Source organism: Manis pentadactyla, chromosome 8 (genome assembly GCF_030020395.1).
Source record: "Manis pentadactyla isolate mManPen7 chromosome 8, mManPen7.hap1, whole genome shotgun sequence".
Taxonomy (NCBI): Eukaryota; Metazoa; Chordata; class Mammalia; order Pholidota; family Manidae; genus Manis; species Manis pentadactyla.
In genome coordinates, this window is record NC_080026.1 from 52,262,191 (window position 1) to 52,510,121 (window position 247,931).

The 247,931-nt window shown below is 37.1% G+C and overlaps 4 protein-coding genes and 2 non-coding genes across 33 annotated transcripts; 1 reads left to right on the forward strand and 5 right to left on the reverse strand.

Moving 5' to 3' along the window:
- Window positions 1-6,152: 6,152 nt before the first annotated feature.
- TOMM20 (translocase of outer mitochondrial membrane 20) lies at window positions 6,153-29,532 on the reverse strand. Of its 5 annotated transcripts, none has more exons than XM_036919261.2 (6): window positions 29,285-29,532; window positions 22,746-22,792; window positions 20,945-21,026; window positions 19,713-19,855; window positions 8,597-8,654; window positions 6,153-6,347 (listed from the first exon to the last, which is right to left on the reverse strand). In XM_036919261.2, the coding sequence occupies exons 1-6, from the start codon at window positions 29,403-29,405 to the stop codon at window positions 6,250-6,252; spliced, it is 549 nt and encodes a 182-aa protein (XP_036775156.1). In that variant the 5' UTR covers window positions 29,406-29,532; the 3' UTR covers window positions 6,153-6,249. The 5 variants fall into 5 exon arrangements, with proteins under 5 accessions (XP_036775156.1, XP_036775157.1, XP_057361715.1 ...); XM_057505732.1 differs by lacking the exon at window positions 6,153-6,347 and adding an exon at window positions 6,410-6,797; XM_036919263.2 differs by lacking the exon at window positions 6,153-6,347 and adding an exon at window positions 6,414-6,517.
- Window positions 28,789-28,920, reverse strand: LOC118929348 (small nucleolar RNA SNORA14). The gene has a single exon (XR_005031558.1). It is a non-coding gene; the product is annotated as a small nucleolar RNA SNORA14 (small nucleolar RNA).
- Window positions 29,533-31,852: 2,320 nt separating the features above from the next.
- RBM34 (RNA binding motif protein 34) lies at window positions 31,853-54,503 on the reverse strand. Of its 15 annotated transcripts, none has more exons than XM_036919269.2 (11): window positions 54,371-54,502; window positions 54,083-54,257; window positions 53,726-53,862; window positions 47,706-47,937; window positions 46,580-46,639; window positions 43,689-43,732; window positions 37,127-37,158; window positions 36,912-36,975; window positions 35,506-35,545; window positions 35,166-35,300; window positions 31,853-33,787 (listed from the first exon to the last, which is right to left on the reverse strand). In XM_036919269.2, exons 1-11 carry the CDS (start codon window positions 54,427-54,429, stop codon window positions 33,515-33,517), a joined length of 1,251 nt encoding a protein of 416 aa, XP_036775164.1. In that variant the 5' UTR covers window positions 54,430-54,502; the 3' UTR covers window positions 31,853-33,514. The 15 variants fall into 15 exon arrangements, 12 of the variants coding, with proteins under 12 accessions (XP_036775164.1, XP_036775162.2, XP_036775163.1 ...); XM_036919267.2 differs by having other exon boundaries at window positions 35,166-35,336; XM_036919268.2 differs by having other exon boundaries at window positions 35,166-35,281; window positions 37,127-37,210.
- Window positions 54,504-57,689: 3,186 nt separating this feature from the next.
- ARID4B (AT-rich interaction domain 4B) lies at window positions 57,690-226,917 on the reverse strand. Of its 6 annotated transcripts, none has more exons than XM_036919279.2 (24): window positions 226,652-226,917; window positions 225,626-225,679; window positions 165,969-166,079; window positions 163,286-163,351; window positions 151,186-151,276; window positions 148,786-148,865; window positions 143,509-143,600; window positions 136,059-136,197; window positions 129,166-129,245; window positions 127,485-127,561; window positions 126,295-126,449; window positions 121,393-121,465; window positions 119,758-119,852; window positions 118,769-118,866; window positions 117,817-118,051; window positions 117,341-117,516; window positions 112,888-113,142; window positions 98,683-98,767; window positions 96,061-96,253; window positions 69,316-70,530; window positions 66,348-66,461; window positions 63,899-64,114; window positions 62,815-62,961; window positions 57,690-59,446 (listed from the first exon to the last, which is right to left on the reverse strand). In XM_036919279.2, exons 2-24 carry the CDS (start codon window positions 225,629-225,631, stop codon window positions 59,319-59,321), a joined length of 3,927 nt encoding a protein of 1,308 aa, XP_036775174.2. In that variant the 5' UTR covers window positions 225,632-225,679; window positions 226,652-226,917; the 3' UTR covers window positions 57,690-59,318. The 6 variants fall into 6 exon arrangements, with proteins under 6 accessions (XP_036775174.2, XP_057361716.1, XP_036775175.2 ...); XM_057505733.1 differs by having other exon boundaries at window positions 112,996-113,142; window positions 226,486-226,917; XM_036919280.2 differs by having other exon boundaries at window positions 226,486-226,917.
- On the reverse strand, window positions 85,173-85,279 carry LOC118929347 (U6 spliceosomal RNA). Its single transcript, XR_005031557.1, has one exon. It is a non-coding gene; the product is annotated as a U6 spliceosomal RNA (small nuclear RNA).
- A 344-nt stretch (window positions 226,918-227,261) lies between the features above and the next one.
- On the forward strand, window positions 227,262-239,705 carry GGPS1 (geranylgeranyl diphosphate synthase 1). 5 transcript variants are annotated; one of them, XM_036919287.2, is made up of 5 exons: window positions 227,262-227,480; window positions 227,818-227,897; window positions 233,661-233,753; window positions 236,919-236,989; window positions 237,225-239,705. In XM_036919287.2, exons 3-5 carry the CDS (start codon window positions 233,684-233,686, stop codon window positions 237,981-237,983), a joined length of 900 nt encoding a protein of 299 aa, XP_036775182.1. In that variant the 5' UTR covers window positions 227,262-227,480; window positions 227,818-227,897; window positions 233,661-233,683; the 3' UTR covers window positions 237,984-239,705. The 5 variants fall into 5 exon arrangements, with proteins under 5 accessions (XP_036775182.1, XP_036775186.1, XP_036775181.1 ...); XM_036919291.2 differs by lacking the exon at window positions 227,818-227,897 and adding an exon at window positions 234,864-235,039; XM_036919286.2 differs by lacking the exon at window positions 227,818-227,897.
- Window positions 239,706-247,931: the final 8,226 nt, after the last annotated feature.

Genomic DNA, 247,931 nt, shown 5'->3' on the forward strand with positions numbered 1-247,931 from the left:
TTTTGGTCCTGAATGGGCATGATCTTGCACTAGAATCTGTACCCGTCTCTATATCTCTTTCTCAGTCTTGTCCTATCCTAGGAGCCCTGTAATGAGTGCACAGTGCTAGACCAAAACCTCCCAAAGAAATCCAAAGTTTACATTGATCAGTGAGTTTTACCCATGTGCACCCACCAGAAGCCAATGTAGGAAGTATGCCCCACAGGAATGGTTACAAGTTAAACTGAAACACATCCTAACCCACAGGGCTTACATATGCTGTTTGAAGAATTTTCGTCAGTGTTTACAAATTAGCTGCTCATGTCTAAAGGCCTGTGAATTGATTGTAAGTAATTTAATTGGAGATGAGTAAGGATAATAAGACAAAGGGAGACATTTTACTCTCTTGGCTGAACAGAGCTAAAATCAGATAGGAAAGAACTCTGCAAATTCACTAATTGGAGTCATGTTTGTTTCTGTCACCCAGTAGAAACATCTGCTTGTTTCACAGAAGTCCCCTGAGTTCAGTGTAATTGTTACAGCCTCTCTACTGAAGGAAAGTCCTGTATGTAATCCCACACTTGACAGTTTCATAAATGACCACTTGTTAAGTAAGGCAAAGCACAAACTAGCTTTAGCTGCTAAATTATTCTTATTCTCTTTCACCATAAAACTGCAAACAGTACTGCCATTATGCATTATTCTTCCATGCTAGTGTTTTTAGAAAACTATTCTCAGGAAAAAAAAACCTTAAATCTGTGTTTATATACATTGTCAGCATAATAAAGCACCTTTTGTGTAAAGCAAAATTAGTCCATTTGCAAGAGACTCACACAAACTACTGGGGGAAAGAAACAAGTTTCATTAAATGAGATACACTCTACTTTGTAATCCAGTTTTTAAAATAAGGCTTCTAAATATGGGTGAATGTAGTAACCACAATGTTTTTCATGTGAAACCTTTGTAAGAGTGTGTATCAGTGATACCTTAACAAAAAAAAAAAAAAAAAAGGAAAAAAAAGGCTTCTAAAAGTAGTAATATCATGAAATAAAATAAGGCTTTAACTCTATAACGTGAGTAGTGGCCTACTGGGGTTTCTGTTTTGGAAGTCCAAAGGGGAGAAAATGGAGGGAAAAAGCAGCTGAAAAAAAGTTTTTTATAGTGGGGATGTCAGTTTTATATACTGACAGCCTTGGCATATTCTTACTAGGTCATATCCTATTACCCAACAAAAGACTGAAATAATTAAGACCAGTTCTGAACAATGGTTCTTATCTTGAAGATGGAGGTGGCTTTTGCCCACTTATATATATTCTGTGAGGTAAAATGAACACATACCAGTAGATCACGTAACTCCCAAAATACTAAAGTCCCAACTATAAGAATAACACAAAAGAGAGACTGACAATATTATACAGAAAAGGTTACAATTGTTCTCTTTCCACAGTCAAATTATTCTCTTATTGGCTTGTCCAGGAAAATTAAATGCTGACAATTAAAAAGGTACAAATAGGGCAGATCTGGGAATGAACATATCCTGACCAGGAATATGGCCAAAGGTGCCCTTCTTTCCCAATTTTGGGGAAGCAACAGTCCACTGCAGCTACCTTGTAAACTTGAAGCCTAGGGGTGGAGGAGAAGGGGTCACCCGACCAACATTTTCTTTTTCCAAAGCAAAACGACATTTATCAGTAGGGCTCCGTGCAGGGCCGAGCACGGGCTCCCGGGCCAGCTCCTCCTCCACATATGCACCGCAGGGTTGGGGGCGTCAGCGAATCAGCCGGGAGAGCAGGGGGCCACGTGGGCCAGCGCCACTCCTGCCCGCAACAGATGTGCTTCCTCCGGTTGTCAACACCGAAAAAATTATTTTGAGTGTGAAACGCTCAGGATCTATGAGAAACTATGTGGTCTGGGAAGAGAAACCTCTGAAAATCTTTTTGATGCAAAAGACATTGAGAATCGGGTCTTAGGGAGAACTCTTCTTTCTCACTGCGGAATGCGTTTTCCGCGGAGTCACCATCTGATCTGATTCATTCCTTCTTCAAGGAGAAGAGTCCAGGGAGGTGAACTACTCTAAAAGAGATGCAGAAGGAAACTCCAGTTCTCCCAACGCTTTGTTTTGGCTGATGCTCCCTTGGCAGTGGGCTTTTAGCCTTTAGTTTTAAGGCTAATCTCCTCCCTCCCTCCAGGAGCATATAATGTTACCACAGAGCAAGTCCAAGCCCCTGGATGCTCTGATAGTTTCCCATTCAACTGTGAAGAAAAGGGCGCACCTTATGTTGGCTCTAGACAGAGACAGAAGATGGTCCAAGAAAGACAAAAAGTGAAACAGTAAGAAATGTTGGAGATGGAGAGAGACACAGAAGACAGCTTAAACTGAGCTGTGGAATCTTAGGAAAGTTTTAACAGAGTTTGTTGAACTCTTTAATCCTGATGAGTTAGTGTTATGTGAACAACTCTTTCCCTTCTGCCTTGGCTACCAGGAAGCTCAAAGCTAAATTTGGGATTCAGTCAGAGGAGCTTTCCTTGGCTTCAGCTTTCTCCTCCCTGCATTATTCAAATCCTTTCTAGGAGTAGGCAGGAAGACAGCATTTGTGATTTTCTGGCTATTCCTCATCTTTTCCCCCTTTTGTGAACTGGACACTAAATTCCCTCTAGGCAACTATCTTTCCCTACTCCTAGAGCATGTGGTTTGGGGAGAGGGTCCTCACTCCATCTCAGGGGTGAGGCATGTAACCCAGACCTGAGCTGATCACTCCCCTACCTCCCTTGCTGCAGTGTTGGTTTTCAGGTGAGCTTATGAGCCAATGAGATGCAAAGAACATTTTGCTAGAATCATGGGGTAGAAATTATTCCCATGAGACCTTAAGTTGGAAAGACGCAAGCCTAAAAGCCCCTAAAGCTGTACTGTGACCATCTGCCTGAAAATGGAGCCCAACCTAGAGAGAGACATGCAGGATGGGGGAAGGAACGCAGGTCCAGGGGCAACACAGGAAGCCTGGCCCAGCTGTACCTGCAGCCTGCCTGCTCTGCCTGCGCAGCAACTCAGCTCCCTTTGTCTCATTTCAATCTGTATTCATTAGGAGCCACAGCAGAAAGTGCCCCAACTGATACAGTAGGTAGAGACAAAAAGCTATACTTTTCTTTTACTGTAAAATAACATGCAGTGATGGCACAAATTTTGAAAAAGACAGAAAAGTTTAAGAAAAAATATTATCACTCAAATCCCATGATGTAGAGATAATGGTAAAATATAATTACTGTTCCTAATATTTACTTCAAAGACAGGGGAAAAACCACCATTCAGGAGTACCTTCAAACATGTCAGTCACACAAAACCCCAGACCATCTCAGATTACCCTGTTCAAGTCACATGGAGGGTTACTAGTTCTCTTCTGGTGAACTTTGGACAGTAGTTTCAGCAGGCTTTTGACTTAGATTTAAGTATTTTTTTTTCCCCTTCCAAGTCCAAAAGCCATAAATCTGCACTACTAGAAACTAAGAGGAATGGTGTGAGGAGACATTCCCTCTTCCAGGCTTGGCCCAGTACCAGAGGCCTTTTTGCTAGAACAAGTGACCTGCCTGCGTGAGGTGCCCTTCTCAGAGGCAAAGCTGGCATTCCAGGGCAACCCTTCTTTAAGAAGCCACTGCAAGAGCCTTGTGGAGGCAGCCCCATGCCACCGAGCTGCCACAGTGCTTCTTTGCACAGGCCTATGGGGTGAGCTTCATCCAGGAGCTGCAGGGTCCCCAGACAGTCCTGTTCTCCAGCTGGGTCCAGGGCAGTGTAACAATCCCCCCTGCAGTTCGTTTCCCACAAAAGCTCATACATATTTTCTGTTACTTTTTTATTACTAAAGTTTTCAAACAGAGTAGAAAGAAGGGTATAACAAACAGCTTTTAAAGCAAACCAAAGCATAGATGTATTGTTTCAACTTCACAACTGCTTTGCCTACTTGGCTTCATGTATTTCTTTTCTTGCTGAAGTGTGTTAAAGTCAATAATAGACATTGTGATATTTCACCCCTAAGAGTTAAATTTTATATATATGTATATATTCATATATAAATAAAATGGCTATTGTAATACATAAGCACAATTGTGTATTAAAACAGCTAATGCAATTAATATAATTTTCACCATATAATACCCAGTTCATGTTTTAATTTCCCCATATATTACAAAAATGCCTTTTAAAGCTGTTTTGCTCAAATAAGCAAGGACACAATATACTTGGTGTTCTCACTTTTCTTGTCACCCAAGACGGTCCCTTCCCCCTCTTAATCCCTTTTTAAGATACTGACTAGTTGAAATGAACCAGTCTGGTACAATACCCCACTTTCTGGGTGTGACTGTGATTTTTCTTTGAGTTTCCTATTCAAATTAGATACCTAAGAAGGACCATGTAAAACATTTATCCATTTATTAAATACCAGACATTCACCAATTGCATCTTTCATTCATTCATTTGCCAATATTTATTGAGCACCAGTTAGGACACGGTTCAAAGCCCCAGGGATACAGCAATGAACAAAACAGGGGGTGGGGTGATCCAGCTCCCACAGAGCTTACATTTTTTGTGGAGATGGGCATTAAATAAATAAGACCAAAATATGTAGTCTGTCATTTGGGCTCTAAAGAAAAACTAAGTCAGTAAGAAGAGAGTGATGGTGAGAAATGACAGGGTTCTAGATACATAACATAGGAAGACCCAGCAAGGTCCTTGACAGCTGGATGGGAGGCATGACAGGGAAAGAGGAGTCAAGGGTGACACCAGTACTTTGGCCTGAAAATCTGAAAGGCTGAACTAACCATCAGCTAGGATGGAGAAAAGCCCAGAGTTAGATCTGAAGGGGGAGATCCAAAATTTAATTTGGACAGGTCAGGTTTGGGAGGTCTTTGAGACATGCATGTAGAGATGTCAAGTAGAAAGCTGCCTACACAAGTCTGGAGTTCAGGGGCGAAGTACCAGCTAGGTATGCTTTTCTGGCATCATCAGAATAGACAGGCAGTATTTTAAGCTTTGAGACTGGATAGGATCACTAAGGAGTGAGCATAGCTAGAAAAGACTTGCACAGACAGGGCTCTGGAAACAGGAAGAGCAGCCAGCTTGACAGAAGACTCTAGAGTGGAGTGTCCTGAAGCCAGGACAATAGGTTTCCAGAAGGGAACAATCATGTCAAATACTGCTCATCAGCCTCAGAAGATAAAGATTGAACACAGAGTCCAGAATTCAGCACTGGGATGGTCATTAGCTGCAGTGGCAAAAGCAGCCTGTGGATGAGCCAAGACCAAAGCCTGAAAGAATGGGAGAAGTGGACCCAGCAAGCACAGATGGCTCTTTACAAGTGCTCTGCTACAATATAAAAGTGAGAAGAGAAAAGGGATGCTAGCTGCAGGGGAGCAGTCTGCATGCTGATGAGAGTGGCTGGAGCAAGGTCCAGGACTGGTGGGAAGGGGACAGGAGGAGGGGTGGCTGGTAGAGGGCAGTTCAGGAAATGGGGGGAAGGCAATGGCTGTGGGAACAGATTCAGCGAACAGAAGTGTGGCTGGAGTTTAATTCTCCTTCTGAGAAGGTGCCATCCTCTTTGGAAATGAGGCAACTAAGCCTCAAAGCTAAGCTCCCTAGTAAGTGGTCGGTGTGGGGCTCCAGCCCCAGGCCTCTGATTCTGAAAATGGTGTTCATGAAACACTATTGCTGCCCCTCTGCATTTGCACGGTGATTGTACAGAATCGGGAAGTGTGATTCTCACTTATCTGACACCAAATGGAACCGTGTATTTTTTCCCTACATATATGTATAACAACAACATTATACAGATCAGTAATCGTAGTGTAACTCCGTTTGGGTTCCCGGACTAGATTCCAGTGTGTGTTAAGTATGTGGGAGGGGGTTCTTCCCAGACATACTTAACACCAAGCAATTCTTAAACACCAGCAGGGTGTCTGAGAACTCAACCCAATTCTGATGCTATCTGTCTGGTGACAGCACCAGATTTCCAGGTTAAGGGCTCCCATCCTACAAGACTGCCCTCCACGCCCACTCCAGACGCCTGTCTCAAGTCCCAGGCAGTTAGTTTCCTGGGCTTCTGACCTACTGGCTACAGACTGGGGGTTCCCATGACCTCCCCCTTAGGTTTGATTAATTCGCTAGGGCGGCTCATAGGACTCAGGAAAACACAGGTTTACCAGTTTAATAAAGAATTCCGTAAAGGTTACAAGCAACAGCCAGATAAAGATAGACATAGGGCAAGGTCCCAAATAAAGGAGCTTCTACCCTCGTGGAGCTTGGGGCCTGGCTCGGTGGCACATGGAGGCGATCTGGTTCCCCCAAGGATAGAAGCTCTCTCCCACCAAGAAGCAGGATCCAACTGGAGCACAAGAGGCAAAGCAAGCAGAGGGTCAGCTCTTCTCAAGGGTTTTGGGAGGGCTTCATTGCATAGTCATGATTATTATTTAGCCATTGGCTGATTCAGCCTCCAGCCCCAGCCCCTCGTGGGGTTCCATAAGTCTTTCTTTAAGACTGCAGTGTTTTCAGTAACTGTGGATGAAGTTACACCAGGGAAATATATATTTGGTCATATGAATGACCAAACATGTATTTCTTATAACTTATTATAACACAGTAAGTTAAGCAGTTAAAAGAAACCCGCTGCATTTTATTCTTTGCCTTTAATATAAAAGATTCATGTGTTGCTTTCAAGCGCTCTGTAGATTGGCCTAGAATGACGCCACTTCTTTGACAAGTCAGCAGTCCTTCCAGCTGTATGTACATTCTCTCATTCGACATGTTCCCGTATAGAATTTTGATTTATGGAGACCTGAAACAAGACTTGACAGAATGTCATCCTGGCACATTTTTCAGAATGAACTTTTTACCTCTAAAGAAATAAAGGTTTAAGAATTTTAATTTGGTATTAGCGATCGCTACGCTTTCCGGAATCGCCGTTCGGGCCGGGGTGCCAGGCGGTTTGCTCCAGGCGCCGGCTGGCAGAGAGCGGCCCGCGCGGACCAGCCTCGAGCTACCGCCAGATGGCGCCAGGGCACTTCTCCGCCTCTGCCTCCACCCGTCCCGACCCTCCTGGGGCTGCGCTACGCTCAGAACGTGTCCCCTCGCAGGCTACCCCTCCGCCCCTGCTTTAAGGGGAGTGCGCAGAGCACCAGGCCAGCCGTCCCCTCCGTCTCCCCACTGACTTCACCTTGCCGGCGTCCTCCTCTACCTTACAGATGACTGCCCTGAGCAGCCAGGCCCAGATATGTGCACTTTGCCAATGGCAGCTTGAAACTTCATGGGAGAAGTTACCTTACTTGTAGTTGCTTCTCAAAAAAAGCCTGGTCCAGTGTCCAGTAACTCAGTTGCCACAAGCCTTATATGCAATGGAAACTGAATTCCCATGTGGTCCAGCTGGTAGCTTTAAATTATTCTCAGATGAGGTATATATATATATGAAACAAAAGGGAAATTACAGGTGATAACACCTGTTACTTTGCTTCTGTTACACGGTTGACACACAAGAGCACAAAACCTGACCAAGTTGACTGATGCTTGAAACAAGTCTGTGGTTGACAAACCCACTTTCGAAAAATTCATGTACATCTCTGGAGTAGCAAGTCAGATGCAATAGCTCCATATATGAAGGGTTTTATCATTAACCTCGATGCAGACCCTTCTGAAAATTGGTTAGGCGAGATGCTTTTTCATGACTTGATGAGAGCTTATTCCTTTAACTGTATGTCAAATGCTTTTCAGTATGAAGTGAACTAAAATATTTCACATCATATATTAAACAGGGGAGTAAATGATTAATTATAATGGGAGCCTTCCAGGTGTGCTGTTGCTCTAGCGCTGATGCAAGGGTGGCTTAAGTGTTTCCTGGAATCACCTTTACACTTATCTGAAGTCACTCTGAGGAGTAAGTTGTTTATCTTTGCTTTGGGAGAGGGTAATTTAGAGTAAAATGTATTTGAGGAGCTATAACCCTTACTAGAAGTGTTTCATGTCGGTTAGCACCCAGGAAACTTTTTTTTTTGAGATGGGGCAATCTGACATCTTACTTGTAACAATTTTTGTGGAACTACAATTTTTTATGGGACCTGTTTCTTAATTCATTTATTTAGCTTCAACCATCATAGGCACTGGGGATAGAGCAATGAACAAAGATAGTAAAAAAAAGGATGGCTGTCCTAGACCTTACCTCCTACCAGAGGAAACCACCAAATAAGTCCTGTTAAGAGGATATTCATCAGCCTCTCTTCCTCAAAGTTTGTAATGTAGCATTGACCTATGGTAAAATGGCTTGGGTACAAACCAGGAGGATGAACTTGAACCCATTTTAATCACTTATTTGGTGACTCCTAACAAGTCCCTTAACAGTTCTATGCCTCAGTGTCCTGTTATCGTCTGACCTTCCTCATCATTTTTAGAGTTCATTGATAAAACACATCAAACTGTAAAATTATTATACAATGCAGTTTTATATATCTCCTTATATTACAACACAGCATTTAAAGAGTGTAAGATAAGCTAAAATAAGGGAACACTTGATTACTGATGATTTTTAAAATCAGTGTCAAAGACTTGCGTGATCAGGCTAGAACTCTAACAGAAGGCATCACTTACCAGCTACTATTATTCCTCTGAAGGAAAACCTTAGGAATCCAGAATATTTTGTCTCTCTCTAAAAGGGAATAGAGGAATGATGTCAGCCTTGAAAAGGAATCCAGGAGCTTTAAACGTCCTCCTAGCAGATAACCTCCTTTTGGAGAGTAGCTTTAGGCAGATCTTTTTTGCCCAAGTGTTCAATAAAAACCAACACTGCAAGCCCAGGAGCACTGACCTGACCAAGCTCAAGGCCACTGTGGATGAGGTGACACAAGAGGTCAGAGCTTCCAAGGTGTTTGTCCCTCTCTCCAATACAGGGACACTCTAGAACCTCCCTCTGGAGATATGAATGTGAGATGTAGACAGGACACCAGCGTATCCTGAAGTAGTATGTGCTGTCTAGTCAGCCAGAGGCCTCCAGTGCCCCTAAGACAAGGAGTCAGTGGAGCTGACACCCCCCAACAAGCCCCACTGTTGACTGGGTTCCATTCTCCACATCTCCCAACAGTTAACCATATTATCTAGAGGCTTCACATGGAATTTTTCCTTTTCCATAGGAAACAGGTGGAATAATACTGCCTATCTTTCTTAAGTTCAGCAGGATCTGTATGCCCTTTTGCAGAATGAACAATTATGCAAATTATCCACCGAAAGTCCGTCTTTTATTTAGAAAGCATGTTGGTTGGCCATTTTGTATTTTATTGGAGTATCAGAGAATATAAACTCACAGGCCCAAATAAAATAAAAGGACTATGGGCCAACAATTCCTCCACAAGGAAATTAAGCATCAGAAACCTCCCTTTCCACCTCCCTCCATTCCATTGAAGTTTGGTGCGAGCCTCAGATAAGTACCATGTCTACTCTCAAGGAATCTTTGGATCCAAGAGCAATTACAAAGAAATCTCAAGTTTAGCAGGGCTGAAAGCATTAACAGAAATATCTCCATGTTGCATGGTTTTTTGTTTGATAAAAAATAAACGGGTAGTACTTGAGCATTTTATTTAAAAAAATAATAATAATAAGGGAGAAATGTGGGATTCACATATTAATCAAGTATAAAAATCAAATAATCATATCTGTCTTGATTGTTTATAGTTCATGATGCATGATCAAAAGCAAAAGTTTCTGTGATATGACTGCCCTTGCACTGTTCACCATGTAAGAACTTACTCACTATGTAAGAACTTGTTCACCATGTAAGAACTTGTTCGTTATGCTTCAGAAGATTGGAGACTGTTGAGAATTAGGCTTGGGGTTAATTAATGATTGTGCATTGAGTCCCCTATACAGAATTTTATTGTTGTTAACAACCATTTGATCAATAAATATGAGAGATGCCCTCTCAAAAAAAAAATAAAATAAAATAAAGAGGTAGTAAAAACCTTTTGGCTGACTTCTCATTCTGTCCTGAAACTTCCCTTTTTTATTAAAAGAATCAGTGTAGGCCTAGCACAGAAAGGAAAAATATTCCTGGTATTATCAGGTACTAGAATATTTTAGTTCAGGTCAAATTAACAATACTGTGTCTCCTGAATCTTAGTTCAATAAACGTTTACTATCGCCTATTGACATGCCAGAATAAATATTCAGGATCCAAAGGAAAAGATCTAGCATTTGTGTCAAAAAAACTAATGGTCTAGCAAAGAAGAAAGCAAATAAGCAAATGAGTATGATCTATTATTTCATTTTTTCCCCATTTTACTGATTAGGACACAAGGTTTAGAAAGCATTTTTAAGTATTCAAGTACCAAGTAATTAAATTATTCAAGGTTAGGCAGCCATATGTGACAGAGCCAGAACTCAAACCATGATTATCTATTTTTGAGACTATAGTCACTCCAATATTATTGCAATTAGTAATGTGATTTAAATTGAGCTTGCTGAAAGCTTAATACCTAGAAAGTTAGAGAACATTTGTTAAGTCTTGTCTTTTGTCACTAAGCATTTAGTGAGAGCATGGTCATTTTAGTTAGGATCTTTTTCTGAAATACAAAATGAATTTAAAAAGGACACTCATCTGTGAAGGTTAAATTCCAACTTTTCAAAAATCTGTAAAAGGTACAACCCTGTACTGCTATATAAAGTTCATTCTGCTCAAGGGAAAGGCAAAAACAGTTCTGTCCTTTCAAAGGGCCTGGGAAAAGCAGAGTATAGACTGCTCCACAGAACAGCAGCCTAAAACACCAACTACACAAAATTCACGCATTTGACAAGCTTTCAAGAAAACCATGAATAGGTCAGAATGACTCTTTTTTTAACCTTATAAACGCTTCTTCAATGTAGGTTTACTGTTTTAAAAAATTTTTGACATCTGTTAAACTAAGAGGCTGTCAAGAAATAGGAAAACAAGATACATGTTCCTTTTTCAACTTTTAATATTCTTAATAATCCAGTGACTTTATAGCTTTTCAAATAGATCTTAGCACTCCTCACAATCACATACCTGTTCCTTCTAGTTACCCTGCATGTATGTCAAAGTATCTTTTATATTAATTTCATTGCAAAAATCCCTAGTCTACTTCTGCCCATTTGGATTTCCATTCATCCACTATTTACTAAGCATTTAGCTATTTATGCTTTATGCTGGCGATCCAATGATCAGTAAAATGACCTTAGGCATTGTCTACTAGGTTAGAAGGACAGATTACCAAGAAATTACAGATCTTGTTTAGAACATCCCAGCATTCTCTAGACTCTCCTTAACAAGGGACAGTTAAGCCTGGATCTGGGAAGGCTTCATAATTCTCTCTCAACCAGAATGTAAAATCAGTGAAGGCATGGACTACTTCCTCCAACAGGCATTACTTGATTAGCTTCGTGCCTGGCCCATGGCAGAGGGTGTGTGCTGGAGAGGAAGGCACTTACAGGGGAAGCTGCTGGAGAGGAGGGACATTTGAGGAATGAGTTAATTCCTTGGAGAGTTAATCGGGTCAGATTGTTAAGGGCCTTGGATGCCACACAAGGGTAGGACATGATGTTTTTGAACAATTACTTCAGAAAGAGTGGATCAGAGGGGATGAGGCCATACAGTAACTACAAATAATTACTTAAGAGTGGCAATGAGGCCAGAGAGAAGTGGAGTAGATTAGAGATACAGTAAGGAGCGGCAAATTTGGGTCCCCATAGAATGTGGTGAGTAGTTAACAGCCAGCTAGAGGATGGCTTAGGAGGTTTAGGGAAATGGATTCAATTCTGCAAATGTCATTTGAGGTGCCAGTGAACACTCACATGATGCTAAGCGAGCAGCAAGCCACACCCAACTGGGTTCAGAAAGGGGTCAGGTTCAGGTGTCACTGCAGCCAGAGATGAGCTGACCCAGTTAGAATGGATTAACTAGGGAGAATTCCCCAGGTAAGAGTCTAGGAGAGGAACAAGTTCCAGCTGAGTTCCCACTCCCTGTCCTGTGCCCCAGCTCCCACAGCCCCCAGTGAGCTCGAGCCCAAGTTCATCCTGCCCCTCAAATGGATCTGCTCTCCAACCCAGCCTTTCCAACACCATCCTTGATGATCTGGTTGGTGCAGTCCAGAACAGGCACTTCAGAAGTTATGGCATATCCTCTGGAAGCATTAACTTTACTTAAGTAACTTGGCTGGGGTGGGAAGGATGGGCTATGTTTTATGTTAAGACATTGTAAAACTATAAAGTAGAACACTCCAAAAAACTCCTCTCATTTTAAAAAAATATTTAAGATTTCAATCATGTTTAATGGTTTCAATTCCTCCTCATACTCTACAGAGCCTATTAGTCTCACAAGAAATAAACATCCATGCAAGTCACCCTTCTTAGTTCAAATCCTGAATCTCACAGTCAACTAATCTTTGCAAAGGAGCCAAGAATATGCCATGAGGAAAGAACAGTCTTGTCAATAAATGGTGCTGGGAAAACTGGATATCCACACATAAAAATGAAGCTGGACTTTTCCCTTACATCATATACAAGACTCAATTCAAAATGGATTAAAGACTGTAAGATCTGAAATCATAGAACTCCTAGAAGAAAACCTAGGACAAATGCTCAAGACTGGTCTTGGTGATAATTTTTGTATTTTGACGCCCAAAATACAGGCAACAAAAGCAAAACTGAGCAGATGGAACTACATCCAAGTTCCCTCTGTAAAGGAACAAAATTAAAAGGCAACCAAAGGAATGGGAGAAAGTGTTATCTGCAAACCATGTATCTGATAAAGGGGTTAGTATCCAAAAAATGTAAGGAACGCAATACCAAAGAAGTAATACCCCAACTTAAAAACAGGCAAAGGACCTGAATAGACATTCTTCCAAAAGACATACCAATGGCCAACAGGAATATGAAAAAGTGCTCAACACCACATAAATCATCTGGAAATGGGAACAATGGAGTATCACCTCATACTTGATAGAATCAAATGGCCATTACTGAAAAGCCCAAAGTGTTGGGGAGGATGCAGAGAACAGGGAACCCCTGTGCACTATTGGTGGGAAAGTAAATTGGTCCAGCCACTATAGAAAGCAGTACGGAGATGGCCCAGAGAATTAAAATGGGAACTACTGTAGGACCCGGCAATCCCACTTCTGGGAATATATCCCGAGGATATGAAACAATTTACCTCGTAGGGATGTATCTGTACTCATCCACAAGAGCCAAGATAATGGGAACAACTTGTGTCTTGTCAGTGGATGGATGAATACAATGTGACACACACACACACACACACACACACACACACAAAATGAATATTTAGCCTTAAAAAGAGAAATTCTGCCATTTCTGACAACATGGATGAACATGGGGGACATTATGTTAAATGAAATTAGCCAGACACAGAAAGAGAAACACTGCATTATCTCACTTACATGTGGAATCTAAAAAACTCGGAAACAGAAAAGAATGGTGGCTACTGGGGCTGGGGAAAAGAGGAAATGGTAAGATTTTGGTCAAATCGTACAAACTTTCAGTTATGACTAAGTTCTGGAGATCTACTGTAGAGCATGGTGACTACAGTTAATAGTATATATTGTATACTTGAAATTTGTAGAGGAGATCTTAAGTATTCTTACCACATACACAAAAAAGGTTAACAGGTGATGGGTATGTTAATTAGCTAGGTAATCATTTCAGTGTCTATATACATTACATTGTACATCTTAAATATATACAATTTTCATTTGTGAATCATACAGTAAGGCTGGGAGAAAAAAACATTGAATCTTACATTTACTATGCAACACTGGACAGGTTTCTCAAGCTGCAAAAGGGGAACGACTGACTACCTTCTAAGATTATAAGGAGTTTGAGTTAATACATTGTAGAACTCAGTTAAGTGTTACCGTCATCATTCATCTGGGCCTAGAGCTGTCAGTGCCCAGAGCTCTAGCCTCTCCTGTTTGTGAAAATTAAACTGACGCTGTGAGCAGAGATGGAGGGCACTATCCTGGTTCGGGGCTCCCCGTTCTAATCATAAAGGCTAGATCTACTCTTCCTAAGGAGTGAGCAAATGCCACTATTTCTTAAGCTAATCCAAGTTGGGTTTCTATACTTGCTACTGGAGCTCTAACTGCAAGAGAAGCTTTCAAAAACCACTGCAGGTGGGGCTCTATGGGACAGTGATATAATCAGCCTATGAAAGAATCAGCCTCTACTAGGACCACAACTACCCTCTTCAGTGAGCAGGGTGAACAATTCCATGTATGATGTGATCACTGCCCAGAGGTCACTGAACAAATTTAACCTCTCCGGACAAGTCTTGCATGTTACTCTGGGTAAACTAGACAGGTTCTAGTAACAGAATTTCAAAGATGCCATTATGCCAAGGAACAAAATCAAAGGCCAGCTCATTTCAGCCCACTTCCATATGCAACAAAGGTAAGGTCGAGCTACATGCAAAGTTCCACCGGGATCCAGTTGTTCTCCAAGTGTGCGGATCACCACTGGCACATGACCCAAGACATTGTGAACACCGGGTACCAACTTTTTCAGATGAAGTTCCAGCTTAACCACAGCCTCTCCTACCCATTTTCTTTCCCCCACCCCGACCCCTAGCTTGTCAGTATTATGTCAGTTATTTGACTTCCTTTATCAGTATTAGTGGAAATTAAGTAAGAATTGAGTACCTCTACAATGCCTCCTGGACTGCTTCCAGAGCACAGCTGTAGCCTTTAAAAGGTGAAGAAAAAAATGATGTATCTATATTTTAGGAACCCTGTAACTAAAAAAAGGGGGGGGAAAATTTATACCCCAAAAGACAAATGTGGAGTAAAAATTTAAATTCACAATTAAAATACTTAGGAATTTAATTTCTGCTAAATTAATCTGTCTAGTTGATGGGCTATTTTCTGAAAAAATCTCCTGAAATACATGTAAAAATGGGCTGGCCTATATTAAACATAAAGTCTAATAACTGACAATCTTATGCTTCAGATCAGTATCAATACAGTATGCATGCTCTCAAGTAATCACATTCTACTTCCAGTTAGCTGGCTCTTTAATCACACATCTCATTTTTTACAGTGCTAAAGTATACCTCTGTGACCTTAACAGAGTCGGTATTCTCTGAAAAGGGCTTCCTGTTCATGCTTCCCACATTACCACTGTGTGTCACTTGTCTGTGTCACATTCATAAGAAGACCCCAGACCAGCACCACCATCTAGGAACCTGCTAGAAATGCTGACTGATATGCACACTGGCCCAGAATCAGATGACTCTAATATTGCTAAAATAATCTAATGTTGAAAGACCACGTACTATACAGAACCTTCACATTGACATTAAAGCAGGGGTTCTTAACTTGGGATCTGTGAACCCCCAGAAGTCAAAGGCAGATACATACGTATTTTCCTGGGGAAAAGCTGCTGCACAGCTGTCAACATTCTCAAAGGGATGCTAACCTAGCGACAGGATACCACACCTTTGAGTCATCAAATTTAACAAAGCTCCTTCCTGCAAATATACACCACAGAAAAATTTTCTCCAAGCCCTTTAAATACTTACTTAAACAGGTGAGGCACAAGCAATAACAAAATTGCATTTTTTATGTTACAAAGAAGAATTTATATGATTACCTGCACAATATACCCACTTCCCTAAATCCTCTTCTGTAATAAAATTTCATACACACACACTCTGACCCACAGGTTGCTTCAATAATTAGAAAAGCAGGCAGGATGATAAAAATGTCACTTACTCCTCAGTAAGAGACCTCAAATATTACTGCCTGCCTGCTCGGTACACCATACTAGGTTTTATACAATTTACATAAATGTGAATTATGAATGTGAGTTCTAGTCATCTGTTAATAAATAGTATTAATATTGCCAGGTAAGCTTATGTTTTAAATGCTCTTTCACCTTAAGTACAAATCATGGACCCAAACAATGGACTTCATGCTAACATGCATTAGTACATACTTCCATCTTCCAAAATTTTATGCAAGTGTGCAACATCAGTACATGGGAACATTCAAGCTGTTATCACTCTACTTAAACCTTGGGAGTGAGCACCATTTAGCCAGTATCACCACAACCACCTAATTTTATCACTGAGTTAAAACTTTAGTTACAAAACAGCGTTTGGCAAAACACCAAAAGCAAAACTGATTTTTTGCTAGCTTTCAAATGTGGTGCCTAACTTTAAAGCACCAAAGCTGTCATTTAAGATGTACTTGGTATAACTAGCTCTATAGTCACTGTCTTTTCAGCAAGCATAAGACCAAAGCTGATATATCAAAGCAAGTGATACCCAGCTTAGACTACACTACGGTTCAAAGAGCACATCACCTTCATGCTCTCCCAAAATCTAAGTTGACAACTCACTCATCCAGCCAGTCCTTAGTTCTTCTGGCCCCATTCCTCTCTTGCTGAGGTGTCTGCCCTTTGATCTTTTCCCAACCAAATACCCTCTGACTCTAACCAATGTTCATTCTTTTCTGCCCTCGGGCTGCCCTGCTCTTTGAGTGCGCCCTTGGACAGGTGTCAGAAGACTGTTCCCTAGCTGCGTGGTCAATCACTGACAAGTCACCACTACACTGCTTTGGATCTGGATCCTAGTAGTAAAATGATCTAACCAACATATTTGTACTGGTCACCCCTTCCCACCCTACAAAAAAGCCCTGCTGGGTGTCATCCAAAAAAACACTGTTAAAGGTTCAGGACCACAAACCAGAGAGGTACCTGAGATAAGAGTCCTTAAACGTGAGCCACCTAGTCTGATGCTCTAGTTTTGAACAGAATACTGGAGGTAAGTTCAGAAATGTAACACGACTTGTCCAAGGCTATACAGCTACCCAAAAGCAAAAACTAGGTCTTATTCCAAACTCTACTATACCACAATCACCACAAACACCCAAAATAAGGTTAAGAGAAGTTTGTAAGGAGAACAAAATAAGTCTAGCACATAGGAAAAGTCTTTGGGATCTCTCCACTGATTTTTAAACAGAAAAAAGGCAAACTGTACAATAAGAATAATACTGCTCAAGTCAACAGATGACATAAAGTATCAAGGATCTTTATTCACAGGTCTGATATTGAATACTCCATCACTTTAAGAATAAGGGGTTCCACTGCCTGCATTTTTGCAAGTCTTCAGCCAGGTTACCCCATATTCTCATTATAACAAGATAAATAAATCAGATTGAAGGAGGGTTAAGGAGGTACACTGAGGACAAAAAACAAAGGAGAACAAGCATATCATCCCAATATTACCTTAAAGGTTAAGTTTCAGATTAACTTACAATAGTGACAAAATCGTATGATTTCAGTGAAAATTAATACAAATTATACCTTAAAAAAATACTCAATTCAGAAACACTTAAGTCAGGCAAGCATGCAAAATAGAGTATTAGAAAAAAAAATGCAAGTCCTGGTTGCCCAAACAAACATATCCTTCAGAAGGTAGATCTGAGAATGCTGAAGAGAATGAAATGAATTAGAAGCTCAAAGGGACACTTCTCTGAATTAGCAGACCAATTCCCTCATTTTAAAAATCAAGAAAGTGGGCAGACTTTAACTGGTGAAACTCAAACAGCTAGATTAGGGGTGTACATAGATCTATTTCCTGGTGCTATTTGCAACTACATACATCTAAAATACAAGGAGATAAATATCCAGAACATATTAAGCCCACTGATTTAGACAAAACATTTCAAGACTGATACACAGGGAGGGGGTGAAGCTGTTAACACAGCACAGAAGCATACCTCGCATAAATTTAATAAATTTAAATGGAAAGAAATGGTCTCTCAAAGGTTTTAATGCTCAGTTTTCATAAACACAATCCAGTTTCCATCTAATTTTTGGATGTAGAGCAAAATGCACTAGTTCAAAAAATATGTGCTCTTCTGATTTCTCCTACATTTTTTGGCCTGTTTCAAACTGAGCACTTGGTATTTTCAATGTTAAGTAATGTGATGTTATATGTACATTTTAATTGCACATATTAGGAATAAACAAAATGCATGATAATTTGATAATTCATAGTGTATTTATAAAATGAAAAGCTCTCTATCAAAATACACTTTTCACTGGGAAAAATAAATAAAACAGATGCATAAATCTACACAAAGTAAAAATTAACTTTGGTAGATTTCAGTGTAGGACAGTTCACAACAAGCATATTTGCCCTTAGTCCCCCAGAGCTGCTTATCTTCCAAGATTCTAAAAATATTTTTGAGATTATTACACTGATATGTTTCTCATTCCACATCATCTTCAGCCAAGCTCTGAGCACTTACAATTCTCTGAAAGAGAAAAAATTTAACTCGTAAAAGTATCTTAAGCATTTAAATCTAGACTCTAAATTCAATATAAGATGTTCTTTATTTCCAAGATCAAATCTTGCTACAGTATACCCAATCTGAGATTCCAATACTTAACATTTCATACATTGTTATCATCTAAGGGAATAATGATCATTTTGTTAATCTCATTTTAAAATTCAAGTTAATATAGCATAATATTAGACTGTGCTGAATGTTAGTCAATTATGTAACTGACAGCAAGAATTTAAGATCTCTTCACTCCCACATAAACTAAGAATACTGATATTCTAATACTCCCTACATTTCCCTTTTTGGCTTGGAAATGCTCATAGTCATTACATAAGAAGGAATACAGTATTCTAAAATTAACATTTTAAAAATATGTCCAAATAACATGAGACAGGTTAACTAGTAAAGGGCAGCCAATTTTTACAGGGAGGAAGGTAGGCTTCATCCTGAACTTACCCATACTTCAAAAGACATCACCCTCAAGGCAATTTTCCAAAAGCATCATGCTATGCTACCTTTCAAAGAGCAGATAATATTAAACAGAGGATTCTGACATAGATAGAATGGGAATTACATTAGTCTAAAAAAAAAAAAAGACCAAGTTTTTCAAACTGGCAGGTTTTTTTCCAACTCTCTCTTAAACCTTTATTTTCTTTCCAGTCCCTTTCCAATACAGTTAAGTAAAGATTGGTTTGAAGAATTAGCCACTCATTTTACGAATTTTTCATTAACACCAACTGTGGAAATTAACACATAGAAGATATGTAATTCCAAAAAGTAGATTCATCTAGGCTCCTTGAAAAAAGAATTTTTTTAAAAAGCCTTTTAATTAACTCTTAAGTATAATCTTTTATACAAATGGTATTATATTAGCCAATAAGGATTTGGGGATGTAGTCAAATAAGCTCCAAACTCAAAGCCAACTCGACAGCAGCAGAGGCACTGATATTTCGGGAAGGGAGGTCGGAAGGAATCCCCAGTCCTTTCTGTGAATTTCTGGGCTATGCCGCCTTGGCTCCTCTGTCCTCTGCCAGGCCACTTAACTGAATTCAAGGGCTCCCAAGAGTACGCACAAAGCTAGCTTTAGGGAAGTAGCTGAGAGTAGCCTGAATTTCAGAATTTGAATACTAAGGCCTGAGATTTAACACTAAGAGCCACACCTCCTGATCTACCTCAAGAGCACAATCACTAGATCTTAAGCCCATTCATTTGGATATTTTCTATTAGGAATGAAGTTTCAAGCACTGATAGCTCTAGTACAATTTTCAGTACTATTTACACAGATGAGTTTTCATGACTTCATCACATTCACTAAATTCAATTTTAAATGCCAATGTCCCTAAACATTAAACTCTCAAATTCTGCTTTTATTTCTTAACATTTCAAATCCTTACCTGACTAATTGTTGGAAGCTTAGTCAGAAGCATCTGGAACACTGGTGGTGGAAGAGTTTGCTGTAACACCTGCAGTAACTGCTGTGGCTGTCCACATACAGCAATTGCATTTGTCAGGTGGTCAACACCCTTCTCATATTCACCTGAAAGAGTTACAGAAAAATAACACATAACCTGAAAAAGCCTTTGCCTCTGTCAAAAACTCAACTCCAAAGTGTTCACTATGTCCAAGTGATACTGACCAAAACCATTGTTCAAGTAAAACCTTGGAAATAATCTACAGCACATTCATGTAACTATTATGAAGTCATTAACTAGAATGAGTCTCTATGTCCTGATATGGAAGTGACTCCATTACACTACAGAAGGAGGAAAATTAAGGTGTAGAAATGTTCGAGTATATCAGTATTTATATACTTAAGAATATTTCTGAGAGATTACATAAGGAATTGCTAACAATGGAACAGAACTGCTTCTACAAGAAGAGAAAACCAGAAAAGCGAGGACTGACGCCGAAAGGAGGCCCAATTTCACTTTAACTGTTGAACTGTAATTCAACACTAAGAAGATTTACAAATATACTTAAGATTCTATCTTGATGAATTATAGTTCTCAAATTTGTCAATATGATCATTTTAATTTCATAATGGTAATTTTAAAAAAAGAATTCTTCATCCTTAATCAAATACCTGAAACACAAAGCCTAAACTCTGGATTAGATTTAGATCATTGACTGGTTCTGATATCAGGCCCATGAACTACTATTGTGTGACCTCGATCAAATAAATTAACCTCCTCTGGTACTTATATTAGCCATTCCTGCCTAAGTAAGTACTGGGAAAGACAGAGATTAGATGAAGGAGTTGAGGGGTCATATTCTTTGTTACTATTTACATATGTAAATTTATATTCCACTATGATTATTTTTTTAAGTACTTAAAAGTAACCTCATTTGTGAAGATTACCTATTATTTTCTCTGTATCATATATCAAGTTAATCTAAAACTCACTCAAAATATACTGTGGACAATGATAACCCACAAAAAATATTTCTGGAGCCAGTCTTAAAATAACCCTCACATCATTAAATGCCTAAAAATTTATCTTGAAATATTTACAACACATTATTTAAAAAAACCAGCCATATTACACAGAAAGAGCCCCATGTCACCATAAATTTGTATTAGTGTGAAGAATTCTACCTAGTTTCCTAGTCTCTTAATAACTATTACCTTGGGCTAGTAACTCTTCACCAAGCTGTATTTCTTCAAGGAAGAATTTCTGAACAGCTTCAGCATCTTTAAGGTCTGGTAACTGTTTGGAAATAGAATATTTAATTGATACCAAAACTATGTCAGGGGACATAACCACTACAGAAAATCACTCCATTGAAAATAAAACAAAAAATTGAATAGCTCATTCTAAAAATTATAAAAAGAAATGTACTCTTCAAAAGCACTCACAGGGATTAGTTTAATGTCTACATTCCAACGAATGCAAGAAAAAAAATTATTGATCAAACTGGTATTTCAACAGTTGGAAAGCAGTGAATAAAACCTAAAGTAAAAACTGAAGAATACAAATCTCTACTATAAAACATGAACTTTACTACTTACACTATTTTTAATTGACATATGTATATTTTTTACATAATCAATTTGTTCTTCTGATCTAACATTTTTTTATAGATTTTACATGCATCTAAAAGGTTATTTTTAAATGGCAATAGAATCTCCCCTTTAGGAGTATATAACTATATAATCATGATGTATTTGTTGAGCATTTGAGCTACTTCTAATTTTTTTGCTAATACAAACAAGCAGCTTTAAGTAAATTTGCATTTGTTTTGTAGTTTGTTACCCGTTACCTAACTGAATGATTATGGTAATTATAATGCCACCAGCTGTATGCTTTATCTTTTTAAAAAATGTAAACCTACTATTAAAAAGTCCCTTTTTATTTGAAAACCTAGACTGCTATTAATGGAAGTTTTTGGTTTTTAAGTTATATTATACATGATCTTATTACTAACATAGGTGAAAAAATTTAAATTTCTGAAAGTTGATGTATCTTCCATTGACTATTCAAGTACAGGCAAGAATTTGATATCTGAACCTGAAAACACACACTAATGCGTATGTCTGTAGTTTACCAATTTTCCTATATTCTCAGAAAGAAAAAGTTACTGAAAACATAATGAATGTATTACATATTTCAGAAAGGCAGCTCAGAACAAGGAAGGGGTGCCTCCCATTTTCATTTCACTATTATGATGTCCAGTCAATTAGTTCTTGATTACTCAATTGTTTCAAAACAACAAAACATAGCATTTATTGATTGAATTTTTTCTTGCCTCAACTTGCTTTAAAAAGAACCACTATTGAACCATTAGTCCAAGTCCTGGGATTCCAGACAACAGAATTAATTTCTATTAAAAAAATAAAGCTATATGTACAATGATTAACATTTACTTAACTTACACATATCACAGAACATTTTTTTATCAAGCAGATAAAACTGTTTGTAGTCATTAAAAATAATTATGAACACAGAATCCATGAAAAGAAAATAACAAAGGACATATCTACATTTCCAAACTACAAAAAGGTAAGAATTTTTCAGATGGTAGAATTCTGGGTCAGTGGGTATGAATAACCTTATAGAACTTGAAGTGAATAACACGTTGTTCTTTTAAAAGAAGTTGGGAAACAATGAATGTTTTATTTTATGAGTTTGAAGCAGCTGACAGAAAGCTTGGCCCTTCTGGTGTACGTGGCTTCTGGAGACTACCATCATACTGCCCCTTCAATATTGCTCATACAGTGAGTTGTCTGCTGTTACAACCAACAAAGGGGAAATAATGAAAAACTGATCATCTGCAGCTGAACTGAGTTACCTGCTCTTAAAAGCAACAAATTGATTTTAAAATAGAAAATCAATGATATCAACTAGCTTTCTCAAAATACATGTTGGAAGATTTGAAAACAATTATTTCTATAAAGTATATGATACAATCTAAACAGAGATTATTACCTTGGAAAGCCCAGCTCTCTCCTTGGCAAGCTTTTGTTTCTTCCTTCCTGCAAGAAATGGATTTTCATTTTATAGTTAGTAAAAAAGGGAGTCAAAAGAAGTCTAATGACTGCTGCGGAAGTAATTCATTCCACTGCAAAACATTCCTAACTTGGGCTCTCTTCCTTGGTCTCCTTTAGATTTGTGAGGGTCATAGGAATATTTCAGGTTAATGAGTGTGGGGAAGTTGGGGTTCCTATGGCCAGGATCCTCACTTAACTTAACCCACCTGATGATGTAACTGGCCTGTTGCTAGGCTACTGCTTCCACATCTTTAGGCAATAAGCTATTATTGCACTATATAGAGAGCTCGGCCCAGTGCTCTGGCTAGTGCTCGACCTACTGCCAGGTGAACAAGCCGGGTAATAAACCCTTTCACCCCAAAGAACGTTTTGCTGTCAATTTCTTTGGTCACATTGAATCCATAGCGAACTTGCCCGGGGCTGAAACCAACTGGCAAGACAATGAGACATTGTGACATTTCTGGGCAAGAGCTTTTTCTTTCCCTCTGGGGCACCAGGATCAGCAGTTTACAAAATGAAGACAGCAATCTCCCCTTCAAACTTACACAGGACATGAAACATAAGCAAGAATTAAGCCACTGCTGTTAGGGAGTTTTATTACTGAAATATAATAAATTCTGTCTTTACTAAATGTTGAAAATTATTTGGCATTCTTAAATGGAGGAGGAAAATCAGCATTTGAGAAATTTTCCTTTAAGAAAAAACATAGTATTTATGCATTTTGCAAAAAATAGAGGGGGGGTTGTGGTGCAGGATATCAGTACTCAGAAATGCACTGCTAAATTCTTAATTCAATATTGCTGCCTACTTAAGAGGAAAAAATCTGCCTAAAACCTCTAAGTTGTTGCTTTGTTTTATGGTCTTGTTTTTGATAGGAAATAGCAATACTACAAATCTCAGGAGAAACAGTGTTGCTTAAAATCTTAAGTGTCAATTAGCTAACTCTCAAAACCAAATCTGTAACAGGACACTAACACGATAACTGCTATTTAATTGTATACCCCACATGAAAGGGTGCAAGCAAGGAGAAGCACATGCTGTTTATATCCCTGCTTTTTCGCTTCCTAGCAGTGTGACCTTGGGGGCAAGTTATAGTGACCTGTTTCTCACTGTATGTAAAACTGGCCTAAGAACAGTTCCTGATTCATAGAATTGTTGTGAGAGTTAAAGGAGTTAATGTTATGTAAAGTATTAACAGTACCTGGTTTATAACTTGCCATACAAGCATTTGGTCATAAAGATAGTTCAACACCAAATCCTCAGCTAAGGAGCTGGGCTATGCTAAATGCCTGAAAACTACCAATGATGTGGAAAATAACCATATGGCATAGCTAAGATATGGCTCTAATACCTGACCTGGGTGATGTTCAGCAAATAACTCTAACTCACCAAAGATAAAGCATGTTTTACTTTTCTACTATGAGAAACAAAAGCCACAAAACAAGCAATGGCCTCAGAAAACCATAAAGAATTCTACTAATCCAAGACTCAATGCATGATAGAGGCAGTGACCGCTTGCATAACTGCAGACAGATGGTTAGTTTACTATGCTCAAGGAACCTTCTTACCTACCCTTACAAACTGGGTTTAATCACAACAGTATCTCTTCCTAACTCTAGTCCCCATAATACACGAAATGCTTCAACTCCTGAAGTTTAAATACAATTCTAGCAGTTTCAACAGAAAAATACAGGCTAAAGCAGATCCTTACATATTAATTGGAAAACATTGTTTTTCTAACAAACTGCTACTTTCCCTAGGTGTTCATCACTAGGCAACTAATAGTAGGGAAACAGAACACAAAACATATTCTACCCTCAATTTGCTTAAGGGTTTTGTTCAGCCTGCTTTAGGCAGAAAATAAGGAATGATACCAGACTATAATAATTAATTATTAAATATGGTACAAGGTAGTGCTGGAAGGAGAGTCTAAGACAGGAGAAATGGAAGACTTCACAGAGAAACAGGACATGAAGACAAAGAACACTTGGGTATTACAGGTAAGCACTTAGTAAACTTTAGATGCTACCTGCCAGACACAGTTCTAAATGTTCTTAAATAGCTTATTTAATCCTCAGTAACACTCAGGTTATCACCCCCATTTCACCAAAAAGAAAATTTATCAAGGTCACAATTAGTAAGTGGAGGCAGCTGAATTTGAGCATGTGTACTCAAACATTACTCTGCCTATACATACTGTAGAGAAGTGAGGACATCCCCATCAAAATAAAGAGCAGTGTGTGATTGTTGTTTAATATGTTTGATGCAATTACCAAATTTTAAGGTCCCTTAGTTGCTTTAAATTTCTAGCTTTAGTTTTTTTGTAAGACAACGTGCTACATTAACTTATTTTCACGTGGTATCTCTGGGACAAAGGGGCAAGATGGTAACAGGATAAAATACCAAGGAGTCACACTCAATCATCAGAATCAGTACTCAACTCAGTATCTGCTAGAAATTACTTCCAGGTGCTTACTGTATAAACCTAACAAGCTAAAACAGACTTTTGCCTACTTTTAAAAAATACACATAAAATAAGAGCTTACAGAAAGTCCAAAATCTCATTCTTAAGAGCATTCCCTTAAGTAATGAGATTCCTTATATATTTAAAAACGATGTATTATTTTATACAGTGTTGTATAATGAAACACACCTGTAGTCTGCACTGCAATTTGGAGGTTAATTTTCATTTATTATTTAGATTTATAAAAATTACTTTGAGTTCTGATAATCTGCTCTTGCTAATAGAAGAGAGAAATATGAATAAATTAAAATCCCAAATCTAACCATAAATCTATTTTAAACAACTTATCCCTCTTTCCTTAAAAAAATAAAAAGGAATGTTGACAAGCCAAAATGATTTGAGAAATTCTGGCCTTTTATTGCAAATGTAAATATTCTATTAAATATTAAACTAGAAAAAAATCCAAATTAACTCAACTGAAATCAATTTAATTCAAATAGAAAACACCCTCACATTAAAAAAATCAGTCCATCATAAAATTACCTTTAAACAGACTGCAGAATTAGTTTTACTTGCTAAAGAAAATAAGAATTACATTTATTAACAATTGTGGATAAAATGAGAGTTCCTGTGACCAGGATTCTCACCTGGCCCTGGTTGACTAGCTCACGGCACACCTGTGGGCAATACATGGCTGTTGACTCTATAAAAAGAGTTCCACCCCAGGCTCTGGGCGCAACACGGTGGCACGGCTGCGAGGCTGCGGGAGAGCAGAGCAGAGGCTGGAGTGGTGGCAGTGCCGAGAACAGACACTCAGAGGACGGCTGTGTGGGACAGCTGGGCAAGCAGAGAGGCCCAGAGGCAGAGACCAGCTTGCTGCATGCAGACTTGCTCTGAGTGAATGGGATTTTAGTGACTGATAGGCCACCTGGAAATAAAGTTGGGTATAACGCTTTCACCCCAAGAACGTTTTGCTGTCAATTTCTTTGGTCACATTGAATCCATAGGAACTTGCCCAGGGCTGAATTCTATTGACAAGACAACTGGCATAGTCGGCAGGATTCACTGTTGACCAAGGGAAGACAGGCTACCTTTATGGGAGGGGTGCTTCAGTAGGCTTCCCCTGTGAATGGGGAGACAGTGGATTGTCCTCCAATGGGTATGTGGACTGAGGTGGCTTGCCTCTTGGAGGACTGGGCCCCACCCCATGACTGGAGGCAAGTGGAGGTGACACCTGAGGCAGTAGGGGTGACCCTTGGTTTAGTAAGTAGATCCTTTGAGAAACAGAGTGCCCATGAGGCAGTGGGGACCGTGGGTTGGCTGCTTCTCAGTCTTTCTTAAAAAGGTCTGCAGAAGAGACCCAAGAAACAGCAGTATGAGAACACAAGCTGCAGACTTTTGTGGATTCCGAGAAGGGAAATGGCATTGATGCAAGAGGTGACACGAGAACGTGAGCTGCAAACCTCTGTGGATTCCCTGAAGGAAATGGTATTGAAGCGAGAGGAGGAGGCACGAGAATGCAAACTGCAAACTTCTGTGGATTCCCTGAAGAAGGAAATGGCATTGATGCAAGAGGAGGCAGCACGAGAATGCCGGCAGCAAGGTGCTATTGGAGAGGTAAACAGTTCTTTACAGAATGAAATGGCAGCGCTGCCAGGTGTTCTGAAGGAGGAAGAGGCCATCAAGGAAAAAGAGGAACTCCTGAGGGAAGCACAGGCAGAGGTGGCACAGGCACGAGAACATCAGCTGCAAAGCAAAGGTGAAGGTAAGAGAGCTTCTGAAAACTAAGCTAGCATTGTTGTGAGGCACTTGGGGGAGTGGAGATTAAGGTGCCATCAGCCCCAGAAATGGAGGAGCTGGGGAAGGATGAAGGGGTGGTGCTGGAGGCACTGACCCCTCCTGTATTGAAAGCACGCCCAGTGGTTGTAAAGAAAATAAAAACCCAGCAGCTGAAAGTTCCCCAAGGAGAGGAGCAACCCTTTCCTCAGGTTGTGGAGCATTCTATTGTCTGCTCCTATACTCAGGCTGAGCTGGTGGCTGTGGGACTTGGGGGTGGATAGAATTGTTCTGTCGGGATCAGAGATGGGAAAGCTGTCTTCCCTGACAGTGCAGCCCGCCTTGAGGCCACAATTACAAAATGCGAGGTGACTCACAAGAATTTAAGGGGCCCCATGCTTACAAAGACCCAGATGTGGGTTGGGTTGATTTAATACGGACAGGAGTAGAGGCAAGGAAATTAGACGGAAGCCAAATAGGATCTTATTGGAGCTATGGCAACAACTGAAACCAGTGTAGAAGTTCAAACCATTAAGACTAAAGAGGCAGAGCCAGGTGTCCGGCCTGTGTGTCTGCAAGACTTGCTGGAGAGGCTGGAGAACAATGTTAGAGCTTCCTTGCACAGGGACCATTGCAGAGGACTAAGGGCACATAGACTGAGAGGAGAGAATCCTGGAGAGGTGGAATGTGGATAAAATGAGAGTTCCTGTGGCCAGGATTCTCACCTGGCCCTGGCTGACTAGATCACTGCACACCTGTGGACAATACATGGCTGTTGACTCTATAAAGAGCTCTGCCTAGTGCTCTGGGCATGACACGGCGGCACCGCTGCGAGGCTGCAGGAGAGCAGAACAGAGGCCGGAGTGGTGGCAGCGCCGAGAACAGAGGCCCAGAGGACGGCTTTGTGGGATGGCTGTGCAGGCAGAGACCCAGAGGATGGCTGTGTGGACAGAGGGACCCAGAGACAGAGACCAGCTTGCCACATGCAGACTCTGAGTGAATGGGATTTTAGTGACTGACCTGCCACCTGGAAATAAAGTTGGGCATAACCGTTTCACCCCAAGAACGTTTTGCTGTCAATTTCTTTGGTCTCATTGAATCCATAGCGAACTTGCCGGGGGCTGAAACCCATTGGCAAGATAGATATAAATCCCAATAGTTACACTTACAGCCAGCATTTATGGAGTGGCTCTCCCTAGATCAGGAATGGCGGTAGGTACTTCAAATATCTTAATCTTCACAAAACCAAACAAAGGCAGGTGGCATTACCTGATTTCACAAGCGAAGAAAATTTAAGATTCAGAAACCCAAAAAAGTATCCAGCTAATCTGTGAGCAACATGGAAACTCAGTGCCTGAATCCAAAAGAGCATTCTTTCCATTAGTCTAGCCACAAGTAAACTCTCTACTCCATTCTCATCTAAAATAACAATACTAGAATTTCATATCATACTGCAAATGATGTAAGACCAGCGCTGTGCTACACACGGCTACTGAACATCTGAAGTGACTTATAGCTTAATTAAATATTAAGTATGAAATAACAGGATAGTAACTTCTTTGTACATTCTGGGCTTTAATATCAATTTGTTTCAGAAAGTATTTCGACTGAGCAACCTAAACACGTTACAAAAATACTGCAACAAATTTGCTCTTCCACTGTTGCAAAGGAGTATGCCTCTTAAATTCAAAGACCATATGTTTTTGGTGATACGGTAATTTCCCTCGTGTAAGTCCTTTGAAGATGTCGCAGGTATGAAATAAGACTGGGCGACAGGAGAAGCGCAGCCCTTTGGACTCCCCTGCAATTTTATAGCATTCATTCATATCTTGGAAGCATTCAGAGAAGCTACCAAGAGGGTTTAAGAATGCAATAACGATACCGCGCTGGGTTTGCAGATTTAGTCTCAAGCACAAATTCGTAAAATACAAAAATTTACGACTCCTGAGTTTTATTAGAGATATCAAAGGTGAACGGCAAAGAAACCCAGCCCCCCTTCTCCCCCAATCACAATACAAACGAGAGTGCATTTACACGGCGACAGTGCGAGGGGAAAACACAATGGGAAGAATCGTTCCTTCAAAATGGAGGGAGTCACGCAGGGGCAGCACCAGGAGTGCGCGGCCGGCGCCATCACTCGTTCCGGTTTGCCCAACACCACGAGGCCGCCCAGCGCGCGGCGGGTGTGCAGCGGGAAGGGACACACACAGCAGGCCTGGGGCGAGGGACCTACTCACGTTCTCGCAACCTGTTCTTGAAGTTGGGGTCACTCCGCCTCTTGCGGTCAAAGTAAATGCAGTACCCGATGAAAAGAGCCCCGCAGACCCCAGCGGCAATGGCGCTGTTCCGGCCCACCATCTTCTCTCAACTGATGAGTGGGGTTGGCGGTGGCGGGGCTCACAAAGAAGCCGTTAGGGCGAAGTGTCCGTGCGGACGTCGCTGCGCACAACCGACACCCGCTGGAAGGGATGTCGAACGCCGTGCATGCGTCACTTCCGGCCCCCGTCGCCCGAGGCCCTCGGGGATGTCCGCGGCAATGCCTGCGCTGAGGCACCCGCGCCGCTTCTGCGCCTGCTCTGTATCGAGCCCAGGAGATTTGTGCGCGTGGGCGGCGGGAGTTTTGCGAAAGACTGCGCACTTACTGAAACGCAGCTGGAAGGGATGTTTTGATGCCGTGAGTGTGGCTCCAGGAGCGCAGAGACATGATAGACTTTATAGCTGGCCTGCTTGCTTGTGTCAAAGACGAAGGGTCGCTGCTGACCAATACTTCGTCTTAGCCCTGTATAATACAGGCAACCTATGACTCTCGTTGAATTTTACTGAATTTGCTTTTCAAGTTCGGTCAAAATCCGTTATGCAAAAAGCACCATAGTCTAGTGATTATGTTTCAAAAGACTATTACGATACAGTCTCATGAGCAGTGGAAGAAAATTAAATGGAACAATTTGTTAAAATATGAAACAGATTGAAGAAAAAATAGAAAATGTGGGTTGCCTTATAGCCACTGTAAGCATTATATATAAAAATTAAAAGAAAACCCCAGAAAGCAGACGTTAAATTTATATTCAACTATACATTGGCTAGGTGCATGGAAAGAGAATTACAGAGTTGTGTAATAGAGAATGTGGCTGGCCTGTCTCAAGTCATGGAGGCATCCTCTTAACCCCTTGGAGTGATAGCATCCTCAAGGATGAGCCCTGAAGTTTGTGTTAAGGAGATGGCTCATAGTGGGGGTTGGCCAGGCCAGAAAGACCAAGTGTGGTATTAGAGAGGTGGAACTTTGGACTAGGTGATAGAACCCTACCCTGCAGAGAGGAAAGAAGGGGGTATAAAGATTTGAGTTCAACTTTAGACACCAAAGCAGATGGGCTTCCCAGGTTGGCACTGTGCTATGTGCTAGGATGATGTGACTCCATATGGTGGGGACAACAGAAGCTTCAAATTTGGGTCTCTCTCACACCTCTGCCTGGCGTCTTTCCCTTTGGCTGGTTATGGTTGGTATCCCTTTGCCAAGATAAAACTGTAATCATTAAGCAAAGCACATTCCTGAGTTCTCTTGAGTCCCTACAGTAAATTACTCAACCTAAGGGGGTAGTGGGAACCCCCAAGTAGTAGCCAGCTGGTCAGAAGAGTGGCCAGATACCCCAAATTCATGACTGGTATCTGAAGTGAAGGCAGGGGACTATGTCCTTAACCTATGAAGTTTGGTCAAACTCTGGGTAGCTGATGTCAGAAGTTATTGCATGGTTTTTATGGAAACTTAGCTGGAGGCCCCAACTAGTCCATGAGTCTGGGAAATCCCTTCTGCTTAAGTGATGATGAACCTGAGACCCTATGCAAGACTGGAAATTAGACCGAAGATATGTGTGCACTGGGATAGGGCAAAGGGAAGTGTGTACATGTACATGTACAAAGTGTACATAAACCTAAACAAAGCAAATGATTTTCACAAGAGTATCACAAAAAGCCTTTCCTTATACCTTGCATACACATTCCTATTCTTTCCATCCCAAAAAGTTGTCAGCGAACCTCAACTGATGGAGGAGTGTCCCGAGCGTCAGGTTTGCTGGAACAGAAAAAACTTGTCCAAGGCCACACAAATGGCATAAGATGTAGAACTCGATTCTCTTGACAGTTTAGACTATGTGGCCATTAGACTAGGACTCCTGAATAAACGAAGAACATGTTACTTTTCTGTCCCTATATTGTACATAGTAAATGTGATGTAAACTTTGAGGTCACTACTGTGAGGCACAATATACCAGGCAATGTGTTTATACCAAACACAGAGCAGCATCTGCACCTTTGAATCCCCCAACTACTCTACATTTTTAAGTAACAGTTTAAAATCACCTATAAGCTTAAAATCCTGAAACAGAAAACAGCCTAAGAATCCCCTGGGCAAGTGTTCATAAGTAAACCATTAGTGGCTGTGGAATAACCTTAGTGAATTATAACGAATGTTTTTGATAAAACGAAAATTTAAACTATGAGACAGCAGCATGTATAATAAGGACCAGTACTGTCAAGTGACCTTTTCATGTTAGTTAAACATATCCATGTTGTACTGGTCACAGTGTAAAATTAAAGCTATTGCAGATCATAGTCAAAAAAGTATGAGACCACTGATCTAGTTCAAGCCCCTTCTTTCACCAATCAAGGTATTTAAATACGTTGAGAGGCTTGTCCAAGGTCGTACATGCACAATTATAGAGCAGGGTTAAGAATGAGATGTCCTTACTCCAAAGTCTGGGGCTGTATACACAAAAACCTTAAGACCAAAAGCAGCACACTATGTCAGACTCTAAAATTATATAAATTTATATATACATTGTACATTACACAGTATAATACACATTAAAAATACACTATAAAAATAAACAACTTTATACTTTAGTTTATATATCTACAGTGATAGTCTAAAGGCAATGCATCTTTATACAACTGGAAATATGTGCATAAATGTCAAGAATTACCAAGTAATTAGTATTTACTAAACCCTACTTATGAAAAACAAGATTCTACTAAGCATAATATATCAGTCCAATAAAGGAAAACGGAGCTCTGGTTTTACAGAACTACACTTCAAAGACCTGTTAGGTTTTCCTTGTGCTAAACCTGCTACACCCAAAAAGAATTTTCAAAATAATCAGCAATAACTCACTGCCTGCGAGCTAATCCCTCCGCCCCCTCTCCCCGTGCTCGGACTCCATCAACCTAAGTGTTATGATGCATGTATCACAGCTTGTCTGCTTCAGATCAGTCCACCTGATTTACTCCCAGCCCTCCCTCCCAGAAACAGAGGCAGCTTGGTAAGACTTGTGACGGGGACAAAAGCTGTATCACAAAGTCAAGCCCTAAGGAATGCAATGGTATTCTCTCCCCTAATTAAACTCTTGTGTTTCGTGATTAATTACCATATTTATTGGAAATTGTTTCCTTTAAATATGACTTTCTTGAAAGTCTGTTTCACTCTACTTGGTAACATTAATGTAAGAAGCACAAAAGTTCTCTTGGGAGTATTTTTCAAATTAAAAATGAAATAAAAGTAGAAATCTGCTTTATAGCCAATTTGTCAAAGACTGTAATAACCAGTCTCATCATTGGTTAAAAATAGTAAGTCAGAGCAAAATTTCTATAATATTCTTGTTGATTATTTGGTAGATGAAATAAAATAAAAACCCAGAACTCCTTTATCATTAAGTACAAAAGAAAGGGAGAACGATCAGCGGCTGTCACCTAACAGCCCTCAAAACCTCTCTTTTTAGGGATTGTGATTTGACCTTAAATCAGTGTTCTCACTTTATGAAGATATTTTATCTAGGTACAATCAGTATTAAGGCTTATTGGTTTTTCTTAAACTGATAAAAATATTTTTAATTGAAATATAGTTGATATACAGTATTATACTGGTTCCAAGTATACAACAGTGGTTCAAGACTTATATACATTACTAAGTGCTCACCGGGTAAGTGTAGTTACCATTTGTCCACAAAAATATTACAGTATTATTGACCATATTCCCTATGCTGTACTTTTATTCCCTGTGACTATTTTATAATTGGAAGTTCATACCTCTTAATCCCCTTCACCTATTTCACACCTCTCCACCCAATAGCAACTGCAATTCTGTTTTCTTTAAATTTATTCAATTTTTCATTTAGTCTCATCCCAAGTGATTCTTAAAATAACTGTCTTGTTAATTTCATATTTCTAATTTACACTACTACATAACCACTAAAATTCTAAATGTTCAACCCTATGTCTAAAATCATCTGTTATCAGTAACATAATCAACAGTGATTAATCTGACAAAATTAATGTTTCAAAGGAACTGTTACAATGTGAATAAACTGAAAAGGTTTTCCCATTTCACATATACCATCCATATAAAATTCTGAAGCTCAATACATAGGTTCACTACATTTTTATTACTATTACTCAAATGGGGAAAAAGAATTTAAGCTTTAGACTGCTATTTTTTTCTGTTTCTTAGTTTTCTTCTGTCCTTTCTTTTTCTTCTTAATAAGAACAGCTTTTTCTCCAATAAATAAACTTTTAGAATGTCCTCCATTTTTTGAAGCAAAACTAGGTCCTGGCTTAGGTTTATTGACATTCTTCAAACTGGGATTTGAATTTTGTTTTAATTTTTCTTTATTAACAGAACGCATGACTCTGAGTTTTCTTCCCATTAGTTCAGAATTATTTAATTTTAGAGCAAGATGAACAGCATCTGTGTTCTGCAATAAAAAATCAATATATTATTAATTTCTACCAGAAACTCATCTGCAAACAAACTAGTGAAATTTGACTTTAATGGACTGGAACAATTTTCAAGCTTGCACATAGAAACCCTCCCATTTCCACATCCAAAAAGTCCAATCCCAACTGCTCCAGCAGCTGTGCTTATTAGTCTTTCAATCATACTCCCCACGAGTTTTTCCCCAGGAAACACTCATGCTGCCCTGTTAAATAACTGAGTCACAATCCAGTAGACTCCCTTTTTCTCGTTGTAAAATGAAATTTCAACTAACTAGATTAGTCATATGCAATCTTTAAAACCAATGAACCTCCCTCTCACAAGGCTCTCTCTGCAAAAACCCCACTGTATTAGTTAACTTGAGAGCAAGAAACTTATAGTTCCTGAGACGTTGGACTAGATGCTTTGTATTATCCTGTAGGGTTCTGTTTAGATCCAAAGTTCATTATTCTTTTATTCCAATATGGACCACTAAATGTTAACCCCAAATATCCATGAGACATTTGGTAAAAACTTAACAAACTTATCAATTAATGGAAGACAGAGCAGAGAAACAGTAACTGCAAACCAGTAGTGGTGGAGACACAGGGCTGTGACAGCCTTGCATATAAAGTATCTGGGAACACTTATAGAGAATCTTAAAGATGGTCATACATCTAAACCTAGTTAGTAACAGCCCACTGAGGATCTGTCCTTAAGAAGTGATAAGAAAATGCAGGCACAATTTAAAGGCAAACACATAACCACTACAATCCCATTACTACAGGGAAAAAGAGAAACACTGCAAATGTTCAACATTTGGGAATCATTAGAGAAAAGACAGTATAAATTATGTTGTATCACTCAATGGAACTGATTTATACAACAGAAAACACAAAGCAGGCTGACAAAATTTTATGTTCATAGAACTAAATTCAACATTAAAAAATCTGGAAGGAAATGTATTAATGGGTTGTTGAGGGAAGAAAAACTTAAGTGCCATCAGATAGTTTGTATATTCTTATACTTACATTCTAACAATGTTAGGCATGAAACACTGGTTAATGTTTAGTAAACTAATAAATATAACCAATTTTTTACAAAGTCTAAAATTTTCTTCTAAGTGAACTGTCAATTATTTTCTCCCTTTTACAGAAGGTGGCAGAGATTTAATACGTTTAATATCCAATATGTGAAACATTTAGTAAAATCAGTATGGAGAAAGAGGGTACTAGAATATCTTTTGGTTAGGTGCCATTATGGGAACCATACTCCATTATGGCTGGTTATGAATTTAGTTAAGACGGTATTATGAAACAGTAATGACAATCCCCCCTAGCCCATTTCAAAGGATGTGATAATGCATTCGTCTCCCATACCTCAAAGAGCACATAGCCAAACCCTCTGCCGACTCCTGTAACTTGGTCTCTCACAATCCTTACTGCCACAATAGTCCCACAATCCAGAAAGTGTTCCTCAACCGCAGATTCTTCAGCTTCTAGAAAGAAATTCAACTGAAGTGGAAGTAGATTTAGAAACACCTTAAAAAGCTGGAGACGTTTAGTAATATAGCAAAGTAAGCACAGCTCCATGAAAATTAGTCAAGTTACATTCCATACTTCTTAAAGTTAGTCTTAAAGCAAAACATTAAGTTACTACTCAGTTGTTATTGCCATTATTTTAATGATGAACAGGTACTTTTTGTTTAAACAAACTTACTGTATGGGAGATTCCCCACAAATACAGATCTCTTGTCCCTCTGAAACACAAAGAGGGTGGATACAATTCATTCACAGGAGCAGTAAATGGAAGTCATTCTAAAATCCACCCTTTCCCTCACCCTGATCTGATGACACCCCAGTCATTTGGTCTTTCCTGCTGGAATGTGGGCGCCAAAGGAGGCCATGCTTATTCCACTCACAGCTAACACGAAGGCAGACAGTGCTCAAGAAAGGCATGCTATATGTGGGGTGGACCAACTTTTTCTGTAAAGGGCCAGACAGCAAAAATTCTAGGTTTTGCAGGCCATGTAGTCTCTGTTTTAACTACTCACCTCTGCCATTACTGCACAATAACACATAACCTAATGGGTGTGGTTTTGTGCTAATAGAACTTTATTATACAATAGGCAGCAGGTAGATGTGGCCCTCAGGCCAGTTTACTGACCCTATGCTAGGTCCACAATCAAAGCTAGGGATGTGACCCAGGCCTTTGTCATCTCTCAACTAGGTCATTCCGACAGTGACAGCAATGCATTTTTTCTGTGAGCTCTTAACACATTCTTCATTCATTTCAAGAGACCTATGTAAAATGCAAGTCTGGTCACATCACTCTCATATTTAAACTTGTGCAATGGCTCCTGGACAAAAGCCAGACTCCTCAACACAGCAGACCAGAGTCTTCATGATTCAGCCTCTACTTATTTCTCCAACAGCAACTTACTGCTGCCCTCCTCACACTCCACCACTTAGAACTGTACCAACCTCTTGTCACTCCCTAAGCAAATTAAGTTTTGGTCCCCACCATTTATAATGTTTAAAAATCTTTTTGCCTAGGCAATACCGTCTCATCTTCCAAGTCTGATAAAACACCTGTCCCCCTGGAAGCTCTCCTGTCCCTCCTGACCAGCATGTTCCCAAAGGAAGTGCCCCATTCCTCAGCTGACAAGGCATACTGTGCATTTATGACAGTATTTATCACAAAATAGTGCCACAATCAGCCCATCTGTACATCTTTGCCTTTATATCATGTAACACTAGAGAACTGAGACCATATCTTAACACTGTATTTGTGATACAGAGCAGGGACTCAAAACTGTTTAACACATAATCTAACTTTCTAGACCTCAGTATAAAATATGGCATTGGCCCAGATGGCCTTTCACATACCTTCCAGGCTAACTCTGATTATCTGATCTCATGGCAGGGGTGGAAGAACACGTTCTTGAGCTAATGTTGGCTAATGTCCCTATGCCACTTCACCAACACTGTGACCACACAGGATAAGGCTATTCCCTTCTGCGCGTCCCTCATGCTGATTCCACTTCTCTTTTGGCAAAAGCTCAGAAAACATTTCTTCCTGTAAGACCATAGTTAAGTTCTTCACACAACCCAAGGACTACTTACAGATGAAGTCTCAGATGCAAGATCAACTCTAACACGAAATCCATCTGCAATTTGGGCCCCATTTCTGTATTATAAATACAAAGGGAAAATGGTTGTTTAAAGTGAGCACTGAGTCACTATAATCTTTACCCTGAAGTGAAACCAAAGAATAAAACATGTACTTAGACATACTTAAATGCAGTAATTTTGTTCAAACCTCAAAGAGACAAAGTTACCTTTGCAATGCTTTTGCAGCAGCACTCTGGTCCTTAAACACAACATAAGCATTAATATTTTTCTGATCAGGATGAATTTTACGTCTACACCAGAAACAAAAACAAAAGAAGATGTAACATTTCTTAATCTCAAAGTCTCTAAAACAAATAGGACTTGTTTTCTACGCTCAACAAATATGACAAGAATCCTGGGGAAAGCTTCATCTCTTTTAATAGAGTTATTTAATAATAACTCAAAAAATAGCACACAACATACACAGATGTTGGCCAAAACCTGTGACCTCTGCCATCTTACTGGTGATCACTGTGAGGGAGCAGGGGGGCCACCCAGGCAATGGGCCTCAGCCCAGAAACTATAATGTTAGCTACAGCTCTGTATTGAACTCACGCCCAAGTAGACATGAAACACAACTTCAGTTTTACTTTTTACTATAAAATAAAATCTGCACAAACATGTAGCTTAGTGAAGTATTAACAGGCCAACACCCTTGCAGCCATCACCCACCCCAGAAGCCTCTCTCTGTGGCCCTTCCCAGTTGCAGCCTCTCCTCTTCTCCCAAGGTAACCCCCATCTCCTTTTATAGGAACCATTTCCCTATGTATCTAAGTGGTTTTATTATCCCAGTGTCTATTCCTAGACATTATACTTTGGTTTTGAACATTTTTCAACTTCAAAAGTCTTTTAAGTTTTGTTTAAACTACAGGATTCCCTCTTTATCTTACTGTTTGATAGGCAGAATTTCCTAAAGCCTGGATTTGGTCGACTGCAAGCTCATATACAATTCAGTTCCACATGTACCTCTACCCTCTGTATTTCCTGCAAACTGGCAGCTGGAGCCAGAGATTTGATCAGACTCAGATTTGACCCCTTTGTCAGGACCACAGGTAGTGTTGTGTTCTTTCAAGGGGAAGCATGTTTTCACTTTTTTAATGATGCAGTTGTTGCTGCTCAAGGCCTATGCCCACTAACTCATTAGGTTTACAATATGGCGATATAATTTATATGTGACCAGTCAACAGAAGGAGCTAATAATGACCACAGATCCTTCCTGGAAGACACTGCCCTATTGTTTTGAAGTAACAAAAATATTAATGAACAAATGAGTATCATCAAGAAAGGTACTAGAAAATACTATCAGGCATTACTCATGGCATCCTGTAATAATACACTACACAATCTGAAAGTTTTATATTGATTTATAATTTATTAAATGTCTATGATTTTTTAAATGCCTAAGATCTACCAGGCACTGTGTTAGACATTTTATGCATCTGATTTAATCTCACATCTCTAACATAGGTGTTAGTTTTTCTAATTTTATGGATAAGGAAGCTGAGACTCGGAGAGGCATGTGGCCATGATCATAAGACATGAGTGGCCAGACTAGGACTTAAAACAAGTCTAGCAGACTCCAGATCCCCTACTCTTCCCATACAACACACAGCTGCTGACAACATCCTAATCCAGCATGTCCTAGTGTAACCCTAGAGTTAGGGGTACTGTGTTACCCCCAACCCCAACTCATATGTTGAAATCCATTTAATGCCCAGTGTAATGGTAACAAGAGGTGGGGCCTTAAGGAGGTGCTAAGGTCATGAGGGTGGAGTCCTCAGAACAGGATTAGTGCTCTTATTAAATATACCCCCCTAGTCCCCAGCCCTATCTTTATCCTACTGTTTGGCCTACAGTGTATGAGGACACAGTGAGAAGGCCCTGGATAGGACTCAGGATGCCATCCCTCACAAGAACATGCTGGTGCCCCCATCTCAGACTTCCCAGCCTCCAAAACTGTGAGAAATCAATTGCCGTTGTTTATAAGCCACCCAGTCTGTGGTATTTTGTTACAGCAACCCAAATGGACTAAGACAATCCCAAGATAAGATTCTCTTAAAGTCACTTTCCAGTTATGTTAACAACCTGTACTGTTACTCTAGAAATGATCCTGTTGACCCGGGGAATACACAAGCATGTAGCTCTGCCCCTTCCTACTTGGCAAGAATATGGCTTATATCAAGCTTGGTGGATGATCTTAAACTAATGACATCTAGACATCTAAATATTAATGACACCCAGAGTTCTCCTTCCACCTAGAAGCTAGAAGGCCAGGAATAGCATCATTCTTGCCCAAAACAAGAAGAACCCAGGTAACCTACAGCATTATCACTTTTGTTGAAGCCATCAGAGCTAAAGTCGCAAGGAAACCAAGTGGTCTGGAAGCTAAGTAAAGGCAAGCTGTCCGAGGGGACTGTAGGCAGTACTGCACACTGGCTGGTGATTTTAGCTATGATTTTACTAAATTGCTAATGCCAAATGTGGGCTGGGCCTGAAATGGGTCCCTGGGAGCTGCCAACACAAGAGTGTGTACCCACCAGCAGGCCTCTGCCAGTGCCCCCTTGGAAAGACCAAGTATGGGGATGTGGCCTGGAGAAATGAAGGCCTAAGCTAGTGTGGAGAAGGCAAAAAGCCTGCCTGGATTTTCTGTGTGAAGGGGAAGGCTAAGCTGTTGGGGCAGGGACACAAACCCTGCCATCCCCAGGGCACAGGGAAGATCCCCTGTAGCCTGTGGAAGGGAGGCCCCTACACACAGGCAGCACAAGACCCACAGGAAGGAGGGAGGAAACCTGCATCTGAGGCTGGACCAGGTCCATGGAGAAGCCCACTGCCCCCACCAGACCACCAAACAACAGCTGTCTCCAAACTGGATCTTCATAGAAAACTTTTGCTCTTCAGAAGACACCCTTAGAAAGGTTAGCCACAGACTAGGGCAAAACATATATATATCACATAAAGGTCTTACATCCAGAATATATAAAGAACTCTATACAACTCAGTGTAAGATAAACAAGTTACTAGGAAATGGGCAACATTTCTGAACTGACACTTCGCCAAAGATACGAATAGCCAATAAGCACATGAAAAGATGCTTAATATCTTCAATCATTGGCAAAATACAAATTAAAACCAGCTGACAAACCTTTAGAATGGCTAAAATTAAATGACCAATAATACCAAGTATTGACCAATGAGCAACTGGGTTCTCACATTGCTGGTGGGACTGTAAAGCAGCTCAGCCACTTAGGAAATAATTTGGCAGCTTCTTAGATGGTGAACATATACCTACCCAAGACCCAGCGATCCTCACTCCAGGTACTTTCTCAAGAGAAATGATTAGTACGTGAATGTTTTTAGAATCTTTATTCTTGACGCCAAAAACTGAAGATAACCTGAATCTTCATCAACTAGTTAATGGAAAAACAAGCTTTTGTACTGCCATGTAATGGACTAGTCCTGGGCAGTAAAGAACAAGCCACTGAGCATCCAACAATATGAATGGATCTCAGAATCATCATGCTGAACAAAAGAAGTCAGACAAGAGTACATTTTGTATGATGAGTCCATTTATGTAAAATTCTAGAAAATTCAAACTAACAGCACAGACAAGGAGCAGGTCACTGGCTGCCTGGGGACAGGCAGGTAAAAAGAAGCCAGGGATACACGTACTCAGGAGAAAGACAGTAGCAATGGCTTCACCCTTGCAGACATGTAATAAAATCATAAAATTGCACATTTCCAATATACGGTTTACTGAAGCTAAGTAATACATTAATAAAGCAGAGAAAAAGGTTAAACATTCTTTGACTATATGAAAAAGCAAAAAAGTTTACTTAGGAAAAGCCCCCCATAAGCAAAGCAACAAAGCAAATGACCAACATTTGGGAAAAATATTTGTGACTCAAATCACAGAAGGTAATTTCCTTAATATCCCACAGATCTAAGATAAACAATTCAACAGGAAAAAAAGGGGGGGGAGGGGGCAAATGACAGTAATAATTCAGACAAAAGGAAGCACAAATGACTCTTGAATATATGGAAAGACGCTCACTTATAAGAAATGCAAACTCCAAATGCCACTTTCACCTATCAGGTAAGCCTAGGATCAAAAAATTCAAAAACATATTGGTAGTAAATGGACTGGTACTAAATAAGTTACCATTTCTATGGGAAAGCAGTCAAAACTACAAATGCAAATACCCTTTTGAACAAGCAATTCCAGTGCTAAAAGTTTAAACTACAGATAACTTCACTTATGTAGTAGAGAAGTATAAGGTCATTCATTCCAGCATTATTTGTAAAGGTCAAAAGATTGGAAAAAAACTAAAAGTCCATCAATGGAAGCATATTAAAACAAGTTATGGGACACCTTTCAGATTACTAAGATGCTTTGAAAAAGGAGGAACCAATTTTTACACTAATATAAACAGATCTCCAGGTTACATTAAGTAGAGAAAAGGAAAATGTGTATAGTATGTTGACTACCTCTGCTTCAAAAAGTTAACCTTGTAGGGGTAACGGATGATATGTAGATATGTAAACACATAAAATGTCTCTAGAAGGTCATACAAGAAAGAAAAAGCAGCAGCTGCTTGGGGCAGGTTAGTGGCAGGGAAAAGATATAGGAAAGGATTTTTTCACTCTGCACTTTTTACAGTTTTATTTTTTACCATTTGCTTCATTATTTATTCAAATAATTCAATTCAAAAATATTTTCAACTGGGGGCATGGGTCGGGGAGACCAAAGGCCATCATAGTGAGCAAACTCCTCTTTTTTTCTGGTATCCCAACTCCTTAGTATTGCTACCACATATTCCTATCAGAACATCGTTTCTGCAGAAATTTAGGCCCCTGAGTTTCAGCCTCATACAGAAAGAAAAGTCTGTATGGCCCAGAGAAGGGTTGTACCTTACTAGAGCTTCCCATTTCCCACACAATCTGAACAATGCCTTGTATAAAGGAGAACTTTGCCTCCACAAACTAGTTACCTCGATGTTGGTTACCTCAACAAGCATTACTGGATTCAGTAATATTAACACATATTTATCAAGTGTCAACTATACAATTGGTGTTGGGATGGTTATGGGAAAAAACTGGCAAAGATCTGGTCTGTCAAATAATTCTAAATCAGGAATAAATGGAGAAATGAACTCACTCAAAGCGACTGCGGCAATTCAAAAAATCCTGATACAGTAACATTCCCAGAAATAGTTTTTAAACTTAATTCAATCAGTACTGGCTGAGGCAACTCATAACCTCTTGTCTGTTTTATTGAGGTAATTAACATATAATACTATACTAGTTTCAAGTTTATAATAGAATGATATTTGTATATATTGTGAAATAATCACCACAGTGTGTATAGTTAACATCCATCACCACGACACAAGTTAGATTTTTTCCATCTGATGAGAACTTTTAAGATCTACTCTCTTAGCAACTTTCAAATATACAATACAGTATTAGTAACTAGAGTCACCATATTATGAATTACATCTCCAGAACTTAATTATTTTATAACTTAAAAGTTTTCTTTTGAACCCCTTCACCCATTTCCCCTATGCTCTTCCTCTGGCAACCACCAACCTGTTCTCTTTGAGTTCAGGTCCCTTTTCTTAAGATTCCACATATAAGTAAGATCACATGGTATTTATCTTTCTTTATCTAACTTATTTCACATGGCATAATGCCCTCAAAGTCTATCCATGTTGTCCCGAATGGCAAGATTTCCTTCTTTCACGACTGAATAACATACTACTATGTATATACACACCACATTTTCTTTATCCATTCATCTATCAAAAAACACTTAGGTTGTTTCCAAGTCTTGGCTATTGTAAATAATGAAGCAATTTAATGTATATTAAAGTATATCACTATATTTTATCTACTATATCTATATAGATGTGACCTACTTATTTAATATATATCTATATCTAATATACACACCTCTGCTTGTAAAAGCCATCATTTCATGTACCAGTAAGAAAGAAAAAACAAGTTACAGGAAACCCTGGATAAAACTGACAGAAAATGAGAAATAAAGGTTGTAAAACTTCAACTTACACAATGTTATATGTAAATTATATTTCAATAAAATAACTAATGAGAAAGGGAGAGTAAGGACTCTTGCACATCTCATTCTTGGCACTGGGTGGATAAGGAGGGTAGAGGAAAAATCCTCTGAGAACTTGAGCCACAAGCCACACTACCAGTGTGGTCCCCAAGCCCTCACAGAGAACTTAAATGGTCTAGGGCTGGTAGAACCCCCAGTACTGAGAGAAGCAAACATGAATTCTCTCTGGAAACATCTGACCAGCCAATGCAGCTATGGGGCATCCCTGATTTTCAGATGCATTTCAGTATCTTAAGATGTCAACAATTTTCAACAATGTGTGCCTTAGAATCAATGAAATATGATATTTATGATTTTACTAGAATATTTGGGCAGAAAATTGTCTTATTCTCTTCCAAACATTGCCTAATCATCCTTGATATTTCCTATGGTGCATTTTCTAGTAAGTTCTTTTGCAATATTCTCTGAGTACACAATTCACATTAAGGCTTAAAGACAAACATCTGACAAATTTATGTGCTATTACAGACATAAGGAAATAGTGAAGCATGAGGTATTATCCAAATATAAAAATCTATGAAAAAAAATGATCTAAATTTTTAACCAAAATGGAAGAGTTTAAGACCACTCCCTTTCTCTAATTATAAACTTACTTTATTGCTGCCAACTTTTTGGACAAAGTTCCCTCTGCTGGAATCTTTTAAGAGAAAAAAAATATTAAAGAAAATTCATTAGTTGAAGTATTACTTCCAATTAATTATATTCTAGTTAACTGAATTCTAAACATCTAACTCTAATGACATGATGTGACCAAAAACAAAAACATTCTAGGAAAATATTGAATCAGAAATAACCATCCTAAGGTTATGTGAATGGGACCTGGAGGCTTAGGAAAAACATTTCCAATGATAGTACAATATTTAGATTTAAAAGGCATCAATGGAAATAAATATCTGTGCCTTCAAAATGTGTCACTCAAAGGGGTCTCCAGTAATGAGAGACCATTAATGTTAAAGATGCACATGAAAAATGTAAAGAAAACTGTTTCACAAAATGAGCTTGGAAAAAAGCAACATTTCTAAATTAATATATCCTACATGATTTTAAATACGTTTAAATTGATAAATAATGTAAGACATGCCAGTTGGCAAAAAAAAAAAAATCTGTGATATCTTTAATGGACAAGTAAGGGAATCTCCTTTATATTCAGGTATACTTTATTTTCAGTCATATATATACATACTATTATGAGTGAAGGCTGTAGATAGCAAAGACTTTACGGAGGAGGTGGAAATTTAGGTCAATGACTGTGACTGCCTATGTGCCAATACAGCCAGGTACTGAGAAGATTAAGGCAAAGATAATAGACCCTTCAGCTCCCAGTCTAGGAGCATATATGAATGTCAATCTCATTTAGGATAATCATAAATCTCTCCTGGAAAACTTCCTTTCTTAGTTATCTGATAGTCTATAAAGTAAAACTAGGAAGTGTGAACTATTTGTTTTCAGTTTGTCTTGCTTAAACTGCTAATAGTCAAACTCTCAAATTATAGACAGAAAAACAGTACAAGACATAAGAAATGTACAAGTGAATAATTAATGAATAATGGTCTTCAAAACTCATTTATTGGGTGCCTCCTAGGAGCTCTCAAGGACTTATGTCCTTTTACTGAAGATAGAAATGAGTAAGTATAACATAAGGTAGTAAAGTACAAAAAGAATTTGGAGAAAATATTACCACTTAATCATATAATGTATCAGAAAAAGCCTAAGTGACATTTTAACTGCCTAATGGAAAACAGAGTTTCTTGATAGGCAAAATGAAACTTTAAGGATTCCCAACAAAGCAAATGAACTGAACGAAAGGGCAAAGGTGAGAAAGCCCAAGCCTATGACCACCAAGGAAGGACACTCCCAGGCTGCAGGACAGTCACGTGGGAGGAACACAGGGCCTCAGGGCCACCCTATGCAGACTGTCAGGCTTAGAACTTATATCTCACCAACAGTGAGAAAATCGGGAAGCTTTTAGCCAAGTCCGTACATATTTAATGCACAGGATGGATGAGCAAGACCAACAGGTACACCTGTAATCACAGCTTGCAGCCTGGGAAGTCAGACGAACAACAACTGCAGAATACACAAGGACCACAGTGAGGTATGGGGTGTTCAGAGCGCACAGCAGGGTCACCAACCATACCAGTAATCCAGTGACAGGCCAGAGTCTGGGCAGCTCCCCAAAGGCAAGACCAGGCACTATGTGCACGCGCGCATGTGTGTGCGTGTGTGTGTTGCTCATGGCAGGGGAGAAAAATCAGGCGGGAGTTCATTAGAGGTGGACTGAAGATACGAACACAATAGGCCTCTGTAACTATTCATTCAGAAGGAAACGAGAACTTAGGTAGATGAGAAAAAGAAAGGAATGGCTCTTCTTTGGAAGGAAGCACAGCTGAGAATCAGGCTGGGATGACAAACAACAAGAGGCAAGGGCGAAGAGAGACAAAGGCAACAAGGCCTGCAGCCTGGGGGCGGGACAGATGGTGGCAGGCACAGAGAGGCTGAAAGTGGGGTGCTGGCAAGACACCCAAGTGACTGTGTCAGGCAAGAATCCAATATGGGGAAATGGGACTCAGAAGGGCAAAGTACATGCAATGTAAGTGAGAAACAAACACCATGACAGAAATTATGGAGACTGTGCCCAAATCTCAGGAAATGTCTACTTTTAGAGAAGTTAGCATTTCTGCCCTCTGGGGACTGCTGGCAATGTCTGGAGGTATTTTTGTTTGTTAGAGCTGGGGTGGGGAGGATGCTACCAGCATCAAGCTGGCAGAGGCCAGGGATGCCGCTGAACACCCTTTAATGCACAGGGCAGCTTCCACCAACAAAGAATTATCTTACACAAAATGTCCATGCTATCAAGGCTGAGAAACCTCACTTTGGAGAATCACATGAGAAAAAGCAATTAGAAACAAGGAATAAACATTTCCTATATCCTAATACACATTCATTACATTAAAAGAAAGAGGATAGGAATGACCCTTGATTCATGTGCCAAGGAACACGGTTTTAAGTGTGCTACAGAATGCTCAATTGATGAAATCAGATAACCACTTACTCCTATAAAGTTTTAATATTAAATTGATTAAAAAAGAAAACCCTGTCTAGAGGGAAGCTTAGATACTGTGTATATCACACAAACCTCACATACTGAATGCCTGATTCCAGAAACGCTATTCATTAAGTGTTAATGTTTCTGGCTACCTGACACAGCAAACAAAAGTCACCCACCCACCCTCCGAAATACACTATTAGCTTTAGTAACAAGGATAACATTTCTCTAGGTGAACTCATTAAATTATTTAACAAACTACAAGAGTCAGCAGTAAATATTTAGAGAAAGTCTTCTTTTGGCCTAGATCTGAATTTACTGATTCAAACGACTTAAGTGAAATGCTCCTCAATCTCACTGTTATTAACACGTTAGTAAGTCTGATTTAAATGTGATACATTTTAAGATTATGCAATTTTGAGTAGGCAGAAAACATACCAGAGAACGAAATCGTACAGATTCTATCTGTCCATACTCTTTAAAAAACGACTTCAGCTTCTAAAATAAAAATATATATATATACACTTCAGTCTACTTTCAGAACATCAAGTAAGTGCTACAAAATGGAATTAAATAAAACTGATAATCTTTACGAACATTTCAGGAAAAGTGGGTGACTATTCAATTGGAAGACAAAAAATTTTACTGGAACATATAAAAAGAAAACACAATTAAGTTCATGAGAAATGCCCCAATTGTATGGAATTAGCACCATCAGACTTAAGAAAAATCTAGAGGATAAATTTTATGCATTATTCTTATGAATGGCTCAGGATGTGAAGAACTTATTTTACAGTTAGGATATTTACTTCTATAATCAATTCTACTTCAAAAAATTGAGGGTGCAAAGCACTACACACACTCCCTTCCCTTTAGCCCTTTATAAGCTAACAAGATCAATAACCAAAACTATGCTACAAAGCAAAATGTGTTGTTTTACAAAATAATCACAGATCAAACACTAGGTGACAAAAGGACAAGGAGGAGAGGGAAAAACAAGTTTTTAGTACTGTTCTTATGAAAGTGGAGTTTAAATTGTCTTTCAAAGCATGAGGTGAATTCTAACCCAAGGGATTGACAACAATGTGGCTATCACATGAAAACACAGACAGTAAAGGGCATATTTTGAGTTTAGGGAACTTTACATAATGGAAGAAAACTTAGGATACAGTCATTCATTTACACAACACATATTTTCTGAGCTCCTATGGCTAGGCACTGTCTCAGGTTTATGTTACTGTGGCATTAATAGGACATAAGGCTGGGAAAAACAAAAACAAAGCAGATGGGAGGCCACTGCAACTGTTCAAATAAGATTTAAGAAAGCCTGAATTAGGGCAGTGACTATGGAAATGGTAAGGCAGGGCAGACCCTGGCATCAATATACAGAATGATTAATGGGTCATTTAAAATGAAGCTACACATTATGTGTTATATTATGACTTATTAATGTACTATTTAATTATGTTTATGACTTATTATGTGTTTATTAAATAAAGGAAACATGAACAAAAGTTATGATTAAATTCTCCAAATCTTGACAATATACAGATCACACACTCACCTTCTTATTACATGTGACAGGCAAATTCCCAACAAATACAGTTCTCTCATTCTTTAATTGCTCTTCTTCTTGGTTGATTTGAATTTTCTTTCTTTGAGGTACAACTGTGTGATCTACATCATCAAGGACATGTTTATCTGCTTCTTTAATACCAGCATGAAAATTTTTCCTTTTCTGCCCTTGTTTCTGGTGAATTTCTTCTTCTAAATCGGCACTTGCTAGAGCATTTTCCCTTTTTAAGGCAGATAAGGAAGGAAGGAAGGAAAGAAAGAAAGAGGAAGGGGAAAGGAAAGAAATAAGAGTCATAGAAGTCAGGTCCAGTATTTGACAAAGTACAGAGATTAGAAGTATTTCCCCCCTACATCTACCTTTCCCAAATATAAACTTACCATTCCCAAATATACTTAAATTTAAGAAGTAGCATTATCAAAAAGTGACTTGTATCTTTAGAAAACTTAAGACTTAGAAAAAGTTAAGCTCAATTTCCAAAGATACATTAAAACTGCCAGGGAAGAGAACCAAGATGGCGGCATGAGTAGAGCAGCGGAAATCTCCTCCCAAAACCATATATATTTTCGAAAATGTAACAAATACAACTGTTCCTAAAAGAGAGACCAGAAGACACAGGACAACAGCCAGACTACATCCACACTGGTGAGAACCCAGCGCCTTACGAAGGGGTAAGATACAAGCCGTGGCCCGGCAGGACCCAAGCGCCCCTCACCCCAGCTCCCAGCAGGAGGAGAGGAGTCAGAGCGGGGAGGGAGAGGGAGCCCAGGACTGCTGAACACCCAGCCCTAGTCATCCACACCGGAGCGTAGACACACAGTGCGTGTGTGGGGTGCTGGAAACTAGGGAAACAGGACAGTAAGACCTGTGAGCGGGTCCCCGCAGCTGACACCCCTGGGACAAAGAAAAGCGAGTGCTTTTTGAAAGTCTTAAAGGGACAGGGACCCCACAGCTGGACGGAAGCATCCTGGGACACTTAGCCCAGCAGCTGGGAATCCCAGGGAACTCCGGGCGCCCTAACCCCCTGGGCGGCAGCGCAGCTCGGAGGCCCCTCACTGTGATAAACAGCCTCCCACACATTCGCGGTTCCACCATATTGGAGTAGCAGCCTGAGGCTGGCCACGCCCACAGCAACTGTGGAACTAAACTCCACAGCGGCCGGGCAAGAATCAGAGGCCCTGTCTGAGCGCAGCTGCCCAGCACAAGACGCTAGAGGTCGCTGTTCTCCCAGGAGAGGAAGGCCACAAACCAGCAAGAAGAGACTTTCTCTTAGCCAACGCATGTACCAGCTCCCCACAAATACCTCTATCACCATGAAAAGGCAGAAGAATTTGATACAGACCAAGATCACAGAGGCAAACCCTGAGAAGGCGATAGACCTAACCAATCTCCCTGAAAAAAGAATTAAAAATAAAGCTCATAACCATGTGATGGAGCTGCAGAGAAATATGCAAGAGCGAAGGGATGATGTCCAGAAGGACATTACAGAAATGAAACAATCTCTGGAAGGATTTATAAGCAGAATGGATAAGATGCAAGAGGCCATTGATGGAACAGAAACCAGAGAACAGGAACACATAGAAGCTGACGCAGAGAGAGATAAAAGGATCTCCAGGAATGAAACAATATTAAAAGAATTGTGTGACCAACTCAAAAGGAACAACATCCGTATTATGGGGTACCAGAAGAAGAGAGAGAAAAAGGGATAGAAAGTGTATTTGAAGAAATAATTGCTGAAAACTTCCCCAAACTGGGGAAGGAAATAATCGATCAGATCACGTTAAGTGCACAGAACCCCCAACAGAAGGAACACAAGGAGGACAACACCAAGACACATAATAATTAAAATGGCAAAGATCAAGGACAAGAACAGAGTTTTAAAGGCAGCTAGAGGGAGGAAAAAGGTCACCTACAAAGGAAAACCCATCAGGCTATCATCAGACTTCTCAACAGAAACCTTACAGGCCAGAAGAGAATGGCATGATATATTTAATGCAATGAAAGAGAAGGGCCTTGAACGAAGAATACTGTATCCAGCACAATTATCATTTAAATATGAAGGAGGGATTAAACAATTCCCAGACAAGCAAAAGTTGAGGGAATTTGCCTCCCACAAACCACCTCTACAGGGTATTTTAGAGGGACTGCTCTAGATGGGAGCACTCCTAAGACTAAATAGATGTCACCAGAGAAAATAAAATCACAGCAAAGAAAGCAGACCAACCAAATACTAACTAAAGGCAAAAAATAAAATCAACTACCCACAAAAGCAGTTAAAGGAAACACAAAAGAGCACAGAATAAAACTACCAACATATAAAGAACGGAGGAGGAGGAATAAGAAGGGAGAAAAATAAAGAATCATCAGACAGTGTTTAAAATAGCTCAATAAGCGAGTTAAGTTAGACAGTAAGGTACTAAAGAAGATAACCTCGAACCTTTGGTAACCACGAATCTAAAGCCTGCAATGGCAATAAGTACGTATCTTTCAATAATCACCCTAAATGTAAATGGACTGAATGCACCAATTAAAAGACACAGAGTAATAGAATGGATAAAAAAGCAAGACCCATCTATATGCTGCTTACAAGAGACTCACCTCAAACCCAAAGACATGCACAGACTAAAAGCCAAGGGATGGAAAAAGATATTTCATGCAAACAACAAGGAGAAAAAAGCAGGTGTTGCAGTAGTATCAGACAAAATAGACCTCAAAACAAAGAAAATAACAAAAGATAAAGAAGGACATTACATACATAATGATAAAGGTCTCAGTCCAACAAGAGGATATAACCATTATAAATACATATGCACCCAACACAGGAGCACCAACATATGTGAAGCAAATACTAACAGAACTAAAGGAGGAAAGAGAATGCAATGCATTCATTTTAGGAGACTTCAACACGCCACCCACTCCAAAGAATAGATCCACTGGACAGAAAATAAGTAAGGACACAGAGGCACTGAAAAACACTAGAACAGATGGACCTAATAGACATCTATAGAACTCTACATCCAAAAGCCACTATTTACAATAGCCAAGAAATGGAAGCAATCTAAGTGTCCATCAGTAGATGAATGGATAAAGAAGATGTGCTACATATACACAATGGAATATTATTCAACCATAAGAAGAAAACAAATCCTACCATTTGCAACAACATGGATGGAGCTAGAGGGTATAAATAAGCCAGGCGGAGAAAGACAAACACCAAATGATTTCACTCATATGTGGAGTACAGGAACAAAGAAAGACTGAAGGAACAAAACAGCAGCAGAATCACAGAACCTAAGAATGGACTAACAGTTACCAAAGGGAAAGGGATGGGGAGAATGGGAGGGAAGGGAGGGATAAGGGTAGGAAAAAAAAAGGGGGGTATTACAATTAGCATGTATAATTTTGGGGTGGGCATGGGGAGGGCTGTGCAACACAAAGACAAGTAGTGATTCTACAGCATCTTACTACGCTGATTGACAGTACTGTAATGGGGTTTGTGGGGGGGACCTGGTGAAGGGGGGACCCTAGTAAACATAATGTTCTTCATGTAATTGTAGATTAATGACAACAAAATAAAAAAAAACTGCCAGGGAATAGCATAGCAACACAAGTTCATTTAAAGCTCTTGGAGAGTTACTTTACACCCCATTCATACCCAATTTCATTCCCTGATCTAGAACTCCAGGGCTACTGTAGCAATACCAGGGATTCTATAAAGGTTAACTGAGCTGCAAAATACTGGCCCATAGGGAAAACCAGATTTCCCACTTATAATAGTTCTGTAAGATTTTAAGGATTGCTTGGCAAAATAAAATAGAAAGCTTTGGTGCACATGTGAGGTCTGAACATCAGTCCCAAAATACAGCTGGACAGGGATCTTAAGGGAGAGAATGGGTAGCAGGAGTGATAAAAATCATTCATTTATTCAGAAAACATTTACTAGGCTTCACTTAGTTCTACCCTCTGGGGATAGAAAGATAAAGAGACTATTAAAGTATAAAAGGACTTTCAATAGTCCAGTCTCTGAAGAGACAGGCAAGTTCACAACAAAGTGGTACATTTATAATACATGGTGTCGAAACAGACAAAAAAACAAGAGAAATGAGATAGGCTTCTCTGAGTTAGAAAGGCAATGTCTGGCACACGACAACCTTCAGTAAATGTTGGCCACTGTGACTCCTTCACTAGACCATAAACTCTACTGAGGAGAGGGTCCATGCCTTGATTTTGTTCACTACTGTATGTGACCTAGCAGATGTGAAAGGAAACAAAACAGTGTAAGATGGAAAACAGGTCAAGAATGTTATCAACCTGTTATGCCAAAGTACTTAGATTTTATCCCACGGAAGATGGAAGATGGAGAGCCTCTGAAGACTTTAAGATGCCTAAGATAATTTGGGCAGCAGAGTGGAAGATAATAGCAACGGGACAAGGCTGGATGGATAAGGGGAGCCAGTAAGGAGACAGTCAGAATTGCACATCTCTGGAAAGAGACAACAGACCGACCAAAACAAGGAAGGGAGTGGAAAGACAGCATCATCAGGACTTGGCAACTGATTAGATCTGCTAGGAAAAGAAAGTATGGGATGACCTCCAAGTCACTGGCTAAGACAACTAGAAGGCTAGTAGTATCACTCATGCAGAGGAATGGGTCTGATAAGGCTAATTAGCTCAGTCTGAAGCATTCTGAATTTTAGGTATAAATGAAATACAGGGACAGATGCCAGCAGGCAAACAGATAGGTCAAGAGCTCAGGAGGGGGGAGACCAGAATGGTGGAGCCATGGGCCCAGCAGAATGGAGGGTGAAAACGGTCATGAGAAGATGACTGAGAACAAATACTGAGGGAAATCAACATTTACGAAGCAGTAAGAAGAAAAGGTATCCACACTAACACTGAGTAGGAAAAGACAAAAGGAGTCAGAAGGGATTGCTATCAAAGAATCCAATTGCTTTGAGAAGAAAAGCAGCCATTTAAGTGTACTGGAGAGGACTAGAGAGACAAAGGCTGTCTGCCTATTAAACATGGCAAGTTGGCAGAGGTTCACTGAGCACTGTTTTAGAAGGATGGTCAGAGCAAGTGAAAACACAACAAAGAAACAAGCAGACTGCAAGCACATGGAAGAGAAAGAGACCAAGAAAAGGAAGACAGTGCAAAGTATAGACTCCTTTTTTCTTAAAGCTTGACTATGAAGGGAGGTACTGGAGAATGGTAGCAAACAGGGACAAGAGACTATAGAATGTGTTTGGTTTTGTCGGATTTCTTTTTTTTAAGATGAGAATCTTGAGCACATTAGTATGGTGCACAGACCAAAGTTAACAGGAAACAGGAGAAAATGGATATACCTCATGGCACAATCCCTAAGGAGGAAGAGGAAGGTGGTATACACAGCATAGGTGATTGTACAAGAGGAGGAAGGCACCTTTCTGAGAGAAAGGGGAAGAAATTAAGGATGTGCACAGATGATGGAAGAAATTAAGGATGTGCATAGATGTTTTCAGAGGAGGACAAAAAATAGTTCATAATCATTAGCAGTTAACAGCTGTGACTGGGTAACAAGATCACCTGCTAAGAAAAGAGAACTAGAGGGCTTGAAAAGAGTATGTAGCATGATAAACAGGAAAGTTAACTAGGTGGTGGCACTGTGATATGGGTCTAGATATACAAATACTGTAAAAAATATATATGTATATATATGTATTTTTTAAGTTAATAGGGACAATTTGATCTCTGAGTTTAAGAACACCAAATTCATCTTCTTCATTTACAGATAAAACGTGTTAGCTTTGCTTCTAAATAATGAGGGGGATATAAATGGGGTAAAGGTGAGACAAGATTGGCCAAATATTAATAACTGTTAATACTGGGCACATGGGGGAGATTTTCCGTAACAAAAAAAATTTTTTTTTAATTAGAACTATGCAACGAGAAAAATATTACGATGAATATTGCAGGTATTAAGAATCTCAATTATTTTACATCAAATTTAACATTAAGATAAGTTTACCAACCTGTTTGCCAACTTTTTGTCTGCATCAGAAAGCTTTTTGTTCACTTTCATTTTTTTTGCAGGTTCTTGCAAAAGTGGTATTTGAATTTGGGATGTATTTTCTTCCTCCTCACCCCTTTTTTTTTTCTTCGTGATTTCCTATTAAAAGTTTGAAGTTATGTTTGAGACCTCATCCCTTTTAATAATTTAGTAGTCTTTCTCAATTGGCATCTTTTCTCTCACTGGGATGTCCAATAATGAAAGGTTACTTAAAATTAATCCTATCTGCCCCCCCTTTAGAAACCATGCTCCGAAAGGTAAATTAGCTTGTTTTAAAGCTGTTCTAATGAGCCATTCGAAACAGACCACAATAACTTACTTTAGGCACAGGCACATAGACGGGTTGAAGCTGAGGCTCAAAGGAGCTGAAGAGGGACGCCAGCCGAGCTGCGCTGCCTCCGGAGGGGTGATCGCCGTGGAACAAGCTTTCCGCGACTTGTCCGACAAGATAGTCTCCTGTCAGAGCCCCACGAGCGCCGCGGTCTGGATTCTCCCTAGATACCGACGCGAGGCTTAGCTCAGAGACACCACGGCACGCCCCGCCGCTTCGCCCGCCCGAACTCCCGAACGCACACCTTGCCAGGTGGACGTACCACGCGCCACTCACCCCTTCCCAGCATTCTTCTTTTTCTTCCCTTTGTTCTTTCCTGCGACGGCCATTTTCATCCCAAGGTCCCCCAAGCAGCAACAGCGCGAGAGCCGCCCTTCCGGGTCCTATCTACTTCCGCTCCCGGAACCACGCTCTTAATGCTCCGGGTGCCGCCGCAGCCGCGCAGGGGGCGAGGCACCGGGCGAGCGGGCTCAGGCTTCCGCGCCGGTTTGTACCTGTTCCTGCTTGGGAGAAGCCTAATCTTAGGGGTGAAGCGTCTTCCGAGAACCTGGGGCCTGCAAGTTTCTTAAGAATCAGCGAGACTGGGAACGGGGGTGTCTGTCCAGTAAGAGAGAAAACGTGTTCGAAAGTCCCTGAATTGTTGAAGAGGAAGTAGGAGGTTAACCTGAAATGGGGTTTTACAGAGATGAGTGTAACTCCATATGAAGAGTCGATGAATCGGAGTGACGGGTACACGCAACTTGTTTGCACTACTCGTACAACCCTTCTGAAATTTGACATTATTTCAAAAATAGTTAAAAACTAATAGTTGGAGACCACAGCTCTACCTGCTCTGCCCCGCTGTTCCACCAGGAAAGCAGCTCCTTGGCACTCACAACTTGTTTCTTAAGCCTACCTTCCCAGACTTAACTCCTCCAAACCCTCACATTCTAGCCTGTTTTTTGTCACCACGTTATTATTCCCTCTTACCCGTTATTCGTTCTCCCACCACTGCCCTCCTTTTACACCCTCACTTTCACATGCAAAGTTGTACCCATCTTTCAAAGCCCAGGTCAGATACTGTCTTTTAAGAAAATTTTCGAGATACGATCATTTTCCAAGCCTCCAGCATATTATTATTTACAGTCTCTCTAAATGAAAATGGGTGTGTTAATCATCCTGTAGTGTTCGTTTTCCATACCTATTAACTCCTTGGTAAATTGACTTCAAGGTAATAAAAGGTGAATATTAAAATTTAACCATTTTATTCAGTTTTGGTGGTAAAATAGCATTTGACTGTGAATCTTCGGGAACAGACCTGCTTTTTGAAAGCTGCTTAACAGAAGTCACTGGGAATACTTGACCTTTTATAGCCCAAATCAGGTAAGTTGATGAAAAAAAACACAATATTCACCTGGCCCTCGTTTTGATTTCTGAGTTGCTTATTTTGGTTTCCCTTGTGACCTTGTTATTTCAGAGATGAGAAAAATCCAACTGGCCATATTCAAGCATCTCATCCATCCTACAGTCCAGTGTAGAAATTCATTTTTCCTTCAGAATGCCTCCAATCTCACTCCTTCCCCACTCTAACATTATTCCAAGAATCACTTCCTATCTGGAGAACTACATTCTCATTGTATCTGGCCAGTGCTGTCGTGACTCTCCTCTCTAGTTGATCCTTCCATTTCCAGCTGAAACTACCTTGAATGTTTGCCTCCTCTGTCTTCACATCAGGTTCCTTTATGCTCATACACTGCCTACATGTATATATCCTTGGTCAAGATTCCTTTACGCTCTTACACTGCCTACATGTATATACCCTTACGCACCCGTTTTCCCTGACCATGCAACTTAGCACATAATTGTCATATATATTACTTTCACAACTACTAAATCATTAAACCATTCCTTATACATACAAAACCCATCATATGATATTAGCCCAAAGTCCTTAAATAGTTTAAAATTAGAAGGTGGAGAAATGGACTCACAAAGACAGAACATACTTCCAGAAGAAAATCGTTAAAAGAAGCTGTGGCTGGAGAGTTAAAAAATTATCCCACTGCCATTCAGAGCTTGTTCTTTACCATTTAGAGAACATTTAACCCCTTTGAAGAGTTTAAAATATCAAGACTCTTTTCACAGAAAAATACAAAAAACATTTTGTAAAAAACAGTACAGGTTTCATGGAATCTGCTCCACCTTCCCAATCTCCCCAGGTTAAGAAAATTGACAAGACCTCACCCTCAGGGTATTTCAGTGAGAAAAAAAGGTTTTGGAGAATACTGTAAAAATCATACCATCTTAATTTTATCATAGATTGTAAAATTGGTAGATAAAATGTAGTTCAGATGGCCAGGGGAAAACTTAAGCCAAATTCTAGTAAAACTATGAAATTCTCAATTTGCCACAGAAGCTGGGAAGAAAGGAAAATAGGCAGACAAGAGGCAGAGAGGCCCAAGGGTTATAACCTCAACTCCAACATAGATTGCAAACATTCTCCCTTAGAGCACTGTTTCGTAACACACAAAGGAGGTGACAGTAGTAGTTCCTTGAAAGACATGGTTTCATGATCAGGTAAGATTGAAAACAGTAGGGTAAAGGAAGCTGGCTAGGTGTTTCTTCACAGGCCTTCTCAACTTTTTACTACATTAACACTGCATCTCTAAGGGTTGTGCTATTTACAGCATTTTCAAAATACATTTGACAGTAAGTTCTCAGACCATTTCCAGAGACCAGTATTCTAGGACTTTATTTTGGGAAGCACTGTTCTACAGATTTTAAAACGCATCCTTTAAACTAGTTCCTGTTTAAATAAAGGTCATAAATATAGGGACATTGTAAAGGTGCTTTAAAAAAATACACATTTGAGCTTTTTTAGGCCTTAATAAAGTTTATTTTCTTTTTGTTTTAAAGAATGGATTTTACTTGGTAGGATATTCATTAAATGAGGAAAAAGAAAAAACACTCATCATTTTCAAAGGCTTCGAATAAAGCATGGTTCTCAACCCAGATGCATGTTAAAATCACTGGAGACCTTTAAAAAAAGATCAACATTCAGTTATCATCCCAGAGGAAATAAAATATGATTCTTTGAGGGTGGGGCCCGAGCACCAACTATTGTTTTAACAATACCTAGACGATTCCAGTATGTAATGGGGAAGACTGCACTAAAAGTACGAGACCCACAAAAGTCAATTAAAATTAAAAGATAGTTGGGGGAGAAGGGAAGGGGAAGGAATGCAGGAAGGCAGGAAAGAAGGAAGGGAAGGGGAAGAGGGGGAGGAAAGAAAGAAGAAAAGAAGAAGGAAAGAAGGAAAGCAAGCTGCTGGTCTCAAGCGAACAAGAAAAAAGAACTCTGTCCTTTAGACAAACCTCCAAGTAAGGGATAAACATTCATATTCAGACTAGAGTCAAGCAAAATAGTGTATGCAGAGATATAAGAATGCCTAATAAACCTGTATCTGGCTAATGGATTTTAATTTTTATAGGTAGAATATTCCCATTTTTCTATGTCAACTAATCCCATCTGGTAATACGTGCTGGAGATAAGATGTCCCAGTCAGTCATCACATACAGAAATGAACTAAAATTACTTAACCTTTTAGAAACAAAATCAAGGATTCACAAACTATGGCATTTTATTTCAGAGCCTTTGCTTACATTTGTACAATATATTACATAATTCTTCATTGTTTGCAGATCCTGATATATATTTTATAGCTTTTATTCTATAAGCTTTTTTCAAAGTTTTGCTGTCAAATCTTTACAGTCCTGTACAAATCTGAATTACTTGAAACCATTTTCAACAGAATTACTGTAAGCACACACTACAAGACTGAATATGCTTTTCTTAGAAAAATTGAATGTAAAGGATTCTGACATGTTAGCATCTACAACAAAACGCTTCGAAATTCTCACGTTGTATTGCCAGAAAACAAACAAAACATGCCAGTCCCATCCAACAAAAGTACACAGAACTACAATTAAAACAGTAAAACAGTCTGTACAGTAAAGTACTGTGTATTAACAGTGCCAGGTATTAAATAGTTTGAATGAACACATCCGCAATATACAAATGTCTTACAAAGGTGTAGAATTAAATACAAGTGCCAAACAGAACAGAGATTGGAATCATACAACATAAAGTCAATACACGTGAAAACAATTTTGCGTTCATTTTGGATTTTATACAAGGCATTTAATTTTATAGGCCTATCACTCCAATTAACTATTTATATTTAAAATAACCATCATTTTGAGATACTTCATTATCAACAACCTTGAACCATATTAATACATTTACTTGTTCCTGAAGTCCTCTTATTGTAGCTCATAATAAAATAAGCAATACAAATGAGTTATCTGTATTTAAGGAAAAAGAAACCTTTACAAGAAAACACAAAAATATAACTGTTATAATTCATTATGAATAAATATACACTTTGAACTGGCTAAGTACAATCTTTATACATTGTTTAAGATTTAATACAGTTTATTAGCCATTTTCTTTTTTCACACAATTATATCAAAATTAAAAAAAAAATACTGATTTATAGAAAAATGGCAAAGTACAGTAGTTCCATTCCAATTTGAAGGGGCATGAAAAGCCACTGCAAGACCTTTTAGCCTAATCCAAACCTGTAAACATATTCAGTCTTTTTTAAATAAAATCTTTAATATTTGGTTACCAGGATTGATGTCTAATGTCCTGTTAACTGCAGGTTTTGAATTTATTACATGTGCTTGACTTATACAATTAAAGCCACCCTAAGATGACTTGCTTTAAAAAACAATTTTCACTTGTACAAATGAAAATAGGTTCATATTTTTTCATAAATAAATGGAAAAATATCAAATGTTCCAGCTTTAACAAAATACAAGGGAATACATATATAGTAAGTTAATCTCAACATGTTCTGGCCCACCAATATCTATGCTTACTGTATTGTCTCTACAGGCAGTGAAAAGCCTCCATTTGCCACAGTGGAAGGCCTTCAAATTACCAGACACACAATTCCCAGACAAGTTGGAAACAATTATTGCTTGAGGAAAAGCAGTTCATTGTACTTTTTCTTCATAAAAAAAAAGTGCACTTAAGTGCCAAGTCACTTGTCAAGAAACAATTTTTAAATATAAAATAGTGCTTGTCTGATTTTTTTTTGTGTGTGTGCCACTGTGCAGTATAAAAAAGACGTGGCTCCCAACAGCCATTAAGTGCAAAGTGCTTTAGCAAGTCCTGCTGTCACCTGCACTCAACTGACATTCCATTTTGCGATGCACTGGACATTGCCGGTTCAGCTAACGTTAGCATAACAGCAGCTGTTATGGAACTGGAGGAAGGTGAAGAAGAAGATGAGGATGTAGCAGCACCTTAGGAAAAGGAAAACCAAACCAACAGCTTAGTAAAACATATAAGCATATATATAACAATAAAAAGAAATGAAACACTAATCCTCTATACTAAAATTCTACTGTAGTCTCTAAAATAATTTTGCTTACAAGAGCAGTCAATTCTCACAATAGCATAGTGTAAACAAAAGAAAACCTTGAGTGTAGCTCAAGTAGCCAAACAGTGCCAAACTACAGAAGTGATGAAAAAGCACAGATCAGGGCATGCTTGCATGGATTAAAGAGGAAAAAAGAACTCTGTGCCCAGTCTATTAAGACATGGAAATAAAATAGAGAGAAGACTTTCTGTACTAATTAAATAAACAAATGTCAAAAAGAACCTGAATCCAATAGGAAAAATATGTAATCTACCAAAAACTCCATCCCTCCCACCCCTTTCCTGTATCTTTCCATGTTTGGAGTTTCTTATGAGTTTAAATGGTACTGAGATTGGAAGGCTAATTGCTTCTTAAGAGTTGGAACAAAAGGGTCCACAGCTCAACTATTTTCCTCCACTTGGTTTACAAAGCAAATTACATATTAATTATCTTCCTCAGGAAAATTCTCTCATGGTTAAAAATTAGTGTTCAAAAAACACTTTTTAAGGAATACATGCACATGGTAAAAGAAATTCATTCAATATAGCAACATAAGGTGGAAAAACAAATCTTTCTTTCATCTAGGACCTTCCTAATCCTCCAAATTCCCCTTCCCCATTGTTACCAGCTGCTTCAGTCCTTAAAACTCTGGAATAAGGGCTACCCCTTATTCTCCAGGGACAAGCTGGCCCACCTGTTTTTGTTAAGAACAACTTTCTGCAACACAGCCATGTGCATTTCTATACACCTTGCTCATGGCAGATTTCACACCTACAAAGGCATTTACTACCTGAATTTCTTCAATGGGTTCCCTAATTGACACTGTTTCTACCACTGACGCTCCTTTTTTTTTTTGTATCATTAATCTACAATTACATGAGCAACATTAGGGTTACTAGACTCCCCCCATTATCAAGTTCCCACCACATACCCCATTATAGTCACTGTCCATCAGCGTAGTAAGATGCTATAGAATCACTACTTGTCTTCTCTGCGTTGTACAGCGCCCCCTGTGCCCCCTCCTACATTATGTCTGCTAATTGTAATGCTCCTTTTCCCCTCTTGTCCCTCCCTTCCCACCCATCCTGCCCAGTCCCTTTCCCTTTGGTAACTGTTAGTCCTTTCTTGGGTTCTGTGATTCTGCTGCTGCTTTTGTTCCTTCAGTTTTTTCTTTGTTCTTATATTCCACATATGAGTGAAATTATTTCATACTTGTCTTTTTCTGCCTGGCTTATTTCACTGAGCATAATACCCTCTAGCACCATCCATGTTGAAATGGTAGGATTTGTTTTCTTCTTATGGCTGAATAATATTCCATTGTGTATATGTACCACATCTTCTTTATCCATTCACCTACTGATGGACACTTAGGTTGCTTCCATTTCTTGGCTATTCTAAATAGTGCTGCAATAAACATAGGGGTGTATATGTCTTTTTCAAACTGGGCTGCTGCATTCTTAGGGTAAATTCCTAGGAGTGGAATTCCTGGGTCAAATGGTATTTCTATTTTGAGTTTTTTGAGGAACCTCCATACGGCTTTCCACAATGGTTGAACTAATTTACATTCCCACCACTGACGTTCTTATAGTCTACTTTCTAAGGCAGACAGTCATCTCTGAAAAACTGTAAGTAGATCATGTCATTTTCCTGTTTAAAACTTTTGTTAGAAAGAAAGACACAGGCCCCACATGGTGTCACTTTTGCTAGGCCAGGTCACCAAACCAGGGCCTAATACACCAACCCAATTACAGTTTCAATCTCCTCTGGAAACGAAGTCTGTCCGGAATTTTCTGCTCAGCATCATTGATAAGATCACTTGTCAATGAGCCTGTCCATCTGCCCTAGAAGAAGATGGACTGACCTGCATTATAAGACCCCCTGCTCTTCCCCTAAAGAAAGTGACCTGTCCTGAAAGTGACAACCTCTTCTTTTCTTTTGCTACCAACTTTGTACCACCCCGCTGTCTATACAAACCTTCTATTCTGTACAATTCCTCAGAGCATCTCTCTTCTTCCTAGGGGATGTTGCCCACTCATTAATCACTCAATAAAGCCAATTAGAGCTTCAAATTTACTTGGACGAATTTTGTTTTTTAACACTTTCAAATAGCTGTCCATCTCACTTAGAATAAAATTTAAACTCAGTTTGGCCTACAAGGCCCCATATGATTTGGCTTCTGCTTACCTAAGCTGTTATTTTACCACTTTTTCACCATAATAGTTTTATTTCTGCTCCTGAAAGGCACCAAGTGTATTCTCACATTAGAGCAGCTGTTCCCCCCCTAGGGAGACTTTGTCCAAGAGGGTACCTGGCAGTGTCTGAAGACATTTTTGGTTGTCACAACTGTGGGTGGTACTGCCATCCAGTGGGTAGAGGCCAGAGATGCTGTTAAATACCCTTCAGTGCAGAGGACAATGCTCCACAGCAAAGAATTATGACTCTGAATAGTTCCAAGTTTGAGAAACTCTTATCTTAGGGAATATTTGCTGTTCTCTCTGCCTAGAACCCTCATATGGACTAAATTTTATTCCCCCCAAATTCTATGTTGAAGTCCTAACTCCCAACGTGATAGTACTCGGAGATGGGGCCTCCAGGGAGGTAATTAAGGTTAAATGAGGTCATAAGGATGGGGCCCTAATCCAGGAGGATTGGTGTCCTTGTAAGAGGAAGGGACACCAGAGATTCTACCTCACTACACAAAGAGGAAAGGCCTTACAAGGACACTGGAGAAGGTGGTGATCTATAAGCCAAGAGGAGAGGCCTCAGGAGAGACCAGACCTGCTAATACCTGCACCTTAGACTTCAGCCTCCAGAACAGTGAGAAAATAAACTGTTGTTTAAGCCCCTTAGTCTGTAGTACTTTGTTATGGTAGCCCAAGCAAACTAAGGACAACTCTTTTCCCTCACATTTTAACCTTTCTCACTTCCTCTGGTCATTCAGGTCTCGGTGAAAATGTTCTGACCATTTATAATCTCAGACAGCCCATCCAATCACTGCCTTAACATTATTCTCTCCATAGTGCTTTTCACTATCTGAAATCTTTTTAGTGTTTTTTGGGGAACACACTATAAGCTCCATAAAGTGAACATTATGATTGGAGATTTTTTCTCTAGATAAATCTTCCCATCTTATTAATGAGGAAAATAAGGCAGAGGAATGAAAGAACTTGCCTGAAGATACACAGCCATAAACTCACATGAGTCTAACTGCAGAGTCATAAATTACATGTTAAGTAAGTTAAAAACACTTACTTTCTCTCTCTTTCTTCTTTAAACGCTTTCTCCTCCGATCAATGGAAGCTACTTCAGATTTTAATGACAAATAATGTTTTCTGATTTCTTGAAGTTTTTCTTGAAGAATTGTGATGCGTTCAGCACTTGTCATATTTTCCAGGTCCGCTGTGAGTTTAAAGCTCTCATTAATATGTATTTTTAACAGGATTTTAACATATGAAAGAGAGATCAGATGGCATGGTTATAGAATAAGGTCAAGACAAATAAACTAAACATAAGGCTTGAAAGTTATTTTTTTTCCTAAGGTTTTTCTTCCCTTAGCCTAAAACAATGCCTGACCCATACATAATATGTGCATATTTGTTGAATGAATTAGTGTGCAGAATTAAAGGCCCTCTGACCTAAACACATATGCTAAGAATTCACCATTCATATACTGTATCCCATTATATCATTAAAAATCATACTTAGAAATATGATAGGAAAGACATCAAAATGTTAAAATTGTATATATTTTTGGATCTCAGGGCTGTGGATACATTTTTCTGTTTTGTCCTCTTTTTGTTATTTCTAAGGTTTTTTATGAGCATGCATAAATTTTTAAGCTCGAGGAAAAATTTAAAAAGATCCAAAGCAATTTTGAATCTCCTAAGAATATTTCCTGGTGTTAGAAACTCTGGGGTAATTTCTTTTTTCAAAAAATTTTTATTATGGAGATTTCCCACATATACAAAAGTACAGAGAACAGTATAATGCACCCTTTATACCCATAACCTAGCTTCCATAATTAGTGCTTCATGGCACATCTATGCCGTCATCCACTCATCCACTTCGAACCCCAACGCCAGATTATTTTAAAGCAATTTTCCAACATCATATCAGAAATTATCTAATCAATGTTGATATCTGCATGAATTGCCTTAATGTTTTCCTTTTAGCAATCTGTTTATTTAAATCAAGATCCAAATAAGGTCTCTACATTGCAATTGGTTATTAAAGGTCATAAATTTGGCTCTAGCCTCTTTTTCCAAGTTACTAGCATCAAGAGTTACTAGATTGAAGCTTCTACCACTTAACTGTCGATTTAATACATGTAACTTACACATCTGAAAACTCCATTTGTAAACTTTGGGTAATCGATTACTGGGTTCCTTGAGATCAGGATCCTTATCACCATTCTTTCCACATTTTCCTGGAGACTGCACCCTTGCAGGAGATTTGGTACTATGAGACTTCATTCCAGTGGAAACTGATTTGACTGGCTGCATCTTAGTTACACTTTCACCAGCAGAAAGTTCTTCACTATCACTGCTGTTTGCTGAAAGAAAAATAAAAAGAAGAGCATTAATAAATAGAAAAGTAAAAAGGAATTTGTCACAGATTTTAGTGGACAATTTAAAATGAACCATTTGAATTTACTACTATAGCAAACAACTTGCTTTATAGACCCTGCCTAGAAACCTGGAAAATCATCACATACAAAATGCAGCAGCATCTTAGTTATGAGTTATGGAAAACAAAACCAAAACCAAAAAATTCTTACCTGGATTGCCAGTAACATTTTTTTTTAAAACATTTGAACTAATCTTCCACTATGCCTGGTAGACTGTTAAATATATAGTAATTATTTGAATGGCTTTTTATTGTATTATGTTTATATGTATATATAATAAAATATACCATCTTTTTAAATGAATCATTATAGAAACTTAATTTTAGCATTTTAGACTGTGTACAGATTTGCATACATACACTTTCCCTACTCCTTTGGCCACAAATAAACAATACTACTAATCATAAAATTCAATAAAGAATTATTTGGGAATGAACTCTAAACTTTGATATATACATTGAATTTCTTAAGTAGTTCCCATATTATAGCTTATGGACTAAAATAAACCATCAGTTTTACTCTGGTAAGTTTATTCAATAATTTATAAAGATTTCAGAAGTCTATGTAATAATTATGTTACATCTGCCTTTGCCAATTTAAAGCCTCAGTACTCTAATAGCAATGTTTAACCCTGACAGTTTATCATGTGGAATAGGTGATGGGATTTAAAGTTCCATGAATTAGCTCTTCCTGGATACAAAGTACTATTTTAGATTCCATGAGAGTTAATTCACTTTATTAAATTATTCTCAGAGAATGGTTTCTTCATTCTGATTTGCCAAGGCTTAAGCCCAGTAATTAAAATAGGAGAACAATCAACCACTACAACTCTAAATTACATGAATACATCAACTGACTTATTGAAGATGAGCCCTCTTAGGATAGCATTTAAATGGTAAAGTCTTGAAGACAAAAATATCATGTAATAAAAAACACTTTAACATCCTGGCAGTTACTCAACAATTGATGATCAATATGGCATGTATTTATTGAGTTTTCATTTAACAGCAGCTACCAAAAAGGAAAAAAAAAAGTACAGCAAGGCTCTCAAAAAGCCTGAAAAGCATCCCAGATAAGAAAAGGCACATCGCAGCTTTTCCCACTGTGGAGCTTTGGGAATAAACTCACTCCACCATTCCTCACACACACGTGAAGTGAATCACCTCCCAGTCCCCCCAGCTGCAGCTCTCGAGTCCCTGGCAACTCCTAACTAAGCCACCCAAGGCTTGGCCCCACTCTGATACAGTGGTCTGCCTGAGCCTGGCTTTCATGGCCATGCTGAGCACAGCCACCCGGGGCCCCAAGGGATGCCATATTCACCGCCTGGAAGTCATATGGGCTCAGCAGAACCTCGGGGAGCTGGCCACATAACCCTTTTCTGCACTGAAGTGCAGGCAAGCCGGCCGATAGCAAAGGTCAGGCAGTGGAGGTGGCAGGAGTCTCCTGAAAGAGCAGCAGGAGGTCAGTGTGGGGAACCTGAAAAAAAAATTCTTTACATATTTTCTGCTTCTCACTTTGTCTACAAAAGAGAGATAAAATGTGCAGCTCTCAGGAGAAACACAGTATATATATTCCTGTAGGTCGATGTACAGAGTTTTTGCTAAAGTTATCTTTGTTTGAAGCATACTTAACCAAAGTATTCTCTATAGCTGCTCCCCAAGGGCACATAGTTTGGGGTACCAAGATAAAGGTAGTAGACTGGAGTTGCTGGAATTAATAGCTCTAAAGCTATCTTGATTGTCCTCTTTTAGTCAGACTTTGTTTTGCCTTAAAAAATTACAATTTCACTGTAATAAAAATAATAGACAATTGAAGCATTTCATAGTATATGATACATATTGAATTTTAATAAATTCACATGGAAAAAACTGTGGAACACAAAATTGACATAAAGATGTTATTACTGACATTATATTGGCTATTGTTTTAGAAGGATTACCTGATCATTCATCAGCAATCAGTACCACTGCTGAATACCGAATTGCTTAATCCTAGAATTTACCTAGGATCAGAAAGTGTTCTGTGTGACTCTTTTGAAGGTAGAGACAAAAATCAAAATACATAACTATGCCATATGCTTAACATCCCTTCATTAATGGGGAAAAAAATATATCCGCCATTATTTTTATATTTAAAAAATTAGAAGTTTCACACTTACTGCCCTTTCCTTTCTTCTTGTTGTTTACCACTGTTGCTTTATGGCTTCGTTTCTGCTTTTTTGATGAACTTCCTCCTCCCTGAGCTTCTTTCACTCTTTTCTGACCTGTACAGGCTATGATGGGAAAGAAATTATTAGGTAACATAAAATAAAATCAAGTTTTCCCTAAATATAAATTAATTCCACATTTTAGAAGCACAGAACAATCGTGGAACAACACATGTTCTTTATGAGGTTTATAAATTATTAAAGAAATCACTGCAAATTCTAAAACAAATTATCATTAATGAGCTGAATTATTACACATAATAAAAAAGTTTTAAAAAAGCGTAACATGCATACCCTTTTTAGAAAAATCAGGTATAAACTGAAAAAGTTCTCAATACTGGGAGTTTATATGAGTCTAGTAAATCAAAAACAGGTATATGCTGAAAATAAAAATCGTTAATTTATTAAAATTCAATAAAAGCAAAATATTAAAATTACAGGTTAAAATAGTAATGATATATCTTATAATGACTTTAATATAATTTTTCAATGTTATAATGATATTGTTGGGATATATTTTAGGAGTGATTCATACTTAGTTATTTTACCAGTTTATTTATTTGAACAATAACAGCTCCCAGGGCACTGGTTAACACATATACCATTTACAAATCCAGTATAGTATAAACTACTAAGAACTATACTATACATAGTATAGAGATACTAAGAAAACACTTCATCTTCTTCGCAGGAAGTTATTTCAAAACATTATAGACATCTCCCTTTTCTTCAAGGACTGGCCCAAATCCTACACCTTCCCTAAACCTTCCTTGATACCCATGGCTTCACAGCTTAATCACTATCTAAACTGTAGTTTCTATACATTTTTCCATACTACTAATTTGGTCCTAATCTACTGTTTCTTTATCTTTCCAATTATATGTGTTGTCTCCAAGACTATACAGTTAAACTCTTTTTCTGGAAATTTACGAAGTCCCAACTCTATTCAGTTCCAGTGTCAGACACTATAATACAGACATGATATAAATTTATATTATGATGAAATTATGCCATATTTGCTACAAAAAAATGTTTCTTAGTCCTGCTACCAAAGATACAATCAATCCTGAGCATATGAGACATGGCTTCCTTGGTCAAAAATTAAACAGGCTGTAACTGTTTTGCTGGCAACATCCTAGATGGTTTTCTTTTAAATAGATTACATCTTATTGATAACATATCCTAATGTTACCTTAATATAACAATTTAAGTGAAAAATAAGGAATGTGACTTAGATATATTGACTACACTGAAGCACAGAATCTTAAAAATAATCACCAGGTTTCTCTCCAGCAGAGTTTAATTCTGAAGTTTTCAGCTACAAGAAATAAAAAAGCTTAATGTAGGCTAAACTGGAGGGAAATCCTAAATTTTAATACAATCTAATCTAAAATATTTTTACTTTTAATATAATGTGCATTTTCCAATATCAGTACATAAATTTTCAAAGACGAGGCCACATGAAATAGGTGCTTAAGAATTTATTTCTAGAGAGATGAATTCTAAAAAATACTATATGCCTTGATTTGATGAGACAAATGGTATGTTACCCTAAAGTTGGCCATAGCTCTCAAGTTGCATACTTTTTTTTAACCTAGTTAAGATTAAGATTTACAAGGGCAATGCTGACAATCTCTCAGAAGGGAAGCTATCTTACATCTTTTTTAAGAAAAAAAATTTAATCTTTCGTTAAGATATGAGGAATACGGTGAGGATACAACCTCTTAAGATTATAATTGAAACTTTATCATATTATTGAAAGCCTCTCTAATCACTTGTGATAAAGCTTTAATTTAGAAGATTGCTCTATGCCTATACTTCATTTCCATGAGATAGTATGGCACATAAATATAATGACAGTATATTTTTGTTTGCATCAATGTGAAAAAATAAAGCACATCCTGATTTAGTTACAATTACTATACTAGTATGTATTTTTAAAAAGTTAAGATTTGTGTGACAATGTTATATCAATTATATCCAATAAAGCTGGGGGAAAAAATGAAAAAAGTTTTTTTGTAAGAAAACTTGGACTCCACTAATGTTATCTTCAAGCTTAGCTAAACCCTAAAGCTAGCATAATAAAAACCGGTATTTTACATGGAATACATACCCTAGTGCTCTATCATTACAATGGAAAAGTGTGTTTCAAAGCTGAGTATAGGCCTAGAGTATACTGATTTAGTAACACCTGAATGAAGTGGTTTTTAAAAAAACTGATGACAGAAGTATAGCTACAGCAAAATCAAAAGGCACTAATACTTTTGGAAAGTACTAATTTGAATTTCCACTTTTAACAACTTCACGGAAAATCAAAAAAGTATTACTGTAGGTTATTAACATACACATTGGTCCTTCAATTTGGAAGCTATGCATCTAAAAAAGCATCAAATTCCTTTACAAACTCACACAAGTTAGTCAGGCTTGAAAATCAGTTTGACACGGTTGTCTGAGGAAAGCAGTGCCTGGACAGTTGGTTGCTCCAAACCCCTACATACAGTATTTGGTTAAGGGTGGAGGGGTCTGTCAATAAATCAAAATGTTTGTGAGAAACTGCACATTACAACTTCAAAAACAATGTTACAGAAATGTATTTAAGCTGCTCATGCCATACAGTCAACTGGTGTAAAAAGAATTTTCAAACAGGTCTGAATTTGGGTCTGGGTGCTATTTCTAGCATGTGTTCTGGTCCACGATGAAGTACCATGGATGACTCAAGCAGAGGACATTAAATCCTTCTCTAGCATTTAAATGCATTCACTATACATTACTCAAAGTACCTTTCAAATTTCCATTTTTACCATGTTCATAGAAGTATTTTACTTAAACACCTCATGTTATAACGAGATACTGTGAAACCACTGAAACTGTTAAGAGGGGAAATCCTAAAGTAGGGCAACATGTACTTTTTGCTCCTCACCTTTTTCCGGGGGCTCTGGTTCTGGCTGATTACTACTGCTGGAGCTCACACTTGCATCAAAGCCTGCTGGGGAGCTGTTCCCTTCAGACTGGAGATCTTGGAGTTCTCCTGCAACACTGTCTACCTCAATTGTGCTATCAGTTTCACTCCTGATACTTCGAACTTCTTCTTGATTTGGAGCCAGTGGTTCTGATACTGTTACAGAAGACTGCTGCAGACTGGCTTCTGTTACAGTGACTGTGGAAGGTGATTCAGGTGTAGTAGGAGGGGTATTTAGCACTGAATTACTGCCACTACTAGGGAATTCTGCTTTTTTCTCACTGGCCTCCACCGGTTTTTCCTCCGCAGGCTTAGTATCAGCACCAGCTGGCAACAGTGTCTCAAGCTCAGCACTAGGTGAGCAGCTCTCCTCCTCAGCCACCATCTGCAGAGACCCCTCAGCTGGCCCCTCCTCTGGTGCAGGATGGGGCGGGGAAGCTGCAGCCTCAGTGTCAGAATCTGAAAATAGCTCCTTCAGTGTTTTCTTGGGCCACTGTCCCTGAATACTTGACCAGACATCTTTTCGATCTTTAGCTCTGCTGTTCTGAAGTCTTTCATCAGAGTTATTTAAAAGTTTTATCCTTTTTTCTGCCACTTCTGAAAATCCCGAATAAAAACCAGTTGTCCGTAGACATTTTCTTTTTTCCTCCAAACCGTTGTATTTCTTAGTTGGTGTCATCTTTGCTTTTGATTTTTCTTCTTCATCTTCATCTGAAGAGCTGTTGCTACTGTTTTCTATACACAGTGACTCTTTATTCTTGGCTTTCTCGTCCTTTTTGCCAGGTGATCCAGTTTTTAAACATTCCTCTGTGCTGCAATACCTTCTTTTACCACGTTTCACCTGCGGCTTTGAAGGTTTGTCTGTGGCATCCTTTTTAACATCTTTTCTCTTTTTTGTGATTTCATCTTCTTCTTCATAATCAGTATCTTCAGAAAATCCCTCTATATCTTTTCTTAATCTTTCTGGAGATTTTGAACCTTGTTTGGGTATTACCAAATCTGCATGGACTTTGTTCTCTTCCAGCAAAGATGAAGTGTTCTGTTCCTCTTTTGAAATAAGATCATTTCTGATGTGGGTCAAGTGATCCATTTTGGATTCTTCATTGCCATTTTTATCTATGTCATGAGCACCTGTCTCATCCTCCTGCTCACTGTCTTCAGCAGAACTTTCAGAGGCTAAAAAGAATGAAGAAAAAGCAGTGAGTATGACACGAACACCAACAATGCCTTCTCTGCATCAGGCACTTTACATATTAGCTCCTATGTCCACACACATCCAGTTGTTAGGTTTACCTCCATCTTACAGATGACGTAACTGAGCTTTAGACTTAAAACACCCAATGATGGAAATGTCCTATATCGTTGGCTATGGTTTGAACTACTGTATACTTTTGCCACGGCACATCAAATTCTAAGCATAAAAGTTGTAAAATTTATTCTATTAATTATACTTCAATAGAGATGATTATAAAAAAGAAAGGAACTTCTTCAAATTTATGAGTAGAATATAGTGGAGTATGGATGTAGTTGTCTCAGGTGTTCTAACTCCAAAGCCTATATTCTTATACAACTATAGCCTTTATTTTCAATGTAGTAACGATTATTGAGAGATTTGTGAACAATAGGTTTCCACAATGTTTTTTCTTTTATTGAAGTACAGCTGATATACAACATTGGTTTCAGGTGTACAACACAGTGCTTTAACAGTTACATAAATCATGAAATGCTCACTATGATTAAGTGTAGTTACCTGTCACCATACAGTACATAAATATTATAATATTACTAACTATATTTCTTACACTGTACATTTCATCTCCATGAAATTATTTTATAGCTTGAGGTCTGTTCCTCTTTACCCCCTATTTTACCCATTCCCCACTCCCACCCTATGGCAACCACCAATTTGTTTTCTGTATGTAAAAGTCTGCTTCTTTTGTTTTGTTTTTTTAGATTCACATATAAGTGAAATGATATGGTTTTTGTGTCTTTCTCTATCTGACTTATTTCACTTAGCATAGTACCCTCTAGGTCCATCCATGTTGTCACAAATACCAAGATTTCATTCTTTTTTGTGGCTGACTAATAGTCCATTGTATATGTGTACCACATCTTTATCCATTCATCTATCAATGGACACTTAGTTTGATATCTTGACTACTGTAAATAATGCATTAAACATGAGGTGCAGAAGTCCAAATTAGTGCTCCACACTCACAGGTAGACTCAATTTTTCTTTATATGTACATACATGTATACATATGCATTTACAGCAACATTCATTTTTTAAATGGAAATATCTGAAATGTCTTAAATTTGATCTATGGCCAAATTTAAAATAAAAATCACCAAGAAAAAGAGAAAACATGAAGAGAATTTCTGAAATATCAAAAACATGCCATTATGATGCTTACTGTTGATTTGTCTCCATTAGGAAAAATACTGGAAATAACCTAAATATATTTTTATCATGAGCTAATTAAATAAGTTACAACACATCTATTCAGTAGTATAGATGTGTTGACATGGAGAGACTTGTAAGTTATACTTCAGTAGGCCAAAAAAAAAAGGGGTTTGCAATGTGTTAATGATCAAATTTATAAAAATATTTTATATGTGTATGTGTATATGTATATTTCAGTTGTTTAGGAATATATATACAATATATGAATATTATATATTGGTATGTTAATAGTAAAGTAATAATTACACACACACACACACATATATATACACACAAACACTGTATATGGTAGATTAACACAATTTCTGAAATAACATACACCCACAAAAATGGGGCAAAACATGAGAGAACAGCAACAGAATAAGCAGACAGATGAATGAAACAGACTCAAGAAAACCAAACCTTCCCTCAAGCCATCAGTGAGGGGAGCTAACAACCAACCCAAGTTAATCAGTCTCTCAAGCTGCATGAAATACTGTGAAATGCAAAAGTGGAGGAGGGAGCCTAACATAAGGAGCACTAGGTGAACATTACTTGAAATGCAGCTAGATTCCCAGTTTCTAACCCTCACTGCAAATTGCTAGTTGACTGCCCTTCTGGAAGTTTATTCTCTGAAAATTATAAGACAGGATTTCTGGCCTAGATGATGTCAAGAAATGTTGAAGGCATAGTACAGGTGTGATGCTAGAATGGGGGGAATCAGTAAACATTACTAAAAATGCTAAAAAAAAACACTCCTCCTAGCCCCCTCCCCCAAGTGGATCCCAGATCACCAGAAGCCATTCTCTTGTTTTTCCAGTCAAGAGACTGGAAGACTCTTCTCTGGAATGCAACTAGATTAAGAAGACGACCTCAAGATCTGATGTTGAACTTTCACAAGTAATTTCTTACCCAGATTATCCTACACTGAAGCTCAAAGTTGACAAGTCCCAATCATACACTCAAGATTCCAAATCATGAGAAGACGGCCAAAGAAAAAATACTTCACAGGGAACAGATCAAAACAATAAAACAAAAAGCAAACCGAATGTAACTAACCATGCAAATGAACAAAATTTTTTTTACAATATCCTTTGAAAGAAAGATCAAAATCAGAAAGGTAACAAGAACAGAATTGCATGAAAGCACACAGAAAGTAAAAGAGTTCTTGAAAATTAAAACATTACAGCTGTCAATAAGCATTACAGCAGTAAAGTAAGTAATTCATAAAAGGATTAGAACATGAAGTTAAGGAAATTTCTAAGAAATTAGAGGAAAAAGAGGAATGAATAATAAGCCATCCCCCCCGAAAGATAAGCATCTTAGAATATATATATGTGGAAGGCACAATACCGATATAATATCAGGTCAAAAAAAAGAGAGAACAGTAAAATGCAGAGAAGAAAATAATCAACAAAATAATCCAAGAAAAGTACCTTAAGAGAAAGACAAGAGTTTCTAGAGTGAAAGAGCCTAGCAAGTACATAACACAGTGTATGAAAACACATCCATATAAGGCATTATATAGCTGTGAACTATTAGGATATTAGAAAAAAAGGTTCAAGTTTCAAGTGAGATGGAAATGTAGTAAAACAAGTCAGATACAAAGAATCAGGAACTGGAAGAACACTGGACTTAAAAGAATCAACACTGAAAGAAAAAGACATTGAACAATTTCAGTAAAATAATGAATGAAAATTTCCAACCCAGCTAAGACATGATAAAGGTATTTTTAAATGTGCACAGTTTCCAAAAATTTACCCTTCCTTATTCACTTGTTCTTATTAACAAGTTACTAGAACATGTGCTCCACCACAATGACAGCACACCAAGGGGAAAAAAAGACATGAAATAGCAAAATCAAAGGAATCCAAGGACTACTTTGAAGAGAGATTTCTAGAATGGGCTCTCCCAAGGAAGAGAGCTGTGCAACAGATGTAGAAGGAAATTACTCCATAGCAGCTCAGTGTTATTTCCAAAGAAAGTAATACCAAGGGCATCATAACCAAGATGCCTACTGTGCCTCTACAGTCCTTGTACTCAACTAAGATTCTTAATCTGTATTTAACTTGCTTTAACCATGTGTTGATGAAATTACAGCTCTTTCCTCCATGTCTTGTGTGGCATTACCCAGGATCAGTAGATGACACCATTTTACACAGCAGAAACATTTTGCACTGACCACACCTGATATCTAGAAGTTTACTTGTTAAGACTAGAATCAGAAATACACAGTAGCTTCCTTCCACACGTAGGTACATTCCTGTTGGTCATCCCCTATGACTATGTCAGATATTCACATTGTGGTGAGCCCTGATGTTTCCCAGAATTTCTTATGACCTTGCCACACTGAATTCCTTCAGAGAGGCTTTTGAAAACTCTCAGAGGAACTGAATACGAATCAGAATATCATCTAGAAACTATTCAGGTAACATCCTCAGGGAGCTTCCATCTAAGTAAAAATATTGCCTTTTCTTACACAGTTAGGCTTATGCTTGCTACTCAGTTTTTCAAAACTATTATCTTCTCTAGAAATATAGTATGTATACAGACACAAACACATCTATACACACACACACATACAGCTGACCTTTGCACAAAATGGGTTTGAACTCTGTACACCCTCTTACATGTAGATTTTCTTCAATAAACATACTGGGAAATTATTTGGAGATTTGCAACAGTTTTTGAAATATTTATTTTTATTATTTTAATTGAAATGTAGTTGATATACATTATTGTATTGGTATCAAGTATACAACATAGTGATTTGGACAGTTAGATACATTATTAAATCCTCACCCAAACTAGTTACTATCTGTCAATATAGAAAGATATTATAGAACTACTGACTATTTTCTATGCTGTACTTGCATCCTCGTGACTAATTTATATCCTTATAGAGATTTTGGGCCTCTTTATCCTCTTTGCCTATTTCACCTATCCATCCCAACCCCAGCCCCATGGCAACCACCAGCTACTTCTCAGTGTCTATGAGTCTACTGCTGTATTTTTCATATTGTTCAGTATTGTTTTTAGATTCCACATGCAAGTGAAATCATACAGTATTTGCCTTTCTCTGCCTGGCTTATGTCACTTACATAAAACCCTCGAGGCTGATGCAAATAGGATTTTTTCTTTTTTAGGGCCAAACAATATTCCATTGTATCTGCAAACCACATCTTCTTTATCCATTCATCTAGGGATGACACTTTGGTTGCTTCCATATCTTGGCTATTGTAAATAACATGGCAATAAACATAGGGGTACATATATCTTTTCTAATCAGGGATTTTGTTTTCTGTAGGTAAACTCCCAGAAGTGGAGTCACTGGTTGAATGGTATTTCTATTTTTATTTTTTTGAGGAACCTCCATACTGCTTTCAACAGTGGCTGCACCCACTGACATTCCCACCAACAGTGTAGGAGGGTTCCCTTTTCTCCACATCCTCGCCAACACTTGTTATTTCTTGTCTTTTGGATAGTGACCATTCTGACTGCTGTGAGGTGATACCTCATTGTGGTTTTGATTTGCACTTCCCTGATGAATAGTGATGTGGCAAGTCTTTTCATGTGTCTGTTGGCCACCTGGACTTCTTTGGAAAAATGTCTATCCAGGTCTTCTATCCATATTTTAATGGGGTTATTTGTTTTTTGGGTGTTAAGGCATGAGTTCTTTATATATAATTTTGGATGTTACTCCCTTATCAGATATAGCATTTACAAGTATGTTCTCCCATACTGTAAATTAACTTTTTGTTTTGTTGATGGTGTCCTTTGCTGTACATAAGCTTTTTGGTTTGATGTAGTCCCACTTGTTCACTTTTTATATTCTTTCCTTTGGCCATGGAGATGTACTCAGGGAAAAAATGGCTCATGCTTATGTTGAAGACATTTTGCCTGTAGCTGAGCAGTTTTCCAAACACCATTTACTTAAGAGACTGTTTTTTCCCCATTGTATATTCATAGCTCCTTTGTGATATATTAATTGACCATATATGCATATAAATAGACCATTTATTTCTTGGCTCTTTATTTTGTTCCATTGATCTACAGGTCTGTTCTTGTGCCAATATCATACTGTTTTGATAAATATAGCTTGTAGTGAGCTTGAAGTCAGGGAGCATGAAACCCCCAGCTTTGTTGTTCTTTCTCAACTTTGCTTTGGATATTTGGGGTCTTATGTGGTTCCATATGAATTTTAGGATTATTTGCTCTAGTTCATTGAAAAATGCTGCTGATATTTTGAAAGGGATTGCACTGAATCTACAAACTTCTTTGGACAGCATGGTGATTTTGACAATATTCATTCTTCTATCCATAAGCGTGGGAAAGCTCTCCATTTATTTGTGTCTTCAATTTCTTTCATCAGCATGTATAGGTTTTAGAGTAGAGGTCTTTTATCTCCTTGGTTTGGTTTATTCCTAGGCATTTTATTGCTTTGCAACAACGGTAAATGGAATTTTTTCTGGATTTTTCTTTCTGCCAGTTTGTTGTTAGTATATAGGAAGGCAAAAGACTTCTGTATGTTGATTTTGCATACTGCAACTTTGCTGAATCCAGTTATTCTAATAGATTTTTTGGTGGGGTCTTTAGAGTTTTCCATGTACAGTATTATGTCATCTGCAAATAGGGACAGTTTTACTTCTTCCTTACCAATTTGTATGTCTTTTACCTCTTTTTCTTATCTGACTACCATCGCTAGGACCTGTAGTACTATGCTGAATAAAAGTCGTTAACAGAGGGGCGGAAGATGGTGGCGTGAGTAGAGCAGCGGAAATCTCCTCCCAAAACCACATATATCTATGAAAATATAACAAAGACAACCCTTCCTAGAATAGAGACCAGAGGACACAGGACAATATCCAGACCACATCCGCACCTGAGAGAACCAAGCGCCTCGCGAAGGGGGTAAGATACAAGCCCCGGCCCCGCGGAAAACGAGCGCCCCTCCCCCCAGCTCCCGGCGGGAGAAGAGTAGGCAGAGCGGGAGGGAGACGGAGCCCAGGACTACCGAACACCCAGCTCCCGCCATCCGGGCCAGAGCGCAGACACAGTACATGCACAGGGGACCCTGGATGCTAGGAAAACAGGGCAGCAAGAACAGTGAGCAGGCACTGGAGGCTGGGCGACAGAGGACATAAGAAAAGCGCGTGACCATTTTTTTTTTGCTTTTTTGCTGTTTTGTTTTGGCGAGCACTTTTTGGAAGTCTTAAAGGGATAGGGACCCCAATACTAGGGAAACAGGGCAGAAAGACCGGTGAGCAGAGGCCTGAGGCTGGCAACGGAGAACAAAGAAAAACAAACGAACACCTTTTTTTTTTTTAATTAAAAAAAATTTTTTTTTCTTTTTTTTTTTTTTTTTGGGTGTTGTTTTGTTTTGGCGGGTGCTTTTTGGAAGTCTTAAAGGGGCAGGGCGGGTCACTTAATCCAGAGGTAGGGAATCCGGGATCTCTGGGCACCCTAACCCCTAGGCTGCAGGGAGCAGGGAGGCCCCTTACGGAGATAAATAGCCTCCCAGCAGCTCCTGCTCCAACGCGACTCCACCATTTTGGAGTAGCTGCCCGAGCTAGGCCACGCCCACAGCAACAGCGGAGATTAACTCCATAGCAGCCGGGCAGGAAGCAGAAACACTGTCTGCGCGCAGCTGCGCAGCACAAGCCACTAGAGGTCGCTGTTCTCCCAGGAGAGGAGGGCCACAAACCAAAAAGAAAGGAAGTCCTTCCAGCCGTCACTCGTCCCAGTTCTGCAGACTATTCCTATCACCATGAAAAGGCAAAGCTACAGGCAGACAAAGATCACAGAGACAACACCAGAGAAGGAGACAGACCTAACCAGTCTCCCTGAAAAAGAATTCAAAATAAGAATCATAAACATGCTGACAGAGATGCAGAGAAATGCGCAAGAGAAATGGGATGAAGTCCGGAAGGAGATCACAGATGTCAGAAAGGAGATCGCAGAAATGAAACAAACTCTGGAAGGGTTTATAAGCAGAATGGATAGGATGCAAGAGGCCATTGATGGAATTGAAACCAGAGAACAGGAACGCATAGAAGCTGACAGAGAGAGAGACAAAAGGATCTCCAGGAATGAAACAATATTAAGAGAACTGTGTGACCAATCCAAAAGGAACAATATCCGTATTATAGGGGTCCCAGAAGAAGAAGAGAGAGGAAAAGAGATGGAAAGTATCTTAGAAGAAATAATTGCTGAAAACTTCCCCACACTGGGGGAGGAAGTAATCGAACAGACCACGGAAATACACAGAACCCCCAACAGAAAGGATCCAAGTAGGGCAACACCAAGACACATAATAATTAAAATGGCAAAGATCAAGGACAAGGAAAGAGTGTTAAAGGCAGCTAGAGAGAAAAACGTCACCTATAAAGGGAAACCCATCAGGCTAACGTCAGATTTCTCAACAGAAACCCTACAGGCCAGAAGAGAATGGCATGATATATTTAATACAATGAAACAGAAGGGCCTTGAACCAAGGATACTGTATCCAGCACGACTATCATTCAAATATGACGGTGGGATTAAACAATTCCCAGACAAACAAAAGCTGAGGGAATTTGCTTTCCACAAACCACTTCTACAGAACATCTTACAGGGACTGCTCTAGATGGGAGCACTCCTAGAAAGACCACAGCACAAAACACCCAACATATGAAGAATCAAGGAGGAGGAACAAGAAGGGAGAGAAGAAAAGAATCTCCAGACAGTGTATATAACAGCTCAATAAGCGAGCTAAGTTAGGCAGTAAGATACTAAAGAGGCTAACCTTGAACCTTTGGTAACCACGAATTTAAAGCCTACAATGGCAATAAGTACATATCTTTCAATAGTCAACCTAAATGTTAATGGGTTGAATGCACCAATCAAAAGACACAGAGTAACAGAATGGATAAAAAAGCAAGACCCATCTATATGCTGCTTACAAGAAACTCACCTCAAACCCAAAGACATGTACAGACTAAAAGTCAAGGGATGGAAAAACATATTTCAAGCAAACAACAGTGAGAAGAAAGCAGGGGTTGCAGTACTAATATCAGACAAAATAGACTTCAAAACAAAGAAAGTAACAAGAGATAAAGAAGGACACTACATAATGATAAAGGGCTCAGTCCAACAAGAGGATATAACCATTCTAAATATATATGCACCCAACACAGGAGCACCAGCATATGTGAAACAAATACTAACAGAACTAAAGGGGGATATAGACTGCAATGCATTCATTCTAGGAGACTTCAACACACCACTCACCCCAAAGGATAGATCCACTGGGCAGAAAATAAGTAAGGACACGGAAGCACTGAACAACACAGTAGAGCAGATGGACCTAATAGACATCTATAGAACTCTACATCCAAAAGCAGCGGGATATACATTCTTCTCAAGTGCACATGGAACATTCTCCAGAATAGACCACATACTAGGCCACAAAAAGAGCCTCAGAAAATTCCAAAAGATTGAAATCCTACCAACCAACTTTTCAGAACACAAAGGCATAAAACTAGAAATAAACTGTACAAAGAAAGCAAAGAGGCTCACAAACACATGGAGGCTTAACAACACGCTCCTAAATAATCAATGGATCAATGACCAAATCAAAATGGAGATCCAGCAATATATGGAAACAAATGACAACAACAACACTAAGCCCCAACTTCTGTGGGACACAGCAAAAGCAGTCTTAAGAGGAAAGTATATAGCAATCCAAGCATATTTAAAAAAGGAAGAGCAATCCCAAATGAATGGTCTAATGTCACAATTATCGAAATTGGAAAAAGAAGAACAGATGAGGCCTAAGATCAGCAGAAGGAGGGACATAATAAAGATCAGAGAAGAAATAAATAAAATTGAGAAGAATAAAACAATAGCAAAAATCAATGAAACCAAGAGCTGGTTCTTCGAGAAAATAAACAAAATAGATAAGCCTCTAGCCAGACTTATTAAGAAGAAAAGAGAGTCAAACAAATCAACAGTATCAGAAACGAGAAAGGAAAAATCACGACGGACCCCACGGAAATGCAAAGAATTATTGGAGAATACTATGAAAACCTATATGCTAACAAGCTGGGAAACCTACGAGAAATGGACAACTTCCTAGAAAAATATAACTTTCCAAGATTGACCCAGGAAGAAACAGAAAATCTAAACAGACCAATTACCAGCAACGAAATTGAAGTGGTAATCAAAAAACTACCAAAGAACAAAACCCCCAGGCCAGATGGATTTACCTCGGAATTTTATCAGACATACAGGGAAGACATAATACCCATTCTCCTTAAAGTTTTCCAAAAAATAGAGGAGGAGGGGATACTCCCAAACTCATTCTATGAAGCTAACATCACCCTAATACCAAAACCAGGCAAAGACCCCACCAAAAAAGAAAACTACAGACCAATATCCCTGATGAACGTAGATGCAAAAATACTCAACAATATATTAGCAAACCGAATTCAAAAATACATCAAAAGGATCATACACCATGACCAAGTGGGATTCATCCCAGGGATGCAAGGATGGTACAACATTCGAAAGTCCATCAACATCATCCACCACATCAACAAAAAGAAAGACAAAAACCACATGATCATCTCCATAGATGCTGAAAAAGCATTTGACAAAGTTCAACATCCATTCATGTTAAAAACTCTCAGCAAAATGGGAATAGAGGGCAAGTACCTCAACATAATAAAGGCCATCTATGATAAACCCACAGCCAACATTATATTGAACAGCGAGAAGCTGAAAGCATTTCCTCTGAGATCGGGAACTAGACAGGGATGCCCACTCTCTCCACTGTTATTTAACATAGTACTGGAGGTCCTAGCCACGGCAATCAGACAAAATAAAGAAATACAAGGAATCCAGATTGGTAAAGAAGAAGTTAAACTGTCACTATTTGCAGATGACATGATACTGTACATAAAAAACCCTAAAGACTCCACCCCAAAACTACTAGAACTGATATCGGAATACAGCAAAGTTGCAGGATACAAAATCAAGACACAGAAATCTGTGGCTTTCCTCTACGCTAACAATGAAGCAACAGAAAGAGAAATCAGGAAAACAACTCCATTCACAATTGCATCAAAAAAAATAAAATACCTAGGAATAAACCTAACCAAAGAAGTGAAAGACTTATACTCTGAAAACTACAAGTCACTCTTAAGAGAAATTAAAGGGGACACTAACAGATGGAAACTCATCCCATGCTCGTGGCTAGGAAGAATTAATATCGTCAAAATGGCCATCCTGCCCAAAGCAATGTACAGATTTGATGCAATCCCTATGAAACTACCAGCAACATTCTTCAATGAACTGGAACAAATAATTCAAAAATTCATATGGAAACACCAAAGACCCCGAATAGCCAAAGCAATCCTGAGAAAGAAGAATAAAGTTGGGGGGATCTCACTCCCCAACTTCAAGCTCTACTATAAAGCCATAGTAATCAAGACAATTTGGTACTGGCACAAGAACAGAGCCACAGACCAATGGAACAGACTAGAGAATCCAGACATTAACCCAGACATATATGGTCAATTAATATTTGATAAAGGAGCCATGGACATACAATGGCGAAATGACAGTCTCTTCAACAGGTGGTGCTGGCAAAACTGGACAGCTACATGTAGGAGAATGAATCTGGACCATTGTCTAACCCCATATACAAAAGTAAACTCAAAATGGATCAAAGACCTGAATGTAAGCCATGAAACCATTAAACTCTTGGAAGAAAACATAGGCGAAAACCTCTTAGACATAAACATGAGTGACCTCTTCTTGAACATATCTCCCCGGGCAAGGAAAACAACAGCAAAAATGTGTAAGTGGGAGTATATTAAGCTGAAAAGCTTCTGTACAGCAAAAGACACCATCAATAGAACAAGAAGGATCCCTACAGTATGGGAGAATATATTTGAAAATGACACATCCGATAATGGCTTGACGTCCAGAATATATAAGGAGCTCACACGCCTCAACAAACAAAAAACAAATAACCCAATTAAAAAATGGGCAGAGGAACTGAACACACAGTTCTCCAAAAAAAGAAATACAGATGGCCAACAGACACATGAAAAGATGCTCCACATCGCTAATTATCAGAGAAATGCAAATTAAAACTACAATGAGGTATCACCTCACACCAGTAAGGATGGCTGCCATCCAAAAGACAAACAACAACAAATGTTGGCGAGGCTGTGGAGAAAGGGGAACCCTCCTACACTGCTGGTGGGAATGTAAACTAGTTCAACCATTGTGGAAAGCAGTATGGAGGTATATCAAAATGCTCAAAACAGACTTACCATTTGACCCAGGAATTGCACTCCTAGGAATTTACCCTAAGAACGCAGCAATCAAGTTTGAGAAAGACAGATGCACCCCTATGTTTATTGCAGCACTATTTACAATAGCCAAGAATTGGAAGCAACCTAAATGTCCATCAATAGATGAATGGATAAAGAAGATGTGGTACATATACACAATGGAATACTACTCAGCCATAAGAAAAGGGCAAATCCAATCATTTGCAGCAACATGGATGGAGCTGGAGGGTATTATGCTCAGTGAAACAAGCCAAGCGGAGAAAGAGAAATACCAAATGATTTCACTTATCTGTGGAATATAAGAACAAAGGAAAAACTGAAGGAACAAAACAGCAGCAGAATCACAGAACTCAAGAATGGACTAACAGGTACCATAGGGAAAGGGACTGGGGAGGATGGGTGGGTAGGGAGGGATAAGGGGGGGAGAAGTAGGGGGGTATTAAGATTAACATACATGGGGGGGTAGGAGAAAAGGGAGGGCTGTACAACACAGAGAAGGCAAGTAGTGATTCTACAACATTTTGCTATGCTGATGGACAGTGACTGTAAAGGGGTTTATAGGGGAGACCTGGTATAGGGGAGAGCCTAGTAAACATAATATTCGTCATGTAAGTGTAGATTAGTGATGACAAAAAGAAAGCAAAAAAAAAAAAAAAAAAAAAGGGCAGTTCCTGTGTGGTAACCTCCAACGAGTTCTACACAAGGGTATAAAGGGCATATAAAAGTGTAGGCAAAGGGTCTGTTTGTGTTTATACAGAGGATCAAAGCCTAATTGGGCTATCCCGAAAATGAACTAAGATACGATATGAAAAAGAACTTCCAACATCTGCACTCTCTGGAAGACTCATGCCAGAAGATGATCATCAAAAAACCCCAACAAAGATCCACGCACTGCTACAGCTGTAGATGCACTCATCCCACCAGTTCCTGGACTTGCCATGGGAATGAGGAAGGAGATATCTAAGCTGGCCTGTGCATACAGTAAAACAACAAATTTGACTGGATCTATACTGTTGGAACTCAACCAAGAATTTGGAGAAGTGCAAATTGTAGCGCTCCAAAGTCTTACAACTACAGACTATTTACTGTTAAAAGAACATATGGCATGTGAACAGCCCCCAGGAATGGGTTGTTTTAATTTGTCTGATTTCTCTCAGACTGTTCAAGTTCAGTTGGACAATACCCACCATATCATAGATAAGTTTTCACAAATGCCTAAGGTGCCTAACTGGTTTTCTTGGTTTCACTGGAGATGGCTGGTAATTACAGATATGCTTTGGTTATGTAACTATACTCCTATTATGTTAATGTGTGTGCGCAATTTAAGTAGTAGCTTAAAACCTATATATGCTGAAGTAACTCTACAAGAAGATATGTCAAAGAAATAATCAATCTTCCCATGTTTTCTTTCGTCTGCTACTTCTATAGCTTTTCTTCTTCCTTCCTAATTACAACCCTTAAATAGAATTCGTGCCTCATATCAAATTTACCGAGTATCATAACTCCTCCAAGTGGTAAAGATACCTCAAGACAAATGCTGGGCATAGAAGCCACAGGGCATAAATATGCAAAGAAGTAAAAAGCTAACCTTTTCAAACAATAAGGCTTCCCTCTCACTTACCAACTTCACATTTCCCTGTATGGCCCCGGAAGATGACTGGTTAGCCAGAGACGGGTAAGATTCCTCAAGGGAGGAACAACCTAAGACAGGCACAGTCGCAGGGGGGCCATCAGGTGAGAAATTGGGGATCAACAGAGGTGAGGCTTAGAACCTCACCCCCCCTGTTCTGAGAGAAATCTTCTGCATACGTGGATGTTTTATTGCCCTGGTCTAGCTTGGATTAACACATAGTCTACAGGCACACACCTGATCATCTACATTTGCTCTCTTACAACACTAAACTATGTTTTCTACCTGTATCTTGTATCTACCTACCACTTCAGCATTTTATTAAAAATAGTAATAATAAAGAGAGAAATGTGGTATCCACATATAAATCAAGTATAAAAACCAAATGAGTATTCATATTTGAACTGACTGTTTAGAGTTCATAATGCATGAGCAAAACCGAAAGTTTCTGTGATGACTGCCCTTGTACTGTTCACTATGTAACTTATTCATTATGTAAGAATTTGTTCTACATGTAAGAACTTGTTTGTTATGCCTCAGAAGATTGGAGACTGACGAAAATTAGGCTTGGGGTGGATTAATGATTGTGCATTGAGCATTGACTCCCCTATACAGAATTTTATTGTCGTTAACAACCATTTGATCAATAAATATGAGAGATGCCCTCACAAAAAAAAAAAAAAAAAAAAAAAAGGACAGACTTCCAGTGGTAAAATAAATAAGTAACCGGGATGTAATGTATAGCATAAGGAATATAGTCAAGATATTGTAACAGCTTGGTAGGGTGATAGCTGGAACCTAGAATTATGTATATAAATGTTCTACCACTGTGTTGCACACTTGAAACTAATGTAATGTAATACTGTGCGTCAACTACCCTTCAATAAAAAATATTAAAAAAAAAAAAAAAGTCGTTAACAGATGGCATCATTGTCCTGTTCCTGATATTCCAGGAAAAGCTTTCAGCTTTTCGCCATTGAGTATAATGTTAGCTGCGGACTTTTCACATACAGCAGTTATTATGTTGAGGTATGTGTCTTTTACAACCATTCTATTTAGAGTTTCTATAATGAACGATGTTGAATTTCTTGTCAAATGCTTTTTCAGCATCTACTGACATGATCATATGGTTTTTATACATCCTTTTGTTAAAACGGTGTATCATGTTGATTGCTTTATGAATACTGTACCACTATGCATGACTGGAATGAATTCCAATTGGTCATGATGGATGATCCTTTTGATGTATTTTTTAATTCATTTTGTTCATATTTTGTTGAGAATTTCTACATCTATGTTCACCAGGCATATTGTTCTGTAGTTATCTTTTTTGTATTGTCTTTGCCTCTTTTTGGCATTAAAGAATGAATTTGGAAGAAATCCCTCCTCTCAAAACTTTAAAAAAAATATGGAATGCTTCACGAATTTGTATATCATTCTACCACAGGGGCCATACAAATCTTCTCTTTATTGTTCCAATTTTAGTATATGTGCTGTTGAAGCGAGCACCCGCCTCTCATATTTTTTGGAATACTTTAACAAGCATGAGTATCAGCACTTCTTTAAATGTTTGGTAGAATTCGGCTGTGAAGCCATCTGGTCCTGGATTTTTTTCTTGAGAGTTTTTTGATTGCTAATTCCATTTCATTACTGGTACTCAGTCTGTTCAGATTTTGTTTATTCCTGGGGAAGTCTTCAAAGATTGCATGTTGCTAGGAATTTGTCCATTCCTTCTAGGTTGTCCAATTTATTGGCATATAATTTTTCATAGAATTCTCTAATGATTCTTTGAATTTCTCTGCTGTCAGGTTAGCTTCTTGTTCATATCTGATTATGTTTCCAACCTCTTTTTTTCTTGATAAATCTGGTTAAGAGGTTTGTCTATTTTCTTTATCTTCAGGAAAAACCAGCTCTTAGTTTCACTGATATTTTCTATTGTTTTCTTATTCTTGATTTTATTTATTTCTGCTCTATTTATTATGTCCCTCCTACTAACACTGGGTTTTGTTTATCTAATTCCTTTAGTTGTGAGGACAGAGTGTTCTTGTTTCTGGAGGTAGGACTATATTACTATGTACTTCTCTCACACAGCCACTTTTGCTGAACCCCACATATTTTGAAACATTGTGTTTCCATTTTCATTTGCTTCCATGTATTGTTTGATTTCCTCTTTGATCCATTATTTGGAAGTATGTGGTTTAGCCTCCACTTTCTTGTTTTCCTGGGGGGAGCAGTTTCCTGATGTAATTTGATTTCAAGTCTCATACGATTCTGGTCTGAAGAGATGTTTGCTAGAATTTCCACCTTTTTTAATTGTTTGAGGCTCCTTTTCTGTCCTAATATGTGATCTATCCTGGAGAACAATCCATGTGCATTTGAGAAAAATATGTTCTGATGCTTTGGGTAGAATGTTCTGTAGGTATGTTAAGTCCACCTGGTCTGATGTATTGTTCAATGCTTCTGTCTCCTTGTTTATTTTCCTTTCTCTTTACTTTCCTACCACTAATATACAATTACATGAACAACAAATGGTTGCTAGACTCCCCCTATTATCAACTCACAACCACATACCCCATTACAGTCACTGTACATCAGTGTAGTGAGATGCTGTAGAATCACTACTTCTCTTATCTGTGTTACACTGCTTCCCCTGTGTCCCCCTGCTACATTATATGTGCTAATCGCTAAGCCCATATTGCCTCTTTATCCCTCCCTTTCCACGATCCTCCCCAATCCCTTTCCCTTTGGTAGCTGTTAGTCCATTCTTGGGTTCTGTGAGTCTGCTGCTGTTTTGTTCCTTCAGTTTTTGCTTTGTTCTTATTTTCCACAGATGAGTGAAATCATTTGATAGTTGTCTTTTCCTGCCTGGCTTATTTCACTGAGCATAATACCCTCTAGCTCTATCCATGTTGTTGCAAATGGTAGGATTTGTTTTCTTCTTATGGCTGAATAATAGTCCATTGTGTATATGTACCACACATCTTTATCCATCCATCTACTTAGGGAGCTTCCATTTCTCGGCTGTTGTAAATAGTGCTGTGATAAACATAGGGGTGCATATGTCTTTTTCAAAATGGCTGCTGCATTCTTAGGGTAAATTCCTATAAGTGGAATTCCTGGGTCAAATGGTATTTCTATTTTGAGTTTTTTGAGGAACCTCCATACTGCTTTCCACAATGGTTGAGCTAAATTACATTCCCACCAGCAGTGTAAGACGGTTCTCCTTTCTCCACATCCTCGACAACATTTGTTATTCTTTTATCTTTTTGATGTTGGCCATCCTAACGGGTATGAGGTGATATTTCATTGTGGTTTTAATTTGCATTTATCTGATGATTAGTGATGTGGAGCATCTTTTCATGTGCCTGTTGGCCATCTGAAGTCTTCTGTGGAGAAGAACTTATCCACCTCCTCTGCCTATTTTTTAATTGGCTTATTTGTTTCTGTTTGTTGAGGTGTGTGAGCTCTTTATATAATTTGGATGTTAACCCTTTATCAGATGTCACTTATGAATATATTCTCCCATACAGTAGGATGTCTTTTTGTTGTACTGATGGTGTCCCTTGTTGTACAGAAGGTTTTTAGTTTGATACAGTCCCACTTGTTCATTTTTGCTTTTGTTTCCCTTGTCCAGGGAGATACGTTTATGAAGAAGTTGCTCATGTTTATGTCCAAGAGATATTTCCCTATGTTTTTTTTAAAGAGTTTTATGGTTTCATGACTTACATTGAGGTATTTGATCCATTTCGAGCTTACTTTTGTGTATGGGGTTTGACAATAATTCAGTTTTATTCTCTTACACGTAGCTGTCTAGTTTTGTCAACACCAGCTGTTGAAGAGGATATCATTTCCCCATTGTATATCCATGGCTCCTTTATCATATATTAATTGGCCATATATTCTTGGGTTTGTATCTGGGATCTCTAATCTGTTCCACTGGTCTGTGGGTCTGTTCTTGTGCCAGTATCAAATTGTCTTGATTACTGTGGCTTTGTAGTAGAGCTTGAAGTCAGGGAGTGTAAATCCCCCCCACTTTATTCTTCCTTCTCAGGACTGATTTGGCTTTCGGGGTCTTTTGCTGTTCCATATGAATTTTAGAACTATTTGCTCTAGTTCATTAAAGAATGCTGTTGGTATTTTGATAGGGATTGCACTGAATATGCAGATTGCTTTAGGCAGGATGGCCATTTTGACAATATTAATTCTTTCTACCCATGAGCACAGGATGTGTTTCCATTTATTACTATCCTTTTTAATTTCTCTCATGAGTGTCTTGTACTTTTCAGAGTATAGGTCTTTCGCTTCCTTGGTTAGGTTTCTTCACAGGTATTTTATTCTTTTTGACGCTATTGTGAATGAAAGTGTTTTCCTGATTTCTCTTTCTGCTAGTTCATCATTAGTGTATAGGAATGCAACAGATTTCTGTGTATTAATTTTGTATCCTGCAACATTGCTGAATTCAGATATTAGATACAGTAGTTTTGGAGTGGATTCTTTAGGGTATTTTATGTACAATATCATGTCATCTGCAAACAGGGACAGTCTGACCTCTTCCTTACCAATCTGGATGCCTTTTATTTCTTTGTGTTGTCTGACTGCCATGGGTAGGACATCCAGAACTAGGGTGAATAAAAGTGGGGAGAGTGGGCATCCTTGTCTTATTACCAATCTTAAAGGAAAAGCTTTCAGCTTCTCACTGTTAAGTATGATGTTGGCTGTGGGTTTGTCATATATGGCCTTAATTATGTTCAGGTACTTGTCCTCTATACCCATTTTGTTGAGAGTTTTTATAATGAATGGATGCTGAATTTTGTCAAATGCTTTTTCTGCATCTATGGAGATGATCATGTGTTGTTTTCCTTCTTTTTGTTGATGTGGTGGGTGGTGTTTATGGATTTTCGAGGGTTGTAACATCCTTGCATTCCTGGCCTGAATCCCACTTGATCATGATGGATGATCTTTTTAATGTATTTTTGAATTCAGAGTTCTAATATTTTGTTGAGCATTTTTCCATCTATGTTTATCAGGGATATTGGTCTGTAATTTTCTTTTTTTGTGGTGTCTTTTCCTGGCTTTGGTATTAGAGTGATGTTGGACTCACAGAATGAGTTTGGGAGTATTCCCTCCTCTTCTACTTTTTGGATAACTTTAAGGAGGATGGGTATTAGCTCTTCTTAAATGTTTGATAAAATTCAGCAGTGAAACCACCTGGTCCAGAAGTTTTGCTCTTATGTAGTTTTTTCATTACCAATTCAATTTCCTTGCTGGTAATTGGTCTATTCAGATTTTCTGCTTCTTCCTGGGTCAGCCTTGGAAGGTTGTATTTTTCTAGAAAGTTGTCCATTTCTTCTAGGTTATCCAGTTTGTTACCATATAATTTTTCATAGTATTCTCTCTTAAATCTTTATATTTCTGTGGTGTCCATAGTGATTTTTCCTTTCTCATTTCTGATTCTGTTTATTTGTGTAGACTCTCTTTTTTTCTTGATAAGTCTGGCTAGGGGTTTATGTATTTTATTTATTTTCTCAACAAACCAGCTCTTGCTTTCATTGATTCTTTCCATTGTTTTATTCTTCTTGATTTTATTTATTTTTGCTCTAATCTTTATTATGTCCCTCCTTCTACTGACTTTGGGCCTCATTTGTTCTTCCTTTTCTAGTTTCATTAATTGTGAGTTTAGACTGCTCATATGGGATTGTTCTTCTTTCCTGAGGTAGGCATGTATTGCAATATACTTCCCTCTCAGCATGGCATTCACTGCATCCCACAGATTTTCAGTGTTCAATTATTTTTGTCATTTGTCTCTATATATTGCTTCATCTCTGCCTTCATTTGGTCATTGATCCATTGATTATTAAAGAGCATGTTATTAAGCCTCCATGGGTTGGTAGGCTTTTACATTATCTTTGTGTAATTTATTTCTAGTTTCATATCTTTGTGTCTGAGAAGCTGGTTGGTACAATTTCAATCTTTTTAAATTTACTGAGGTTCTTTTTGTGGCCTAGTGTATGATCTATTATTGAAATTGATCCATGTACACTTGAGAAGAATGTGTATCCTGTTGCTTTTGAATGAAGTGTTCTGTAGATGTCGGTTAGGTCCATGTGTACTAATACATTCTTCAGTACCTCTGTCTCTTTACTTATTTTCTGTCTCCTTGATCTGTCCTTTGTAATGGGTGGTGTGTTGAAGTCTCTTAAAATGAATTCATTGTATTCTATTTCCCCCTTTAATTCTGTTAGTTGTTTCACATATGTAGATGATCCTGTGTTGGGTGCATAGATATTTGGAATAGTTATATCCTCTTGTTGGACTGACCCCTTTATCATTATGCAATGTCCTTCTTTGTCTCTCCTTAGTTCCTTTGTTTTGAAGTCTAATTTGACTGATACAAGCACTGCAACTCATGCTTTTTTCTCTCTATTAGTTGCATGAAATATCCTTTTCCATCCCTTTACTTTCAGTCTGTGTAAGTCTTTGGGTTTGAAGGGAATCTCTTGTAGGCAGCATACAGATGGGTCTTGTTTTTTTATCCATTCAGTTACTCTATGTCTTTTGATTGGTGCATTCAGACTGTTTCCATTTAGGGTGATTATCGATAGGTATGTACTTATTTCCATTGCAGGCTTTAGATTCATGGTTACCAAAGGTTCATGGGTAATTGCCTTACTATCTAACAGTCTAATTTAAGTCACTTCTTATGCTATTACAGACACAACATAAATGTTCGTTTTTTTTCCCCTCCTTTTTCTTTCTCCTCCATTCTTTATGTATTATGTATCATATTCTGTACTATTTGTCTATCCCTTGATTGAATTTGGGGGTATTTGATTTGTTTGCATCTGCTTAGTAATTAATTATTCTCCTTTGCTGTGGTTTTATTTCCCTGGTGACATCTATTTACCCTTAGGATTACTTCCATCTTTAGCAGTTCCTCCAAAATGCACTGTAGAGGTGGTTTGTGGCAGGTAAATTCTCTCAGCTTTTGCTTATCTGGAAATTGTTTAATCCCTCCTTCAAATTTAAAGGATAACCTTGCCAGGTAGAGTATTCTTGGTTCAAGGCCCTTCTGCTTCATTGCATTAAATATATCATGCCACTCCCTTCTGGACTGTAACGTTTCTGTTGAGAATTCTGATGATAGCCTGATGGGTTTTCCTTTGTATGTCATCTTTTATCTCTCTCTAGCTGCTTGTAAAAGTCTGTCTTTATCCTTGATCTTTGCCATTTTAATTATTATATGTCTTAATGTTGTTGTCTTCCTTGGGTCCTTTGTGTTGGGAGATCTGTGCACCTCCATGGCTTGAGAGACTATCTCCTTCTCCAGATTGGGGAAGTTTTCATCAATTACTTCCTCAATGACACTTTCTATGCCTTTTCCTCTCTCTTCTTCTTCTTCTGGTACCCCTAAAGTGCAGATATTGTCCCGTTTGGATTGGTTACACAGTTCTCTCAATATTCCTTCATTCTTAGAGATCCTGTTTTCTCTCTGTTCCTCACCTTCTTTGTATTCCTCTTCTCTAATTTCTATTCCATTTACTGTCTCTTATACTACATCTAATCTGCTTTTAAATCCCTCCATTGTATGTTTCATTTCAGATATGGAATATCTTAGTGATTGAATCTCTGACTTAAATTCATTCCTGAGTTCTTGAATATTTTTCTGTACCTCCATAAGAATGTTTATAATTTTTATTTTGAACTCTCTTTCAGGAAGATTGTTGAGTTCAGTTCCATTTGGCCCTTTTTCTGGGGTTTGTGAGATTTTGGTCTGAACCATGTTCTTTTGACGTTTCATATTACTATGTGGTGCCTTCTAGTGCCCAGAACCTCTAGTCTCTGGAGCTGCTCAGTCCCTAGAGTGAGGTTGGGCATTGTAGGGGAGCGGCGCTGGTGCCTGCAGGGAGGAAAGCACTGTTTCCTGATTCCCAGCTGCAGTGCCTGTGTCCAGTGTCAGAGCCAGTGGGCTGAGCACACAGGTGTAAGTCTCTGTGCTTGATGTCTCTAGCTGTTGTAGGTGGGGTCTCCCTCTGGCTGGCCTGATGCCAGCGCAGTGACTGCCAGTTTGTGAGCAGGTGTCAGCAGGCCAGGAGGAAGGTACAGCAGGCTGCATATCACAGTGGGTGGCCTCGGATCTGAGTGGCCAGCTGGGGGGATAGAGTGCCTGAAGCTCCCCAAAGTTCCCAACCTGCTGTGCAGAGTGGGCCAGGACAACTTTGTCCACCTATCCCTTCTCCCGTGCCACAAGGTCCAGGCAAACCCTGCCCCTTCAGCAGCCCTCTCACTGCTAGGAAGCTTCTCAGACCACCTGCCTTTCCTTTGTCCCAGAGCAGTTGGATGTGGATTCCCGTCCTCCACAAAAGGCCAGAATCTCAGTCCCTAAAGCACTCCGCCTGTCCCAGCTCCCCAACCCCAGCAATCTCCAGAACACCATACAGTGTAGGTCTGTGGTCCAAAGCAGACCTCCAGGGCTGGGTGTTCAGCAGTTCTAGACTTCCACCCCCTCTCCCCTCCATTTGTCTTCCTCCCACTGGTGAGCTGGGGTGGGGGAAGGGTTTGGGTCCCACCAGATCAAGTTTTTGTACGTTACCCTGTTTTGTGAGTTCTGCTCTGTTCTGAGGTCTGTATGCAGTCTGGTGCAGTCTTCTTTCCTGTTGCTGTTTTAGGACTAGTTGTTTTAACTATATTTTCACACTATATGTGGTTTTGGGAGGAATTCTCTGTCTCATCTCTCATGCTGCCATCTCGAATCCTTCTTATTTATTTTCTATCTGGATGGTCTATCTATTGATGTGAGGTGTTAAAGTCTCCTAATATGATTGTGCTGTTGTCTGTTTCTCCAATTAGGTCTGTTAGCATTTGTTTTATATATTTAGGTGCTCCTATGCTGGGTGCATAGATATTTACAATTGTTATATCCTCTTGTTGGAGTAACTCCTTTATCATTATGTAATGTCCTTCTTTGTCTCTTGTTACTTACTTTTTTATGAGGTTTATTTTGTCTGATATAAGTACTTCTACTCCTGCTTTTTTCTCCCTGTTTTTTGTATGAACTATCTTTTTCCATCCCTTCACTTTCAGTCTGTGTATGTCTTTAGGTCTAAAATGCATCTCTTGCAGGCAGCATACAGATGGGTCTTGTTTCTTTATCCATTCTGCCACCCTATGTCTTTTGATTGGTGCATTCAGTCCATTTACATTTAAGGTAATTATTGATAGGTATGTACTTGTCATTTTATTAATTGTCTTCTGGTTGTTTTTATAGTTCCTCTCTTTTCTGTTCTTCCTCTCTTATACTTTTGTTATTTGATGGTTTTCTTTAGTGTTATGTTTTGATTACTTTCTTGTTATTTTTTGTTTATCTATTGTAGGCTTTAGATTTGTTACCATAAAGTTCATAGTTTCCTAAATATGTAACAGTCTGTACTGAGTTGATGGTCACTTGATTTCAGACACATTCATAAAGTACTACTTATCTTCCTCCTCCTCCATGCTTTATGTATGTAATAGTCTACATCTTTTGTATATCCCTTGACTAATTTTGTATCTACTTGATTCTGTCTTAACTTCATATTTGCTCTATAAGTAACTGGTCTACTACCTTTACTGTAGGTTTACTTTCACTGATGAAAAACATATTTATACTTAAGAACATGTCCATCTAAAGAAGTTCCTTTAACATATCCCATAAGACTGCTTTAGTGGTGATGAATTGTTTTAGCCTTTTTCTGGGAAACTTTTAATCTCTCTTTCAATTCTGAATGATAACCTTGCTGGGTAGAGAATTCTTGATTGTAGGTTCTTCCCTTTCAATACTTTGAATATTTTATGTCACTCTCTTCTGGCCTGTAAAGTTTCTGCTGAGAAATCTGCTGATGGCCTTATGGGATTTCCCTGATAGGTAACTGTCTGCCTCTGTCTTGCTGCTTTTAAAATTCTCTGCTTATCTTTTATCCTTGCCAATTTAATTGCTATCCATCTTTGTCCTGTCTACCTGGGGTTCATCTTGTTAGGTGCTCTCTGTGCTTCCAGAACCTAGATGTCTATTTTCTTCCCCGATTGGCAAGATTTTCATCTATTATTTCTTCATAGAGAAGTTCTACTTCTTTGCCTCTCTTCTCCCTCTGGGGCCCCCATATTATTGGAATATTGTTTCATTTGGAGTTGTCGCACAGCTGTCTTAGCATCTTCTCAGTTTTAGAAATTCTTTTTTCTCTCTGTTCCTCAGCTTGGTTACTCTCTGTTCTCTACCTTCCATCACACTGATTCTTTCCTCTACTTCCAGCAATCTGCTATTTATTTCCTCTACTGTACTTTTTATTTCAGTTATTGTATTCTTCAGCTCTGAGTGGCTTTTTCACAATTTCTATCTCTCTGTTGTTGAAGTTCTCACTGAGATCACCAATTATTTTTCTCCAGTCCTGAGAGCATCTTTATGACTGTTACTTTGTACTCTTTAACAAGAAGATTGCTAATCTCCATTTTATGTAGATCTTTTTGTGCTGTTTTATCTCATTCTTTTGTTTGGTACATATTACTCTGTCTCTTGATTTTGTTTGTTTTTCTGTGTTCCTTTGTATTAGATAGATCAGTTATGCCTCCTGGTCTTGAAAGTAATGGCTTTATGAAGTGGGTGTCCTGTGATGTCCAGAAACTCAAGACTCTTTGCTCACCAGTGCATGGTTCTCTTTTGAGGCTGAGCCACAGTTGCTGTTGGTGGGCCGCAGATGGGACCTGTCTTTCTGTGTATCTGCTGGCAGTGACTGATCCCCACAGCTCGCCTCTGCATGCCCTTTGTGTAACATGAGGTGTTTCTGTTGGGATTTGTTGTGGACATGGCTGTGCTCTGTCTGCAGGTCAAAAACAGTACTGCTGCTGGGCTGAATATGTGGACAGATGGATACCCAGGGGAAAAATGCCAAGGAGCTGAGCTGCCCTTTTCAGTGTGGTCTTCTCTTCACCAGGTATAGATGGTCTGTGCTGCAGCCTTCAGGTTGTTTTCAGGGTTAGTTGTATTTGCTATAGTTGTTTCCTCAGTGTTTACATGGGAGAAGGGTTTCACCTTGCTATACTACTCCCATCATCTTTTCACTGCTACCTGAACCCCAGTGAGGAGCCCAAAAGGACTGGAGCTTCTGCAGTAAATGCTGTGAGCCAGACTCCTTAAACACAAGTAAAATTTGTGACAATTTGGAAGACATTTTTTTCTCTAGTTTACTTTAAGAACACAGTATATAATACATAACACATAAAGTGCTAATTGGCTATTTATCAGTAAGGCTTTGCTCTGGCCAACAGTTGTTACTAGTAGTTAAGTTTTGGGGGAGTCCAAAGTTATATGTGGATTTTCAACTGCACAGAGAGTTGGCACACCAGCCCCCCATTGTTTAAGGGTCAACTGTGTTTATATATATATGTATGTTTAATACAACTCTAAATAAAAGTAAAGGAATGATTAAAGATATAGTATTAATTACTTCTGGGGAAGACAGAATTCTTTTACATAAATATTCTTTCACCACTGTGGTAGACATACCAATGTTTATATTATATTTAAATTACATATATATTCTCCATATACTGTTCTGCATGTCTGCTACATTAGAAAATTACAAAAATGAACTTCAGAATATTTACAGCATTAAATAGATGAGTTCATATAAATCTCCATGTGAACTAAGAGACAAAAATAATTTCCATGACATCCAAAATAAATAAAAATCTACACTTTCTTACGTTATGAAAAATATAAAATATTTTCATGGAAATACATTATTTTACTTCATTTGGTAAATCGTATTTCCCCTTTTCTCTGACCACGAGATTTACTAAATCTCATCCTCCTATCCTCGTAACTTTTATTATTCAGAGTTACACTTCATTCTGCCTTAAATATTAAGTAATAATGTCATCATAAAAGAGATCATAACAGATAATCAGGGTAAGCAAACTCTGATATTCTTTACAAAAAATTAGATATAGTCTTATAATCTAATATTAAATAACACAAAGTATGCTTTACATGGCTACAGAAAGGATGGTACCTGATGAAAACACATTATCAGAAATATAGGATAAATGTTAAATTGTAGCCCCTAGAGTTACTAATAATAGAAATATTTCCAAGCCTCAATTAATGGCTGATTTTATTTCAAATATTAATAGAGGCAAGAAAATTCTGGTTCAATTAAAAGACAGAATTTGATCATATAAGAATTATCTTGATAGAATTTTACTTACAAAAACTAAAAACAAATACTTGCATGCAGCAGGATGTTTGTCATAGTTACCTTGAAGTCCATTTAGAATAGAAGTAATTTCTATGGATTTAATATGAGCTGTATCAGAGTTTTTGGCATCAGTAAGATCCAGTTTGGATACCATTTCAGGAGATGAATTTGTCTGAAATGGTGGTTTTGACAAGCGCCGAAGTTTACAGTTTTTAGGAGAATATTTTTCATCTTTTTCTTTGTCTAATTTATTCTAGGTTAAGGAAAAAAAGTATCTCATGTTAGCTGTAATTTATTTATAAGGCATTTAGTAGCAACAATGTTCATACTCACTTCAACTCAAAGTTATAGAATATATTATTAAATAACACAGAAAGAATACAAAATCCTCTCAACATAGCCAGAGATGTTTTTTCAATATTTCACAAATACTGCAGGATGAGCAAAAAGGTTTTGTCTAACATTTATATTTTAATAGTGGAAATAAGTTAGCCATCAGATAGGCAATTAAGACTAGCAAACCTCCATATTATTAACAATTGGTGTTACATGTCCTTCAAATGTAAATCACAGTAGGGTTAAATTAAATATTCATTTTTTTTTTTTAAAGAAACACAATTTCAACCTGGTAGTTTTAAAACCTATAACACTCTCAATATAAAATATGGGCTGGGAATGACAAAATTCTAAGCATCTTCATTCAGTTGACAGCTGGGAGTAACTCTGAACAAATGACCTACTGTAAGTCAAGCTGGGGGCAACCTTCCTGCCTCGTTCAAAAATTAATGATACAGGAAAAAAATGAGAAATTTTCTCAAATTGTTTACAAATAGATGAACAGAGCTAATAATATATTTCCTAGAAACAATTTTTGAAATTTACTTTAAATAATTTCATAGGAAAAATAATTTATATAAGCTCTCTAAAAGATGATGTAGAGCATGATGTATTAATAAACAATTCAGAAGTCCTGTTATATAGTCAGACTACAGAATCTGAGTAACTATTTTCACAATTCTCCTAAAATGGTACATAGCTAGTATCATTCTGGAAGCACAGAAGAGGAGTTACCTCATTGCATATAGGAAACTTCAGGAAATGGTACTTCAAGTATGGTCTCGGACCCAGCAACATTTAGTATCTTCTGGGAATTTGTTAAGTATGCAAACTCCTAGAACCAGCCTCACATGTAGTTAATAAGAAAGACTGAGTTTCAATAAATCCTCCCAGTGACTATGATACATGTTGAAGTGTGAGATCCACTGACTTATAGCATCTGGGCTTTATTCTCAGAATGCACTGAAAAAGCTTACATGTAGGTAGACTACCACTGCGGCCAGCCTTTTCACCACTTCATACCAGAGGTCATAATATACCGTATATTCTGAAGGCAGAAATAGTCTACCTCAAAATTCAAATATGGCTTTTAATTACTGTCAGAGGTGAGTAGTTCTCAGAGTCAGATGAGGTCAAGTGAGGGACGGGTATGCAATTATCAGAATACTATTTAGGAAGCTTTTTCAAAGTTCCCATGCCTCTTCCCTATGACCAGTAATTTTTAATATGCCTAGGACAGGTGAAGAACTGAACTGAGAAGTAAAGTATTTAGAAAAAATTCTCTAAGTAATATTCTAATATTGATTCTCCCACCCCTACCCTATCCTCTAAGAAATACTACTCCTAAAACTTGCTTTGTGTAAGGAAATTGACTTTTTAGTGCCATACAGAGAAAACTCTTCCAGTAGCTAAATACAGTGCTGAGTACAGCATGACTTCCATACTTTCCAATAAAGACCAAGAGTGAAGATGAGAAGTGGTGTGAGAAGTCCCGAGCTGTAGCTATTGGGATGCTATGCCAGAACTTTAATAACATGGACCCAATTTTATAATGAGAAAAGAAAAACCTGCTAGGAGAAAGCTTTTACTATTTGGTACCATTTAAGCAAGAAAGTAAACAGCGTGTCACTTTGAATATGAAGACTGAATTTCAGAAGAACTAGTAAACACCTCAACTATATATACCATCAATGTATAAAAAAATATTAAAAAGGTAAAAAATATCCTAAACCTAGTTAATGGTCTACTTTCTAGCAAAACATTGAAAAGATTTAGTCTTAGAATAAACAAGAGTACTTCTATTATACATAAAAACATTAACTTCCACAAGCTCATTAACACATTGATTCCCCACAGTATCTATCTAGAGTATGGCTAATAGGGTCTTATGAACATATTTCTACTCCACTACCTATAGAGTCAGATAAAGATGAACAGAAAAACAAGAGTTGTAGATAGGCTCTCCTCTGCCTCCAGCTGTCTCCTTTTGTTTATCTGAATAGCTTACAACTATCACAGTACCCCGGGGTTCCCATGCACACTACTTTACGGCTCCTCATTGAACACAAGAGGGGCCAGAAGAGGTTGAAATGGATAGGTGAAATCTGGCTGGCTGGCCTTACACAGTGTTGGAACTAAAAAAACCTCAAAGGTCATTCAGTACTATTTGCAAAGTGCCTTTCCACAAGCTGACAATATTAATTGTACCCAAATCTAGCATTTGATAAATTTTCTATTTCAAGAGAATATTTCCAACTCTAACACTAATATACCCACACTTAACATCATTTTGGAAGAAAATGTCTTTAATTAAGAGCTATGATGTATAGCAAAACAAGCACTTACCTTTATTTTCTTCCGATGTTTTATTTTTGGCACATTTTTATCAGCAGGTCTTACTATTTTATCTGCTTTAATCCATTCATCATATCTAAAATTAAAGGAAATTAAATATGTAAAACATATCACAGAAGTAACTATGCCATATTAATGGAAAACTCATAAATGTAACATTTTAGAATTGGAAAGGACCTTGGACATCATTCAGTTCAACTTCATGGTTCAGTGAAAAAAGCTACCAAGGACTGAAGAGAGATGAAGTGACTTGCTCAAGGATATAGTATCAGTTAGAGGCTGAGCCAAGACTAGAAAGCAGAATCTCTTGGCTCTTAGGCTAGCACTCCTTACTCTGCGACACCAGAGATAAACCAAATCTGTATAATAACTACTAAGATAAATCACAATATTTTCTATACATTCTTATTTATTTTCTTCTTAAGTAGGCAATTTTTTTCTAAACATATCAGGCAACTAAGGTGATATGCTCCAGTTTTAAATGGCACTGTGTAACAGAAGATCATAGTACTGTAACTTATAATCAATGCAAAATCACCTAAAAAAAATACCTTTTCATAAAATACTAGAAAAGCATTACTCTGCCAAGTTTTTCAACTATCTGAGATGCTTCCTACATGTGCAGACACTTCAAAGTCAACAGCTACGATGGCCTCTCTACTCAGTCTACATGATTTTATAGGGTACCAGTTACTACTGACTACAATAAAAAGCTATTTGTTTAAACCAAAAAAGGAAAACAGTTTATTTTTGTCAAAAACTCAGCCAGAAAAAAATAAACACTAAAAACAAATTAGCACAGAGAAGACAAGTAGTGATTCTATAGCATCTTACTATGCTGATGGACAGTGACTGTAATGGGGTATGTGGTGGGGACTTGATAATGGAGGGAATCTAGTAACCACAATGTTGCTCATGTAAGTGTATATTAATGATAACAAAATAAAATTTAAAAAAAGACTAATCAAGAAACAAAACAAATTAGCCTCTTTTTATGTTCAAAAGTTCCATACATTTATTGTGGAAAATGAAAAGCTCACTGACATTTTTAATTCCAGAACAAGAACAGCTGAAAATCACTTTTAAATTCAAATGTTCTCAGTATTAAAGGTACTAAATGAAGTAATAAAGTCAGGAAGTAAGTGGCTTGGGTCATGACCTGACTAATAAATTATATTTTTGCTCTAGAGTAGGACTGGAAAGTATTTATAACAACCATCAGAGGCAGAGTTACACTGCTGGTGCAAACTACTGGCTGCAGTAAAGCTGAGGGCTCAACCCCATGTAAGGGGCTATGTTTTTATCTATCTGCTGGAAGCTGTTGAAGGCCACTATAATCATTAGAGAGAATGAGGAAGGAATGCAAAGAGTTCTAGGAGTCTTTACATAATCTCTGCTAATTAGTTATGTGACTTTTTGGTCAAGCCATTCTCAACATCAGATTTAGTTTATTCTGTATCATAAAATTACATAACAATAAAATTAAGAAAAACATGCATATCACATGTTGTTTTTTGAGGATAAAATATCATTTTGAGAATAAAATATCATTCTTCTAAACACACTCAAATCCTTCTGGTAGTTATACCAGCACAGCAGCACCTACCTATTTATTTACAGTACTTTAAATTTTCCTATTACTACCAAAAATTGCATTCTGCTTAGGAAGAAAGCAGTTAGTTCATTCCAAAATTGAAGTAAAGGTGCTGAATGAACAGAAAACATTCTCGCCCTTTGCAAAAGTTGAATGTGAACTCTTAGAAGTTGCTCTTACTTGAATATAGTTCAGAAGTCAATGCTATGTACTTTGTTTAAAAGAAAACAAAACCAGCTATTTTCCTGAGATAAACTGAAGATTGTTCATAATGGTTACACACATTAACATTAGCTAAGCAAATATCTAACAGTATTTATCTTTCTTAACCAAAGAGTATCTGTTATGTACATAGTTTTATAATACCAAACATTTTTACTACCAAGAAGAAGAATGCTCTTCAATTTCAACTTGGGTTTTTGACATGAACTCTATTTCAAATTAGGGTAAAACAGTAGCTTTCAGTTTAACACTAGCACCATGATATTGTACATTTGAATATTTTACATGGAGCACCAAAGACATTAAACAAGCAAAAAAGTTACTGCCTCATCAAAATTTTCACTGGGATAAAGGAAGTTTTCTTTATGACTCAGAGACAATGTATGTTGCTTAAATCCTCTTAGGAACGAGATAGAAGGAACATATGCATAAATAAAATCATGGCTACTTGGTATGGTACAGGCTGATGCCCACTGCCAAAGCACCACCAGTTTACAGACACTATGTAGTAATTATTTTCTCCTCCACCCAACTGTAAAGTAAGGATGGTATGAGGGGAGTGGTTATCAGAAGAACTTTAGTGAATCTGGATGTGGAAAGAGTGTTAGACAAGGCAGGATACAAAAAAAGACAGATTTTGGAATTAGATAAAACAAACTACACACACTTGTAGAATATTTGAATAGGAGTAATTAAACATTGTGGTCTTACTATTCTGGACAACAATTTCAATTTAAAATTACTGAATATTCTGTATGGTTTTGGTGATTCCTGGAAAAATTCCTGAGATATGTTTCCTATCAGAATAATTACATGGTAATTAATGTATGGTTCTACAAATATTAGCTAATATTATGACTGCTTTATTTGCCCCTTTCTATTCTACTTTGTGAATGCTTTTTATTTGTTTGGGCATTCCCTCATTCTGACACTATTCTTTTAGATTTTTTTCTTTTCTCAGATTTATGCTCTATTTTTATAAAATGTGCAACACAATACTTTTACTGTTATTTAAATTAATAGACTTTAGAAGTAGGTCATGTCTTACAAATCTATCAACCAATTTATTTCACAGACTAAGAACACTCAAACCATGGAAGCCAAGTGTCCTTACAAGCAACAGGCTTGCCAGAAAAGAACTATGCACAGAGCCAGAGAAGGATCGGAAATCGACTGCCTGTTAAAGCAGTGGAATACCAGGATGAAGGTAGAGAGCACACCAGGTCCTATTCAGAGTAAGCACAGAAAAGAGTAACAGACCAGCAACTGAAAAAGCTTTATCAAAAATGTACCACCCATGGGAGAATGGGTGAAAACAATGTGTGAAAAGTTTGGTTTAAGTAGCCTTTTCAATTTACAAATGCCCTTACCAAATAAACAGTGGTTGAGACCACTGATATTGACAAATATTTAGTTGCCTGATTAATCTTACTAGGAAAAAAATGATCAGAAAATAAACTGATATCTATAACTGATCACTGTATTTTAAAAATAGGAAATGGGAATTTCTTTCTCTTTATGTAATAACTCAGTGTTAGTCAAGTGTTCTATTTTCTTTACAGAATACTTTCAAAGAACAGGAAAAGAGAGAAACATAAATTCATGTGAGAAAAAAACAAAACCCAGTGCCAAAAAAAACCAACATTCCTTGTAGACAACAGCAAGGCCACTTAAAATTTTGATTTTACTAGTGCCAGTTAATTTAAATAAAAGAGGCAATATTATTGGGTCAAGAGTTCTGATTTCCTATCCAATACCAAGAATAAAGACTTGAATGAAGGGAATTTAGTTCAGAATTACAAGAAAAAGCTGCAGTTGATGCTGTTTATTCTATATAAATGTAGACTTTTTATAAAGTACATTTAATATATATTAAAAAGGGACTATAATATATTTACTTTAGGCATAACAGATAAAGTAGTCAATGAAGATAGAAAATGGGAAAATTTAGTTCAAATACCATAAAACCTGAAATTACTGAGAATTGGCAAAGAGTAGAAAATTGCAGCTAAGACACATAAAATAATAAAGCATTTCTCAATCTCATCCCTCGAGATAGTCTTAAAAAAAAATAAGAATCTTAATAACTAAGTCAACTACAAAGTTTTGGTTTTAAAATGCTTCTAGTCCTTTTCTCAGACAGCCCCAAATGCATGCACATGCAGTCCTTCCCTCAGCTGTAATGGCCACCCCTGCCCAGGGACTCTTCAATATCTTGACTCTGCTTTAAGTATCAGAGAGAATCAAGACATTAGAGTGCATATTTTGATAGGGGTCTCTCTACTGCACAGGAAGAACACTACTTAATGGATATTTAGGGCAACAGGTCTTCAGAGAAACTTTGTTAAATACCTAGGTTTCTCTCCAAGGATAGCAGGCCTACTGCTGTCAACTATTATGTTTAGTGATAGTCTAACTTGAGAACTAGGAGAGAAATTTAAGCTAAGTGCTTGGCCTACCAACAAAATGACTTGCAACTTTAGATCCAAGCGATAGAGTTTTATAAGAATGTCTGAGGAAAACCAGGAAGTTTGGACTATTGATATAAACTATCCTGCCTTTAATTGGACTTCACCTTTAGAAATTAGGATCAGAAGAAAGTAATTGGCCTCTTGGTGACAAAAGGAAATACAGTTTGCTAGGGCACAAAGAAAAACGAATGACTAAATTCTTAGTTTAAAAAATGTACTGAAAAACAAAGAAAAACAAATATTGAAATAAATATTAAAAATACTGAATTAGAAAATTAAGACTAAGTCTGTTAGTTTTTAGACCATACTTTTTCAATTCAGTTACCAATAAATCCCCTCTAATTAATGTATGGAATCTAGGCAAGTATCTTACCTGATATTTAAAGTACTAAGGAAAATATTTTCAAAGTATATGCATGACTTATCTGAAAATATTTCTATTGAGATCATCTAGTTAATATTTAACAAATGGAACAAACATGATAGAACAGGTGCATGAGCAACTTATTTGGCTTCAAAAGATCTGCTCCCTGACTTACATGAAATGAAGGAGCTGGGCCAGACAATCCCTGAAATGAAAAATTGTATGAAACTCCAAGACTAAAAGTTTGCCCAAGGGTTTCTTCAATCCACAAATACTTCTAAGGTACTCATTACATGCTGGGCTCTGTGCCAGACACAGGATATTCAGCAGTGAATGCAGCACAGCTCCTTCCCGCAAGGAGCTTACGGTTTAACAGAGAAAACACCAAACAGCATTACAAAAGTAGTAATACAAACCTTCTGAACCTTCCAAAAGAAGAAGCCACATAAGTATTTGATTTTTTGAAATGTGTTGAATTAAAATACTTTAAAGCTACAAGGAACCAGTCAGAGACCATAGCCCACTTGCTCTCACCAGAGAAAAACAGAGTTCTAAGAAATTTTATATTTGTTTGGATGTGTTGGCAAATCATCTAAGAAATAAATCATTCAGCAATAATAAAAATGGAAAAAAATGCTAGTCAACCAGATATAAGATACCAGAATGGTTACTGTGCCTACATTGATTGAGATCTTGCTTGTTTTTAAACCCAACTAAACCATTTCCAGAGAAGTATTATCAGCATGTATTAATATATACCCAAAAGACATAATTTTAGATGTTTAAAAAACATAATTACATGCGGAATGGTATTTTAAAAATAATTTCATAAGCAAAACCAAACTGACATAATACTTAACTCACTATCTGAAATATGCACACAGATTATAAAAAAGATAAAATCTAACCAATCAGTAAGTAAAATATTAAAACCATTTGTATTTTGTTCCCTGTAATGGATAGCCTCATTTAACAACTGCTGAACAATATATATTTTATATCTTTTTATGTGTATACAAAAAAGTTAATGTATGTCACATAAGAAACCTAACTTTCGAAAACCTCATATCTAAAGTGGACATTCAGGCTATCTTAGCAAGGAGAGAAATTTCCCCCCCTGAAGTGGGTAAGAAAATATGGAAAAAAGTATATCATAGGGAGGGGGAGGGGTGAGCAGGTGGGGTGAGGGAGATAAAGGGGCACAAAAATTCTCAATAATAATATAAGTTGGTCGGTCACAGGGGTAGTAGTAGAGAATGGGGACTATAGCCAATGATTCTGTAACATTTTTCTATGTTGACAGATAGTAACCACACTACTGGGGTGAGGATTTAATAATATGGATAACTGTTAAACCACTGTGCTACACACTTGAAACCAATATAAGATTATACATCAATGATATTTCAATTTAAAGAAGTATATCATAATAGGAAAACAGAATCATGGTGAAAAGAAGCACTAGTTTTTAATTATAAACTTTATAAGCAATTTTATCCGTATTTGCCTACTTCATGAGTTTTCTGTAATAATCTCAATTTTATACATATATTTTTAATTTGAGAGATGGTTAAAGCAAAATTTACAAAAAGACACACTGAACACAATTTTTAATGCTTTTAGTCATGTACTTAAGATACAAAATAAAAAGTATTACATTATTGAAAAAATAAAATTCTAAGCATACTATTAACATTTCATATTTCCCCTTCACTTAACAGTTTTAAATACATATCAAAGATACAAGAAAGGTGTTCATCACAATACAGAATACAACAGCAGAATATTATTTCTATCATGAAAATTGTAGCATAATCATACTTAAGATTTGACACAAACAGTCCAAGAGACTGGTATAGTTAATTATATCAAGAGGTTTTCCTAGAGAATTAAACTTTGTAAAATGAAAACAGGCATAGGTCTTTAGGAAAAGGTAGTATGTAATGTTAAGGACATATCACAGAGCATTCTACCAGGCTACAAAGATCAATGAAAATGGTTAACAACTGTGGCACTCATTGTATATTGTGATGCAGATACTGACTTTTAAAAGTACCCCAGAAGTTTATTTCATTAACATTTGGTAAATTTAGGGGATTAATATTTGTATACATTTAGACAAATATACTGATGTGCTTTGATGTGCCTGCCAATCTACAAAACTACCAAATGAATGGGTCCAAGTTAATGTTCTATATTAAATATACCTGCCAATTACAAAAACTACCAAGTGGAACAGGTCCAGTTTAAGAACACTCTTAAGTTGAATACAGAAAGGAAGAAAGCAAGCCTATTTGAGTGCAAAAATATCTGAGTTACTAATCTTTGTTCATAAAGGAAATGTTTATTTTCATTTGCACTGAAAAACTAGTCCACTCAAAAAAGTAATTTTTTTAAGTAAAAGTTATTTTTATGTTCACTGTATTTCCTGCTTATAAGCTTTGTTTTAAATTTCTCTACATGTAGGATGGATACAAAACATTTACATGCTGCAAAAGAATTTTTCTCATGAGCAGTAACACAGCCCTTTGACTATCATAGTCCTTTTTAATTTTAAAATGCTTTCTATCATAAATGTAAGTAAGCAGGCTAGATGAAAAAAGGGTTTGTGGAGGTGAGAGTTTGGAGAAGATGACAGTGAAGCATCAAAAGAGGAATGGCACATAGGAAAAGAAGCATGCAAACAGAATAGGAAAGGTTGGTGAGGATTAGGGCAATGTTCCTTTTCTTTCCCCTAAAGCAAATTTACAGATATTTACTTGGAAACCATTGTCAAGTGGTCTTCATTTATAGTTCTTTAACTTTAACACTATAAAAATAAAGCAGACCATTTCCTAGAGTATTTTTCTTTCTTTCTCTCATTGCCAGAATTATTATTTTAAAGCATGTGAGAACTCTGTATTCTTCCATCAATATTCCTAAATCTAAAGGCTATATATAGTTAAAGTAGGCAGGGATCAGATTACACAGAAGGGGGTGGAGAGGTAAAAGAAGGAAGTAGGTAGAATATTCTGAGAGGGAAGGAACAGAATAATTATGCTGAAAAGTAACAAAGAAATTTTAAAGGACAAAAGGAGATATGCAGTGGAAGAAAAGTCACAGAATCTGAGCATTTCTAATGAGATTCATTCCAGTCTTGCTCTCTACCCCATTTTGACTGCTAGTTAGCAGATGGGCTCTTTATATGACCCAAAGAGGTCATAAAAAGAACTGACTACCATAATCATATATAAAAATTAATTCAAAATAGATGAAAAACTTATAATATTAGAGCTAAAACTCTCAGAAGAAAACATAAAGGGAACTTTTCATAACACTGGACTTGGTGAAGGATTAAAATGGTGGCATGAGAGGTGAGAACAGAGAACTCCTTCCAAAACCATATATAATACGAAAAAATAGTTAATAAACTAATCCTAAAAGAGCAACAGGAAAGAAGACTGCACCAGACTGCAACCCTGGACTTGATCTTTTCTAGAATACACCACCAAAAGTACAGGCAACAAAGAAAAATTATACTTCATCGAAATCAAAAAAATTTTGTACATCGGAAGACACTATCAAGACAGTGAAAACCAATCCTGTGTGTTAACAGAATGGAAAAAGATATTTGCAAATCATCTATCTGATAAGGGATTAATATACAGAATATATGAAGAATTCCTACTACTCTACTCAACAACTACAAAAAAATTCCAAAATGGACAAAGGGCTTGAACAGACAAAGTAGATAAACAAACGGCCAAGAAGTACATGAAAAGATGCTCAACATCACTAGTATTATGGAAATGCAAATCAAAACCACAATGAGATACCACTAGATTAACTATAATTAAAAAAAAATTTTTAAACAGAAAATAACAAGTGTTAATGAGGATATGGAGAAATTAGAACTTTGTAAGAATGTAAAGTGGTGTAACATCTGTGGAAAACAGTTTGACAGGTCCTCAGAAAGTTAAAGAATTACCATATATAAAAGAATTAAGATGACACTCCAGCTAGAGAGCTAGGCCACATCTGTCCTAATCCCCCATTAGTCTCTATATTCTATAAAGTATTACTTTTATAAACCAGTCCCTTTTATTTGGATTTTAACTTCTGCTCTACTTCCATTTTGTTGCAAGGAGGTCCAGTTTAGTTCATTATTTTACTACCAACCAAATGCTAGGCATGTACTATTTCTTGATGTGGTAAGGGATATATATAATGGAATGAATATGGAATTGGGATTTTTTCATGTTTTAAAATTAAATGCAGTTTCAAAACATGAAGGTTCTGACATAGAAAGCTTGAACAATGGGAAAAAAAAGTTACCCACAATCCTAGGTGGAAGCTATAGTCCAGAAGGTCAAATCCCTTGCACCAAAAAAAAATTCAGAAAACTTCATTATCAGAAAAGTGACTCAAAATTACTCAAAAGTTACTGGAAAAATAGGAACAGAATGTAAAAGAAGTTAAAATGGGTATCAGAAGGATAAAAGAAGGGAACAATTAGAAAGGAAAAAACAAATGAAAGAAAAAATAATCCCCTATAATTAATAATAATTATATGCTAATAATAATCAATCAATAATCGAGGAGTGGTCTCTTAATTTTGAGAAAGGTAGAGAAGGAAAATAAGAAAAACAGTTTCAGCTGCAGCAGCTGGAAGCCAGGTGAAAAGTAGCATGGAAGGAGCCATCAGCTGGGGCAAGTCCCATCAATAAAGCAAGTGGCCAAGAGGTCAGAAATACAGATGGAATTCAGCTAGATGGGGTCACTAGTGTTTTGGTAGCATGGTGGGTGCAAATCCTTATTGGAAGTGGTTTACACAAAAACAACAGGAGAGAAACTGGTAACAAGTGGAGGATAACAAAGGTAATTCCATTCACCGGATGGAAACAGAGCAAAGAAATGGCACAGTGGGAGAGTAGGAGAAAGCTCAAGTGAGTTTTCTCTGAGATGGGAGAAATGACTACAGGTCTTCATGTGGATGGGAATGACTTAGTATAGAAGGAGAAACTGACAGGAGAGAGAAAAAGGGGGAGAATTTCTGGGCCCACGTCTCTCTGATTTGGCAAGAAGTCAAGGCGATTAGAAGAATGGCTTTAGAGGTAGTTTGCTTGTTCACCTAAGTCTAAGATAAGAAGGAAGAGAATGTGGCAGTGGACACAGGTAAAAGGGTAGATGTAGTGGATGTCTGTAGAAATTCTCTTATTTCCATTTTTCAATGAGGTAAGAAGCACGGTCACCAGCTGAAACAGAGGACAGGGATTTGAGGAGGTAAGAAATAGTATCAAATAGTCTTCTAAAAAAATAGAATAGTGAATGGAAGAGGACATATAATGCCCACATGAGGTTCATAGTCATGACTTTAAAATAATACCAGTTAATGTGACTGTTTGCTTTCCTCCAGCTGCAAGGAGTAGGAGGAATGTTAGATTAAATCAGGGTTCTAGTGCTTTTGTTAGGCGGGTACTAACTGCAGGGCAACTGAAAAACAGTACAAAAACTACTATAACAAGTAACAAGTGACTGAAAAATCTAAGTAACATAAAGGGAGGGTTGAAGGCAGTGGAGGAAGGATGGTAGTAGGATCAATGGACTGTAAATCCTGGTGGGGTAATTACCTTGCCTGGACAATAAATTCCTTAATAGGGACCATTTCTTCATATCTTCAGTGCCAAGCACAGTATTTTGCACATGGGTGGTGAATTTGTTTGTTAATTAAGAAGTTATATTCAATAAAAATCAGTTGAACGCTTGCAAAAAGCGGGATTGAACCCATTTGTTGTGAAAGCTTTTTACTAGTTCCCTCCAACTATTCCCTCCAAGGAGGAACCAATTTGTTTAGATAAATAAGGCATTTTTAAATGAAATACATTTATTTCAAATAATACATTTCAGAATAATTTATCTTATTTTCACCGTTCTATAACTTGTAATATAGTAGAACTGTTGTTACTTATTTAACAATTTTTCAGTTACATTTTACAGTGTTGCTACTCTTTTACTTAAGGGTATCCTTTAACGTAGGTGATGATCCTCCACATAAAAAAATTCTCTGATCAAATTCCCAACTACTTGATTATGGAAAGCTAAACTGGAAATGAATGGAGAAAAATAAATCAGCCTTGATACATAAAAAAATATTTTAACTCCATGCCAACTAGCTAGCCCAGAAAGTTCCAAAATACTTAACTATACTACTGAACAATGGTAAATCCAGCACATCTAACAGAATTGATGTCAGGTGAATTTCAAAGTATAACTTTATTTTCAAAAATCAAGTATGACATAGTTTGGAAACTTTAGAGTGAAAGGATCAATTAGCTAATTATACTAAAAAGTCTGTTAAATATTAATATCACTAAGAGAAATTAAAGCAAATATAACAGCCTTCTATAAAAAATTACTGAAGTATGAATATACTTTTAAAAAATGTACGAAGATGTATTTTTTTAAAGATAAAAGGAAACACACCATGATGTTAACAGTGATCTTATTTTTCTATTTTATGCATTTTCCCATTTTCTAGATTAAATGCTATTTTTAGAAGAGTATAATAAAACACTAACTTATTCCAACCATGTACTGACTAGTAAATTCTGTAATATTGGAGAGGTCTTTTATACATAGTCGGCACATATAAAAAATTCTGCACCAGTTTTATAGCACTTATAAGCCATTAGGTGGTTCATGATACAAAGTTCGGGCTATTTCCAGTAAATCTGAATAAGCATGTAAAACTTGTTTTTTTTTTTTTTTTCATCACAATCATAAAAAACAAAATGGCCCAAACACTATCCTTTGTATAACAAAAATTAACATTATTTGGTTGAGAAATAGGGGTATAAATGAAAATTATATTTAATGTAAAGGTTTACACAGCACTTAAGAAAACAGGAAAAATGTAGAAATTACAAGAAAGACAGTATTTTCTTTAAACTAAGAAAAATTTGTTTGCTGGAAAATGATGTTTCAGATTTAAACTCTCATAAATAGCTCCATATAAAATTTCCTGAATTGCTCTTGTAACAAATGACTTCCACTAAAGGTAAAACTATTTCATGACCCTTCATGCATAAATCTTCATTTCTAATTTCACATCTTTAAGTGTAAATTCAGAGATCAAGCTGAAGATCCCCTAAATAATAGGAAAATAGTTGTAGAGCTGATGAGGATTTTGCAGCAGTTGTCAGTAGATTAACTTCAGACATGAAGGAGCAGCAAAAATGATAATTACTGTGTATTCATCAAGACATACTCCTTGGTCATTATTGCAGAGAGGAATAGGAATATTGTTACGTCGACTATAAGAAAATTAATTGCTTAATCTACTGAGGTATAGTTGTTTTCTCTATGATGCTGGTGTGTGTAGCAATCCACCCTACAGGTCTTCATCAAGATGGTTAGTTTTCTTCTTTTGAAAGTTCATACCACATAAACACTTGAGTTGTCAGGAGTAGATGGCATCATTTGCAGTAACACAAGCGTTATCTTGTTGAACTAGGTCTCATTTTTCCTTTCTATATTATTAAAAACTTGAATGCCTCAATTTAAAATCTTCCCTTATCCTACCAGTCCTCTATCAATTTCAAAGCTAAAAGACTGGATATTTCTTCCCACCCTCTAAAATCCATGTTCTCCTAGGATAAGATTGATTACTCTTTCTCTTAGTCAATCTTTTCTTACCAAAACAGAAAGCTGTATCTTAACTGCAGATTAATTTTATGAATGTCTCAATTCTTATACCTATTAAGCCTCTTTTATTTAATGAGACAACAGAAAATAATCAAGCCCTGATAACAGTGAATCTTGGAGAATGCTTAAATTCTAGCCATTCACCACAGAATGTAAAAGCATATCATAAAGGTCACTAGGAAAACAGCCTCGTTACATAAACTAGCAAAATAACTAGGAGAAAAGAACTGGAAGGAGATGCTAAGATGATGTAGCTCTTATCTATCTATTATGGGCATTACTTAGTAGTATCAGTTTTTGCTGATACAATTCTTTCCTTCCTAATTTTAAACTAACACATTTAATATTTACACTTAGATCCTAGGCCAAGGTGGAAATTCCTCTACATTTATATTTAATAAGATCATTTAGTAAGATCAAAATGATTATATATCAAAGACTGGACAAAATATTCTAATAACAGATGTATCTGAGATCTCAAGTATCTTTCTTTGAACATGACCATTAATAGCCAGCTCTTCAGGTGAGGAAATTCATGCACCAGAGAGGCAGCCAAAAGGATAAATTACACATGATATTAAAAGTGGTATCTGGAAAAGATTGTTTCAGGACAATATCCATGGTAAGTATTCTTAAAATCCAAACTTTGTTATTCTTATTGGTTAGAAAAAATAAAGAACAAGTCCCAAACAAAACTCCTCAACATTTGTTTAATGATTTAAGTTGCTATTTTTTCCAAGCTTCAGAATGGATCACAACCATACTTTTCTCAAAATAAGAAAAGTAATCAGATTAGACATGCTTTTAGACCTGACCTTCCTATTGCTACAACAAAACAACATAAAATGTTCTTTTAAGAAATAGTGTATTTTTAACAGAATTTGAGATGATGTTTTCTTAACTTCATAAACCACAGACTACAATGTAAACATAAAGCATGAGAACTATACTCCTCCTTGAAGACACTAGGCACAGCATGAAACCACCACTTAAAACTTCTATGGTTAACTTTTCAAGGGCAACAACACTACCATAGGCTGTATTTCAAATACAATATCAAACATACCAAAATGAATTAAGTTTTTCTTAAAAGATACCTAAAATGATCAGATCCCAAAACTGGCTTGCCAATTCTGGATAAAATTCAAACAGAAAATCTTGTGTAAGAAAAAAACTGAAGTCATCGGTCATGACCTAAAACCGAACTTCAGCCTTGCCTTCTGGTTCCCCAGGTCAGTAGCTGTCAGAAAGGCATGCTTACTCCAGCAAACCTGCTGACACTTCAGCCATATTTTTTCAAACATACAAATAAATTTCTGAGACTTTTGAACAAGGCTGTAATGCAAGAACTGTTATTGAGGAGGTAAGGTCTTCTTGAAATAGCTAAAGCTTCTTAAGAAACTGAAAGTTAAAAAGCTCTGTCTACTAAAGGAAAGAAATATGGTGACTGAGGAAGATTACAAAGATGAGATTACTGTGGCAATGCAATTGGAAAGGTAAGAGAGCAAGAAGCCTGATAAATGGCCTATAGACATCAAGAAGTTCAAATCTCTTTCATCTTTTTAAGAGATTTTTCTATCATTTCACCAATAATGTTGCCTCTATTAACCTACATGAATAACATACAAATCAATTGTATAGACTTCAGTTTTCTAGACACTAAGGATATCTTCTAAGTACTGAAAACAGTAATAGGAAGTCATAAAACGAGGCATTTATACACTAAAACCTACATATTTTTAATATAGTGCTATGACCTCAATTAGGATACTAGTAAATCTGTAATTTTAATTAAATTTTAAAATAGAATGTTATTTTATAAGTGTTTTTAGGTAGTAATCACTAGCTAAAACTCAAGTTACCTCACATTCCATCCGCAGTAATGCACCAAGTAAAGGACCTCTCCACCTTCGACATCAGAATCTTTAATACTAGCTTCATACATTTTTTGATTTTTCCCTCGTCCATACCGCACTTGGACTTTCATGCCTGGTGGATAGCATTCAAACTCCTCTTCCTCATTGTGGCCATCATCATCTTCATCCTCTTCCTCCTCCTCCTCCTCCTCCTCTTCTGCTTCTTCTTCATCTTCCTCTTCCTCTTTATTCGTTTCATCTCTTGAAAGGTTTAAAAAATTGCAGTTAATAAAAGACACTTCATAACCTTTTCAGTTCCAAACCACATAAATTGATAAAAATCGTGGCTGTGATTGTTCCGGGAACAGCAGATTCCATGTGTATGAAATTCTGAGTTTCCATTTAATATTAAAAACTAAAAATGTACAAGATGACCGTGGTTACAGAAAAATACACTTAGAGTAAATGAAGATTGGAAAGTAATGCATCAAAAGAATATTTCCAATAGCCAGAAGAAGAGAAGTTGTGCTGAATATGAATAACAAGAAACTAGTAAGGTCGACTGTAACAGTTTCTTATGTTTTATTATAAAAGTGTTTTACATCTCAGTAGACAAAAAAAATAAGAATCAATACACTTTATAGCCATTTTCTTACTAAAAATTATTTTTAATTTCAAAAATTTTTGGCCCCAGGATGTTTAAAGCAAAAAAAATTTTACTAGCCAACAGCTTGTCTTAGTAACTTTAACAGGTGCTCCACCAAATTTTGAAATGTTACACTAACTGAAATATTATTTTACCTTTCACAGGAATATCCTAATCTACATCAATGTCACATCAAGTTTTTTCTATTCTATAATTCTAAACTTCACCACAATTTCTGCTCTTTTTACTACATATTTACTGAAAGCCTTTACCAATTCTCTCAACTTGGAAGTTCCAAAGAAACACGTATATGAGAGGCCAATTCCAAATAACATGAAACAAAAATGAAAATAATTTGAAACTCTAGAAGCAGCACTGAAACCATTATTAATTTTCTCAATATCTTATGTACTTTCTAAAATTCACTATGCATATTCACCTTGTATTAGTCACAAATATGTGCTAAACAACTTGGAGAAATTCTTAAATTATTAAATCTTTCCAAGTGTTAGATTAAAAAAAAACTTCAATATGAAATTCTTGATTATACTTCATTTTTATCTGCTCTGCAGTCTATCTATACTCATTACAACTGTTTTCTCTCAGAAAGAATCCATTACTCTACAGCTGACAAATGAATGAGTATCATAAAACAGAACCCCATTACAGCTCATTAAGCTTTAAAAGTTAATAAATATTTATATAAAAAGTCCCCTCCACTGAGTTTCAGTCTTATATTCCTATATGCAAACTTCTAAGCAATAACATTTTATCATTCCTAACTATGCAACTATATAGGCAACAAAAATAATCTATAAATAGTGATACAAGCAGCAATGTAATGCTTTTTTTCTTCTACCTCTGTCCTTCTATACAGTGAGGCAGGAGGGACAAAGGGTAACCTAATACACTTGTGTTCACAGAAGTAATCTGGTTCACAAAAGAACCAAATATGTCCACTTCCTCTTAAACACATCACAAAGTCTACAAAGATTCTCAAGAATTATTCCTATTTTAAGACTCATTTAAAGTCAAATGAATTGGTACTTAAAAATTAAAACAAATGAAATTAGGTATAATCTAAGATTTAAAAAACATGACCTCTACTAAAAATACATTGACATTCCTATAATGAAGAAATAATTAGTAAGGTTAAAATATCTATGAGATTGGAAAGGCTGTTATGGATGATAAACTATGACTAACAATTTTAAAGAAATTATTTATAAATATATATAATACACATACATGAAACTAAAGCATTTGAGACCTTTTTTTAAAGAATGTTATTTATTTAAATCATAAGATTATATCCCTTTGTATCAATCAGGGAGAAGAGGAAGTGTATTCTGGTGGCCACAACAAAAGAAGAAATTTATTATGCACTGAAGAGATTTATCATGCACCTCAGAATCATTATGCAAGAAAGAAAATAGAATAAAAAGTCTTAAAGTTTTTGAATGAAAACAAATTCTAAACTGTATTTTATGTTACATAATACACTGAACATGACTGCCAATAACAGCAAACACAATCCTACTTTAAGTGGTAGGGCAATCTCTTACTCAATCAGAAATTTAAAACCTACAACTCTGTATTAATAAAACAAAGCAATCAAAAATTAAAACTAAAAATTTCACATATCAGTCCCAGACACAAACCAAATGAAAGTCACTTAAATAACTTACTAAAAGTAATAGGTAGGTCAGGGGAAGGCAGTATAGCATGGAGAAGACAAGTAATGACCATATAGCATTTACTCTGCTGATGGACAGTGATTGTAATGGGGTCGGTGAGGAGGGTGGTGTACTTAATAATATGGGTGAATGTTGAAACCACAATGTTGCTCATGTGAAACTTTCATGGGATTGTATATCAATGATACCTTAATAAAATAATAATATACTAAAGTATAAAGAAGCAAACAGCACAATTACTGGCTATCAGCCAAAGAAAATATTCTACTCCTCTAGGAATTCAGGGGCAAAATCAGAGCTAAATGCACTAAACCAAACAGAATATAGAATGCTAAGAAAGACAGCCTTTGAAAGCACAAAATGAACACCAGCTTAAATATAAGTTAGGAAAATGGATGTATATATTACATTCACGCACATACACACACATTTTGTTAATTATCTTTTAGAAAACTACATTTTGGGAAACCAACTGTATCAGCAAGGATTTTTCATCTGAATTCACAAAGAAATATCAGATTTTCCCAGTATGATGTCACACTCCTTACAATGAAACAAATTATTTTTTAAAAGCTACAATTTATTAATATTTAACTATGGGCCAGGCACTGAACCAGGCATTTTACATAAATTAACTAACTTATTTAATCTCCAAAAACTGGACTATGAATGAAGGATACTGAATACTTTTGGTAGTAGCTAATTACTTAGAGATAATTTATGTATTAGAAAAATACTTATATTTTTGATAATTGTAAGATTTTTGACTACACTTATAAAACTCAGAAATCAACTTTGGCATCCCCAACACACAATGCTTCTAAAGAACATTTACAAAATTCAGGCAGTCACACCAGGAAAATTTCAGTTTGTGGTATGATACATTTGCAAATAAATATCTATAGTAAAAAACCCATACAGTTGAAGAATTTTTAAAAACCTACAAAATAGAGTTTATACTATAAACAGCTGAAGTTTTATTAAGATAATTATTAATAATAAAGAGGAAATACAGGCCTATCACAGTGCCTTCTATACAGGACATATTCCAGAAACATTTGCAGATTTAAAAGTCAGATTTTTAGGCAAAAGGCTGAATCCTTACTAAGTTTCTTAGTAGTTGAAATAGTCTCCCATAGCAGCAAAGAGTACTTCAAATACATATTTACACACACAGAAATATAACCAAGAATACTATATTCATCTAAACCCAGGTTTTTTCTTCAATGTTTATCTGCATGTTACCACCAGAATTTCAGAACACTAAATGATCAAGAGAGTTTAGCCAAAAAGCTGGATACTTACTAAGTTTCCTAATAATTGAAATAATCTCTAATATCAGTAAGGAGTACTGTAAATATATATTTGTACACACAGATATACAACAAAGTAAAATAAACACCTCTTACTCTCTTTATGTAATCATGGGTTTTTCTCCTGTCTGTCTGCATGCCGTGGTCAAATTTCACAAAAATACTAAAATGATCCAAAAAGTTTGGTTGTACTTATTTTAAATGGACCACCAACAATGGGGATGTTTAGCTTTTTTAAACCTCAGATGTAAAGATTAGATGCCAAAGATCACCTAAGAAATCCAGGGGTCCACTGGCAGTACATAAATTTCATTGCCAAGTGATTCACCTTTCCATACCGACCGAAACAAGTAAATATACTGTCACATCAAGCACAACATAACCATTTTGGCCTTTTGAAAACTAATTATAAACACTTTTCCATTCTTATTTTTTGCTTAATAAATGAACACAACTCTCAGAAGCTACAGCCAACATACCATCTACAAAACATTGGAAAAAGCCATCTTCCCAAATTTGTACTATCTGGTTATTAAGCATAGCTTAATGCAGTAAAATACTTTTCTCTAGCTCAAAATTTTATGGATTTCCATGATGAGAGCAAGAAGAATGGGTCAAAAATCTTTTGCCACAATTTGGCTTTTGTAGGATCTCTGAAGGAGGCAAAGTCTATTTACATAGTAAGTGCAAATCACTGAATTATTCTGTATTTTGTCAAATTGAGATTCATACAGCCACACAAAGAGCAAATTACAAGAATTCATTCAACCAAAATGCATCTTAACCAAAAACAAATTTCTTACCCAGATTTTGCTTTTTCTTCTTCAGCTTCTACCTTTATGCTGAGAGAATCATCTACCCCAGTTGTCTCATCATCTTTATCTTCCAGATTTTCATTTTCTCCTGTTTTTTTCACATTAACTTCTTTTTCCTGATCAGGCTGTGTAGGTATAGATTCTAATAAATTCTTTTTACTCCCCTAGAAAAAGATCAGAGGAACTAAACCAACAAAAATAAAAATTATCAAACTAATTCCATGATCTAACTGTTAACAGAAAGTGGTACCAACCAATACCAACATCAATAAAGTTATTAGTTATTTTAAGAAGCTCCTGCCATTCCTAAAACACTAAGCAAAAACAGCTAATAGCTCTTCCAAATAAGAAATGAAGAAAATGCACAAACAATAAAATTATAATAAATTGATTATGAAAACTTTACAGAGGATGTAGAAAATGTACCAAAGAAGGCAGAGGACTATTAACAATATCTAATTTACCAGAGGGGGCTTGGTATTTTCCTTTCTTTCAATATCTTCAGTAGGCTTTTCTTCTTTTGGTATTATATTCTCCTCTTCTTCAATCTTAATTTCTTTGATCTCTGGTTCACTTTCCTCTTTTATTTCTTTTACATTTTCACACTCCTTACATGGCTTGTTAACAACTTTCTCTGGCAATGCCATCTGAAATCCAATATTGGCTGACCTACAGTACTCCTCAAAGCCATATAAGTATCTGGAAACAGGAAGAGAAGTTTTATTTGGGAAAACATTTCAAAGTATTACTAGAGAGTTGTAGTTTTGTGTTCATTTATTTTGCTTAAGTTCTCAGATACTGAGCTGTATTAAAAATCTAATTTATTCTGGTTGAGGTCTTACTAATCTTTTTAGCCCAAATACAAACATATTTCAAAGAAACAAATTCAATAAAAAAAACTATGCTAAAAGTGAAAAGACTGTCATTATCTTATAGTAATTTTAATAGTATCTTTTAGAAGTATCTGGAATAGCATCAATTTGTTGAGCATTTCTTATATGCCAGTCATTGGGCCTCCTAGTACATGTAAAATATCACTTAATCATCAGAACAAGATACGTAGTATTACCACATTTTACAAATGAAGAAACTGAGGCTTAGAATAAATGGACCTACAGCACAAACAGCTAGTAATTGGTAGAATCAGGAATTATAGCCGGGTTTATTTGACTTTCAAACTTTGTCTTTAACATCTACACAGTACTTTCAATTTATTTGGCCAGAAAAACTTTTCTTCGCAGACTATCTCACAGATCTATTATTCTTGGACTATACTCTAGAAAGTGGCACTATAGAGTTGATTACTCTAGAAAAAATTTGATTGCTTCTTAGGAGAAATAAATAGCTACATGGCAAATTCCATCCTGCTCTATAGGTAAAATATTGAATATAGCTATATCAAATACACCAACTTACTTTTTATAAGCACATTTAACATTGTATCCTGCGGCTGAATTTAATACAGGGATTCCAAGATCTTGGTAGACTTGTTTCCAGACAGCTCCACTTTCAATCTAATGGACAAAGTGAAATGAAAACTCCCAAGTTAAGAGGGGGGAATATAATTTGATAAATACAGTATATACAAATATGTATTTATATTTAATGGTTCTAGTCTCAAAGGAATGAAAAATACTAACCTTGATAAATTCTAAATAAAAAATTTGGCTTATAATATTTTAAAGTAGGTTTTAGTATTCTAACAAATCTCAGAGAATTACAGATGTTGAAGTATTAATCCATTTGACTTTTAAGTGCCATAGTAAATAAGAGAACATCCAGGTTCCTACACCAAATTTGTAATGAAAAGACAGAGATATAAGAGTTTTTAAATTATGTATTCTTTCCCATAGAACTCACAAGCTAATAAATCAAACAATTTCTATAGATCTTAGCAAAGCATTTTATTCTACAGAAAACTTTTTTTTTCCAGATAGTCTTAATTGGATGAACACATATATCATAGAGACCTTAAGATAATTTTTCCGGTTCAACAGAGATTTTCGGCTTGTATACACACACATATAAATGTTTTATATAGATACCAGGGCACAGTACAAAAGATCAAGGATATAAAGATTAGTAAGACAGATCCCTACTATTAAGTGCCAGAGTCCAGGGCAAAAAAACAGAAAGAAAGAATTTCCACTGATATGGTTGTGCTGTGACTCAGATAAACACAGGTGGTTTATGAAAAACTTTGACAAAATAAACAGTAAATCAGATACCCCATTTTTTTAAATACTTAATTTAAATTTGATCTGAGGAAGCTGTTTCTAACTTATATTTTCCATTTTATTTTCCTTCTATTCTTAGGTTTTTACTAGTAGACAATTTTAGGTAATTTTTAGATAAGAAAATATGCTGTTTGAAAAACATGTTTCACTTTTGACTGTAAAACTTACATTATCAAATCCTCCAAGTTTATGTACAAGTCTGAATAACTTAAAGAGATTCAAGTTTCGATATCCAAGTACAGGTCGTTTGTTAATGGGTGTGCCTATTAAAGAAAACATATATTAGAACCACACTACAGTTTTTATGTAAATTTCAAAAGACTCAAATATTACCACCAAACATACGTAGTGCAAAGTGAGTGTGTGTGTGTGTGTGTATATATATATATGAAAAAAGTCCCTTGTTAATCAAAAAGATGATGTCTACTACTTAAATTTTTCAAAAATCAGTGACACAAGGTTTAGTAGAACTGAAGAAAGTGCTGAGGTAATCGATAGGCAATTGCTTCACAAAGAGTTATTTTTGATACTTTTTTGTATTTTACTAATTTACTACTACTCGAAATAATGATTGTACAGTAAAAACTATAATTCTGTTTCATTCTAACATGGAAAAATGTAGGGCAAGGACACTAAAACTAACAAACTGTTAGCAAGTGGCAGAGGAATAACAGGATAGACAGAGATACACAACCTATGGTCCTTTCCAAAAGATATATGACTGGCATAATTGTATCTTATCATTCTTTTTCTAATACTAGATTTTATTCATTTTCTTCACATTTTTATTGAATCTGATACAAAAGCCTATAAAATACCTACCCTCCTTAGGCCAAGTCTCTATTCATACTAATAATACAGGAATCCAGGACATTTTATATTAAAGAATAAAAAGATGCCTGCATTGTAGTAGCCACTAGCATTTACAAGAGCAAAAGACAAGGAGCACCAGCTTCTACTCATCAGCAATACAAACAAGGATTTAAAAAACATTAATTCCCAGAGAATAGTGGCACTTCTAAATATTATTCATTTTGTCCTTCTCCTCAAGCTAGAGAGCTTTCTGCCTCTCTCACTCTCTTTTTAAAGGCATCATTCCAGGAAAGGAGAAACTATACTCTGAATAGCAGATTAGCCAGAAAATCAGGGACATAGTTCTTGGAGGTCTAGATCATCACTGTGAAGTAAAGGTTAGCACCATTCCTCTTTCCCTAATCCTTGCATTTCTTTAACATCACAAGGCAGACTCAGTAAACTAATCCAAGACTCCCGAACAGATTTTACCTTTCTCTATTTCTGCCTCTCTGTGGATGGTTTAATTCTCCTCTTAGTTCTATGTAGCTGGGACACAGGAAGACTTACAGCCCGCCTTAAGAGCATGGTGTGGGTGTCTCTCTCTCTGTCTCTCACTCATTTGTATTCATATACACACATATCCTAGATACATCAAACAGTGATTTTGGAGAAGGCTTTTTGCTAGAGATATCTATATACATGCAAATAAATTGGTACTATAATTCCCATTCTGCTGCTGTTATCTAGTATAAGAGGTCATTAGGGTCCCATGGATAGGTAGAGAGATAAGCAGGGAAGAATACAGGGATTTATTTATGTGTCCATAGCCATATTATCCATCAAAATACTGTCAATTTCTTCATTCCACTTACCACATGGTAGACACTATGCTAGGTGCTGGTGATACTGACAAACAAAAGGCATCTATGATTACAAGTGGCATGAAGCTTAATGAATAGTGTTCTTACCTGATACCTACAACACTAATGACAAAAAAAAAACACTCACCTCTGTCTTCCATAAATTTGTACAACTGCTGAAGAAAGTTCTCCCTTTCTTCTGGAAATGGTTCTATTTCTTCCTGATTTTAGCCACAAAAAAATAGAATAGTATTTTCCTCAGTTAAGCATTTCAATAATACGAGCAGATTTCCTACTAACAGCAAAGACTAACTGTCACTAAAATATTTTGAAAGTTTTACCAAATAATTATTTCTTAATACTACGCTGTTCAAACCCAGCACAGTGCATTAGACATTTTACTTTATAAAGGAATATGTCCTCTATTACTATATAGAACAAAAATCCCAAAATCCCAACTGTAAATTTTCACATAAGAAATGAGACTAGCAAGATGGTTCATGGACTTATCATATCTGAGACCTAGTCTTTAAATCAGGATCACAGGCTCAAGAAGACCTACTCTCACTTATAGTAAATTGGGTCAGGGTTTAAAATAAAAACTGACTCTATTACTGCTCCTCAAGAAACTATACAAGTGTGGGTCCCATCAGCTTTAACTATAAGTATCCTTCATTATATACAGCCCCACTGTGTAGTACTTCAAGCTTATAAAATAAGTAAAGTGGGGAACAAACTTGATCTACAATACCTGAAGATTCAGACTTAGGAAAATCTTCAAGTAATAAAATAGTTCCCCGATTTATCAATTACAAGGGAAGGACTAGCTTCTTGCTGCTGAGGCCAAGGGCTGTGGCAGTAGGGAGCTGGTCTTGAAGCAACCTGCAAGGAGCAGGGTAGTAGGTGAGACTGAGGAACTCATAAATTCAGTGACTATCATCCATTCAACAAACATTTAATGAGCACCGTAAGAACAGGCACTATGCTAGGTGCTGAATCAAATTTTTTAAAACAAGCAATGGAGCTTGCCATTACAGACGTGATTAGGAGTAACTGCAGAGAAAGTGATTCAAAATACATATCTGAGCTTTATAGTTACTCAGGCTGAATCACATGTATTTCTAATTGTAAAAGTTAGAAGCATACTTTCAACTGATAGTCTAAATACAGCATTTTAATTTTAAAAACCATGTGACTAATGTCATTGTTTGAGATTTGCCCCTTTATTTTAAAAGCTAGCAGAGCAAAGAAAGGCAAGTTAAAAACAAAAAACAAAAACCTATGTTTTCTATTAGGTTTGCTAGTTGGGCAGAGAAGAATAAATGATGATGGTTACTTTGCTTATGAAAGATCTATATTTCTGAATTTAAACATGGTTCACATATGCTGGGTTTTGGTAAGATAGTTTAAGGAAATATAAGTTTATATATAAGTTTAAGGAAATATGTTATCTAGATATTATCTTGATGTTTCCATGGTACAATATTTGACTTTCTTAAACTGACAAATTTATTTCTGTTTTAAAATTTTTTAAGTGAAGCTTCTAATTAACTTAAGAAAGAAAGCATTTAAACCAGAAACCAGATTTGCTTTTACAAAAACTGTAAAACATAAATCTAAGCAACAAAAGTTTGGTAACTGACATTTATTGATCATCTGTTATATGTTACACACTGTGACAGACACTATGAGTGTGAATACGAGTAAGACAGGGTCTCTCAAGAGCTTAGAAATTAGTAGGAGGAAAAAAATTGACAATGAATGTATGTGGGTGCCTGTGTGTGATAAAAATACGTAACTTTCCTGAGGTGAGGGAAGCAATGGGTCACAGAAGGTTTCTCTTTACAGAAGTAACATTTGAAAAGAGTTTTGAAAACTGAACAGGAAGGAGTATACCAGACTGATGGAGAGAAAGGGAAAAGGCACTGTAGGGAGAGGTGAAAAGGTGAGCAGAAACAAGGCATGCATTTTGCTATTGCTACAGCATAAAGTTCAGAGTGGGGGTGGAATGTTTACCAAGAGAAGTGATTTTAAAAAAAGGCAGGGCCTAACAGTAATCAAAACAATTTGGTACTGGAACAGGAACAGTGATAGATGAATGGAACAGAATAGAGAGCCCAGATATAAATCCAAGCATATACAGTCAATTAATATACAATAACGGAGCCATGAATCTACAATGGGGAAAATAGCCTCTTCAACAAATGGTGTTGGCAAAACTGGACAGCTACATGTAGAGAATGAAACTGGATTATTGTCTAACTTCATACCCAAAAGTAAACTCAAAATGGATCCAAGACCTGAATATAAGTCATGAAACCATAAAACTTACAGAAGAAAACACAGGCAAAAATCTCTTGAATATAAACATGAGAACTTTTTCCTGAACACATCTCCTCAGGCAAGGGAAACAAAAGCAAAAATGAACAAGTGGGTCTATATCAAACTAAAAGGCTTCTGTACAGCAAAGGACACCATCAGTAGAACAAAAAGGCATCCTACAGTATGGGAGAATATATTTGTAAACGACTTATCTGATAAGGGATTAACATCCAAAATATATAAAGAACTCATACACCTTAACACCCAAAAAACAACCTGGTTAAAAAATGGGCAGAGGATATGAACAGACACTTCTCCAAAGAAGAAATCTGAATAGCCAACAGGCACATGAAAAAGATGCTTCACATCACTAACCATCAGGGAAATTACAAATTAAAACCACAATGAGGTACCACCTCATACCAGTTAGGATGACCAACATCCAAAAGACAAGAAACAACAAATACTGGCAAGGATACAGAGAAAGGGGAACCCTCCTACACTATTGGTGGGAATGTAAATTAGTTCAACCATTGTGGAACATAATATGGAGTTTCCTCAAAAAACTAAAAATAGAAATACCATTTGACCCATTAATTCCACTCCTAGGAATTTACCAGAAGAAAACTATATCCCTAATTGAAAATGACATATCCAACCCTATGTTTATTGCAGCACTATTTACAATAGCCAAGATATGGAAGCAACCTAAGTGTCCATCAACAGATGAATGGATAAAGAAGACGTGGTATATATACACAATGGAATATTATTCAGCCATTAAAAAAAAACCAAATCCAACCATTTGCAACAACGTGGATGGAGGTAGAGGGCATTATGGTCAGTGAAATAAGCCAGGTGGAGAAAGACAAGTACCAAATGATTTCACTCATTTGTTGAGTATAACAACAAAGCAAAACTGAAGGAACAAAACAGCAGCACACTCACAGACTAGTGGTTACCAAAGAGGAGGGGTTGGGGAGGGTGGGTGGGGAGGGAGAAGGGGCTTAAGGGGCACTATAATCCATAATCACAATATAGGTAGGTCACAGGGAAGGCAGTACAGCACACAGAAGACAATTAATGGCTCTATAGCATCTTACTAAGCTGACAGATAGTGACTGCGATAGGGTGGTGGTGGGGTGAAGACTTTATAATATCGGTGAATGTTGAAACCACAATGTTGTTCATGTGAAACCTTGGTAAGATTGTATTAATGTTAGTAGATAGTAAATAAAAGAAAGTATTATTGATAGTTTAATTGAAAAAAAAAGTAAAATAACAAGTGTTGGCAAGGATGTGAAGAAGTTGGAATGCTTTTACATTGCTGCTGGTAATGTAAAATGGTACAGCTGCTGTGGAAAAGTTTGCCAGTTCTTCAAAAAGTTGAACACAGCATTATGATATGACCCAGCAATTCCACTCTAACGTGAATACTCAAAAGAACTGAAAATAGGCACCCAAGTACAGTAGCCCCCTCTTATCTGTGGGGATATATTCCAAGACTGGATGCCTGCAGCCACATAGTACTGAACCCCATATATACTATTTTTTTTCCCATACATACATACCTATAACAAAGTTTATTTTACAAACAGGCACAATACGAGATCAGCAACAATTAATAATAAAATAGGGTAATTAAAACAATAGACTATAATAAATATGTGAATGTGAAAAAAAGGCAGGGACTAGACTTTAAGAGGTTCTGAAAGTGAAGTTTGACTTCTGTAAGCCACTGAGGAGGTTTTAAGCAAGGGATAGATTGCTCATTTTAGCATTTTAAATGGAAAGCAGCAGGGGAGAACATGAAGCCAAGAAACTTTTATACAATACACTGTATTGCATAGATCACTGTATCATAAAACATAAACTCTGAAACAATCCTATTTCATTAATTGTTGTTTACTACAGGTAAATGGCAGAATTTCATACCCTACCTAAAATGCTATTGCCATTAACCTCTTAAAAATATTAAAAACAATTTCACTTCATCATAAATACAGTATCTTCACTATCTACACCATTTATCCAATAAGTTTTATTAAGTCATTCAAAAAAACCACTGAAAAGAATCTTGGTGCAGTGTCACTAGTAGTATCATGGTCATCTTTTCTTGATACTTGTCAGTTAGACCTAGTACCAGGTATAAAAAACCTAAAATTTTAGCTTTTTTGATCCAATAAATTCACAGATGTCTTATTTGTGATTTAATTAGATCTACCCATTTGTACTAGATAAAATAAGACTCTCTCAGTCAAAGAGATAGCAATCTTTACTTTTTTGATGATTATTCTTTTAATACTAGATGGAAGATTTTTTTATACTTCTCTTTTAGATTTCTATACTTTTCTAGGTATTTCAATAAAATATGCAGCTGTAAACAGTGACAGCTGTCTACATGATGGTAAAGAATACTAAAGTAGAATTTTGCTCTATTAGTTGAGTATTTCCTTAATCATCTGATAAACCAAAAGCACAACAAGATGAAGGAAACATTTCTGAAGTTATTAGGATTAACTATACTGATGATTTTTAATTTCATAAGACCATATTTCTATTTAAAGATAAACAAACTACTTGATTATGATAAATATCACAAATACAATTTTATTTTTCTAATACTAAAAATATTTAAGTGATTGGTGACTTTATGCCAAATCCTAAGTCACAAAGAAAACCCAACTGTTATTTTTTATTTTAAAAGGCTTCAACTATTTTTACTTACCTCTTCCTCACTGCTGTTATCCTCCTTTTCTTTTTCATCATCTTCTTCTTCCTCTTCTTCCTCTGCTTCACTGCTAGAACTATCTTCTTTCAATTCAGTCTTCCAGTTAGCAGGAATAGTTCTACTTTCATGAAATTCAAGTGCCTGATCAAAGGCTGGAAAGAGACCATAAACTATGTGAACTGGAGAAATTAGGACAACTGATTTATCTAAAAATATTAATCAAGATAAGAAATAAAAACTACTGTTCTAGTACCACTGATGTTTGTTTAGGAAGTGATTGCAATGTGCCAGGCACTATGCTCTGCAGCAACCAATCTTAAACTAACAGTCCTAAATATTAGGCACTCATTTTACAGATGGCAAAACTGCTACCACTGTGTTTGGAAGGTGACTCAGATCCAAACAAATACAAAAGAAACAAGTAGTTTTCTTCTCTTAAATTAAAATGTCTAGCAAAAAACAACTTTAAGACAGGTAAATTTTTAATCAAATGACTAGTAAACAGTATTCTATACCAGGCAGAGAGCCACTGGAATGAACATGCAATACCTGAAAATATACTGTAAATATGTTCTCTAGTTCAACCTGAATTAAAATTGTATTAACAATTAGCTTAATCTAAAATTAGGTAGACAGTTATTCTTATTTTACACTACATGCAAATAAAATCTAAACCATCAATTCTTAATGATTTTTAACCAGTCTACATGGCAGATTATTTTATTTGATGAAAATGGGCAAAGAAAAAATTAACAGCTACTTACCAAAAATCAAGTAAGAAATGCAATTACAGCATATTCCTCAATAAAATTTATCTATAAATGTATTTCGAGAGATGCTACACAAAATTACTTAGATTCCTGCGTCTACCATATTTTATTTACTAGGCAAAAGCCAGACTACAGTGATAGCTGATAACTGAGTTCTTTCCCACTTTTAGATTATTACCCCTCATTATAAACTAAAAAAAGAAAAAGAAAATGTGTAACAAAAGACATATGGGATTATACAAGTGTAAGTCATATAGAACCAAATATGACTTTCAAGGCATAATTCAAAAAAATACTTTTTAAACTGCAAAATAAAATTTGATCTTCAAAAACACTTCACCTGTTTCAAAATTAACTATAATTTATTACAACTATGAATTAATTATAATTTATATGACTATAATTTATTACACTTACCTTGTTTTAATATAGCATCAGGCTTTGGTGCAGAGTCACTAGTAATTTCATGGACATCCTTTCTTGGTACTGAAGTACTATATTATATTTAATTAAAAACAAAAACAAAAACACAGAGCTTAATCAAGAATCCAATTACATACCACAGAAAAATACTGAGACACATGGGAATATTGACATTTACAATGAAAGTGATTGTACACAGCGATGCAAGTCCCAAATAAAATGTTAGGCAGTAGGGTAAACGTATATTCACCTAGAGAAGGACCCCACCTTAAGAGATGTTTTATGAACACCAAGGTATTTTCAAATATCAAAGAATCCATGGCTAACTGCAATACTGAAAAATATGAAATACTGAACATCGCAAAAAACAAATATTTGGATAGCAGAATTCATCAATCTAATTAAAAAGTTGTCACAGAATAAGAATTTGCCATTACCTCAGGACAATCACAAAAAACTACTAAATTTAGACTCGAAGAAAATGTAGTAGCTTATAATGTAAGTGGTTCTTTTAACAATTTTCTTAAACTGGATTCTAGACTCATAAGCAGACTTTTAGTATACAATTTAAGGTCTTTCATGGAATGACCCCACAATAAGGAGGGGTTAGAAGCAAACAATTGAGAGGTTCTATGATATATGTCACACGTATTTCCTATTTCAGAACAATTAATTATCATTCAGCTTTTCTGCATTTTGTTTGTATCATCGGTCTACATAAACCTGAAAACTATTCCAAATACTTTAAATACTTTTACTTTAAAAATTTCAAATAAAGAACAAAGCAGAATACTGCAATGAACCTCCACGTATCCATCACCCAACTACAAAGATTAACTCATTGTTTCATTTAAACCCCTACCTACTTCTTCCACCCCAAATGGATTATTCTGAAGCAAATCCCAGGTATTATCATTGGATTTATGCTATTTGATTATGGACCTTTAAAAGAAAACTCTTTTAAAAAACTTTAAGTATATATTTAAAAATTAACAGTAACTTCATAACATCATGAAGCCAGTATCAATTTCAGTGCTCAAATTTTTCAGGTAATTTTGTTAAAATGAGTTTAACAGCTTTTAAAAATCATCTTTTCATAACTTGAAACCAGACACCAATCTTAAAGGTACAGTCATCCAATAAAGCAAAGTATAAAACATAGATTTTCTAGTCATAAAATTCTTAGAGAAAAAAACCTACAGAAATTCATACTCAGTTTTGAAAAAGCTCTACATGAAAAATCACATTCTTAACACTTAAGATACATTTACAGAGACACATTTTAAACCTCAGACTACTGTAGAAGTCAGATGTGACATCAGGTATCACTATAACAATTAGACATAATTTAAAATATTAGAAAATCCTAGTTAGATATTAAAGAATAAATATATACATCAATATTAGATATGACACATGTATCAAATTTGCCTCAACAAATCACCAGCTATTATACAGGCAAATACTGGCAAATTAAACAGTACTGAGAGTCTAGTATAGAAAAAAACAAAACGAACAAGGAAAGACATACTGTAACACTATCACACTTCATGATAATATGAAAACAATCACACTTTGAAACATTCAGTATGATGAAAAGTAAAAGTAAAAACCTAATTTACGATCCTAATTTGGAATAGCACAATATTTTTTATCCCAAGTGAGTTATACTTACAATTTGCCATCTCTGAAAGATCGAACAAGAATATTGTCTTTTTTCACAGCAATTTCATCACTACAATCAGGACAAACCACCTTTAAAAAAAAGTGTGGAACAATTATAACTAAAAGCACATTTATAGATAAATGACATATGAACTATTTAAATCCTTTTAAAAAATACAGGTTTAAGTTTAAAAACTGATTTGAGTTGGAGGGTAAGCATGTAGGTACACACATGTGGGGACACACACAAATATTTTTAAAATTTATATCCTGTATATTTCCAGCTCTCTGGACCATCCAAATTGTTCTCTGGCACCCAAGCATGGTGTTGAAAGTAGTCATGTCTATGACTAGCTGAAGCTGTTGACCAAGTTCTAGGCAGAAAATACCTAGAATGGAAGTGGTTCAGGGATGTAAAAAGAGCTAGAGAGTTTGTATCATGGCTAGGGGAATCACGGAGACAAAATGGGATCAGAAACAGAATCTTAATCAGAGGAATCTCTATCCTAGACAAGACAGAGATGAGGTTCTAATTATTATTTACATTTAAATATATACTTTAACAAACACTAAAATTTCGTTAAAGCACTACCCATTCTAAACATTTTAAAGTGGATACCTTCCTTCCCAAATTAATAGTCTTAATTCACAATTATTGAAATGGGAAAAAGTAGAACAAATGAAGCCCAAAGTCAGCAGAAGGAGGAACATAATAAAGATCAGAAAAGAAATAAATAAAATTGAGAAGAATAAAACAATAGGAAAAATTAATGAAACCAAGAGCTGGTTCTTTGAGAAAATAAACAAAATAGATAAACCCCTAGCCAGACTTATAAGAAAAAAAGAGAATCTACACACATAAACTGCATAAAAAATGAAAAAGGAAAAATCACTATGGACACCACAGAAAAACAAAGAATTATGAGAGACTACTATGAAAATCTATATGCTAACAAACTGGATAACCTAGAAGAAATGGACAACTTTCTAGAAAAATAAAACCTTCCAAGACTGACCCAGGAAGAAACAGAAAATCTAGACAGACCAATTACCAGAAATGAAATTGAATCAGTAATCAAAAAACCACTCAAAAAGAAAACTCCCGCACCCGACAGATTCACCGCTGAATTTGATCAGACATTTAGTGAAGACATAATAGCCATCCTCCTTAAAGTTTTCCAAAAAATAGAAGAGGAGGGGATACTTCCAAACTCATTCTGTGAAGCCAGCATCACTTGAATACCAAAACCAGGCAAAGACATCACAAAAAAAAGAAAACTACAGACCAATATCCCTGATGAACATAGATGTAAAAATACTCAACAAAATATTAGCAAACCAAATTCAAAAATACATCAAGAGGATCATAAACCATGATCAAGTGGGGTTCATCCCACAGATGCGAGGATGGTACAACATTCGAAAATCGATTAACATCATCCACCACATCAAAAAAAAGGACAAAAAAAAAACGAACATTTTTTTGTTCTGAATGCTGAAAAAGCATTTGACAAAATTCAACATCCATTCATGATAAAAACTCTCAACAAAATGGGTATAGACGGCAAGTACCTCAACATGATAAAGGCCATAAATGACAAACCCACAGCCAACTTCATACTTAACAGTGAGAAGCTGAAAGCATTTCCTCTAAGATCGGAAACAAGACAAGGATGCCCACTCTCCCCGCTTTTATTCAACACAGTTCTGGATGTCATAGCCATGGAAATAAGACAACACAAAGAAATAAAGGCATCCAGATTGGTAAGGAAGAAGTCAAACTGTCACTGTTTGCTGATGACATGATATTGTATATAAAAAACCCTGAAGAATCCACTCCAAAACTACTAACACTAATATCTGAATTCAGCAAAGTTGCAGGATACAAAATTAATACACAGAAATCTGTTGCATTCCTATACACTAATGATGAACTAGCAGAAAGAGAAAGCTGGAAAACAATTCAATTCACAATTGCATCAAAAAGAATAAAATACCTAGAAATAAATCTAACCAAGGAAGCGAAAGACCTATATTCTGAAAACAGTAAGAAACTCCTAAGAGAAATTAAGGAGGATACAAATAAACAGAAATTCATCCCATGCTCTTGGCTAGGAAGAATTAATACTGTCAAAATGGTCATCTTGCCTAAAGCCATCTACAGATCCAGTGCAATCCATATCAAAATACCAACAGCATTCTTCAACAAACTGGAACAAATAGTTCTAAAATTCATATGGAACCACAGAAGACCCCGAATAGCCAAAGCAATCCTGATCAGGAAGAATAAAGCAGGGGGGATCTCACTTCCCAACTTCAAGCTCTACTACAAAGCCATAGTAATCAAGACAATTTGGTACTGGCACAAGAACAGACCCATAGACCAGTGGAAGAGAATAGAGAGTCCAGATACTAACCCAAGCTTATATGGTCAATTAATACACAATAAAGGAGTCAAGGACATACAATGGGGAAATGACAGCCTCTTCAACAGCTGCTGTTGGCAAAACTGGAGAGCTACATGTAAGAGAATCAAACTGGACTGCTGTCTAACTTCATACACAAAAGTAAACTCAAAATGGATCAAATATCTGAATAAGTCATAAAACCATAAAACTTTTAGAAGAAAACATAGGCAAAACACTCTTGAATATAAACATGAGCAACTTCTTCATAAACATATCTCCATGGGCAAGGGAAACAAAAGCAAAAATGAACAAGTGGGACTATATCAAACTAAAAAGCTTCTGTACAGCAAAGGACACCATCAGTAGAACAAAAGACATCCTACAGTATGGGAGAATATATTCATAAATGACATATCCAATAAGGGGTTGAAATCCAAAATATACAAAGAGCTCATGTACCTCAACAAACAAGGAGCAAATAAGCCAATTAAAAAATGGGCAGAGGATGTGAACAGACACTTTTCCTAACAAGAAATTCAGATGGCCAACAGACACATGAAAAGATGACCCACATCGCTAATCAACAGAGAAATGCAAATTAAAACCACAATGAAGATACCACCTCACAACAGTTAGGATGGCCAAGATCCAAAAGACAAACAACAACAAATGTTGGCGAGGGTTTGGAGAAATGGGAACCCTCCTACACTGCTGGTGGGAATGTAAATTAGCTCAACCATTGTGGAAAGCAGTATGGAGGTTCCTCAGAAAACTCAAAATAGAAATACCATTTGACCCAGGAATTCTACTCCTAGGAATTTACCCTAAGAATGCAGCAGCCCAGTTTGAAAAAGACATATGCACCCCTATGTTTATCACAGCACTATTTAGAATAGCCAAGAAATGGGAGCAACCTAAGTGTCCATCAGTAGATGAATGGATAAAGAAGATGTGGTACATATACACAATAGAATATTATTCAGGCATAAAAGGAAAACAAATCCTGCCATTTGCAACAACATGGATGGAGCTAGAGGGTATTATGCTCAGTGAAATAAGCCAGGCAGAAACAGACAAGTATCAAATGATTTCACTCATGTGTAGAGCATAAGAACAAAGCAAAAACTGAAGGAACAAAACAGCAGCAGACTCACAGAACCCAAGAATGGACTAACAGTTACCAAAGGGAAAGGGACTGCGGGGGAAGGGTTGGAAGGGAAGGAGAAGGGGAATAAGGGACATTTTGATTAGCACACATACTGTTGGGGGGGTACACAGGGAAGGCAGTATAGCATAGAGAAGACAAGTAGTGGCTCTATAGCATCTTACTATGCTGATGGACAGTGACTGAAATGGGGTATGTGGTGGGACTTGACAATGGGGGGAATCTAGTAACCTCAATGCTGCTCATGTGATTGCATATTAATGATACCAAAATAAATAAATAAACAAATAAATAAAATTAAGTACATGAGTAGATGAAAAGAAAGCTCAAAGAACAATAAAAACTGAAATTTGAACTATTAAAAAAAAAACCACAATGAGATATCACCTCACACCAGTTAGGATGGCCAACATAGAAAAGACTAGGAACAACAAATGCGGGTGAGGATGCAGAGAAAGGGGAACCCTCCTATACTGCTATTGGGAATGTAAACTAGTTCAACCATTGTGGGAAGCAATATGGAGGTTCCTCAAAAAACTAAAAATATAAATACCATTTGACCCAGGAATTCCACTTCTAGGAATTTACCCAAAGAAAGCAATTCTCAGATTCAAAAAGACATATGCACCCCTATATTTATCACAGCACTATTTACAATAGCCAAAATATGGAAGCAACCTAAGTGTCCATCAGTAGATGAATGGATAAAGAAGATGTGGTACATATACACAATGGAATATTACTCAGCCATAAGAAAGAAACAAATCGTACCATTTGCAACAACGTGCATAGATACATCAGGGTATTATGCTCACTGAAATAAGTCAGGCAGAGAAAGACAAATACCAAATGATTTCCCTCATTTGTAGAGTATAGCAATGAAGCAAAACTGAAGGAACAAAATAGCAGCAGACTCACAGACTCCAAGAAAGGACTAGTAGTTACCAAACGGGAGGGGTGGGCAAGGGCAGGTGAGGAGGGAGGGATAAGGGGATTGTGGAGTATCATGATTGGTGGTGCACATGGTATGTGTGGTGTCATGGGGAAGACAGTGTAGCTCAGAGAAGGGACTCTGTGGCAACTTACTACACTGATGGACAGTGACTGCAATGGGGTATGGGGGGGGTTCGATAATAAGGGTGAATATAATAACCACATGTTTTTCTTGTGAAACCTTCATAAGTGTGTATATCAATGACACCTTCATAAAAAAATAATAAATCAACAAGAAAAAAAAATTCCTTTGTTCATTATGAGGAAAATGGTTGAAAGAGACTAAGCTATTGTAACCATCTAGTTGAGAGATGGTGACTTGGATGTAAAGTGAAGGCAAAGGCAAATTAAAGGAGAAAGATAATCAGGGAAGTGGACATATGAGAGAAAAGGATGCTTAGGTTTCTACCTCATGCAAATGATGTCAATCACTGTGGGATGAAACAAGGAAGACCAAGTTTGGGAATGAGGGAGGAGAGAATAAACTTAGTTTAGGCATTTTAAGTTTTAAGGTGGTTAAACATCCAAATGGAGATACTGAATAGACAGATGCCCAGCTCAGAGTAAAGGTCTGAGGTCTTATAATATAAACTTGGAAGTTAACAGCCTAAATAAAGGAGTCTAAACCTTGGGTCTAAAACTGGGAGCCAAACACATCTTTTTTGGTTTTCATGAGCTTAGAGAAACTGCACATTCTGGTAGCTTTGCTCAGTGCTGATGGTGGTATTTGACTAAGTGGGTTTACTCTCTATTCTGCTGCAGCAACTACAATCCACATTTTATCCTGTTCACTCATGTGTATTATCTTCTTGGTCTCTAAGGCATTTCAATTTGTTATCTCTGCAACTGAATGCTATAAAAGGGGATGGAATCACCCTAAAAAGAATATAGAGTGATAATTCTGAACCCTGAACAACACTTAAAGCTTGGTTAGACGAGAAATGGTAAAGGAAACTGAAAAGGAGGGCCGTATGAGTCACGGAACCTAAGACTTTCTCCTCTTAAAACAGGCATAAATACCACTTATTTTTAGTCTCAATTAAGATTAAATGAAACTACTTATGTTAACATGCTTAGCACAGTGGATGGCCAGGGTAAATGCTCAATACAGGGTGGCTATTTGCAGTTCCTGAGAGTATGCAGTTGTTTTCTAACATGATGATGTTACCAAAACACTTGTAAAATTTACTCAATTTATAAAAACGAATTCTAAAAGCAGAAATGCAAATATTGTTAATGTGATTATGTGAAGATTATTTGATTTAGAACACAATTTCACACTCTCGTTGGCAAAAATTATTCATCACTGTCCAAAATCTGGATGGGGGGGCAGAATATAACACACATCAATAATTCTAAGATTTTTAAATAACAATGAAATGGCTAAGATTACTGACCTTTTAATATCATCAAATCCTTAAATATTTTTCTCATCATCAAGGGAACTATTTAGAAATTATGGTGAAAGAATCTTAATACTGAATACACTAACAGTGGAAATTTTAGTGTTCCTGCTGTTTCAGAAAAAGACATACAAAACTTTTTTTAAAACATGTTTTCAAAATCAATTCTTACAAAGAATTTTAGTACTTTAGGAAAAAAGAAATGATCATAAACACTGATACTTCAGTTTTTAATCTTACCACTAATTCAAAGCTTGACAAGCTAACCCTTCTTACACTCAGTTTTCTTATCTCTAAATGAGGATAAATAACAAAACTACTTCATAATCCTTGCAAAGGTCTTAGCACAATCCTTACATATAACAGTCATCTAATAAATGTTGGATAGATGAATATATGCAGAGGTACAAAGGTATCAAAGGATTTATATTTATGAAAACGTAATTATCATCATTACTTTTAATTATAATTATAAGAGCTGCCATTTACTGGGAAGTTATTTTGTTCAAAACACCAAACTAAGCACTCGGGATAAAGAATACAAAATATGTTCACTGAAAAGGATGACAAATAGACATCATTTACAGACAACAGTACAAAAAGAGATTGTGTTTTTCTTTTGAGGTCTTCTGAACGGTGGATTTAGAAGATTTAAAAGTTTGCATTATGAATTTTCTACTCAAAATAGATCAGTATAATGAACTCTTATATACCTAGCCTCTAAAATTACTGTGTTTTGCTTTTCTTGGATGACTTCATGAGTTCCCTGTACTCAAAGACAATTTTAAAAGTAATCTTTGTGTGTAGTGAATGACGCTAAGAGCATTTCTCCATTTTGTACCTATGAAAAACACTAGTTAGAAAACCAGCTCTTTTCTTCAGACTTAAAATTGAAGAGCTAAAAATTAATCTTTTTTATAGTGAAGTTACTCACCAATGCAGGAAACCATAGTGCTTTCTTTTTGTCCAAACTAACGTAATCTACACATACAACTTTTCCTAGTAGCTCATCAATCTGTTTCCTATCATCCTCATCTTCATCACTGGAGGATGAAGAAGACTCTTCCTCTGGTCTAAGGAAAGAAAAAAAATATTTACATTTATCTTCACAAAGAACAGGCATACCAAGTTGATGAATACAGGTATTCTAGAGATCTTACCCTATTTTCTAAATCCTTTAATAACAGCTAATTTATATTTTTTAATTGTTTTCTAAATTTCTAAGTAACAACAAATAGGGTTATCATTTGAGGAAAGAACATCATTTTCCAAAAAATCTTTGTTTGTTTAATGATATTTTAAAAGACTAAGGGGGAAGATTAGAACAAAGTAAAACTGGCCCCAAAATTCTCAAAAAGCTGAAGACCCCATATGACATCCCAATACTACACTAAAACATACCAGATCCTACTCTCAGAGTTCTAGAGATAATAATTTTATACTCCCAGTACAAAGCCAATTTTAAAAAGGAGAAGGCAGATCTTTATAGACTGGAGGTTGCAAAGGGGAGAGGAGATAGTTTGATCACTACTGCTATCCTTAATATCCAATATACACAAACTAGGTATTCATACAATACACAATATTGTTCTTTTGTATTATGTTAAAAATTCCTTTCAGTTACATTATTGGACCAGTAAATTAAACATTAACTGTCAGAAGAAAAAATAACTATAAAACATCCATGTGATGTTAGAGTAGAGTAAAAAGGAAAACTCTTAAGAGGAAAAAAAAACACAAAACAAAAAATTCTACTCTGAATCTGGTTCCAAGAAAGCCCACAATCAATGCTAAAGAAAATAAAAGTTCTAACAACTGACTCCTCATTATGCTCAAAATAAGCAAAGACATTAAGAAATGTTGAATAGACTGAAATGTATGTTCTTTTTGTAAGATAAAATAGAATAATGACTAGTATTGATTACCTACGAGGATGAAAACATTTTTGAGATCGCGGGCAATGACCAAGTTCACTGACAAAAAATGTAAATTGACATATTATTTTAAAACTTTAAGCATGATTTATCTATTTGGTGGTAATTATCTATTTATCAATCTGGTGTAAATTCAATTATTTTCTCAATTTGTCTTTGATGCCTTTACAAAAGGATGACAATATAAAATGTCACCACTTTTTATTTATGTATTCTAATATAAATATAAAAGAAACAAAAGCTACTATAATAATATTAAATACTTCAGAGTGATACAGGGACTACTACTATTTGATTTCAATGATCAATCAAATACTTAAAAATTGCTCCCTGGTAAAAACAAAGCACATCTTCAAAGTTTGCTACCAAGCAGAAATACTATACTTCATATGGCACTTAAAGCAGTTTACCCCTACTTCGAAAGTAGGTAATAGGTAGTAGGAAAAAACCAACATACCTTCATATTAGCAGAACAGAAAACCTTACAAATAGGCACATAGCTTGGGACAGTAATGAGAGACTTCACAAGTCTGACTTCTACTTGATTAGAATTACTTCTCAAGGGCAATGACTTTTATCTCTCCACTTTCTCATGGTTGTAGAATACAACCAACCTTAAAACCGTAATTACTGTTTTTTCAAAGTATTCGAAGACTCATTCAGCTAGGGTTTTATGGCTGCCCTTTATGTCATTATCATTAGCAAGAAAGAAAGTCATAATGTCACGGATAACATGTATATAATCTGTGAAACACACAAAGAGAAGCTGGGTTTTACTTGGCTAACAGTCATCTGCATCTCTATAAAAATTCTCATTTCTTTTTTAAGATTTACCCAGTATGAAGACTTCAGACAACAAAAGTCATATATATATTAAAAAACCATCAGCTACATAAAACATCTATCCACCTTACATATGAAATATTTGTATTCCACTCTAAAACCATTCCCCTTTTATGGACTAGATCCCCTTCTCACCAAGACTTTGTTCCAACAATGTTTGCCTCTCTCTCCTGTATCAATTGTTCTGCCTCTACTAAATTGACTCCCATCAGCATTCCCATAGGATGTTATTTCTATCCCAATTTTAAAAACCTTTCTCCACCAGCTATATCCTAAGACATATGAAAACTCTCACCTCCCCTAAGTCTCTCTTCAAATGTCACTTCAATCAAGTTACCCTGATATCTCATTTAAATTTACAACCTGCCCACCTCAATCTCTCACCTTATTCTTAGTATTTTCTCAGCACTTACAGATCTATCCTACTATATAATTTATGTATTCCTTATGCTTTTTACTTATATTGTCTATCTCCCCCCATATGAGAGAATATAAGCTCTAAAGGCAGAGATTTTATAAATGCCTGCTTTGTCCACTGATGTAACCCAAGAAGTACCTGAACAGTGCCTGGCACAGCAAAGATGCTCAGTAAATATTTGTTGACTAAATAACTGAACAGGTTTATTTCTTTCTACCATGGTACATCTGATTTTATTTCTCCTGAAATCACAAAATGTATGAAATCAGCATAATGTATACAACCAGATTAAACTGTGCCATTACATCTAAACCTCCTTTAACTTTTCCCTTTAGCCAGGAAATTATTTCCACAAGACAAATACTCAATAAATTGAGGAACTAAAATGAGCATCAAAAATATTTTAAGGGAGCAAATACAGAATAAGCAAAGAACATGTTTGGTTTTTATTCTCCTCCGACATTGTTCCTTCTTTGGTAGTAAGGAATTTGTTTATAAAGCCACAACAAAATAGTGCACTGTCTTTGTGAAATAGCATCTGATGATGTCACTAGAAACAAAGCTAATTACATGGAAATGTTTATCACAAAGAATAACAGCTATCACATAAAGCTGATGACATCACTATTAATTGTAAAATAATTGTAAATCAAGTAAGAACAACTTTAGATAAGACAGGTGCCAAAAGCAGCAAATGATGAGAAGCAAATAGAAAATTAAGCCAGGAACTTAACTGGTTCAACTTTTGAAATGCAGTTCTGACATCAATCATCCTTATTATTTTTCAGGCAAATAACTCAGTTTCAAATTTTGTACACTAAATAAAAAATCTGTATTCATCAGTATCAGGGAGACTAACAATGTACAGCTTCTTAGAGATTAAAACATACAGAATATATAGACATGTATTCAACTGAAAAGGGGTTTCAATTTATTTTCCCAGTTTTTATCAAAAAGGAAACTAGAATCAAATACTCCTATCAAAATAAAACAGCAAGTATTTTTAAATCTTCTAGAATTAATGGTGCCGGCTGCACAATTTTGTGAATATACTAAGCACTGTACACTTTAAAAGGGTGAATTTTATGATATGTAAGTTATTTCTCAATAAAAAAATTTTTTTAGAGATCTGCAGACCTGTAAATACCAGCTACAAATCACTTGTTTATTGGGTAAATCTTAATACCATCACTGGATAAAACCTGTACCCATAGATAATTCCCAACAAGAATTATTATAAGCCTTATTATCTTTTATTCTTTTCTTGGAAGGTAAAAAAAACAAAAACCAGTAGGCAGACTGCTTCCCTACTGTAGCAGTTGCACATACACTTTGCCAGGTTACTGGAAAAAAACTTTTTTGGGGGGATGCAAATATTTATATAATTCCAGGCATTCTATTCTTTAGGCAGAAGGAAATAAAACCTCTGTAACACAATGGATAAATTAAAAGGGCATAATTCAGTCAAGCCATACACTGATCAAAAGGATCAATAACTTGTTTCAAAAAATTAAGCTAGAGGATGATAATCATAGAAAAGATTAATTAAAGGTAAAATATAAATAAAACTCAAAGGAAGCAGTCACAAACAATAATGGAGTATCTGCAAGCTGAGTAACTGGTATGTGGATTAACAGTTGCTAAAAGAAAACAAAGGTAGTGATATTCTTTTGCAACAGTGGAGTCTGGGGAATCCTGAAGAGATAACCTTATTTATATTTGTAAAAAAATAAATTTTAAATGACAATCACTGAACCATATGAAGACTTTTTATAGTTAAGTAATGGAAGAGGAAATGAAGGTCAGATATATGACATTAAGATCCAAGTCCAAGACTTTGTTGCAGTAAATCATTCTAGGGAAGGGGGAGAAACAACTTTGAGGAAGTCTAATTAAGCAGATTGGTGTTTAAAACTGTGGTATTTACACACCAAGGCTTAAAAAGGCTAATAAGCAAGAACACTATAATTTCTCTTGGAGGTAAGAATGATCACAACTGTGAGGGAGAAGGAACAACAATCAGAACAAAACTACAGAAGCGCTGGGCTTCATTTCCTACACTAGTAATTCTCAACCTTTTTTCTGTGTTCACACTTTGCAGTACAACACAATTCCTAGAGCCAATTTTTCAATACACACAGAAATCTTCAACAGGAAAATCACTAACTTAGAATGTTTGCTAGAGTCTTTAAAAAGCAAAGATCAACTTGCTTGGTGACAACTGTATATTTTATTCTCATATTCAAGAAAGGGAGACCTCAGCTAACAGATTTTTTTTTAATAGATCATAATTTTTGGTCATTTTTGTAGATGAAGCTATGTGATATTCTACAAATTATCTTAAATTTATTTTTACACTTCTGGATGACATTTGCAGAAAGGTAAAATATGTCTAAACATTGGATGCAATTTTTTTCAAAATTAAAAAAATTCTTCATAGATAAAAAAACTGCTTTTCATATAATATGTATGTAAAATAATACTGGAATGTTGTTTTAAAAAATTCAAGTAATATAGCCAAAAATAGTCCTACCTGTCAACATAAACACTAATAAGCAGAAGTTTTATATACTCACATGTAAACAGTTTTATACAGAAATGTAGTCGTGTTACATACTGGTTTTACATGAAAATTTTTTCATCCAATATATGATGTTGATATCTAGTACTTACATAGTGCTTACTATACAAACACATAAGGATGTGAATTCATTTAATCTTTGCAACAACTCTAAGAGACAGTAATATTATTATCTCAATTTTGCAGATTTAAAAATTGAGGCATGAAAAAAATGAAATAATCTGCCCATAGTCATTTAGTAAGGAAGTGGCACAGGCAATACTTAAACCTAGGCCATCTGGCTCCACATTTCACACTCTTACCAACCAAGCCTCACTGCCACTCTCTAGAGCTAGGGAAGTAGACATCTTTGCTAATGAAATTATTTTACCTTAAAACACCCCATCTTACTGTTCTTACATCATCACTCATAGTTAATTAGGAGCTGACTACAGAACTGTGGGACAACTCTAATAATCAATGGTGGACAAAATTTTAATTCACAATTGAAATCATTTGCTGTCAAAGAGATATCAAAAAATTTAATGTGTAAGTGATTCAGTAAATATTTTATGACAATATAGTAGGCCTCTGGAAAAACTGAAAACATTAGATCACAATAACATCTAATAATCGCAACAGGACTCTTTCATACTAATAATGCCATCATACATTTTTCATTTATTTTTCTTTCTGGCTAGAACAGAGTTTTTAAATGTCACACAAAGAAGAATAAATAATAGTTGCAATCTAAGTAGCCTAAAAATAACGAAGTGACCTTGAGCAAGCTAAATCACAAGTGAGAAAAATTATTCATCTAGTAATTGCAAAAAAACATTTTCTAAAACATTCAGAGAGTTAAGGGTAAATAAATACATGGCCCAAATCACAAATATAGTAAGAAAACAATATTAAATATTTTTCAATGCAAGGATTAGTCTTTTAATTTCCTCCTTCAAATGACTCATTATTTATTTACTATTAACACTAATTTGGAAAGTAACTGAAGTTGCCTAAACAAGAGTCAATCAATTAAATGGAAAAAGGCCTACAGAGCACAGGCGAGTTCAAGTCCTAGTTCTTTCCTTTCTGTGCTCCTTGGATTAGTCACTTATTGTCTCTGAGGTCAATTTACCCAATTTTTAAATAGGGCTAAAAATAATACCTATCTTCATGGGTTTGCTGTACGAGTGAAAATAAGTAATAAGAGAGATAGAGCTTACCCAATTTCTATCTCCAAAGCTCAGCCACAATCAAATTTTAATACCTGATTCTAAATACTCAGCATTCACTTACACTAAAGGTTTCAATAATTCAACTCAATATTTTTAATGGCTATTCTGACAATATTAGGGCTTAGACAAATTAAAAATTTTTTAATTTTTATCCAAGTAAAATATTCAAAATTGTTTTTAAAATAACCCCCAGTAGAATAAAGTAAAAACTACATTCTTCTGCCCTATCTCGATTTTCTTCTTCTACTTCATGGAGGCAACTGTTTTTAACTCTTTCAGTGTTCCTATAAGAGTTATTACCCTCTCTCTCTAAATAATATTCTTATACTGGTATTTATTTTTACATTTTAGACATTATTCTATTGACTTCCCATTGTTACAAGGACTTGACTTTTTTATTTAAGGCACCTCCTCACCCTATATACTAATACAGTTTTTCTTTCTCACATAATTTCTGGAAGTTATTAAATGCCTTTGCTACTTTTTTTTTCTATTTGTTATCATCATATCTTTAATTTCTCCATAATGTTCCATTAGATTAGGTAATCATCAAGTCCTCCTTTTAAACAAAGACTTCCATCCTCCATTCTGCATTCTACTGAATACTAGTATCAAGAATTACTATTAATTCTAGAAGTCTGATGCCATTCTGCCTCTCAGTCCATTGCAATAAATTATTTTTCTTTCTGGGATTATTTGAAGATTGTTTGCTTTTTTTTTAATCTCTGATGTCCTGATATTTCATGACCTGGACCCTGTAATCTTTTTTAATTTAGACCTTTTGAAGCCTAAGCACATTTCACTGAAAGTAATTTGTTAAATATGTAGAATGTATTTTACAACTGTAAGATGACATAAACAATAAGTAAGACAGTTTCTGCTGTCAGAAAGATTAAAATTATTAGGAAGGGAAAACATATAAGAGATGAAATACTGTCTATGACAGATAAACGAAAGAATTTAGAGGATTCAGATGAAAGAAAAACATCTGTATTCAAGGAAAGAGTGGGGAGACACAAAATGGTTCATACAAAGGTGGGAGCATTTCTGTTAATTGAAGAATAAGTGAGACAGGGACATGGAAGGGTGGTATTCAAGACAGAAAAAAGGCAGCATGAATAAAAGCATGATATAAACAAAGGATGCATTCAGAGAATAATGACTAGTTCCATTTTGACTACAGCATCAAGAAAACATGTAGGGAGAAACAGGAGATAGATTAATATAGCTGTGAAAGTTGTCTAAACATGTAGAACCTCAAGCATCCATGCTGAGGAGTCTGAAACTACTATTACATCCAGTTAGCATTTTGCAAATTACAATTTAAAATTAACTATTTAGACAATACTAGAAGGAGAAATGATATCAGCTAACAGTTATGAAAATGGACTTACATATGATTAGATCTTCTTCCTCTATTTGTTTTCTTTCCTATGACTGGAGTGCCAAAATGTTCAGGGTTGGTGAGTGGGAGCTGGTCTAATGTCTGTGGGTAAGAACATAAACCCATCAAAAGTTATTACGTTGTAAGTTCTTTTCTCTTTTTAAACCAAATCAATTAAAGAATATGCTTAGATTTTGAGATTAAAAACTTCCCCCAAGGAAGACTAAAATACAAATTTCCTAAAAGACAGAAAACTCTCATTTCAAAGATATTAAAGATGAATGAGTCCATTAATGGAAAAAAAAAGGTGAAATTTAGTTGTTCTCTCTACATGATTTCATTATTGATTTGAAGGCTGACAGACTTCTAAGAATGATTAAAATACAAAACAAATAGCTCAGTGGAAACACAGATATTAAAGATTAAAAAAACTGTATGTAAGGACCTTATAGTCCTAGATGGGGGCCAACAGCAGCTCCCCTTTTTTTTTTTTTTTTTTGTATATAGCAAATCATAATCCATAAAATAGAATTCCTAATAAATAAGAAACAAAATTATCAGGATAAGCATCAACTGCTTGAAAAACGGCTTCAGATAGGCTGTATTATTCCTTTGCAAACATTTTCGGCAATAAACCTTTTTTAAGGGAAATGTAAAAATTAGTTTTCCTACAGTTAATATTTCATTTTCCCTTTTTAATCTGCAGCACCCAATTTGTGCTTGATAATGAGGATAGTAATCAATAAATGAACATTTCTTTTTTTTATCAACTGACAGTTGATGTCAACCCCTTTGTCCCTCACCCCATCCAATAATAATGACTTACAGGCAAGGAATCAGTTGTTGGCTAAAAGCACAATGAAGAAAAAGGGATTCTGAATTGACTTTCTTCATTTCTCAGTGTTGGATAATACATAGATTTTTCTTGCTATTATTCCCTGAAAAGCTTCATGTAACTAAAAAGTTAAGGTATCAGTCTGAAGATGCTATCCCACCTGATTATCTCCGAATATCAATTTGGGTAGTATTCCTTTACTTCTGCATTTTTAAGATTTTCCCCAGTTCCTATTCCTTTCATCCCTCCAAAAGAACCTTTGCTCTTACAGACAATTTCATGAACACCAAAGGAACAAAAGATCCCCAAAGTGAGGGTGAGGAATTAACTACCTTAGGGTAGACTTCTCAAAGTTATGAACCAGGGCATTGTATGAAAAGATGTACATCAACTTAGATTTTTCTTTAAAAATCTCAGATATCTAAATACAAACTAATGCTATATTTAAAAGGAATTATTTTTATTTTTATTTTTTAAAAGCAGATAATTTTGTTGAAATGATGAACTACATGAAATAAAATGTAGGGGGAAGCTAAATATTAACAATCTATTTTGCATAACCTTTAGAATATATGTAAATGTTTTTAAGGTACAGAGAAATAGGTATCCAAAAACAAAGAATATAATATTGGAGAAAGGTACTAGCCATAAAGCAGTAAATATTGATTCCTTCAATAGACAAAAATTGTAACTTTTATACGACAGAAATGTAACCTTTCAAATTTTGTTTGTAAGTCAAGCATTTTAAAAATATTTGGAGGAAAAAGTTGGCCCAAATATGCCTAACAGAAACTCTTTTGGAAGTTTGCTTTTAATGTCTGTCACTAAAATTCCTAATTATACTTCCCAAGAGTGAAAATTTCAAAGTACACAGTTGATCCTGAACAATGCAGGAGTAGAGGCACTGAAGCCCCACACAACTGAAAATATGTGTATTAATTCTGACTCCCCCAAAACTTAACTACTTCCAGCCTAGAGTTGACCTAGTCTTACTGATAACATAAACAGTTAGCATGTTTTGTACATTATGTGTATTATAAACCAAATTCTTAATGTTTTTGCAAATTGCTGTGAATTAAAAAAAAAATTTCTGCCCAATATATTTATTGAAAAAAATGTACTTATCAGTGGACCTGCACAGTTCAAAGCCATTGTTCAAGAAGAGAAAATAATCTTTCTGCCAATCTAAAAGGAGTAAATGCCCCTCCCCCACTCCTAAAAATAAGGTTGTTTTCTTAAAAGCAGATTTGTATTAAGTTCTGTGATTTCTATTTTAAGTATCTGCTAGTAATTTCAATTGTTACAAGAAAGCAAATAGCCAGAATTTTCTGAAGTTATCTAGGAATCACATATAAGACTTGTCGAATAAATGATACTCTCTCCCTAGTAAGTAATAAAGAGAACAATAAGCAGCAATATCTCTGCCTCTGGCCTCAATCCATGTTCAGGAAAGTAAGAGCATTTTGACTTCAAGGCCAGAAAAGACTAAAGGGAGTGTAGAATCTGTCTTGTTTTATACCTAAAAGAGCTAAAAGTCAGAGAATCCCGGCTATATTAAAGGCTCAAAGAAAATTCCACAGGCCTAGGGGAAACATGCCGAGAGCTCTGCTCCTTAAAATGGGCTGCAGGAAATATGGAACTAGGATTTTATTTGACAGCTTTCAGCTGCATGTAGTAAATACACAAAGAGAGTACCAGCTGATGAAACTACTTTTGGATAATATTCAACTTATGAATGCTGTGCAGAAATACCCAAACACTCCAAGAGATGTCAGGCAGTAGGCAACATCTTCATGAAGCTGGTTATGCCCAGAACCAGTGATTTTTTTTTTTAATTTTGGTATCATTAATCTGCAATTACATGAGGAACATTATGGTTACTAGACTCCCCCATCACCAAGTCCCACCCACATACCCCATTACAGTCACTGTCCTTCAGCGTAGTAAGATGCTGTAGAATCACTACTTGTCTTCTCTGGGTTGTACAACCCTCCCCGTGCACCCCCACCACATTATGTCTACTAATAGTAATGCCCCCCCCACTTTTTTTCCCCCCTTATCCCTCCCTTCCCACCCACCCTCCCCAGTCCCTTTCCCTTTGGTAACTGTTAGTTCATACTTGGGTTCTGTGAGTCTGCTGCTGTTTTGCAGAACCAGTGATTTTTAAGATGGAATTCAAACTGACTAAAAGAGCTATTGTGATCTCCTATCATGGAAATATGGAAATTAAATCTTTGTGTAGGTATGTAGTTTATTAATTAGGATTAGTGACCCAAAATGCTACCAGTATGATATGGCTTTTTGCTCAAAGGCCAAAGTTATTACTACTAAAAACAATGCTATGAGTAATATTTCAAAAAATTAACACTTTAAAAAAATATATCAAAAACATCAAATAACTGAAAAGAATATATAGATGGTAGATTAAGCAGTCCTGGACATGTCTTCACAGAGAAATGCTTACACAATTTAAAAATAGTTTTTATTGTTTTATGCTTTTTCTTCTCCAGCAGATAGACAGTAAGTTAACAGCAGATAAATTCCACGTCTAACTTGGTGTACCGGTATGTCCCCAGTACCTAGCATAGCAATGGCAATATGGGAATCAGTAAGGAAGAATACACCAACATTCCAAGTATCCTCTAGCAAAACATGAAGTGTAACATGTATGGCACAGAGTATATATAACTTACCATCCCTGAAGGTATGAAGGATACATCAAGCAACTTGCTTATATTGATTGCTTCAGCCTTTACAAAAACACTGTTTTATGAACTATTATACCAACTTAAAATGCTGACAACAAAATTAATATTTTAGATATCTTTGGATTAAATAAATAAGACACGTGTGTTTGCTTAGCAGGTGAAAACCAAGTTTTCAAGTCCCTATAATCATTGACCAATTATAACTGTATACATGGTCTAAGGGAAATGGAATTAATTCTAAAAATCACATAAGCTCAGATGGAATCCTGTTACTTCATCAGTTTAAGGAGCTAAAGTCACTGCACTTGCCCCAAAGCTGTATTTTTAATACATTTAAAACCTTCACAATTAAGTCAACCAATATTTATTGAAGGCGTTCGTGTAGGAAACACTGCTGGGAAAAGGAAAGACTACCAAGATGACAAAAAAAATGGCTATTCCCCAAAAGCAGCTTACAATCTTGAAGGGAAAATAAAAGTAACAAAAAAGACCATAAAATAAGAATAAGAGAACTGCAAAAGAATCAAAGAGATCAAATTTGGTTAAAGAACTCAAGAAAGACATCACAGAGGAAACATTTCTAGTAGCCATAAGAGGAGCAGGGTGCAGCAGAAACCAAGAAAACAAAGTATGAACCACAATCTGGAAATACCAAGTCGTCTAAAAGGCAGAAGTACAGGGAAATGGCAGGATACAAATGACACTGAAAAGATAGGCAAGAATAATAATAGAAAAAACCTGTCCCAAATTCAAACTGAAATAGGAATTCAATCATTTAAGGGAATGGAAAATAGTTTCAAAAATAAGCAAATAAATAAAATAAAGTCCAATAGTTTAATAAATAATATTAAAATGAATGTCCCCAAAGAAACACTGGTCTAAATAGTGACCAGAAAAAGAAATCATGATTCGACTACCTTGTGCATTAATTTTATTAGCCTGGACTAGAGAATATGTAACACTATGTTTTTAAATTGAATTGCAAGCTACTGATTTACAAAACTTTGTTAACCCTCCATTCTTAGCCCTTAATATACCTTTCAATTTTAGAGCATGGATTTGGGCTAAAAGTGAACCAGCTCTCACCATCGGTTTCATCATGTTTAAGTTGAAGATAATAATGAACTAACATTTACTCAGTTCCTACTCTGTGCCAGGCACTGTTCCAGGAACTGGGAACCAAGTGATAAAGAAGACTTAAAGAATCTCTGCCTTTGTGACATTCTAGTGATGAAGGCAGAAAATAAACATATAATTAAGCAAATATACATATTTTGATGTCAGAGAATGATACGTACATACTATGAAGAAAACCAAATAGAATAGGATTAAGAGGAATGAAAGGAACTATTTTATTTTAGAAAGGGCAGTCAGGCAAGGCTGGTTTGAGGAGACACAGTATGTACATATCCTTAAATGATGATGGAGTTCGAGTGTATTATACATCAGACATGTCATTTCTATAATTATTTACAAATTAAAGGAGTCTATATAAAAGTTGCCTAAAGATAAACAAGTCCACTGTATTTTCTTTGTGGACAAATGCTAAAATTCTTTGACAAAAAATAATGTAGCAACCAGTTCTCAAACACTAGGCCTATAAACAGGCTTCACAGTTTACATTATAGCAGTACTGTGTATTAATGAATTTTCCTGAATCAATTTTCCTGAGCTGAGTAAGCAAAAATTTGCTCCCCGCAATACAAAATAATAGGACACATTCATTCATTAAATCACTACTTACTTCACTTTCAGCAAAATGCCTCTCTCCTTTTAGGCACAGTGAAGATCGTCTCAGGGTCTTCTCATCTCCATCATCAAAAACTATGAGAGGAGATAAAAATGGAATCTACTGAAAGGTTTTTCAAAGATTAAAAAAATGATTAAAATTTTCATTTAATTTTCTAAGTGTAAACAACTATAAAGATTACATTTGAAACTCAATTCACGTTATGTTTTCTAATGGACAATTTTAAATACAGAGTATCTTCTCCAATTTCTAGCAAAAAAGACATGATGTACCTAAAATGAAAATATCTTCCTTCATACAGAAATCACCAAATAAGAATAAAAAGTTAGCATTTCCGCAAGAAACCATTTAAATGCCAATCATTCTCAATACAGTAAAGGCAAATTTTCCTTCTGGTAAATAATGAGAGATTTACCTATGAAACTGAAAGAGTACAAATTTATATATTTACACTGCCCCTAAAAAAATTACTCTATTTTTACTATTTAAAGCAGGGTTTAATTAACCTCAGCACTACTAAGATTTTAGACTAGATAATTCTTTGTCATGTGGGGGCTGGTCTGTGCATTTGCAGGTTATTTAACAGCATTCCTGGTCTCTAGCCACTGGATGCCAGAGGCACCCTGCTTCCCAGTTGTGACAACCAAAAATGTTTCCAAACACTGTCAAATGTTCTCTAGTGGGGACAAATACACCCCCTTTGAAATCTACTTATTTAAAGTACCAAAATGTCCCAGCAAATTTACTGTATGTTTATATATACACAGAATTTATTTTTTATAATATAGCTTTAGTGTATACTTCATTCGTCACAAATCATGTAAAGAAAATGCTTCTATTTTTAAATAAAGTTACAAGACCTTAGTTTTAGGAAGAGCAATTTTCGCTAGGAACAAAAATTAGGTTGTTATATGAGACATTAAATGAAGATGGACAAATAACTTTCAATGCATAGTTGTTAAACTAAAACATTCAATGATTTATGAAACAACCACACCTAAATACCTCTAGACTTACTGTAAAGAATTGTAACCTATGAAAGTCAAACCTATGACTCAAAATTAGATATACCCTCTCTCTTTACTAGGTTTTTTTCTCATTCCACAAAATATAAACAGAACTCATCTATACTTTTTTAAAGCTCCATCAAGTTCTGATGTCACAAAAAACATCTACTTGGTGTTTACTCTCATCTCTGAGGACATTAAAGAGTAAGAACTATTACCATTCAATAAATAACACTGAGATATTTGATCACATTCAAGAATGTCTGAAAAAGTAAACTGGAGGTGAAATAAAATTTTTAAAATATTTATTTGTAAAATAAAAATAAACTATAAATTGAAGAATATATTGGAAAACAGCTGATGGAAGGAAAGCCTTCTTAAACAAAATCCCAAACTCAAACTACAAAGGAAAAGGTGACCAAAGGAAAACTGACTCTAAGAAAATTGATTGATAGGAGTAAAGCAACAGGAGAAAAACACTTGCAACTGAAGTAGCAAATGGTTAATATTCAGAATATATAAAATACTCATATCCTAAAAATAAGAAAAGGTTAAATATCCCAAGAGGATAATTATCCCAAGGGGGAGACTGGGAAGATACTCTAAGCTGGCAATTCAAAAGAAAGAGAATACATATGTTATAATATCTCCTTCAAAAATATATGGAAAGATGTCCAATCTCACTAGTAATCATGAGGGGCATATTAAAGCAAAACTAAAATACTATTTTGTGACAAAGAAGAGCAAATATTTAAAAAGATTATTAACATCAAATCGACATGGGCTGGGCAAACAAGCATAACAACTTATAGCACTTCATGGATGTGTAAATACTGTCTTGTAGGAAGGCTGTTTTCATTATCTACTAAAGTTTTTAAAAGTACCTTTCCCTTCAATCTGTGTCTAGTTCTCAATGTATATACACTAGGGAAATACTAGAATAATGTGCATGTACAAAAAACATTCAATCCAGCATTTACTGTAAAAGCAAAAAAACTGGCATCATCACTGGTAAGAGAAAATAAATTATGGCACATCAAATATTATAAATATAATCCCAGAATTAAAGAAATTTCTCTTTTGCACAACATGAATATACTTAACACTACTAAAATGTACACTTAAAAATGAGTAAGGTGGAAAGAGAGAAATTTCTCTAAGATACATTTTTAGGTGGAAAAAGCTAGAAATGCAATTGTATGATATATACACTAAGTAATTCCAAATTATATACTATTATGAAGTAAATTTTTTAAAGATCTGGAATGATTAAAAACCATTAACTGTAATAATGTCTATGGCACAAGGAGGGAAAGCAAACCAAAGAAATTTTGTTTTAGTTGCATTATCTTTGAAAACACATTTTTAAAAAGATTTATTCCCTTACCTACAGTGTACCAACTCGCATCTGTTAATTTATTGATAACAGCTTCCTGATATGCACCATCAAGATTCTTCACTTCCACAATAGCTCCAACCTAAAGTATTTTTTAAAAGTTAGAAAAACCTTTAGAAGATAAATGAACACATCAAAACTGGCTTTTTTTTTTTTTTTAACTGAGTGCACGGTGGTAAAGAATAAAATAAACACTGATTTGATATGTGCTAAGGTGCTGGCAATTTTACCCACCACTGTTTTGGACCATCAGTGAAAATACAAGCACAGTGAAAAAGGCAAATAATATCTAATAAATATTATTACAACCTCCCTTAAAAGGGTCTTGGGAATACCCAGGGGTCCTCAAACAGCACTTTGAGAACTGTGTCTGTGAAACTGACTGTCCATGCCTCTATTACTACTCCTCTACCAAGGAGGCTGGGGACAGGTAGGGACAGTTAAGGAACAGCTTTGAGGTCTCCTTAAGAGTTAGAATGTACCACTAATACCCATCATTTAAAGTACTTTCTATCTGATCAAGAAAATGCAATAATTACACTTACATAATATTATGACTCTATCAAAGTAAAAAGCTGCTGCACAGCAAAGGAAATCTTCAACCAAATGAAAAGGCAACCTACCACATGGGAGACGATATTTGCAAATCATGTATATGATACGGGGTTAACATCTAAAATGTAACAAGAACACACACAACTCAACAGCAACAACAACAAAAAGTCCAAATGAAAATCAGGTAAAGGACCTGAGCAGACATTCTCCCAAGATGACTTGTATGTGGCCAACAGGCAACAAAAAGATGCTCAACATCACTGATAACCAGGGAAATCAAAACCATACCTCACACCTGTTAGAATGGCTAGTGTCAAAAAGACAAGAATACGTGTTAGCAACAATGTGGAAGAAAGAATCCCTCATGCACTGCTGTTGGGAATGTATGCTGGTGCAGCCACAATGAAAAACAGTATGGAGGTTCCTCAAAAAAAATAAACTACCTATTAAAAATAGAACTACCATATGATCCAGCAATTCCACTTCTGGGTATTTATGTGAAGAAAATGAAAATACTAATTCGAAAAGATATATGCACCCCCATGCTCACTGCAGCATTATTTAAATAGCCAAGATATGGAAATAAACTAAGTTTCTCTCAATGGATGAATAGACAAAGATGTGCCATAAGATGTGATGCGGGTAATCTTAAGAAATGCTAACAGAATTGAGGAAACATTTGTAGATGCAAGAAAAATTGTTTACTGATGAAGCTATACTTTTATTTACTCAATAATAAAAAGGAAGGAAATCTTGACATTTGCAACAACATGGATCATGGATGGACCTTGAGGGTATTATGATTAAGTCATAGATATATACCATATGATTACCCTTACAAATGGAATCTAAAAAACAAAACAAACAAAAATTTAAGCTCATAGTACAGAGAACAAACTGTTTAGTTGCAACAGGTGGGGGAAGCAGTGGGGTGGGCAAAATGGCTGAAGGTAGTCAAAAGGTACAAACATCCAGTTATAAAATAAGTTCTGGGATATAATGAACAGCATGCTGACTGTAGTTAGTAATACTGTATTGCACATTTGAAAGTCGCTGAGAGAGTAAATCTTTAAAAAGTCCTCATTACAAAGAAAAAAAAAATTTGTAACTATGTATAATGGTTCATGTTAACTAGATTTATTGTGGTGATTATTTCCCAATATATACAAATATCAAATCATTATGCTGTACACCTAAACTAATACAATGTTACATATTAATTATATATCAATGTATATAGTCTTTATGGTGATAACACAAACTTATTCAGAGAAGAGACTGTTAGCCCCACACAATGGCCAAAAGGGATAAGGAAACTCCAGAGAATTGACGTAACTTTCATTAAATTACTATAATCAATAAATACATGGCACAATTTTTACATTTATTACTCGAGTGGTTTAAGTATTATTTTTATGTGAACTCTTTGAAAATATTTTGATATCAAATGATCACCACTTTTGGCAGAATTATTCCTCTAAGAGAAACATTTATTCAAGTGATGACACTTTCTTTCAGATAATAAAAAGCTGAAAGTACATTTGGGAACAATAAATAGATTCAAAATCTATATTTTAAAAATCTGTGGACAAGAAAAATATTTTAAGAATCTTGAAACCGAAATTTCATACACTTACCTATGTCAAAGTCAAATGGTCCACCAAGAAAAATTTTATATGAAAAACCAAAAAAGCAAAATAAACCAATTATGCCATACTCAAGGAAGGCTAGAGGAGCAGCAGGAAAAAAAAGAACACTTGAGGGTACATGATAGTTGTATTTTTTATCCCTTTGCAATATTGAACATTTTTATAGTTGGTACCAGCTAGTCTGTGTAAGGTGAACAAGAGCGGACAGGCAGCGAAGAGCTATGTTGGTGTGCTTATGAACAAAAACACAAATAGGCATGAAGAAGTATTGTGTTCTGAACACCCAGAGGACACAATGCTTCAATTACAAGCTCTAAGTCCATCAGAATTTTGGTTCTGCTATTACTGGTTATAGGACATTGGTCAGATTACTTTATTCCCCTTCAGTTTCCTATTCTGTAAAGGGCTATTATGAGGATCATATAAATATAGTATGTGCAAGACTTAATTCAGTATTATCACATACTAAGTGCTAAGTAAATGGTGGCTAACATATTATAAATGTACATGTTTTTGTCTTTTTGCCCCTGCAAGTCATGAACATATGCATGTAACTTTAAAGATGGCACCTATAAAATAGAAATGGTGGAAAATAATTTTTACAAGGCAGGATAAAAAAAATTTACATTTCATTTCTCCACAGTTCCTAACATATATGCAAGCTACTAATGACCACTGAATTTTTAAAAATCAAACACAGTAACTAGGAGATAAACACATGTATCTGATTTCTCTAAAAAGTACAGCTTTATCACTAAAAAATTATTCTTGCATCTATAAATGTTTCCTCAATTCTGTTAGCATTTCTTAAACTTACCCAGCTGGGCCATTGTCCATCTTCAGATATTTAAAAGGGCCAAAGAGCACATAGTGGCTAACCACACATTCCCTTTTGCTTGCTCACTAGTTGAAAGTAAAACACCATTATTTCACTGACCAATGAGCTGCTAAACAACCAGCTCCAGAAATCCGCACCTGGAGCACAGATACAAGGTGCACGGGGTGCTGGATATTAGAGAAACGGAAAAGCAAAATCTGTGGGCATGTCCCCGCAACGGGCGCCCCTGAAACAAAAGAAAAGCGAGTGCTTTCTGCAGGTCTTAAAGAGACAGGGACCCCACAGCTGGATGAAGTCGTCCTGGCACACTTAGACAGCAGCTGGGAATCCCAGGGAACCTTAGGCACCCTAAACCCCAGGAACGTAGTGCAGCTCTGAAGCCCCTCACGGCACTAAGCAGCCTGCCAGTCTTTCCTCCAACTGGTGCAGACCCCGACACACCGGCCCAGTAGCATGAGAGCAGTAGCGCGTGCCGGGGGCAGCTGCACCAGAAGGGACCAGGAGCAGATCACGTGTGCCAATGGCATCAGAGGAGACCAGGAGAGGCTTGTGCGAGCCCGCAGCAGCAGTCAAACAGCCCAGGTACGGCTCGCGTGCACTTGCAGCAGCGGAGCCAGAGGAGCCAGGTAGAGGCCCGCAGAGGAGACCCCCGCGCCGACCTGCAGCGGAGCCAGGGGGAGCAGGCGCACTCCCAGCAGCCGACCGGAATCCCAGCCCTACGCACAGCCGCCCAGGCCAGATGCAAAGGCCGCTGCTAGTAAAGAGATGCCCGGCAGGGGTGCCGCTATCACGAATGAGCGCACCTGGTGTGCCTGCCACTCCTGGCAGGGCTCTGTGCTGCTCTGTCGGAGACCTTGCCCAAAGCAGCTTCGGGGACAAACCCGGTGGCTGCTCCAGGAGTGCGGGTAACCAACACAGGCAGCGGAGAAGGGCAAGGCATCCAGCAAGCAGGAAAGGACTTTCTTCTCCCAGCTGACACACCTGCAACCTGCCTACAGCCACCACTATCACCACGAAAAGGCAAAAAAATTTAGTCCAGTCGAAGATAGTTCAGACAACACCTGAAAGGGGAGCTGCAGAGACAGACCTAACCAGTCTCCCTGAAAAAGAATTCAAAATAAAAATCATAAACATCCTGACAGAGCTGCAGAGAAATATGGAAGAGCTAAGGGATAAAGTACAGAGGGAGATTACAGATGTCCGGAGAGAGATTACAGAAGTGAAACAAACTCTGGAAGGATTTATAAGCAGAATGGATAAGATGCAAGGGGCCATTGATGGAATAGAAACCAGAGAACAAGAACGCATAGAAGCTGAGGCAGAGAGAGATAAAAGGATCTCCAGGAATGAAACAATATTAAGAGAACTGTGTGACCAATCCAAAAGGAACAATATCCACATTATAGGGGTACCAGAAGAAGAAGAGAGAGAAAAAGGGATAAAAAGTGTCTTTGAAGAAATAATTGCTGAGAACTTCCCCAAACTGGGAGAGGAAATAGTTGCTCAGACTATGGAGGCACACAGAACTCCCAACAGAAAGGACCCAAAGAGGACAACACCAAGACACATAATAATTAAAATGGTAAAGATCAAGGACAAGGATACAGTATTAAAGGCAGCCAGAGAGAGAAAAAAGGTGACCTACAAAGGAAAACCTATCAGGCTATCATCAGACTTCTAAACAGAAACCTTACAAGCCAGAAGAGAAAGACATGATATATTTAATGCAATGAAACAGAAGGGCCTTGAACCAAGGATACTGTATCCAGCACGATTATCATTTAAATATGAAGGAGGGATTAAACAATTCCCAGACAAGCAAAAGTTGAGGGAATTTGTCTCCCACAAACCACCTCTACAGGGTATCTTAGAGGGACTGCTCTAGATGGGAGCACTCCTAAAAAGAGCACAGAACAAAACAGGCAACATATGAAGGATGGAGGAGGAGGAATAGGAAGGGAGAGAAATAACCATCAGATTGTGTTTATAATAGCTCAATAAGTGAGTTAAGTCAGACAGCAAGGTAGTAAAGAAGCTAACCTTGAACCTTTGGTAACCACGAACCTAAACCCTGCAATGGCAGTAAGTACATATCTTTCAATAATCACTCTAAATGTAAATGGACTGAATGCACCAATCAAAAGACACAGAGTAACAGAATGGATAAAAAAGCAAGATCCATCTATACGCTGCTTACAAGAGACTCACCTCAAACCCAAAGACATGCACATATTAAAAGTCAAGGGATGGAAAAAGATATTTCATGCAAACAACAGAGAGAAAAAAGCAGGTGTCACAATACTAGTATCAGACAATAGACTTCAAAATAAAGAAAGTAGCAAGAGATAAAGAAGGACATTACATAATGATAAAGGTCTCAGTCCAACAAGAGGATATAACCATTATAAACATATATGAACCCAATACAGGAGCATCAATATATGGGAAACAAATGCTAACAGAATTAAAGAAGGAAATAGAATGCAATGCATTCATTTTGGGAGACTTAAACACATGACTCACTCCAAAGGACAGATCCACCAGACAGAAAATAAGTATGGACAGAGAGGCACTGAACAACACACTAGAACAGATGGACCTAATGGACATCTATAGAACTCTACATCCAAAAGAAACAGGTTACACATTCTTCTCAAGTGCACATGGAACATTCTCCAGAATAGACCACATAATAGGCCACAAAAAGAGCCTCAGTAAATTCCAAAAGACTGAAATCCTACCAATCAACTTTTCAGACCACAAAGGTATAAAACTAGAAATAAATTGTACAAAGAAAGCAAAAAAGGCTCACAAACACATGGAGGTTTAACAACATGCTCCTAAATAATCAATGGGTCAACGACCAAATTAAAATGGAGAACCAGCAATATATGGAAACAAATGACAACAACAACACAAAGCCCCAACTTCTATGGGACGCAGCGAAAGCAGTCTTAAGAGGAAAGTATATAGCAATACAGGCATATTTAAAGAAGGAAGAACAATCCCAAATGAACAGTCTAATGTCACAATTATCAAAATTGGAAAAAGAAGAACAAATGAGGCCTAAGGTCAGCAGAAGGAGGGACATAATAAAGATCAGAGAAGAAATAAATAAAACTGAGAAGAATAAAACAATAGAAAAAAATCAATGAAACCAAGAGCAAGTTCTTCAAGAAAATAAACAAAATAGATAAGCCTCTAGCCACACTTATTAAGAGAAAAAGAGAGTCAACACACATCAACAGAATCAGAAACGAGAAAGAAAAATCACGATGGACCCCACAGAAATACAAAGAATTATTAGAGAATACTATGAAAAACTATATGCGAACAAGCTGGGAAACCTAGGAGAAATGGACAACTTCCTAGAAAAATACAACCTTCCAAGACTGACCCAGAAAGAAACAGAAAATCTAAACAGACCAATTACCAGCAACGAAATTGAATCAGTAATCAAAAAACTACCCAAGAACAAAACCCCCAGGCCAGATGGATTTACCTCGGAATTTTATCAGACATACAGGGAAGACATAATACCCATTCTCCTTAAAGTTTTCCAAAAAATAAACTCAACCAAGAATTAGGAGAAGTGCAAGGTGTAGTGCTCCAAAATCTTACAACTACAGACTATCTACTGTTAAAAGAACATATGGGATGTGAACAGTTCCCAGGAATGGGTTGTTTTAACTTCTCTGATTTCTCTCAGACGGTTCAAGTTCAGTTGGACAATATCCATTATATCATAGATTAATTTTCACAAATACCTAGGATGCCTAACTGGTTTCCTTGGTTTCACTGGAGATGGCTGGTAAATATAGGTCTGCTTTGGTTATGTAACTGTATTCCTATTATGTTAATGTGTGTGCACAATTTAATTAGTAGTTTAAAACCTATACATGCTTAAGTTACTCTACAAGAAGATATGTCAAAGAAATAATCAATCTTCCCATGTTTTCTTCCATCTGCTACTTCTATAGCTTTTCTCCTTCCTTCCTAATTACAACCCTTAAATAGAATTCGTGCCTTATATTGAATTTACCAAGTATCATAATTCTTCCAAGTGGTAAAGATACCTCAAGACAAATGCTGAGCATAGAAGCCACAGGGCATAAATCTGCAAAGAAGTAAAAAGCTAACCTTTTCAAAGAATATTGCTTCTCTCTCACTTACCAACTTTACATTTCCCTGTATGGTCCCGGAAGATGACTGGTTAGCCAGAGACGGGTAAGATTCCTCAAGGGAGGAACAACCTAAGACAGGCACAGTCGCAGGGGGGCCATCAGGTGAGAAATTGGGGATCAACAGAGGTGAGGCTTAGAACCTCACCCGCCCCTGTTTTGAGAGAAATCTTCTGCATCCGTGGATGTTTTATTGCCCTTGTCTAGCTTGGATTAACACTTAAGTCTACAGGCACACACCTGATCATCTACATGTGCTCTCTTACAACACTAAACTATGTTTTCTACCTTTATCTTGCATCTACCTACCACTTCAGCATTTTATTAAATATAATAATAATAATAACAATAATAATGATAATGGAGAAACGTGGGATTCACATATAAATCAAGTATAAAAATCAAACGAATATTCATATTTGACCTGATTGTTTATAGTTCATAATGCGTGATCAAAACTGAAACTTTTTGTGATGACTGCCCTTGTACTGTTCACCATGTAAGAACTTATTCACTATGTAAGAATATGTTCACCATGTAAGAACTTATTTGTTATGCTTCAGAAGATTGGAGACTGACGAGAATTAGGCTTGGGGTGGATTAATGTGCATTGAGCATTGAGTCCCCTATACAGAATTTTATTGTTGTTAACAACCATTTGATCAATAAATATGAGAGATGACCTCTCAAAAAAAAGAAAAAAAAAGTTTTCCAAAAAATAGAAGAGGAGGGAATACTCCCAAACTCATTCTATGAAGCCAACATCACCCTAATACCAAAACCAGGCAAAGACCCCACCAAAAAAGAAAACTACAGATCAATATCCCTGATGAACGTAGATGCAAAAATACTCAACAAAATATTAGCACACCGAATTAAAAAATACATCAAGAGGATCATAAACCATGACCAAGTGGGATTCATCCCAGGGATGCAAGGATGGTACAACATTCGAAAATCCATCAACATCATCCACCACATCAACAAAAAGAAGTACAAAACCACATGATCATCTCCATAGATGCTGAAAAAGCATTCGACAAAATTCAACATCCATTCATGATAAAAACTCTCAATAAAATGGGCATAGAGGGCAAGTACCTCAACATAATAAAGGCCATATATGATAAACCCACAGCTAACATCATACTGAACAGTGAGAGGCTGAAAGCTTTTCCTCTGAGATTGGGAACTAGACAGGGATGCCCACTCTCCCCACTGTTATTCAATGTAGTACTGAAGGTCCTAGCCACGGGAATCAGACAAAACAAAAAAACACAAGGAATCCAGACTGGTAAAGAAGAAGTTAAACTGTCACTATTTGCAGATGACATGATATTGTACATAAAAAACCCTAAAGACTCCACCCCAAAACTACTAGAACTGATATCGGAATACAGCAAAGTTGCAGGATACAAAATCAACACACAGAAATCTGTGGCTTTCCTATACACTAACAATGAACTAAAAGAAGGAGAAATCAGGAAAACAATTCCATTCACAATAGCATCAAAAAGAATAAAATACCTAGGAATAAACCTAACCAAGGAAGTGAAAGACCTATACCCTGAAACTATAAGACACTCTTAAGAGAAATTAGGGGAGGTGGAGCCAAGATGGCGGTGTAAGTAGAGCAGCGGAAATCTCCTCCCAAAACCACATATATTTATGAAAATATAACAAAGATAACTCTTCCTAGAATAGAGACCAGAGGACACAGGACAACATCCAGACCACATCCACACCTGCGAGAACCCAGCGCCTCGCGAAGGGGGTAAGATACAAGCCCCGGCCCGGCGGGACCCAAGCGCCCCTAACCCCAGTTCCCGGCGGGAGGAGAAGAGTCGGAGTGGGGAGGGAGAGGGAACCCAGGACTGCTGAACACCCAGCCCCAGCCATCCGCACCAGAGCGCAGACACAGTGCATGAGTGGGGTCCTGGAAACAGGACAGCAAAACCGGTGAGCGGGTCCCTGAGGCCGGCACCCAGGGACAAAGAAAAGTGAGCGGCTTTTAATTTTTTTTTTAGGCAAGTGCTTTTTCGAAGTCTTAAAGGGACAGGGACCCCAAAACCAGACAGAAGTGTCCCGGGACACCTAGTCCAGAGGCAGGGAATCTGGGGATCTCTGGGCACTCTAACCCCCTGGGCAGCAGGGAGCACGGAGGCCCCTCACGGAGATAAATAGCCTCCCGGCCGATCCCCCTCCAACGCGGCTCCACCATATTGGAGAAGCAGCCCAAGGCAAGCCACACCCATGGCAGAGATAAACTCCATAGCAGCCAGGCAAGAATCAGAAGCCCTTTCTGGGGGCAGCTGCCCAGCACAAGCCACTAGAGGTTGCTGTTCTCCCAGGAGAGGAAGGCCACAAACCAAAAAGAAGGGAAGTTCTTCCAGCCGTCACTCATCCCAGCTCTGCAAACTATTTCTATCACCATGAAAAGGCAAAATTACAGGCAAACCAAGATCACAGAGACAACACCAGAGAAGGAGACAGACCTAACCAGTCTTCCTGAAAAAGAATTCAAAATAAAAATCATAAACATGCTGACAGAGATGCAAAGAAATACGCAAGAGCTAAGGGATGAAGTCCAGAGGGAGATCACAGATGCCAGGAAGGAGATTACAGAAGTGATACAAACTCTGGAAGGATTTATAAGAGAAATTAAAGAGGTCACTAACAAATGGAAACTCATCCCATGCTGCTGGCTAGGAAGAATTAATATAGTCAAAATGGCCATCCTGCCCAAAGCAATATACATATTGGATGCAATACCTATCAAATTACCAACAGCATTCTTCAATGAACTGGAACAAATAGTTCAAAAATTCATATGGAACCGCCAAAGATTCCGAATAGCCAAAGCAATCCTGAGAAGGAAGAATAAAGTGGGGGGGGGGATCTAGCTCCCCAACTTCAAGCTCTACTACAAAGCCACAGTAATCAGGACAATTTAGTACTGGCACAAGAACAGAGTCACAGACCAGTGGAACAGAATAGAGACTCCAGACATTAACCTAAACATATATGGCCAATTAATACACAATAAAAGAGCCATGGACATACAATGGGGAAATGACAGTCTCTTCAACAGATGGTGCTGGCAAAACTGGACAGCTACATGTAAGAGAATGAAACTGGATCACTGTCTAACCCCATACACAAAAGTAAATTCGAAATGGATCAGAGACCTGAATGTAAGTCATGAAAACATAAAACTCTTAGAAATAAACATAGGCAAAAATCTCATGGACATAAGTATGAGTGACTTCTTCATGAACGTATCTCCCCAGGCAAGGGAAACAAAGGCAAAAATGAACAAGTGGGACTATATCAAGCTAAAAAGCTTCTGTACAGCAAAAGACACCATCAATAGAACAAAAAGGTATCCTACAGTATGGGAGAATATATTTGAAAATGACAGAAACGATAAAGGATTGACATCCAAAATATATAAAGAACTCACACACCTCAACAAACAAAAAGCAAACAATTCAATTAAAAAATGGGCAGAGGAGCTGAATAGACAGTTCTCTAAAGAAGAAATTCAGATGGCCAACAGGCACATGAAAAGATGCTCCACATCGCTAGTCATCAGAGAAATGCAAATCAAAACCACAATGAGATATCACCTCACACCAGTAAGGACTGCCATCATCGAAAAGACAAACAACAACAAATGTTGGCGAGGTTGTGGAGAAAGGGGAACCCTCCTACACTGCTGCTGGAAATGTAAATTAGTTCAACCCCTGTGGAAAGCAGTATGGAGGTTCCTCAGAATGCTCAAAATAGAAATACCATTTGACCCAGGAATTCCACTTCTAGGAATTTACCCTAAGAATGCAGCACTCCAGTTTGAAAAAGACAGATGCACCCATATGTTTATCACTGCACTATTTACAATAGCCAAGATATGGAAGCAACCTAAATGTTCATCAGTAGATGAATGGATGAAGAAGATGTGGTACATATACACAATGGAATATTATTCAGCCATGAGAAAAAAACAGATCCTACCATTCGCAACAACATGGAAGGAGCTAGAGGGTATTATGCTCAGTGAAATAAGCCAGGCGGAGAAAGACAAGTACCAAATGATTTCACTCATATGTGAAGTGTAAGAACAATGGAAAACTGAAGGAACAAAACAGCAGCAGACTGACAGAACCCAAGAATGGACTAACAGTTACCAAAGAGAAAGGGACTGAGGAGGATGGGTGGGAAGGGAGGGATAAGGGTGGGGAAAAAGAAAGAGGGCATTATGATTAGCACGTATAGTGCGTGGGGGGCACGTGGAGGGCTGTGCAACACAGAGAAGACAAGTAGTGATTTTACAGCATCTTACTATGCAGATGGACAATGACTGTGGAGGGATATGTGGGGGGGACTTGGTGAAGGGGGAAGCCTAGTAAACATAATGTTCTTCATGTAACTGTAGATTAATGATACCAAAATTTAAAAAATTAAAAAAAAAGAAAAAAAGAAAAGAAAAGCTCTGAGTGTTCTTTTTCCCTCACTTCTCAAGTCATCAAAGAACTTACATTGCTTAATCTTCATTTATTACTTAATAATTGTGAAAAACCCACCATTTTAGTAAATGAAACACAGTGACACTGAAACAAATGAGTAAATAAAAAGCAGGCAGGCAATGCTTCCTCAATGTTCATTTCATTTCTGAACAGTTAGGTTTTTACTATCATATCAGACTTCACAGAACACTACATCTATGTTTTGCCATTAGTCTATTTAAAGAGAACTACATATTTATCAACTCAACAACAGTCAACAAATTAAAAAGAAATGACCAAGTATAATTATTAATACTCCCCATTGAAGCACTAGAATTAATAATGATTAAGTAAATGAATTACCTTAAGTGGGCCCTTTATGTGGTCATCCTGAACTTCCACTGTTGAAGAATCATGCCTAAATGTTACCTAGAGATTATAAATTTGATTAGCCGCTGAAAAATAGAGTAAAATTAAGCAATATAAGCTCATTAATGCATGATTTTGTTTTTATTACAAGTATCTGAACACTGCCTACTTTATTCAAGAAGTCAATCCCTAAGTAGATGAACTGAAAAATTTATTAAATAGACAACTTCCCAGACTAAATTATTTGATGCTTCACATATACTTTATTCGATATAATTAGTAATTTATTTTTCTAAAAAAGACATGGAAATCTTAGCCTTTTGGGTATACCATCACTCTGTGAAGGCCTAGTTTAGTAGAAAGCAGTAGCACCCAACATTTGCTGAGAGCTAAGCATCAGGCTCAAGCATCAAACACATCACCTTCACACAACCCTATTAGGTAGGTATGATTATTCCCATTTTGTTTATGAGAAAACTGAGGAACAGAAAATACAAGTAACTAGTCCAAGATCACAGAACTAGTACATGGTGGAGCTGGGATCCAAACTCAGGCAGTCTAGCTTCAGAACTTTACTGTACTCTCAATATCAGCATGGATATCAGAGAATGGGAAACCAGATATAAGGAGATTAAGCTAAAATAAAGGGTTCAAGTTTAAATACTTAATTAGCTGGTGAAAAACAAGACAGCTTCTCGTATTCAGTACAGGAAAAAACAGCTTTCCCTATACAAAGCAAGAGTTTTTACAGGAATTGAACCATTAACATGGTATTACCAGATATGTCTGGTAATCAATTAGGTAATAGGCTCACAAACCAGCTATGAAATGAGATATCCTGTACTCAGAGCATCCCAGGCATTTCTGCCTCCCACAAAAGCATTACCACATTTTAAATTACGGGTTTAGTATCTGTATCGCTTAGACTGTAACTCACTTAAGGATGGAGACCAGATCTAAACAGTAGAGCTGCACTACCTAATATAATAAATAGCACATAGCAATGCTCAATAAAATGAAAACTGATGCAGACGTGTACCAATAAATTGTTGAAAAATGTATTAACTTTGAAACATAAACAAATTAAACTAGTATAGAAATATACCACCATTATCTGTTGAGAAAATCATTAACTTTGAATTATAAACAGACTTTCAGAGTATCCAAAAAAATTAACAGAAGGTGCTGGTAACTGTGGTATAAACAGAAGCAGTAGAAACTAACATTTTTTTCCTTTTATGAATAGCAAGAAATGGCAGGACTGTTGTACATGTTTAACTGGTTCATTCATTATAGAGTCACCCAGCTGAGATTGTAAATCTGGGCTAAAAACCTGGGCTCTGTCCTGAAGTAACACTGCTCTTGCCCAAAGGGAACACTGTTTTCTAACTGACATGAGAGTGCATATCTGCATGCCAAGCTCTGCTAAAGAGGCTCTCTACCAGGAGGAACAACTGTTTTCTTAATCACACTAAGGTGTTACATTCCTTTGCAGTGGTCCTGTCTGGAAGAGAAAATTGATATAAAAAGCTTTCTCTTCATCTTTAAGAAAGTAGGTGGCAAAAAAACTAATGTTCAGAGAACACTAGTATGTGATGCTGGAACAGGAAAGCCACTCTAAGAGCCCTGTAAGAATGCCCACATAATGAATTCACAAAAGAGCTCATAGGCACCACACATGTGCAAAGTGAAATAGCATCCTCATTGCTTACAGTTAATTTAAAGTCTTTATCAAAATGGTTCTTAACTAGGAGTGCAAAACAGAATCATCCAGGAAGCTTTTTCTAACACATCCATGCATAAACAAGGAACCTAAGAATATAGGCAATGGAAAAAGCTCCAGGAGAGACTCTGATACACTCCACTGGGTGTACGACACCTCTATGGCCTGCTTAACTGGTGACACTCAAACCAAAGTTTCACAAAGTATCTGCCAATCTGAAATATAAATCCCTTAAGGACAGACATCAGGGATTTTCCTTTCCCCATCTTCCTTCCCACCTGCTCTGCACAGTTTGCCGCTCAATAAATAAATGACAAGTGAAAAAATATCTGCCTTCAAATATTTCACTTTCCCATATTTTCAACACTGACAACTGACTAAAAATGTGAACAATTACATTTATTTTTCTTCACTGTCTGAGACAAAGCACAAGTATTTCAAAAAGACTTCTCAAGAAAGGAGAAGATTAAAAAACCAACAACTAGATCTGTCATATTTCAATTGTTATCTAGATACCATCAATTATAAATCACATTCTCAATTCCAAGGTTAAAGGGGAGGGGGAGGTCTTAAAACTGATGAACTATGGCAGGAATTCCCATTCTGCCATTAATTTTCTATAATAGCCTTAGAGAAATCACTAACCCTTTACGAGCTTTATTTTTCTCACTATTAAGTTAAGGAAATACATTACATCTCAGGTCATCTCTAAAAAGCTAACAATACAAACAATACTAAGTCTAGATTAGTAATTAAAATGCCAATTTGTGATAATCTAATTTCATTCCAAATGGAATACTTTAAAATCACAAAGAATGTTTTCTTTTCAGATATTTTTACAACCACTACTCCTAGAAATTAAACTTACCTGCAGAAAAATTTCTTAAATACACTTACCAAATAAAAGTTTAAATATCAAATACTGAACATATACAAAGTTTGCATATACTATACCTTGACTTTGACAAGTCTTTTTGCTGTCTTGATCTTGGCTTCACAAAAGGCTCCTCTGTATTTAGCGCTCACGTCAGTACCCACTGTCAAATAGGGAGGCTCATCAAGGGCCTAAAATGCAAACAAATATAATTATATATAAACTCTGTAATTTTTTCCCACAATTAGCCTCAGAATAGCAGATCTAATCCTTTTATAGCTGTAAAAGTTATAATAGTTGAATGCATGTTTAGTAAGAACAATCCATAAAATATTCTTAAAAATAAATGTCATAAAGCCTATTTAAATGTACTAAGTGTACATCATAAAATATAAAGGCATCTTTTTTCTCTATATATAATACATATGGTCCATAACATGAACTAGCTCAATCACAAGTCTACCATCCCATTTCATCCATTCATTCAAATATTTATTTGCTATATGACCACTTAAAAAGAAGGCAAATCGTTAAAACTCAAAGTCTGAGAAAATTTATTTAATGTTTAAGCTGTATCTTAGTAGCCACCCAAATTCAGAATAGCTTTGTTATATCCCTATCTAGACAAGTCTAAGGCAGAATAGCATGAAGCGGGGGAAGGGGAATTACATGTATTCAAAGTTCTGGTGAAAACTATATAGAGAAATCCAAGCTGGTGAATCTCAAATAAAAATAAGCCAAAATGTCTCAAATACTTTGGCATGAGTTCACTGTTTATTTACCCTTGTGTGTTAAATAATATTTTAAGTTTCCTCACTTGTGATTTAGTTTTTAATAGTCCTAATCAAGCTGTTCTGACTTTTTACAATCAGGTAAATTTCTGCATAGGATCTATATTTCTAAGGAGTTTTACTTAAATTAATTCCACAGCCAAGGAAAGATTATGTAAATAACTTTTCCCAAAGTGTTTTACAAGAATTACTAATATTCCCAACGTACTCCACCAAAAAGAAGAGAAAGGGGTGAATTTGGGAAAAGTAGTTCAATGAATAGAACCCACTCTTCCTCATCATTTCCCAATTTATCTGTCCAAAGAAACCTTTACTTTCTATTAACATCCTGCAGAAATTCCATAGAACATAAGGTGGCAAATTTCATCTGGATCTTAAAACTATCAGGCTGACCTTCTTAATGGCCACTTGCTTCATATTCTATATATTTCATAAAAGTATGAAAAAAAGAACTCAAAACATATCAAGTATCTGATTTTTAAGTCTACTCAGAAAATGCATACATTTCATTTATGCCATAACATAAGTGTACCTCACTGAAAGTAATCATTGCTTCATTACTAGTTTTTAAATTTGTTGATATCATTAACTACAGCTTGATAACTGTGCATTGCTCTTGCTTGCATTAAGTTAATAAATGTGCTTCTTCCTTACCTACCTGCCTTAGTCCACTTAAAATATCATTTTCCTTGGTCAATATTTTGGTTAAATTCCAGATTAACTAGTGGCTTTATTTTAACAAGGATATGAAACGGACTCACACCACTTCATCCAGAAATTTTAAGAAAATTTCAAGAAGACAGCAATTCACTTTGTGATTCAATTGTTATTGTGTATTATAGCTACAAAAGCCCAAATCGAGGGGCAGTCTTCATGACAATAAGACTTCATTACTCCCCACAACTTTCCACCTCTCCCATTCACAAATCCTGCCTTATCAGCCACCAATTTTCATAGACAAATAGTATAGTTAAAATAAATGGAAATTAATGAGGAACCAGAAACTGAAACGTAGGAGAGAAAAAGAAACCAACTAAAAGTTGCACTTTTCTGTCTGCTCAGAAACAAGTATGTTGAGAAGTGATAAGCTTTTTAGATATTTTTATTGCATTCAATTCTGAACAGAAAAGGGAGTAGAATAGTAATATATTCAGACTACTAGTAAACAGAAACCTGTTTATGTGTTCTTTTCATTCATATTCAGACCAAATACTGGTAACATTCCAATCATAGCAAACTATAAATATATTTATTGAGCAGATTTATTCAACTTGAATTTGAGAGAGGGGATTTTTTCCCCCCAAACAAAGCCCATTCCATGTCTTCATCAACATGAAAATCCATGGTGACAGAAAATAGTAGTAATTACCTCAAATATCATGGGGGCAAATTATTATTTTGAAGGGAAACATTTTCCTTCCCTAGAACACATGAAAAAGAATTAGCAAGGCATATAAAGAAAATGTTCATTAGAAAAAGACTTGCAAAGAGAAAATGAAGTCTAATAAAAACCTGCTAAAACTGAAATACATTGTTACACTAATGTTAATTTGTTAAAAAGAGCATAGGAAAAGCAAAGATCTATGTTCTGATCTTATTTCTGCCTCTATCTGGTTTCTTTTTTTGGTATCACCTAAGGTAAGCTACTTTTCTGTTCCTAAATGCTCATTATTAGATAAATATAATAATTTGAATTCTGTGTACAGTAGAGTTTAACAAGCCTGTGTCAAAGCATTGGGGTTACAAAGATGATCAGAATGGGATACTTCCAGACACACAATCATCTAGAAGTAAAATTATGCTAACCAAAATATGAATGAAAATTTCTACAGAAAAACAAATAAAATCCATAACCTACATGGTCAGACTTATATAATTTTAGCAGAGCATAAATTATCATTCCATTGTTAGAATAACAAAGAAATAAAGCAGACTAAAATAGCATAGGCTTTCAAAGCAAGAAGACAAGGTCTTAACCCCAGCTCCATTCATTATACTAACTAGGTGAGTTTTTGTAGGCTACTGTACCTCTCTAAGCTTCAGTCCACATCAGGAATATAGGGTCACTATTAAGAAACATTCAGTTATGATGCCTAAAGTATTGAGCTATTAACAAGTACTATGATGTTACAAAACACTCAATATGGGCAAACAAGTCATTAAAGCAATATAAGTTCAGAAATAATGTAATCATGTTGAATTCTGGTAGCAAGAGAGGTTAAGTGTTTGTAGGAATGCTCCATTAGGAAGTGTATCACAACCCTTAGTGTGGCAGAAAGACAATCAAGACTATACACCTATTCTGAGGCTACTATACTTAGGTCCAGCATAGACATACGCAAAGAATTATGTCAGTAGGTTAACTAATATTCTTTTGACCAACACCAACCCTTTTATATACACATGTATACAGCCAGAACAATTCTTATCTTTTCTTTTTGCTCTGCCTCTCTGATTCTGGTCAATATTATGGACCATCTCAGAGGCTAAAATGAACTATTTTTATATAGCACTTCCATGCCAAAAAGTAAATTAAACTACTAAATTACCATCTCTTTGTTTATCAAACAGAACAACAGTTTTCTAGTTGTCAAGGCAACAGTTACCTCACAGTTATCCAGCATTGCTTAAACAATTATTTTTCTAGTCAATCTATCAAATGCCCTAACGGGCACCTAAAAGCCATTGAATACCATGGGAACACTAAAAGGCATAGCAATTTTTAAATGAGCTATGGGTGGATAATAATCCTTCAAGAAGCCAAAATGCCAGGGAAACATGCGAGTGCCCAAATGAATCAACAATAATCTCTAATGTGTCTTAGGCTGCAGTACACCAAATACATAAAGTAAGTTTTAGAAAGACAATAGCTGCATCAACTCTCCAAACAGCTAATATTGACAACTGCCTAGAAAAATATTCAGGTATTCAAGATGTATTTTTAAGAAACCAAAACATGCTAGATGATGTATTATTGAGATAGTTTCTTAAAAAGAGTAAGCATCCAAACTGGTTACCAAGGCAGTGCAAAGAAGCCAGGAGAGTCAAGAGTATTAAATGTGATGCTAAAACCCTCAGTAAATAAATGTATTTACTTAAACACACAGTGTGACAATAAATCTACAAAAACAACCTTTCTGTAGATGATAATCTCAAAGAGACATCAAAACAATGGAGATAATTCAAACAGATGAATGATACACCTATATACCAAAGGGTATTATCATTTAAAAACTAAGCTCAAAATTAAAATCCACAATTTTTTAGGACATACAAAAGAATGAGTATATTGAAAAAATAAAGAAAAACTGCAATCTGACTTTGAAATCTTCCCTGGGGCCATTTCCTCTCTTCCTTTTCATGTGGTACTAAGGACATGGGACAGTGAGGACTAAGGGTTGGGGTACTGAACAAATGTATTCCTGGATACAGGATAGACCAAAAAGGAAAGACCTTACTGGGAGAGTTATTTAAGTTTGAGTGTTCTGGGGATAAGATGGTAGTTTTATACCAATGCTGATTTCCTGATCTACAGGGCTGAACACAAGGTAGGTACAAGAGTGTCCTTTTTGTTGGAAATTACACACTGCAGGATTTAGGGGTGACAGGACATCAAGTCTGTAGTTCTCAAAAAGTTTGAAGATAATAATAATGAGTACATATACACATATGTATATAGATTATATGAATATATATACACACATGTGTATAGATTATATGAATTCTTTGGGCTATAAATTCAAAATTATTTGAAAATAAATCATTTTAAAAAACAGTACATATTTATTGGGCATTTGCATATCTTTTTCTATGAATTGCTCATTTATGTCCTTTACCCATCTTTCTGAGTTACTCATTTTACTGGATTAGAAAAGTTCTTGCATTAAAAAAATTTTTTTTAAGTCAACACTTCTCCCCAAACACAAAAATCTTCCCTCGATGCTACCTATATTTCCTACTATTATCCCTAAAATTTAAGTTACTTTAAGGGATGGAACCACAAATCACTTATAAGTAAATTTTAGACCCATATCTAATAACCAGAAAAATACCTGCATATTCACAGATATAAACAGAGAGGTATCTGCATATTCCTGGAAATTTAACTAATTCAAAACAAACATTCTAAGTAAAATGTTCATCATCAGAAAAGAAGTAGGAGAAATACAGGAAGGACATACTGTTTAAAGACACTGTATGAGCCAAAAAAGCAAAGGTACTTTTCATCATGTAACAGAAAAGTAAATTTATTTTGCCCTCAGAAGAGGTTAATTTGTTATCTTGCTAGTGAGGTGGAAACCTTAATTCAAGTGCAAGTGAGTCTGTTTTAGTGAAACATCACTATCAGAACATATCATGCCTATTTATAATATTTAATCATTAATGATCTGGAAATTAGAGAGGCTACTGGTGCTGCCAGTTCAAAAATCAGATTACAAAGAGAAACCGTAAACTGGCATTGTTATGGTTTATACCTGGGCATGTTAGTAATATCTACTGGCATGAATTAGAAGGCAATAAGTAGAACATTTTGAAATGTCACAATATAAGTCACTAAGGATGCATCTAGAGAACATTTTCTAAGATTTTGCTTAATTACCAAAATAATAATTAAAACTTCCCATTAATCAAGTTAATGACTTGAAAATAACAGTATTACATTTTTATTAATAATAAAAATAACAGCAGAAAACTAAGGGGAAAAAAATCAGATTAGCAGAAGCATCTTTATTCTCAGAAATGACTATCAGAATACTATTCCAGACATTTTCCCCCGGGGCAAAATAACTAACTACATAGAGAGATAACAGATACTTTGATCAGCTATTCTTCTTACTTCATTGTAAATTTTTATTTTTCACTTAATAAAGCCAGAATGTTGTTCTATATCTTTTTTTCTTATGTTGTTCTATATCTTAAATGTGATTCTATAAAGTGACTGTTAATTGTTACATAATCTTACCTATGCTGTACCAACCTTTATGTGCCTATTTATTAATGACTGCAGAAAGTAGGAGACAGAGGTAGGGAAGGATTGAGAAAAGGAAGATAGATGAAATAGAGGCTGTCGAGGAGATATGAGTAAAGACAGGTAGGTAGATAGCAGAAAGCAGAAACAGAAAAAATAATGAGGAAGCAAATCCTATGGACCTGGGGTTTGAATCTTGGTACACTAGATCTCCCAATGTAAGCGATTTGCCATTTGTTATCTGATTTTAGAGTAGTTGCTGTCTAATTGAAATGCTCAATGACAGATTAAAACTAAGACCCTGGCAAATCTGAAAATTTCCCCGCTTTGGAACCAGAAAGATTGCTATTTGTTTACCTAGTACTTGGAAGTTTTAAATTAGGTAGTATATCTAGAATCTTTAGGAGTCTGACAGGTCCTGGGTAAGCACTCAGCATATATTAAACTATACAAAACTGCTATTTTTATAGATCTAAAAGTTCAAATATTGGCAACTTTTTATGGTTCAATTTAACAATGATTTTTCTCCTATTATTTTAGAACTGCTGAGAAACCAGAGACCTGCTCTGATCCTAGAATTGACCTGAATATAGGAGGAAACTATGGAATCAAAGAAGTTGGACCTTAGTAAAGCCCTGCTAAATGAGATTTCTCTTAAGGTAAAAATTATATTTCAAAAACACCTTATATTGGGACGCAATTTACATTGAGAGGCCAGAAGCATGAGCTCTGGAATCAGAGTACCTGGTTTCAAATTCCAGGTCTGCAACTTACTAGTATGTTACCTTTGGGAAAACATATTTAACTTCTCTGAGTTTAGCTTCAGATTTGTAAAGTGGGGTTTATAACAGTAACATGATAAACATGTAATATGTATTTATATATTATATGAGTACCATATAAAAAATATAAAAGTTGTAACCTGTTACAAATAAAATCATATCATGAGCTGAAAAATCTAAAACGCTGTTTATAACTTACCAGATGATCAAATTTTCACAATAAATAAAAGTCCATACAGTTTTATAAACAGTAAAGTGCTAATGTGATAAGCAACAATTACTAAATAATCTTATCAAAGAGATATGTTCTGGCATTATGCTTTGACAACAAGAAGTTGATTAGACTGGTAGAGAGCCACCTGATCCAAACTAGGCCAACTGAGTTCTCTCTCTCAGGAATTTAAAGCTGAAACACTAATCAATTTCTTACTGGACCAGTGATATGGCCTGTGGTAGCCATTTTCTGGCATGTGTAGGGGGAAGCAGAGAAAATTGGTATGCAAAGAGAGAGGAGGAGAAATAAAGAAAAAGAACAGATGTGCAGAGAAAGAAGGGACACGTAAGAGCCTGTGTGTCCTCAAGAGTGATTGAGAGTACAGCTAGTCTTAATTTCTGCTAGCTTTCCAACTCCTAAATTAAATCCCTCCTCAAACCTGACTGGACTTTATGCTCTTGGGTACTCTGTATCCTTAAAATAAGTTCTCTTTTCTGCTCTTGAGATGGTTTCTATTACCTGTAATCAAAATAGTCTTAAATAAATTTCATCAAAAATTTATCAAAGTAGAAATAATACAAAATGTAACCATGATTTTCTAAACATCTACTGAACATCCATAATGTCCTGAGATCTTTAGGACTTGGATCACATCAATATAAACATTAAACAAATTCCAGTTTTAAATTTTAAGCTGATTGTCACAATATACAAGATCCTAGAAGATCAATGAGGAATTGATCATATTCTTTAATATCATCAGATCACTATTATAGCATTATTAGCTTAGATAGGTCTGGCCCTACAATCTTACTAGCTTATTGAAAATCTATTTACATTTAAGAATAAAACAATAGTTTCTATCTTCAACAGACCCTTCTACCATTCCCCTTACAGTTTTCAAAAATTAGAAATCTCTAACAGTAACAGAAGAAAAAATACAGAGCATTAACCAGGAATAAATCAAGAATAGTTAACTACTCAATAAATAATTACCTCAGTGAATGAATGAATCAATCAATTGATTCAAATCAAAATTGGACTGCCTCCTATGCTCCTGGCTAGGTGTCAGAATACATAGAAACAAAATACTTTTCCTGTCTTCAAGAACTTATGATCTAGTTGGGGAGAATGAGCAAAAGAACAAATGGATGCTTAAAGACATAAGCATTTTTTCCCCATAAGATCAAACTTATTTATTTTTACATTCCACATGTGATACCATGAGTTAAAATTTATTTATTTTAAAATTTTTATATTTCACATGTAAATGACACTATGAGGTATTTGTTTTTCTCTGGCTTATTTCAACATAGCATAATGCCCTTCAGGTTCAGCCATGTTGTCAAAAAGAATTATTTAAAAAGTAAGTGTTAAGGTCTGTGACATTGTGTAGACTAACTGCACAGATTTAATAATATTGTATATTTCAACTGGCATAATTTGGATTGGGCAGAGGTGGACTGGGGGGAGGTTGCCAAAGCCTTCAAATTGAAGTTTCAGAAACCTCAAAAGGAATTTGACCCACAATTTTGAAAGACTGTACTGAAAGTAAGATTTCAACCTTATACCAAAAAATAATCTCCCAGTCTATGAATCTAAAACTATTCTTTCTCACTGAACTGAATACTTATTGGATAATTTATCTGAATACTAGTTAACTATAGTATATGTATTTCATTGTAATACAAGTTAGATACTTGGAACTGCACTGGGAAAAAAGTAATTTTGAAAAATAAAATCGCAATAATATATAGTCCTTGCTTCTGATGAAGACTCAATTTGTATTAAAACTATCACTAAAACTGGAAATAACTTTCTGATATATCTCATCAAAAGAATTATTTTCATGTTTGTAGGTTATTAGTCTACAACATAAGATGAACAGTGATATTAAAGACATTAATGTGAGATCTTTTAATGCCTCATTTTACTGTGTGAATATTTTAGGGTGTTTTTTTCCTGGTTCTGTTGTTGTTTGGGTTTGGTTTTGAGTTTCTTTTTCCCTTGGCTTGTTTTTCCCCTGATCATCAACCCAGCATCTTCCTTTTTAATGATGGCACCAAATGGCTTTTCGTTGGTCATTCCTACCATACTACCTCACACTAAACGGAGATTCTGTTGGTTCCCAGGGATATCTATTCACTCAGGAAACAAGAGAAATAATTTCAGAACAGGTGTAGAGAAGCACATTTAGGTCAAAAACCTACCTCCTGACTCTCCACATACACCTAATATTATTGCCAAATCACAATGGTGGTCTTCTCGGTTTCCAGAAATTACTGTTACATCAGAACTAATATCCAATACCTGCCCCCACATTTTAAGAACTGAGTATTTCTCTTTCCCCACTGCAGTTATTTAAGTAAATGAAGGGTACAAAAAATGAAGGCAGACAGTAAGAGTCATATCACATACAGGGATACGTAAGTACCCTCCAGGGTACTTGATCTTATCCTCTTTCAAGGGACTCTGAGAACTAAACAAACTCAATGTGGAGGCATTCGAAAGGATAGCTTACACCAGACTGTTCATCATCAGACCTAGACTTTTACAAAGTATACCAGTTAGATGTATTACAAGGCTGCTTATCAACCTAGAGGTCCCATTTGGATTGGAGTTTTCAGAATTTTATTGTCAAATCTGTCCTGCAGCAGACTGTAAAGATCATGCCCATATTGCCACCAGCTAATCTCTGCCTCCTTGGAATTCTCTAACCCCAATGAGGTCATGAAAAATATTCAATGGCATCGCCTTCTACAAGCATTCTCAGTTGAAAAGAAAAGCCAATAAAGCCTTCAAATTCTAGCATTTCCCTTGCTAATTACAAGAATCCACTGGTGTGTGATGACTCAGGTGATATAATAAATTTCAAGTGAGGGGGTGAGTACTGAACACACAAAATAAGGATCTTTTATCTTAAAAACAGGTAGCAAAGTAAGCTTTTCTAGTAAATGTTTCTTATGTTGACCTTGATGAGCCATGTGTCCTGTGAACACATACATCCTGAAGCAAAATGGCTGTCACACAACACAGGTTGACAGTGGTGCCTTCAACTATTCATTCACTTTCAGCATACTCTGTTAGGTATGCCCAGATACCTAAATTTTGCAGATGACATTATTCTTGTTTACATGAGTTTGCAGATTATATTATAAACTAGAAAAGAGGCTGTGGGGAAAATGGAACTTTCTGACCAAGATTCCTGCCTGGCCTTAACAGAGCCCACTGTGTATACAGTAAGAGCATGTTTGCACATTTATGGGATATTTATTGGCAACAGAGCTGCTTGATCAATCATGGGAGTACCTGCCCAGGAAAAGATAGAAAGGAAACACTCATTCTCTCCTCTCCCTGAGTTCCTGGTATATAACGGTCAGGCTTCTGCCAGTCAACAGGGACATGCCCACAGAGTTGCTCCCAGAGCTACAAGGCCTTTCTAAATCTTCAGGTAAGGAAGGTATTTTGAGGGGACCTGATACATGCTGATGTGTGAACTTGCTGGATGCTCTCAATCCAGTCACATCCCCTGTAGGCCTCAAAGTTTAACAGTCAACAGTGTTAAGGGTATCCTACTCCAATCAGCTTAAGACCATCTGAGAGCAGGAGGCTGGCTGCCACTGGGAGAGTGGAGAGAGAGTTGTGAAGTCCCGGTGCTCCTGGAAAATTAAGCTTGAGCATGGGAGCGGGGAAGGTGGAGGGCAGGGAGTGAGGAGAGACTGAGACCTACTGCCTAGAGGATTAAGCTTGTGCTGGGGAACAGAACCTGCAGCCGGCTTAGGGAGCACATTTGAGGCTGCTTGCAACAGCCATGAGAATAAACGTGGTAACCCCCTTCATTTGCCTTTGCCTCACCAAATTCAGAGAGAACTTGCCCTGGGTGGGAACCCCTTCCTCCCAGTGACAAAGGTTCTTAAAATGTGCTCCCAAAACCAAATGAATTAGCATCACCTGGGAACTTGTCAGAAATGCAAATTCTTAGGCTGAACTCCAGACATCCTGAATTTAAAACTCTCAGGGAGAGAATTAGCAATCTGTTTTAACAAACCTTCCGGGGAACTCTGATGCATACACATTTAATGACCTAGAGGTTATTTCTCCAGACCCTCACTGGGGATTGTAACAGATATACTCAATATGCAACAGAATCTCTATTTGGTTTCCCCACCCATGTTTTATGAGATATTATGGTAGGAATGGCCAAAGTGAAAGCCATTTGGGGATCATGGCTACCATTAAAGACTTGAAAGATGTCAGGATGATGACAATGAAAAAAATATTTAATATACACACAGAATGAAACAAAGTAATAAAAGCAGACTCATTTAAAGTAATATAGAAAAACAGCTTTAAAAGATTCTAGCAAATAAACCAGAAACTGAGACAAAACCATTAATGCAAAAAGTAAAAACTAAGAAAATAGAAAGCTAATACTTCTCTGCAGAAAAGAGTTAAAACACAGTAGGCCCTGACTGCTATTTTTGGCCTGCCTGCAAGGCTGGCCCTTCGATGGCATCTGGGAACTTATGGGAACCTGGATTTCAGAAGGGTTACCACAATTAATTGGTAAGAGTGGCTCACTGTATGCACAAACAACACAGTTTATGCTGAACACTTGCTTACATTTTCAGAGTTGGGAATTTGGGTATTTGGGTACATGCCAGGCATGGGGTGCCTATGTGACTAACTAGCCCCAATGAAAACCCTAGGTGCTGAGTCTCTAACAAGCTTTCCTGCTGGCAACATTTCAGGTATGTTGTCAAAATTCATTGCCAGGGGGATTAAGTGTGTCCTGTGTGACTCTACTAGGAGAAGACTCTGGAAGCTTGCACCTGGTCTCTCCCAGACTTCACCCCAAGCATCTTTTACTTTTGCTGACCAAGCTTTGTATCCTTTTGTTGTAATAAATAACAACCTAAGTACAACTATGCACTGAGTCCCATTGAGTTCTCTCAGAGAATTACCAAACCTGAGGGTGGTCTTGATGATTCCCAACACAGCCTCTTAATTCTATTATGAGACTACCACTTAAAAGAGTTAAAAACAATGACAATACCATAAAACCCTACCTATCATATTATTCTTACTTAAATAATTAATAAAATAAAATACTACACTTGAAACCACTTTGCTTTTTCTGTTTTTATGTTAACATCTAAACTGACAATTAGGAGTTAGTTACTCAAGACTCTTTGTGACTTAGTTTGAACTGTGAGAGATCATGACTGTCTGCTTCCAAGGGCTTCCCCAATATTCTTAAGTAAATTTCACGTTTGCCAAAGAGCCTGATTTAGTGGTTATCTCTTGCTTGGTCCTACCTGGTATGTACTCCCCCTTAATTTGATAACAGCAGGCCAATTTCCCTTAACAGACTGTCAGTGAAAGAACCCCGACCTTCACTAGCCAAGAACTGAGTATGGCTTTGGATATGTTAAAAAGAGTAAGAAAATGGAAATAAAATAATGTTATAATGTAATAAAGTTAAAATCAGAAATGCCAGAAATATTAGAGATAATAATGAAAGGAAATTAATATATTATTAATCATACTAGATATCAGTATTACCAATAATGGAATAATTTTCTGGCACAAATTCTTAAAACTTTCCTATTTGGGGTAAAATATTAGCCTAGGCATATGTACCATCATTTAAGAAAAGGGGGATCTAGTATGAAATAAAGGTAAAACTAAAATCCTAGAATTTATAAAATCATCAAAAATAATGGTACCTACATTTGCAACAACATGGATGGAGCTAGAGGGTATTATGCTCAGTGAAATAAGCCAGGCAGAGAAAGACAAGTACCAAATGATTTCACTCATCTGTGGAGCATAAGAACAAAGAAAACACTGAAGGAACAAAACAGAAGCAGAGTCACAGAACTCAAGAAAGGACTCACAGTTACCAAAGGGAAAGGGACCGGGGAGGATGGGTGGGAAGGGAGGGATAAGGGGGAAAAGGGGGCATTATATGGGCATTAGCACATATAATGTAGGGGAGTGGGGCACAGGGAAGGCAGTAGAGCACAGAGGACAAGTAGTGATTCTATGGCATCTTACTATGCTGATGACAGTGACTGTAATGGGGTATGTGGGGGGGACTTGATAATGGAGGGAATCTAGTAACCACAATGCTGCTCATGTAAATGTATATTAATGATACCAGAAAAAATGGGCATATATAAAAAATGAATAAATAAAAAAATATCTGGCTGTAAAAAAAAAAAAATCAAACGAATAATCATATCTGACTTGATTGTTTATAGTTCATGATGCGTGATCAAAACCGAAAGTTTCTGTGATATGGCTGCCCTTGCACTTTTCACCATGTAAGAACTTATTCACTATGTAAGCACTTGTTCACCATGTAAGAACTTGTTTGTTATGCTTCAGAAGACTGGAGACTGTTGAGAATTAGGCGTGGGGTTGATTAATGATTGTGCATTGAGTCCCCTATACAGAATTTTATTGTTGTTAACAACCATTTGATGAATAAATATGAGAGATGCCCTCTAAAAAAAAATAAATAATGGTACCTAACAATGGTCTCTAGTTGGTCCTAGTTAACATATTCACTTGGTCTTTCCTTAACATGGTTCTATCGTGTGAAAACTGTCTACAGCCCTAGCTTTGCTTACTTATATCCCCTCAACAGCTGATGCTTTTACACGGTCTGGTAAACCCAATATTCTATTTTAGCACTGCATTGATTTTATCCCTCACTGCTGCCTCTAACTCATAGATGGTAATATTCTGCTCTTGATTACTTCTGAAGATACAATTAGATAAAGGCAACCTTCTGTTTGGAAGACTTTATGGTAAGAGTATGCAAATTTAGTCAATACAAAAATTAGTTTCATGGGCGTCTCAGATTTTGGAATCACAAGAAGGTAAACCAAGGTGCTGTGGACAGTGTGTGAAGACTATTATCTATATAGGAAATTAACCTGAAAGCCATACAAGTGTTTCTCTAGATCTCTGATGACCCTGCAATTGAAGTTGAAGAATTCCTATTGCAGGATTATTTTTTAAATATAGCTTTTTCACAAAGCTTACCTAATTAAAATCAGAGAAAGGGAGAAAACAAGAATGCATTAAAGATTAAATACAAGTTAATCAGATTTAACCAGCCATGGAAATACTTACTACCATAGATATCACTTAATATTATTACAAAATAATAAATGTAACACCACATCTTTCAAAACACATTCATTTCTATTTTTAAAAAATCTGTAGGGAACAGGAAAAATACTATTACCACTGGTATTAAAAAGCAAATGAGACAGAACTTTAAGTGATTTTAAGAACACAAGTAATTAAAGGCAGGAAAAGAACTTAAACCCAAATTTCTACACAAGGTTATTGCTTGCTGCCTATCAGGCAGTAACAATCTATCATCCTTTAAACATCTGTGTATACTACTAGTATAAATTAAACTGATCTACCCACTCAGAAACCAATGTTAAAAAATATTAAAAGGAAAATTTTTATAAACTATGCTAAAGTATGTATGTGTACCTGTGAAGACTTGAAAGGATACATTAAAATGTTAACAGTACTTATCTCTGCAAAGTCTATAAGTCATATTTTCCTTTCAAATTTTCTATGAGTTTTTTAATAATAATCAGAAACTGTTTCAATCAAATATTTATTTTATTATAAAATGACTGATACTAAAAACTAGCATACTTAATATTTAGCTAAGGGCAGTCAATTATGAGGTTTCTTGACAAGACTGTACTTTTCCTTTTTTAAAAAGTTAACTTAAACTCTATAGGAAATGAAATTCACCCTGTAATTTAGGTGAATCTCCATTAATTCTGTAAGGTCTGATATCACCTGCTCTCTATAGTATAAAGTTAGCCTAAGATGGAATGATAAATTGATGTGATAGACAAATTTAATTATATTTATTTTACTTTCATCTGTTTATATATATAACAGAATTTCATCTGTTTATACTTACATATGACACATGTACCTTTAAAAATACATAACTATGGGCATAGAAGGAGGGGGGGAAAGATGGAGTAGGAAGGCAAGGTGGAAACCTCCTCCAACACACTCATCAAGGAAGCAACTACAGAAAATAACAATTAACCCTGAAAACAACCAAAAAACTGCAGAACAAGCCACCTACACCTGGTGAAGAAGAGAAGACCACACACAGAAGGGTAAAGTTGCAGAGCCACAATCAGTTTGGAACTGCAGTCCTTCCCCCATTCCAGCCCACAAGCGGGAGGAAGCAGAATGGAATGGGGAAGGGATAGCCACTCAGGAACTCTGCACACCTGGCCCTGGAGATCTGCTCTGGAAACACAACTCCATTAATGCATCAGGCTTTGGTGATTAATGGGGCTGAACACCAGGGAGAGCTTGAAAACTGTGGGAGACTGAGACTCGGACCACTTGTGGAGGACAGGTACACTCTGTCAGTCCTGCTGACACCCAAAACAAAGGCAGCAGTTTGAAAGATTTACCAGCAACAGAAGAGTGCCAGAGAGGCGATGACAGGAAGAACTCTCTTCACAAGAGAAAGTGCAAAATGGACAACACTTTCCCAGCCCTCCTTCAGTCCAACTGGTCAGGCACTCATGGGAGCCCCAAGTGCTCCATCCCTTTGCAGCTGGCTCAGCCCTGAGAACTTCCCTGCATACCCACTGACTAGCCCCACTCATTCAGCCCAGCAGTGTCAGACTTTGCTACCTGGCAGGTAGAGGGAGGCTTCCCAGCTGTCCTGGCTTCATCTCAGTCCAACTATGGAGGCACCTGCAGGAGCTAGCTCCCAGCACTCCCTTCATGTCGTGGGCAGCCCAGCCCAGTGTCACACACTTGCCCCAAAGCCATGCACCCACCCTGCCCACCACCTTAGATCAGCAGTGCTGACACAGCTGCAGGGCAGACAGAGGGCAGCCCTGCCCACAATGATCCCAAGAAAAGCACTGCTCTCTGGCTCACAAAGGGCTTGCTGAGACCTGTCATCCACAGTGGACTGACAGACCACGGCAGGCAGACAGACAAAAAGACAAACCCTCCCATAGCCCATCAACACCAACCGAAGCTCCACAGCAAAGGAGAACAAGGCACTGGAGAGGAAGGAGTCTTGAGCTTCAGGGCACCACAGAACACCGTCCTCATAAATCCATTACTCTCTAGACCAGGAAGCATAGCAGATACATCTACTACAAAGGAAGAAACACAGAAAACCTTAACAAAACCTGAGAAATATGTTCCAATCAAAAGTACAGAATAAGACTCCAGAAAGAGCACTAAATGAAACAGAGATCACCAATCTTCTTGATAGAGATTTCAAAGTAACATTCATAAATATGCTCACTGATCTGCAGAAAAGCATTGATGATCTCAGGGAGGACTTCAACAGAGAGAAGAGCTGAAAAAGAGCCAATCAGAGATGAAGAACACAGTAACTGAAATGAAATATACAATGGAGGGAATGAATAATAGATTGCTCCAAGTAGAGGGGACAATCAGTAAGATGGAATGTTGAGAACAGGAAAACAGTGAAGCTGAGGAACAGAGAGAAAAAAAGAATCTCTATAAATGAGAGGATGCTCTTGTGTGACAACTCCAAACAAAACAATATTCACATAAAAGGGTTACCAAAAGGAGAAAAGAGAGACAAAGGGGTAGAAAGTCTCTTTGAAGAAGTAACTGCTGAAAACAGCCCCAGCCTGGGGAAGGAACAGATACCCAGGTCCTAGAAATTCAGAGAGTCCCTAACAAAAAGAATCCCAAGAAGACAACACCAAGATATATAATTAAAATGACAAAGATTAACGATCAGGAGAGAGTATTAAAAGCAGCCATAGAGAAAAAACACCTATATGGGAACCCCCACCAGGTTATTAGCAGACTTCTCAGAAGAAACTTTACAGGCAAGGAGAGTGGCATGAAATATTTAATGTATTGAAACATAAGTACCTTCAACCAAGAATCCTCTACCCAGCAAGATTATCATTCAAATTCGAAGGAGAGATTAAAAATTTCCCAGAAAATGAAGGCTGAAGGAATTCACCACCAATAAACTGGCATTATAGGATATGTTAAAGGGACTACTGTAGATGGAAATGTCCTTAAGACTAAATAGTTTTCACCAGTGAAAACTAACCAACAGTAAAAGTAGTAGACCAATTACTTACCAAGCAGGTATAAAATCGAAACAAAACAATAGTAGTAAAACAAACTATACAAAAAAGTAGGATACACAAAAAATGCAGATATGAGGAGGAAGAATAAAAAAGTACTTTTATTGTTTTTGAAATAGAGTGATCACCAACCTAATATAGACTGTAAACTGTACATGAATCATATGGTAACCACAAACCTCAAGCCTATAATAGATACATAAAAAATTTAAAAAGAGAAATCCAATCACAACACTAAAGAAAACCATTAAATAACAAGAGTATGAGAAGAAGAAAGGGACAGGGAAACTATAAAAACAAACAGAAAAAGATTAATAAAAGGGTAGTAAGTACATACCTATCAATAATTACCTTAAATGTAAAGGGACTGAATGCACCAATCAAAAGACACAGGATGGCAGAATGATTAAAGAAACAAGATCCATCTATATGTTGCCTATAAGAGACTCATTTCAGAGCCAAAGACATACACAGATGGAAAGTGAAGGGATGGAAAATGGTATTTCATGAAAATAACAGGGAGAAAAAAGTAGGAGGAGCAGCATATATAAGACAAAATAGACTTCAAAAAAAAATAAACTGACAAGAGACAAAGAAGGACATCACATAATGATAAAAGGGTCAGTCCAACAGAGGATATAACAATTTATAAACATCTATGTACCCAGCAAGGGAGCACATAAATATGTAAAACAAATTCTAAGAGAACTAAAGAGGGAAACAGACTAGCAGAACTAAAGGGGGAAACAGACTGCAACTCATTAATTTAAGGGACTTTAACATGCCACTTACATCAATGGGTAGATCAACCAAACAGAAAATAAATAAGGAAACAGCCACTGAACAACAGATTAGATCAGAAGGACTAAACATATACCTACAGAACATTCTACCCAAAAGCAGCAGGACACATATTTTACTCAAGTGTACATGAACATGCTCCAGAGTAGATCACATACTAGGCCACAAAAAGACTGAAATTTTAACAAGCAACTTCTCAGACCACAATAGTATGAAACTAGAAATAAAAAAACAAAAAACCCCACAAACACATGAAGGCTAAACAACATGCTTCTAAATAATCAGTGGATGACTGAACAAATAAAAACAAATCAAGCAATACATGGAGACAAATGAAAACAAAAATACAACGATCCAAAATTTGTGGGACGCTTCAAAAGCATTTGAGGACAGAAGTCCATAGCAAAACAGGCTTAACTCAAGAAACTAGGAAAACCCCAAATAAACAGTCTACACTCAAACAAACTAGAAAATGATGAGTTAGCAGAAGGAATGACATTAATAAAGATGAGAGCAGAAGTAAATAAAATAGTGGGGAATAAAACAATAAAAAAAAACAAGAACTGGTTGAGAAGATAAACAAAATAGAGACACCCTAGCCAGACTTATCATGATAGAAAAAGAGAGTACACACATAATAAGCAAAGTCAGAAATGAGTAAGGAATAGTCAAAATGGATATCACCAAAACACAAAGAATTATTAGAGAATTCTATGATGCAAGTTACCATTATCAGGAATGAGGGAGGTGACATCACTACAGATTCTACAAATATTAAAAGGGTAATAAGGAAATATTATGAACAAATCCATATACCAAAAATGACTCAGCAACTTAGAGATGAATAAATCCCTTGACAGAGACAAACTACAAAAGCACACTCAATAAGTAGTAACTGGAATAGACCTCTACCTATCTGAAAAACTGAATCTGTAGTTAAAAACTTTCCCACTAAGAAAACCTGAGGCCCAAATAGCTTCACTGGTGAATTCCATGGAATATTTAAAGAAGAAATAACAACTCAAAACACTCTTCCACCAAACTGAAGTGGATGGAATCTTTCCCAGCTTATTCTACAAGGCCAGCATTATCCTGTTATACAAGGATATTATGGGGGAAAAAAACTACAGACCAATATCTCTCATGAGGATAAAAGAATTTTAACAAAAAGAATTTAAGAATACATTCTGATCAAGTGGGATTTACTCTAGAAATGGAAGATGATTTAAAATGCAGAAATCACTAAATGTAATCAAGCATACCAACAAATTTTTTATAAGAAAAAATATATGATCATCTCAAAAGACACAGAATACACACATGACAAAATCCAAAACCATTCCCAATAAAATCTCTCAGCAAACTAGGAACAAATGGGAATTCTCTCAATATGATAAAAGACAACTATGAAAACTCTGCGACTAACATACTTAGTGGTAAAAGACTGAATGCTTTTCCTGAAGATAAAGAATAAGACAGATGTCCACTTTATGACTTTTATTCAACATTGTACTGGAGATTCTACACAATGTAATCAAGAAGGAAAAACAAAAAACATTTGGATTGGAATGGAAGAAGTAAGACTGTGTTTACTGGCAGGCAACATGATCAACCACATAGAAAATCCAAATGAATCTACAAAAAGCTAGTGGAACTAGTAAGTGGTTTTATCAAGTTCACAGCATACACAATCAATATAGATAAATCAATTCTATTCATATCTACAATCAGAAATTGAACAAAACAACCAGAAATTGAAATTACAAAACAATATCATTTACAATAGAATAAAAAATTACTCAATACTTGAGGATATGTCTGACAGAAGGTCAAAGTTCTCATTCTGAGAGTACTAAACTGGTACATCAGGATTCCCTTACACATGTGTTTTTCAAACTGTGAGTCACAACCTATTAATAGGCTGTGAATGTAATTTGGTGGGGCCTAACCAGTATTTTTTTAAATGAAGTAGAAAACAATAGAAAATATCATAGTGAAATAAAAATAGAATTATTACTTTGTGAAATTTGTGTTTTCAATGTCTGTGTATGTATAGGTATTGGGTTCTTATTTAAAATTCATGCTAAAAAAAGTCTGAAAGACACTATTTTATACTTTCCCTAGAGCTATTTTTTTAACTTGATGAAAAACCCATCAAGATACTTGGCTTAGGGTTAAGGCTAAAACAAAGGATGCCAACTCCAATTCAAAGTATTGGCTCTAAAGCAAGGAACTAGAGTGGTGTGGGTATTGGAAACTGTAATTGTAATTAAATATTCAGAGGTAAGAATTAGGCAGGCAAAGACTCTTGCTCCAGTCATGCCAGGCTTTAAACCACTTCAGGTTCTCTGAGCCCACCAGCACCTTTGGCCTCACTGCTTTATGTCCTGAGAACAACCTTCCCCTAGTTGCTGTCTGGAAAATTCCTATTTATTCTTCAAGGTTCTGCTTAAATATAAAGCCATCTCTGAATTTTACAGATGTCTCTATATTCTACCAACCTTTTCTGTGTCCCAGGTCAGAGCACACAGATTCTACCATTGATGTTTTACTCTACAAAGACCCTTTCCCATATACCATCATGAATACTAGTAGTTTCTAATACATTCAGATAGTAAACATAGAGCTGTTCTTCTCCTGAAGCCTCATCTGGAATTCTCTCTCACCTTCCCCTTGTTTCTACAACCTCTCCTGCAATTTGGGTATCTCAGTAGTTTAGTCTTCTTAGTCTACAGGTCCAGGATCAGATCTGTTTTTATGAAATAAGAATAAGCAGTGAGCGAAAAAGATAAAATTCTTCATCTCTTTAATTCAGTTAGTCACTGAACATAAATATGTCTGCAGTCAATCCTTCTCTCTCTCGACCAGCCTTACATCGCATTCTGGATTATGACAGATTCCTAATTGGTCTGATTCTGTCTTATATCCTTGGCATGTGGCAGTCACAATGATCTAAGACATACATCAGATCATGTTACTCCTCTGCATAAAATTTGGTATTGGTTCTCCTGTTCCCACCAAAGCCATGCTTCTCCCTTGGCAGTTAAAATTCTTCTAGATATGGTCACTAATAACTTTAGCGTCTTATATTGCCACCTTTCCCCCTGCACTACAGTTCTCTAGATTCTATTTCTCACATCAGATCATGACACATCTTGATTCTTCTTCCCAGACTACCAGTCGTCCTTCAGGTATCCTTCCCTGGTATCCTATGACTGATTTATGTCCCTCTTTGTATCCCCCTTGTACAGAACCTGGTCACAGTAGTCATCTTTGCATTGCAACTGCTCACTAGTTTAATTGGATTTAGGTCAAATATGTGAATAAGTGAATGGTTAATCTTATCATACAACCTCACTCTCAGCCATTTTTCTCTCTTATCCTTCTCTCTGTTTTTTCCCACCTAATGATAGAGGGAGTAGAAGAAATGAGGAAAAGTGTAGAAAAAAAGGAAAATGAAGAATGGGAGGAAAGTGTACTGCTGGGTTCTTAGTATTCTATGCCTAATTCTTTTCTCCCCACACACTCTAAGGATACAAGAATTTATTATCATTATTACACAGAAAGGACATTTGCTTTTTCAATTTCAGAATTCTGGACAAGGGATGTGGCTTTTAGTTTAAAAACTAAAAAGGCAATACATATGCTGAAATATTTAGTATATTTATAGTTTATTTATATTCAATATAAAATGTACTGATGGCTGCCATTTCCTTTAAATTCTCTGACAATTCCAACACCTCTGCCATATCTGATTCTGGTTCTGATACATGGTCTCTTTCTTCCAACTGTGTTAGCATGTCTTGTAAATTTTTTTAAATTAAAGTATTGTTAATATACAATCTTATATTGGTTTCAAATGTACATCACAGTGGTTCAACAATCTCCATGATCAACTTATATTGTGATTGGGAATTACTGTGCCCCTTTCTCCACCTCTTCCCCACATGTGCCCCAATCTATCCTCCTTAGCAGGCACTAGTCATTTCTCAGTGTCTGTGAGTCTTCTGCTGTGTTGTTCCTTCTGTTTTGATTTGTTTTTATATTCCACAAATAAGTGAAATCATATGGTATTTATTTTTCTCCACCTGGCTTATTTCACTGAGAAAAACAACTCCATATCCACCCACGTTGTTGCAAATGGCACTATTTCTTTTCTTTTATGTCTGAATAGTATTTCATTGTGCATATGTACCACATATTCTTTATCCATTCATCTATTGATGAACACTTGTTTCCATATCTTGGCTATTGCAAATAGTGTGGCAATAAACATAAGGGTGAATATATCTTTTTCAATCAGGGATTTTGTTTTCTTCAGGTAAATTACTAGGAGTGGGTCAAATGGTATTTCTAATTTTTAGTTTTTTGAGGAACCTCCATACTGCTTTCCACATCAGTTAAACCAATTTCAATTCCCACCAACAGTGTAGGAGGGTTCCTATTTCTCCACATTCTCATCAGCACTTGTTTTTTGTCTTTTGGATAGTGGCCATTTGAATTGGTAAGGTGGTATCTCATTGTGGTTTTAATTAGCATTTCCCTGATAATTAGCAATATGGAGCAACTTTTCATGTGCCTGTTGGCTATTTGTATTTCTTCCTTGGAGAAGTGTCTGCTCAGGTCCTCCACCCATTTTTTAATCGGGTTGTTTTTTTGGTGTTGAGGCATATGAGTTTTTTGTATATTTTGGATGTTAACCCCCTATTATATGAGTCATTTACGAATACATTCTCCCATAGTGCAGGATGCCTTTTTGTTCTGCTGATAGTGTCCTTTGCTGTACAGAAGCTTTTTAGTTTGATGTAGTCCCACTTGCTCATTTTTTATTTTGTTTCCCTTGCCTGAGGAAATGCGTCCAGGAAAAAACTGCTCATGCTTATAGCCAAGATATTTTTGCCTATGTTTTTTTCTAAGAGTTTTATGGTTTCATGACTTACATTCAGGTCTTTGATCCATTTCAAGTTTACTTTTGTATATGGAATTAGACAGTAATCCGGTTTCATTCTCTTACATGTAGCTGTCCAGTTTTCCTAACACCAGTTATTAAAGAGACTGTCTTTTCCCCATTGTATCTTTATGGCTCCTTTACTGTATATCAATTGACCATCTATGTGTGGGTTTACATGTGGGCTGTTTATTCTGTTCCATTGATCTATGGGTCTATTCTTGTGCTAGTACCAAACTGTTTTGATTACTGTAGCTTTGTAGCAGAGCTTGAGGTCAGGGAGCATAATTCCCCCAGCTTTGTTCTTTCTCAGGGTTGCTTTGGTTATTCAGGGTCTTTTGTAGTCCATATGAATTTTAAAACTATTTGTTCTAGTTCACTGATGAATGCTGTTGGTGTTTTGATAGAGATTGCATTGAATCTGTAAATTGCTTTAGGCAGGATGGCCATTTTGACAATATTAATTCTTCCTATCCATGAGCATGGGATAGATTTCCATTTATTGGTGTCTTCTTTAATTTCTCTCAAGAGTGTCTTGTAGTTTTCAGAGTATAGGTCTTTCACCTCCTTGGTTAGGTTCATTCCTAGGTATTTTATTCTTTTTGGTGCAATTGTGAATGGAGCTGTTTTCCTGATTTCTCTTTCTGCCAGTTCATTGTTAGTATAGAGGAATGCAACAGATATCTGCGTATTAATTTTGTATACTTCAACTTTGCTGAATTCAGTTATTAGTTCTAATAGGTTTTTTTTTTGGTGGATTCTTAGGGTTTTCCATGTAATTATATTTTTTTTTTGAGGGACATAAAGTACTGGGTAAAAAGAATTGAAATATACAGTTCTTTAATGTGAGGTCCTGTGTTTATCAGCTAGGAGTTGGGCTTACATTTACTGCTTTCTGTAGCTATAGGTGTCAAAGCCTAAAATATCCTTTGGTGTCCTTGTTTTTGTCTTTGAGTTTCCTTAGAGACTTCTTAAATAAGGTGTGATATATGCAGTTTGTAATCCCGTTATCATACTGGAGTTCCACTGATAGGATGCAAAGTGTGGGGTAAAGGGAAGCATTCTATAGTGCAATGACCAGGTCTCATTCTTTCAGTGAGGTGGTGTCCCTGGGCTATGACTTTCCCACGTGATTCTCATGCCTTCCAATTCTTTAGATGAGACTGGAACATGTGACAGGCTGGAGTATAATATTTTCCTTCTACCAGGTTAGTTAGGCTCTGGCAAAACCCCAATAATTTAGGCTCTGATAAAATAGTTTCTCTTGAGGGAAGGCCTTGCTATGAAAAACAGAATGCTCTGGGCATATTTCAAAATATTGAAACTTTTTCCTCTCCTCCTGCCAGAAGCATCAGGGGATTTTTCCCTGATCCCCTCTGTGAGGACCTGGTAGGTCAATCATAAAAGTATGGGGGCTCCCCTAATACTGAGCCCTCCTGGAGCTTTTAACTCTAAAGTTGTCCACACTGAGCCTTCAGAAGCTCATCAATTAAAGTTTGGGTTTTCCTTAGCTATACCTAGGCTTTCCTACACCTAGCACCAATGAAGGTTCCTACTTCTTCACTTCTCTGGTAAGTTGTAATTTTCCATATTTGCTTGTTCTCTCCAGTTCTCTAATGGATCTAAAAAGAGTTATTGGTCATCAGTTTGTTCAGCTTCTTTCTTGTTGTGGGGATGGGAGTGATAATTTCTTCTCTCCTTACAGGCCAGACCAGAAACTGCAAGCCTCCTCCCATTTACTTGAAATATAAATGATTCACAGAGAGAGGGACGGTAGAAAGATATGTCATGAAGTACTACTTATTTTCCTCTTACATTTGTCCTAAAGTGATAAACATGAATATCAAGCAAATTAATGCATGATTATGAGCAAATTAGTAAAATTTATCTTTATTCTCTACCTAGTGATTCAACTTGGCAGCTGCTATTTTCATTGAAAATTATTAAATGAGCCTGACAAAATGAGATTACATCCTTATATGAATTCTTGAATGTCTTTTTTTCATCATCCAAGTTAATACATGAATTTATTCGCTTTATAAAAATAGACGCATACAAAAGTAAATACTGTCACCTTTCAAGGAAAGATTGTAGGCTCAAATAAATACAAAGCTCTTCTAAGGTCCCACCATACACTCCTCATATCTATATAGCTATACTGCCCCTCCCACCTACAAATCTATGCAGCAGCAAATCTAGGATCTATAAAGATCAGAGCTCCTTTTCTATTCATAGCACTCACCAAATGCCAGGCATTATGTTCTAGTAATATTATTTTATTTAACCTCATAAGAACACTATGACATAGGTAATGTCATACTTACTATCTAAATATAGTAACTAAGAATCAAAATCACACAAAATGTCAGACAAGGCTAAAAATATATGTGCTACAAGAGAGGATTTCTACTTCTCCTTTCTTAGTATGCCCTGTATTTGAATTACTAACCACTAACACAAGTTTTTAGAAATGGAAAATTTTTATACTTCATATAAAGCAGTACATGCTAATAAAAAAATCAAGCTAATAAAAAAATCAAACATAACTACACAAAGAAAACACTACACATTTTCTGTACTCTCACCCTCTAGAGACAATCACTATTTAACAACTTATTACAAGCCCTTTCAGACCTTATCTAAAAGCATTAATAGTGAATGTGCCTACTATTTACAATAGACAAGAAACTGAAGCAACCTAAGTGTCCATGAGTAGATGAATGGATAAAGAAGATGTGGTACATATACACAATGGAATATTATTCAGCCATAAGAAGAAAACAAATCCTACTATTTGCAACAACATGGATGGAGCTAGAGGGTATTATGCTCAGTGAAATAAGCCAGGCGGAGAATGACAAGTACCAAATGATTTCACTCATATGTGGAGCATAAGAACAAAGCAAAAACTGAAGGAACAAAACAGCAGCAAACTCACAGAACCCAAGAATGGACTAACAGTTGCCTAAAGGGAAAGGGACTAGGGAGATGCGTGGGAAGGGTGGGAGAAGGGGAATAAGGGGAATCATGATTAGCACACATAATATAGCAAGGGGGCATGGGGAAGGCAGTATAGCACAGAGAAGACAAGTAGTGATTCTATAGCATCTTACTATGCTGATGGACAGTGACTGTAATGGGGTATGTGGTGGGGACTTGATAATGGGGGGAGTCTAGTAACCATGATGTTGCTCATGTGATTGTATATTAAAGATACCAAAACAAATTAAAAAAAAAAAAGAAAATGACATAACACATTAAACTAGATAATAAACATTGGCTGTCATTATTTTTTATTACTACTATTATTACTACAGTTCTTTCTACATTAAAGATGCCTTGCAGGAAGAAAGAACAGCCTCAGTACATTTTAAATAAGTGTTATTCTTCAGTGATGATGTACTCCCCATCCCCCCACAGCATATCCTTATTTTAAGTATTTTTAAAGGCAAACTGATCTCCACGGCTTCAGTTTAAATTGTTTATGCAGAGGTTTCACTTATGATAGTCTTAGATGTATACAGAATACCCAGAGTATGCTGTGCCCTCCAACTTTTTGTTTCGATTTAAATGTAAGTATTACATAATAAAGTAAATAAATCCTAAAATTGAAAATAAAACCTGAGGTTTTATCACTTTAAATCACTAAAATGTTAAATTTCCCTTGAGAAAGTGCCCCCAAAAGAAATCTAAATGTAAAAATAAATTATTTATCATCAAGTCAAGTAACTCATTATCTAAGACACATGAGATAAAAGGTAAATAGATTGTATATATGAAGTTTTATATATGTATGTAATTTTACCAACAACAAAAAAAGTACCTGGCACATGATAGATTATCATCTATAGAATATTTAGAGGTATTTTAATAAGAGTATTTTTAAACAAAAACGTTTTTTAATTATTGGAAAAATTTAAGATGCAGTATCATCAAAGAAAAATACCTAAAGTACATAGAAAACAAAATGAAAAAAATTCATTCTCTGTACATCAAGAAATGCCAGAGTACGTAGTTGTTTCAAGACAGCAAAACCTTATTTAAACAAGAAAAAAGAACTTACAGAAAGTACAAAATCACAAGTACATAAATGCCACAGAACTACTCTATGAGGAGTCATGGAATACACAGGCCCACAGAAAGAGCCTCCAAACTTGTCCTGTCTGGTGGAGCCACAAGCACAGTGCACCTGAAAGGTCGTTACTACAGAAGAACAGAATTTCTTATTTCACTTAATTTTAATTATTTTTAGCTTAATAACTAATACTCAATTCGATTATTAGAAAACTTACATATGTTTAGAACAACCTGGACATGGGAATCTACTTTTTCAAGTGTAAATTTGTATGACAGATCAAGTATCTCCAAAGAAAACTGTCCAATTTCAGATATGCTGCAGGTATAACATACACACCATTATCTCAAAGAACCAATGTGAAAAAAATGTAGATCTCAATTTTATATTTATTATACATTAAAATGACAATATTTTGGTTAAACATTACTAAAATGAATTTTACCTGTTTTTTAATGCAGAAACTAGCACACAGTTCACATTATATTCCTACTGACAATGCTGCTCTAAACAATACACCTTGGTATCTACACATTACTTATATCTTCTATTTATCATCACTAATAACAACATCTGTCATTCATTTGCTCACCAATATCAGACACCATGGATTATGTCATTCAGTCCTTCCAAATTAAGAGGTAGATTTTATAATTATCATTTCAGAGATTTTAAATTAGGCATCAGAGAGACTTAAGTCATTCACCCAAGGTTATAAATCAGTAAGTAATGGTGCCAGGATTAGAATTCAAATCTGATTTGAAAATTTGTGTTCTTTACTGAGGCTCTATTATCTCCCACACTAAATCTACATTCCTGACTTTTACATTATTAAAGACACTGCCCCCAAAACAGATATTCTCTACTGGAAAACTCCCATTCAATTCCCTCTTTTATGAAAAATTGTAAGAAAAAAATTGCAGGCTCCAAGGACAAAGATTAACCAGAACTACATGTATTTGGCTTCCAATAATTAGGTACGCAGGTAACAAGCACTCTATTTTATCATGTTGCAATGCACACTGACCATACAAAGTACATACTCTAAATTACTAGCAATTAGTAATTTGAAGACATGTAGTATAAAAGCCGCCTTCTCCCCCACCCTACGATATATTAGTTATTTTTTGGCACTTATAAACCAAATACGGTAATAAGTATTCTCCATGTATCAGCTTATATAATTAAAAACAAAATGAATAAACTTTATTCTCCCCATTTTTCATATGCTGCTACGGTCATACAAGTAGTTAAGCAGCAGACAGGACTTACACCTAACATATCCATTCCACCACATTATCTATCATCAGGGTGCTGAGGTGAGTGAGAGCACACCTTGAAACACATTCTCTTGCTTTCACACACACCTCCCAATGAAGTTTGACAATGAAGAGTGGTGCTTGAATTTCTCGCCTCTATTAAAATTAGGTACTGTTATTTAACTTTTTAAAAGTTTAGGTATCAGTTTGAATATACTAACATATGTACTATCAAAGTCAATCATTCACATATCTACATTCAAAGAAATACTGTATATGATATCTGATATATGTAAAACAGAAACTTTGAGAACTTTGTGAAACTGATTTTGAACTGATGCATTTATGAAAATAGGTAAGTTGTCCTGGAGAATAGTTAATGATTCTGTTACATCTTACTATGTTGATGGTGACCGCACTGGAGGAGGTGAGGACTTGATAATATGGGTATATGCTGAACCACTGTGTTGTGTATTTGAACCCAACATAAGATTGTATATCAACAGAGTATAGTGCTAGCACAAAGAAGGGTCAGAATCAGGAAAGATACCTAGAGTCAGAGAATCCTGCCATGCTACAAGAACCAAATCACTGGTTACAACTCAATCTTTAGACACATTTCTCACTTACACCATAGTCAACCAGCAGGTATGTGTGCTAAGAAATACATAAGTACTGTCAATGATTCTTAACACCTCCCTATGTTGACAGATAGCAGCTGCACTAGAGGGGGTGAGGATTCAATAATATGGGTAACTTTTGAACCACTGTGTTGTATATTTGAAACCAATATAAGACTGTGTATCAATAATACTTCAATAAATAATAAACAAACAAAAAGCAATACATGATAATGCAACCTAGAAAGAAACAATTGGTTCCAACCACAAAACTGAGAAAATTTCAATCTCTTACCTGAAGCAGGTTTTATAGTAAGAACAGCAGACCTTTCTTTCCATCTATATTATCTACAAAATGACTTACTAAATGTTCACACTGAAATGTCCTACTACATTTATTCTAGAGCACTCTACCTCAAATTTTAACCTGGAGTTAGATATAATAAAGAAGACATACACAGGCTCCTAAAACTCCCCTTGGCAAGGATTTTCTAGCAGCCATTTCTACTATCTACTCCTTCACTCTGAACTCACCTCACAGCACAACAGTTTTGAGAGTTCAAAGAGTTTGAGTTAACCAAGGAAAAAAGGTGGCTCAAAGAAAAATTAAGAAATTATAACATTAAAAGCACTAATTCTCCAAGTTAAACTTCAAAGAAGAATGATCAACTAGGCACATACAAAATAATTGGTCATAAACAACTGTGATTTAAAAGTACAATTACTCAAGGCCCTCTTAATTATTGCCACAGTAGTCCTTTGAAAAGACAAGTAGAAAAGTCTACGGCATTGCTATCTTCTGGACTAAAACAGATTCAAATAATTAAAAAATTAAGAGTTAAGCACTCATCTATTTTTTTCAACATTGTGCTATAAATTATCACTATCCGAAACCAGCAAAGGTCTGAATTTTAAAACAAAAACCTGCCTTTACAAGAGTCAAATGAGAAGTAATCAACAACAGTGAAACCTCACTCTCTGGGAAGTTATGACATCTTGTTCTGCTTCCAAAGACCAAGCTTAACTCCAAGTATTCAGACCGGAGTTTACCAAACCCACCGATTACTCCTGCAGACTACATTTCCCAACCATTTACCTAACAGGTAAGAACAACCAGAAAACATCTGTTAATAATTTTCAGTGTATCCTATGCATGCTCTGTCTGTACTGGCATATCATTTCCATTTTCAAAAACTCCTTTGTGGTAAATAGTAAACACCAATCTTTACAGAAAAGCCTAAAAGATTAAATGATTTTGCTTAAGCTACAGAGCATGTGGTAGGCAGAATAATGGCCTCCCCAAAGATGTCTGTATCCTAATCCCCAGAATCTGTAAAAACGTTGCGAAATAGCAATGGAGAATTAAGGTTGCAGATGGAATTAAGATTGCTTAATCAACTGACCTAAAATGGGAAGGAAGTTCATCCTGGATCATTTGGAAAGGCCCAGTGAAATCACAAGGGTCCTAATAAAGTCAAAGAGGGAGGCAGAAGAGAGAGTGCCTGAGCTAGAGAGGTTTGAATAATATAAACTGCTGACTTTGAAGATGAAGAGGCCATAAGCAAAAAATGTGTGCAGCCTCTAGAGAGTGGAAAAAGCAAGGCAACAGATTGTCTCCTAGAGTCTGCAGAAGGAATGCAGTCCATTGAGACCCATCTCCGACTTTCAATTTCCAGAATTATAAAATAATAGTTCTGTGGTGTTTCAAGCCCCTCAGTTTGTGTCAACTTGTTATGAGAGCAATAGAAACAAAACAGAACCTAAATGTCACCGTTCTGCAAGAATCTGCTATATGATTTTGTGAAAAAGATAGGTAGTAATAGAATTTAGCAATAATTTGCTTATAAAAACCTGTCTCAATCCCCCAAAATTCAATTTGTATAGTCTTACGTAATGGCTTCTCAACTCCTAAAAAATATTAAATAGTAATTAATCCCGAATTGCAAAATATTCTTTAAAAATGTAACAGCAACTTATTTGCCCAGTACCAAGGAAGAATTACATACTCCACAGAAGTTAAATTTTTTTTTAATGTCAGCTTTATTGAGGTATAATTGAAAATAAAATTGTAAGATACTTAAAGCGTACATTGTGGTGATATAGGTACACATTGTGAAAGGACCACCCTACCCCCATCTAGTTAATTAACATATCCATCACCTCACATTTATATCTTTTTTTGTGTGTGTGAGAACTTTTACATTCCACTCTCTTAGCAAATTTCAGTTATACGATACAGCATTATCAACTATGTCACCATATTATACATTACATCCTCAGATCCTGGCCATCTTTAGGCTGCAAGTTTTTTTATCAACCTCACAGAAGTTAATTTTTAAAGTTAAGTGAAGGTTACACTCCCTAGAACAAAAACCTCCTTTCTATGGAAACTTAACAGAACTCTAAATCCTTCTGCTTCTCTTGTTCCATAAAGATATGGGACATACTAAAAGTTTGATAATTCAAGGTTCATGTTTGAAAACTGAAAGTAATACTAAGCAAGAATATATTTGTGTCTTAGTTTTTAAAGTGTCTCCTTTTCCCTCAATGATTCCAGCTCTCACTATGATCTTTTCAAATTCCTCTCTCAATACACTTCTATGTACACATAAACATACACACACACAAGCACACACTCATAACTCACAAAGACTTTGACACTTCTAAATCACCTGTGGATTAAGAAAAGGAGATATCCAAGAAACGATAAATATTTGTTAAACAAGAGGCAGAATAGTATTAGTAAAAGCTCTGGTTAAAAGTAGCCAAGGTTTAAATCCCTAGGTCTGCTATTTACCAGTGGAATGAATTTAGATGAATTGTATCATCTCTCTGCCTTGATTTTGTTATCTGCAAAATAGGGATATTCGTATGTACCTCTCAGCATTTTCTGGAGGAATTTTAAAATGTATAAAATATCTAATACATATTAAGTACTAAGCAGTGGCAAAATTATCATACAATAACAATAAAAATAATGACAAATTTGATAATGGCATGAAAAAATGACCAGGGCAGGAGCAGTGTGATAAATATTTTAATACTATGTCAGAATAAGACAAAATCAATGACAGTTTGACTTTGGCATAAATGGAATTTGACTATAGCAATAAAAGGTGTATTTAGAAGTTATATGTTTACTTTAATACAGGATTGTGCTAATAATTACCAAAGCACATGAAGATTAACCTTTATTTATTATCACAGATTTATAAAACTCATGTCAAAACATCTGTATTAACACTCTAGAATATATAATTTTTAGGCTGTATATGATCCCTTAAAATAAATCTTTTAACAATAGTTGCCTATTATTTGAAAACTTCCCCCAGACCTGCCTCAATCAACACAGAAAGATTACAATTAGAATTCTTTTCAACAGAGAAAAAAAGGCTGTACATGTAGAATAAAATAAAATAATTATACTGAGGAAGAGAGAATGGAAAATAGAATCAAGTTCAAACAAGTAAATATAGAGTGTTTCCAGCAGAAGGATTTAGAGTTCTGTTAAGTTTCCATAAAGAGGAAGTTTTTGTTCTAGGGAGTGTAAACTTCACTTACAAGTAAGCTTTTAACTTAAGGGATATCACCCAGACTGCAGATAGAAATAGTCTGGATAACTTTTTATGTTGTCATTTGGCAAAAATAGTTGAGGTCTAAATCCACAGGGCCAGATGATGTTTGAAAGTCTCTTCTGGCTCTATAGGCAAGTGTTTCAACTCAAAATTACTTGTGGCAATACAACCTGAAGATTTTTCTCCTTTTAAAATATTAACTCTCCCTAATTCCACTTCTAGGAAATTACCATAAAGTATGTCCCATATCTTTATGGAACAAAATCCCTGATTCAAAACGATATACGCACCCCTATGTTTACTGCCACATTATTTATAGTAACCAAGATATGGAAGCAACCAAACATCCATTAATAGATGAATGGATAAAATGTGGTACATATAGGCAATGGAATATTATTCAGCCATAAAAGAAAGCAAGCTATCCTGCCATTTGTGACAACATGGATGTATCTAGAGGATATAAGCCAGGTGGAGAAAGACAAATAAATGGTTTCACTTATTCGTGGAATATAAAAACAAAACAAAACAAAATGAACAAAAGAGCAGAAGACTCACAGACACTGAGAAGTGAGTGGTGGTTACCATGTAGGAGGGGTTGGGGTAGATGGGTGGGGAGAGGGAGGGGGATAAAGGGGCATAAAAATTCTCAGTCATAATATAAGTTGGTCACAGGGATGGTAGTACAGCATGGAGAATATAGCCAATGATTCTGTAACAGCTTTTTTTATTAAAGTATCATTGATACACCACCTTATGAAGGTTTCACATGAACAACACTGTGGTTTCAACATTCACCCATATTACCAAGTCCTCAACCCCCTACCCATTGCAGTCACTGTCGATCATCATCGTGAGATGCTACAGTCATTTGGTAACATCTTCCTGTGCCGACAGATCGTAACTGCACTAAGTTGGGGTGAGGATTTAATAATGTGGGTAACTGGTGTTGTATACTTGAAACTAACATTAAGATTGCATATCAACTATACTTCAATTTAAAAAAAAAGAAAAAAAATACTAACTCTTTCAAGCCTTCTACAGTTTTTCTTTTATTTTCAATACTAATATTCAAGCTAAGAAAGGTTCTCCCAGAGGAACTAAGTCATGTAGTTTGTTTTAATATATTATCATGCACTTTATTCTATTTTTTAAGACTATAGAGTAAATTTACAAAAGATAGGTAATACCATGGTGCAAATAAATTCTAGTTTTAAAACTGTTTTCTTTCAATAAAGAAAGTAGGTAAAAGGTTTCTAAACTATACTCATTATTCCATAAAGCCATCAAAAAAGCTCACTAAATGGCAGCCACCTTACTATTCACTTATAACTAGCAGAGCAGAAGCACGGTTCAGTTTACTAAGTGTACAGATTCTACCACCAATTTAATGTGTGCCTGTGGGCAAAATCACTGAACATTTTTACATCTGCTTCTTCAACCATAAAAAAGGAAAAATACTGCAGACCTACCTCAAAGGGATATTATAATAAATAACTAGTGATTATGAAACTTTAAAAATATAATGTGCCATTTAAAATCATATTAACTGTACTGCTAAAAAAAAATCCTTTATAAACCAAAAATCCTGACCCTAAGCATCTCTCAGGGTCATTGCCTACAGTGGTCTGTCCAAAATTAACCCTTCTAATAAATGCTACTAGGGTTTCCAAGATCACCACTGGCTTCTTTAGAGGCATCATACAGCACAGGGATGTTCCCCCAATAACCCTCACAGCTTACCCTCTAACAGCAATCTCATGTAATTAGACTTCATTAAAAGTTAGCAGCTCTAATAATAATCTATAGGGCCTTAAGAGGCTATTATAAATGTTACACATGGCTAACACACTTCACCATGAAGTAGTACTAGCCTTCAAATAAATTAACAATACTAACTGAATACCTACTGAACGCCAATAAACACCTGCTGTAAGTGAGACCTCTACATATCTGCCAAATTTAAAGCTAGTGCTGGAAAGAATTAACATTGTCAAAATGACCATCCTGCCTAAAGCAATCTACAGATTCACTGCGATCCCTATCAAAATACCAACAGGATTCTTCAATGAACTAGAGCAAATCATTCTAAAATTCATATGGAACCACAAAAGACCCTGAATAGCCAAAGCAATCCTGAGAAGGAAGAATAAAGCAGGGCGGATCTCACTTCCCAACTTCAAGCTCTACTAAAAAGCCACAGTAATCAAGACAATATGGTACTGGCATAAGAACAGACCCATAGAACAGTGGAACAGAATAGAGAGCCCAGATATTAACCCAAGCATATATGGTATTAATATACGATAAAGGAGCCATGGATATACAATGGGGAAATGACAGCCTCTTCAACAGCTAGTGTTGGCAAAACTGGACAGCTGCATGTAAGAAAATGAAACTGGATTACTGTCTAACTCCATACACAAAAGTAAACTCAAAATGGATCAAAGACCTGAATGTAAGTCATGAAACCATAAAACTCTTAGAAGAAAATATAGGCAAAAATCTCTTGAATATAAACAAGTACAACTTCTTCAAACAAAAGGAAAATTGAACAAGTGGGACTATATCAAATTAAAAAGCTATTGCACAGCAAAGGACACAACCAGTAGAACAAAAAGGCATCCTACAGTATGGGAGAATATATTTGTAAATGGCATATCTGACAAGGGGTTAACTTCCAAAATATATAAAGAACTCACATACCACTACACCCAAAAAGAAAATAACCTGTTTAAAAAATGGGCAGAGGATATGAACAGACAGTTCTCCAAAGAAGAAATTCAGACACATTTAAAGATGCTCCAGATAACTAATCATCAGAGAAATGCAAATTTAAACCACAATGAGATATCACCTCACACCAGAAATGATGGCCAGCATCAAAAAGACTAACAACAGGGTGGAGCCAACATGGCGGCGTGAGTAGGACAGTGGGAATCTCCTCCCAAAAACATATATATTTTTGAAAATACAACAAATACAACAAATACAACTAATACTAAAAAAGAGACCAGAAGACACAGGACAACAGCCAGACTACATCCACACGTGCGAGAGCCCAGCGCCTGGTGAAAGGGGTAAGATACAACCCCCGGCCTGGCGGGACCCAAGCACATCTCCCCCCTGCTCCCGACAGGAGGGAGAGGGAGCCCAGGACTGCTAAACACCCAGCCCCAGCCACCCGCACCAGAGCACAGACACAGCGCGTGCGTGGAGGACTGGAAACTAGGGAAATAGGGCAGCAAGACCTCTGAGCGGGTTCCGAAGCTGATGCCCCTGTGACAAAGAAAAGCGAGTACTTTTTGAAAGTCTTAAAGGGACAGGGACTTAACAGCTAGATGGAAACAACACAGGTCACAGCCCAGTGGCGGGAAATTACAGGGAAAACCGGGCGCACTAACCCCCTGGGCAACAGCTCTGAGACCCCTCACGGAGGTAAAGAACCAAACAGCCCCCTGCCATCCATTACCGCTCCGGGCGCGAAAGCACAGAAACAGTCTAAGGCAAACCCCGCCAACAAAAAGGAGATCCATCCATATCGGCCGGGCAAGACACAAAGACCCAGCCTACACGCAATTACACAACACAAGCCACTAGGGGGTCGCACTTGTCCCAGTAAAGAAATGCCAGTAGCAAGTGAAAAGTTTGGCCCTCCCAGCTGACAGTCAATAGCACCTGTCAACATGAAAAGGCAAAAAAGTATGATCCAGACAAGACTAACCCAGACAGCTTCGGCATCTCCTACATCTTCCCCTGAGAAGGAACCTGGGGAGATAGATTTAGCCAGTCTTCCTGAAAAAGAATTCAAAACAAAAGTCATAACCATGCTGATGGACTTGCAGAGAAATATGCAAGAAATAAGGAAGGAGAATACAGAAATAAAACAAGCTCTGGAAGGACTTCAAAACAGAATGGACGAGATGCAAGAGACCATTAATGGACTAGAAAACAGAGAACAGGAACGAAGAGAGAGATAAAAGGATCTCCAGGAATGAAAGAATTTTAAGAGAGCTGAGTGACCAATCGAATCAGAACAATATCAGCATGATAGGGGTACCAGAAGAAGAAGAGAGAGAAAAAGGGATAGAAAGTGTCTTTGAAGAAATAATTGCTGAAAACTTCCCCAAACTAGGGGAAGAAACGGCCTCTCAGACCACAGAGGTACACAGAACTCCCATGATAAGGAATCCAAGGAGGGCAACAACAAGACACATAATAATTAAAATGGCAAAGATCAAAGACAAGGACAAAGTATTAAAGGCAGACAGAGAGAAAAAAAAGGTTACCTACAAAGGAAAACCCATAAGGCTATCATCAGAATTCTCAACAGAAACACTACAGGCCAGAAGAGAATAGCATGATACACTTAATGCAGTGAAACAGAAGGGCCTCGAACCAAGACTACTGTATCCAGCACGAATATCATTTAAACATGAAGGAGGGATTAAACAATTCCCAGACAAGCAAAAGTTGAGGGAATTTGCCTCCCACAAACCACCTCTATAGGGCATCCTACAGGGACTGCTCTACATGGGAACACTCCTAAAAAGAGCACAGAACAAAACACCCAACATATGAAGAAGAGAGGAGGAGGAATAAGAAGAGAGAGAAATAAAGAATCATCAGACCACATTTATAATAGCTCAACAAGCGAGTTAACTTAGACAGTAAGATAGTAAAGAAGCTAAGCCTGAACCTTTGGTAACCACAAACTTAAAGCCTGCAATGGCAATAAGTTCATACCTTTCAATAATCACCCTAAAGGTGAATGGACTGAATGCACCAACCAGAAAACACAGAGTAATAGATTGGATAAAAAAGCAAGATGCATCCATATGCTGCTTACAAGAGACTCACCTCAAACCCAAAGACATGCACAGACTTAAAGTCAAGGGATGGAAAAAGATATTTCATGCAAACAACAAATAGAAGAAAGCAGGTGTTGCAATTCTGGTATCAGACAAAACAGACTTCAAAACAAAGTAACAAAAGACAAAGAAGGACATTACATAATGATAAAGGGCTCAGTCCAACAAGAGGATATAACCATTATAAATATATATGCACCCAATACAGGAGCACCAACATACCTGAAATAAATACTAACAAAACTAAAGGAGGAAATAGAATACAATGCATTCATTCTAGGAGACTTCAACACACCACTCACTCGAAAGGACAGATCCAACAGACAGAAAATAAGTAACGACACAGGGGCACTGAACAACACACTAGAACAGATGGACCTAATAGACATCTACAGAACTCTACATGCAAAAGCAACAGGATACACATTCTTCTCAAGTGCACATGGAACACTCTCCAGAATAGACCACATACAAGGCCACAAAAAGAGCCTCAGTAAATTCCAAAAGACTGAAATCCTACCAACCAACTTTTCAGACCACAAAGGCATAAAACTAGAAATAAACTGTACAAAGAAAGCAAAAAGGCTCACAAACACATGAAGGCTTAACAACACGCTCCTAAATAATCAAAGGATCAATGACCAAATCAAAATGGAGATCCAGCAATATATGGGAACAAACGACAACAACAACACTAAGCCCCAACTTCTGTGGGACACAGCAAAAGCAGTCTTAAGAGGAAAGTATATAGCAATCCAAGCATATTTAAAAAAGGAAGAACAATCCCAAATGAATGGTCTAATGTCAAAATTATCGAAATTGGAAAAAGAAGAACAAATGAGGCCTAAGGTCAGCAGAAGGAGGGACATAATAAAGATCAGAGAAGAAATAAATAAAATTGAGAAGAATAAAACAATAGCAAAAATCAATGAAACCAAGAGCTGGTTCTTTGAGAAAATAAACAAAATAGATAAGCCTCTAGCCACACTTATTAAGAGGAAAACAGAATCAACACAAATCAACAGTTATCAGAAACGAGAAAGGAAAAATCACGACGGACCCCACAGAAATACGAAGAATTATTAGAGAAAACTATGAAAACCTATATGCTAACAAGCTGGGAAACCTAGGAGAAATGGACAACTTCCTAGAAAAATACAACCTTCCAAGACTGACCCAGAAAGAAACAGAATATCTACACAGAACAATTACCAGCAATGAAATTGAAGCGGTAATCAAAAAACTACCTCGGAATTTTATCAGACATACAGGGAAGACATAATACCCATTCTCCTTAGAGTTTTCCAAAAAATAGAGGAGGGGATACTCCCAAACTCATTCTATGAAGCTAACATCACCCTAATACCAAAACCAGGCAAAGACCCCACCAAAAAAGAAAACTACAGACCAATATCCCTGATGAATGTAGATGCAAAAATACTCAACAAAACATTAGCAAAGCGAATTCAAAAATACATCAAAAGGATCATACACCATGACCAAGTGGGATTCATCCCAGGGATGCAAGGATGGTACAACATTCGAAAGTCCATCAACATCATCCACCACATCAACAAAAACAAAGACAAAAACCACATGATCATCTCCATAGATGCTGAAAAAGCATTGGAAAAAGTTCGACATTCATTCATGATAAAAGCTCTCAGCAAAATGGGAAGAGAGGGCAAGTACCTCAACATAATAAAGGCCATCTATGATAAACCCACAGCCAACATTATATTGAACAGCAAGAACCTGAAAGCTTTTCCTCTGAGATTGGGAACTAGACAGGGATGCCCATTCTCCCCACTGTTATTTAACATAGTACTGGAGGTCCTAGCCATGGCAATCACACAAAATAAAAAATACAAGGAATCCAGATTGGTAAAGAAGAAGTTAAACTGTCACTATTTGCAGATGACATGATACTGTACATAAAAAACCCTAAAGACTCCACCCCAAAACTACTAGAACTGATATCGGAATACAGCAAAGTTGCAGGATACAAAATCAACACACAGAAATCTGTGGCTTTCCTCTACACTAACAATGAACCAACAGAAAGAGAAATCAGGAAAACAACTCCATTCACAATTGCATCAAAAAAAATAAAATACCTAGGAATAAACCTAACCAAAGAAGTGAAAGACTTATACTCTGAAAACTACAAGTCACTCTTAAGAGAAATTAAAGGGGACACTAACAGATGGAAACTCATACCATGCTCGTGGCTTGGAAGAATTAATATCGTCAAAATGGCCATCCTGCCCAAAGCAATATGCAGATTTGATGCAATCCCTACGAAACTACCAGCAACATTCTCCAATGAACTGGAACAAATAATTCAAAAATTCATATGGAAACACCAAAGAACCCAAATAGCCAAAGCAATCCTGAGAAAGAATAATAAAGTAGGGGGGATCTCACTCACCAACTTCAAGCTCTACTACAAAGCCATAGTAATCAAGACAATTTGGTACTGGCACAAGAACAGAGCCACAGACCAATGCAACAGACTAGAGAATCCAGACATTAACCCAGACATATATGGTCAATTAATATTTCATAAAGGAGCCATGGACATACAATGGCGAAATGACACTCTCTTCAACAGATGGTGCTGGCAAAACTGGACAGCTACATGTAGGAGAATGAAACTGGACTATTGTCTAACCCCATATACAAAATTAAACTCAAAATGGATCAAAGACCTGAATGTAAGTCAAGAAACCATTAAACTCTTGGAAAAAAACATAGGCAAAAACCTCTTAGACATAAACATGAGTGACCTCTTCTTGAATATATCTCCCCGGGCAAGGAAAACAACAGCAAAAATGAACAAGTGGGACTATATTAAGCTGAAAAGCTTCTGTACAGCAAAAGACACCATCAATAGAACAAAAAGGAACCCTACAGTATGGGAGAATATATTTGAAAATGACAGATCCAATAAAGGCTTGACGTCCGGAATATATAAAGAGCTCACATGCCTCAACAAACAAAAAACAAATAACCCAATTAAAAAATGGGCAGAGGAACTCAACAGACAGTTCTCCAAAAAAGAAATACAGATGGCCAACAGACACATGAAAAGATGCTCCACATCGCTAATTATCAGAGAAATGCAAATTAAAACTACAATGAGATATAACCTCACACCAGTAAGGATTGCTGCCATCCACAAGACAAACAACAACAAATGTTGGCGAGGCTGTGGAGTAAGGGGAACCCTCCTACACTGCTGGTGGGAATGTAAATTAGTTCTACCATTGTGGAAAGCAGTATGGAGGTACATCAAAATGCTCAAAACAGACTTAGCATTTGACACAGGAATTGCACTCCTAGGAATTTACCCTAAGAATGCAGCAATCAAGTTTGAGAAAGACCAATGCACCCCTATGTTTATCGCAGCACTATTTACAATAGCCAAGAATTGGAAGCAACCTAAATGTCCATCGATAGATGAATGGATAAAGAAGAGGTGGTACATATACACAATGGAATACTACTCAGCCATAAGAAAAGGGCAAATCCTACCATTTGCAGCAACATGGATGGAGCTGGAGGGTATTATGCTCAGTGAAACAAGCCAAGCGGAGAAAGAGAAATACCAAATGATTTCACTCGTCTGTGGAGTATAAGAACAAAGGAAAAACTGAAGGAACAAAATAGCAGCAGAATCACAGAACTCAAGAATGGACTAACAGGTACCAAAGGGAAAGGGACTGGGGAGGATGGGTGGGTAGGGAGGGATAAGGAGGGGGAGAAGAAGGGGGGTATTAAGATTAGCATGCATGGGGGTTGGGAGAAAGGGGAGGGCTATACAACACAAAGAAGACAAGTAGTGATTCTACAACATTTTGCTATGCTGATGGACAGTGACTGTAAAGGGAGTATTTGTGGAGTATAACAATGAAGCAAAACTAAAGGAACAAAACAGCAGCAGACTCACAGACTCCAAGAAGGGACTAGAGGTTACAAAAGGTGAGGGGTGTGGGAGAGCGGGTCAGGAGAGAGGGAGATGGGGATTGAGTGGTATTATGTTTAGTACACATTGTGTCGGGGGTCACGGGGAAAACAGTGTAACACAGAGAAGGCAAATAGTTAATCTCTGGCATCTTACTACACTGATGGACAGTGACTGCATTGGGGTATGGGTGGGGACTTGATAATATGGGTAAATGTAGTAAGCACATTGTTTTTTCACGTGAAACCTTCATAAGAGTGTATATCAATAATACCTTAATAAAAAATTACAAAAAAAAAAAGAAACATGGTGGTAGTGGTCTATATAAATCATGTGGTGGTACAGAAAATAGCACATTGAGTGCAAATTAGATTTTCCTCAAGCAATCAAAAAAAAAAGGTCTGTTATGTACTAATAGAGATGCATGTAAAAAAAAGTTACAGAACAATATGCATATCATGAGCCCATTTTTGCAAAACCAAACATAACAAAATACATACTCATATTTAAGTTTATACAAGCAAAGAAAAGGGTATGGAAGAATATACCCCAAACCATTAATTCCACTTGCCAATAGGAGGTGACACTGGGAAAACTTGCCAATAAGAGGTGAAACTAGGAAAGTAATTGACTTTTACTACTCAGTGTAATTTATGTAATTTTTAGTATTTACAGCAAACTTGTTAAGTTTTTATAAAACTTCCTTAATTCTGCAAGGAATAGAGCTGGTTTAAAAAAATACAGGGGCAAGTTGAGGCAAAGCAAAACTAGGTGACTTACTAAGTGTTAAAAGCCCTGCGAAGAACTTTCTTTTTTTTTTTAATCACTGAACAATTTTCAGCAAGGATATTCAGATTAACAGAAAAAGATAAAATTGGGGAAAAAAAAGAAAAGCTAGACTTCTAAAAAATTCTCAAATAGGCATATGAAAAGCTGCTCATTTAAAATTTGAAAGCAACAGCAGCTCCTTTGCCTTCAAGCCTGTTCAACTTTTATTTTAATCATCTCTGGAACAGAGACTCTTAGGCTTAGCTGGGCCCCGGCACTCATTTGCCCCATCCCCATGTGCCCAGAATGCTAGAACTGCAGGTACCAACTGCCACATTACAACAACAGGAGAAAAAAATTTTGCCATACATAAGCAGGGCTAGAGGTGGATGCTTACCTAGAAAATAAATATCTCAGTGGTTCACCTAATACAATAATAACCTTCTAGGTTTGGAAGTAAAATTTACTTTTCTATTCAAAGAATCTCATCTGGGTAAGACAGTAAATTAGAAGAGAGGACAAGTATTTACTAAGGTTCTGTATCAAGAAGGCCTAGGATAAATAAAGTTACAAAATGGGAGAAAAGATTTCTTAGAATAAAGAAATCTAGTTCTCACCTTCCATTAAACATTGTTTTTAAAGATTTCATAAAGATAAAAATAACGGGTTTTACAGCAGTAGACTTAAAGACTCTAAAAAGTGACTGGTGGTTACCATGGTGGGGGAGGGTTTGCGGTGGGTGGGTGGAAAGGATGAGGGGAATAAAGAGGAAGAAAATCATAATAAAAGCTGGTCACAGGGATAGTAGTGCAGCATGGAAAATACAGCCAATGATTCTGTAACATCCTCCTATGATGACAGATAATAATAACTGCAATAGTTGGGGTAAAGATTTAATAATATGGGTAATGTTGAACCACTGTGCTGTGTATTTGAAACCAATATAAGATTGTATATCAATGATACTTCAATTTCAAAAATAAAAACAGGTTTTAATCTTAAGAACAAAATTGCAAATGTTTCCCCCAAACTTCCAAATCAACTTCTAAGTTAGAAAAGACTGCAGTCGAAGAGGAGCCAAGATGGCAGTGTGAATAGGGCAGCAGAAATCTCCCACCAAAACCATAAATATTTTTGAAAATACAACAAATACAACTATTCCTAAAAGAGAGACCAGTGGATACAGTACAACAGCCAGGCTACATCTACATGTGAACGAACTCAGCATCTCACGAAAGGGGAAAAATAAAAGCCACCCAGCTGGCCCCAAGCACTCCCCACACCAGAGCTCGCCAGCGGAAAGAAAGGAGTCGGATCGGGGAGGGAGTGAAAGCCCAGGATTGCTAAACAACCAACTCTAGCAATTCGCACCACGAGTGCATACACACCTTGGACGGTGTGCTGGATATTAGAGAAAAAGAAAAGCAAAATATGCGAGTGGGTCCCAGCACCCGGCTCCCCTGAGACAAAAGACAAGCGAGTGCATTTTGAAAGTCTTAAAAGAGACAGGGACCTCCCAGCTGGACGAAATCGTCCCAGCACACTCAGCCAAGCAGGCTGGCTGGGAATCCTTAGGAACTTCAGGCGCCCTAACACCCTGGGTGACAACGCAGCTTTGAAGCCCCTCAAGGCGATAAGCAGTCTGCCAGTCATTCTCCCGACCGGTGCAGCCCGAATACAGCGGACCAGTAGCCTGAGAGCAGCTGTGCGTGAGTGCCAGCGGCAGCAACGACATGACCCAGGACAGGCCACACGAGCCGGTGGCAGTATCGGCTGAGGGACCCAGGAGCGGCCGCACGCACCCGCGGCGGCATTCAAGTGGCTGGGAAGTGGCCACGCATGCCCACGGCAGCGGCAGAGCAGACTGGGAGCAGTCGCGCCCCCAGCAGCCATCCAGAATCTCCTCCTGGCATGCAGCCACGCGGGCCAGACCCAAAGGCCGCCACCAGTGCACAGCATTCCAGCACAGGCAGAGGGGCACTGCTCTCGCAGGAGAGCACACCCAGCTCACCTGCCACTCCCTGCAGGGCTCTTGGCTACCCTGACGGCAACCCTGCCAAAGGCAGCATAGGGGATTAATCCGGAGGGTGCTCCAGGAGTGTGAGTAACCGACAAAAGCAGCAGACAAGGGCAAGGGGACCAGAAAACAGGAAAGGCCTTTGTTCTCCCAGCTGACACACATGCCACCTGCCTGTGACTACCTCTATCGCCATGAAAAGGCAGAAGAATTTGGCACAGCCCAGAATTACCCAAACAACCCCCAAGAGAGGGCCTGGGGAGATAGATTTAACCAATCTTCCTGAAAAAGAATTCAAAATGAAGGTCATAACGATGCTGATGGACCTGCAGAGAAATGTGCAAGAGCTAAAGGAGCAAGTAGGGAGGGAGAATACAGAAATAAAACTATCTATGGAAGGACTTAAGAGCAGACTGGATGAGGTGGATGAGGCCATTAATGGAATAGAAATCAGAGAACAGGAATACAGAGAAGCTGAGGCAGAGAGAGGTAAAAGTATCTCCAGGAATGAAAGAATATTAAGAGAAATGTGTGACCAATCCAAACGGAACAATATCCGCATTACAGGAGTACCAGAAGAAGAAGAGAGAGAGAAAGGGACAGAAAGTGTCTTTGAAGAAATAATTGCAGAAAACTTCCCCAAACTGGGGGAGGAAAGAGTCTCTCAGACCATGGAAGCCCACAGAACACCCAACACAAGGGACCCAAGGAGGACAACACCAAGACATATAATAATTAAAATGGCAAAGATCAAAGACAAGGACAGAGTATTAAAGGCAGTCAGACAGAGAAAAAAGGTCACCTACAAAGGAAAACCCGTCAGGCTATCATCAGACTTCTCAACAGAAACCTTACAGGCCAGAAGAGAATGGCATGATATATTTAATGCAATGAAACAGAAGGGCCTTGAACCAAGAATAAGGTATCCAGCACAATTATCATTTAAATATGAAGGAGGGATTAAACAATTCCCAGACAGACAAAAGTTGAGGGAATTTGCCTCCCACAAACCACCTCTACAGGATATCTTAAAGGGACTGCTCTAGATGGAAGCACTCCTAAGGCTAAATAGGTGTCAACAGAGAAAATAAAATCACAGGAAAGAAAGTAGACCAACCAAATACTAACTAAAGGCAAAAAATAAAATCAACTACTCACAACAGAAGTCAAAGGGAACACAAAAGAGTATGGAATAAAACACCTAACGTATAAAGAATGGAGGAGGAGGAATAAGAAGGGAGAGAAATAAAGAATCATCAGACTGTGTGTATAATAGCTTAATAAGAGAGTTAAGTTAGATGGCAAGATAGTAAAGAAGCTACCCTTGAACCTTTGGTAACCATGAATCTAAAGCCTGCAATGGCAATAAGTACATATCTTTCAATAATCACCCTAAATGTAAATGGACTGAATGCACTAATCAAAAGACACAGAGTACCAGAATGGATAAAAAAGCAAGACCCATCTATATGCTGCTTACAAGAGAATCACCTCAAACCCAAAGACATACAATGACTAAAAGTCAAGGGATGGAAAAAGATATTTCATGCAAACAACAGGGAGAAAAAAGCAGGTGTTGTAGTACTTGTATCAGACAAAATAGCGTTCAAAACAAAGAAAGTAACAATAGATAAAAAAAGGACAATACATAATGATAAACGGTCAGTCCAACAAGAGGATATAACCATTATAAATATATATGCACTGAATACAGGAGCACCAACAAATGTGAAACAAATACTAACAGAATTAAAGGAGGAAATAGAATGCAATGCATTTCTTCTAGGAGACTTCAACACACCACACACTCCAGAGGACAGATCCACCAGACAGAAAATAAGTAAGGACACAGAGGCACTGAAAAACACACTAGAACAGATGGACTTAACAGACATCTACAGAACTCTACACCCAAAAGCAGCAGGATACACATTCTTCTCAAGTGCACATGGAACATTTTCCAGAATACACCATAGACTAGGCCAGAAAAATTGCCTCAGTAAATTCACGAAGACTGAAATTCTACCAACCAACTTCTCAGACTACAAAGGCATAAAACTAGAAATAAATTGTACAAAGAAATCGAAAAGGCCCACAAACACATGGACACTTAACAACATGTTCTTGAATAATCAATGGATCACTGACAAAATTACAACAGAGATCAAGCAATATATGGGGACAAGTGACAACAACAGCATAAAACCACAACTTCTGTGGGACGCAGCGAACTCAGTTCTAAGAGGAAAGTATACAGCAATCCAGGCCTATTGAAAGAAAGAAGAACAATCCCAAATAAATAGTCTAAAGTCACAATTATTGAAACTGGAAAAAGAAGAACAAATGAGGCCCAAAGTCAGCAGCAGGAGTGACATAAAAAAGATCAGAGAAGAAATAAATAACATTGAGAATAATAAAACAATAGAAAAAAAATCAATGAAACCAAAAGCAGGTTCTTTGAAAAAATAAACAAAATAAATAAGGCCCTACCAGACTTAATAAGAGAAAAAGAGAATCTACACATATCAACAGAATTGGAAATGAAAAAGGAAAAATCATGACGGACCCCACAGAAATACAAAAAATTATTAAAGAATACTATGAAAATCTATATCCTAACAAGCTATAAAACCGAGAAGAAACAGACAACTTCCTAGAAAAATACGACCTTCCAAAATTGACCAACGAAGAAACACAAAATCTAAACAGACCAATTACCAGCAAAGAAATTGAATCAGTAATCAAAAAACTACACAAGAACAAAATCCCTAGGCCAGATGGATTCACCGCTGAATTTTATCAGACATATACAGAAGACATAATACCCATTCTCCTTAAAGTTTCTGAAAAATATAGAAGAGGAGGGAATACTCCCAAACTCATTCTCTGTCACTCTAATACCAAAACCAGGCAAAGATCCCACCAAAAAAAGAAAATTACAGACCAATATCCCTGATGAACATAGATGCAAAAATACTCAACAAAATATTAGCAAACCGATTTCAATAATACATCAAGAGGATCATACATGATGATCAAGTGAGATTCATCTCAGGGATGCAAGGATGGTATGACCTTTGAAAATCCATCATCATCCACCACATCAACAAAAAGAAGGACAAAAACCACATGATCATCTCCATAGATGCTGAAAAAGCATTCGACAAAATTCAACATCCATTCATGATAAAAACTCTCAAAAAAATGGGTACAGAGGGCAAGTACCTCAACATAATAAAGGCCATATATGATAAACCCACAGTCAACATCATACTGAACAGCGAGAAGCTGAAAGCTTCTCCTCTAAGATTGGGAACAAGAACAGGAATGCCCACTCTCCCCATTGTTATTCATCATAGTACTGGAGGTTCTAGCCATGGGAATTAGACAAAACAAAGAAATACAAGGAATCCAGATTGGTAAAGTAGAAGGCAAACTGTAACTATTTGCAGATGACATGATACTTCCAATAAAAAACCGTAAAGACTCCACTCCAAAACTACTAGAACTGATATCGGACTACAGCAAATTTGCAGGATACAAAATTAATACACAGAAACCTGAGGCTTTCCTATACACTAACAATGAACTAATAGAAAGAGAAACCAGGAAAACAATTTCATTCACAATTGCATCACAATTCCTAGGTTAGGAATAAACCTAACCAAGGAAGTGAAAGACCTAGACCCCAAAAACTACAAGACATTCTTAACAGAAATTAAAGAGGACACTAACAAATGGAAACTCATCCCATGCTCTTGGCTAGGAAGAATTAATATTGTCAAAACGGCCATCCTGCCCAAGCAATCTACAGATCTAATGCAGTCCTTATCAAACTACCAACAGCATTCTTCAATGAACTGAAACAAATTGTTCTAAAATTCATATGGAAACACCAAAGATCCTGAACAGCCAAAGCAATCCTGACAAGGAAGAATAAAGTGGGAGGTATCTTGCTCCCCAACATCAAGCTCTACTACAAAGCCACAGTAATCAAGACAATTTGGTACTGGCACAGGAACAGAGTCACAGACCAGTGGAACAGAATAGAGTCTCCAGACATTAACCCAAACATATATGGTCAATTAATATACCATAAAGGAGCCATGAACATACAATAGGGAAATGACAGCCTCTTCAACAGCTGGTGTTGGCAAAACTGGACAGCTACGTGTAAGAGAATGAAACTGGATCACTGTCTAACCCCATACACAAAAGTAAATTAGAAATGGACCAAAGACCTGAATGTAAGCCAGGAAACCATAAAACTCTTAGAAAAAAACATAGGCAAAAATCTCTTGGACATAAACATGAGCAACTTCTTCATATCTCCCTGGGCAAGGGAAACAAAAGCAAAAATGAACAAGTGGGACTACATCAAGCCGAAAAGCTTCTGTACAGCAAAGGACACCATCAATAGAACAAAAAAGGTATCCTACAGTATGGGAGAATATATTCATAAATGACAAATCCTATAAAGGGTTGACATCCAAAATATATAAAGAGCTCATGCACCTCAACAACAAAAAAGTGAAGAATCCAATTAAAAAATGGGCAGAGGATGTGAACAGACAGTTCTCCAAAGAAGAAATTCAGATGGCCAACAGACACATGAAAAGATGCTCCACATCGCTAGTCATCAGAGAAATGCAAATTAAAACCACAATGAGATATCACCTTACACCAGTAAGGATCACCACCATCCAAAAGACAAACAACAACAAATGTTGGCAAGGTTGTGGAGAAAGGGGAACCCTCCTACACTGCTGGTGTGAATGTAAATTAGTTCAACCATTGTGGAAAGCAGTATGGAGGTTCCTCAAAAAGCTCAAAATAGAAATACCATTTGACCCAGGAATCCCACTTCTAGGAATTTACCCTAAGAATGCAGCAGCCCAATTTGAAAAAGACAGATACACCCCTATGTTTATCGCAGCACTATTTACAATACCAAGAAATGGAAGCAACCTAAGTGTCCATCAGTAGATGAATGGATAAAGAAGATGTGGTACATATACACAATGGAGTATTATTCAGCCATAAGAAGAAAACAAATCCTACCATTTGCAACAACATGGATGGAGCTAGAGGGTATAACGCTCAGTGAAATAAGCCAGGAGGAGAAGGACAAGTACCAAATGATTTCACTCATATGTGGAATATAAGAACAAAGGAAAAACTGAAGGAACAAAACAGCAGCAGAATCACAGAACCCAAGAAAGGACTAACAGTTACCAAAGAGAAAGGGACTGCAGAGGATGGGTGAGAAGGGAGGGATAAGGGGGAGGGAAGAAAGGGGGCATTACAATTAGCATGTATAATGTGGGGGGGGTGGCACAGGGAGGGCTGTGCAACACAGAGAAGACAAGTAGTGAATCTACAGCATCTTACTATGCTGATGGACAGTGACTGTAATGGGGTATGTGGGAGGGAGTTGGTGATGAGGGGAGTCTAGTAAACATAATGTTGCTCATGTAATTGATTAGATTAATGATACCAAAAAACAAACAAACAAACAAACAAAAAGCCTGCAGTCTGACTGCAGTGGTGGATGAGGGGGGTAGACTCAATAATATGGATGAATGTAGTAACCACATTTTCATGTGAAACCTTCAAAAGAGTGTATATCATTTTTACCTTAATAAAAAAAAAAGACTGGAGTCACTGTATCACCCTAAAAGCTCTTTAAATTCACAAGAGTTTGAACATCCTTTCATAGAACTAATTATAATAGCTACAATTTATTGAGAACTCAGTATGTAATAGGTCGTGTTATTACATTTAGGCATCCCCAAACAACCCCGAGTTATGTACTATACAAGCAGCCACTCTTCATTTTAGACAAAGACACCAGCCTTCTTAGAAAGTTTAAGAAAAACTGCCCACAACTTGGTAGGCAGGAGAGCCCCAAAATTCAATCCCAAGCAGTCCTGATTAAAGAATTTAATCAATCTACCAGTCTATAAAAGTGACAGGCTTTTACTGAAACAATACAGTGCACCATGTACTGCCTGCTCAGAACTATGCCAAGCACAGTGTAAAACATTTTACATGTAATTTCATTAATACTTACACAACCTTGTAAGGTGACTATTATCCTCATTTTGCAAAAACTGAAACTGATAATAACTTTCATTTCAAAAATCAGTAGCATTACCCAAAATTTGACAGCCAAGTAAAGAACAGAGAGACAGTAATGGGAACAAGACTCTTCATCACTAAGCTACATTGTTTATTGGGCACTTTAAGTAAACAAAGATGATTTTTATGGTCATATTCAAGTATAATTTTTACTATCAGTATAAAGTTAATCTTTACCTTAAATGCCATTTGCTCAAAGGTTCAACAGTTTATATCTTCATTTCTTCATTAAAATAAACAATAGGCAATGTGATTTTCAATGAAACTTATTAAAGTTATCAATGACTGTGCTCTCACAAGCAATTATGCCCTGCAAGATTATCAAATTGGGAGGTAGCAGTCTGTTACTTGTCAAATCCTTGACCCAGAACTACAATTATATCACATTACCAAAAATGTCTCTATAAATGAGAAAAAAAGGCTTAAATAAGAAAAGGCTACATAAAGTATCCATCCCACTATCCAAGATATACTGCAGACACATTTTAATAGTATAAAACTATATACAGAACTATTATTCTCTTAATTGACAGCTAAATTTATCATTTAAAAGTGATATACTCTATTTCTGTAAGATTTTTTTCCTTACAGATCAAAATAATGGCCCAGAGAATCAGCTTCTGTACCACCTGACTACTAACACCAATGTTAAACTAGAGACACACCAAGCACAATAATGGAGAATGTTATACTTATCTCTAACTGTACCCCAAAGCTAAGTACATCTAGTTACCCAGTTAGATATTATCCTTGCCACAGATGATGATTCCATTAGGCAAATAACTGAATGTGGAAAAGGCAAGAGCAAACAAATATACATTAACTTTTATAATAAAGTTTCATAAAATCCAGTGTGCCAAAATCTACACTATTCCAGATTTTCAGAGAAACATTTTAAAATTATTTTATGAAATGTTTCCATGAATCAAAGGTTCTTTACTTATAAATGAAAAAATTCATATTCTCCTTCGAATTCAAAAAGGTAAACATTTTATGCTATATATGCATTTCATTTTAAGCAATATATGCCAACATTTCAGAAACAATAAACTGTTTTTTGACTGTACAGTGATGAAACAAAATAAAATCATAAAATAAGTAGTGACCAGCTGATCAACTGTTTCTTTAATGGTAAGAGTAGAAGAAAGTACAAACACCTATTTCTAGTAAAATTATCAGCAGTTAACTAACAGGTGATACTACAGAGCTGTGTTTCTTAATATTTGTATTGAGAGTTCCGTCGAAAAGCTGCTGAAAAGCTATGGTTCCTCTCCCCAGGAAAGCATATAGCCACATGATACTTCACACCTAACTCTGGGAAGGGGAGAGATTTATAGCAACCTTGAAACACAGACTTGGACCTGCTGAGTAAAGTATGAGCAAGTATTAATTAAGAAATACTGGGAACTATGCTCAGAGTTAAGACAAGTACTGTTTTAAATTTTCCCTCTTTTTTGCCTCTTCTAGTAACCAGCCTAAAATATACCATTAGTATAGTAAGGTGAATATGACGTTTGGTTTCTCTGTCTCTATAAACTGACCCTAGTAGATCCTACATCTGCCTTTTATTTTCTAGTTAACTTTTAATATACTTTTATAAACTCATTTTTTCTTCCCCAAACCTGAATACTGACTCCAACTAGAATGAAAATTATCAGATTTCCAGAAACACATTATCTTTCATAGAAAACCTGAAAATCAGGATTTCTTGTACTCCTGAAAGGGCAGAAATGTAGTAAGTTCTTCTGAAATTATGTTAAACATACTGATTAGTAGTTTAAGAGATTAACAAATACAGTGTCTTATTTTGATATAAAGTAATTAAATGAAAATATTTCAACCATCTTGGGAACAAAAGCTAGTTATACCTTATGATTCATTCAACATCCTCAGATTTAAGGGAGGCCCAATGAAAAGAAAAATATATTGATACATTTTCTTTAATATTTTCCTTTGTCCTTTATATTCTAATTAAATTACTAATTTAAAACTAAAAAGGATGCTTTGCAGTTAGGTAATCCAATACAAACTTCAAATAACTTTATTTGCAGTATATGCCTTCAAATAACTTTATTTGCAGTATATATCAAAATCCACACCTTGTGCAATCTGCAACATTTAAATATCAACAGATTAATATGACTCTGGTTTCCGAGAAGGGACTAGTGGTTACCAAGGGGTGGGGGTGGGGTGAGGGAGGGAGAAGAGGAAGGGGATTAAGGGGCACAAATAATTTGCAATCACAATATAGGTTGGTCACAGGGACAGTAGTACAGTATGGAGAATACAGTTACTGATTCTGTAACATCTTGCTACATTGGTAGTGACCACACTAGAGGGGGTGAGGATTTAATAATATGCATAACTGTTGAACCACTGTGTTGTATATTTGAAACCAACATAAGATTGTGTATCAATGATACTTTAATTAAAAAATATATGTATGGCTATGGTTTCCATTGCTTACTGGGGGTGTCATCTTACACAGAATACTAGTATTTCTCATGAACGTAGAAACATGTTTGTTCTACATTCCTTTGGACACCAAAAGGAAAGCAAGAGTCCTGTTTTTAAATAATTCATCAATAAAAGTTTGCAACTCTTTTAAATGTGTGTTACTAAAAAATTAATGCAGCTTATCTGTATTTTATTTATAGCCACATTTCACAGAGAATACACCCGTTGGCAGTTTCCACAAAATAAAATGTAAATGCTTACTTCTAAAAATTACACAGCCCTAACTAAATTCTAAACCTCAGTTTTCTAGTTATTCAGCCAAAAAGATCTTGGTATCCTCCTTGACTCTTTCTCTTCCCTCTACAGTCTATCTGACAGGAATTCCTGTTGGCTTTACTTTCAAAAGACATCTAGAATCTGACCATTCCTCACTTCCCTCACTGTGCTGCTAGTGACCATCCCACCATTATCCTTTATTGAAATAGCTTCCTAACTGGTCAGCTTCTATCTTCAACTTGCTTACAGCCCGTTTGTAATGCAGCAGTCAGTGATCCTTTAAAAATAAAATGAAAATTTACCACTCTGTACTGAGACTGCATCACTCCCCTGCTCAAAACTCACAGTTACTCCCTATTTCTATAAGAGGGAGAGACAAAATCCTTCTAAAGGCCCTCAAGGTCCTAGATGATCTGACCTGCATCTCCTTTACCTGTCTGACCACATCTCCTCCCATTCTCCTCCTCCTTACTCCATTCCAGCCACCTTGCCCTATGTGCAGTTCACCGAACTCATCTAATGGCCTGAGGCCACATGACTACTCTGTCACATCCTTCTGTAAAGCATTTACGCAAATGTCTTCTCAATATTATGCCTATTTGACCATCTTATTTAATACTACAGCCTGACCCAACCCCCACATTCCCTACCCTCCTTACCCAGCTCCCCTTTTATTTCCATACTACTTACCACCTAACTAACTAGATAATTTACTTTGTCTATTCTTACTTGTCTGCCCACACCTCCCAACCTTAAAATATAAGATCCACAGGGCCAGGACTTTCTTCCTGTTTCAATCACTGATAGATATATCACAAATGGGTAGACAAGAGACTAGCATATAAGCATTCAACAGATGTTGAAGTAATTTTTTAAATGTCCAAATCCTTGTTGGCCACTTGCCACAGTGACACAAAGTATCTAAAGTTAAACACTCAGCTCTCAACAGGGTTACTAACAAATAGTATCACTACCCCAAAAAATCAAAGGTCCACTCTGAGGACCCAAGAAAATTGAAAATACACGTTCATACAAAAGCTTGTTCACAAATGTTCAAAGCAGCATTATTTATAATAGACAAAAAGAAGAAACAATCCATATGTCTAACAACAAATAAGTGCATTTAAGAAATGTGGCATATCCATAAAATAGAATATTATTCAGCAATAAAAAGAATAAAGTACTGGCACACACTGCAAAATGAATCAATCTTGCAAATATTAGGCTCAATCAAAGAAGTCAGACACAAAAGGCCACATCATTGTGTGATTCCACTGACAGGAAATGTCCAGAACAGGCAATTCCTTAAGGACAGGAAGAAGATGAGTGATTGCTAGGAGAGGAAAGGGAGGACAGGGAGTAACTGCTAATGGGTACAGGTATCTTTTTGGGAACATGAAAATGTTCTGAAGTTAGTAACGATAGATAAACAATATGGTAAAAAAACAAAGAAGTACTGAACTATACACTTTAAAAGGGTGAATCTTATCTCATTTTCTAAAATTCAAAAACAAAACCGAACAATAGCATGAAGGACTGCTCAGCTCAACGTTCACTGCTTATTAATAGGGAAAGGCTAAGAGTTGGGAATGTCTTCTTGGCTGTACTCAGTTCTAAGAATTCCATCCACAAACTAATCACAGAAAAAAGATTTTAGAGGAGGGAGAGGGGAGTACTAGTCTATCTCTAAGTAGTAGCAAGCAGAACTTTACCCCCACATTGAATCCATTCAAATCCTATCACCCCTACCTTCAATAAAACCATGTCTCACACCTGGCCCACCACCACCTCTAACCAGAATGAGGTTGGTAGCCTTGTGACACCTCTCCCTACTTCCACTCTTACCTTATTCTCTACATTGCAGTTATTGTTCCTTTTGACAGTGTTTTTCAGATCACTTTGCTCTCTTGCTCAAGACCCTTCAATGACTTCCTAACACACTCTGATCTAAGTCCTTACCATGGCCCACAAGACCCTACATTGTACTGGCCCTTGTGACCTCTCTAGCCTCATCTCCTACTACTCCAGGCCTAAAGGCCTTCCTCCAGTTCCTTAAATATGCAAGGGTAAACAGGCCGAACACATTTCTCCAGAGTCTTAGCACTTGTATTTCCTGCCTGACATGCTCTTCCCCCAGATAACTGAATAGTTCAATATATAACACTTGTTTCACATGATGCTTAAATGTCCTTAAGCAAGTCCTTCATTATACCCAATCATTACACTCTAACCTCTTATCCTGATTCTGCTTTATTTCTCTGCATAATATTTACCACGTTTTTTTTGTTTTTGCTTGATGTCTGATAGAAAGTGAACACAAGGGTGAGTATTCTTGCTTTGTTAATGTTGTAACCTCAGTACCTAGCAGTACCAGATCTGGTCTGGTACAAGGAAGGTAGAAAATGTCTTCAAAGATTGAATTTACAGGCTGAGCAAAAATACATTCTTCAATGAACTATGTGCTCATCTTATCCTGATTCTGCTTTATTTCTCTGCATAATATTTACCACGTTTTTTTTTTTTTGCTTGATGTCTGATAGAAAGTGAACACAAGGGTGAGTATTCTTGCTTTGTTAATGTTGTAACCTCAGTACCTAGCAGTACCAGATCTGGTCTGGTACAAGGAAGGTAGAAAATGTCTTCAAAGATTGAATTTACAGGCTGAGCAAAAATACATTCTTCAATGAACTATGTGCTCATCTAGCATACTTTTTATACTTACAATAAGCAAAGAATTAGTCATTTGGATACAAAACAAGTCAGTATTTCTCAAAATTTCCTGTTCATCAAAGAAACCACAAATGCATAGGACAAACTACGTCAGCCATATTATGGATCTAAATCCCTTTGCAGATAAAGTGAAGGTTCCTATGGCCAGGATTCTCACCTGGCCCTGGTCGGCTAGCTCACTACACATGTGTGGGCAATATGTTGTTATTGACTCTCTATATATATATAAAGATTTCCGCCCAGGGCTCCGGATGACATAGTGGCACAACTGCTAGGCTGCAGGAGAGCAGAGCCAAGACTAGAGTGATGGCAGTGCCAAGGACAGAGACTGAGATGGCTGCACGGGTAGAGAGGCCCAGAGGCAGAGAGCGGCGTGCTGCATTCAGACTCGCTCTGGGTGGATGGGATTCTAGTGATTGATCTGCCACTGTGGAAATAAAATTGGGTATAAACCCTTTCACCCCAAGAATGCTGACATTTCTTTGGTCACATTGAATCCATAGTGAACTTGCCTGGGTCTGAAACCCATTGGCAAGACACCCTTCAACTCTTATAACTAAATATTACCTATAGGTTAACATTCACACTGGATTAACCAAGCTTCTGCTTTCTCTTCATCATACCTGTTCATAATCTTACATCTTAATTAGTAGCTCCACTTGGATGAGGACCTCATACAGGTCCCTTAAATGCTCAAAACCTTATTCATCTTTACTCCACTGACAACATGCTTCAAAGGACAGTAACATCCATCTCATGGCCCAAGAGAAAAACCTCTTCTTCCTCCTGCCCCAGAGTCAGTTACAATGTCCTGAATCCTACTTCCTAGATGTCTCAGATCTATCCCCTCTGCTCCACTCCTAATGCATTAGTTCAGGCCCTTAACTTCACACTTGGACTTCTCACCTGGAAGTTCAGACCTTCCATTCAGATTTCCCTCTTGAAAACTACGACACTACCAAATGAGCTCTCTATAATGCATATCCAACATCTTTATCCCTTAGTAAATAACTTCTGGCAATTTCACATAGCTTTCAAAGAAAATTTTGAACTCCCTAACTTAGCCTCATTTCCCATAATTGCCCTCCTAATCCCTCCCCAAACACATTGTGTTTTAAATTAATCCAGCCACAGTGAACTACTTACAGTTTCCAAATACACCACCTTGTTCTTTTATTTTCCAGTATGTTGTTCCCTCTGTCTGAACATTCTTTTCTCCCTTTCTCTGCCCAGTGAAAGCTTTAACTCCCAGCTTAGATATCAACTCCACCAGTGAACTTTCAATGGCTCTCTGATATAGATGTCTTCTTCTGTCTTCCCATAGCACTTATCACAACTACCATAAATTGCAATCAATACTCTTATAATTCAATATGAGCTATATTTTGCTTCACTTCTTTGTTTTTTACCAAATTGGGAGTTCATTGAGAGCAAGTTTGATAGCTTATTCCACACTGCCTGACACATGGGATGGGATTGTTGTTAAATGAATGATTTATGAAAAGAGGGAAAGACGAAGGAAGAAGGTGAAAGAGAGAAGGAGGAAGGGAGGGAAGAAAAAGAAAGAAGAGAGGAAGAAAAGGAAGGAAAATGGAAGCCAGAGAGAGGAAGTGGGGAGGGAAAGGGGAGAGGAAGTGAGAACATGCACACAAGCAAAGGGCACTTACAGATATTTGTAATCCATTATATTTAGTGGTCTAAGTCAGTGATTACTGAAGAAAGAATGGTACCCCTGAGAAAGCCCATCTCCCCATATTCAAAGCACAACCATCTAAATCACTCATCTTAGATTCCAAAATGTCCAACCTATCCAACCCATCTCACTTGAAAATTTATTGCAATATGATGAGAGGCATTAATAATATGCATAGTATAAAGGCACAAAAAAAATTTTAGTCTGAAAAAAAACAGTAAGAAATGAATGTGGCTTTAATTCTTACAATTACTTTGTAAACATTAATAAACTATCATTTCCTGATAATGTGCTATCACTGATGATGAAAGGTCTCTTAAAAGTATGACAAATAAGCCCACATAACACCAACATCATTATCTATGTTAAAGAACAGTCATATTTCTTAAAAACATGGTGGGCAAAAATATCACTAGTGTACACTAGGCAGTAAAAGGCCTTTATGTAAGTAAATTCTTGACAGTAGTATTACAGGAAAATTGCTTCTGAAACACTTAAAATGAGATGTACATTTTTATTCTGGGACTTTAAAGCAACAACCAAAAAAGTATTACTAAACACTCTTTCAATTACATCAATTGATTACCACCGTAATAACATTTTATAAAATTTTGTAATAGACATCACACAAACTTAAAAGCTTGCTGCAAAGTATAAATGTTTCATAAGATCCAATAAATGGCACAAATCCCTCTATAGATCAGCTGTCATTATAATTTACAAATAGAAAACATACACACAAAATTTAAGTGCAATGTAATACTAAACACTTTTTGAATTGCAATTTTGTTAAAACAAAATACCAATCATGAGTAGCTTCTTGACTTAAAATTAAGTCTTAAGAAATTAAGTTGTAAGAAAAGGTAAATTTTTAGTAGTGCTAATTACTAGCAGATTTCCAAAGAGAAGACTTTCCATATTTGTAACAGGAAGTTCTTGTATACAATTAGATTTATTTTAGTAGCGCTTTCCTTTTAACACTATCAGTTCCTTTTTTTAAAGTCAGTAATAATGGAAATGCTAGGCACTTAAAATTAGTAGTTCTAAAATGATACCAAAGAATTTGCATTTGCCTAATAAATACTATGAAACTTGGAGATTAAAGTTTCCAATGTACTTTCATTTTTCACATAAGTAAAAAAAAAAAAAAAAGGAAATGAGAAATAATTTTACCCAAAAGACCTTCAACTTACTACACTTCTAACAAAACATTAACAGAGTATCTAAAATGTGCCAGGCACTAATGCTGGGACCCATGACAGGTTATAACATTTATTCCAAACTAAATCCTGTATTATTCAGCTTCTGAACTTACTATTCAACCCAACACTTTTCTCAAGAAATTCTCATCTGACATCAGGAAAGATAAACAGTTTTTCCTAATGAACTCACTTGCCATTGTTTTACACAGGTCACAGCTAGCATCTATGACTTAACAAAAGGGATTCATTTCTGAAACTTCACTGATTATTTTTTCATATACATGAAAGTGAGACAGGAATTCAATAGACATAAATTATTTCAGGTAAGAGTTTACAGCACTCCAAACTCAAGGGGAAAAAAAAAAACTAAAAAAATTGGACTAAATTACTTTGTACAGTTGATATCTAACTAGCCACAGCTTTTACCTTCTTCCACAAACACAAGCATCACAAATTACAAAAGCAGTCTAGTTTTGAAGAGAAATAAATATGTTAAAAAACAGTTCAAAGGAACTGTCAAAAGTAGATGACATTTACATTTTAACATACTATCTATTGCATTATCTACATAGTGAACAGTCAGCCTTTGCACCAGTTGAATCTAGACATTTCGGGTATCTATGGATTTTTTTCTACAGTGTGTTTAAAGAAATGACAGCAACATTTACATATTCTCTGAAGTAAAAAAAAAAAAAACCTGTACTTTTAGTGCTGTAATTTCGTCCACCAATTAAACAAATTTCACTTTTAGACCATATTTTCCATTCAGTTAACACTTTTATACTTAAAAAGAACCTGGCCATCAGTTCTATCACATTGCAATACAGTATTTGACAATCCACAGACCAAATGAATCAATAAAACTATATAATCCTGAATCCCTGGAAATACAAGAAACTGTTGTCTCTGAGCTGTGCAGAGATCATCAAGGTTCTCTTAAACACCTTTCAACTAAGATTATTTTCGTGGCTAATCAAATAGGTTTTCTGTTAAAAATTTTCACAGCACTGCTCACACAATAAATGAGATTTTCTTTCATCGGTGTAACCGATAGAACCACAATACAGTTCAGTTTCTAGAGTCAGATTACTCGACCTGCTTTTTCTGCTTTTCCTTTTAAAACACTTAAATTCATGCAGTTATTCTTTTCATTCACTGCAAAAAAATACGTTCTATACGGAAGAAGCATCCTCAGTGAAATATCCTGTAACTGGTTCCAACTCTACAGCAAAGCCCACTGATACCCAAACCAGCTGACCCCACCATCATGTCCCGGGAAAGGGCTCGGGCACCAAAGCCACCAAACACTCCTTCCTCGGCAAAACTCAGAGGCCCCACAGACGACCTCGACCAAACCTCCGACTTCCACAATTCTATAACCCCAGAGATTCGTTTTCTGCAGGCAACCTTACCTTCATGACGACTCTGGGACCGCGATCCCCTCGAAAACACCAGATTCACCTGCACTGGAGGGGAAACAAAAGACACCCTGTCAACACTACAAGCACCCCACTGCACTGGCAGAGACGAGGGAACCCAGCGAAGTCTGAACCCCCAAAAAAGAGCCGTAGGAGGCGTCAGCCCCGAACCATGACCATGAAACGCCGATTCGGGGCTCCCTGTGACCTCGCCATCTCTAGCAAACCCAGCCACCTACACAGCTCGGCAGCCTCCCGTCCCCATTGTCGGGACCCGACGGAGTTTCCAGTCTCCGACAATGACGCCATTTCTGTCAGAGAAGAAACTCACAATCAGCCCGGAGCCGGCTGCTCTTCCCGCGGGTCTCCGCGGACCGCCGAGCCTGTCCGCGCCCGGAGGGGGAGCAGGCCGGGCCTCGAGGACCCGGGGCGGGAGGGGCAGGCGAGACGGAGGGCCGGAGGGCCGCCGGCAAGGCCGATCCGCCGCAGAGACTCTGCCCACGTCCCGTTCCGAGGAGGAGACCCACCAGTGGGAGCGAGGTCCACGTCTGCCCAGCCGCGGGAAGAGCGGGAGGACCGAGGGCCCGGGAGGAGGCAAAGCCCTCCCCACTCCGACCCGGGCCCCCCACCGCTGCCGACGGCCGCCGAAGCGTTGAGTGTGCAGCCACCAGGCTGGGGGTGTGAATCGGACTCGGCAACTGCAGGGGTGGCGGCGGCTCCTGGGAGGCCGAGGCCCAGGATTCGGGCGCCCGGGGAGACCACCACAGCGATCTTAACCTGCTCCTCGGCCAGACCCAAGAACTCCCGAAAAGACGCCCTTACGAGACCTCGAAAGCCTCAGAAAATGTCCCTACCTTCTTCGGAGGCGAGCACTGACCCTGGCACGTCCAGAGTCCCCTCCCCTGCTCCCCCCCAAAACCAGCAGGCCCGGGGGAGAGATGGGGGAAGAAAGGCGGCGGGTCCAGCGGCTGCTGAGGCTGAAGCTCCGGCTCCTCCTCCTCCCGCGGCGGCGACTGGTACCTTTGTTTGGCGGCCGTTCGGGCTCCCTCGCTGGGGGAGGGGGGACGACGAAAAATCCCTCCCGGACTAGAGGTCCGGGCCCCAAAAAGCGCTGCCCTCCTGAGGACGGCAGCGACAGACCCTCTTCCTCTCCCTCCAGGCAAAGATCCAAACGGTGGCCGTGGCGGCGGCAAGCTTAAGCTCAAAAGTCTCCCACCGCCGCGGCACCCGAGCTCCTCACTCCGGACTCGACTGACGGGCAAACACCGCTCCCCCTCCACCCCACGTCCCCCCTTCCCTCCTTTCTCCCCTCCCCTAGATTTTTTTTCTCCTCCCCTACCTCTTTCCCGGATGACCTCTTAGACGACCTCGGATTGGCTAAGGTTCTTTAGAACCCGCCTATACCCTGTTTTTATTGGTCCCGAGATACAAACAACGATGCCATTTTCCCACCAGTTCTATGGAAACAGAAAGTTACGCCTCAAAGCTTCCGGGGAAATGTAGTCCAACCTCAGGGGCCAATGCGCAAGCTCTTGCCCATGAGAACTGCAAAACCCGCAATGCCCCGCGCCTGCGTGGAATTGGGGTGGGGGCAGGAGGCGGAGCGACAAAGCAGTGGGAGGCGGTGACGACGCCTGCGCAGTGTGAGCGGGATGGCGCATTTTCCTGCACCGAGTAATGCGGTGCTGCCGACGGCTGAGGAGGGCGGAGAGTTCTGTGGTGAAGTAGGGGGACCGATCCATGTAGGCGACAGGAGGCGCCTTGACCTGAACAATAAAGTGGGAAATTGGTACTGGATACTGCTGCTCCCGGACCTGCGGCGTGAAACTGGTGGTACCGTCGTTTACCCGTGAGCGGCTGTGGTGGCGGCTGGGGGGAACCCGGATGGGGAGGAGGGAGAAGGAGGCTGGTAGGTGGAGCCTAGAGAAAAGAAAGAAAGACAGGCGAGGACCCGGATGCTGAACCGGATTGTGTATGAATTTTCCGTCCTCTTGCTAGAGAAGGGGAGGAGCAGTAGGTGACCCAGTGGGCGGAAGGGGGCATCTGGGTGGAGGGGTAAGCAGGGACTTTACCGACCCTGCGGGCTGTGGACTGACTGGCAAAGTAGACATTGTAATCTTTTCTGCCAAACTTGTGTTGAAAATCGGTCGCGAAGTTATTTTAATTTCCTGCGTGTACCTGCTCAGGCAGTTTTCTTCAGACCTGTCACTTCCTGTCCTGGAGTTTGAGTGGAAGGACTCGGAGCTTCACAGCCGCGGTTACATATGTACGTTTTCTATCTAGGAATTCTGAAACCAGATCCTTCTCTTAAAAGTAAAAACATATTTTGCATGATATTTTCAATTCTTATATGCAGATGTTGTGCCCTGAATTTCATCCTCTGACGCGTTAGAAAGCACCTTGCGTTCGATGGTTCATTCAGTCCTTAACATTTATTGAGCGCCTACAGTGTAGGAAAACGTGTAGCTCCTGCCTTCGTGGACCTCAGCCTAGTGAGACTGGAATTAAATAAAATGGACACAAAAGTGAGTGTGCAGTTGCATTAGTGGTGATGCTACAAAGGAGAGTTACATGATGATACAAGAATTTTAAGGGAATGTGGTTTAGGGAGATAAGAGAAGGCTTTCCCCAGCAATTGAGCTTTGAGTGGAAGGTTTCACAGGAGTTAACTACAAAAGGAACATTCCAGGTGGAAAGAATAACATGTTGGAAAGCCTCGTGTCAGAGAGCTTTTAAATAAAAGTATGAGAAGTGGGGGCGGGGGAGCGCTGGAAGAGCGCTAATCTTGTACAGTTTGTTGAGAAATTCTGCTCCTCTCTGAGAGCAATGGGATATCTTCGGAGGGTTCAGTAGGACTTGTTTTGAACTTTGCAAAGATAACTGGTGAAGAGTAAAGGACTAGATTAGAGAGGCCAATACACGGAAATTATTTGCAGTAGTAACCAATATGGAGGGGAGAATCTATTTCTGTATTAATATTCATCCATCCATTGTTTTACATATTTAAGGCAGTTTTCCAGTTTTTAAATTAATTTTAGTGTCTCACAAGTATTGTGTAGTTGTTATTAAATCTAAAAATAAATTCGTGTAACACCCTAATGCCTCTTTACATGTAAGTCTCCTCCTATGTGATAGTAGAAATTTTCAGCTATGATAAATTGTAGTCTTTTGAGTTAGAAGGCAGGTCAGTATATGCCATGGTGTGTAGAATCCCTTAGACTCTTAAGACACAAAATAGTTTGGTTTTCAGTAGCTAGAAAAACTGAGGTTCCTGTTGTTTTTCCACTGTTGTGAATACTTGTGTATAAACATCCTCTGAGAAAGGAATATTGACTTACTTGTTAAGTGAGTATCTTAAATTTACCTGAGTGAGCCATGGGAGAATAATTTTTAAAAATTCATAACTGGTGTTTTAAGTAAAAAAATAACATCAACACTAAGAATTGAAATAAAGGTCACTTCTTGATTTCTGGGCAACACAGTATACTTGTTACTGATGGAGACAGGACAAAAGAGAATCCTTGTGTAATCTCCCAGGGAAATAAGTGCCCAGCCTCGGGCAAATTACTTTTGAAGCCAAAATCAGTCAAAGGGAGAAGTAAAGTGGGAGAAACCCGTTTATTGCGTACAAGCAGTTGTCCATTTCTGCTTACCCATGTCTCTCGCAACCCAGCTGCAAAAGGGGCCCTACCAAACCTCTGTGGTCCAGATATATCCTCACTCCCCTATGTAATCACCTATTAATAAGGAGATGGAGTACTTCTCTCCACCACTTGGAAACACCTATTAATATGGAGATGCTCTAAGGCCAGGGCAAAGATTCTGGAAATACTGCAATTTTACCCACAGGCCACCCCTCCAGAAATCTGACCTCACAATCTATTCACTCCCCATCTTCCACAATGGCTCCTGAGCAAAAAAACTGGAGTACTGTAACCAGACTAATAACAAACAATAACATTAGCAATAAAATCACGGTAATCCTCAAACCAGAGGACTCAGCTAAGAACAAAGTGCTGTGCAGATTTAAGTACATAGCGTGCCCATTCCACAGGTGTTCAGCATCCAAAAGGGTAGGGAGTTCAGAACAATGATCACACGGCAAATGCAACCAGGGAGCCAGTCCAGGCCACAGGGACTGTAGAAGAAAATAACCTTAAGTGCAATAAGATACATGTTTTCAGGACACCAGCCTAGGCAAATCTTGTCCATCAGCTAGGATGCATGCTAGAGAGTAGTCCTGTGATAGGACAGTGGTAGGAATGGGATCTCTTCCTGGTCTAGTATACCAGACCTTCAGCTCAGTCCCTGTGGCAGTTACAGATGGGTCATTATATAGGGCTGTGCAAGGTACATGCACTGGCCATAAAGATATAACAAAACTTCCCTGTAAGATGCTCTTACATCCCAGATGTTTTGGGTATACTACCATGATCTTTGGGGGCCATTCAGCTGTTACTCCAGGAACACACAGGCAGCCAGCTTCCAGGCCTTTGCCCCAAGGTGCCAGAAGGGCCAGCCATTGCTGGGTCCATGTGTTGAAATGTCCAGGGACATATCTACTCACCAGAGTCTCTCCAGGGTTTAACACAGTTGGAGCTGGCAGCAGGATATTGCTCTGCTGGCCTTATCCTGGCTTCAATAACTCCTCTTGGTTTGCACATACAGTTGTATAGGAGAGTCAGCAGTGTGTGTTAGAACGCCCACAGGGCTCAAGGCTCCTTTTCAGGGCTTCTCATTCAAACACCCTAGCACTGTCCATAAGCAAACTGACCAGCATCATAGATGATTGGTGTCTGACTTAAGACCACATTTCAACAAACCTCTCCTTTCAGTCATAGCCCGTACTTCCTTCTGTGCTCCTATTGTTTCAACCTCCCCCAGATCTGCTAAAGTATGAGTAGCCTCACTTACGGGTTGCCCTATGTGGAGGGCAAGAATAGTCACTAGGGACCCAAAGAGAGATGGGGGAGCTGTATGGAGACCAGATTTCTCATTCTTAGAGTGAACAACTCATCAGGGCCCTAGGGATCCATATTACAGATGATATTTTTCATGCCCAACTCCGGTAACACCTGCTGGAGCTCTGCATTTATTTTCCAGCTAGTAAGTGTGGTAAATCACCCCAATTAGGCCACACTACCCTGATGGCTGCTCTCAGCCAATCCAGAAGCACCTGATTCCCTGAGGTGTGACGGACACTTTGTACCCACTGGTGGAGGGGAGGGTGCGTCGTCAGGGAACCCAGTCTACCCATTTCATAACAGTGTTTTCCATGTCCCAGAGATGCAAAAGCTACATAGGTAGAGGTTCTGATGGCTTCTGCCGAAACCGGATGCTCATGTCCACCAGCTCATCCTGGGTATAGGGGCAGAGTATGGAGTGTCCCACAACCTTGGGAGAGAGTTGCTTCTCCCCCTGAAGAGCCCACAGTTGTTGAGTTTTTACTTTCTTAATTACAGATGGGCAGGCCTTTAATACCAGAGGGGCTGGTGCCTCAGGCAGTGGCCTTGGCAACAGTTCTGCCCTTGGCTCCACCCCCTCATCATCCCTGGACATCTCTACCATCTCCAGGGCTGAAAGCACTGCTCCTTCCTCCCCTTACCCCACAGCCTCCTGCAACGCAGATTCTCCTGCTGCGTCCTCCCTTGCTGCTGATGTATCTTCCAGGAGCGTAACCTGTCTTCTCAATAACTCTTTCTTAAGGGCATCCCATAGGTCACACTCAGCTCTTCCAGGCAACACCGAAGTGTGTCTCTCTCCCGCTGCAGTGTGTCTCTCTCCTTGATAACCCTTTCTACTTACACTATCTCGAGAAACAAACATTCCACAATCCCGGCTGCTACACAGCCACTCAGGGGCTCTAAGCAGTCTTCTGTCTTAGAGAGGGTTAATTCCACAGCTTCCTATGTCTCTACCCTTCCCGAATTCTGGGGAAGGGCCCAACTGCCTAGGAGGTGCTTTACTCTAGACCGTTTTCCCACTAGGGGCTCCCCAAGTGGAAATACCACGGATAGGGAGCTCCCAGGTGAAGCTATACATACCATATACTGCCGCAGCCACCAGGGCCTCCCCACCATCCCTAGGGGCAGCCTACACAAGCATAGCACCCATAAAGACAGATTTTGGGTTCAGAGTTCCTGCCTACTACCACTAGGTATAACTCCAGGGGGAGAATAAGTTCCCAGCCTGGGGCAAATTACCTTTGAAATCAAAGTCAGTCAAAGGGAGAGATGAAGTGGGAGAAACCCGTTTATTGCCTACAAGCAGTTGTCCACTTCTGCCTGCCCGTGTCCCTTTCAGCCCAGCTGCAAAAAGGGGCCCCACCAAACCTCTCCAGTCCAGATATACCCTCCTCCCCAGATCCTTGTAATCATCTATTGATATGGAGATGGACTATTTCTCTCCACCCCTTGGAAACACCTATTGTTATGGAGATGGACTAAAACCAGGCGAGAGATTCTGGAAATACTGCAATTTTACCCACACTTGAAAGCTGGTCTCATTGATTTTCAAGTTAAGTCAGATGTGTTCTGTAGACTGTGAAAAAGATAATCATGAATTTTGTTCTCATCCTACTTGGGAAGAGATGCTTACTAACTGGTTTAAATAAAGAAGTATATAAGAGATGTTTTCTAAAATTCAATAATCTTTTAGGGTTATTGCTCCTCGTAATCTTTCTTTAATCACTTAAGAATGAGGGAATTAATGTCAACATTTAAACAGTATAAATAATAGGTTACTAACCTGGTTTAATTTCTTATGAATAAGGTAATTTATGTCAAAGTTTAAATGGTGTGATAGAATAGGTAATAGGCTACTGAACTGGTTTTTGGATTACTTAGAAATATTTTCTGAACTTTTTTCCCGTTGTGATAAATCCCCTTGTGATTTGTTGGTCAAGGCAAATGAGGAAGTTTTCTATTTCCCTCTGAATTCATATTGCTAAGATGATTTCCTTTGGTGAAGTGCTGAATTTTTATGATTGTTTCACCTACATACTGAAGAGTAGACTACAATAAACACTTTTCAGTCCTTTAGGCTCATGACCTAAAAAATTGTTCCAAGAAGCAAAAGAAAGCAGATAAAGGTGAGAAACCTCTTAAAATGTCCCAAAGATGTCAGACCAATTAGAAAAAAAGATTCCTAATACTATGATAAATAACATTAGTAATAGATACTTATGAATCAAAATAGAGGTTCAACAGGAAAGGAGGATTCCAGGAAGACCATGATATTCTAGTAAATATTGAAGTAAAATTCAGAATAATAAACCACCACAGGGGAATATTTTTAATAATATAATTGCTTTCAAGTTAATGCAAGTCTTCACTTAAATCAGAATCTCTGAAATGGATTGATTGTAGAGAAGTTTCCCCCTTAAATTTTAAATATTTAAAACATACTCATCTTAATGCTCATAGGAAAAAAAAAGCTGCTTACTAATTGATACAATTAAAGTATCTAATTGTGAATTTGTTTTGACATTGATTTGATGTCAATTTAAACCTCTTAATGATTGAATAAATTAGGAAAGGCTTAATATAAGTTTTGTAAGTAAGGAAACCACTTAAAATCCAAGTGAACACTTAGACCAATGTAATTACTTGAACGAAGACTTTCCTTTTTTTAATGAAATTAATTTACACACCATATAGTTCACCCATTTAAAGTATACAGTAGGTTTTAGTGTATTCACTGGGGGTGTGTGCAGCCATCACCACAATCTTATTTGAAAATGTATTGATCCCCCCAAAAGAAACCCTACCTCTACCCCAACCCTAGTCAATTATTAATCTATTTTTTGTCTCTACATATTTGCCTGTTCTGAACATTTCATATAAATGGAAACGTACATGATCTTTTATGTCCTCTTTCACTTAGCATAATGTTTGCAAGATTTCACATGTATAGAATTTTCTTTTTAAATGAAACTGAATGTATGCCTTTACAAAAACCCCTTGCAGTTTGACACTCAAAGATAGTTTAATTAGTGGGGGATCATCTTTATTTTTCTCCTCTCTAACAGATCAGCTTTGAAATTTAAAAACAATGGAGAAGACTCAAGAAGCAGTCCAAAGAATTCTTCTTGAACCTTACAAGTACTTACTTCAGTTACCAGGTAACAATTCAGTTACAGTCCGTACAAGGTTCTTTTTATATAGAGTAGTGGTCATTTCAAATATTAGCATACAAAAAGATTTAACTTGCCAGCTCTTGAGATTTTCTGTTTAAGGTGATACATAAGAGAAAAATGATAAAGAGAACTTCATAGTTTTCTGTTCTTTAAACAGTTATTTTTGAGGCACCCTTTAAAAAATCTAATTATATAATATAGTTAAAAACATTAAAATCCTTGAAACATTGAGTACTCCTCGAAGGTTTTATTCCTTATAGGTGCCACATATTCCTATTTCCTACTCTTTAGATATTAGGAGAAATTATGGCAATTTGTACAACAAAAGCTCCAATTCCATGTTCAGGTGTTCCACTATCACACACAATGCATTGCTTACACTACCAGTTCTTTGAAAGGCCAAATAGTAATGCATCAAAACCACATTACTTGGAAGTTTAGTCCACATTATTCCTATATAAAGATGGGTCACCTGGATATGGCTTCCTACGGCAACACCTGCCTAATCATGTATGTGTACATATTTTGTTTTATTTTGCTATATTTTTAACTTTGGGAAATGATAGTAGCAAGTAAAAATTCATATGTGTAAGTGTGGATTCTTGTAATACTTCATTTATAAACCAGTTATTTGGAATACTCTTTTTCATAAAAGTATATAAAAGGTGATAACTTGACCATAAAAACCTCTTTAGCCCATAATGTGGTTAAACTATAGGCTAGTGATGTTCTTAACTCAGTCATAATAAACACGTTTTCATTTCTCTTCTAAAGTGGGCACCTTTCTTTGTGAGCACACCTCAGTGGTCTTATGTGCGTTTCTGTTGTTCATGAGCCCGGAGAGATATATATGGTTATTGAAAGCCAGAAGAGTGTTAGCTCCCTAGCTGTACCTTAGTAACCATCGTGATGAGTGTCATTTTCTTCTGGTGGACCCTATTGGATACACACCTGCTAAGGTCAATACTTTAAAAAAAAAATGGAAGAAGACAGAAATGGAGAACGCAAAGGGAAAGTTGCCTACTGTTTAAGAAAAGGCCAAGAGACTGCTTTGAGTGACATTCATTCAGCAGCTAGTAACTTTGCTTATTTCAGGGTCTCCCATTGAGAAACATGGCATTGTTTCTCCTGCACTCTACCCATCTATTGCTGGACTTCTTTTTGTAACAAGTTGTCAAATGCTGGCTGGAGCTGGGCTACCACAAAGCGTGCCAGTTATCAGTGCTGACAAGAGTCTAACAGAGTGTCTTCCTGCTCTGCTACTGTGCAAAGCAAGTACTGCCTATAGTTATGTTTTAACCATCATGCTGACAATGTAATGAACTTAGGTGAAGGGTCTTCTATAACATTTTTTAAAATTCTTACTGTATAGAAATAATATTTTAAGCCATTAGATAACATTTAAAACTCTAATTAAATACCTCACCTCTTTTTAATCAAATACATTCTTACATCCATGGTAAAATATAACCTCAAAAGATTTTCCTCAAGAAATAGGAAATTGCATTATGCGTAATAAACCTATTTTTCACAGACAGCTTCAGAGTTACTAATGTAACTTAAGGATGAGCCAGACCATTTGTTCTGTTGTAAATTTACTTTGCTAATAAAAGATTATAATAATTAATAATTAATGATACTAGGATTTTCTGAAATTAGTGAAGTAGAATGTTTATTTGCTCTCGTATAGGTCCCCAGGCCTTTGCAGTGGGAGATGGTATGTGGGGTTGGGAGTGAGGAAGAAGGGCTGCATTAAGGAAGTTGCTAATGTTAAAGCCTTAAAGAGGAAACAGTAATTACTGTGTGTTTTAATTTTGAAGGATTTCTGTGACTAGCCTCTTTTAGAAACTGTTTGGGGACTTAAAAGTATCAAGTCAGATCCTAGAATCTAGTCAGAGGAAAAAAATACTAAAACTAGTACCTATAAATTAAGCCATTTATTAGACAGTCTATCTGTTTTCTACCTACATTTTGAAGTGAAAGGGAAATGTGCCTCCATGTTGATTCTCTGTGTTCATCACCTTCTAGACTTGTTTTCTAAACTGATATGACTGACTTTGCACAGTTGTGCATTGTAAGTATAGCCCAGATTGACCTTTATTAAACTAGAAAGTAGATCAAAAGTTTAAAGCATATAATTTTATATATATGAATGTTCACTTTAAGGGTTAGTAGACAGAAGATGCTGCTGCTGGAACCCAAAGAAATCCTTCCCTTTTAGACTTCTCATGGGAAGTAAAACTTTGTCCCACTTGAATATGTGGTGAGAGTTTGTGTATTAATTTGTTTGGGTGATTGATGCAGCAAAAATATATCTAGAACTTAGAAAATACTATTTTTGTTTAATGAAACTTTTCCTGTGACCATTTTTCCTGAAACCTAATCTGAAATTAGGATGTTCCTGTGCATTCACTTCAGCAGGAAGCTCATGGAACATTTTTATTAAATGAACTGGGTGTGGTTTTTATTTTTATCTACCATTCCTGTATATTTGGGCTACAACAACTTCTGGTGATAACTGTTGCCCAAAGCTCCCTCTTGAGATTTCCATGTAAGAAAAAGATAGTATGGAAAACTATTGGCCCTACTCAAGGAGATTAACTTTTGACTAAACTCGGGATGTTATAAGGGAATACTTAAGGATATAATAATCTCACTTTTTGGTAGGAAAGAGGCAGAGCTCCCCAGTCTATCAAATCTTAATTCAAGAGAATGGTAAATAATTAGAAGTAATTTTATGAGGTAATGCAATAGGAAAGTACATTTCATTAAAAACATCTATAGTTCTGTGAAATGGACAGTGCTAATTAACTGCTGCTGGCTAGACTGGCTTCCTTTTCAGAAAGTAAGTGAATTAGATCATAATTCCTAAAAAGCCCATTCCATTCCAGAAGCATTAATACAAGTTGAAAGGAGCAAGCTTACTAGTGGGCCCCTGAAGTACTTCACAATCTCTTTTGTCTGCCCTAATTTTAAAAGATTGTGCAGTTTAGAATGTGAATTTCAGCAGTGGAGGGTAGTCTCTGTAGTCAGTAATGGATTAATGAAACCAGATTTATCAAGTCTCATCAGTTTTAGAGGAAGTTTCTGAATGTGTGTTTTATCATAGAAATGCTAATTTTATTGCTGATTTTTGTTCTTTAATTTCAGGTAAACAAGTGAGAACCAAACTTTCACAAGCATTTAATCACTGGCTAAAAGTGCCAGAAGACAAGCTACAGGTATTTAGGCAATTCTAACCTTGTTCTTAATCCCCAAGAAAGTAACAGATGTCACATAAATGTAATCCTAGCTCTCAATTCAGTTTAACGCTTTTAAAACATACTGTTTCACATTGAAGTTGCTAAATAATTATTCACTGTAAAAACTAAGACACCTGAGACTCTCATACTCTACTAAATATTTATATTTGAATAGTTAAAATAAAATGAAATTTTCAATTGTCTATTTTGTTAGATTATCATTGAAGTGACGGAAATGTTGCATAATGCCAGTTTACTCATTGACGATATTGAAGACAACTCAAAACTCCGACGTGGCTTTCCCGTGGCACACAGCATCTATGGAATTCCATCTGTCATCAATTCTGCGAATTATGTGTATTTTCTTGGCCTAGAGAAAGTCTTAACCCTTGATCACCCAGATGCAGTAAAGCTTTTTACCCACCAGCTTTTGGAACTCCATCAGGGACAAGGACTAGATATTTATTGGAGGGATAACTATACTTGCCCCACTGAAGAAGAATATAAAGCCATGGTGCTACAAAAGACAGGTGGACTGTTTGGATTAGCTGTAGGTCTCATGCAGTTGTTCTCTGATTACAAAGAAGATTTAAAGCCACTACTTAATACACTTGGGCTCTTTTTCCAAATTAGGGATGATTATGCTAATCTACACTCCAAAGAATATAGTGAAAACAAAAGTTTCTGTGAAGATCTAACAGAGGGCAAGTTCTCATTCCCTACTATTCATGCTATTTGGTCGAGGCCTGAAAGCACCCAGGTGCAGAATATCTTGCGCCAGAGAACAGAAAACATAGATATTAAAAAATACTGTGTACACTATCTTGAGAATGTAGGTTCTTTTCAGTATACTCGGAGTACTCTTGAAGAGCTTGAATCTAAAGCCTATAAACAAATTGACGCACGTGGAGGGAACCCTGAGCTAGTAGCTTTAATAAAGCACTTAAGTAAAATGTTCAAAGAGAATGAATAATATTAAGCCATTCTTGACTAGGCCTCATGGGTTATTTTAGTTGATTATTTTTTGTCTTTTAGCCAATCACCTTTTTAAAAATTTTGACTGAACTTAATCCTCAAAAGTTGAGTGGATAGGGATGATGTGAGTGAGTTGTTTGGATTTAGAATCCCTCTGTACAGATAATCATCATAGTGCAAAAATAAAAGAATCAAAGGAGTAACATTTAAATAGGTGTAGTTCGAATGTCAAATTTGTGCTATGTTGGGACCTTGTGGCCAGTCGGCCACCAATATTCTGTTGATTCTGTCAATAAAGAAGAATTCAGCTTCAGGGAATCTTTATCCAGATACTTCCAAATTGTACTGTGTGGGCAGTTCCCAATTCCTCTACCCCAGGTCTAAGCCCTCAGTGGGACCAATTTTATAGCTTAGCTGGTCCAAAGATTTCAGGGACTCTTTCTTCCTAAGTGTTGCTGCTTAAAATATCTGTCTTATCCCTGGAAATTCCCTCACTGAAGTCTTAAGAAGGCTGACAGTGATAAGCAGTAAGACTCTGGTCTTCCTTCTTACCCCCTTACCTTTCCTCCTTCTCCCTAATTAGCAAATTCTGCTCTTCAACCAAGGAGTGTCCACGTAACAAAATACATTATATGGTCCAAATTCTTTTTTCCTTATAACATAGCTTGTGCTCCAAAACTAATTAGTGTCCTGGGTACAGCAATTTTTTTCCATTTGAGGAAAAAGAGTACATGGAACAAGTATTTTCAGAAGGAGGCTCTAACCCTTTTTATATTTCCCATCAGTAGGAAAAGCCATAAAAGCTGTTTGTTCACCTCAAATATAAAAGCAGGGGGACATCATCTCCTTCCCACCTACGTCACTACCCCCCTTGAAGGCAATTGGTGCTTGAATGGAAAGGGAAGTAGGCATCATTAATCTCTGATTAAAGGAAAGAAAAAGGTTAACCTGAGAGCTAGTGCCTGAGTGAAAAGTAGTCAAAGGCTACACTATGAAGCACTAGTGAGCTTGTAGTGCCTTAACCCTAACTCTCCATCCCTTTTGTGTAATTTCTAGCTCCAAGCTCCCATCTGTGGCTCCAGGTAAGAAAACACAGACCCTGATACCTGTGATAGAAGTGTTGCTGGCATCCCAAAATGAAAATTTGTATTTCTCAGAAACATTGCATTTTATTTGATTGGTTCTATAGTGTATAATCTCAGATCTAATCAATCACCATGTACTAGTATGAGAAATTCTCATTGAAGCTTTTGACCTAAATCTTTTGAAAACTTGGGTATTGCCTTTAACTTTTAAAGTAATTTGAATCTTCCATTTTGGTAGAGACAAGGAAACCTTTTAAAATCATGAGTATTTGTGCTACACTTGGGAAATTGGAGCTTTGTGGTTATGAACCCTTAACTTTAAGCTTGATGACTATTCAGTGATAATTCAAAAAGATCTAATGCTAACTGTATAAACAAAATACCTTTAAATGAAGATTGCTTTAGTAGATTACTCCTTTTCTAATCAAATTGATTTTGGCCTTGTGCTATTCATGATTTTATAATTTTTATCTTGCCTTTGTCAATGACAGAAATAACGACATTGAATTGGTGACTTATAGTCATTTTATCTATTGAATAATCAAAAATCCACTCATGTTGAACTATACTCACAGTTGTTACTACAGTAGAAACCAGAACATAATGGTTTAATAAAATTATCAATTTATCTCTTAGGTTTAAACTACAGTCATTTTTTTCCTGCATAAAGGAGTAACCCAAGTAAGAATGGAATTTTGTCATTTAGAAGACCTAATTTTAAGACATTTATTTTCACATTTTCTTTTCTATGAAGCTTTAAAAAACTGATTTTATTTGCAAAATCAAAAGAATAAAGGCCGGTTATGTTACCATAATCACCTTCTGACTTCAGCAAGATTTTATATCCATCTGCTCTTGTCTATTCCACTCTGTCAACTTCCCAACTTGATTCCTTTCTCTTCCTAACCTATATACCCTGTAGTCATTCACTTCAGGGAGCTTTCAGGGGTCACTTTCCTTCCTTCCATAGGCCCCTCTCTTCCTGCCACTTAAAATCCTGGAGCATTCTACCCACATTCTATGCTCCTTCCCTGTTGCTGAGAGCTTCTGAGGAACATTTTCAAAACTGCTGTTGTAGCCATTGCAATAATGTGTTAACAGCCTCAATAGCCAGTTTATTTTTCATCTAATTCTGATGGGGATTTCAAATTTGTCAGTCTAATACCCCCTGCTTCTTCATTCTTCTCCCATTAAATGTAATCTCCTTACTCCTCCCCTCTGCTCTGTATTCAAAAAGTCTTCGTTTCATCTCAAGAAATGTGGCCTCATGCCCTTGGCCAGACAAGTTCTCTGCTGTGGATTCCCTCCCTTTCTGCCTCTTGAGGCCCTTACTTCATCTCTGCCTTATACCCTCAAGATTTATCCATTGGCTCTTTTTTTACTCAGTGTACTGAGAGGAAAGAAAAGGGGAAGAAAATGTACATGTATAAAGTACCTATTAGGTACCAGATGTTCTGTTTTTTCTTCAAGCATTCACTAAGCAGAGCCAGGACCTTGAATACAAGGTCAAATCATATTGCTTTTCTCTCCAGTTGGCCTCCCATTCTATGTGCACACTTAAATATATTTAAAAGTTTGAGAAGTGCTGATTTGTTGTAATAACATGATAAACACTTTGCTTCCTATAATCTGTCCCACTGCAGTCTATCTACACTCCGACCAAAGTTCTTCCCAAACCTCAAAATATCATTCAATGATATAAATTCTCTTTGAATCTCCAATAGTGCCACCCATAAATTCCTTGGTATAATATACAAGGCTTTCCAAAATCTGATCACCTACCTTAACTCAACATATTAACAATTTGCTCTCCCCACATACCTCTTACTCTGTCATAACACAGTGTTCATCATTGCTGAGATAGTTTGTTCTATCATTCATTTGGAATACTTCTTGAGCACCCATGTGCTAGATCCTTTGCTAGGCTTTATTAGTGTGATAGACACTATGGCTTAACCTCATGTGATTTTCCTGTAAGGGAAACTGGCAAGTAAATAGCCAATTACGAAACAGTACTGTTAGTGCTGGAATCAGGGACCCTAATTACTTGTTTACTTGTCTGCCTCTCCCATTGGATCGAAAACTCACTTAAGGGCAAGGACTGTTACTTATCTGCCCTCATAGTCCCAGAAGCACTTAATAAATATTTATGAATGAATAAAATTACTTGAAACTAATCTCCTACCCCTCAAGGGTTCCATTTAATAGAATGTATGTGAAAAGATACAATAAACTTTAATTAAATGTTAGCTTTTATGTTAATGTGATTCTTCTGCCTCTAATTCTTTTCCTAATGACTCTTACTCAGTGTTCTATTCCCTGGTGAAAGTACTCTTAGACTGTTTACTCTCAGTTTTGTCCATGATTACAATCATATAATGATATCAATGATATCAATAGTCTGACCTGCTCAGATGGAAGTTCGATATCTAACTGCCTATTCACCTGAGTTTTCTGTTGTCACCTTGAAATAACGTAATTAAAACCAAATTATACCTCCCTTCCTATCCCTCTACAAATCTAAATAATGGAATGAAACCACTTTTACCCATGCCTTTTCTATCACCATCTTTCTTGAAGTGATCAGGGAGTATCTTTGTACTTCTTACCCTGCCTCCTGTAATCTATCCAGTCCTCCCAAGTCCCACAGATTTGTCCTTAGAGATGTCTCTTATCTGTCACTTGCTTTCCATTTTCACTGTCAGTAACTTAAAATAGGTTTTACCGCCATGCATGCAGGGCTGATATTTGGAGATTGGAATACACAGAAAAAGGCTAATTATCATGGACCCCACAATAATGGGAATCCAGATTGAATGCAATTGGCATTTGGCTCCCCAAACCCCCACCATCTACAGTTGGCTAACTGCAGACTTCCTGTGATTATTTCATTAATCTTGTAATGCACCTCATATTTCATGTGATTGAATATATTGGACCTTATAAGTGGTATGGCATAATTTTTCTATACTGGTTGGTAAAAACTAAAATACTAAGTACAATAAGCAATATCATTAGTAATATAAATTTCAATATTAACCGTTAGTTCAAGTTACAATCAAAGGGTGATACATGACCTAATCTTGACCAGTTGGAATCTGCCTCCAGGGAGTTTTTTTTTTTTTTTTAGTTGATGTATCGTTAACACAAAATTCTATTAGTTTCAGGTTCCAGGGAGATTCTTGAGTGGAGAAAACTGTTGGCATCATGCTCATCTGGCAGCAGATTCTGAACAAATGGCTAAATAGCACTTCCTATTTTGGTTCTTTTTTTGTTTCCTGTTCTATCTTTGTTCTTTGTCCTGAACCTGAGCTTGTGCTTCCTCCAATAAATCCCCTTTGTTCTCAAGTTAGACAGGTCTCCATGCTATAGGAAGAGCAAAACAACAAAAAACAAGGTTGTTTAAGAGATTGTATAGTAAGTTACCATCTGTGTGAAAAGGAATGAACTAAATATTTGCACAAATATCTCTAGGGTGACTAGGGGAACTAAGGGACAGAGAAAGAGGAGTAGCTAGCAAAAGATGCTTCACTGTACACACATTACTTTTGACTTTTGAAGCATGTGAATGTATTATCTATTCAAATATTGAAGATGTTCAAAGTCATAAAAGCACCAATAAACAAGACATAATCAGCAATTGCTAAACATAATTTTTAAAGTGTGGCTGCTTACATTTGGGTATTTAGGGAAGACGTCCCTGAGGAAGTAGCATTTAATCTGAGCTCTGAGTAAGAAATTAACCATTCCACAATCCTGGTGAAAAGCAATCAAACCAAAAGGAATACATAGATCTTAGGGTGGAAAACAGCTTTGCCTCTATGTACAAGATAACAGATTGTGTAGGACTTTGTAAACCAGAGTAAGGAGGTTAGGTTTTAATCTAAATGCAGTTGGGAAGCCAATGGAGGGTTTCAAGAAAGGGAGTAACTAGATTTGATTCACATTTATAAAAGATCTTTCTGGCATCTGAGTAGAAGGTGTATTTATAGAAGGTGAGGAGAGGAGGTAAGAAGACCTATGAGGAGAGAGAGTATCCTGTGAGAGAGGATGGTAGCAGGGGACACCAAATGAAAAGGTTGAATTGATGGTTATTTTGAAAGGAGTTGGTTGGAATTACTCGTGGGAAGGATGTAGAGTTAATGAAAAGAGGTATCAAGGATAAACACTAGAGTTTTAAAGAAATTGAGTTGCACCATAAATTATTTAGGAAGACAGAGAAGGAGCAACTTTTAGGGAAAAATTAAGAGATGCCTATAAAATACCCTAGAGATGTCAGGAAGGCATGTGCCTGCAACAAGGCTAGGCTGGAAGTTGGATTTGTGAGTTGCTGACAAGTAGCTGATAAAGCACTATGACTGAATGAACTCCTCTAGGGATAGTGTGTAAAGAAGGGGAAAAAAAAGAAAGCAAAGAAGGGGATTCAGCACTTATCCCTGGGCACTCTACTTTTAGGGATAAACTATTTTATTTGATACAGCTTTATTGATTCCCTTGCCATACAATTCTTTAAAGGATTAATTCAATAGGTTTTAATATATCCGTGGGGTTATGCAACCATCACCACTATCTCTCTTTAGAACATTTTTGCTTCCCCTAAAAGAAACCCCCATCTCTATTAGCATTCACCCCCCCATTTCCCTCCACTTCACTCCCAGCCCCTACTTTAGGCAGCCATTAATCTACTTTGTCTCTATAGATTTGCCTATTCTGAACATTTCATATAAATGGAATTGTGACTGGCTTCTTTCACTTAGCGTACTGTTTTCAAGGTTCATCCATGCTGTACAGGAACTTCATTTCTCTTTAGGTCTGAATAATAGTCAACTGTATGGATATACCACATTTTGTTTATTCATTCATTAGTTGATGGACATTTGAGTCACACCTACTTTTGCGCTATTGTGAATAATGCTGCTGTGAACATTTATGTGTAAATTTTTGTGTAGATATATTTTTTTCTCTTACCTTAGTGTTATGGACTGAATGTTTGTGTCCCCCCCAGATCCCTATATCGAAACCTGACCATCCAATATTTTTGATTTGGAGATAAGACCTTTATGGAAGTAATTAAATTGGAAGTAATGGGAACTGATCCAATAAGATTAGTATCCTTATGAGAGACATGAGAGAGCTATTTTCTTTCTCCACCATGTGATGACACAGTGAGAAGGGGGATGTGAATAAGTGTTCACAGTGGCATTCCTGTGGCAGGGAAGCAGAAAGGTGCCAGGCTTTGAAGGATTCTTGTCAGCTTTGACAATAAACCTGTCAGTGTTGTCTATGATACTTGGAAATGAGGTGTCCATAGGCACGCACCTCCACCATCTCCTACAAGCTGGTGTAAATTGAGAGGAAAAGAAGTCCCAACACTGACTGAGATTAGGTTTTTTGCTAGCCTTGCAAGAGGGAGGTGGAGGAAGAATATGCATCCTCTTCAAGATGTTGGACTGAGTGCATGTGTTGATCTTTTCTCTTCCTTGAGAGAACACTAAAAATAAAGTAAAAGGATAAAAAGGCTAAAATATCAAAATAACATTGAGAATGGAAAGGGCTCTGTTAGTGAATGAGAAATTTCAAAACATTTCTGGAATATAGGAAGCAGAAAAATCATTGATGAAAACAGTGGGGATAAAGACATAGCTAAGGATGTGTACAGAAGGGGTTGTGGCTAATACAGGATCCAAGATGCTCAGTAGAACCAGATGTGGATGGGAGAATAATGACCCCCAAAGATGTCCATGTCCTCAGCCTCAGAACTGTAAATATATTAGGTTATATGGCAAAGGGGAATTATGGTTGCAAATGCAATTAGTGTTGCTGATCAGATCTTAAAACAGAGAGATGATCCTGAGTTATCCAGGTGGACTCAGTATAATTACACAGGTTTTTCAAAGTGGAAGAGGGAGGCAAGAGGGGAGAGTCAGAGGAGACTGGATGGAAACAAGGTCAGAATGGGGTGATGTGAGAAGGACTCAACCCACTATTTCTGGCTTTGAAGATGGAAGAAGGGGACCATGAGCCACAGAATATAGATGGTCTCTGGAAACTGGAAAAAGCAAGATAACACATTCTCAACTGAGACCTCTAGAAGGCAACACGGGCCTGCTGACACTTTGATTTCACCCACTGAGAAATGCTGAACTTCTACAGAACTGTAAGTTAATGAATATGTGTTGTTTTAAGCTACTAAGATTGTGGTTATTTGTTAAAGCAGCAATAGGAAACTAACTGGAACAGCTCTGTACTTGTCAACACAGAAGGTTGAAGTGATAGATGTGGATGAAAATAGAAATTAACTGATGGTCTATAAAATGCAAGGGTGTATCTGTCCCCATCACTACTTCTTTCTTGTACCCCAGTGGGCAAACTAGATAATCATTGCTAGGTAAATATCCCCAAGCAAAACAGTAAATGTCTTCTCTAGAGAACTAGAAGTAAGTTTGTGGGAAGAAATCAGGCATTTAGCAAAGGTGTTGGTGCCAAAGAGCTACACTCTTCTATTCTAGCATTTGAGAGCCTTCCTGGAGCATGATGGCTGCTTCTCTCCTACTCACATGACAATGAAACTTACCAGTCAGACAGCCCTCCCCACAGAAGCTGAGCTCTCTTTGGCTTCCATTTAGATTTCTACTGCCTCATTCTGTAATATAAATGAGCAACTATAAACTCCCACACATTTATAGAAAACCTACAGTATAAGTGAAAGACCAAGGTTAAAAAAAGAAGCAAAAACTAACAAAAACAAACAAGAAAAACATAGAAAAACTTAATTTAGAGGAAACCAATAAGGGAATTAACCAAGAACATCTTAAAACAAAACAAGGCAAGTCAATCTGTAATTAGTATCATTGGAGTGATTTGAGAAGATACTGAATTGAATCTACGGCAGATGTTATTTATCTACGCCTCATTCCTCACGTCTTCCTTGTGAAAAGAACCCTGATATTTTCCCCATGGCATATGGTCATGTGTTTCAGGGAAGGCAGAATTCTCTTTCTCGGGGAGGTCAGCCTTCTCTTAAAGCCTTCAAATGATTGGATGAGGCCCACCGACATTATAGAGGGCAATCTTGTTTTACACAATGTTTGCTGGTTTAACTGTTAACCTCATCTAAAACACCTTCACAGCAACATCTAGACTAGTGTTTGACCAAATATCTAGGTGCTGTGGCGTAGCTTGAGTTGACACATAAAATTAACCTTCCTGAAATTATATGGAAAAATTTTATGTATGTGGATAGCTTTCACCACATTTGTAAAGTGATTCATAATTCCCCCCCAAAAAGAAAAAAGAACAATAAGAAGGAGAAAGAACTACTGGAATATCTGGTTTCAGACCAGGCACCATTACAGTACAATGCCTCAGAGGCATTAATAAGATACTGACTGGAAAATGTTCATCAAATATGGCAATTAGAAGGTCTCTTCTTTGGAGGGTCGTTTAGCCTTTCTCCCTCAACTTCTTTTCCACTTCATCTCACTGCAGTCGGGCCTCTTGAGTTCACTACTCTACCAAAACTGCTCTTGTCAAAGACACCAACATTTATCTTGCAAAACCTTGTGAGTAGTTTTCTTTTCTCAGCAGCTATGACCCCATATTCTTCCAGTTGTGCTCCTACTTCTCTAATTTAAGCCACCATTTTCTTTTGTGTCCTAGAAGAAATTACTACAATGGTTACTAATTAATCTCTCTGATTGACCTTTTCCCCCATAACCTACCTCTACCCTGCCTCCTACTCCTGTTAACCTTTAGCACTATAAAGATCTTTAAAAACTGTAAGTCAGTATTTCCCACTTCCAGATCTTCATATTTGCTATTCCTTAGGCCTGTAATGCTCTTCCCCCAGTTTTTGAACATTGCTGGATTCTTCTTCTCTCGTAGCTTTCAGTTCAAGTGTGTCACCTTGAAAGTTTACCTCCCCTTACCTTTCTACTTTAAGTTGGTTACATTCTATACAGCACCATTTGTTTCTTTTATTGCACTTACGACACTCTGAAATTATTTATTTCATTTATGTATTATCTATATTATACCATTTTGGGACTAGAACATTGCATATCTTTCACTGCTAGATTTCCAGTGCCTAAAAATAGTATTTGTTACAGAGCTGGCACTCAGTAAATCTTTACTTTATGCATGAGTGATGAGGTTCAAAATGGATTGCATTGAAAATACTTAGTATTTTAAGTTTGGACTTTTTTTCCCTATGTTTTAAATATGATTTTTACAACAGCAGAAGATAATTAACCCTATCAACCTATGGTATAGATAAATCAAGGGATATGGGGATTGAGAAACCACCTGGGTGATTTGAAGTCACTGCTGACATTTGAGAAGGTAATTTTGGAAGAACTGGAAGATGGTGAGAACCCAGAGGGTCAAGCTGTAAAGGATTAAAGTGAGGGAGAGGTGAGGTGTAGAGACAGGATGTACCTCTTTTAGAGAAAAATTAGCAGAGGAAGCACTTCAAGTAGATAACACAGTTGAGGCATTAGTGAACAGGATCATGTGAAAAGAAAAGAACTAAAGGCAAAGGGGGATCATTTTTTTCACTCTGGGCAAAACTGGGCAAGTATTCTCCATAACTTAGTGGAGAGAAACAAGTATTTCACAGAGAAAAGGAAGATTCATGCTTTCTTTATCTATTGTGGGGCTGGTCTGAATTTGGTGGGTGCCAATAATTTTCAAAAACTGTGGTCATTCTCTTCTGAAAGGAAATTTAAAAAACTGTCAAGTTAAAAAGTCCACAACTCTTTTCAGAGTGCAGATGAATATCAGAAAATAATTTACCTTTATTCTGCTTCAGTTTTTGTCTCAGTTGGAATTCAAAGTGTCCTCCAATCTTCTTGAGTATAGGA

Coding starts and splice junctions, on each gene's coding strand:
- TOMM20 (XM_036919262.2), bottom strand. CDS start 29,405: ATGGTGGGCCGGAACAGCGCCATTGCCGCTGGGGTCTGCGGGGCTCTT. Junction 22,793..29,284: donor CAAGAACAGGTTGCGAGAAC/GTGAGTAGGTCC, acceptor CATTTCTTGCAG/GAAGGAAGAAACAAAAGCTT. Junction 21,027..22,745: donor AGAGAGCTGGGCTTTCCAAG/GTAATAATCTCT, acceptor ATTTCCAAACAG/TTACCAGACCTTAAAGATGC.
- RBM34 (XM_036919267.2), bottom strand. CDS start 54,429: ATGAAAATGGCCGTCGCAGGAAAGAACAAAGGGAAGAAAAAGAAGAAT. Junction 46,640..47,705: donor CTGTCACATGTAATAAGAAG/GTGAGTGTGTGA, acceptor TTTTTATTTTAG/AAGCTGAAGTCGTTTTTTAA. Junction 33,788..35,165: donor TTGGCTATGTGCTCTTTGAG/GTATGGGAGACG, acceptor TTTTTATTGCAG/AACACAGATGCTGTTCATCT.
- ARID4B (XM_036919279.2), bottom strand. Junction 148,866..151,185: donor TGCGAGTTGGTACACTGTAG/GTAAGGGAATAA, acceptor CTCCTCTCATAG/TTTTTGATGATGGAGATGAG. Junction 129,246..136,058: donor CACTATGGTTTCCTGCATTG/GTGAGTAACTTC, acceptor TTTTTTTTAAAG/GTGGTTTGTCCTGATTGTAG.
- GGPS1 (XM_036919287.2), top strand. CDS start 233,684: ATGGAGAAGACTCAAGAAGCAGTCCAAAGAATTCTTCTTGAACCTTAC. Junction 233,754..236,918: donor GTACTTACTTCAGTTACCAG/GTAACAATTCAG, acceptor CTTTAATTTCAG/GTAAACAAGTGAGAACCAAA. Junction 236,990..237,224: donor TGCCAGAAGACAAGCTACAG/GTATTTAGGCAA, acceptor CTATTTTGTTAG/ATTATCATTGAAGTGACGGA.